Genomic DNA, 257,473 nt, shown 5'->3' with positions numbered 1-257,473 from the left:
CCCACCGCTCCCATAGGGACTTCCTGGCGGTGTGATGACATCACTTCTGGTGAGCACTGGAAATTACATTGGCATGTCACTGACAATGTGGGGACTTGGCCTCATTAGCACTTATTAAAACCCCTGACAGCCAGCTGGACAGCGTTGGGGGAGGGGCTCCAAAACAGGGCCCCCCCAGTGGGAGTATGGCAACGGAATCTAGTACAGCATCCCAATTCACAGGTTGAGTGTCTAGTTTTTGTTTTTGTTCTCTTTTAATAATAAAATAATAAAATAAAGCTGTTTCCAGTTCACAGAGTGGCCAATCGATTGTCCCAGAGAGCCAACCAACAGGCCAAGGAGCCCAAGGCCCTCCCTTGGTGTTGCCTCCTCGCACTGAGTGTCAGAGTTAAGGATTTTTTTCTCAATGTGCTTAATAATTATCTCTTTAATAAGAGGCCCCTTCCGCACACGCAAAATAATGCGTTTTCAGACCACTTTCACAACTGTTTGCAATTCTGCACAGCTTCAAAGAGCACTGAAAGCAGTTTGAAAGTGCATTATTCTGCATGTGCGGAATGAGCCAGAGTTTCAACTAATTTAACCAGAACAGATATCCATCTAAATAGCTTATGCTTCTCTTGATCCCCTCTGGACCTCTTTTTAAAAATTGGTGTGACAGCTGGTATTTTCCAGTCCTCTGGCAGAGAGTCTGATTTTGGCAGTAAATGTTTGAGTTGCAGAACAGTCCTCAGGTGTGTGCGATATGGATCTCTAGATGTATTAATCTGGCCTAGGGACCCCACCCCTGAGTGGAGCCAGGATATCCTCTGCCCCCGGTCCCTTCTTTAAAAGCTGCAGTATTGCACACAGAATGACATCTCTTCCAGCGAAAAGAAGAAAGTGACACAGGGCAGTTCTAGGAACTGCTGGGTTCAATGGTTTTTCTTTGTCACTTCTGGTTTTATACGGGAAGACATGGAACACTAAACTGTGGAAACCCTCATGTCGCCACATGCACCAGATGCCAAGCACTGCCTGACAGCCCTGGACTTTACCTGAAGCTCAGACAGACCACTAGTTGATCCAGCAGTGCTCTTCTTAAGTTTTTATTAAGTATTAATTTTTGGTTACTTGCAAAACTATCCAACACACAACTTAGTAAGATAGAATATTATTCTGATGCGAAAGGGCTTCTCCCTGGCTGCATTGTGCAGTGTTAGCAAGAACATGGTTTGTCCCCTTAGGTAAATATGTTCATTTGTAAATTCAGAGTTCATGTTTGTTTCCAGATAACGTTTGTTTTTTGTCCTATACTTTGTGTCAGCATTTCTTATAATTGCTGAGAAAGGATTTTGAGCTTCACCGTGGAAGCTTCTTTGAAGGCAGTGTGTCATTCCTAACCTAGAGCTTTGAAGGTAAATTTGCAGCAAAGGCATTCTTCTCCTGGATGCAGAAGTGCACGCACACACCGCTGTCACAGTACATGTCTGAGTTGCTCCCCTCCATCTGAGGGCTTCTACTGCCAGGGCCCTCAGTAAGACTTGACAGAACCTGCTGTGAGAGTTCTGTCTCTTGCACCTTCTTCCTTATCTCACAAAATGCTTGCTGAAGCAAATTGGTGGGATTCACTTTGTTTCGCTCAGGGGCCTGCAACCTGTGGCTCTCCAGATGTTCATAGACTACAATTCCCATCAGCCCAGCCCAGGCTACTGCACTGCTCTGGAACAATCCACTAATTTAGGGGCTTTGGCAGGCTCTAGACTAAAACCTGTGGCCAGAATGGTGGCAGTTGGTGTCCAACGGCTGTTCCACAGAAGGACAGAAACACTCCTTGCCAGTGCTGCACATGGAGTTCTCCAGTATCCAGAGCAACTTCATGGACATCCACGAATCACGTAGGAGCTGCCATGGATACTTCAGCGATTGGCACTTGGTAGATGCAGCCAACCAACACATGCCAGCCTAGCCATGTCTCCCTGATGTTAAGTAGTTGGCACCTTTAGACAAGTACACCAAGGAAGAGGAAAAAAAGGAAATGCATCTCCTCCACTGGAAGATGCATGAGTGGCAGGAGCCCCAGAGGGAACACAGTCCAGGGAGGTCTGCAGATGGGGATCTGAGTCAACCCTTCTCTCTCACACATACAACCAAGTTTCCTTTTGCCAGGAGTGCACCCAGGAAAGGAGACCTGATCCTTCCACTGGAAGCTTCTCATGCTCTTGTACAGAGGTGTCAAACTCAGGCCCTCCAGGTGCTCATGGACTGCAATTCCCATCAGTCCATGCCAGCAGGGACAATTGGCTGGGAATCGTAGTCCATGAACATCTGGAGGGCCTGAGTTTGACACCTCTGCTCTTGTAGCTCACACATTAGTGGCAGCTAGAAAAGAACAAGCCAGATTTTGGGAGTTGGGAGCAGCAGCCTTTTGCCAGGCCAGGGGGCACGGAGGCAGCAAGGGGGAAATATAGGAGTGCACCTTCTGCAAAGGCAATCGGTCCTCCCCAATAGCTCCACTGGTTAAATGGGAGGTCCCAGAAAGCAGATGCTGACCAGAAAGCCAAGCGTGCACAGAGACTAGACTAGAACTCACATTTTCAGGAAGCAACTTAGCCAACTGGTGCAAAGTAAGAGCGTGTAAAGCAAATCTCCCCCCCCCCCCACACAGCCCTGAGACTGACATGTAGAGCAGAGCGGGCATACCTGTAGAGAAAGGCACAGGTAGAGTACTTCCAGGGGCTCATAAGTATTAATTGCCTGCTCAGGATGAGCTCAGACCATTATTAATCTGTCAGTGACTTGGCTGGTAGGGAGCACTCCAAAGTCCTCTTCCCCTGATTCCATTCAAAATCCTTTGGACTTTATCCCTGAGATTCAAGAGTCAAGCAGGTGCTCTGGCCGGCCTTAACCAGGGCCAGGGATTTTTCAGCCCTGGCTCCAGTCTGGTGGAACATTGTCTGAGGAGAGTAGGGCTCTGCAGGACCTCATCCAGTTCTGCAGGGCCTGCAAGACAGAGCTCTTCCACCAGACATATGGCTGGGGCAGCTACGGTTGACATCTGGAGGCCTCCTCCCTCCCTTGACTTTTAGAAACTGCTAGTAATATCTTAGCTATCACTGTGTTAACAGCATTGGTATCATCCTGACCACGGTCCCTTGATTTACAGGTTCTAAACTGACTGAAATTATGATGACTTAGAATTAATCACCACTAGATAATTTTATAATTATCTGGGAGGTGTTTCATTGTTGTAATTTTTTAAAAAATTGTTTATAATTGTGGGGTGCCACACTGAGCCCAAAATGGGAGGGGTGAGATGGGGAAGGGGCTTGTGTACTTCGATGACTTTGTTACTGGCCTAACAGGGGTAAGGGCTTTATTAAAGGGAATCTCCACCAGCTGCTAAAAGTGTAACAGCACACATATGGTTTTAAAAGTAGCAAAGGGGAATGAGCACTCACTTTGGCAGCAAGAGGGGCCAAGAGGAGATCTTTTAGACTGTATAATACGGGGAAGGAATTCTGGCAATGAATATTCCACAGAGTAATGCAAGAGTCCAAATTGAGTTTAAAATATTTATATAAATTTGGTTCAAAAATACATACACACAATAAGACAAAAGAGTACATACATTCAAGTTTCCTAGGATATAAGCAGGTTTGAAAGATAGATTGGATGATAGAGAAGGGAATGGGGGTTGTTGCGGGGTAATACGTTACCTAACGATTCTTAGAAGAGTAGAAGTAGAAGGCAGGGATTCCATGCCAGCACAGAAACCCGATGAAGGACGAAATCGTGTCTCAAACTGACCAGACCAAGGGAGGTACAGGCTAGTAAGAGCAAACTGTTGCAGGTGAAGTAAACTTTTATAAGGTGGGTCGTTCCTTGGTGGGAAAGGAACCAATCACACTAAGTTTCACATCTGTGCTGGATTTGGGGGTGCTGAGGTAATTAGTCAGCTCATCTACTACTAAACCCGGGACAATGGGGCCAAAATTGCTTTGTTAAGCTAAACGAGGAAACGCTGAAAGGCTTCCATGCCTTGAGAGTCACTGTCCAGGATATTCAGATTTGACAGAGACATTAGATCAGGATAAGGTAAGTGGTTTTAGGAGAGTCATGACAAAGGGAAGGAAATGCAAAGGAACAACTATTTGTTGCTGACCTGGGTTCCCAGAAGAGATAGGAAGTGCAGTGTTTGATAGCAAGTTGGCTTTCCATATTCTTTATCTTTAACAGTTTCTATAGCAAAGTGTGGTAATCAAGGATTCTAGTGACTCAAATGAGACCTCCAGGTTATGCTGGAGTAACTCATTATCTTAGCTTTTGTTAAAGTAGTTTTGACCTTTTGGCTGTGGTCAGGTGATTATGCGGCTACCTACACCCATAGGAGTGCTTTTGGCAACTGGCTTTTGCCAATATGATTTTTAAAGGAAAATATACTGCTATGAGAAATATATATATTTTATAGGATTGGTCAGAGGGCTTACAACTTTGAGAGCTATGCTGGAGGTAGACTACCAGAAGGGGATCCCAAGCTGGACAGGTCTCAACCGAGAAACCAGACTAAGAGTATCCACCAACCCATACAACATGGTGATACAAATGAAAAATAATTCCATACCACATCGGTCATCACCTGGGTTAACAAGGGCCACATCGCATGTTGGGGTTCCTGGGCATGTGTCGATGAATGGGCTACAAGTGGACCAACCATCCAAAAGAAATAAGTATAGTGCACAAGTATAGTACTCTGCTGCGTCCTTGGTGTTGATTAATGCCGGGTCCATCACTGATAAGACCGTGATGCTCCAGGATTACCTCAGAGCTTTGGAGGTGGACCTGGCATGTATCACAATTTTGTGCGAAGCTGCACCCCCAGGTTTCATGTGTGTCCAACAGTCACGAACACAGGATGGGGGGGGGGGGCGGGGAGGAACGATGTTCATCTGTGAGTCGATCCCTTTCAGGGCATTCCCTGTTCCAAGGATCTCCGGTATGGAGTGTGCAGGTTTTGTGTGAGAGACCATGAAGAAGTTGACTGTCCTGATCATGTACCGGTCACTTAGAACACCAGCAGACAGCCTGCCACAGCTTCTGGAGGTGGCCGCCAACTGGGCATTGCAGTTTCCCAGAGTTATTGTTTTGGGGGACTTCAATGTCCATGTGGATACCACCTTGTGTTCAGCTGCTGTTGACCTGGTGTCATCCATGGCAATGCAATCCCTCATCAACTCTGGCCCCACACATGAAGCTGGTAACATTCTGGATTTGGTTTTCAGTTCAGGTATTGATATGGACCGTGTAGACAGAGTGCCATGATCTGACCATTATGCCCTGAAGGTCCAGATGGAATTGCCACACCAACTCTATCTAGGCGACGGGCCAATTTTTGCCTGTCTGCAGAGACTTATGGATCCAGTTGGTTTCCTGAATGCTCTACGGGACCCTGAGCCTGCTGGCTCCCTTGATGACTAGGTCAGGGACTGGAATTCCAGGCTCTTTGAGGCCATCGAGGTTGTTGCTCCCTGGTGTCCTTTGTGCCCCTGTTCATGGCTTGCCCCTTGGCATACTGAGGAGCTACGTCAGATGAAACAGGAGCTCAGACATCTAGAGTGAGTGTGGAGGAAGTTTCGTGACGAAGCTACTTGAGCACATTATAGGACATTTATGAAATGGCAATGAAGGGGGGGGGGAGAAAGAGAATACTTTTCATCTTCTCTCACATCTGCTAGCTCCCACCTGGCACAATTATTCTGTATAATTTGGTCCTTATCTCATTGAACGAGGGCTCCAAAAATGTGCAATTGACACATAGCTGTGACACTGTCAAACTCCATTTCAGACAATAACACGTTTGATGGGTTCAAGGATTTTATTGAAGATCAGAAGAGTAACAGCAGAAGACTGTTCTGATGAAAGCGCACCAGAACAGTTGACAGTATGTTTCAGTGTATCCCCATACCCCATGTGAACCAAAGTAGTAACGGAATTCCAGCTTAAAGTGTCTCTCAGCCAGTAGAGCTCCAAGGACAGAAAGTCAGATAAGCACCTGCAGAAGCACAAAGCAGAAAGCCACAATTCCCCAACAGTGCCCCCTCCCAACAGAAACAGTATTCTGACATTTCCGCCTCCCCTAGGGCCCTCCCCCTGGTTTGCTTGGACAGGCACAATGAAAAGCTTTAATGAGTTGGGGGGCTCTGATGTCATAGACATTAAGCCACTCATTCTTCCAGGACACCAGATATTGCAAGCGTTTTCGGTAGATGCAAGAGTCCACTATTTCTCGCAGCTCATAATGCTTGGCACCATCAATCAGAACTGGAGGAGGAGGAGATGGTGCGGGATGCCAGGTATTGGGAGAGGTGGCTTTCTAAGCTGCAATGGAAACAGGATGGATTTTACACAAAGCTTTGGGCAGATCAAGTTGGGCAGTCACCACATTAATCATATGAGTAACTTTAAAAGGACCAATATGTACTTACGAATGTCTCTGAGATTCTGAGTGGAAAGGTAGACCATATCCCCCACTGCCAAAGAGAGGGGGTGGCGATGCTTGTCAACCTTTTGAGAGTCTTTGACTTTCTGAAGTGCCTGGAGGATAGGATCCCAACCATCCACCACATGTTGGATCCATTCTTGTAGCTCTGGTGGATCAACAGCAGACTGACCTAGAAAGGGGAGTGGCTGTGCGGATCTACCTAACACCACTTCAAAGGGTTTTTTGCCAGTGCTACTATGCATGGCGTTGTTATACGCATATTCTGCATACGGCAACAAGTCAACCCAATTCTTGGTGGTAGTTACTATAACACCTGAGATATTGTTTCAATGTTTGATTTGTGCCCTCAGACTGGCCGTCTGATTGGGTGTGGTAAGCAGAAGATAACACTTGCTCCACCCCCAAAAACTGTAGGAACGCCCTCCAGAATTTGGAGACAAACTGACTGCCCCTATCAGATATGATTTTATCAGGGGTGGTTGATAATATGTTTCAGTGTATTCCCCCCGTCCCATGTGAACCAGAGTAGTAACAACATTCCAGCTCAAAGTGTATCTTGGCCAGTAGAGCTCCAAGGACAGAAAGTCAGATAAGCACCCACAGAAGCACAAAGCAGAAAGCCATAATTCCCCAACAACTCCCCCTCCCAACAGAAACAGCATCTTGGCAGAGGCTTTTATGAGCTTTTTTGCAGATAAAGTCACGTTGCTCCGCCACGACCTTCCTGTCACTCTTGAGATAATAAACAAACTGGAGGCTCCGTTGCCGTCTTTGGGTCCTGTATTGGACCGGTTTTCCCTGCTGGCCGAAGCCAATGTTGACAGAGTCCTAGCTGCTGTTAGACCTACAACCTGCCCTCTGGATCCTTTGGGGGGTGGGGGGGGGGGGGGGTGGGGGGGGGGGGGGGTGGGGGGGGGGGGGGGTGGGGGGGGGGGGGGGTGGGGGGGGGGGGGGGTGGGGGGGGGGGGGGGTGGGGGGGGGGGGGGGTGGGGGGGGGGGGGGGTGGGGGGGGGGGGGGGTGGGGGGGGGGGGGGGTGGGGGGGGGGGGGGGTGGGGGGGGGGGGGGGTGGGGGGGGGGGGGGGTGGGGGGGGGGGGGGGTGGGGGGGGGGGGGGGTGGGGGGGGGGGGGGGTGGGGGGGGGGGGGGGTGGGGGGGGGGGGGGGTGGGGGGGGGGGGGGGTGGGGGGGGGGGGGGGTGGGGGGGGGGGGGGGTGGGGGGGGGGGGGGGTGGGGGGGGGGGGGGGTGGGGGGGGGGGGGGGTGGGGGGGGGGGGGGGTGGGGGGGGGGGGGGGTGGGGGGGGGGGGGGGTGGGGGGGGGGGGGGGTGGGGGGGGGGGGGGGTGGGGGGGGGGGGGGGTGGGGGGGGGGGGGGGTGGGGGGGGGGGGGGGTGGGGGGGGGGGGGGGTGGGGGGGGGGGGGGGTGGGGGGGGGGGGGGGTGGGGGGGGGGGGGGGTGGGGGGGGGGGGGGGTGGGGGGGGGGGGGGGTGGGGGGGGGGGGGGGTGGGGGGGGGGGGGGGTGGGGGGGGGGGGGGGTGGGGGGGGGGGGGGGTGGGGGGGGGGGGGGGTGGGGGGGGGGGGGGGTGGGGGGGGGGGGGGGTGGGGGGGGGGGGGGGTGGGGGGGGGGGGGGGTGGGGGGGGGGGGGGGTGGGGGGGGGGGGGGGTGGGGGGGGGGGGGGGTGGGGGGGGGGGGGGGTGGGGGGGGGGGGGGGTGGGGGGGGGGGGGGGTGGGGGGGGGGGGGGGTGGGGGGGGGGGGGGGTGGGGGGGGGGGGGGGTGGGGGGGGGGGGGGGTGGGGGGGGGGGGGGGTGGGGGGGGGGGGGGGTGGGGGGGGGGGGGGGTGGGGGGGGGGGGGGGTGGGGGGGGGGGGGGGTGGGGGGGGGGGGGGGTGGGGGGGGGGGGGGGTGGGGGGGGGGGGGGGTGGGGGGGGGGGGGGGTGGGGGGGGGGGGGGGTGGGGGGGGGGGGGGGTGGGGGGGGGGGGGGGTGGGGGGGGGGGGGGGTGGGGGGGGGGGGGGGTGGGGGGGGGGGGGGGTGGGGGGGGGGGGGGGTGGGGGGGGGGGGGGGTGGGGGGGGGGGGGGGTGGGGGGGGGGGGGGGTGGGGGGGGGGGGGGGTGGGGGGGGGGGGGGGTGGGGGGGGGGGGGGGTGGGGGGGGGGGGGGGTGGGGGGGGGGGGGGGTGGGGGGGGGGGGGGGTGGGGGGGGGGGGGGGTGGGGGGGGGGGGGGGTGGGGGGGGGGGGGGGTGGGGGGGGGGGGGGGTGGGGGGGGGGGGGGGTGGGGGGGGGGGGGGGTGGGGGGGGGGGGGGGTGGGGGGGGGGGGGGGTGGGGGGGGGGGGGGGTGGGGGGGGGGGGGGGTGGGGGGGGGGGGGGGTGGGGGGGGGGGGGGGTGGGGGGGGGGGGGGGTGGGGGGGGGGGGGGGTGGGGGGGGGGGGGGGTGGGGGGGGGGGGGGGTGGGGGGGGGGGGGGGTGGGGGGGGGGGGGGGTGGGGGGGGGGGGGGGTGGGGGGGGGGGGGGGTGGGGGGGGGGGGGGGTGGGGGGGGGGGGGGGTGGGGGGGGGGGGGGGTGGGGGGGGGGGGGGGTGGGGGGGGGGGGGGGTGGGGGGGGGGGGGGGTGGGGGGGGGGGGGGGTGGGGGGGGGGGGGGGTGGGGGGGGGGGGGGGTGGGGGGGGGGGGGGGTGGGGGGGGGGGGGGGTGGGGGGGGGGGGGGGTGGGGGGGGGGGGGGGTGGGGGGGGGGGGGGGTGGGGGGGGGGGGGGGTGGGGGGGGGGGGGGGTGGGGGGGGGGGGGGGTGGGGGGGGGGGGGGGTGGGGGGGGGGGGGGGTGGGGGGGGGGGGGGGTGGGGGGGGGGGGGGGTGGGGGGGGGGGGGGGTGGGGGGGGGGGGGGGTGGGGGGGGGGGGGGGTGGGGGGGGGGGGGGGTGGGGGGGGGGGGGGGTGGGGGGGGGGGGGGGTGGGGGGGGGGGGGGGTGGGGGGGGGGGGGGGTGGGGGGGGGGGGGGGTGGGGGGGGGGGGGGGTGGGGGGGGGGGGGGGTGGGGGGGGGGGGGGGTGGGGGGGGGGGGGGGTGGGGGGGGGGGGGGGTGGGGGGGGGGGGGGGTGGGGGGGGGGGGGGGTGGGGGGGGGGGGGGGTGGGGGGGGGGGGGGGTGGGGGGGGGGGGGGGTGGGGGGGGGGGGGGGTGGGGGGGGGGGGGGGTGGGGGGGGGGGGGGGTGGGGGGGGGGGGGGGTGGGGGGGGGGGGGGGTGGGGGGGGGGGGGGGTGGGGGGGGGGGGGGGTGGGGGGGGGGGGGGGTGGGGGGGGGGGGGGGTGGGGGGGGGGGGGGGTGGGGGGGGGGGGGGGTGGGGGGGGGGGGGGGTGGGGGGGGGGGGGGGTGGGGGGGGGGGGGGGTGGGGGGGGGGGGGGGTGGGGGGGGGGGGGGGTGGGGGGGGGGGGGGGTGGGGGGGGGGGGGGGTGGGGGGGGGGGGGGGTGGGGGGGGGGGGGGGTGGGGGGGGGGGGGGGTGGGGGGGGGGGGGGGTGGGGGGGGGGGGGGGTGGGGGGGGGGGGGGGTGGGGGGGGGGGGGGGTGGGGGGGGGGGGGGGTGGGGGGGGGGGGGGGTGGGGGGGGGGGGGGGTGGGGGGGGGGGGGGGTGGGGGGGGGGGGGGGTGGGGGGGGGGGGGGGTGGGGGGGGGGGGGGGTGGGGGGGGGGGGGGGTGGGGGGGGGGGGGGGTGGGGGGGGGGGGGGGTGGGGGGGGGGGGGGGTGGGGGGGGGGGGGGGTGGGGGGGGGGGGGGGTGGGGGGGGGGGGGGGTGGGGGGGGGGGGGGGTGGGGGGGGGGGGGGGTGGGGGGGGGGGGGGGTGGGGGGGGGGGGGGGTGGGGGGGGGGGGGGGTGGGGGGGGGGGGGGGTGGGGGGGGGGGGGGGTGGGGGGGGGGGGGGGTGGGGGGGGGGGGGGGTGGGGGGGGGGGGGGGTGGGGGGGGGGGGGGGTGGGGGGGGGGGGGGGTGGGGGGGGGGGGGGGTGGGGGGGGGGGGGGGTGGGGGGGGGGGGGGGTGGGGGGGGGGGGGGGTGGGGGGGGGGGGGGGTGGGGGGGGGGGGGGGTGGGGGGGGGGGGGGGTGGGGGGGGGGGGGGGTGGGGGGGGGGGGGGGTGGGGGGGGGGGGGGGTGGGGGGGGGGGGGGGTGGGGGGGGGGGGGGGTGGGGGGGGGGGGGGGTGGGGGGGGGGGGGGGTGGGGGGGGGGGGGGGTGGGGGGGGGGGGGGGTGGGGGGGGGGGGGGGTGGGGGGGGGGGGGGGTGGGGGGGGGGGGGGGTGGGGGGGGGGGGGGGTGGGGGGGGGGGGGGGTGGGGGGGGGGGGGGGTGGGGGGGGGGGGGGGTGGGGGGGGGGGGGGGTGGGGGGGGGGGGGGGTGGGGGGGGGGGGGGGTGGGGGGGGGGGGGGGTGGGGGGGGGGGGGGGTGGGGGGGGGGGGGGGTGGGGGGGGGGGGGGGTGGGGGGGGGGGGGGGTGGGGGGGGGGGGGGGTGGGGGGGGGGGGGGGTGGGGGGGGGGGGGGGTGGGGGGGGGGGGGGGTGGGGGGGGGGGGGGGTGGGGGGGGGGGGGGGTGGGGGGGGGGGGGGGTGGGGGGGGGGGGGGGTGGGGGGGGGGGGGGGTGGGGGGGGGGGGGGGTGGGGGGGGGGGGGGGTGGGGGGGGGGGGGGGTGGGGGGGGGGGGGGGTGGGGGGGGGGGGGGGTGGGGGGGGGGGGGGGTGGGGGGGGGGGGGGGTGGGGGGGGGGGGGGGTGGGGGGGGGGGGGGGTGGGGGGGGGGGGGGGTGGGGGGGGGGGGGGGTGGGGGGGGGGGGGGGTGGGGGGGGGGGGGGGTGGGGGGGGGGGGGGGTGGGGGGGGGGGGGGGTGGGGGGGGGGGGGGGTGGGGGGGGGGGGGGGTGGGGGGGGGGGGGGGTGGGGGGGGGGGGGGGTGGGGGGGGGGGGGGGTGGGGGGGGGGGGGGGTGGGGGGGGGGGGGGGTGGGGGGGGGGGGGGGTGGGGGGGGGGGGGGGTGGGGGGGGGGGGGGGTGGGGGGGGGGGGGGGTGGGGGGGGGGGGGGGTGGGGGGGGGGGGGGGTGGGGGGGGGGGGGGGTGGGGGGGGGGGGGGGTGGGGGGGGGGGGGGGTGGGGGGGGGGGGGGGTGGGGGGGGGGGGGGGTGGGGGGGGGGGGGGGTGGGGGGGGGGGGGGGTGGGGGGGGGGGGGGGTGGGGGGGGGGGGGGGTGGGGGGGGGGGGGGGTGGGGGGGGGGGGGGGTGGGGGGGGGGGGGGGTGGGGGGGGGGGGGGGTGGGGGGGGGGGGGGGTGGGGGGGGGGGGGGGTGGGGGGGGGGGGGGGTGGGGGGGGGGGGGGGTGGGGGGGGGGGGGGGTGGGGGGGGGGGGGGGTGGGGGGGGGGGGGGGTGGGGGGGGGGGGGGGTGGGGGGGGGGGGGGGTGGGGGGGGGGGGGGGTGGGGGGGGGGGGGGGTGGGGGGGGGGGGGGGTGGGGGGGGGGGGGGGTGGGGGGGGGGGGGGGTGGGGGGGGGGGGGGGTGGGGGGGGGGGGGGGTGGGGGGGGGGGGGGGTGGGGGGGGGGGGGGGTGGGGGGGGGGGGGGGTGGGGGGGGGGGGGGGTGGGGGGGGGGGGGGGTGGGGGGGGGGGGGGGTGGGGGGGGGGGGGGGTGGGGGGGGGGGGGGGTGGGGGGGGGGGGGGGTGGGGGGGGGGGGGGGTGGGGGGGGGGGGGGGTGGGGGGGGGGGGGGGTGGGGGGGGGGGGGGGTGGGGGGGGGGGGGGGTGGGGGGGGGGGGGGGTGGGGGGGGGGGGGGGTGGGGGGGGGGGGGGGTGGGGGGGGGGGGGGGTGGGGGGGGGGGGGGGTGGGGGGGGGGGGGGGTGGGGGGGGGGGGGGGTGGGGGGGGGGGGGGGTGTTACTCCCAAAAGCCTTTTATTTCTGCTTCTATGGAATTCCTTTACATTGTGGCAGGAATCTTAATTCATCTATATTCCTGCGTAGTGGACCTCTTTGTCTTGCGGCGATGGAGAGGCAGGTTGGAATTTTACTGCGGAAGGTGCGCGTAGCCCCCAAAGAGGGCTCTACCCTTCCCTTCTGGATCTGGAGGAACCGGCAGGAGAACGGGCCTCGCTGGTGGTTCTTCCCGGCCCTCGTGATTGCACGCAGTCTTCCTTTAATCTGCTGGAACGCAGGGACGCGACGATTTTACGCACTCATGGGGACTTCCATGAGTCGCTTTGGGGCTTTGCTCCATGGATCGAAGCGCCTGTGGATCGGATCTCTACCCGCTGTCGTGTGGATTAAGCAAAACCCCAGATGCAACCTGCTCGCGGAGGAGACGGGCTTGACCACCTTTCTTGCGCGGCAACCCAGGAATCCATTGAATCCATTCCTGATCTCAGATTTTTGGTGATGCTCCTAAGGAACCACCGTGGTACAGCACTGGGGTCCATTCCAAAGGACTGGACTAAAACCTGGAATTGGGAGGGGTATCATCTGCATCATTTCTGGAATCGGACCCCCCTAATCCTCGGCCAGCGAATCGCACCTGAGGTGCCTCGGGGAGCCACCGGTGGCTACGGGCGCGGCTACGTTCCTTTGGCGTCTCGGCCTAGACGATGAAGAGTCCGAAGAAAGCCTGCATTCCCAGCTGGACTGGCTTCCTCCTCGCATCGAGAGTAATTCGGGGATGAGGAAGCGGGGCGATTTCGCGACGCCCAAGCTGCATGGAACCGTGAATCGCCAGCTATGGGAGGAGGAACGGGTACAGTTGCAGCAAGAGCGCGAAAACCTGCAGAGGGACCGGGAATATAAACGGAAAGAAGTCCAGGTCGAGTTGGACCGTGCCAAAGACGCTGCCTCCACGATGACATTATGCCTCCAGAATCTGTCAGTCCATTAGGATAAAAGTCCTGGAACATCCCAGACTGGATTTCATAACGTACGCGAAAGCGTTTCAGGTTCTGGCGCGACGCAAAGCGAAATTTCACTGAAGCTTCCTTTAAACGGGACCTAACTGGCCAAATTGGAACGAGAAAAAGCTGTTTTGCATGCGCACTCAGGATGCATTGACTCGTTAGCGAGAGGGAGCTGGCTGGCGCTGGAGAGGGAACTAAGGAGGCAGCAGACCAGGAAGCCCCAAGTTGAGCGCCCATGCTGTTACTGATCATGCCGGTGCCAGGGGGGCTACGCATCTGGGTCCTGCCAATTCAAACGCCTGGGAAGCTGCACCACGCCAGCGCTCTGGATTCCTCGCCCCAGTACAACTGCCGCTCGCCTAACCTGCTCAACCCGCGCAACCACCTCCCCAGCAGGCGCTAAGAGTCATTTAACGGGGCTACTATCGGCCCCCGACACCAGCCTTCGCTTTGATGTGGGACCGCTTCCAAACTTCCCTTGCATTTCCATCTTAAAACCCAATGCCCACTTGGAAGCATCTTCTGCGATGATTTATACCGGGTCTGAGCGCCGAAAAAATACGTATAATCGCCTCAGTCCTGGATGTGGGCAGCAGTGTTTCCATCTGGTTCCGACTCTTTTGGATTTGCAGGATGAGGACTCTCGCACAGTGCCCGCATTCCTCCAAGCCTTAAGAGCGCGCTTTCAAGATCCAGGTGGGCGCCGTAGAATGAAGCTTTATCCGCATCTTCAAAACCATCTGGCAAGGCAACCGCCTAAGCTGGTGAATTTGCCCGTGAATTTCGTGCGGCGCGCTGCTCGCTGAATTTCCTCCTGGAGTGGCCTGAACGCATGAAATGCCTAATACTTCTCGGATGCTGTGGACGGTAAGCTACGCGGAAACGGTGTTTTTAATTCGGGTTCCTCGTACTATTGTAGATTGGATCCAGTTAGGGTCCCAAGTGGCGCTCCCTCGCTGCTTGGAATAACACGCCAATAAGGAGGTCACTTTTAATGCCTAAAACTAATTAATACTGTGTCCACCAAGTCAGTTTTTCTCCAGCTTCCCCTAACGAAACTATTACCTTCTGAACTGCCGCCGCCGATTGGGATTGTGTCTTTACTGCGGAGGGCCAGGCTATCTAGCCGCTTAACTGTCCTAAGAAACAAAAACTAACTCGGCCCAGCTCCGCGCACTGGCTCTGCTAAACTAATTATCAAGAGGGTCAGGTCAGCTTCCTACAGGCTTCCAAGGTTTAAAGCGGCAAGCATCAAGGCGTAATTCCAGAGGAGGGGGAAGCAGCTGTTTGCCTTTCTTCTTCAGCCCTCTATGGACATGGGTTCAATTCCTGACGCGGTGAGTGAAGGCAGCGCTCCGACATTTCATGGTTGTTCAAGCATTCTCTTGGCCAACCTCAAGCTTAAACACACTCCGCATTATAGCCCTCGGCTCCTTGTGGATTCCGTCTGCTCCCACTGCTTAATGCGCGGCCCCAGGTGGCAGAGGAGCCAGGTCTGGACCGAATTCCCCTGGCTAAGCTTCCATACCATTCACCCAAATGGACGGCAGCCCCCTCGGGAACGGCGACCGGCCTAGTACAAAAACACAGCCGGTTCTCCTCCGTTTACTCATTGGGAGAAAATTAGTTTTATTTTGGCTTGTACAAATACTCTATAGTTTTGGGCATGCCTTTGGTTATTGTTGGCATGAACCAAAGTTCATATTTGGAAAGAACGGATCCTAGAATTCACTCGACCCTCCCTGCGGTGAACACATGAATTGGGGAGAAAACCTAACGGCTCCTGACACACACCCCTCCCTGGCTTCCTCAGTGATTGCTCCCGCATTCTATTGGCATCCCACCTGCATATCATGATGATCTGAAGCCAGAGTTTTTCAGGAGCAGGAATGCTATCAGTTGCCACCCTACAGAGAGACACTGGACTGTAAAATTGTCATACAACTAGGGGCACAATCTAAGCACTAAAGGTAGAATCTACCGCGATGAGTCCTAATGAGGAGAAGGAACTTCGTGTCTTCTTGGACAAGAACCTTGCTCGCTGGTTCATACGGCGTATACTAAAACACACAATACTACACGCTGCTCCTGCTTTGTTTGTCAAAAAGAAAGATGGGTCTTTACGGCTTTGCACAGATTATCGAGGTCTCAATGCGGTCTCCCTGTCCAATAAATATCCTTTGCCTTTGATCAAGGACCTTTTAGATGCACTCGGCAACTGGACGCATTTCTTTACTAAATTGGACTTGAGAGAAGCTTACTACAGAGTCAGAATTGCTGGAAGGCTAAGGAACACCTGACGACTGCGTTTAACACAAAGTTTGGACAGCTCTAATATCATCAATGCCATTCAAGTAAATTTCGGAGCTTTGTATGTGGCCCTTATCAACGAAGTTCTCCATGATTTACTTCGTACAAGGGAGTTGCTTGTATACTTAGATGACGTGCTGAATTCTACTCACAAACCATAGAAGAGCATGAAACATTGGTTCGAGAGGCATTGGAAACGCTATTTTGACAACTCTCTCTTTGCCAAACTCTCCAAACGCCGTTTCTTAATCAGACTTCCATTGACTATTTGGGTTACCGGATTCCCGCCTCGAGTATTTAAAAATGGATCCTCGCTAAAATTGACGCAGTCCCCTCCAATGGCTCTGCCCCTACTCAACGTTCCAGTTAGAACTCCAGTCGCTTCTTTGGTTTTGCTAATTTCTATCGCGGACTTTATACCCCAATTTGCTGAACTGACTCTCCCTCTCTACAGACCTCTTACGCACTAAGGGTAAAGATCCGACTGTCCGCCAAGCCCGGGGCCCCCCTTTCCTGGTCTGAGGAATGTCAAACAGCCTTTCAACTATTAAAATCTGCGTTTACTACCGAACCTATCCTCAAGCACCCTGACCCAGATCTCCCGTTTGTGGTTCACGTGGATGCCTCGGATAAAGCACTTGGGGCAGCCCTGTTGCAGAAAAATAAAGATGGTAGGCTGGTTCCGTGTGCTTATTTGTCTAAAAAAATTCTCTGGTGCTGAACTCAACTGGACTGTGGGAGACAAAAAGAGACTGGCGCCATCAAAGCAGAACTCTCCACTTGGCGCTTACTGGCTGGAGGGGGCTAAGCACCCCTTTCAAGTTCTGGTCGGATCATAAAAACCTGGCAGCCTCTTTCCACCCCCCTCAAGATGTCCGCAAGAAACAACTCCCTAAGGCCGAATGCATTTCTCGTTTCTCTTTTACAGTCCATTTTTTCCCTGGGAAAACTAACAACAAACTGGCTGACGCGGCTTCCTTCGCGCCTACCTGGGGAGGGGGGTGGAGCTGCCCACGGTGACATTCCACGCGACCGTTCTTTCCCCCTCCCAGCCAGGGTTGGCTGTCACCCGATCTCAAACGCCCACTTCTCCTCCACCCCCCATTCCCAGTCTCGCCTCTCCTTTCCTGCGGGAACTGGAGGAGGCGCGGCTGCACGAGCCCGGAAGCGGCCGAAGGTGACTCCTGCACTTGCGCTTTTGAGAATGGAGTTTGGCGGAGGGGGGAACGGAAGCGCGGCTCTCCTCCGCCGCTAGCAGGTTCCTTTTGAAGCTTGCCACGATGCCCGCTCGGCTGGATATCTTGGCTATTTTTTGAAAACTCTTCCATTTGAACTTGTTTCCAGTGGCGCTGCAATGCGCGAAAGACATTGGAGAGGCATACATTAAAGGCTGCTCGGTTTGTGCAGAAGCTTTCAAAACCATATCCTGGAAAGCTCCCGCGGCTATTGAAATCTCTCCCGGTGGCCTCCCGCTCTTGGGAAGCCAATTTTATGGATTTTATCACAGATTTGCCCGAAAGTCATGGTAAACACGGGTTTTATGGGTGGTGGTAGACTTATTCTCTAAGCATGCCCATTTTATTCCATGTGCTTCCATCCTCTCATTCTTGGTTATAATGGCTGTTTATTCAACATGCTTACCGCCTCCATTCCGGCCTCAAGTTAAGGTGGTCTCCGATCGCTGCCCTAATTCATCCTTCAAAGTTCTGCCAAAGCGTTTTTGGGGTTGTTAAAGGCCGCCCCTGCCGTCGCCGCCACTTCTACCACGCCTTCACAGCGGACGGTACGAGACGGAGAGAGAACGCAATAATAGAACCCTAGAGCAGGCATTTACGTTGTTACACCAACTACCACCAAGACAATTGGTGCGAGCTTATTCCGTTTGCCGAGTACGCCTACAACACTGCAGTTCCTAGTCGTACAAAGAAAACCCCCTTTGAGAAATTATTGTGTCTGGTCGCTCCTTTCCGCCATACAAATTCAACTACCCGCCGCAGCTTTGGACCCCCCCAGAATTTCAACAATTGATTTCTGCATCCCTAGCCGAGGGATGGAAGTCGGTCCAGACCGCCTTCGGCAACAAGCGCTGTGCTGACTGCCAAAAACTGCAAGCTGATAAACACCGGGCTCGGATTTTCCTCTTCGCGTAGGCTCTTGCATTTATCTAGCAAAAATCTCAGAGACGTGCATAAATATTCCAAACTTGGCAAGAGATTTGTGGGACCTTTTCAGATTTACTTTCAAGTGATTAATGATGTCACCGCCCGCTTTTAGATTTGCCTTTAACTCTCTTAGTAACATCCATCCTGTCTTCCATTCCCAGCTTGCCTGGCGAGGCTCCTTCGCTTCCGATGCTCGGTACCTAATCTACCGGAGAGGCCCTCTACCGACTATTATTGATGGCCACAAGCACTACGAAATTGACGCTTATCCTTGACTCTCGCTTTAATCGCAAACGCTTTTGCAATATTTAGTCTCTTGCGTGGGATATCCTTCCGGGTATAATCAATGGGTTTTATTCCGAAAATATTGAAGCCCCCACCCTTTATTTCTAAGTGTTTTCCAATCGCTTCTTCCGCATGTTCCTGTGGGGAAGGGGTCTTCTTTAGGGGAGGCAGAGTGTAAAGGATTCAATGGTGTTGATGGGCGGAAGCAATCTTGAGTGCATCCCACAGCCCAAGGAGCGATGGGCCGTATTTTACGGGCGGAGACTTTATCTTTTCGTGAGAGATGGTAGAAAGACACCGCTCCCGCGGGAAGCAGGAAGGGGACATGGGGTGAAATGGTGTTATAACCTGTGCTTCCAAGGAAGTGCTGCATTCCTGCTAATGCGTGTACTTGCCTCTTCTAAGACATCTTAATAAATGGACTTTTACTCCCAAAAGCCTTTTATTTCTGCTTCTATGGAATTCCTTACAGGGTCCACCTGGATTCGTCTCTTTCTATGGAGACCCAGGTGTGCCCGCGGCACCCGGGCTGCCTTTTTTCCACCTTCGCCAGCCGTCCGGCGGCTGGCCCCCTTCCTCTCCTCCTTAAGCGGACCTTAGCTACTCGTGGATCCACCGAACGGTCAACACCTCCCAGGCTAGACCATTGTAATTCGGGCTACGCTGGCATTGCCTTGCGCTCGATCCGGAGACTCTGAAACTGGTCCAACATGCGGGCGGCGCGCTTCCTGCCTACAGGCAGCGCCAGTTGGGGCCCTATTCCAGCCCAGCTGCGCTCACCAAGCACTGGCTCCTGCAGTAGAGTTCCGGATCGCTTTCTGCGTTGGTGCCGGTCTTTAAGGCCCCACGCTGCCTGGGACCCCCCTCGTGATCTTCCTGACCGCATTCCCCATATGTTCCTACACGGCCTCTTCGCTCGGTAGAGGCCAATCTACTGGTGGTCCCCTGCCCCTCGGCGATGCGGCTGGCCTCCACACGGCTGCCAGGGCCTTTACAGCCCTGGCCCCGGCCTGCGGAACGCTTCTCCCATCAGCTGTTCGGCCCACCGCGGGACTCCTTGGTGAGTTCCGCCAGGGGGCCTGCAAGACGGAGGCGCGTTGTTCCGAGCTGAGCCTTTGGGAGAGTCCAAGCTGCTGATGGTGCCCCTCTGCATTTCCGCTGGCCCCCTTCCGCTGGCCCCTTCCGCTGGCCCTTTCGCTCACGACACTCTACATCTGGGCCTCATAACATCTATCTACAGACCTACAGTTCTCCCTGGGGTGGAAGAATTTAATATTAGGCACCGGTCCACCTACATGTACCTATGCCCTATATTTATCTTTACATTTAAAATGCTAATGTTTAGCTAGTTTTCGCTGCTTTTATAAGTTTTAGCCCTATTTATGATGTGTTTTTTTAAGAATTGTATTTATTATCTGCTGTGTACACCGCCCAGAGCCCCTCGGGGATGGGGCGGTCTAGAAGCCCAAAGTATAAATAAATAAAATAAATAAATAAATATCAGGCAGGACTTCGGCAAGGGCATCCCTGCCAGAGGGACATTGGGTAACCTGGCGGCCGTCCCTAAGCGCCACCTATTCATACTGGCACAAAGTGCTGCAGCCTCCCCACAAACTCTAAGCTCTTCAAGGGCCTGCCAGCTCGGCACTCCTCGACCCACAAGAGGCCAGTGATGAGGGAAGACAGGGCCAAGTTCAATGGAGACTGAGGGGGCCAGCAGCAGTGGGTGGGTCTTGGCAAGCTGCGGCCCGCCAGCTGCTGCTGCCCTCCCCCTGCTCAAGTGCAGGGGTTGCACAGAGCAAGTGTTGCCCCTGGGCGCCATTTTCCCCAATACGCCTCTGGACTTCGGCATAGTGGAACATAAAATCAGAAGTCAGTGGGCCACTCTTCTTCTCTACTGCCACATCCCCCTTTTCTCCCCTTTCTAGGAGCCAACGTGGTGTAGTGGTTAAGAGCAGATGCACTCTAATCTGGAGGACCGCGTTTGATTCCCCACTCCTCCACCTGAGTGGCAGAGGCTTATCTGGTGAACCAGATTAGCTTGTGCACTCCAACACATGCCAGCTGGGTGACCTTGGGCTAGTCACAGTTCTTTGGAGCTCCCTAAGGGGGTTTGTTGTGGGGGGAAGGGAATGGAGGCTGTAAGCCCCTTTGAATCACAGGAGAGAACCAGGGGGGGCGGGATATAAATCCAAACTCTTCTCTTCTTCTTCTTTCTGGCCAGTTATGCCACAGCACCTAGTAGCTATTTACAGTTGTATGGTTATAACTTCCTTATTCTGCCACAACTTGTTCTAGTGGCAATGAAGTTGTGAAATAAGACCAGGTAAAATTGGGTTGCACTTACCAGTAAATGATGATGATATCATTCATGGAGGTATTCTATGCAGGCACACGCTGGGACTGTGCAGGCCAAGCCATGGTGGAGTTCTTGAGTTTCAGCTCTAGAGAGCATCCAGTGGCCACTGGTCGTGTACATGTTTCCTCCTAACAGTTCTAAGAGACCAATGACCCAATACCCACACCTTCAGCTCCACCTGAACTGCCACAAGAACCACTTCCCCAGCAAGAACTCACAGGCGGTGAGGGCAGGAGGAGAATGATGATGCCTGTACAGAAGACCTGGAAGAAACACCACTCTCAGGTTAAGTGCAATCCTGTCTTCATCTTTGGTCTTCTGTACACTCCCACACTGAGATTCTAGCAAGCTACATCTTACCAGAAGGTGGGTAGAGTTCATGAGAACATTGAACGCAGCACTACTTCTCCCATTGCTGTCTCTTTTCGTCCTTGCAGGTCCAGAGCATAGTATCTTACGAACAAATCCGCCGATGACCACGTTGCCACATTGCAGACCTCCTGGATTATAACTCCACTCCTAAATGCTGCAGGTGAAGCTTGTGCTCTAGTGGAATGAGCGTGGATCAGCCAGTTTATAGCACAACTTTATTTTTTTTTCAATTCCAAAGCCTTTATTGGCATTATAAATTACAGAGTTAGTAAAAAGGGGCATTTATCTACTAACTGAGACATTAAAATATTAAAGTACATTAAAACAGCGTTGAACATTCACAACATTCACGCACACATAAAATGTTTAACGCTACTATGGCAGGCAATGATTTAGCCTGACCAAGTAGTTCCTCAAAAAAAGCTTTGCAACGATCTTCTCACATGCGAGATCACCGGGAGGAACCGTTGAGTAGAAGGCTTATGACAGATGGTAGCCTGACATCGTTTGAGCTCTCTATCGTTGGGACGGGCTATATAGAGCGTAATGCGGCTTCATTGCATTGGACATTCCAATAGAACATGTTGAACGGTCTCAGCATTGGCATAACCTGTTCTATCATATGGAGTGTCATTATACCTGCCGGGGAGTCATGGCGTTGAGCGGAGCAAAAAAACGAGCTCTGCGTTGTTTGGGATTGCACAAAATGTACAAATAGCACAACTTTATTGTAGTTACTATCCATCTAGTGAAGATGCTGTTCTCCCTTTAAATTGTCATGAATGACCGACAAATAGTCTTGAGCAAAAACTGAAATATGTGGTAAAGTTCAGATTTGGGTTTTTCTGGCTTTAAAATTATTGAAAACCCTGAATATCTGATTCTGAAAACCCAAAAACATTTGGGTTCCCCCCCCCCAAAAAAAAACTAAAAAAAATCAGACCCATTTAACATTATGGGGAATTTTTTGCGGGCTTTTTGTTTTCTGCCAGTAGGAGGCACATTTTAAGATAGCAACACCAAACTTGTAGGGTAGCTTCAGGAGATTCTGTTGATGAGACCACTCAAGTTTGGTTCAGCTGGTCCAATTTCATGGACTGCCAAAGGAACATGCCCCCATCTCCCATTGTTTCCAATGGTTTCTAATAGGAGATGGCGGTTACCCATTAGGTAAAATTGGATCCCCTGAACCAAACTTCACCAAACCCTGGTGATCTTATCAGGAGGATCTTCTAAAGCTACCCTTTGGTGCCTCTACATTGAAAAATTCACCCTCTACAGACACTTTCAGAAATCACCCAGATTCTCCGATTGAACTGACTTGGTTCCATTGCAGCCAATGGGGAATTTCTGGGGGTGTCTGTAGGGGTGCATTTTTCAAGACAGAGGCACCAAACTTTTAGGATGGCTTTAGGAGACCCTCCTGGTAAAAGCATCAAGGTTCAGTGAAGTTTGATTCAAGGAGTCCAATTTTATGGACCCCCAAAGGGCTAGCCCCCATCTCCCAATGTCCCATGAAGCAAACTTCACCAAACCTTGGTACTTTTACCAAGAGTGTTTCCTGAATCTAAACCATGAGTGACATCTCAGTATTATTGCTGTCACCACAGTGTGTCACAATGTCAACACAATGCCTATTGGCAGTATTCTGTTTTTGTTTTGTTTTTGGACAGTATAACTTCCTCTCCATAGGCCTCCATATAACAGATCTTGCTTGTTCTGGCAACCCATGGAACTGCCTGTTCACCTTGTCTCATAATGCCAAAAGGTACCCAGCCATTATAGCCATGTAGATTAAGGACCATAGATTAGAGCCATTATAGCAATATGCAGTTTCAGGGCTGCTGAGGTATACATATTGTATTGTCGAAGGCTTTCACGGCCGGATTCAACTGGTTGTGGTGGGTTTTCCGGGCTGTTTGGCCGTGGTCTGGTGGATCTTGTTCCTAATGTTTCACCTGCATCTGCAGCTGGCATCTTCAGAGGTGTATCACAGTGTTACACACAGTGTCCAGAAAGAAGGGAATGTTTGGGGTATATAATGTCCATGTCCCAGGGTGGGAAACCAATCAGTGTTTGGGTAGAACTTGTTATGCAAAGATGTGCTGCTGCAGGGCATGAAAAGGTGAATCCCTCACTGGACCGATAAGCCCCACCCGCAATACAATACTATCAACCACAACTTTGCATAACAAGTTCTACCCAAACACTTACTGATTGGTTCCCCACCCTGGGACATGGACACTATATACCCCAAACATTTCCTTCTCTCTGGACACAATGTGTAACAGACTCCCTCTGTGATACACCTCTGAAGATGCCAGCCGCAGATGCAGGCAAAACGTTAGGGACAAGATCTACCAGACCACGGCCACACAGCCCAGAAAAACCAACAGAATGTTGTGCCCCAATGCATCTAATTTCCTACACTCTTTATCAGTTGGTGCTGAATGCCTCTGTTGCTCACTCCTTGGTTGCATTACCTCTGTAACCAGAGGTGAAGGGGGAGGGTGAATCCCTAGAAAATGGTAATTGCCCTGTCTAACCTTATAATAGTTCTCTATCTTTTTAGACGTAGCCAGAATTGTTGAAGGCTTAGCCTACATATCAGATAGCATCCAAAAATGGAAATGCCTCCACCCCTGCTGATTTTGCATAAAGAACAGTAGCTTGTTCTTGGGCTTCTATGCCTAATACCTTTGCCATATGCAACATCTGTTCCACATGTAGCCTGAGGTCTTTCGATGGTGAAGCTGCTGGAGCTTCTGCCACCTTCTCATCTGGAGGAGTGTCCAGCACCTGCTCAGAATCCTCCATTGAGTGCACTTTCTCCTTCCATATTGCACTCAAAAAAGGTGTCTCCACAGTCCCTTGCCAGCCTGTTTCCATTAGTCTGCTGTCAGTCCTCAGTTCAAAAGCAGATATATTTTGAGCCAGTTGTGCCACCTGGTGTTGAAAAAATGGTGCTGCCAGTAATTGTATTAAGTTCTATCTCAGCCGCACACTCGTCTCTGCAGCTCTTTGCAACACAGGCTCCCTGTTTGGTTCCATCCTTGGTTCCCACAAAACTCTCAGTTCCGAAGGCTACAGACATGGAAAGTGCTGCTGACAGCAATTTCACTGGAGATGTCCTAATCAGGTTCTCCTGCTCCTATCAAGGACTGCCTGCTGACTGCTTGGTCTTCTATTTGTTCTTCACTGTTTGTTTTGCCTTCTTGGTTGGAGGCTCTGAGTACCTTTCCAGAATGGAAGCCTCTTTTTGTCATCTATGTGATGTCTCCGGATCTGGTCACCATCCCATTGGAACCAAAACAGCCAACCTTCCAGAGGACACTTTCGATTTTGGTCCCTCTGACACAGGCAGCTTTCCCATCATATCCACAGCCCACAACAACTTCTCATACAAGGCTGCTTTTAATCACAAACCTTCGTAGTGAACTGGTGATCAATTTTGCAGGCCCGCACAAAGAGCGTGTTTGTCAGTTTGGGTCGTTTTTGCCCTGCACTCCGTACATTTTTTAAATAAACAGCGCTGGGTCATGCCAGCTGCTCTGTCAAACCACTGTCTATCTTACGAAGGGGGGAGAAAACAGCCTCATTCTTAGTTGAAAAGCGAATGAAGCTTGACAGGATCATCCTCCATAGTGGCAAAGAAGGAACTGAGGGACAGGGCATTGGACCGCTCGTCTAGTGCCATTAGGAGGGAATGTGCATGTCATCAGCAGCCACTAGAGGGAGCGCCCTCTAGTGTTGAAGCTCAGGAACTTGTTTGTGGCTTGGCCTGCGCCTGCGCAGTCCCATTGTGGAAGAGCATAGAAGACTGCAGATGAAGGATTTGGCTCCAGGCCTTATTACTGTCCAGCAGATGGCACTTTGGGTTATGTTAAGTAAGCTGAATCCAATGTCACTCTTAGAAAAGTTGGAGAAACAGCTAGGAGCGCTTTCTGCTGCAGGTTTATCATTTAATTCCATTTTTAAAGGTTGGGATGGGTATGATTATTATTTTCATTAACTGTTGAAAATATACCCCATAGAGAACATTACACTCAGCAACAACTTGTTTTTCTGCTTCTTTTACTTGTTGTAGGTATACTGCCCACCCTCTTAAGAGTTTGCTTGGTGCCATATGGAGTTATGGAGAGGCTTTTACTGTTTGTATTTATTGTTTACTTGTTGATTTACTGTTGGGGGAGGGTGGCCAAGAAATCAAATAATTCATAAATACAATATTGTTCTTGTTTTGAAAAATCGAGTTGGGAAAAATCTGTTTTAATTAATATTGGAACAATACTTCTGTTTGAGTAAAAATGATATTCATGCCCTTCTTGAAATTACCAAAAGAAATTAGAAAGGAAATTTCTGCAGTGCCTCCAGAGGAACAGGGAAAGGAAGCAGCTGTTTAAAAGGGGTAGATGAGGCCATGGGACTCTAGAGGCCATGTCTGGTGCCCACTGAAAATAATGGCCCCCTAAAGTTAAAGGGACCATGCGCCATGGCACAGCTGGGTGCATTGGCTCCTCCCTATGCTACGGTTGTTGCCTTCCCAATACAATTCCCAATAGTTCCCAGTTTTTAACAGGAGCCACATATCAGAATGAGGACTAACAGGAGGTGACCCCATTTCAGAAATGCCTGGCATTTTATTGGGTCAGTAATATCCACTTGCAGCTCCTACTTTTTAATTATCTATATTGAAGAACCATCCGCAGCCCCATCTTGATTCATTCCAGTGTCCTTCCGGGGACTTCATGGCCCTGCTCCTCCACTTCGACTCACCTAACAGCGTTCATTTTTAGTTTAGTACAGGAGAAGTTTAGTTAAGTACAAGAATTTTTAGTTTAGTACAAGAAATGGCAGTCCGGATATTTGATGCTGTGCTTCCTCCTTCTTCCAGTCCAGGAATTGTTACCGCCAGGAAAATTTAAAAAAAATTTCCTAAGGCTATCACTAGACTACACTGGCTAAGGACAAAAGCATAGAGACCAGTGTTGCCCAAAAGTCTCCAGGGGGCCTGGAGGGGACGTGAATATATGGTTGTGCTAATGTTTCACATGGTTTTCTTCCTGCTTTTATTTCTTTTAAGACTTAATATAATCCCCTCAGTGTTGGATTTATTGTTTGCCTAATGTTTATGCTTATGTCTTAGCTAGGTTTTCCAGTCGATTCAAGGTTTATTAATGTTTTTTAAGGATATTCTTGTTCACATATATAAGGTGCTTTTTATGATACCGTAAGATCTGTAGGATTGCATCTAATGTTTAAATTTAAAAAGTTACTTTAGATATTTGTATCTATTAGCAAAAACAATAGCTTGTAGCAGCTGATATTAAGACCCAAGGAAGTTAGTCCTGGAATTCCCAGGATTTGGAGCCCAACACCGGTGAAATCTCTTTAGCAAAACAAAGACCACTTTTGCGGAAATTACAAGAATTGCCAGATCTGATGACGGCACCCCAGAGGTCCCAGCCATTGAAGAATGCACCAAGATCACCATTGGACCATTTGAACTTTTTTTTGTTACGGGACTGAGGTGCGGGAGCACTCAGGACATAACTTTTCAAGGAAGTAGCCCATCTGATAACCAGATACTTGGGTGCGTTAACAGCCTCACCCAGTTTTATGAATGGACACTCTTCACCCCTTTCTGCACTATCATAAAGTCTTGCGGGAAGACACCTGACAGTGAGATCTCTTGGTCCCATTCACAAAGTTGTAACTGTACCTTCCTTTTATTGTGTTGATATTTCTTTATTGTTGCAGGGTAAGGGGCCTGCCCCTTACCTCTTACTCTCTCTCTTTTACGATGCTTTGTGTATAAAAGGTCCTGTGCTTGGCTACGGCGGCGCGATTCCCCTGCCTGAGCTGTATCAATCACTTTTGAATAAAAATATTTTGCTTTCCGAATGTAATGTAACATAATGTAACAATAATGTACAAATAATGTAACATAATGTAACATACGAGTAAAGTCCAGTCAAAAGCAACCGTGATAAGTTCTTTATTGAGCTGGCATTCTTAGACAGATACAGGCAATGCGAGAACTAACCCCCAGATCTCAAACAGCCACTTATATGGGCTTCAGACAAGCTCCCACCAAAAGAAGATAAACAATTCAGGTTCTCACCCAGAAGCTCACACAGACAGTTTCACACAGGCAAGCGAGCGAAAGCAAGATAAGAAATTCCCCTTCCCGGGCGGGCGTTCCGCCAGAATCCCCAGCAGGAACTTTTCCAAGGTTGAACTGCAACCTTACACCAGTGAGCTGGACACTCAATTAAAGAATAAGGTTGGTTTGGCAGGTCCTGTCAGGGACAAATTGGTGCTGCCGCCCTTGGACCACCAAGTTGTCCTTCAAATGCTTGCAGACGGATCCCTTCAAAATCTGCTTTAGCATCCTGCCTGGGGCAGAGGCCAGACTGAGTTGCTGTAGTTTCCTGGGTCATCCCGCCACCCTTCTGTAAAACTGGGGTTTGCCCCCCTCCAGCCTCGTGGCACAGCTCCAGGCTGTCGCCCAGGCGACCTAGAAGACGAAGGACGAAGGGCCTGGAGCTTTCATCTGCGGGGGTGTCCTTGCGGGGTTGTGCAGATCCGTCAGCCAGATCGTGGTGCTGTGCTGCTGTGCTGCGATCAAGGGATGCTGCTGCTGCTGCTGCTGCTGCTGCGGGGGGGGGGGGGGGGGCACTCTGGAGCCGCATCTTCCCCAGCAGCTTCTGAGCAGTGAGCAGTGAGCAGCCCCTGAAAGAGCCAGGGGTGGAGGGCCCAGCCGCCCGCCCTCGGGAGGCGACAGGACGAGGCGCCTAAACGGACCCTCCAGCAGACGCGCCGGGCGAGCGACGGCTCCCCAAAGGGGAAGGGGAGGGCCAGAGCCGCCAGGTAGGTGCGAGCGTGGGTCAGGAGACGCCGCCGCCGCCGCCTCCTCCCTGAAGGGGGCGCCCCAGGCCCTGCGCCTCTCCCGGGCGGACGGACGGAGGCGAAACAGGAAGTCCCGGCGCGGCGCCGCGAAAGCCCCGCCTTCGTTTCCGGCCGGGGTGCCGGCGAGGCGAGGCCAGAAGGGCCCCGGAAGCGCCGAGATGCTGCGGGTCGCGGCCGCGCGGCGGGAGGCAGGCGATCGAGGCGTCGTGCTCCGGGGATCCGGCGTCGCCTGCCGCGGGGGGGCCCGCGCGCTGAGTGCGCCTGCGCCCGAGGCCTTGTCGGCGTGGGCGCCCGTGGCGTGGGCCGAGGCGGGGCTGGCGGGGCTGCAGGCCGCCTCGGGGCTGCCCTGGTGGGCCACCGTGGTGGCCGCCGCCGCCCTGCTTCGCACGGGCCTCACCCTGCCGCTGTCCGCCCAGCAGGGCCGCGTCCTGGCCAAGGTAGGCGCCCGCCCCACGCCTCCTCCCCCGCGCATGCGCACAGCGGCGTCGCCCCGGTAACCGGCCCGTGCGTCTCTCTCCCTCCCTCCCTCCCTCCGCCCGCCAGCTGGAGAACCTGCAGCCCGAGATCCACGGCCTGGCGCGGCGGCTCCGCCTGGAGGTCTCGGCCGCCGCCCAGCAGCGCGGGTGGTCCCCGCGGACGGCCGGGTAAGAGGGGCAAGAGGGGCGGGCGGGCGGGCGGGGCGGCGGTGCCGGCGCGGGGATCCGTGTCAGCGGCGCTTCTCTCCCTGTCCCGGCAGGTGCTGCTTCCGGAGGCGCCTGCGGGGCCTGGTGGCGGCGCTGTACGTGCGCGAGAACTGCCACCCGGCCAAGGCCAGCCTGCTGCTCTGGGTGCAGCTGCCCGCCTGGGCCCTCGTCTCCCTCGCCCTCCGCGACCTCGCCGGCACCGCCCACCCCCAGCACGGTGAGTCACGCAGGGATGGAGGAGGGGCGGGGGGGCCTCCAGAGGGGCCTTCCTCGCCGGGGCGTTGTGTGTCCGGAGTCCCGCAGCTGAACAGTTAAAGCCCCGCAGGGTGAGGCGTCGTCGATGGATCAGCCGGGGGCCTCCCTGCGGGACTGGGCCAAAATCCGGCCCGGGACCCATCCGACAGAGCCGCCTCCTGAATGTGGGGTGGGCGTGGCGCCTGTGCCCGTCTTGTGCTGCTGGCCCACCGTCATCCTTGCTGAAGGACTTGCGGGGGGGGGGGGGTATTCTCCCCCCCGCCAAAGGCTCTTTAAAACAAGCCCGCCCCTGGCCATTGCCCTTCCCAGCTCCAAAGAAGCCAGGTAAGGCCGGCACATGCGCAGGTCAGGTGTCAGGAGGAGGGGGGCAGGGGGCAGGGGTCTGGCGTTGGGGGCGGCACTGAAGCCCCTGTTTTCTTCCATTGGGGTGCCTGGCAAAGGCCTGCAAGGGCAGCAGCCTCAAAGGCGGCTCAAGGGAACGGACCCCTCTTGGGGGACTTACACAAAAAACCTAGCAGAGATCATGTGGAGGGGTTCAGTTTTGAGTACAGTAGAGGAACCTTCCCCATCCAGGGCCTGACCGGGAGACACCCCCCTCCCCTCCCCTCCCCTCCCCCCCCAACCTTCTCAGCTCTCCCTTATGGAGGCTGCTTCCAGCTAAAAACAGCAACTTAATCTAGGGCAAGTTTTTCCCCCATCCGAGATGGTCATCCAAGAATACAACGTTCTGAGGAACTGAAAAAGAAACAAAAGTTGGAGGCAAAAAAAATCTCAACATTAAGAGATAGAAACAGGAGGGGGAAAATCAGAGTTGTGAGCTTTGAAAGTGAGCCCTTCACTTAGCTTTTACTCACCTTTTTGCCTTTAAGGGGAAAAGTTTTGTTGCTTCTTTCCTGGCCTCAAAGGAGTTGACTAACCTGCTTCATGGAGTCTCATGAACCTCCATTCTTGTGTTTCTGTCCTGCTTTTTGCAGAAAGTGCTGTAGTTTTGACCAGCACCAGAGTGGGACCAAAACACACAATTCACACTATGACAAACTTTTGGTATTTCAAAAGTCAGGCCCTTTGTACAAGTTCTAAATTCACTTGTATTATCAAGCATGTACATTCTTTTGGGGATACCGTTTTCAGTTATCTAATATTATCTACTGTTCTCATGACTGCACATTATAATTACATGCTTGAGAGAATTAAAATTCACCTGTCTGCAATTTCAAGGTTTTTAATAAAATGTTTGGCCAATATATTCCCATGGCTCTTGCAGTGTATTGCACTAAAGTTTTGTGTTTTTTTTGCTCTATGGGAGCTCCTTTTTAGATATCTGCAGTTTCGGCTAAAGCACAGGTCTGTTTTCACCCTGTTGCAGGCCTCAAAATGCATTTCAAATATCAGTTTGCTTTTGGAAGCAGAATGTAGTTCTGTTTCATTGAATCCTTGGACTGGTCCAGTTGAATTTAGAATCTTTTTGTTAGATCATTATTCATTGCCAGATTTACTAGAGTGGTCACAGCAAGATTCCCACCTGTTGCTTTGGAACATCTTAGTAGATGTGAAGTTAAGAAGCATTGAAGTAGCTTTAACATCCTCTTCTGTAGATATCCCTGGCATCAGGCAAAGAACTTCTGAATTGTTAAGGGAGTAAGATTAGAATAGAATTAACCAGGACACTAAAAATGTTTGTTCTACATTTTATTGCAGCTTTTTAACCCCTTGATTTTCTGTCCTGCAACAATATTTTAATTTTCTTAGAATCCCAATATAGTGCCAGCTTTGTTTTTTATCCAGGTAAATGCATCACCGTTAGCAGAAACAGTGGGCAGTTGTGCTGGAGTTTTTCTAGCCCAGAGATCCTCCTGTCCATGTGGAAAAGCAGGCAGTGAATCATAACTCATTTTTATTTTAATTGTTGTTCATATTCTACTCAAAGCGCTTGCTTTATAACAGCTCTTGTTGACAAAGTTTTCTGTCTTGTATGAATTTCACTTTTTATTTTCTTGTCTGGTAGCAATAAAGGGATCCCAACCTCTGTAGTTTCTGCTTTTAAAAGTAGGACCTTGAATTTATCTAAACTCAGGGATTGGACTTTAAAAAAATATTTGGAACTTTTTTTGCCCATGTTCCTTGGCACATAGGTGTTTAAATTTCTGAACAAGAATACATAATTATACTATATTTAAACATAATAAATCTTAAAACAACAAAAAATGTGCTAATTTTCTGTGTCTTCAACAGGGTTTTTGATTCGGGAACAGCTTTCTGTGGGAGGTGCCCTCTGGTTTATGGATCTCACTGCACCTGATCACACACTGATTTTGCCCATAATGCTTGGACTTCTGAATCTGCTGATAGTGGAAGTATGTAAAGGGTAGAGCTGAGGCTACTGTCAATGTACTGCATCTAGCACATGTGCCTCCTCCCTTTTCCCTATGTCACTCTGTGTGAAATGCATAGGTTTCCCCTTTTCTGCTTAGCTTACAGTTCTTCACCTGCCTGGATTTCTTCCATTACAGATAGTAAACCAGTTTTTCAGTGGCAGCACCATGTGTAGCAGCTGGAAAAGGAACTTTGTCTTCACTGTCAGAATAAATTGTTTTTTTGTTCCAGCATGTTGACAGGTTATGACTAAACAAAAAAACCCACGTGTAATTCTGTTGTCTTTGATTAATGGAGCCCCTACATCTGACGTCGGAGATGCTTGAGCAACTCAAAAAGTAGTGAAATATCAGACACACCATCTGTAACTTTCTGTATATGGTATATACAATTAAGAATCTACTAAAGAGTCATAAAATATGTTTTCAAATAATATGTTTAGAAGTAGTACTACAATAATATCTCTACTTTTGTGAATTGCCACTGTGCTTATCTTGTACACATTTGAGGTTTGACATCATTTTTTGAATTTTCCTTCTGTGTCTCTGTGCATTGAGGACACATTTCTTTAGTCTAATGAAGTGAACTCAAGACCACAAGAGTTTAACGGCTCAATAAATCTGTGTGTCTTTAATTTGCCATGGGTCTCCCCATGTGTTTTCACTGTTTTCCCCATCAAACATGTTTCAATTAGCAATGTCTGTGAATAATAGTATGATTCTAAAAGGATGTTTGGTATAGAGCAGAAGTTATTTTCCAGATTGGAAACCTGGAGGGGAATGTAAAGACACAGATAATGAGTTTGTCTTGCATCATCTCAGCTGGCATTTTCCGTATTTCTTCAAAATGAACTTTATCTCTTCAGATTTTTGTCTTGCAAAAAACCAGACTGTCACGGTTTCAGAAGTACACCACTCACTTCTTTCGAGGGTTGTCTGTGCTTATGGTCCCTGTTGCTGCAACCGTTCCATCAGTAAGTACTGTAGTGGAAAAGGGGGTCAATGTCTTCTTGCAGGTCTTGGGGTCTGCACGATTGACACTATAAGCACATGTCTGGCAGAGTTGGAAGCCTAGAGATGGTCTCATGTAAATACCTGGCTCTGCATCTCCAGCGCTCCTTTTTAGGATAAATGTGTGTCTGAAGCATTTGAACAGTTGTTCCAGATGATCTGTTGTGGCGTTCCCCCTCCTCGCCTGGGCCCTTTGGGCAGTGTATCCTTCTCTCCTACCCTAACCTGGGAGTTGGTCTCCCCAGATGGTGACTCTCCCAATTGGCCCAAGGGGCCAAGAATCAGCCGCGCCCACAGGGCGCCCTGGTGTGGCAGCCACTTTGCCCAAGCCACCTCACTCCTAGCGGAGTCTCTCTGCCTTCACTTCCCTGGCTGACTTGGAGGAGTTTGCACCCTCCCTGCTCTTTCTGCCCTTTGTTTGGCGCTTCACAGGGAGAGGAGTTTCCAGGGGTTTGTCTCTCACCTGTGGCCTCACAGGGAGAGGAGGTTTCCAGCCTGTTACTTCACAGGGTTGGGACCAGTCTAAACCGTGCTCTAGGTTCTGGCAGGGGGTCTTGGCTCCAGGGTCCTCTTCCCTCCTCCCTACCATTGAGCTGTCCGCTTCCCTTGTCTGTTTACACCACCACTCACATTCCCTGCTGCTGCGACAGCTCCTGACTCTCCTTTCCCACTTCCATATATCCCTTCTTGCCCTCTCATTTCTCTCCCTCGGTCCCAGCTGCTTCCCCAGCCCATCTCCCTACATTACTCAGCTGTGGGATATTCGCCTGCTGGGCCTAAAACGCCTATCTCCCCTGCCTTCCTCTTTGAATAAGGCCTCTAAGGCCTCCACCGTCCCTGCAAGAGGCCCCTCTGCAGCCTTCCTGTCCCCCGCGGTGCCAGCTCCTGTGTGCCCCAGTGGGGCAAGTCCGGGCGCTGCGGCTGAGCCCAGACATCTGTGAATGTCCTGTGAAGTTGCTCTCAGCAGCTATGAGGGGGCCACTGCTGTAGCTTCTTAAATAGATCACATCTCTTTGCTGCTGTTGCAGGCCATGTCCTTGTACTGGGTGTCCTCAAGCTTCGTGGGACTTTCACACAACCTTCTGCTCCGCTCTCCTGCTTTCCGTAGGCTTTGCCGGATACCTCGGACCACGTCTGATTCAGACACTCCTTATAGAGACATCATTGCTGCCTTCAGTGCTAAATATTTCTTGAAGTGAGATGTTTACCATTAGAAACAGACTGTTTTTGGTCAATGCGATTGCTGAGGCTTGACACCAAGTAACAGTGTATTGGCTCTTACTGTGTATGGAACTCATCGGTACTGTGGTGCTGTGTTCTGTTTGTTGAGAAGAACAAACCAGACTGTGATGCACTGAAAGAGTCAGGCTGTCAAGTATTAGGACTGTCGTGATGAAATGTGTGGGGACTTTGCTGGGCATTTTGTCTGATAGCGAATTGGTGCACCCATGACACTGCCAGTCCTGAGATACCTGCGTGGCATGCATGTCAAGCTACCTGGGAATTTCTTGAAATAACGCATATTTTGTTTTTTTAAATTTATTTCCCAAGCGTTCAGGAATATAAGTAAGCTTGGAAGTATTCTTGTGTCCTGAAAGTACAGAAACTAGAATAAAAGTAACTCTATGGTTAAGAAATCCCAATAATTAATTATCTAGTCTAAGCATAGTTGGGTTTGGACAGCTTCTGAAATGTAAGAACTTCTGTGTGTTTTTATTTCTATCAGAATTAAAAATGCTTTTCCCAGTAAATTTTGAAAATCCTAGCTTTGTCATGAAATAATATTTCAAGTAGTTACGCAAAAAAACACCACCCCTTGTTATGTGATCATTGGGTTTATGTCTTCTGCTTAAGCCCAGACTGCCCTTCTGAAAGGAGGCTGAAGCTGGTCCCCAGTTACTTCTGTGCACTTCCTAGTTCCTTACTGAAAATGTAAACAAAATGTTGAGGATTCTTTAAAAGTTCTGAACTTCAAAAATAAGGGTTTTGACTCCTACTTCACTAAGTGGCATTCAGGAATTTCTGCTCTGCAAGTGGACCTGTGCTGTTTTCTGGCCCAAATAGCAGCTCCTACACACACTTGGGATTGCCTCCTCCCGCAGGACATACGCTGGTGCCAGGCCCAAAACCTGGTTTTGGTACCAAGGCCTTGGGATGCCTTTGAGAAGTTTGTATTCAGAAAAAAGTTGAATAAGGAACAAGGACAGTTGCATGTCATCTGGACCTCAAAACAAGCGTTGGGCCCCCGTGCTGCAGAGGATCTGTACTTCGTCCTTGTCCAAAGACTAGTTTCTCTACTCTGAAGAGGGACGGCCCCCCCCAGGACAAATGCATCTTCAGAAACTTCTCTTACTAATGGGTGCCAGCCATGCAGTGCAGCACAGCCTTTCTGTGTGAAATGGGCAATGTCTGGGGAAGTGAGTTTCACTTCAGGGATCACGGTGGGCCTGATCAAGCCATTTTGAGAACCTGAAACAAAATGGATGTTTATATCAGGACTGAATTTTCAAAGCCATTCCACCTGTTTGTTCGAATACTTTACATTGCTCTTGGTATGTTGTTATTGTAAATTGCAGTCTAAAACATAATTTTGACATCACTCTGTCATTGGATTGCTAATCTTCAAGTGAGACCTCAAGATCTGGAGGTACAATTGATCTCCAGACTGCAGAGATCAGTTCCCCAGAGACTGGTAACATCAGAGGGCACTTTCTGTGTCATCACAGTGCAGCCTAGTGGTTTAAATGTGGCAGACTCTAATCCAGTGGCTCTTAACCTGGGGGTCGAACGACCCTTTCACAGGGGTCGCCTAAGACCATCGGAAAATGGTCTTTTTATATTTTATATATACCAATTTTATGGTTGGGGGTCACCACAATATGAGGAACTGTATTAAAGGGTCACAGCATTAGGAAGGTTGAGAACCACTGCTCTAATCTGATGAACTGAGTTTATTCCCTTCTCCTACACATGAAGCCTGCTGCGTGACCATGGGCAAGTGACAGTTCTCTCGGAACTAAGCTTCCCCTGGTCCCATGGGAAATGGAGTTGCATCCATTATCTCATGAGGTCAGGAAGCCACGTGACTTTCTCTTACTATCTGCCACTGACCTTGGGGCACCTCAGCTCTGGGGACTGTTTTTCACAATCTCTTGCAACGGGATAAAGGGGGGTGCTTAAAAAAGCCAGAGTTTGTCAGGAACTTCCAGCACTTAAAGCTTTGGTATTACTTCAAAATTTGCCCCTCATTAATAAATGCTACTGATCAACACTACAGATTCTGTTTATTGGTTCAAGACCTAACAAAGAGGGGATTCAGTTCTGCCCAGCAGAGGTTGACATGTCAGCAGTCATGTGTGGGTTGCTCATCAAGGGCAGGATTGCTGAGTGGGCTGACCAGCTCATTCACTGGAGAGATGAGCTCTTCTGGTGCATGGAACACCTGCTGCCAAGAGGGGCAGACGGACTCTGCTGCTATTCTCTCCCCTTCTCCCACATTCTAGGCAGCATCCCCTCCCCCTGCAACAACCACCACGAAGACCTTAAAGACACTGGGCCCTCTGTGACTGAGAGGCACAGGAGACATTATATGGCAGCTGCAATAATGAAGGAGTATTTTGCTGAGGTGTAGGCCACCAAACCACTGAGCTGTTGGGCCACGACAGAGGTGGTCTCATCATAATTCCTGTGCTCTCCAAGAAGTAGGCAGAGCAGGTGTGTCTTCTCCCCCACACACACACAGTTGTCACCCCCACATTTCATGCCTGCTCTCCTGGAGGTCATTATCCAGCTCTGAAGTGACCATGTGCTTGTGACTTCTTTCAGTCCCCAATGCCATTCCAAATCCGGAACACATCTATTGAACCTGAGCAGCTGTGCAGCACAGGGAGATACTGAAGACGGTGCTTACTCAGACATCAGCCACCCCAAACCTAAACTACATGTTGAAAATAATATAGTTGCATCAAAACTGTTTTTCACCTTGTGGGAGATGAAGGGGTTCAAGAAGAGGAGGGATCTACAGGAGCACCACAATCTGATCTGCACATATGTAACATCTGGAAGGGGGAGCAACCTTGACTAGTATTTGGAAGGGAGACCTTCAAGAAATATCAGGGTTGCTTTGAAGGCAGGCCATGGCAAACAACCTCCAAACGTCCAGGGTTGCCATAAGTCAGCTGGGACTTGACAGCACTTTCCCCCAGCAGTTTATGGATGGATGCTAGGATGTATGGGATGGGCGCAATTTAACAAAACAAAAAAAAATACAAAGAACGTTTGGCAGTTTTTTATTTTATCACTTGTAACAATTCTGAGCCTTTTATGCAAAGCGTTTACCAAAAGAAATAACCAAGTACTTAGAAATGCAACATGAGAAATTTAAAAAGTGCCTTGCTCCTGCTACATTTTGATGACTGGGAGGAAGCTCAATCATTCTTTGTATTTAGAATATATGTTCTGTGAAACATCAACATGTGAGAAAGTGAACCAGTAAGAGAAAATGAACCACCGCAAAGCAGAATTAGGCTCTACACTGAACTTTGTGTTAACTATTCAAGTGGCTCTGAAAATAAACAATGCTTTTGGTAAAGAAATCAGAATATGAACACCCACACTCCTCCAGTGGGAAAGGAGCCAGCAAAAGACTGAAACACTGTTTAAGCACCAAGGTGAGCCCAAATCTATCCTTTACTCAAGGAGCGCGGGAGACCCTCCGGCACAGTTATTCTCATGCAACCTCAGGAAAGCCCAAAGGCAGGACCTGCGTGTTTTGAGCCAGTGGCATGTTGAGCTTTGCATGCCAGTGCTGGCTGCAGCTAGCCCGGGATGCAAACACATTTTTCATCCTTTTCACATATGTTATGAGAACAACATAGAACAACCAGAGCACTGCCGGAAATACAATAATTAGTCATAAATAAAACTTCACACTATGATCTCTCACAGAGCAGATATTATAGCAAAATTAGACCGGCTGCATTATTAAAACATTGCAAATTATTAAAAACATTATGAAAAATTATTTTAAAAAACAGAACCAAGTGGCTCCAAGAAGGCATCTGTGAGTTCCAATGAAATAAGAATCGTCTGTCTTTAGAGGCGTATTAACACCAAAAGCGCCAGTTACCACAACCCCACCCGACACTGTCGTTGTAGATGGTTAGTAACCACTTTGGAAGCTTCGTTGAATTTTATTAAACATTTTAAATGCCTAATAAAGGTTGTGTGGTCGTTTGGTAAACATTTTGTTTAAACAGCAAATGAAAAAAGCTTAAAATAAATTTTATTCAACATTGATAACTGCCTTTTAAAAAGATACAAACATTCATGAAAAAGTAAAAAAATAGATTTAAAAAAATTCATTTCAGCTAAATCTGCAGGACTTTTCGCTCATTCACTGATTCTGCGCACACACACACTAAGGCAAGATGTCAATGGCACCCTCATGATAATCAAGTGAAGGCCAGGTGCAGGAGGGTTGGTCAGTGGGCTGGCTTTTCATGGATGCTGACTGAGCCATCTTCCATACCAAAATAAACTCGCTCGGCCATGTCAATAAAGAGACCAGTTTCCACCACTCCTAGAACAAAAAAAACCTCAGTTATTGTTCACTACTATTAAAATGCTGTAAATCATATGTTTAGACCATCTTATGAGGATCTGGAAAGAACAGCAGTGCAATCCCATGAAGTCTGATTTTTTAGCAGTTCGATCCTGCATAGGAAGTATAATAAAGCAACTGATGTGCTCTATTAGGCAAAACTCTGTCCCACTGCCCTCACCCTTCCAGGGCCACTGACAGCGTGACAGAAGAAAGAGGCATCAGGGTGGAAGTTCCTTTCTTGCCCTGCCCTCCCCACTGCTGGAACCTCCTTGTAATCACAGCACGAGAGCATCCACTTGTATCCCCTCTTGTGCAATTTGATACCAATCCCTAGAAAAATATCCACAGTTTTAATGGCAAAATGCAGAGAAGCGGCTTTACAAAATGTTCCCAAAGTGCAGCCAGTTTCCGTTCTGAACAGCAATTAAAGTTAACACATTAATACAAATCTATTGTGTTTGTCACATGGGGCACACCACCTCCCCCACCAATATTATGCACTAGGACAAAAAGGGTCCTGTTAATTTTTGTCTACCAACGGGTACACAAAAAGGACTTCAATGGATATCCTCCACCCGCCACAGAAGGACCAGGCATAGAGAAATCACTCCCGGACACAAACATCATTTGTGAGCAATGATGAACATTTCCTTTCCCAAATGAATATGCCTCCAGACTGTAGGCAGTGGCCCTATTGCTGCCACATGCATTTGCCTGCTGACAGCTAGAAGGTGTAAAAATAGGTTTTTCCCTGGGAGTCGATTAATGCGAGGAAGCTCACTTGTGCCATTTTAAGAAGGTTGGACAAAGCACGCGGAAAACATCCAAGGCAGCTGCAAAAGTAGTCTGGTTGCTGTGTGTCAGCGTGCTCCAGCGCCCTTGCATACGTCTCTAGGTGCCTGCGCTCTTTGCATCAGACGGTGTACACCTTTTTGAGAGAGGCATGGACTTGTGGCTTGGGGCCGTATGGCAAGCCCTGTTTGATTGGCTGGCATTCCAGCGTGGTGAGTAGGGTGGGCTGGGGCTCACAGCTGTGAGTTCCCACACCTGCTCACATCAGTAAGTGACTGGGCCCTTCTTCCAACTGAATGGTGAACACCGGTTGGGATGCTACGGAGGCTGGGAATTTCCTGCCGGATGACAGTTCTGGGGGGCTTCGGCTTGGTTGCTGCAGAGCTGTGGCAGGAGCTGACGGGTCAGCTTTGTGGTGGTTTGGGCAGAGGAGCGCATCGTTTTGGGGGAGACCGAGCTTGCATGCCGGACCTCCCCGCCTTTGGGGGCCTCCATAAGAGGCTTGGAGAAGAAGGAGCAAGGCTTTCGAGGAGCATGCCTCCTAAAGAGACACAGAACCTCTGCCAGAAGCCGAGCCCGACACCCAGATGAGTGGGCCACAAAAGAATGGGGCAAATGCCCCATGGGCCAGGAACTCTGTCCTCCCCAATAAAATGGGGTGAAGCTGGGATCAGCCAGGGAGGCTGATCGGCTGAGAAAGATCTTGCTCCCTCTTACGATCAGCCCAGCTTAAGCTTTTAAGAATTATGTAAATAAAAAGGACTGCGGCCCTATTTCAATCCAAGCTGTGTCTGTGATTACTTGAGTAACCTCTGCACATCTGGCCGCAAATGGGGGATACACCTTTGAGGGGCCATAACTTTGGACCCCCTGAACCAAACTTCACTAAACCTGGGTGGTATCATCAGGAGAGTCTCCTAAAGATTCCTGGAAATTTTGGTGCTGCTAGCTTAACAATTGTACCCCTGACAGCAGGCACATCCCAAATTTCCCCAGATTCTCCTTTTAAATCCACCAGCATGGATTTAAAGGGAGAATCTGAGGTCCCCAGTTTAAACATTGAAAGTGATGCAGTTTCAGGGTGGGGGAGAATCCACCCCAAAACAGCATCGCACTTTCAATGTTGTTTATTTAACCTGGAGACCCCCAGATTCTCCCCTTTAAGGTGGATTTAAAAGGAGGCCAAAGACTCCCTAGTTTAAACACCATTAGAAAGTGGTGTTGTTTGGGGGGTGGATTCAGCATCACGGCAACTTGCCCGCCCACATGGGGGGGGGGAGGCAGAGGCGCCAAAACTTCCACAGATCTGCACAGGGCTCCATTTTCCCTAACTACGCCTCTGGCTGGGCCTCATGCTTAAATATATGAGCAATCTGACCACTCTCCATCTTTGCAGATTTTTTATGCTTGCTCATCTAAACGTTCTACCCACCGCCCAAACAATATTCCACACAAGAACAGAGTTTGTTCCTGCACAGCCAGTGTACCTGAGACGACAGAACACATGCTGCTTCATTGTAATGATTCAGCGGATCTCCGCTCACTTTTTCTCGAAGTCAGTTTGAAGAAGATTCCAGCAAGGTCAGATAGGGACAATGTATCATATTTGTTGAGTGATAACTACACTTACATTACAGAGATGGTTGCCAAGTTTTTATATAAGGTCCAGGAAGTGCCCACTCAGAATTTGGAGGGGAAAATATGCCAGGAAACATTGCTGAGGGTGCCATATTAGTGAAGCCTGGGCACTGCCCTGCCCCTTCCAAAAGGGTATTTGTGGGGAAAAGATCAGGCTTTTCTTGGGGCTTCACTACTCTGGCCAGATTTTTGGCCATTTGTTGGCCCCATACCCAACCCCAAAAGTACTCAGTCGGGGGTACTTCTTGCTTTGTCTAGAAGGATTGGACAGCTTGGGTGGAATTTTGCTTCCCATTTTTTGTTCTTATCCTGATCTGTAGTGGAGCAATCTTGTCAGGCACCCAACTGCAGCAGCACGGCCCCCAGTCGCCCAGGAGAGCTTGCAAAAAATGTACATAGCCCTGCCTGTGGCAACTTGGGGGAGTGACCTAACTAGTCTGGATGACTGAGGCACCACTGAACTAGAACAGAGATCATCAAGGAGAAAATCCTTTTGCATTTCTAGGAAACTGACTGAGCATTCAATTTTTTAAGCCTTCTTCTAATTAAACCAGCAATCCTCAAAATACGAGTGAAACGAGCAACAGAGAGGACCCAGGAACGTTTCCAAGGAATAGTTTGTCTCAAACAAGGCAGCATTTATCCAACACACTCTGAAGCTACAAATTCTAGCCCAACATAAAGCTTATTCTGAGTAAGCCTGCCAGGTTGGCCTATTCCTCATGAGTTCTTTATGTGTCATGCCACCAAATGCTACTTTTTTAAAAAATTTCATTTTTTCCTCCATTTGGTCCTGGAATGTTCTCCTTTCACTTTTCTACTGTTGTTTCCCAGTTTCCAATCCATTTCAGAGCCAGCATGCAATCATGTTGAAATGATCTTTATTTCTCCACCCCACCAAACATGTGGCCTTTATCCATGCCCTGATGTAGTTGCCCAATCTCCTCTTCAGTCATTTTCTCTTCTCTCTCTCCTTCCATTTTTGAAACATTTTTTTAAAAAAATCTCTACTGCATTAGTGATGTAATGTAAGGGCAGAGATACAAGTCAGGTTAATTGCATCTGCTCTACCAATTTCATTCCAAATGAGCAAAGTCATATTAAGGCAAATATATAACTCATCCACAATTAGGAGCAAGTAAAATTGACAGTGAGAGTTGGCTTTGCAGGAGGAAACCGACAAAGGCCTGCTGCAGTAACAATGGTGCTTTCCTGCAGAAGTGCCTTGTCAATTTCCTCTTGCAAAAGCACCTTCCCTTGTCAATTTCACTTACTATTAACTGCAGGCATGTTGTATCTTTGCCTTAAAGTGACACTGCTCATTTGAAATGAAATTGACAAATTGGATACAATTAACTTGGCTTGCATCTTTGCTCTTAGGTTACATTGCTAATATGATACAGAAATCCCATCACCATGAGGAGTAATGCTATAAATGCAACCCAAGAAACAAGAGGAAAAACAATAGGGGGAGTGTGGAATGATTTTCACATAAAATGTTTCTAAGACACAAGGTCTGACCACAGGGAAATATCGGTGATAAGTTGTGCATGTGAAAAGGGTCTTTGTTTTACTTCACCTGCAGCCCACATTTCCTGCCCTCACATATCTTTTCATAATCAAGACTCGGGGACCCAGCCTAAGCAGGTTTACTCAGAAGTTCCAATCTAATTCAGTGGGACTGATGCCCAGGAAAGTGTTCGTAAGACTGCAGCATTAATCTTGGAAATTTCAAAACACCAGTGGAAATGTAAGGGTTTCAATGGTGTCGATGTTCAGAATAGCCGCCTGGCCTTGACTGAATTCCAAAATCCGGGCGATGGGCCAGCATCTGCAGCGGAGACTCTGGTGGAGGCCTTATCTCATCGAGAGAGATGAGAACACCGTTCCCATGAGAAACCGGGAGGGGGGATGGGATGGACAGAGTTATAACCCTGTATTAGCTTCATGGCCGGGGAGGAGACTCTTATTCCTGCCACTGCACGTAGTGTCATGCGATGAGCTTTCTAGGAGATGTCTGAATAAAACTGCCGAGTCTTTACACCAAAAAGCCTTTTATTTCTGCTTCTATGGAATTCCTTACATTGTGGCAGGAATAAAGTCTCTTTACCTTTAGTGCGTAAGAGGTCTGTGAGTGGGAGAGTCAGTTCAGCGGGTGAATTGGGGAATTTATAAAGTCCACCGATAGAAATTAGCAAAACCCCAGGGAAAGACTGGGAGTTGCTTTCCGATTGGTGAGAGCAGGCCATTGGATGGACTGCTTCGATCTTAGCCAGGATCCATTTTAACCCCTCGGAAGAGATCCGTAGCCCAAATAGTCTATATGGAGGATTGGTAGAAAACAACATTTAGAAAAGTTTTTTGCAAAGAGGGAGTTGTTGAGCAAAGCGTTTTTAATACTTCCCGAGACCAAGGCTTCATGCTCCACTCCATGGTTTGTAGAATAAATTAAAAACATCATCTAAGTTACACAAACTACTCCCTTGTATAGTAAGTTGATGTCATTAATATATCTTCTATCTCTGCCTCATGTAGAACTTCGGTTTGATGAGGGCCATAAAAGCTCCGGGGCCCCCACTTAACGAATGGCATTACTATTAAGTATTCATACTGTCCAAATTTTGTGTTAAAATGCAGTCAAATGTTCATAGCCTTCTGCATAATCCTGACTCCTGTAGTATGCTTCTCTTTAAATCCAACTTAGTAAAAATACGTCCCTTGCCCAAATGCATCTAAAAAGGTCCTATTGATCAAAGGCAAAGGGTATTTATTGGACAGGGAAACCGCATTGAGTCCTCGGTAATCCGTGACAGAGCCTTAAAGACCCGATCCTTTTTTTTAACAAATAATAGCCAGGAGCAGCATATGTGTGTTTGGTAGCTTCAAATTAAGTGATGAATCCATGCGTAGCAAAGGTTCTTCGTCTAAGAAGGCACGAAGTTCCTTCTCCTCATTGGGACTCATCGTGGTAGAATTCTACCCTTGGGCAGTTGGAGCCCCTGGCTGTATATACGATTTTGCAGTCCAGTGTCTCTATGGGGGGTGGCAATTGATCGCGATTCTTGCTCCTGAAATACTCTGGCTAAATCCTGGTAAGCTTAGCGGTGGAATGCCTGTGGATTCGGGAGCAATTGGAGGGCGATGCACAGCTAGCCGAAGCTTTCAGGGGTGTATGTCATTAGGAGGTGAGTTATCCCCCCAATTCATGTGTTTCCTCCACAGGGGGGGTCAGTAAATTCTAAAGATCCGTTCTTTCCAAATGATATTTGGTTCATGCAACAACAACCATGGCATGCCCAGGACAATCGGAGTGTTTGGCCACTGGGGCCAGAATAAAACTAATTTTCTCCCAATGGTCCAGAAGCGCGAAGCGGAGGAGAACCGGTCGCGTTTTGAACTGGGCGGTCCTTCGGCCCCGAGGGGTTGCTGCCGTCCGGCTATTGTTAATGAGCGGTATGGAAGGCTTAGCTAGGGGAACTCGGTCTAATCCAAGTTCTTCAGCCACTTGGGGTCGCATTAAGCAAATGATAGGAGCACCCAGAATCTACTAAGGGCTGAAAAGGGCTATAATCACGAAAGGTGTGCTTAGGCGGGGAGTTTGGCCAGAATAAAGCTTGAACCGTAATGGGAAGCGCTACCTTCACTCACCAGCATCTGGAGTCGAACCCATATCCATGGGCGTTGATGAGAGGTGAAACTCCGCCCACTTCCCCCTCTTCTGGGTCGCCGGTAGCTTGCCGCCATTAGACGAGCCCGTCCGGAGGGGCGCCCGGATCTACGTGGTGGCTTGGCAGGATGGGGTGCTTGGAGCGGCGGAGCGGATTGGCTTTCTGTTTTTTCGGGCAGTTGGCAGCTAGATGACCCGGTCCTCCGCGAGTAAAAGGGCACAATCCCAAAGCGGCGCACGGCGCTCGGAGGTGGTTTCAGTAGAGACTGCTGGAAGCAGACTTCTGCGAGTGCCGCCCAGAGGTGGTCGTAACTTGGCGGAACAAAAGTTTGGTAAAGCGGGTTCCCGGCGGCGTAATCCAAACGAGACGCTTCATACTTGAGATCCCAATTGGATCCATTCAGCAATAGTCGCGTGGGATCGAATCACGCACGAACACCGTTTCGCGCAGTTTGCCGTCCAGGTCGGCATCGAAAGGGCATTCACATTTCATGCGCTCCAGGCCCACTCAGGAGTGGAGCTTCGAGCAGCCGCCGCGACGCGAAATTCACGGGCAGAATCTCGGCAAAAGAGCGGTTGCCTTGCTGAATAAGATTTAATGAATGCGGATGGCTTTCATTTTCAGCATCCGGATCTTGGAAGCGAAGCCCGCTTTAAGGCTTGGAGGAACTGCCATGAGGCACCGTGGCGAAAGTATCATCCCCTTTGCCCAGGTCAAAAAGAGTCACAAACCAGTGCGGCTGCCGCTCGATCCAAAGGCGGAACCGATGGTCCCGTATTTTTTCTGCGTTCAGACCGGGTTACAAATCGTCAATAGTCCTCCATGTGGGCATCGAGAGTTGCAGGATGAAGTAAGGAAGTTTGGAAGCGCGTCCCACGCCCCGGTAAGCGTGGCAGAGTATCGGAGGAGTCCTGTAGTATCCTCTCTCCATCGGACCCTCGGGCTTCAAGCAATGGGGCGGCCCAGAGTTGCGCAGGTTGAGGCGGCGGCGCAAGGAGAGGCGGAATCGGTGGAGGTGGAAGGCACAGGTGCGGGCGCCAGCTGGTGTTCTGGTGGGAGCAGCGGCCTTTGGAAGGTGGCAGATCACAGCGAGTAGCAGGACCCAGAAGCGTCGCCCCTCTGGCGTTGGCTGTACCGGTAACGGCGTATTAGACTCCAGCAGGGCACTGCTTGTCCCGCTGCTTCCTCAGCTCCTTTTCAAAGGCGGCTAAGTCTCTCTCTTTCCTTACTTGAAGTCAAAGGCATCTTGAGTCGCGCATGCAAAGCTGCTTTCTCTCGTTCCAGATCTTGGCCAGTTACGTCTTTCGTTGAATGGCTGCGAGTTAAGTTCACTTTTGTGCACGCGATGGCCTTAACGTTGCTTCCAGCGTTGACGCTTCTAAGTCCATTTTGGAGTGTTCCAGGACCTTATCATGGACCCGATAGATCCCTGCATATAATATTGCCCGTTGCTGCTTAACGCGTCTTTGGCACAGTCCAGTTTTCGAGTTGGATTTCTTTGGCGCCTGCTGTTCCCCGGTCCTTTTGCGGGTTTTCACTGCTTCTCTTTCGCTGCAGCTGCTCGCCGTTCCTCTTCCCATAGCTGGCGATTCCACGGGCCCATGCTTCTTGGGCATCTCGCTTAGTCCGGGCCACTTCCTCATCCCAGCTCTCTCTTTTGACGGGAGGGGAAATAAGGTCAGGATGAGAAGAGCAGGCTTTCTTCGGATTCCTCCCTCAAGCCGGAATTCAGCACCTGCAAGTGATGTCCACCGGCGGACTCCACGGGCGACCTCTGGTGCAGCTGCTGATCCGGGATCCTGGGGAGAGTCCGATTGGGAAGCTGGTATGCGGATACCCTCCCAATCCCTCGATAGGAGTCCCGGGTTTCAAGCGGTGGTCTTTAGGGCGGAGGCCCCGAGTCGCTATGCCCACGGCGGTGGATTCTTGGGAGCATCATCCAAATACGAAGTCCAGGTAATCGATTCAATTGAGCTCCTGGGTTGCGCGCCGATAAAGAAAAGTGGTCAGGCCCATCTCCTCCGTGACAGGTTGCATCTGAGGTTTGTAATCCACACGCGGAAAGCGGGTAGGTATCGATCCACAGGCGCTTATCTAGATCCATGGACAGCCAGCCCCATTTAAGCGACTCATGCAGGAGTCCACATGATCGATTCCCTGCGTCCTCTCGTCTGCCAACGAAGTAAGGGAAGACTTCAAAGTGTTGATCACGAGTACGGGAAAAGAGTTACCAAAGCGAGACCCGTTCTCCCGCCGGTTCCTGCCAAAATCCAGAAGGGAAAGCTCGGGCCCTCTTTGGGGCTACCGGCGCCCTTCCTCAGTTTCAGGAATATTCAACCCCTCCATGCCGAGACACCAGAGCTCCACTACACTGGAAATATAGATCAACTAGGAATCCTTCCACAATTTAATGAATTCCATAAAAGCAGAAATAAAAGGCTTTTGGAGTGTAAGGCCGTTTATTCAGACATCCTAGAAAGCTCACGTACACGACGTGGCAGGAATAAAGTCTCCCGCCAGAAGCACAGGTTATAACTCTGTCCATCCCATCCCCCCTCCCGGTTTCTCATGGGAACGGTGTTCTCATCTCTCTCGATGAGATAAGGCCTCCACCAGAGTCTCCGCCGCAGATGCTGGCCCATCGCCCGGATTTTGGAATTCAGTCAAGGCCAGGCGGCTATTCTGAACATCAACACCATTGAAACCCTTACACGAAACTGTGAACCTCAAATATCACACACCTATTAATAAAAAGAGTTTCAGAAAAAAAGCTGCAATGCCTCAGTCATATCTAGATGTTCTAGAACAGCACAATGACTTGTTGAATGATTGGCACCTGGTATCATCTTGATTGCCATGTTCACATCATTCCAGTTATGAACTTTGTCAAATTTCCAATCCAACAGAAAATTCCCATTGTCTGTCACCACTGGACCCTAATAAACAAAAGAAAAAACAATAGTATTGGTCCATAAAAATCTTATTATTTTTTAAGGCATCAACAAAATTAGCCAAAACAAGTGGGGCCCTGCAAAACATGTGCAGGGCAGAGAGGGGAGGATCTAATCTCCCCCAGAGTTCACCAGTTGCTTCTGGGCTCTGGTGTTGCAGTGGGGCCACCACCACCTCATCCTGGCAGCTCACCTGCACTACTCCAGGTAGGCACATCAATCCCTCTGCCAGAAGCCACCTTTCCCCCTCTCTCACACAGCAACATACCTGGACTTCTCTGGGCAGGCACACGGAGAGTCCTGCCAGGATCTCACTTTCTCTTCCTCTATGCTTTGGTGGCGAACCTTTGGCACTCCAGATGTTATGGACTACATTTCCCATCAGCCCCTGCCAGCATGGTCAATTGGCCATGCTGGCAGGGGCTGATGGGAATTGTAGTCCGTAACATCTGGAGTGCCAAAGGTTCGCCACCACTGCTCTATGGCGACTAGCTGTCAGTCCCCCACTCAAACAATAAAATGCTTATAGGTTTTCAAGGATTTTATTGAAGACATATCAGAGACAGAAGAAGATAGTTCTGGCGAAAAGGCGTTAAACAGTTGATAATATGGATAGCATAATCCTCACCCCCACATGGGAACAGAGAGAGTCAGAAGTGTCCAGTTTGGAGGCCCATCCCAGTCGCAGAACTTTAAGGCCAGTACTGTTGATAGCATTGCACTTGCAAAAGCACTCCCAGACATACCCCCCCCCCACAACAGCATCCTGACATTTTTGCCCCCCTTAAGACTCCTTCCCCAGTTTGCTTGGACAGGCACGATGGAATGCTTTAATAAGTTGGGGTGCCTGAATGCAATCTGCATTCACCCTATAATTCTGCCCAGGTAAAGAACTTTTCCATGAAGCCAAATACCGCAAGTGGTTCTGATAGATGTGAGAGTCCAGCACATCCTAGATTTCATAATGTTTGGCACCATCAATCAGAACTGAAGGAGGATGAGACGGGGCAGGGGGCCAGACGTCGGGGGAAGCAGCTCTTTTGAGGAGGCTGCAATGGAAAACAGGGTGTATTCTGCACAGTCACCTCATTGATTTTGCTAATGATCTGAAAAGGGCCAATATATTTGTGACCCAACTTCCTGTATTTATGAACGTCTCTAAGGTTCTTGGTGGATAGATACACCATATCACCTACTGCCAGGGTGATGGGACGGTGATGCTTATCTGCCTGTGTTTTCTGAGTCCTTGGCCTTTTGTAATGCTTGAAGAATGGGGTCCCAGCCATTAACAATCTGCTGAATCCATTCCTGCAACTCAGCAGGATCGACAGCAGGTTGTCCCAAGAAGGAAAGGGGCTTGGCTGATTGTCCTGAAACTGCTTCAAAGGGGGTCTGTCCTGTGCTGGTATGCACTGCATTATTATAAGCGTATTCAGCATGTGGCAACAGATCCACCCAATTATCCTGATGCTAGTTGCTGAAGCATCTAAGATACTGTTCCAGGGTCGGATTGGTGCGTTCCGACTGGCCAAAGATAACTCTTGCTCCTCCCCCAGAAGCTTCAGGAACGCCCTCCAGAACTTCGAAACAAACTGACTGTCCCTATCCAAAATTATTTTGTCCAGGAAAGAGTGTAGGCGATTGATATGCCGAATGAACATTTTGGCCAGTTTGGGAGAACTTGGAATGGGCAAACAGGGAATAAAATGCGCCTGTTTGGAGAACAAATCCACCACCATCCAAATTACAGTTTTACCATGGCTGGCAGGCAGATCGGTGATTCCCTTTAGTCATGGAACAACCCCTGACATAGGCATCTATATCTTTGCACACAGTGCCCCCCAGAATTGATGCCTAAGGAGGTGGAGAGTTTTTACAAAGCCAAAGTGTCCGGCAGCTTTGGAATCATACCCCTGCTGGATGATTGCACTGCGAAGAGAGGGCAGTACAAACTGCAGGTCGCCCCTCCACCACAGTCCGTAAGCTCAAGCAATGACCACCCTCCTCTGGTAGAAGGGGCTGTTTACTTGCCTCCAGAAAGGCGGAGAGAAGTTCGGAAGGTTCAATTTTACACTGAACTTCTTCCCGGGGAAAAGCAACCCGCTGGCGGACGCACTCTCCCGCCTCCCTGACTCCTCTCTGGCTGAGGAGTGACCCATAGGGACTATGTTTTCCCCCTCCCAGCTGGGCTTCCAAGCGGTCACCAGGTCTAGCACTTGGGCGCAAGGTACGACTACTGGCGTCCCACTGGCCCTCCCACGGGCTCTCGAATCGGACCTCCGCACACACTCGGTCCACATTCCCGATGGGGATCGGGCGGCTGGTGTCCTCACCGAGCGGGGAGGTCTTTGGTGGAGGGGGGACAAAGTCTACGTCCCGGGAGAACTCCGCGGGAGGGTCCTGGCAGGCTGCCACGATGCCAAGACAGCTGGGCATGGTGGATTCGTGAAAACAGTTCTGGTGGCCGTCCCTCCGCAAGGATGTGGCTGACTACATGGCAGGGTGCCTGATCTGTGCTGCTGCAAAGAATGTAACGGGGAAGCAGCTGCTTCCCAGCCCCAAGGCCCCGTGGCGGCACATCTCGATGGACTTTATTACGAACCTCCCAGTCAGTGGTGAGAAGTCGTGCATCTGGGTAGTAGTGGATCTTTTCTCTAAACAGGCTCACTTTGTCCCCTGCCATGGGACCCTGTCAGCTCAGAAGATGGCCCGCATGTTCCTCACCCACATCTACCGCCTTCACGGGCCCCCCCGCAAAATCATCTCCGACCAGGGCCCACAGTTTATCTCCCGATTCTGGCAAGCGTTCATGAAACTTTTGGGGATAGAATTAGGACTTTCATTGGCGTACCACGCAGCAACGGACGGCCAGACCAAACACGTAGACGGAATTCTGGAGCAGTACCTCTGCTGCTACGTGAATCAACATAACGACTGGGCTTCCCTGCTCCTGTTCACGGAATATGCCTACAACAATGCAGTTCACTCGAGCACAGGCCAAAGCCCTTTCAAGGTAATCTATGGACATGACAATTCCCCTTTTCCCCTGTAGGGGGAGCCTACAGACGGGCCGCCGGACCTACAAGACTGGGTCACTTCCCTGCGCGAGACTTGGAATACTGCACTAGACTCTTTGAATAAAGCCAAGGCGGATTACAAGTGCTTCGCGGACCGCATAAGGGTGTAATAAGCCGCCTCCGTGGATTACAAGAGTGGGTGACGGCGCGATACCTATCTACAAGGAACCTCTGCTGGGGCCTCGCCGGGGACCTCGCGAAATCTTGGGGCGTTTTCAGTTCGCTTCGGACCGCTTCACTGTCAGCCTCTCGAAGTTATCAACACGGTTGTGGTTGAACTTGAGCTCCCGAAAACCCTCGCCCGTGTACACCCGGTGTTCCACATCAGCCTCCTGAAGAAGGCTGCCCCCTGCGACAACTGGCATCCAGACGCCCCCCCCCCCCCACTGGAAGTGGTCAATGGCGAGATCCATCAGGAGGTCGCTGCCATTGTGGACTCACGTATGCACAGAGGGACTTTACAATACTTAGTCGAGTGGAAGAACCCTCCCCCCAGTTACAACGAGTGGGTGGCAGTCCAACACATTGCTGCACCGCACCTCCTCCGGGCTTACCCCGACAAACCAGGTGGGAGGGGGGCTTAAGGGGAGCGGGATGTCAGGGCCAAGGCCTTTCCAGTAAGTTTCAGTTTCCTTTTCCCCAGCAACTCCCATTTCTGCCACCACTAAGGACCGTCTACTGCACACCGTATATATACTGAACCCTCAGTTCCAGCACCCTGTACCTAGGGCTACACAAATCAATAAAGTTTGTTCCTTTAATATAAAGTCAACTGGTTTGAGTGTGTTCCGCCTTACAGTCAGTAAGAGGTTCTGGGAGCAGGCAGAGACTTTTTCAGGGTTTTGTTGGCCTTTGAAGGAAGACACATCAGGTCAGGCTGGGCAGAAGCCACCAGGCGCCTTACCCAAGCCCAACTGCTTGGAATTGTTCGACTGCAGCCAAACTCTCATCCAAACTCATCTCACAAGCTTGTTGTGAAGACAAAATGAAGGTGGGGAGAATGATGTAATGGGGAGAAAGTTGAAGTACCTTTGAAGTAAGCAGACAACACCTAGCTGCAGGGGGGGTGGGAATGAAAGCCAGCTTGGTGGGCGAGCGGGAGATGAAGCCAGAGGAAAGCAGAGCATAGGAGGGTTGCCAGGAGGGACGTTTATCTCTCTTTCTTTCTACTTCACACTATTCAGTTCAGTTTTATTGCATAGGGTCAAATGCCTTTACAAAGCACTGACAACAGAAAATAAACTACAGTAAAACTGGATTAAAACTCTATAAAATTAATTTTTTAAACAAATGTAAGACTCATTCATGAGAGAGGCTCCCATACCTCATACTGCTTAGCTTATTAGTTTTAAGCAGATTACTAAAATATTAGCACAACTAGACCACATGTGAATGGCTGGGAAAATCAATCACAAGAGCATAGCATCTCACAACTGGAAGAGTGATAGGTCTATTGTCTTCTAATAAAAGAGGAAATGTCTACACTTGATCTGTTCAATAGTTTAATGGCAAATGAACCTCAGATGAATAAAAGAAATTACAAATTATATTTCTTGCTGCTATAGCCAATCTTCTAACATCAGCAACTTCCATTGACCAAGTTAAGTCTGGTCAGACCAACCCTCTGTGTATTTAAAACATGGACCACTTATGGTGTACATGAGATTTTTTTGCCCAAAACAACAACCTTGTAAGAGACAAATGCCTTTCTCAGAGAGGACAGTCCAGAGGTTGCTCTTAGAACATAAGAACTAGCCTGCTGGGTAGAGATTTGTTCAATATATAAACTGAAGAGTAAGGGGGCCAGCACACACCCCTGGCGTACAATAGGAAGTTGTCCATCTAACCAAACTCATTTGTTACAAGGGCTGGATATGACATAAACGTGACTTGGTCAGGCTGTGCTGGGGGCTGGTGGGGTGGCTGCCTTGGCTTTCAAATGTAATGCTTTAGTGTATATTCAGGATGGTAAAACTGAAGATAAATAAAGGGCTCTTTGGTCCTCATGACTCAAACTTGGGATTCATTCCACAAATAGCAAGTCGATTGTACTTAAATTCTGGCTCAAAAAAAAGCTGAATGCTGCTTTGTTTCCCATTTGTTGTTTGAAGAGATAAATGTACCAAAACTGGAGGTCTTAAATTCAAAGAATTAGCAAAAAAAAAAAAAAAGGTTTTCTTTGACTTAGACTTTGTAGCAGCAGAGTTAGCTAGTATTATATACTGAAGTTGACAGTGAACTGTTTGATTTCTCATTTAACTTCCTATCAATGTCTGAATCAACTCATTTTGAAAAAATCACCCTCCCTTGAAGATTTAGAATGAAAACAGGAATTTTTTTGGGAACTGATCTGTCAATTTGTTAAGTTTGTGACACCCTTGCTTATACTTACCGCTTTATTGACAGCCATCCTCAGCTCTGCTACACCACCAAACCTTTTGCTCAGGGCCCTGGTAACTGGTCTATAGGCCATAGGGATTACTTCTATAGGGATCCCGTTCTTCCATTGCTCTCCAAGGCTTTTAGACTTCTTTCTATAGGAACATAGGTTGACATGAAAGTTGCATTAATATTATGATAAATGGCACACTTTTTCTAGATTTACTTTTTAATCTATATTTATATGCTGCCTTTCTGCCAAAGCATTCAGGTGGACTACAGCTTAGAATATAAGAAACACAACAGAAAAAAGTGGGAAGAGACAAAGAGGAAAGTAAATAAACTCAAAATATCAGCTCCTCCGTGATGTTCTCCAGAGGAGAACAAAGATTTTCTACAAAAGTGATATTAATCAGGAGTGTCTCTAAACAGGGTCAGGTCTTCTTACTGCTAAGTATGCCAACAGGACAGATGGAAAAACAAAGGCTTCTCACTGGCCGGCTTTAGAGCGATGGTTGAATACAGTTACACAAGACTATGCTGTTGCTCTGCAAGGGTCCAGAAGTAGCACACAAACTCCCAATAAGAAAGCTGTACTAGACTTTCTTAAAAAACAACAACAGCACCTTTGGTAGCATTTGGAAAATTGCCCAGATTGCTAGGTGTTAGGCCTCGAAGCTTAAGCCCATAAGCAGACTCTGGTTTGCTGATCAGTAGTGTTTATTGATGATGCATCGAAGAACCAAAGCTTGGCAAAGCCAGTTCTGACAAACATGGCCTTTGCCACCTCCTTTATCCCATTGCAGGTCCCCCCTCCAGCTTTCCCAAGAATTTGTGAAAAAATCCCCCGGAGCTGGGGCGCCCCAAGGTCAGCAACAGATACTGAGGCCCCTTCCGCACACACAAAATAATGCGTTTTCAAACCACTTTCACAACTGTTTGCAAGTGGATTTTGCCATTCCGCACAGCTTCAAAGAGCATTGAAAGCAGTTTGAAAGTGCATTATTCTGCATGTGCGGAATGAGCCTGAGAGAAATCACGTATCTTCCTGCCTCCATGGGACAACAGATATAGCTCTGTCTCCCACAGGACCAGGGTGTGAGGGGAGCCGAGTTATCTACAAAGTGTGTGAAACCATAAAGTAAAGATCAAGGAAAGGATGCCCCAAATAGCAGTGATAACATATAGCATGGTGGTTACATATATCTTTTAGTAGAACTGATTTGTAGATTTAAGCAGTTACATTGAGGTAGGAATGCATCTCAATCCAGTGAAGTTGATGGGCAATAGATTTAGGTGGGACGAAAGTAAATGCTTCTTTACTCAACAAGCAACTCAATTGTGGAATTGGCTGACAGTGAATGTAGGGCAGATTCAGTTAGACAGATTCATGGGGGATAGCTCCATCGATGGCTACTAGCTGAGCCATCCCAGTGGCAGGAGGCTACACCAGGGGAAAGTATTGGCCATCTGGGGGAGCTGACTGGCTGCTGTGTGGCTCCTCTGATCTCCTCCTCTTGTGTAATACCACCTAGTTAATAAATCACTGAAATTCAAAAGGTATAAGTGTTCAAAGACAAATATACATCACAGCCAGCAAAATTCAACACAACCTGCCAGAAAAAAGACAACACTGAACATGTGAAGTTTCGACAAGCCATTTTCTGGTGAAAAAGTTATAACTTAGCTAGGACATGGAAGCAGCAAAAAGCACAGAATAAAGTGGATTCTACACAGCAGATTTATAATGAGTTACAATCATTAATAGAAAACAATTTGTTTTCCATTAATAAAAAGGGAAAATGAGTTCATTTATAGCAACTGCAACTTGTTATAAATATGCTGTGTGGAATGAGCTTAAGAAGAAGAAGAAGAGTTTGGATTTATATCCCCCCTTTCTCTCCTGCAGGAGACTCAAAGGGGCTTACAATCTCCTTGGCCTTCCCCCCTCACAACAAACACCCTGTGAGGTAGGTGGGGCTGAGAGAGCTTCGAGAGAAGCTGTGACTAGCCCAAGGTCACCCAGCTGGCGTGTGTGGGAGTGCACAGGTTAATCTGAATTCCCCAGATAAGCCTCCACAGCTCAGGCAGCAGAGCTGGGAATCAAACCCGGTTCCTCCAGATTAGATACACGAGCTCTTAACCTCCTACTGATGAAAAGGAGGCAGATACTGACCAATATGTGGATTGTAAACATAACAAAACACAAATGTTATTATACGCTGATTATTACTTTACTCCTCACTCTTCACCTTCTCAAAAAAACCAGCAACAACTGAAGGCAGGGTCTCTTACCTGTAATCAGCAATAATAACCAAGCATTTTGCATAACCAGCAACAATCTTCTCCTGCGTCAGGCAGCCCCTAGAAGGAGGAGAACCAAAACAAGCCCAATAGAACATTAATTTCTATTTAATTTATCTGAATATACCAATTTTCAGTAACTGACAAGTGTTTTGGGTGGTTCAATAAAAATGGCAATGAAATCTTGCTGCCAGGAGGGCTTGGAAGAGGCAGCTACAAAGAAGGAAGATAGTGAGATAATGGTGGTGTCACTAGGGCAGAGATCACAGGAACTATGAATTACTTTTAGTGAATGAACTCACAAAAGGTACTATTTTGTGAACAGCTTCAGTTGATTTTCAGTCAAGTCAGTTTCTACTAACAGAATATTAGTTAGGAGTGATCTAGTGAGCTGTGAACAGTTAATTTACGTAAACTCCTAACATTTCAATTTTGTGGTATCCTGGTGAATGTCAAATGGTGTGAACCATCTTTTATGACATCTGTGAATTATTTCAAATGCTTGATGCACCCCATGGGCTGAAGGTTGAGACTCAGAAGACTCAGGACTCCCATGAAATTTGAGCAGATGGACGGGAGCCCCATGGATGGGTCCTGATCCACCTACAAAACTGAAACTGTTTTAGTTCAATGCGGCCCCCACTGGGAAAGGAGGCAATTCATTGTGGCAAATCTGGGTCATTACCCAGTGATCCTGGGCATGTCTTGGCTCTCCAGGCATGACTGGAGATCCGCTGGCAGGACAGGGTGATCCGCTTCACGGAGCCCCCTTGCAGCAATCACCTCAAGCCGGGGTCCTCCAAATTCATTCACACTCCACCGTTGGAGCAACTGCCCCTGAACCCCTTGGCAGCCCAAGGAGAGCCGTCTCTGGTAATCCCGAAGGCGTGCCGAGACTTGAGTAAAGTGTTTGAGGAACGAGAGTGCAACAAATTACCCCTTATAGACGAGATTACGTAGAAGATTTAGTTAGTCCATTAACAGATTACGGTCTTTAAAACTAATAGAATTGACACTGGTGTGGTTATTTACTTGTTCTCCCTGAAGGGAATAATATATTGCCTTCTTACCCTCCTCCTTTAATAAGATTGAGATCCCAGTCAACTTCATCAGCTCCATCAATGGCAACATCCAGCTATACAGATACAAAGCAGATTCATTAACATTTCCTACTTCTGTCAGGGAATCAAAGAGGATCAGAATATAAAGAGTGGCCCTTCTTATCCAGCACAGTGTTTCACTCAGCAGTTCACTGATTACCCCAGTGGGCCAACAAATAGGCAGAGTCTGGTCTTTCACCACAGAACTGCTATTTGGAGACTGACTGCCTCTGAAGATTCCCTTTAATCACCAGGGACAGCTACTGATGGACTTCTCCCTCCAGGAAGCCTGAAGGCCAGTAATGCTTGAGGCCATCACTATACCCACTGGCAGTGAGTTCCGCAGCTTAATCACTTGTTGACTAAAGTATTTCCCTCTGTTGTCTGGACGGAACCTGTTGCCCCTTAACCTTGATGGATACCTATGAGTATGGGGTATCTCATTTTGAGGGACATGCATAGCATCCAAGAAAGAAAACCAACCTATTTACCTCAGGGTGTCGGTCCAGGTCACTTAAGGTTAAGCCATTCTGCAGAATCAATTGGCGAGCCTAGAGGAAAAATTAAAAACCAGAATTCTTTCTCAATGTCTAAAAAAACAAATCAATTCAGCAACAATCAGAGATTTTGCCTGGTTGAGAATTAGATATATTGAGAAGGATTGTCCAGCTTGACCAATACATATTTTTAATTTCAAATACCTTTAATGGCATATAAATAGTTTAACATTAACATTGCAAGATAACCACAGCCTCTACAACTTCTGGCGAGTTAAAAAAAACACCATTTAAAAATTTAGCCACCGCTTCCAACAGCTCGTAGTTGTGGCTGTTTAAAAGATATATAACCTTCTGTTTATCTGTAATGCCTTCACTTCCATGCAGGAAGGGGATTATGTGCTTATTCCTATCTATCTCATAGAAAGGACAATTCAACAGCATATGAGATACTGTTTCCACAGAACCCATGCCACACGGGCATTTCCTTTCTTTATGTGGAATTCCAAGGTGGCGTCCAAGGTTAAAGGAAGAAGGCAGGGCATTACACCTAGCGAAGGTGATTGCTCTACGCCACCGGGTACAAGAGACTATGTCACTAACCTTCCTAAAGAAACATATATTCTGATATAAAAATTGAACCAGAAAGATAAGAAGAACAAACAAATGAATCTGGTGGTATTGTCCTAATCTGCTGCACTCTTGTCAGTAAAAGTATCTACACACAGACACAATACTTTGTTGAAGATTGAGGATTTATTCTGTGAGAGTGTTACGTACCATCAAGTTGTTTCCGAATCACAGTGATCTTATTAATTACTATCCTCCAATATGTCCTATTATTAACAGCCTTGCTCAGGTGTGAACGCCCGGGATGGGAATACTTTCGCCCTCCCTCATTTTTGTGGTGTCTCCCACCGGCGCCAGCAAGGACATGGAGCTGGCCCATGGGGCAGGGCCTGCCACAAGGTCAGCAGTCACCACCACCCCCAGTGCTTCCCTTCACTCTTGGAGGGGAAGGTGGGGTGTGTGGCAAGCAGGGGCAATGGGAGGGGTAGGTGAAGGGTGGCGGCAGGGGTACCGTGAGATATGAAGAGTGAGGTCAAGGGTACCCTGACCTCGAAAAGGTTGGGAAACACTGGTGTAGAGGATAGTACCAGTATTTGGCATACATGAATTGTTCACATTTTTGTAATACACATAAATTATTTCAGTGCTATATTGTTTATTATAGCAACCACCTAATATATAAATTCAGAGAGGGTTGGATCCAAGCTTTCTGCAAACTATCTCAGTTCACTTTTGTACAAAAGGTCTTTAATATTTTTTTCTCTTTGCAGTTTGGCCTCTGTATCCCCCTCCCCCGCCACTCCAGAACGTCAGAGGAATGCCAGGAATAGAATGAGATGTGGCATGGGGGATTGCTTCCCCAAGGAAAAATCAGCAGTAATCTCGTTTTACTTGAGCTTTCCCTTTGCTCATGTAATGGGTGCTCAAGGTGGGGGAGGATTTCTGCCAACTCCCCCTCTTCATGCAGGAAGTTGCTACAAGATTGCTTCTGGAACTGAAGCATCCCACAAAGCACACAAAATATTTTATTTTTAACTTTCATGGAGGGAAGAAGGTCATCTTTTAAACTTACCCGGGCAGTTTTGAGAAGGGCATGCTGCCTGCAAGCTCTGTTCTCCCAGCTAGCTCCATCCCAGTCCTTTCGTCAGTATTCTAGCCCATCCCCCCTTTCTCTCCTGTAGGAGACTCAAAGGGGCTGACAATCTCCTTGCCCTTCCCCCCTCACAACAAACACCCTGTGAGGTGGGTGGGGCTGAGAGAGCTCCGAAAAGCTGTCACTAGCTCAAGGTCACCCAGCTGGCGTGTGTGGGAGTGTACAGGCTAATCTGAATTCCCCAGATAAGCCTCCACAGCTCAGGCGGCAGAGCTGGGAATCAAACCCGGTTCCTCCAGATCAGAGTGAACCTGCTCTTAGCCACTGCGCCATTGCTGATCCTTGGACCTGAACAGATTGGGCTCCAAAAGGGTAAGTCTACCCTAGACCACTGCCTTGTCCTGAATACTTTAATTTCTAAATACAAGGCTAATGAGACCCATCTCTATGCAGCCTTTATCGATCTGCATGGGGCCTTCGATTCAGTCTCTAGAGCTCTTCTTTGGGCCAAATTGGAAAAAATGGGGATCAGTAATAGATTATTGTATCTAATCCAAGTTCTCCATTCTAACACATTCTGTCAAATCAAGTGCGATTCAGATGGTATGCTAACCTCTAAAAGTCCAGTCCTTAAAGGTGTCAAACAGGGCTGTGTTTTGGTCCCGACCCTCTTCAAGCTTTTTTTGAATGATTTGGCCCCCACCCTTACAAAGTTGAACTCTCGCTGCCCCACTTTAGCTAGGAGGAAAACTCCTTTGTCCCCAGTAGGGAGAAAAGTGGGGTATAAATGTAGTAAATAAAGAATTCAAAAGCAGAGATCTAATCAGGGCCCAAAATGAAGTGCATCCTGAACAGTTCGGAGACATCCATTAACAAACCCATCTTCATTCAGGCATTGCCAGGCCCCCAGAGACACCCTCGCTATTTTCCTTATTTAAGCTCAGTTATGGACTTAGGTTTTTTTGTATAGTATTCTTTGGGAGGGAACCTTAGTTAGGTCCTGTTCCTTTAAGAAGCCCTCAAGAGGCAAAGCACTATAGCATTCTTATTAGTTAGCAGTTCCTGCTTCACAGTCTGTTAACGGTAGTTCAGGTGTCTGGAGAAGGCTGGAGACAGCAATATCTCAGAAGTTTAAGGTGTAAAAGATCCATGATATTTTCAGTAATCCAGTTCCAACAGAATTACAAAGAAACAGAGTCCAGTTAGAGGACACTGGGGGAACTCAGAATAAGAAGCAAGCAGCACAGACTTCCTTAGAAGCAGTTAAAGAAAGAATTGATGTCTGCAAATTCTTCAAACCATCTCCAAATGTTGCCAGCTTTGCAAGTATTCTTTTATTTAGATAGACTTCTTGGGAGAAGTCAGAGCCCTAAACTTTCAATATTATTAAACCGTTCTTGAACTGTTACTTATTTGTCTGTGGGTTCTGTCCGGCCAAGTGTAAAGAACCTGAATTTTAGTTTGCTTGGGGAACAGAACAGGCACTGACAGACTAGGACACTGCCCTGTCATTCTCAAGCGACTGATGGATTGTAAACGATTAATCTGCATTTTAAGAAGAAAGGGTTAAGAACACACCTGAAAAGATGTAGGTATACAAGTAATGGTGAGATTCTCTTGCTTCACTCTTGCTGCTGTGTAAAGAGAAATCCTGAATGTAACATACAACCATATTAAAAAGAATCATGCAAGACAAAACATCTCTGCTTATTCTCTTTCAAGCGCTCAGGTTACTGGGGCTGCTCTCTGGCTGCACAGAATAAAAGGGCTGAAGTATAGAAACAACTGGGAATATGAACATTTACAGTTTATTTACTTAAAGCATCGCTATGCCATCTTTCCACTCAATAGAATCCCCAAGTTGATAAACATAAAAACATTAAAAGATTTCAGCATTAAAACAGTATTTAAAACTATATTAAAATAATTAAATAGAACATAAACACATATAATAAGATTTATTTACAGCTTTTCGCCAGCTAAAAACATAACAAAACCTAAACCCAGGAAATATGTTACAATAAAGTGAAAACAAGTAAAATGGGAAATTTACAGGATTAATTTGTTGGAGATACAATAAGTTGTCAGGCCTTAAGCAATACTGTACACTATTTTACAACCTGGACCATAAATGGGGAATTAACATATGAAACTTTTAATTAACTTCTCTTCATAGCTACTATGCAAACTTTCAATTAAATGCTCAGTAATCTTCAAGCAAGCTGTCTTATAAAAAGAACATGTGAAAAATACCCGCTCAACAGTTTCCAACTTCCCAGGTTCGCAAGGATAAAATCTGTCCACCCCAGGAGACTTATTAAATTTCCCTTCTAAACAGGCGAAAGGCAGGGCTGGACACCTAGCAAGTGAATAAGCAGCCCTCTTGTGGCTATTTATTTCCAGGGGCTAAGAGTAGGCAGTTGGTGCTGGAATGTATCACCAAAAATGAAGAGAGTGGGGGACTGTTAGATCTCGGAACGTTCAGCCAACAAACGGACTCTGAAGTATCAATCAGCAGTGTTTACTGATGAGGTATTCAAGCACCACACTTGGCAAAGCCAGTTCTAACGAAGTTGGAATCTACAGTCCCATATATCCCCCAAAACATCCCCTTTCCCAGAGGCAGCCTCTGGAACCAAAACTGCCCCAAGGTCAGCAACAGATAACAGTGGAGTCACCTGGTCTCCTGCCCACAACAAGGTAACAGCTGTAACTCTTTTCTCATGGGACAGGGGAGGCATAGTTCACTACAAAGCATGCAAAGGCATAAAGTGTGGGCCAAGGAAAGAATGCATGTATTGCAGTGATGACATATAACAGAGCTGGTTACGTATATGGATGGCTGCAGGAATTTGATAAGCATCCTCCTGACAGGGATCCAGGTGTATTCCTTAGAGTATCCAAGCTAATGTTTTTGCCTTGGACAAAAAACACCCTTTCGCCTAAGGCTGGTCAGGACAAAATGAACCCCCTTTGATTGAAGAAATCTAATTATGGAATAAACTGATCTCTCACCTAGGTTAGCAACATGTATACTGAGGGCCAGCTTTGAACCCGATGCCTATATGATCATCCCTTAATATTTATTAGTGCCAACAGATATTCCAATTCCTATATACAGTTTGTTTACCAATGGCCACCACTCTTGTTTAATCATTACTGATTGTCAAACATTCACTCTCACAGTACTCGGTCACTCTTCCAAGTACTCTGCTGAAACCAACTGGGGTCCTCTATGCACAGCAGCATAGAGTAATACATAAAAGTGGGGAAACACGAAACAAAAGAATTACTCTTTGCAGTTTCTGAAGGATGACAAGATTTTCTGGCTTCATCCATCAAATTTTCTAAGTGCAAAAATGCTATTCAGTTACTAACATTCAGCAAAAATGCTATTTAGAACTTTTTCAAATCCTAACTTCAGCTTTTGTCATCTCTTTCCAGGAGTCCACAACATCTGGACACCATTATTGAAGTTTGGTCATCACCACCTTTTCTCCTCCCCCAAACTTTTGGGGTGTGCAGACTGCTTATGAGAAGGGGGAAATTGGCCTTTTATGCAAAACCAAGCTTTATAGGGAAAGTGGGAAGCAGCCAACGAAAGTGGCATTGCATAGCACCCTCTTCTCTCCATACTAATAGGTATACTTGAAATTTTTAAACAAGTCTAGGTCATATACACCTTAATGCTGTATACATACACCAAAAATCACAATTCTGTTTACTGTCAAAGTTATGAATGATGCATCTTATGTTCTCTTAAGTTGAACAGATGACAATTCCACCCCCTCTATGGCTTAAATATTTCACGAAAAATTAGAACACTACTATATGCAATTTGGTAGAGGAGTTGCATTGAATCACTAGACATGCCAAAATGGACATAACTGGACATTATATGGGCCCACGCGGATGAAGCCTAGAGCCAGGATCATCACATCTAAAACTTAGTTTCCTAGCTTGGGCCTGCACATGCTGGGCTTTAGAGACATACACATGATCAATATAAGTAGTAAGCCCCAGTGGCAAACGCCCTTTGGCAGGACTGGTGTGAGCGAAGACACCCACCACTCACAACCTAGATCCTACCAAAAACTTCCAGTGAGAGGACTATTCCGATCAGCAGAGCGTGACTTTTCCCTCTACCCGCCCCTGCTACAGCTGCAAAGGCACCCTGACATGCTGCTGGTGGGGACCCCCCAGAAGAACACGAGGAAGGATTCAGTCTGCAGGTGGGAGGGGTGAAATCAGCAAAAGGCACCAGCCTCTCTCTAGCGCAGGATCCAACGTAATGGCCTCTATACACACAAATATTCAGGTGAACAAAATCCAGCACCCCAGACATTACTTCACATCGAAGGGACGCTGAAAATACATACCCAGCCGATTTACGGCATGCACGATGGTGGAGCCGCTTCCAATTCCAAGAACGTGATTATTCTATCGATTGAAAGATTCACATTAACATTTTGCATTCAAACTTAATGCTGTTTTGCAGCGCCTCTGCTAGACCCCCCCCCCCCCCCCCCCCCGGTACCAGAGCGGAGAAGCGGGTGCAACCGGCACGTCCCCCACCCCCACCCGGAACGGGATGATCGCGTGGCTTGGCCGGCACCCGGCGTGTGGAGACTTGACGGACTTCTCCGCATTCGTATCCCCGGGACTGATTCAATCACGGGCTTCATGCGGCATCGCGCGGGGAAAGGCGGTAGTAAGAAACGTGGGGCTTCACGGTCGCGGGGCCCGTTCTGGACGTGGGCAGCCAGCCGTGCCTTGACCGGGCCTGCTTCCTCCTGCCCCAGACTGACCGGCCGGTGGGAAGGGGGGAGGAGGAAGCAGCGGAGGGGAAAGGACATTACGGGGGAAAGGGGCGGGGGAAAGGCACCCCGCCGGCGAGCCCACGGGAGACTTCCGCTGGGACTCTGCCAAGCTCCGCGAACCCGCCCGCCCGCCCGCCCGCGCGCGGAAGGAAGAGGCGACCGGCCCGACGCCACCATCGCCTCTCCGGCTGGGCCCGCGCTGCTGCTGCTGCTGCTGCCGAGTGAAGGTCGGCCGGAAAGCGCCTCGTCGTCGGTGGCAGCGCCGACACTCTCCGCGGGCAGCGAAGCCGGCCAAACGACCAGGCCGGGCCGCGCTCTCCTACCTGCACGTGGGCCTCGACGGCGGCCCAGGCGGCCCGCCGCTTCGCCTCCTCGGCCAGGGCCATGCCGCTCGCCGCCCTCCCTCGCAGCGCCCACAGCGCCCTGCCGGACTCGCCCCAGCCCCAGCGCGGCATCCCTTCTGGGGCCGCCTTCGCGCGGGGGCTCGCGGGAATCGTAGTGCTGGCTGCGTGCCCGCAGTGCCACGGCTGCCGCCAGGGAACTACAACGCCCACAATGCGCTGGCCTTGAACGCCAAGGGGCGGGGTTGTGGTGAGAGGCGGGTGTCCCCCACCCGCCTCTTCGGCGGCATTGATCTGAGCATGCGCAGAACTGGCCCCGAAGCTGATGGCGCTCCCGCCCCCCTCTTCGCTGACTCTGGCCGCCAGAAGGCGGGGGAGGGCAGGGCTTCCTCCGCGCGGGCCGCGCCTCCTGCCGCTCTCAGAATCGGCCACGTCGGACGCGCGGGAGAAGCCCAATCAGGAAGAGGCGGGCGAAACGGCGGGAGCCAATCCCGCCTCTGGGGCGCCCGACGGCCGCGTCCCCGACCTCCCGGCCTTGGCACGAGGCACCACCCCACCGAGCGTTTCCATTGGGAACGGCGTTCCGGAGCGCTCCTTTGATAGGCTGTGGGGGGCTTGGCTGGCCGGCCGCGAATCCGAGCAGGGCCGCCGGGCAGGTGAGGCGCCCGCCCGCCCGCCCGCCCGTCCCCTCGCATCCTCCCCGCTGCCTCATGAGGTGACGGCGCGGGCAGGCAGGCAGGCAGGCAGGCAGGCAGGCAGGGGCGCCCATGCCGGGGCGGCGAGGCTCGGGAGCCCGGCCTGACCCCGCAGCCGCCCTCCTCCTGCCGCTGCTTCTGGCGGCGCTCGGGCCCCTCTGCGTGGGGCTGAGGGCGGCGGCGGCGGCGGCGGGCGAGGCAAGGCGGGCCGGGCTGGGCGGCGCCGCGGCGGCCGCGCTCCCGCTGGCTGCAGACGTGACGGTGGAGGACGACGAGAGCGGCGGCGGCGGCAGCGCGGCCCAGGAGGAGACGCCCGAAGCGCCCGCCCGCAGGCGCCGCGGCAGGTGAGTCGGGGGCGGGGCTCCGGGCGGGGGGGAGGGTCTGTGTGCCCAGCTCTTCTTCTGCCTCGGCGCGGGCGCCCTTCCCAGGGCTCGGAGGAGCCGAGCGGCTGGCCTGCCCTTCACGCGCGGGAGGCTCCGGGGACGAAAGGGGTCCTGGAGTCAAACCTGGAAACTGCCGGGTAACCCGGGAGAGCGGGAGCGACAGGCAGGCAGGCGGCGGTCAGGTCGCCTGACAACAGGGGTGTAGCTGCTGTGGGGATGTCCCGGGCAGTTAGGGCGCTATCGCAGTCACATGTCAGGGGTGGGAGGGGGGCACCAGGGACGTAGGTACAGATTTTTAAGGGGGGGGGGTTCAGGGGGTGGGGCCATGCCTCCCCAAGCCCCGCCTCCAGCCCCAGTGCTTATAAACCTTTTAAATCAACCTTAAAGGGAGAATCTGGGGTCACAAGTCAAAACAAAATTGAAACTAATGCTGTTTTGGAGTGGATAATCCCCCACCCTGAAGCAGCATCATTTTCAATGTTTAAACTGGGGACCTCAGATTCTCCCTTTAAATCCATGCTTAAGGGGGTGGATTTAAAAGAAGAATCTAGGGAAATTTGGGTGGTGCCTGCTGTCAGGGGTGCAATTATTAAGCTAGTAGCATCAAACTTTCAGGGTATCTGTAGGCAACTCTCCTGATGATACCTCCCAGGTTTGGTGAAGTTTGGTTCAGGGGGTCCAAAGTTATGGACCCTCAAAGGTGTAGCCCCCATTGGAAACAATGGGGGTGGGGCACTCCCTTTGGGAGTCCAAAGTTTTGGACCCCCTGGTCCACACTTCACAAAACCTGGGTAGTATCAGTAAGAGACTCTTCTGATGATATCACCCAGGTTTGGTGAAGTTTAGTTCAAGAGGTCCAAAGTTATGGACCCTCAAAGGTGTAGCCCCCATCTTCTATTAGCTCCCATTGGAATCAATGGGGGATGGGGGCACCCCCTTTGGGAGTCCATAACTTTGGACCCCCTGAACCAAACCTCACCACACCTAGGAAGTATCATCAGGAGAGTCTCCCAAACAATCCTTGAAACTTTGGTGCTGCTATCCCAGAGGTCTGCAACCTGCGGCTCTCCAGATGTTTATGGACTACATTTCCCATCAGCCCCTGCCAGCATGGGATTTGTAGTCCATGAACATCTGGAGAGCCGCAGGTTGCAGACCGCTGTGCTAGCCCAAAAACCACGCCCCCTGCAGGCTAAAAACCGAAAAACACTAAAAATACAAGAAACAGAAACAGAGGGTGGAGCTTTGGACATGCAATGGGGGGGGTTTGGACCCGAGAACCCCCCTTGCCTACATCCTTGGGGGGCATGCTGGCATTTCATGCCTGGGGTACACTGGGTCGCCAGCTGGAATTTCCGGGGTGTCTTTCAGGGCAAGCTGATGATCCATGCAGCCTGATATTCCAACTGGTTGGTTTATTTTATGCTCAATAGTGCGTGTGCCTTGTATCGGTCTGGTCTCTCTACGACTGACCAAAGGACCCCCAGTGCACTTCCATGGAGCAGTGGTTCAAACCACTTTCAGAATAGCCATATCCAGTGACAGGAGGAATCCATATAGTATGCCTTTCTTTGCAGGTGTGTTATCTTGCTTTTCTTTCAAAAACCATGTAATGTTCAGATTCTATTCAGCTAGTATGTACACAGGGTATATCAAATGCTTGTGGAGTTTGTTTCAGTTGCACAAGTTTCAGTGTCTTAGATAGTATGATACTGGTGGTGATTGGCAAATGTATGATCAAAGAGCTGCAATCAGGAGCCTAAGGAAGAAATCAGGGACAAATTGCAATAATTTCAGTGGCGCTTTGGGTACATGGATGTGCTTGTTAGCCCTAAATATTTTTTTTTAATATTTTTATTGGAGATTTAAAAGGAGTGTTATACAGAGTTCTAGCAAACAACATAGAATGCCATGTACACAATATTTGCTATATTGGTCCAAGGTCTTAAGGCTCTGTTGTTTGGGAAAAGGAAGTTAAGGAAGGGGGGAGAAAGGGATAAGAGTGAGAGAATTTACATAAAATAACATCTCGCAAAAGCCTAAATAAAGAAAAGAGATAGGGACGATTAGGATTGAATAAGGGAAAGAAGAAAAAGAGAGTTTAATACAAATTAATATTAGTAACTAAAATCCAAGATAAATAAAAAAAAGTTAAGCTAAGCTTAACTGTTAGAAACATAAAATTCACGCGTTGCGTTTTAACCAGATAATTAATTCCAGCTTGGCTTCCTGGTCTTTGTGAGATTTACATTTTTTCTTGTGTTCACCATTTTCATATTAAGTCTATGGACTTAACCGTCCGTATACTATTGTATCACCTTTTAAATCAGGATGATATTTGGTGTAATACCCAGTAAGTTTGCATAAGGGTTGTTGCAGAACTTAGGTTCGGCAACCGTTTAACATATGGATCTAACAATACAATTTAAATAGCTTATAAAGTTCTGAAATAGTGTCTAATGGTCCATATCTTGTATAATCCAATACCTGTAGTTATATTATGCTATTAGCATCTGAAAGCAAGAGACAGCAGTGTATTTCTGATATTAACAAAATAAAAATAATTGTTTTATCTTCTCTTTGACAAGTATTGATCCAGAGGTTTCCATGTCGAGTCATATTTTTTCCTGGTTATTCCTTTTAGGATGGAAGATAATCTGTCCGTATTTCTTAATTCTAGTACAGTGTCCAAACAGTCTTTGCATCTTGGGCTTTTGGTATTTTTCCACTTTCTCGCTACCTGTAGTCTCGCAGCCGTGGAAAGATTAAAAAATAGATTAATATTGGGTGGAGCAATATTGTCCTGAAATATTCCCAAGAGATAGTTTTCTGGGAGCATCTGGAATTTATGTCCCAGAATCACTTGTGAAATCTTGTGAATTTTTTTCCAATATTTTTTAAGTTTGGGGCATGACCACCACATATGAAAGTATGTACCCTGGCTTTTCCCACAGTTCCAGCATAATGGTGAATGTTTTTTATCCATATGAGCTTTTTTTGTGGTGTTATATACCATCTGTGGAATATTTTTTGATAATTTTCTTTTAAGTCCATACAAAGGGTGAATCTGTTGGCTCTTTTCCAAGCTTCCTCCCACTTTTCATAATATATGTTTTTTCCTAGATCCTGCGCCCATTTAACCATTACATCTTTTATTACTTCATGCTCCAATTCTATCTGGAGCAGGAATTTATAGATTTTACTAATCAATTTTTTATCATTTATGTCCCATATTAGTTTGTCGAAACTGTTATGAGCTTTTTCTATACCACCATTTTGCATGTCTTTCAAGAATTCTTCTCTTAACTGTAAATACAAGAACCAGTGACAGTCTTCAGCACCAATTTTTATTAGGTTTCTAGGTTTAAGGGTCGGTTTGCTATTATCCCATGAAAGAGTATCAGAATATCTTAACCAAAGTCTATCTTCTTTGCCCTGGTATCCTTGTAAAGCTTCATGCCTTGAAACCCATACCGGAGTTTTAAAGTAAAGTTTCATCTTATATTTATTCCAGGTATTTAATAGTGATTTTCCTATTATATGATCCTTAAAGTTGTTAATTGTTTTTTTTTTATTTGGCCACAAATAGTCATGCCACCCCCAGGCATTTTCTGGTCCCTCTAGTTTTAACAGTTGCTCATTTTCTAAGGAGATCCATTCCTTAATCCATGTTAAGGCACATGAATCATGATAGAGCTTGAGGTCAGGAAGAGTAAGACTTCCTCTCTCTTTGGTGTCGATTAGGGATAAGTATTTAATTCTAGCTTTCTTTTTCCCCCATATAAATTGTAATATTGTCTGTCTCCAATTCTGAAAAGTTTTAGCTGTTATAATGATTGGTATATTTTGGAACAGATACAACATTTTTGGTAGCACCATCATTTTAATTAGAGCTATTCGACCCATTAACGAAATTGATAATTTTTCCCACTTTTTAAGATCTGCTTTAATTTTGTTCCAAATTTTTTCATAGTTGTTAGAATAGAGGTTCCTGTTTGTTTTTTCCAAGACTATTCCTAGGTATTTTACCTTATTGGCAGTTTGAATTCCTGTTTGGGTGGTTAGATCTTGAATTCTTTCTCTGGATAAATTCCATATAAGCATTCTGGTTTTATTTTTGTTAAGCTTAAAGCCTGCTAACTGTCCATATCCCGATATAGTTTCTAGTAATGGATTCAGCAAATTCTCAGGGTTGTTTACAAAAAGGACCACGTCATCCGCATAAGCTTGTAGTTTAATTTTATTACGTCCCACTTTAAAACCATCCAAAGTTTTATCATTTCTTATTGTATTCAGTAGAACTTCTAGGACAATATTAAATAGCAAAGGCTAAATAGGACACCCCTGTCTAGTCCCTTTCTCTACATTAAAGCTTTCTGTCAGTTTTCCATTGATTTTCAGTTTGGTGTTTTGGTTTTTATACACACCCTCTATTACATTTAAGAAGGAGTCCCCGACTTTCATTTTAATTAACAGCGATTTCATAAAGTCCCAGTTGACATTGTCGAACGCCTTTTCAGCGTCGACAAACATCATTGCAAACGCATCTCCTGGGGTTTTCCTCAATCTTTCTATAATATTTATCACTGTCCTGACATTTTTTGAACCCTTTCTTCCTGGGATAAAGCCTGCTTGATCACTGTCTATATAATCTTGGGTTATAATTTGCAGTCTTTTGGCCAAAATGGCCATAAAAATTTTGTAATCATTATTAAGGAGAGCTATTGGCCGAAAATCACTGGTTTGAGGAATCGAAATTAGGTTTTTCGGTATTAATGTAATATGAGTTTCCTCCCTGGATGTTGGTATTATGCTTTCCTTTAATATATTATTATAGATTTTTGTTAATTGAGGTGCTAGGACATCTAAAAATGTTTTATAATATAATATAGAAAGTCCGTCTGGTCCTGGTGCGTGTCTCTTTTAAGCTGCTTTTTTAATTGCCCAGATTACTTCTTCTGTTGTAATTATATTGTTTAATCTTTCTCTTTGTTCTTCAGAGAAGTTCATTATTTTACTGTTATCTAAATAACTTGTAATCTTTTCTTTGGGAATAGTGTCTTGTTTGTATAGCTTTGAGAAGTAATCTCTTAGCTCTTTTGAAATTCTGTCTGGGTCTGACACTATTTCCTCTTTTATTTTTATTTTATTTATAATTCTAGAATCCTTCTCTTTTTTAATCTGAGCCACCAGCCATTTTCCTGGCTTATTAGCCTGAACAAAATGTTTCTGTTTTACAAATTTTAAATTACCTGCTATTTTTTCCCATATATTATTTTGTAATTCTTTCCTTTTGTGATCTAATTGTTCCTTAAGTTGTCTATTTCTGGGTTTTCTTTGCAACTGTTTCTCCAGGTTTTTTAAGACCTTCACTGAATTTTCTGTCTCCTTTCTTTTCTCTTTTTTCATGGTGCTCTCCTTTTGCATAAGTATACCTCTAGCGAAAGCTTTACTGGCTTCCCAGATTATATTATGGTCCTTTACCGAATTAATGTTATTTCTAAAATACTCTACTAATTCTTCTCTAATTTTTTGTACTGTTTCTGTTTTTTCTAGCGACCAATCCTTTAACCTCCATGGTCCTCGTGTGTTTCTATATTCAAGTTCCCACATAATGGGATTATGATCTGATATTGAGGGCCTATATGTATGTACTTTGTTTTTTCAAGAATATGCCCATTGGCCCAGGCCATATCAATTCTTGAAAAGGATTTGTGTCTGTTGGAAAAAAAAGTATACTCTCTAGAATTTCCATTTTTTTCTCTCCAGATATCTTTAAGACATAATAACTCTGTGCAGTCTCTGAATGATCTCGGTAATAAACAGGCTTTCCTATTTTTATAGTTTTGTCTTTTTTTGTTTGTATTTGTTTGTCTTTATTGTAATTTAATACACCATTAAAGTCTCCTATAAGTATAATGTTATCATTGTGATAATCCAGCAGTTGGTCAGAGAGTTTTTTATAAAAATCTGCTTTTCCATTATTTGGGGCATAAATACCAACGACTAATATGGAGATACCTTCCCAATTTATTTCCACCCCTAATAATCTCGTTTCTGAATCTCGGAATATTTCTTTTGGGGTTAACTTTTGTTTTATATACATAGATACCCCTCTCTTTTTCCTTCTATAACAATTATGGAAGCCTAGACCTAAAGTTTCTTTGTCTAAATATTTCTCTTCACCTTTTTTTATATGCGTCTCCTGAAGGCATATCACGTCGTTATTCTGCTTACGTAAAAATTCATAGCTTGTCTTTCTTTTTTTTGGATTGTTTAGACCATTGATATTGTTAGAGTAAATTTTTAAACTCATCTTTCCCTACGTAATCAGGTTTCTATATTATGTTAGAATTTTTTAAAGATGTAACCCCAATCAAAAAGAACCTTTTCAGAGGGGAGGTTTTTAAATCCAACACGGTCATTGTGTCACGTGGCGATATAGTTAACGATAGAAAAACGCAATGGAGAAAGACTTGGTTTGCTTGACTGTGAGGAGAGAAAAGAGCAAAAAAATTGTTATTTTAGGTATTATTTAATATCTACGTCTCATCCTTTGTGTATGAACAACGTCAATGTCATTTAACTGCTGAGTTAGAAACATTCCAGGAACATCTCTATATGATTCAAAGAATCCCCATAATACCTCTGGCTTATTTAATCCCTTGCTTTAATGAATGAATAAGTGAACAAAACTAATATTAAAGTGTCCTAAATAAGACAAAACTGACCTACTCGGGGGGGGGGGGGATTTTCCCTTAAAGAGTTACGTGTTCCTAATAATAAAAAATTAATAATGGTAAGGATGTCATATCTTACCCTTTCTCCCAGTTTGAGGCGATATAGGGTATTAAACCAGTCCAAGGTCTTTCTTTGCCCTCTTCATGAAGTCATCCATTTTTAATACTGTGTCGATGTCCAGGTCTTTTCCCTTCCAGGTAAAGGTGATGCCCTCGATCATATTCCATTTGTAGCAAATCCCCTTTCTCTTTAAGGTGTCTGTCAGTGGGCGATAGTCTTGACGTATTTTTAGGATAGTCTGTGGCAGTTCTTTCAGGAGCAATATTTGCTGACCATCGATCTGTATTTTTTGCTTGGCTTGTCTATAAAGAATTTCATCTTTTATGGATTTTTTTGTTAAGATTATTATAATATCCTTAGGATATTTTCTTTGCTTAGCCACACGTGTGTTGATCCTAAACAGTTGATCTATTTCTAAGTTCAGGTCTTTTTCTTCCATTGAGATGAGCTCAGCCAAAGCTGGGATAATTATCCCTTTTAAATTTTCTTTTTCAGTTTCTTTCAGACCTTTTAGTCTAATAATGCGCTCCTTTTGTCTCATTTCTATAAGTAACATTTTATATTCCAGGTCACTCAGTCTTCTCCCTTGCCTGGCTTGTCTTCCACTCCAGCTAATTGTTCTTTAGTGTCTTTTATGTCTGATCTCATTTGCAAAATGACTTCTTCCAGTTTTTTGACTGAAGTAAGTTCTTCCTCTATCTTTCCTAGTCTTTCTTGGGTGGCTTCTTGGATAGCCATGATTTTTTCAAACATTTGTTCCACTTTAGATGTGGGTTCTAAGACACTTTTATCAGGGGTTTTCCCTTCTCCATTTCCTGCTTTTGTGTTGGCACGTCTTGAAGCCATAATGCACTGTCTTTTGTCTTTCCTGGAGTGGCAGGTCTTCCTTAACTATACCTTAAGATTCAAAGTGACACCATTAAACTTGCCTCCCCCCTTTTTTGGTTCTGCTTAGGGGAACATATATTGTGGGTGTTCTGTATTAAGAGAAATACGATATTTCCCCTCTACTTCAGTTTTTTTTTCCTGGCTCTGTTCTTACGTTTTACATTAAAGCTTTGAATGCAGTGAGAGCCGATCCTCCCCCGTGATGCTGCAATTCACCTCTGTTTACCCAGGATTTAAAGCTATAGAGCTATAAAACCGTCACAGACCTCATATATAATGTGCAAACGAAGCTGGAGTGCACTAAGGAGGGTAATTAAGTAATCACTTCTTTGTTTACTCACTGCGCTCTGTATTTTATGCCGTTTGCTTTTACCACGTTTGTTTTAGGTCCTCTCTGCTACTGCCGCTGCTGTTGCTTTCTTTCCTTTATGTATTCAGTTGTAATTCACGTCTGTTTTTAACCTTATGTCTTCCTGTGTTGATATTTTACTTACTTGGGAAGTATTCTCGCTTCTGTTTAGATTATATTGGAGAAAGCTTTGCTGCTTCCTCCCTTTGTCTTTGAAGTTTAGTGTTGAGCTGTAGGGCTAAAGGGTGCGTTCTAATGGCGGGCGCCCCTCTCTCCTTTACCGCACAGGAACTACTGTTTTCAGCTTGCTCAGTTTCTTCTTTACCAGTAGCTCCCGGTTTTGTTTGAAAAGCTTCTCCCCACTTTCATATGTGAGGATGGGGTCTTCCAGAACTTCTGGGACCCTTGTTGCTAGTCAAAGGAGAGATAAAAGTTGCGAGCGGCTTGTGAAGCTGCTGCTGCCCCGTTCAGCGTGGCATCGGAAGTCCACCTTGTTAGCCCTAAATATTGTTTAACCTGTTCAATCTCTTGTCCAGCAATTTTCCACATTTGTTTTTTCCAGGACTTAGCAAAAACCATTATTTTTTATTTTTCAAAATTGATTTCCAATTTATTTGGTTTGCAGTAATCAACACATCTAACAGTCGTATAAGTTCAATTCTCGAGTGTGACAGAATGCATCATCTGGGTAGAGCAATACAGGTATACAGACATTACACAGTTTTGGGATATGTCCATTTATTTCTGCCAAAGTTGTTGCCAAATCATTGATAAATATATTAAATAGAATTGGAGCCAGGATGCATCCCTGTTTCACACCTTAATTTATTATTATTATTATTGTAGACTTCACAGCTGCCAGATCTTTAGCTAGTTGTTGGCCTTCATTACAATTCGAGCCTCACCCAGAAGCCTAGGAAGTTGTAATGTATTGGCATAGTATTCGTGCGGATCCCAGCAGGGCTGCCTTCTGAATTTGACAGATGTTAATTTTGTCAATTCGAAGATGTTTCAAGTGCTGCCCTAGTGTTTTTGGGATGGCGCCCAGCGTGCCGATTACCACTGGGACAACCTCAGCTGGTTTGTGCCACAGACACTGAAGCTCGATTTTCAAATCGCAGTATCTAGTGACCTTGTGTTCTTTTTCAATGACCCTGCTGTCACCGGGGACTGCTATGTCGATGATGCTCACTTTCTTGTCCTCGATCACGGTGATGTCTGGTGTATTGTGTTTCAACACTTTGTCCGTTTGGATTCTATTATTGTTGTTGTTATTGTTATTATTATACACATAGCAACACAGCACAAGTGCCTGGAATTCATCTCTGAATATCGAGTCCTTCCCAAGGACCTAGGATATTAGAGGTATTTGCGTAGAATATGTGCAGTTCCTAGAAGTGCTGCTTTCTGCAGCATGTGGACTGATGTTCTGTCCAAGTTCAGGCTTTCCAGATGTTTTTCAAGATTTCTTGGGATTCCTCCTAGAGCACTGACTACTGGTGGGATTACTGTTGTTCTTTTTTGCCACAATAGTTCAACTTCAATTTGTAGGTCCTTGTATTTTGTGATCTTTTCCAGCTCTTTGTCCTCTCCCCTTCTGTCAACTGGCACTGCAACATCTATGATCCAAACATGTTTTTTCTCTACCACTGTTATGTCTGGGGTGTTGTGTGCCAGGTGTCTGTCTGTCTGTATTCTAAAGTCCCAGAGTATTTTTGCTTCTTCATTTTCTATGGTCTTCTCTGGCTTGTGCTTGTACCAGGTCTTGCTACAGGGCAGGCTGTACTTTTTGCAAAGGTTCCAGTGCACCATTGCTGCTAGCCTATTGTGACGTTCGAGATAGTTAGTTTGGGCTATTTTCTTACAACAGCAGATGATGTGCTCCACAGTTTCATCACCCTCTTTGCAGAGACGGCACTTTGGGTCATTGTAGGACTTTTCAATTCGTGTCTTTATTGCATTTGTTCGTAATGCTTGCTCCTGGGCAGCAAAAATCAGGCCTTCAGTTTCCTTCTTTAGAGTTCCCCTTCTGAGCCACTCCCATGTTTTCTTGCTGTCAACCTTTCCTTCAGTGTTCTTAAAGTACTGCCCATGGAATGGCTTGTTTAGCCACTGTTCTTTTCGTGTTTTAAACTGTTGGACTCTATACTCTTTTGAGTTTTTGGCTTTCAGCATCTCAAACTTGTGGACTTCTTTCAATTCTGGCTCTTGACTTTCTTGGATGTATTCTTTCAGGCCTCTTTTCTCGTCCTCTGCTGATTGCTTGACGTGGAGCAGTCCTCTTCCTCCTTCTGACTTTGCTAGGTAGAGTCTGTCTACATCACTTCTTGGATGCAGTGCTCGATTGATGGTCATAATTTTCCTTGTTTTTCTGTCCAGGATGTCCAATTCGGTTTGTTAATTCTGCCAGCAGTGTAGCGTACTACAGGCACCACCCAAGTATTAATTGCCTTTATTGTATTTCCTCCATTTAGCTTTGATTTCAAAAATTTTCTTACCCTTTTAAGATATTCCTTCCTAATTGCGCCTTTTTCTGCATGCTTGATGTTCTCTGCTTGCAGTATCCCCAAGTATTTGTAGCTTTCATTCACTGGTAAGCTCTTTATTTCTATGGCATTTGGCATATTCACACCTTCACATGTTGCAAGTTTACCGTTACTGAGTTCCAAAGTTGCACACTTGTCGAGTCCAAAATCCATTGCAATGTCAGTGCTAAAGACTCTCACTGTGTTCAGTAGTGACTCAATCTCTGCTTTTGATTTTCCATAGAGCTTTAGGTCATCCATGTATAGAAGGTGTGAAAGTTTTGGTGAGTTTCTTGCTGTCTGATATCCTTGACCTGTTTTCTTCAGAATTATAGACAGCGGAATCATTGCAATGATGAAGAGTAGTGGGGACAGGGAGTCTCCTTGGAATATTCTCCTTCGGATGTTGACTTCCCCTATTCCTGCTCCATTGACTATTCTGTTTCTGCCACAATTACTTTACGGAGCTCCAATCTGGGGAGCAAAAACCGCTGAGAAATTAGAGAGTGTTCAATCTTTGTTTCTTCGTCGTTTATTGGGTCTTCCAAACTCAGTCACGTATCAAGTTCTTTGTTTAGAAACCGGAGCCAAGACAATTTTTTCCCGGGTTTGGCTCTCTTTGTTTAAATACTGGCTTCGCCTTCATTATAGAGCCCTCCCGGGCAGTCTCACATATTTTCTGTTAAGCGACCACTTCCACTCCACCTGGCACACCAAAATTATCAAGCAAATAAACAACATAGGTGTATCTTTTGACCAACTCCTACTGATGGACGAAAGACAGGCTTTCGGAGTTTTGAAACAACGTACTCTTGACATTGAAGGGCAGCTTCTCACAGCTGGAGCCTGCAGAACTTGTTCCCCACATTTTATGGCATTTCACCACCATTGCCGGGTTTTATGGCTAAATATATGAGTAATTTAATCAATCCACATCTCCGCAGATATTTTATGCTTGCTCGGCTAAATGTGTTACCGACTGCCCAAACAAGAGGCAGATATCATGGCATCCCACAGGAGAACAGGACTTGTTCCTGTGCAGCGGGCCTACCCGAAACAACTGAACACGTGCTCCTTCATTGCAAAGATTTGGCAGTCTATCGGTTGCTTTTTCTCGAGGCCATCTTGAAGAAATTTTCAGTGAGATCAGACAAGGAAATAGTTTCACACCTGCTTAGTGACCATCATCCCCACACTACTGAATCAGTTGCCAGGTTTTTAACAAAGGCACTTGGATCAAGAGTGAAACCTTTGTGTAAATTTTAGTCAATTGGTTTTAACATAATCTGTATTTTACCACTCTTTATATGCCATTAAAGGTTTTGTATTTGTATTTGACTATTCTGTTTTCCAAGTGTGCATTGCATTCTTGACCAATTTCTTGATGTTTTCACTGACTCCAATTATCTCCAGGCAGTGAAGTATCCAACTGTGTCGCAGTGAATCGAATGCTTTCCTGTAATCAATCCAAGCTACATGCAAGTTGGTTTTCCTTCTTTTGCAATTCTCAAGGATAATTTTATCTATGAGCAGTTGATCTTTTGTTCCCCTACTGTTTCGTTTGTTTCCTTTTTGTTCTGGGGGATGCAAGTTCTTTCCTTCCAGGTGGTCTTGTATTGCATCAGCTAATATGCCAGTAAAAATAAAAATAAAAAGAATTTGTTGTTATTATTATTATTATCATTATTATTATTTCAATTTGGTATACCGCCCCATCCCGTGAGGGCTCTGGGCAATGAACAACATGATCAGCATAAAATACAAATAATAAGAGGAGTGAGTAAATAACAACCAATAAATAATACCTAACATTAAGAACTCAGCCCCATAAACTCTAAAATATCAATTTAAAACAGCGATTGCTACATTAAATTGGCGTCCCGCAAAAACCTTTTACAGGGATGTCATCAATAAGGCTGATTCCGCACGGGCCAAAAACAGCAGTGTGAAAACGATGTGAAAACAGTATAAAACCTTTTACACCATTTTAAACCCTTTTACACCATTTTCACACTGTTTTCACACTACTTTTGGCCCATGCGGAATCAGCCTAAGATGGCCTTCATTTGAGTATTTGCCCTGACTGCTTGTGTTAAAGTTGTTTGATCAATAATAAGAGTCTGGCATCTATATTTAAACATATCAACTTTCTAGAAGTAAACTTCTAGAAACTGTATCAAAAGCTGCCTTCAGATCTAAAAAGGCCGTAAATAGCTTAGTTGCACCTTTTAAAAAACTTCTTTCTGCTAAATGCATGGTCCAAAGTTAATTTCTCCTTACAGAACCTAATTTGTTCTGGACCCAAAATGTTTGCATCTTGCAGCCACTTAATCAATTTTACTTGTAAAAATTTGAAATATAACTTACCAATAACAGATAATAAACTGATAGGTCGATAACTTGCTGGATTCAGGTTGTCTCCTTTTTTATAAATTGGCACAATTATTGCCTTTAGCCATGATTTTCAGATTAAATCTATTGAATTTACCTGAGTAAATAATGCAGCTAATGCTTGTATTGCCTTCGACAACACAGTGCAGCTAATTCTTGAGACCACCAAGTTGTATTTGCTTTGATCGTTTCTGGGATAATTAGATCTTCTCCAGGTGCTTTCCTCTGTTTTAATCCCACAATCCATGTGGATTTCATGTGATGTTACTGGGGGCCATTCTACCTCCTTACTATTGATGTTTTTCTCATAACACATTACTAAAATAAACTACCATATATTCAGGGAAATATATTATAAAAGTGGTTGAGTTAACTCAGATGATCTATGTATACTTTGCCAGTACATTTCAGGGTTGTTATTTCTTATGGATTGGATCAGCAAGTTCCGTTCATTCTCGACCTTGATGTTTTTCTTTCATAATCTCTTTGAGGTGACATCTCCAAATTTGTAAGAGGTCATAGACTTGTTTATCAAAATTACTTTGATAGGAACTATACAGCTTCTATTATCTTCAGACCCGGGGTCTGACAATCAGCTACTTGGACAAAGGTGTTTTTTTTTTAATTTATGATGCTTCAGGCATCAAATTTTGGCAGCTCTTTATTTCTCTTCGTTGCCAGGTTGACTGATAACAAAAGCATATTGAAAGCAGGGGAAACGTGGGTAAAAGGTGCCTGCTTTTTCAGTCTCAAAAGTGGTGTTGGTTCTTGTACATATCAACCTACTCCTGAATTCTTTAGAAAAGAAAAAAAATGTGGATTTGTTTTTTTTGTTCCAACTCATGTTATAGTTTCTTGACAATGTGATTAAAAGTGCCAAGGTAGTAAGTTTCTTTGATGGTTTCTTGAAAGGTGGACCAGTTCCTCAAATGTATAGTTAAGGCCCCAAATGGATTGGGGCTGCATCTTTCACTACTTTCAAGCTTGCCAGTAAGATTCTCATTACAAGCCCTGCTTTCTGTTGCTCAGTCTGCAGAGGTGTGACAGAACTTTTCCAGTGATGTCATCTTGCCTGAAGGTTGTTCTTCTCCTCATAATCTACCCTGTCCTCATTCATGTGCTAGATTTCTAATTAAGGTTTTGATCTAGACTGAGAAGGGGTTTATGAGGCCGTTTTATTCTGTGTTTTTAATGTGTAAAAGTGTGCTGCTGATAGCTTACCATTCAAAAAATGTGAGGGTTGTATGGTAGTTTTACACTTAAGTGACACCTTTGGACTATCTACAGTGCCATTTTTACATGCCAGTCTGGACCCAAAAATGCTAGTGAATATACGTAACATGGAGAACAAACAACTGATGTATAAAAGTATGTGTTAGTAATTCACTTAGTTGTTGCAATCTAGGTAGACAATTAAGAATACCCTGCTACTGTGAATTCTTTTTTCCCAAGTAATGAGTAATATCTTTGGGGGAGGGGAGGGGAGGGGATCTATATTCTTGAAGTTTGAACATTTGTTCTTTAGTGTTTGCGACTGTGGAGGCTCTAAGTAGGAGACTGGAGCAAAAGTCTCCAAGGAATTGGTCTGTTCCTTTTTTGTGGATACAAGCTCGCTTGCCATGCTGAGTTGCAGAGCATAAGAATCAATGTAGTGAAGAGCTGTTATTTGGTGGGTTTGTGATCAGATCTGCTGACATTTTCTTCACATGGAAAGCCTGGATTTGAGTGCAGCTAAATATCTTTTTTAATTCTGGAGAAAATTGAGTGGAGATGGAACCTTCTGAAATATCATCTTCCAGAATGATGAGTTAAATGGTCTTTTAAAAGCAGTGAGTTGGAACAATATTGTTGCAGCCAGTTGACCTTGCAGTAAATCCAGCAACTGAAGAATTACAGTAATATAATTGGTACTCCTCTGTCAGTTGCTTGTTCAGGAGTCCAATAAAGGGAGCTGACAGTACAGCAATGGCTTGGATCCCTTGGAGGTTTTCCAAGGTTGAATTATTAACGTCATTTATAGTTCACTTTTCTCACCAATACTCAAAGTGGATTACAAAATTTGAAAACATAATGATTCAAAACAAACAGCAAGTGGGTTATAAATATAGAAAATAGAAAAGCAACAATTTCTTATAATATAGGCAAAGAATGAAGGTAACAAAGCAATCTAGAGTTGATGTACCATGCTGAAAACTGGGTTACAAGAAAAGCTACTGTAAAAGAAAAGGTCACGTCCGTACAGGGCAGAGGGGAAGTCCAAGAGGAGCAGGCACTTGATATCTGCCAGGAGCATGGGAAAGCATTGGTACACCAGTTGTGTCTGGTAGATCAAGTTCATATTCCATATAAAGTTTCTACTTCTTTGTCTCGTTGAGTTTTAGCCATCTAGCTGTAGTTTTCTGTCTTGTTCAGCTGACATTCTTCCAGTTATCTCTTTTTTTGTACTTTATTTGGCCCTTTCTGTTTATGTTTGTACTTTCTGTTTATGTTCACCACATTCATTATCTTCTGCTTGTATTTTGTTAGGCTAATGAAGCTGCTTGCTGGTTAAGCAGACCCCATCAAATGCAGCTTTGCTGCTGATTAATCAAACTTAGCAGAAATTCAATAAATGGGGGAGTAGGGAATTTTTTTATCCCCCTCCCTCTAAAATGAATAATGTGTGCATGCCAATATCACTATGAAATGTGCTGAGTGAAATGAAAGATGAATCTGTGTAATCAAACCTTTTACTGGATCTACTTGCATATAGTAGATAATGAATGTGGAAATTCCTGAACATTTTCTGTAGAGGTTTATCAGTCACTGTTGTATTGTATCTAAATTTAGCATATCACACTTAATGTTTCTCAAGGTTTTGAGCTTCAAAACGAGGCCTTAGTGCAATCTGAGTTTTATAGAACTGCCATGTAGAAATCTCAGCATTACAGAATGTGTTGACCACATCACGTTATCTTGTTTACTTCTCCTTCTCATATCTTTCATCTATAGATCTTTGGTGATTATAAGTACTTTGGATGGGCGGATCGCTGCGCTCGACCCAGAGAACAGAGGTAGAAAACAGTGGGACCTCGATGTGGGATCCGGCTCTCTTGTCTCATCCAGCCTCAGCAAACCAGAGGTAAGAGAACTAGTTCTAATCTCCTCACTTGATGTGCAAATTTTTTGTTCTTTTAGCAAGACTTGATTTAAATCATGGTTTTCAATAGAAAGACTCATGGAAGTTGTGCAGTCAAGCATAAGCGGAACCTCTAAAGTTTTCTAACTCTTTTGGTAGAGTGAGGAGTTCCCACATCTCACTTGGATGCTAGAATTTTGCTCCCTTCAATTCCTCCTTTGCCACTGTGAAGTTAGGTTTATTTTCTCTCTTCTGTGAACGGGCCTGAGAAAAATGTTGTTGCCTTTGTTGAAGTGTTTAACAGCTTTGAACTTACCATGGGTGTTCTGTGTGCAGTTCCTGCTGCACTTGGAACTCTATTTCCTGCCCCAGTATGGCGTAACAGGTGCTTTTCAAGAAATGTATTGGTTATGTTCATCAGTCTGGACCATCTTTGTACTACAGCCTCTGTCTTGTGTGTCTCAGGGAATCTTGTAATATGATGGTAAGTACTACATGGAAGAGGTGTACACTTAAGGCACATAGCAACAGGGTGTTTTGAAGATTCCTGCAAAACTATTCACTGTGTGGATCATGAAGGAGAAGATGTAGAAAATATATATTCTCTCTGTTAAAACGAAACCAGAACTGATTGTGGTACAGTTCATGAATGGTTCATATTAAAGGTATAAAGCTGAAGAAAAAAGCCCCAAACCTAAGCAACATTTCTAAAAAGTTTTAAAAACCTGATAAAGATAGGCTTCATTGCCAAATGAATGGGAACTGGAAGAATTGCAGCTTGAAATCCAAGATAGCAATGAAGAATACGTAAAGGCTATTCTTGCAGCCAAAAAACCCTGAAAAGCCTTGATGGAGTACTAATGGAACTCTTCAAATTGCTAAAGATTGGCAAAATGCAAAAACAGAAGGTGACAATGGAATCAGAAGTCTAAATGGAGTGTTCCAATGACTTGCACACTGACACAGAGAAATATTATAACCAGCATAAAGATATATTGGTTCACTTTTTATTACTGCCCACAGACCATTCAGAAACAGAATAAAACAGATAAAAAGCACTCACTAATATAAAATTAATTGCATAAAACATGTCTCTTCACATTTGGTGTAAAGAAATAGAGAATAAGAAGAAAGGAAGAATGAGAGTTCTGTTCCACAAGGTCCAAAAAGACAAATGAGTGGGTTCTAGATCAAATCAAGCCTGAACTATCTGTAGAAGTTAAAGTGACTAAACTGAGGCTATCATACTTTGGTCCCATTATGGGAAGACAGGAACCACTGGAAAAAATACAGTAATGTTGGGAGAAGTAGAAGGTAGCTGGAAAAGAGGAAATGAGCTGGATTGCCTCTATGAAGGAAGCCGTGGCCCTCAATTTGCAAGACCTGTGCAAGGCTTTTTATGATAGAAAACTTAGGAGGACATTAATTCATAGGGTTGCCATGAACCGAAAGTGACTTGACAGCACTTAACACACAGCTGCCAATTTGTGAATTTTACATAACTTTCCTAATTTACTGTATTTTGTTTGTGTGTGTTTGTGTATATAAAAGTGTCATCAAGTCACAGCTGACATTCGGCAACCCCTCATAGGGTTTTCAAGGCAAAAAATGTTCAGAGGTGTTTTGCGGTTGCCTGCCTATTCAGCAACCTTAGACTTTCTTGGTGGCCTCCCATATACTTGCTAACCGAGGCAGACCTTGCTTACCTTCTGAGATCTGATGATATCGGTCAGCTCTGATGGGATAGTTTTTAGGGCCCCTTCCAAAGTGGGCTGGGGAATCTGCCTGTAGGAGCGGTGTGCGGGCACACCAGTGGATCTGCCTTCCCCCGGGCACTTGCCCCCGCAGAGGGGTGAGTCTGCCAGCATGCATCTGCCGCAGCCCTACTAGTGCTGGAACACTGTCCCAGACTCTGCACTAGCATCCCAGTGCCCCTGCCAGTGTAGTAGGGGAGGGCTGGGGGCATGGCCAGGGGAGGAGCCAACATTAGTCAGCTTCCTCCCATCTATTCGCTGCCTTACACCGGCAGCTGATACTTTAGACTTAAGCCATTGAAAAAGTGGCATAAGTCTGTCAAGCGCCATGGGGACTTCTCGGCAGTAAGGAGGGTTTTTTCCCACTTTGCAAGCTTCCCTATCCTGCCAGGAAGCCTCTATGGAAGTGGCAAGAGGACCTGGCCACTTGGATGGGGCTTCCTGTGATGCATTTTACTGTATCTTGCACTGTATACATCATAGTGGGCCACATAATTTAAAAAAAATCTAATTAAAGATAGAAGATTTAATGTGTTTTTAAGTATGTGTGGGGTGCTGTTGGGAAATGTGAAAGAATAGGAAACAATTTAAGACAACCTTTTGATGGTGACTTTTAAACCACTATGTAGCCTACATCTAATGTTCAGAGTAGCTTGTATAAATCAGTGAGAAATCCTTGTGAGGCTTGTTACTACATTGTAACCTTGTTTTCTCTCTTTCTGACCCGGCTCAGAACTACAATTCAGACGTTTATAGAGCTAAGTGCAACCTGGCATTAAGGTGCAATCTCCATTCCCAGCGCAGCTTCAGTATCTGCATCTCCCTGCTCAATATTGCTGCAGCAGAGTTTAGGAGCTTCTCATGAGTTCTTTCTGGAGAGCTGGTTTTCCTCCTCATTTTTAAGCAATCTTTTCTGTCTAGTCATCTTTTCATTTTCTGTCTTTTCTGATCAGTCATCTTTTCCTTTTACTGTAGTCCATAGGTGTCAAACTCGCGGCCCTCCAGATGTTATGGACTACAGTTCCCATCATCCCCTGCCAGCATCATGGAGGGCCGCGAGTTTGACACCTGTTCTGTAGTCGTTCTATAATAGTTTTTGTCACTGGGTGTCTGCCTCTTTTTAAAAATTGTAGTTCTTTGGAAGGAAATTCCCCTTGATGGACAGCCAGAGCTGCTGTCTGTTGTGTCTTGGCTAGATTTAAAAGTTAGACTTCTTTGCTGCAAAGAGACCATGTCAAGAACAAATGTAAGATGTGTTGTGGAAGAGCACCTGTCAACTTCTGGTGACCCTGGCTCATAGTTATGCTTTAGTTTCTGTGCCTCAGAGGCCCTGTGCAGGAGATGAAAGTGGAAGGAAAACTCTCTGGATTAGATTTAAACCAGTAATGAACAGAAATGTTATAAAGAAGCTGTTAGAATTCTGTATCTGTTCAGGATGTCAAGGTGCTTGAACTCATACTAGAGCTGGAATTGATTTCAAAGATGCCTCTCTTGGCAATCCTGAGAACTACTTCTTTGCATCTTGATATGGCTCCTCTGCACAGGGCCACGTGGAGGATTCCCCCAAGACACATTCCACGTGCTTACTATTATATGTTCTGGGGCCCCATCTTGCTCCCCTCATCCTCAGTACTGAGGCCCATCCTGTCACTCTTCACCAGGCTCTCCATGAAGTCTGTAGAGACCCGCAATACGAGGAAGATCACCGTGATGCCCCTTTCAGTTCACGCAGAGTGCCTACCACTCTCTTTCTCAGGTTTAGGATTACAAGTAGGCCAAGCTGTCACACATTGCAGCCATTTCTTGTCACCTTTTAAAATCTCTTGGTAGCCATGACCATTTCACCTCTCAGGTTCTTTCTCCCACTCTAAGGCCCTTTCCGCACGGGGCCAAAAACAGCAGCCCAAGGATGGAAAAACACCGGTCCCTGGGCAGCCGTTCGCACAGGCAGCCGTCCTGTGCGGCCCCCGAGTGGCGTGAAGGCACCGCTTTCCACCTCCCTTCCCAAGGGAGGTTTTTGGAAAGCGGTGCCTTCCCATCGGCATGGTGCAAACCACACCACACCGCAGGCACTGCTTTCCCGTCCCCCCCACTCACCTCGTCCTCCAGCGTCGGTCTGGAGGGCTACTGAGACCCGCCCATGCTGCCCTCCGACCCCTGGAGGTCTGAGGGCAGCAAGGGCAGGGTCCCTGCAGCCCTGCAGATCAACGCTGGAGGACGAGGTGAGTGGGGGGGACGCAGAAGAGGAGCCGCCTCTTCTGTGCTGGCGTCTGCGGGGGCCGTTCGCATGCTCCCGTGTGAACGGCCCCCTCCCCTCCACCAGCATAATTCCTGCCGGTGGAGGAGCGCCCTTTCCGTTGTGCGGAAAGGGCCTGAGAGACATCAGCCAACAGAGCAAGCAGCCCAGAATAGCAAGCCTTCACTCAACACATTTCACTGAGGTTATGGGGGTTGGGGCTCATGCACTGTTTCACTGACAAGCTGCTCCCATGTATTCATATCTTAAAATACATATAGACTAAAATCTTCAATTGTTTGTGTTTCTTTCCCTGAGATATGCAGCCCACATTGTTAAACAAACAAGGGGTCAACTTTGATTTATGGTTTGAGCATAACACTAAGGTTTCAGTGTTTTGATACGTTTGAACTGTTTCCCTCTTCCAACAGTTGGGGTCCGTTGTTACAAATTGACTTCACATTTTGCTTTAAACTGATCTTCACCTGTGCTTCAGTCAGGCCCTCTTCCTGCTAGCTGCCACTCCCCAATTTCTCTCTCAACTGCTGTTTTCCAGCAGCCTCTCCTCAACATTCCATCAGCTTTACTTGGTCACTTCTAGGGGGAGCTGGAATCTACCTTCTCAGTTGCAATCACTTTCCTTTTAAATCATCTTAATTAGGTACCCCGCCAAGCTTGTATCCACATGGATAGATTAGATAAAGTCCAGGCCAAGAGTTACTTTCTCTTACTGTTGTATACAAAGCTATGGTTTCTCCCATGTACAATCAGGAATGGGAAATGAAATTGTGGCCTGCAGTATAGCTACTAAAGCTGAAGAGCTAGGCCCATGTGATAAAAATGGCTGTTGGGGCGAAACAAAGGCTACAAGAAAGCATTTTTGCAGATGTATTTACTTTGCAGCAATAATGATGAATCCAGAATAAACCCTAGACTCTTGACTATCAGCAAGACCCCACGCCAAATTGGGTCCATTCCTAGATTTTAGTTGCTATAATGTATTTTTGTTTTGTCTTTTAACAATACTTAGGAATTTGATTCTTTCTAGGTATTTGGGAACAAGATGATAATTCCTTCCTTGGATGGAGACCTTTTCCAGTGGGATCGTGACAGAGAAAGCATGGAAGCTGTTCCTTTCACTGTTGAATCTCTTCTTGAGTCATCCTACAGGTTTGGAGATGACATTGTTTTGGTTGGAGGAAAATCCCTGACAACATATGGGCTGAGTTCATGCTCGGGAAAGGTAAAATGATAATCTTAGAGCGGTAAAACTTTTCCATTATTTGTGAAAGCTGAAGTTAATTTTAAATTTGAGACCCCCATATCAGACAGAGCTATCAAGCACAGCTAGTTTTCTGGTTTTCTTAGCTGGAGAACAAGGTCTTTTATGATTTTCATGTAAATTAAAATCTTACACTGATTTCTGTATTTAAGGATGGCACTTACAGTAAGTTTTATCTTAGTGAGTTATAGTTTTAAATCTATTGAGTTCAGGTGAAAATAGGCACATGTTTCATTGGAGACTTGGTTTGTTGCAAATGCAACAGATCCTTTTGTGTGTGTGGTGTAATTTTCTACAGCCCAAGAGTCCTCTTTGCTGAATGTTTGGTTTGCTGTGTAATAAACATAGATGAGTACAGGTGGAATTGTGGTAGAAGGGTAAAACTAATTCTGGCTATAAATGAGGTAGCTGTCAACAGGCCAGTCTTGAATGTACCTTTTCTAGGGAAGGAGATCGATGTGGTGGCACATCAACTCCTGGGTTTCCTGGATTACACATCTGGATTACCTTGACCATTTCCAGTCCATTTTCAGAGCTGGGTTTGGTGCCATGTCAGCTTTATTTGCACTGCTGGACAGTCTTTCTTTGAAGGTGAATGGGGACAGCCCTCCTTATTGATACTGTTGGTTCTTTTCTATCTGATTGAACACAAAGAGTCACCACTGGGGGCGCAGAATCAACTCAGGTGGGACTTGTCTTGTTGAGTACCCCAAATCTCTCCCCCATTCCCTGTATGAGACTGCTGGATGAGATTGTTCAGAGCCTTGGGATTGGGAGTCATCAATATGCAGATGACTCCCAACTCTGCATCTCATTTGGTCCTACAGAGACACCCATCTTTGTTTTAAACTGGAGCGTTGAGGTTGTCATCAGGTGACTAAAGCAGAATAAAGCAAAGCTGAATCCAGACAAGACAGAGGTAATGCTAGTCAGGAAACCTGACATTCTAGAACAGGGATGTCAAACTCATTTGTTACAAGGGCTGGATGTGTCATAAATGTGATTTAGTTGGGCTGAGCCTGGGGCGGGGGTACTGCCTCGGCAGATGAGCCCCCTGCAGGCTCCTCTTCCCTGATCAGCTCTGTGGTGAGGGTTGGATGCGGCAGCTGGTGAGCCCGCAGTAACCTTGCCAGCCCAGAACGGCCCTGGGGGAGGGTGGCTGCTGTAGTGGAGAGCCTGCAGCAACCTTGCCAGCCCAGATCAGATCAGAATGGAGGTGGGGGTGGGGGTAGCTGCCTGGATTGGCATGCCTGCAGAGGGCTTTCCAGGCCAGATTGGGAGTGGGGTGGTAGCTGCTTGGATCGCATGCCCACAGTGGACTTACCAGGCTGGAGTGGGAGGGTGGCTGTCTGGACTGTTGTGCCTGTAGAGAGCTCACCAGGCCAGATCAAGGGTGGGGGAAAGGTGAGTGCCTGGAGTGATGAGCCAGCAGCAGGCTCACCAGACCAGATCTGGAGCAGTTGGGGGCAGGGGGTTGCTCCAGCCAGGTACAGCGCCTGGGCCACATCCTGGACACCCCTGGTCATGGGCTGAATCCAGTTTGTCATAGATGGAACTGGTCTAAGCTGACCAACCTGCTGTGAGCTTGACAGCCAATACAGCTTCCACTTCTCCCACAATGGGCTGATCTGGCCTGGGGAGCCTGGCAGGGGCTTGTCAGACAAGGCAGCATCCCCACCCAGGCCCAGCCCAACTAAGTCACATGTATGCCATATCCAGCCCTCGTAACAAATGTGTATGACACCCCTGCTGTAGTTCCTAGCATCCTCTTGGTCTGTGGGGTGGCAGGCAGCTCTTCCTGTTACTGGGAAGGCTCAACAACAGCTGGAGAAGAGGTAACCTCAGCAGCAGACCTCTGCCCAGTATCTGCAGTTGCAGTCATCTGTGCAGGTGGTGCACCAGCAGCTGTCTCAACAAAGAGTGCTTTGCAGAGCTTATTCAATGCAACAATCCAGCCAGAGGTGGATGAGGTCTTCCTAGGTTGAGGGGGGGGGGGGAGCGGTAGCTGCCCTTCTCTCCTCCACCTCCTAGTCTTCTTTTTCACCCCTTAATCTTATTTCTCCTTTCTCCCAACGCCCCACTGTGGTCCTTTAACAATGCTTATTGTTCCCCTAAGCCAAACTCTGTCTAACTAACACAGGGGTCTGCAACCTGTGGCTCTCCAGGTGTTCATGGACCACAAGTCCCATCAGCCCCTGCCATCATGGCCAATTGTAGTCCGTGAACATCTGGAGAGCCACAGGTTGCAGACCCCTGAACTAACACAACCTAGTTATCTCTCCTGCACTGCAGCCTAACAACACTTGAAAGCTTTTTAAAGAACCTTCCTTCAGAAAAACGAAGGCTTTGTTTTGTAAAAAGTTGCCTAACCTAACCTTGCTTCAAAGTGTGGTATTCCTTTTCTTTAAAAAAAACCCCTATAATTACCTAGTGATTTCCTATTTTAAAACCTGTCTAAGATTAACCTGCAACTATCCTGGAGATCGAATGTCAACGCTTTTTAAAAGGTCAAAAGTAATTGCATAAAATTTGTCCTGACTCCTCCACTGCAATCTCCCCAATTCCAAATAAAGGAATTGAGAAGAGCTCCTCTACAGCCTGAACTGATGAACTGGTTATCTAAGGCTGCTGCACGCCTTAGTGTTAGAATATTATGGGTTAAAATTTTTGATATTGTATACAGCTTGAAAGAATGGTGGCCAGAAACTATTGGTAATAATTGTATGTCAACGTTTATTTTTATCAATATACTGAATTATTAGAATTTGGTTGTTACTTTACAGAATATCACTTATATAAATATGTTGGTGTCTGAGTGCTTAGAATTGTATCATAGACAAGATCCACTTTCCATTTTTCCATTTTTCTTTTTCTATTGTTTTTATTGTCTCCTTTATTTTCTGTTGTTGAGATTTTTTAAAGAAGTTTTTAAGGCAACCTAACAAATTATTTCCAAGCTCAGAGCACACACTGAAAAGGTAGGCTATCCACTGGTGCATTAGGCAGCCAGTACACCAGCAGTATTGCCATACTGTCTATGGTATTCCATACTAGGCCTATACAATCAATGACAGCGTTCATTGGGGCAGGGGCTGCTCTGAAGGAAAAAGTCTCTCAATTAAGCATTGCCTCAGCCCCGGGCTGGTGGATGACCAAGAAGCCTGGCAGTGTAAGCTCTTTCAGGGCAATTGTTTCACCCTCCCTGACCTAAGTCTTCGTCATGCTCACCTGGTACACAATCTGTGCCACGAGATAATCCCATAATGTAATGGTCCTATTATTTATGGATCTGACATTACATTAGTCCTTGGAGAAGGATACAACTTCCCAGGCTTCCCAGGCAATGAGAAGTATGTATAAGACTTGTCTCTTTGCAATAAAATCCCATGTCATGGGATGGGATGAAGGTGAGATGGGGGCAGACTTGTCTATATCTCTCCCTCCTTATCTCATTAGGTCTTCTAGCACCAAGAAGTCTCCTTCTGAGCCTGGCAGGCTGACTGTATCTGGGAGAAGGTCAGGCACCCGCAGAAGGCAGGGATGTGGGGGTGGTGAGTGTCACATATGTGTGGTGGCCATATATATTAGGGGTCATGGGGTTCCAGGCTTTTCACTTCACTGTTGGTCCACTCGTTTACTCCTTTCTTTGGGGTTAGCTTCTGATCCATGCCTGAGTTTTCTGTTGGTTAACTTTGTCTCTTGCTGTGGCATGGGGTCACGGGTGGCTCTTTGTGACACTAGGAAAATGAACTTTACGGTGCCCAGCTTTCTGCTTTGTAGTTGTAATTTTGAAAATTACTAGAATAACAGATAACAGAAATAAAAGCTACTTTTAAGTTTGTTTAGGATAATTTCACTTAGTCCAGTTTCTCCGGCCTGTGCTGGTTTCCGTTCTTCCCTTTTACTGCCAGGACAACCCTGTGAGAGAGAGGTCAGGCTCAAGGCCACCCGGGAAGCTTAAGGGCACAAGGGGGATTTGAACCAAGGTGTCCAACCCTTTCACCAATGTCCCAAGCTGGCTGGTCTAGTGTCGTGGTTGCCAATGTCCGACATGATCTTGGAAATCCCCAGTTCAAATCTTGCCTTGTCCTTATGGTCTCTCACTAGGTGGCCTTAAGTAAGCCATTGTCTTTTCAACATTTCATCTGTAAAAGAATATAAAAATGTTGTTCTATTGCATGATTTTATAAAGATTACCAAGACTTGTTAACAAAGCCTATCCTGCTTCCCAGGTACAACTTTAAAAGTGGCTTATAATAACAATGCAAGTGCTCAGCAGGGTGAACTGTACTGGGCACTCCAAAGTTCAGTATCATTTCAGTGGTTGTTATCTTAGAAAGAAAGAGAAATCTAGAACACTTTGCAGAATCCATCTCTACTTGTGCGGTAAAATGAAAAAAATGTTTCTGCATAATCTGTAAAGCTGTACTTCTTAACCAAGATCTGAGAAAACTAAGGTGATCATTTACTTCCTAGGTGAAGTACATATGCTCAGCGATGGGCTGTCGCCGCTGGGAGGATGATGAGGTAGAACAGGAAGACATTCTTCTCCTGCATCGGACACAGAAAACAGTTCGAGCTGTTGGGCCCCGCAGTGGCAATGAGAAGTATGTATAAGACTTGTCTCTTTGCAATAAAATGTAAAAGCAGCATTTATGGCTTTAAACATTCGATTTAAATTTTTGTTCTTTGAATATTTGTTTATCTGTGACTAGAATCTAGATTAATTGATATTGGATATCAATACCAGGTATGAAGGACAGTTTAATATTAGGAATATATTATCGTCCCCCTGACCAAAGTGCACAAGAGGATTTTGAGATGGAAAAGGAAATTAGAGAGGCCAACAAAAACAAAAATGTAGTGGTAATGGGTGATTTTAACTATCCCCATATAAACTGGAAAAATTCATGTTCAGGTCATAGTAAGGAGAGAGCTTTCCTGGATATACTAAATGACTGTGGCTTAGAGCAGATGGTTGTGGAACCAACTCGGGGAGAGGTGATCCTAGATCTAATTCTATGTGGGACCCAGGACCTGATGCAGAAGTCAGTGTTGTTGAGCTGATAGGGAACAGCGACCACAATGCTGTCAGATTCAGTATCTCTGCATGCGAACAAGTGACAACTACTAATGTAGTTACATTCGCCTTCAGAAAGGGAAATTTCTCAAAAGATGAGGGTGATAGTGCGCAGGAAGCTGAAAGGGAAAATCAAAAGAGTCAAAACTGTCCAAGATGCCTGGAGGTTATTTAAAAACACAGTAATAAAAGCTCAGCTGGAATGTGTTCCGCAGGTTAGGAAAGGCAGCACCCAGTCCAAAAGAAAGCCACCATGGTTAACAAGAGAGGTTGAAGAAATTATCAGAAAAAAGAAAATGTCTTTTAGAAAATGGAAGTCCAGTTTGACTGATGAAGAATATGAGAGGGAACACAAATGGTGGCAAAAGAGAAGCAAGTTAGCTGTAAGGGAGGCAAAAAAGGATTATGAGGAACGTATGGCTGCGAACATCAAGACCAGCAACAAACAGTTCTTCAAATACATCAAAAGTAGGAAGCCAGCGGTAGGCCCGTTAGATGACAAAGGAACAAAGGGTGTGCTGAAAGATGACAGGGAGATTGCAGAGAAGCTGAATGAATTCTTTGCATCTATCTTCACCCAAGAGGAGGTGAGGAAAATTCCTGCACCTGAACCAAGCTTCTTAGGAGGCGAATCCGAGGAACTAGCAAAGATAGTGGTAGACAAGGAAGAAGTTCTGGCAGCCATTGATAAACTAAATGCTACCAAATCCCCTGACCCAGATTGCATTCACCCAAGAGTGAAGCTCAAGCATGAAATTGCTGATCTTCTCACATTATTATGCAATTTATCCCTGAAATCAGGCTCCATCCCCGAAGACTGGAAGATGGCCAATGTCACATCAATCTTTAAGAAAGGATCTAGGGGGGACCCGGGAAATTACAGGCCAGTCAGTTTGACATCTGTTCCTGGTAAATTAGTAGAATCTATCATTAAAGATAAAATTATAAAACATGTAGAAAAGCAAGACCTGCTGAGGAAGAGTCAGCATGGCTTTTGCAGAGGCAAATTGTAAGGAATTCCAAAGAGCAGAAATAAAAAGGCTTTTGATTATAAGTCCGTTTATTCAGACATCCTGGAAAGCACACACACACGACATGGCAGGAATGAGCAACCCCGCTCAAACAACAGGTTATAATGCTGACTAACCCATCCCCCCGGCTCCGTTCTCATGAGAACGGAATTCTACTATGCAAAAGCGAGATAAGCATTCTCACAAGGTTGGTGCAGGTCCTGGCCAGACGCCCGGCCAAAAGAATCTCCGTCAAGGCCAGGTTAGGCTGTAAGGGAAACAAGAACGACTGAGATCCTTACACAAATCCTGTCTTACAAACTTACTAGAGTTATTTGAGGGTGTAAACAGGCATGTGGATAAGGGGGAACCAGTGGACATTGTCTACTTGGATTTCCAAAAGGCTTTTGACAAAGTTCCTCACCAGAGACTATTGAGAAAACTCAGCAATGAAGGAATAAGAGGGGAAGTCCTCCTATGGATTAAAAACTGGTTGAGAAACAGGAAGCAAATTGTGGGTGTAAATGGGAAATTCTCACAATGGAGAAATGTAGGGAGTGGAATTGTCCCAAAAGGATCTGTTTTGGGACCAGTGCTTAACTTTGAAAGCGTATATTCATAAATATTGACCATAGAAGTAGGGAGTACCGCCGTAGCTTATGGTGGCCCAAGTTTGCAGATGATACCAAAATTATGTGAGTGTGTTGAGAACCGCCAAAGAATTGCAGAAAGAGGCTCCAAGTGGACCTTGATAAATTGGGTGATGGTGGGCTAAGAAATGCCAAAATGCAGTTCAATGTAGCAAAATGTAAAAGTGATGCACATAGGGGCAAAAAATCCAAACTTCACATACACGCTACAGAGGGTCAGTGCTATCAGTCACAGACCAGGAAGGGATTTGGGCGTCTTAGTTGATAGTTCCATGGGAATAATGTCAGCCAACTCAATGCCATGGCAGCTGTAGAAAAAAGGCAGACTCTATGCCAGGGGATAATTAGGAAAGGAATTGATAATAATAAAAGGCTTCTGCAAAGATTGTCATGCCCTTGCCATATAGAAGCAGTGGTGCGAGCCACACTTGGAGTACTGTGTTCCAGTTCTGAGTAGCCACATCTCAAAAAGGAATATTGAAGAGATAGAAAAAAGAAGTGTCAGAGAGAGGGACACGAGGATGATTGAGGGACTGGAGCACCTTCCCTTATGAGGAGAGGCTGCAGCGTTTGGGACGGGGTTTTCTTTAGTTTGGAGAGGGAGGCGTCTGAAAGCTGGCTATGATTAGAGAGATCCTATAAAATTATGCATGGGGTAGAAAATGTTGATAGAGAGAAATTTTTCTCTCTTTCTCACAATACTAGAACCAGGGGGCATCCATTGAAAATGCTGGGGGGAAGAATTAGGACTAATAAAAGGAAACACTTGCTTCTTCGCATAGCGTGTGATTGAGTATTTGGAATATGCGTCTGCCACAGGAGGTGAGAGTGGATGGCCACTAACCTGGATAGCTTTAAAAAGGGCTTGGACAGATTTATGGAGGAGAAGTCGATCTATGGCTACCAATCTTGATCCTCCTTGATCTCAGATTGCAAATGCCTTAGCAGACCAGGTGCTCAGGAGCAGCAGCAGCAGCAGAAGGCCATTGCTTTCACCTCCTGCACGTGAGCTCCCAAAGGCACCTGGTGGGCCACTGCGAGTAGCAGAGAGCTGGACTAGATGGACTCTGATCTGATCCAGATGGCTTGTTCTTATGTTCTTAATTTAAAGTCAGAAAACTGATCAGTTAGTTTAATTATGTGAGAGCCAGCATGGTGTGGTGGTTAAGGTGCTGGAGTGAGAACTGGGAAACCCAGGTTCGAATTCCCACTTGCACCATGGAAGCTTGCTGGGTATCATTGGACCAGTCATACACTCTCAGGCTTGACCCTGGCTACTGTTTGGATGGGAGACCTCCAAGAAATACCAGAGGTGAGATGCAGAGGCAAACAATGGCAAACTGCCCCCAGCCACACGCAGCCAATGTGATTCAGCAACAAAAAGGCCAATGCAAACTTGGGGTGTATCGCAGAGGCATAACATCCAAATTGCAAGATGTCAGAGTTCCACTGTACACTGCGTTGGTCAGGCCTCCCCTGGAGAACTGTGTACAGTTCTGAAGGCCTCACTTCAAAAAGGGTGTTGATAGAATGGAATGCAGGAAAGATCAGCAATAATAATCAGGAGCCTGGAGACCCTGTGAGGAAAGGCTGAGGGACTTGGGACTGTTTAGTCTGGAGAAGAAGGACATGATTGCTCTCTTTAAAGGATTTGAAGGGCTGTCACTTAGAGGAGGGGAGGGAGCTGTATCCATGGCAGCAGAGGAGAGGACTCTCAATAATGGGTATACATTCTGGGGAGGATGTTAGGAAATGTTTTTTACAGTTGTGCAATGTGGGATCAGCTACCTAGGGTGGTAGTGATCCCCCTGACTGGAAGTCTTTAAGCAGTGACTGGACGAATCCTTGTCTGGGATGCTCTAAGCTTATTTTTGGGGTAGGTCTTATGTAAGTTGACTTGTCATGAAAGTTAAGAAACTGGATTGATTTTGGTCCAGAATTTTTTATACTAGTGTTATTTTCTTTTTTTAATTTTAAAGGTGGAATTTTAGTGTTGGTCATTTTGAACTGCGCTACATTCCAGACATTGAAACACGAGTGGGATTTATTGAAGGCAATTTGAAATCAAATCTGAACAAAGAAGATTCTAAAATCATTTCGGATGTGGAAGAGCAGGAAGCTGTAACAAAGGATACTGTGATAAAGGTCTCAGTAGCTGACTGGAAGATTATGGCATTTAGTAAACAAGGAGGACATCTGGAATGGGAATACCAGGTACTGGAGATGATAATGTAGTAACCAAGGACGTAGGTAAGGGGGGGTTTCTCAGGTTCAAACCCCCCCCCCCATTACATGTCCGAAGCGCCACCCCGTTTTGTGGGGTTTTTGTATTTTTTAGTGTTTTTTATTTTTGGCCTGCAGGGGGCGCTGGTTTCAGGCTAGACGCACCAAAATTTCAGGGATTTGTTGGAAGACTCTCCTGATGATATCACACAGGTTTGGTGAGGTTTGGTCCAGGGGGTCCAAAGCTATGGACTCCCAAAGGGGGTGCCCTCACTCCCCATTGTTTCCAATGGGAGCTAATAGGAGATGAGGGCTACACATTTGAGGGTCCATAACTTTGGCCCCCATGAACCAAACTTCACCAAACCTGGGTGGTATAAGCAGGAGGGTCCCCTAAAGATACCCTGAAAGTTTGGTGCTGCTAGCTTAACAATTGCACCCCCCCAAATTTCCCCAGATTCTCCTTTTAAATCCACCCCCTTGGCATGGATTTAAAGGAAGAATCTGAGGTCCCCAGTTTAAACATTGAAAGTGATTCTGTTTAAGGGTGGGGGATAACCCCAAAACAGCATCACTTTAAATTTTGTTTTAACTGTGGACCTCAGATTCTACCTTTAAGGTGGATTTAGAAGGAGAACCTGGGCTTCCTAGTTTAAACACCATTAAAAATGATGCTGTTTGTGTAACTGAACTTGGAAAGTCCAGTCAAAAACCAAGGATGATGAATACACACACATATTTCTGACAGTTTGGGGATGGGTTCCAGCATCACAGCAGCCGTGATGGTGGTGAGAGTGCAAAACTCAGATTTTTTGCACCCAGGCTCCGATTGCTCATAACTCACATCCCCCCCCAGAGTGGAGGGCAGAAAGAAGACTGCTGTGGCAGGGAGCCCAGCTGGTGGAGATGGGGGAGAGAGTCTGCAGCCCCTGGCCTCGGGAAGGAGGCTAGCTTTTATAAGCACTGATGCTTTAGAGTGCCTTGGGGCTCCGGGAGAGGCGTGGCCTTTAGAACCCCCATAAAAATCTATACCTACGTCCCTGGTAGTAACACTCAAGAACAGTGGTCCCCATCCAATATTTTGTATTGTCTTACACTGCTTCTGTTGAACTACTACTATCTACACACATCTCAAAATTTCATCCTGGAATTATATATAATGGACAAAAACCCCACAAGTATAGTGTACTATATCCTCCGGTATAAATTCTCAGCATACGCAAAAGCAAAAGCATCCTTGTGTTTTAATTTAGAGGTAGAGCAGGACGTGGGATGGGGAGTTATTTTGATGTGCATTTGATCTTGACCTTTTAATCTGACGTGTTTCATTTTAATTTCTTAATTATATGCTGTGTTGTGTTCTTTAGATTATTTAGTATTTTGTTTTTGTTTATATATGTTATTTATAGTCTGCCTTTCTCTCCGAGACTCAAGGCATGTGAATCAGTCTAAGTTAATACAATATATTGGATGGGGCATCTAACAAGCAATGTAATAGGATTGTTGTTATTTTGTTGCCTTTTTGAAAGCTGACTTGAATATAGTTTCTCTAGAGGTATGGGACAAAAAGTCTTAGGAAAAATAGTTTAATTCATAGTGAAAAAATTAACCTGTTATTTTCTCTGCAGTTTTGCACTCCTGTTGCTTCTGCTTGGCTGGTTAAAGATGGCAAGGTAATTCCAATTAGTCTCTTTGATGATACAAGTTACACCTTGAATAATGATATCTTAGAAGATGAAGATCTTGTGGAAGCTGCCCGAGGAGCTACAGAGTCCAGTGTCTATTTAGGTATGTTGTCATGGCTGTTTTCTTTCCCAACCTCAGTAGCTTTTCTGGATTTTCTGTTTTCCAGTAGGTGGTTCCACCATCTTAATATCTAGGGGTCAGTGTAACAATGTATATTCCAGAAGAATTAGACTATTCCAGCTCACAGCAATAGCTATCCAATTTAAATAAATCATTCCAACAATGAAAACAGATAGATTCCATGGTCTTATTTCTTTGCATTTCTTTGGAATTATTTAACAATCTGCCTAGATATTTGCTTTCCTGCATCATATTTAGTACATAGACCATTTTAAGTGTTCATTTTGCAGTAGTTTTAAAAGGTCATCAGAATGCTTTTGGAAATTCTAGATGTCACCGAAATAACATTGCAAAGTAAGGTAATCCTAATTTGGCTTTTGCTTTATTATGCAGGAATGTACAGGGGTCAGCTATATCTTCAGTCATCTGTCAGAGTTTCTGAAAAGTTTCCAACCAACTCTAAGGCTTTAGAGTCTAGAAAGGATAATGCTGTTATCCCGTTGCCTATGATCAAATGGAAACCGTTGATTCGTAAGTGACTGTTATTGTCATTAATGCAACTTTTTCAAATGGGAAGTTAACCATGTATCTTCTTTTTTATATTATAATTTTTTTTAATTTTCATTAATAACAAATAGAAATATCTATATATGATAATGTGACACTGGAATGAGAATAATAAGAACAGAAAGTGTATCTAAACTTGATTTCTGGAAACTTAAAAAGCCAACATAATTATATAAATGATATTCTATAAAAATATAAGATAGTAGGAAGATAAGAATTTAAAAACTATTACTTTATTATTATGTTTAATATCACAACTTCCAGTTCTTTAGCTCATCTAGCTAAAGAGCTCATTGAGCCTTATCTAGAGGCCTAGGACGTCGTAATGTATCAATGCAGTATTCTTGCAGATCCCAGCAGGGCTTCCTTCTGAATCTGACCAGTGTTGATTTTGTCAATTTCAAGATGTTTCAAGTGCCACCCTGGTGTTTTCAGAATGGCATCCAGGGTGCCGATTGCCACTGGGACGACCTCAGCTGGTTTGTGCCATAGTCACTGTATCTCAATGTTCAAATTGTGGTATTTAGTGACCTTCTCATGTTCTTTTTCAACGACCCTGCTGTCACCAGGTACCACAATGTTGATGATGTTCACTTTCTTGTCGTCCATCATTATGATGTTCCCAATTCTCTAAGCTAGGGCAATTCTGCCTTCCATTTTGTTGCATATACCACTCTAGCGGTTGTTATCAAATATTAAAACAGTTTTGAGTTTCTTGAAATGTTTTCTGGTAATACAGCTAGTTAGCTTAGTCTTGGCATCTGTAGCAAATATAATCTTTACAATTTTTTTATTTCTGCCTGTATCTTTCTCCAATTTTTTTCCACTTTTCTCCATGGCCACTGGATGTGTGTCAGACTCTTGAGCGTGGAAATAACAGAGACCGTAGGAAAGTCCAAAAACAGTTTATTCCAGGTGATCCGAAGAGTAACAATATACAGCAGGATCTGAGCTAAAGAGCTCAGATCCAGGACTTATATCTTATAATCCCCCCCCCCCCCGTTTCGCCCCACACCAAATGTCCATTACAGTTTCTACTACAAAGCTACAAAGGACGTGGGAACCTTTCACACCTCTTTGAGTATAGGCTGGCGCCAGAAGATTGCTAACAGGAGATTGCTAGGAAGGGAAGAGGGAAACAGGAAAACAATTGCAAATCACACACAGTAAGACATCAAGATACTGACAGGCATGGTCCTGACATTCCGCTCCCCTTAAGACCTCCCCCCCATTTTGGCCGATCGGGGTAAGCCCGGTGAAATGCCTTCACCAAGCGAGGGGCTTGGACATGTACGGAATTGACCCATTCATTGTCCCCAGCCGGGAAATGGGTCCAAGCATATCTGAATTATTAATCCTCCACCTATCTTCTAATTGAAGCAGTTCCATGTATGTAAAAACATTTTGGGGAAGTCTACCTCAGTTGGTCTTTTTAGTTCTATCTTTTTAAAAATCCATTATCCCATTCATGTCTCCTAAAATCATTATCTGCTCTTACTAAAAATCCAAAATCTTGTAAAAGCTTTCTGAATTTTTCTTCAAAATCTAATTTCCCAAAGTCCCCAGGAACCCCTCTGAATCTAAATAATTGCTTCTGTCTCTTACTTCCAGGACTTCGTTTGTTCTGCTTTTTCCATCCACTAATCTTGTCCTTCCAAATGGAATTCGATTCCTTTCTGTTTTTCTTTAATTCTCACTATTTTGTGGGTGTTCTCTTTTTTTTTTATATTTCTATCAAGCCTGAAGAAATTGTATCTTGTATTTCTTTTTAAGATGTTTCTTCTGATTTCTTAATTAGATTTTATACTCTCATCCATTTTCTTCTGATTATTTATTTAGATCTGGCACTGATTGTAGTTGTGTATGTAATTGCTGCCACAATATTTCTGATAATTTGTCTATGCTTTTTACAACATCTTGCTGTTCTTCATCTGCTTTTTAAAAGGGTTTTGGTGAATTCCTGCTGCCATAATCTTTAATCCCTTATTTCTTCTTCTTGGAATGATTTTGTATAATCACTACTTACTACCTCCTGTCAAATATAAAATTCAAAAATATTTGGCGCTATTTAAGCAAGTGATACTATTTTATTGAATAGCCATCATAACAATAACTACTATTCAACATATACTGTTTTAAGATCAAATATAGAGCACTTAAACCAATAGTTTAGAATCAAAACAACTCATATATATCAAGTTAACCCAAATTAACTTTTAATTATCAAATATCAATAAAAATCTAATTAATAAAAGGTCATAAAAAGAAAAAACAAAAGGAAACTTGATTAGCATAAATCAAAAGGGAGAGAAATATATGACTAACATAGTAGTATATTAAATTAGTATTAAATAATATTTAATTTTGTTATATATTTTGTTATATATTTTGTTATATATTTGGTTATAAAATGCAAAATACTGTATATTTCAAACAAATCAACTGAGTCCCCCCCAAATATGCTAAAAAACAATTAAATCTCCAAGTCTCTCAGCAAACTTGAAGAAAAAAGAAGTCTGTGTCTCCTTCTGTTGCTCAGTTCATTTGTTAAAAGGGAAATGTGCTGAAAATCCACCAGATGGCGCCACCTTCTTTCTTCCCTCTTCATATACGTAACTTAAAATTGTTCCCAACTTGCAGGCTTTTCTCCTACTGAGCTGGAGGAATTCTTCTGAGTAATTCCCACCATTCACTGAGAGGCAGGAACCAAATCTTTTGTTTCCTGCTTCTTGTGAGGGTTACCCAGAATACCTCAGTCCTTTTCCTGCCTTAGAGGAGAGCAGTAGCTAGGACTTTTTTGTGTAAATCTTTTCTTTAGCCTTCATTCCTACTTTTGCTCAACGCTTGGGTTCTTTCCTTCATCGCCTCTTGCTTCGTGACTATACTTGCTATATTTTCCTTTCTGTTTCTCCTTTCCTGTTTCATTATCTGTGAGTGGAAGAAGGCTCAGCCCTTGTTCGTTTGTTCTGCCACCTCTCCAGAATCACTTTCTGCAACAGCCATTTGCCTCTGTGATTATGGATGGTGAAGTCAGAGAAGTTACCTTGCTCGTAGAAGATGATGAGGAATTGCTCAATGCGCTTCACTAGCCTTGGTGAATCAAGGGGAGCTGCCATTTTCTAGCATTGTGAAGCGCACCAAAATCTTGAAAGAAGGCAGGATGGCTAATGTAGAGCCTGAATCGGCACAGTGGGTGCCCCCTCTTTCCAAAGATGCCACAAGCTGGGGAGACTCCAGCCAGACTCCTCCAGACTCCTGGAAAGAGACCCCTGTTGCCATTGGTCACCACAGACTTGGCCAATTTTATTAAGTCCACTATGTGGGAGAAATGTTCTGTTTTATTGAAAAAGGCCACTCCCATTCTTACAAAGGCCATCAGGGCTGAGACTCATGGCCTGTCTGACTCCAGGGGACACTCCAATAAGGATGGGGAGCTTCTACCTGGCTCACCAAGGCAGCCAAGAAGCAGGTCTGCATCAGTCCCATCAGGGGATTTGTGGATTCCTCAGATAGTGAGGACTATCTGGAAGGAGGGAGAATTTCTATCAGAAGACGAGCCTGATGAGGAAGACCCACCAGATTCCTTAATGGGGAAGATTATTAGTATTTGCTTTCCAGGTCTTTAACTGCCCTAGATCTCAAAAAGTCTCAAGGGTGAGACCAGACAGCTAAACTTGATTTAAGATCCGCACACATGAGCAAAGAGGAAATTTTTTCCTGATGTCAACCCTACTAAGAACGTTGTTCCTTTCCCCCCACCTTTGAGACATTATTCAAGCATTCTTGAATGAGCTAAACCTATGGCCAACAAGCAGTTTTCTGGTCTGACCAAAAAGTGTTATGGCTTGCCTCCCAAGGCTTCTGAAGTCTTGCCGATGGTGTCAATGGTAGATGCCCCAGTCATTCCTCTGATACTATACAGTTCCTTTAAATTTCCTTTCTGTGATTGACCAGAGAACATAATTTGTGAATGCCTAATAACACAGAAATCCCTATTGGCCACTCTCCTGCTTTCCTGCCCCACATTCCTCAGCTCTTAGCCAGCGAGGCGGAGTGCCCATCCCCTGATGTGGGGTGGGGGTTCTACCTCCCAGCACTGCGTCTTGTTTAATTTTGGATTGTCTCAGCCTAGGTTTTTGAAGTACAAGTTGGTCAGAAGTGGTTTACCATTGCCTTTTTCTGTGCAGTTCTAACCAGGGTTAGCTGTAGTCTGCTGCTGTTTAGAAAAGATCTTCTTCCAGTGTCACCTTCTTCCAGTGTCACCTGCCTTTCAAAGATTTGTCTACACCCATCACCATTGGAACGATCAATTCTCTTCTGCTGAAGTAGCTATTGATTCATGAAGGGGCTGCCTGATCGTAGGCTGGGTGTCTCAGCTGCTACTATTCCACCTTGAGTAATTCTGTTTAGCCAGTTGACAGAATATAGTATATAGAATATAGAATATATACTAGAGTATATAGTATATAGAGTATAGAGTATATATAGAGTATATAGTATATAGAATATAGAATATAGTATATAGATGTACGTAAAATAACAAATATAGTATATAGAAATGATTATTAAAAGTAATTTCCATCTTTGAATACAAGAATCTCATAGGTTGAAGAAAATATTGTTTAACAGACGTGAGTCAATAGGAGCTGTATGCCGGAAAAGTATAGTAAATAATGAAACCTAAGGATGAATGGAGGGAAGTCACCTCCTATTTATATATGTTCTTAACTTTTTTCTTTTTAATATATATTTTTCTTTTTTCTTCTTCTTAATATATCCATTTTCGTTTATTTGTTTGTTTCACGTTTTCTCCATTTTTTGTCTCTCCAAGTCCTTTCTATATGGTAGCAAAATTCAGAAAATAGATTTCCTTTGTTTAGACTGGCATGTAGTATTTGTCCTCTCTTCTACTGTGCTTTTTTCTTTTATTATACTAAATGTCTATGCAAGGTATAAAATGTATTATACACACCTTGTAAAATCCTTTTTTTCATTTTATTGCACAAAATTAATAAATATATTATTGAGAAAAAAAGATACTCTGGAAAGTTGGTACTGCTAACATAAACATTCCTCCCCTGACAGGCATCCTCAAGTTTCCCCCAGATTCTCCCTTTAAATCACCGCCCTTTCTGAGTGGATTTAAAGGGGGAATCAGGGCTTACAGAGCTAGTTTACTGTTTTTCTTTGGAAATAAAATGATTCAAAACATTTAACCATACTGATGCCTTTCAATTAATGTATGAATTTTATTGGTATCTAATTTTTATTTTAAGGGATTTACCTGTAGCTGCTGCATTTCCCACCCTCCAACTTATACCACTTGAGTCAATAAGTTTTCCCAGTTTTTTGTGGTAAAATTAGGTTCCTTGACTTACATGCGGGTCGACTTACACACGAGTATATCACGTTATATATGTTCACTGCTCTGAGTCTGGCCTTGGTTGGGAAGAGTGGGATATAAATTAATTAAATAAATAAATAGCCTGCATTATGCATGGATATGGCCTTTAGCATATTAGTATTGAAAAGCAGGAAACCTCCAGGCATGTGTAGGGGTTACTTTTTTCCCTTCTATTATTCTCCCAACACTATTTTCCCTTTCTGTTCTCCTGACAGCCCCAGTTTCCTCATCTCCTTCCCATCCACTAGCCAGCCTACCTTTTGTTTGCCTCCCCATCTTCAGTTGTATTTATTATTTGCTATATTTATACACCACCTTTCTCTGCAATAGGGACCAAAGCAGCTTTCAACATCATTCTGCCCTCTTCCATTTTATTCTCACAACTACCTTGCAACATAGACTAGGCCAGGGGTAGGGAACCTGCGGCTCTCCAGATGTTCAGGAACTACAATTCCCATCAGCCCCTACCAGCATGGCCAATTGGCCATGCTGACAGAGGCTGATGGGAATTGTAGTTCCTGAACATCTGGAGAGCCGCAGGTTCCCTACCCCTGGACTAGGCTAAAGAATGATGACTGACCCAATAAGCTTCCACAGCAGAGGATTCTAAACTGGATCTCCCAAATCCAAGTCTGTGACCTCAACAACTACAGAACATTGCCTTTGTTAAGACTTGTGAAGTTTATTAATGCATAGCTTTAACTTCCCCTTTACGATTATTTTGTTTTTCCTATCTAGATTCTCCTTCCCGGACTCCTGTGTTGGTGGGATCTGATGAATTTGATAAGTGTCTCAGCAATGATAAGTTTTCTCATGAAGAGTACAGTAATGGTGCCCTTTCAGTCCTGCAGTATCCATATGGTATGAATAAACTGCACTTCCGGTGTCAGCCATTACTTTATTGCAACTTGGAATGTGCTATCAGAAGCTAGGATTTTTCACTTATACAAATATACTTTAGATCTGTGGAATTCTGATTTTTATTGTGTAAGTCAACTGAAAGCTGAGCACTGTAAGAATGTGCTTGCTTACAGAGAGCCTACATAATTAATTGTCTCAATTAGACCCACGAGTAACCAAATAAACTGCAGTGTCTTTTCCACCAGGAGCCATGGCCAGGATCCAGGCAAGTTCCTGCCGAGTGAGTTCTGTGTGCTCTCAGGGCGATCCTGAGGCAGTCCTCAGTCCCCAGGGGCAACAAGGAAAAGCTTTCCAAATTGACTCATAATTAGGTCTGAAAGGGGAGGGAAGCAGTTTTGACCGTGTGTGTAAAGCTGGAAAAAGTTATTTGAATGTGGCCTGAGACTTTCTCTGTTTAACAGCTTTAAAAAGACAAACTTCTTTAGCTGTTAGTAGATAATAATATTCTTTTTTTTTTCAAACAAAGATAATGGTTACTATTTACCCTACTACAAGAGGGAGAGGAACAAACGAAGCACTCAGATTACTGTCAGATTTTTTGACAACATGAACTACAAGAACACCCGAAAAAAAGACCCAGTTCTTCTTCTGCACTGGTGGAAGGAAATTGTTAGTACCATCATATTGTGCATTGTAGTCACAACTTGTATTGTGTACCGACTTTTCCATCTGCGTGTTCACAATCGAGTAAGTATGTTGCTCTACAGAATATGAAGTCTTAAGTATGTCATTCTAGGGCTGCTCATTTTCTTTTGGGGGGCATCCCTGTGACAATAATTCTAAGAACACTTTCCTGGGAACAAGTCCTATTGAATAGAAGTGAGTAGGCCTTAATTCTTGTGCAAGATTTTCATTAATTTTTCAGTTTTCACTATAGAATTAGTTGAAAAAACTTATGCATTTTGAGTCAGTTTTATATACAGTAAGTCTAGGCTTACAAATGTATCAGTGGTAAAGAAGGTAGCTTGAGAGGGTATTTGGGAAGGTGTGCGAATGGTAGGAGGCACAGATGGTAGGGGGAAGCTCCAGGCTGTTTGGATGAAGAAAGGTGGTGGTACCACCCCATCCCTGTTTTAAATCTTTTTTGCTGCCCGCTGCAAGGGGACAAAGGAAGCGAGGAGGAGGGAGGGGCCAGAGAAGAAGCATGGTGCCGCCCACCTTCACCCTGTGCCATCCCAGCAAGGAGAAGCACAAAAATGATGGCACTCAGGTTTTTTAGGTGAAGCCTGGCATTCCTGTGCCCATGGTCTTCCTTGCTGGCTGCACCCTGCTCAGGTTGGCATAGGGGGAAGCTGGACCTTGCTGTTCTCCCTCTGACCAGTTGTATGGCTTCAAGATTGGTGGAACATATTTGAGTGTTATTCTGGCAAGGAGGAGTGCAGTGGTGCTTGGCTTTGCACTGCTAGCAAAGACTGCTCCTCCTTGAAGAGAAGAAGAGCTTGGAGTTATAGCCTGCCTTTCTCTCCTGTAAGGAGTTTCAAAGCAGCTTGCAAACTCTTTCCCTTCCTCTCCCCATAACAAACACCTTGTGGGGTAGGTGGGGCTGGAAGAGTTCTGAGAATAGGGACTGGCTCAAGGGCACCCAGTGGGCTTCAAGTCATAAACAAATCCAGTTCACAAGATAAGAGTCTGCCGCTCATGTAAAGGTGTACAGAATCAAACTGGTTCTCCAGATTAGAGCCCGCCGCTCTTAACCTCTACACCACGCTGAATGTCCTGTACTGCACCTTGGTCAGTGAGCAACTTTGTCCTGTGCCAGCCCAGGCATAAGTGCAGCCAGTATCTCCACCAGCCCACTCCCTTTAGGTGAGAGTTCAGACCCTCTTTTAGGTGCCCCCCCCCCCCCCCCCCGCATCTGTACCTGCTGATGTTTAGGTGCTTCTTGAAGATTTTGGTTTCAGGTAAAGAAATATACCCCATTCTTTTCTCATGGCCTAAACTGTTTTGTTAAACTTTAGCCTTTTCTAATGATAAAATTATTGCCTGAGAAATTGTGGTTCCAGGTATATTGTGATTTCCATGCCAAATCCAGATGAATGGAGCCACGTCTCCCTCTCTCGGTGGCATGCTGTGACTTCTTACAGTTATATTAAATGTTAATATTTGTGGGGAATCTCTTGCTCTGTCAATCCAGGGAAGTTCAGCTCCTCTAGCTGTAAAAAGGGGGAAAGACCAGCCAACGCTTTTTTTCACCTGAAGCAACAGGCTCTCATGTCATGCATTTCTGCTTTGACAATGTATCGTTTCTAAAAACAGTTGATCCCTCTGTGTCTCACCTTATGGTCCACATGTATCTCCATCCTTGTGGTCTACATATACAATATTGCTTGGAAGAGTCGTCATAGTGTAAAATATAATTGTAACATATAGAGAAATCCAGTAAGCTTTCTGTCTTCTATAATTCTTAATGTAATTGGTCACAGTGTTAGCTAGTTGTGAATGATTTGTTCTTGTCTATAGCAGCGAAAGGAGTCTGAAACACAGTGTCAGACTGATAATAAATATGAGCCTGTTGCTGGACAAACCAAAAATAACAAGTGGTCTGATTTCAACAATTCAGGATATGTGTCAAGGTAAGATTTGTTGTGTTTCATCAAAATGTATGTAGTGACGTACACCCCATGGAGCCCTAGCTGTTGAGAGTCAGAGGATGACTGTTGAGTAAGATTTAGTTCTCATAAAATGTAATCATGATCAGATTTTAGACTTGGAACAGGCTTTGTAGCACAACTCTCTCCAAAAGGAGTTCCTTGTACAATCAGCAGTCTATCTCCCAAACTCACAGCATCTTTAAAAAAAACATTGTTTTATTAAGCAAGTGCTATAATTGTAGCTGAAAATCCCTTATTTATGCTTGATTAAGTGTTCTGATTCTGACTGTAGTATCAGAAGGTAATGTTAATTTTCCCAGTTAGAAATGAACCGTCATACCTAGAAAGGGCCCTTTCCATTAAAGAGGATTAACATGTTTCATGCAGTTATTTTTCTAGCAAAAATGATTTTGTACCACGTTACTACCAGCCACTAACTGAAAGCAGCTGAGAGAGGATGGGGCGGGGGTGGGGGGTGGGTATATGGAAAGAGCCATTTTTTTTAATGATTCATGTCATCACCAGTGATGCTGGGAAGAAAAGTCATGTGTTTCTGGAGGAAAATTTTAACAGATCCAACTGTTGGACTTTGGCACAAAGTCCTGGGTTGATACTGTCTGTGTGGACTCAGCCAGCCTTGACAGCTGCAGGAAAAGCATCCTTTTGTGCTTTCCTCTCTAGGCCTTGAGGCCACTGACAACATGACCTCCATTTGCTACATTGGCCTCTCCTGTAAGTTAGATCCATCCAGTGCATCATCGCTCCTGTTGCCATCTTCGTTGCAGGTGACCACAGCACTCAGGTGGCTCCTAAATGGTGCACAAATCCTCTCTGAGTTTGACCTTTCGCCACCTCGAGCAACATCCGTTGTTCTTGCTTCTGTTGCAGGGCAGGTGCTTTCTGTCTGTTTATGGGGAATGCTTTTCTCCAGATCTGCTCAAGATACCTGTCTGTGCTAACCCTAACCCTCCTATCCCCTTTGTAACTGAGCTCAGTGAGGGATAGTGGTGGAAATTTCCACATGGATGCAAAGTCCCTCTGTAGGTGAAGGTGCAAAGTCCCTCTGTAGGAATGCACAGATTACCACTCAGGGAACACCAATTACATGGAAACAACTGAACTTTCTTTACAAAAACAAAAAATACTTGTGGGCCATCTTGAAAGGAAAGATATAATCTAAGCAGAAAGTGACATCTTTAAAAGAAGGGCAAAGAAAGTAATTCAGTTTAAGGTTAAGATGGTGTTTAATGTTTTTAAAACTGCTTAATAAAATACTTTTTCTTGGGGTTTTTTCCAAGAGTCTCTTGGGCATTGATAGTTTTCACTTCTGACCACTATTTGAAAGGATATTTTCCTTGTAAAACAAAATCATTATATATTATGTGTTTAACTTTTTTTTAATTGGCAAGGGTTGAAACAAATTGGCAGAAACAAAGTAATTGTGTTGGTATAAGAAAATAATTATTGTACCAGAAAATTTCAAGAAATGTGCAATGATTTAATCTTGTAATCAAGAACAAGAGGAAAAAATTTAGACCCAGCCATCCAAGGATGCCTCAGACAAATTTACAAATTAATTGATAGCACAAACCATAGGTGTGGGCCAGACATTAGGAGCAAAAACTACCAGACTACATCCTCTCAGCCCAGAAAACCCATAATAGCCAGTTGATTCCAACCACAGATGCCGGCTTTTTAGCTTAGAGAAGTGATGTCTTAAGGGAGTCTGGTCAGGGTTCAATCATAAAATGGTTTGTGGAGTAGAGAATACTTGTGGAGAGAATTTGCTCTCTCATAATGATTGAACTTGTAACCAGTGAAGCTTATGGAAAGTATATTTAGGGCAGAGTACTTCTATATTCTTCTAAAAATTAATACTCTCGGGTTGTATGCTGGGCAGTAGTTATGTTGATTTTAAAATGGGATTCAGCAAATTCATCGAAGATAGAGCCTTGAATGGTTCTGAAATAAATGAAGCTACATGTTCAGAGAAAATAACTCTTAGAATATGAGTGTTTGGGGACAGTTAACATCACTGCAAGCTTTCTGGATGCATCTAGGTAGCTATTGTATGGAACAAAGTGCTGGGCGAGGTTGGGCAGTCATTCTGATCTAGTGTTACTGCTCTTTTAAGACAATGTGGGCTGTGTGCATTTAAACAAGCTGTTGTGGGTGCACGTAAGCAAAGAAACTTTGTAATATTTTAAATGCTAACTATCAAGTTTTGATTCTCTCTGTCTCCCCACCCATACCAGATATTTAACAGATTTTGAGCCGATCCAGTGTCTAGGTCATGGAGGATTTGGGGTAGTTTTTGAAGCTAGAAACAAAGTAGATGATTGCAACTATGCTATCAAAAGAATACATCTACCAAATAGGTATGTAAAGGTCTTTCTAAATTTGAACAAGGGACTTCAGTATTGTTGGACAAAACCTAGTTAATATATGTCAATGTTATTGTGGTATGCTGTGTGTATTTATTGTGTTGATAAGCTGCTTTATATGTAAAGTAGCATTTTTGAAATCACAACACAGAATCTAACAACCAAAGAAATGTTAATTTTGTGGAATACCGTATATACTTGTGTATAAGTTGACTTTTTCAGCACATTTTTAATGCTGAAAAAGCCTCCCTCGACTTATATTCGGGTCTTATACTCAACATATACAGTAACTGTATGTAGCTAAGCTCTGTTTGTGTAACCCTGGGTCCATTAGGGGGAGCTAAAGAGTTCAGATTTTCCATACAAGTAAGGAAGGAAAGGCTCCATTTCCTCAGAATTGTTAACAGGCCTATATTTCAGGTATGAGAATGTTTGTATTAATTGTTGAGAAGGGGATATTGTGTTTATATTGATTGACTCCTCTCGCGCTGAGGATACCCCTCAGGAAGGGGGGGGGCTCCTTGTAGTGGATGATTCGATCATTAGGAATATAGAGAGTTGGGTTTGTGAGAGGTGTGATGACCGCATGGTGACTTGCCTGCCTGGTGCGAAGGTTGTGGATGTCACGCTTCGTCTAGATAGGCTGTTAGACAGTGCTGGGGTGGAATCAGCAGTTGTGGTCCACATTGGTACCAATGACATTGGGAAACGTAGCCGGGAGGTTCTGGAAGCTAAATTTAGGCTGGCTAGGAAACAGGTTAAAATCCAGGTGGACCCTAAAGGTGGCATTCTCTGAAATGCTACCTGTTGACATTCCACGCCAAGAGGGCCGAGCTAGGCAAGTGCTGGGAGATACAGGGTCTCAATGCGTGTGGATGAGGAAAGGTGTAAGGTGTAAAGAGCCAGAGGGTTTCAGATTTGTCCCAGGGAACTGGGAACCTTTGGGACAAAGCGCAGGCCCTTCATCTTAACCAAAGAGGAACCAGGCTGCTGAGTGCTCAAGCATTGTAGGGCAAAAAGGTGGCAGAACAGCTGTTAAGAGCTGATTCTTAAGGGGAGAAAGCCACGACAGGTGGAGCTAGAGGAGTGACAGGTTACAGGAATACATGGGAGTCCTAAGCTGGGGATGCAGACAGAGAGGGAGGTTTTTCTAAATCAACCCACATACAAGCGAGGAGCATAGCAATGTGATGAGAGTGATCCAGTGTCTACAAAGGAAAGGCTGGAGAGGGCAAAACACATAAATCCCAGCTTAGGGACAGGAGACAGAGTATACAAAGTGTCTCACCTATGCTAATAGAAGAAGCCTTCGACCTAAAATGGGGGAGCCTGGGAGTACAGAGTTTGTTTTTGCAGGAGGAGGACATTGATATAGTGGGCAATTTACAGAGACATGGTGGAATGAGGGAGAACCAAAGTGGGATGCTGTTATCCCAGGTTACAGGCTCTACAGGAAGGATCACAGGACAGAGTACGTGTGGGGGTGGGGTGGCCCTACATCAAAGAGAGCATAGTTGCTCACATAAAAGTGCTTAGACAATAATGCAAGGAAGGAGCTGATTCCTCTACAAGGAATGCACTTAGCTGGAATATCAATACCAGGTTTGAAAAGGGACGAGATTTTAATATTAGGAAGGAATATTATCCCTAAAGCTATCCCCTGACCAGAAAGCTCCCAGCAGGAGGATTCTGAGATGGAAAAAGAAAAATTAGAGAGGCCAGCAAAGAAACAAAATTTAAGAGTGGTAATGGAGCAGATTTACAACTATCCCCATATACACTTCTGGAGAAAAAAATGCATGTTCAAGGTCACTTAGTAAAGGAGAGGAGCAATTCCTGGATCTATGCTAAATGACTGTGGCTTAAGAGCAGATGGTTGTAGAACCAACCAGGGGAGAGGTGATCCTAGATCTAATTCTATGTGGGACCCAGGACCTGGTGTGGGAAGTCAGTGTTGTTGAGCCGATAAAAAACAGCGACCACAATGCTGTCAGATTCAGTATCTCTGCATGTGAACAAATTGACAACTACTAATGTAGTTGTTGCCTTCGGAAAGGGAAATTTCTCAAAGATGAGGGGGATAGTGCGCAGGAAGCTGAAAGGGAAAATCAAGAGTCAAAACTGTCCGAGATGCTTGGAGGTTATTTAAAAACACAGTCTTAAAAGCTCAGCTGGAATGTGTTCCGCAGGTTAGGAAAGGCAGCACCCAGTCCAAAAAAAAGCCACCATGGTTAACAAGGGAGGTTGAGGAAATTATTAGGAAAAAAAAAATGTCTTTTAGAAAATGGAAGTCCCACTTAACTGAAGAATACCAGAGAGAACACAATGGTATGAAGAATACCAGAGAGAACACAAATGGTGGCAAAAGAGAAGCAAGTTAGCTGTAAGGGAGGCAAAAAAGGATTATGAGGAACGTATGGCTGCGAACATCAAGACCAGCAACAAACAGTTCTTCAAATACATCAAAAGCAGGAAGCCAGCTAGGGAAGCGGTAGGCCCTTTAGATGACAAAGGAACAAAAGGTGTGCTAAAAGATGACAGGGAGATTGCAGAGAAGCTGAATGAATTCTTTGCATCTGTCTTCACTTCAGTAGATGTGGCCTTTGGACAAGTCCTGTAGCAGATTGTCTAATTGATGCAGTAACAAAAGAAGCGGTACTGACTGCAATTAATAACACCAAAAATAAAGCTCCTGGAATGGACAGCCTTACCACTGCCTGTTACAAAAATTATGCAGAAATATTAGCTCCATATTTGGTCACTCTAATGAATAAAATAATGAAGGGTGATTCAATACCACACTCTTGGAAACAATCTAACATTACATTGATCCATAAAGGTAGAAATATATAACTTTAAAGACTTTAGACCTATTGCTTTACTGAATGTTGATTATAAATTATTTGCAAACATATTAGCCAATAGATTGAAGCAAGTATTAAACAAATATATAACAAGGTAATAAACTGGTATATTTACCCAATAGACAAATAAGAAGTAATGTTAGAATAGCTCTAAATGTAATCAAATACTTAAACTTAAACCTAGGCTCCCCTATGGCATTAATGTTTCTGGATGCAGAGAAAGCTTTTGATCAAGTTCATCGGTTGATTTTATTAATGACCCTTCTGAGGATGGGCATAAAGTGAAATTTTTGGCATGCAATAAATAATACCTACACTGCTCAAACAGCGAAACTAAAAATTAACGAAGAATACTCAAATAATTCCTTTATGAGTAGAGGAACCAGACAAGGATGCCCCTTTGTTATTCATTACAGTAATCAAAATACTATTAAATAAGATTAATTTAGATGAAACCATTGAAGGTCTCAAAACTAAAGGGAATACCTATAAACTAAGGGCCAATGCAGATGATGCAGTTATTTTTGTAGCCAACCCACTAAATGAGATACCTAGGCTAGTGAAAATAATTCAAGAATTTGGAAAAGTTGCAGGTTTCGGGATAAATTATGATAAAACTGCACTGCTGACCAAAAACATAACATCAAAGGAAAAGAAAGTACTCACAAAGAGATATAACTTAAAAATGGCTAAGAAGGTCAAATATTTGGGGATCTTGATAGAAAACAATAACAGCACATTAATAAAAAACAATTATGACAGGACATGAAATGAGATAAAAATGATTTTAATAATTGGAAAAACTTAAACTTATCTGTCCTAAGTAGAATAGGGTTGGTAAAAATGGTTACATTACCTAAATTAATTGATCTTTTTCAAAATATTTCATTCATTACTTCAATGAAAAAATTTAATATGTGGAAATCAGAATTGACCAAATTTATTTGGGCTGGAAGGAAGCCAAGAATTAAATATAAAAACATGATACAAAACTTATAGGAGGTTTATCAGTACCAGACATGAGACTATATCATGATGCAGCAGCAATTATGTGGATTAAAGAATGGGTAGTATTAAAAATAACCTTCTACTAAAATTGGATGGTTTCAACCTGAATAAAGGCTGGCACAGTTACCTTTGGACCAATAGCCCGGGGAAAATAGAAGGGGAGATAATATTAAAAAAACCTCACCATTAGGAATGCCCTACTAAAAATATGGGTGAAATACAAGAACATATTTTATCATATCATATTTTATCATAACATATCGATGGATGCTAAATTTGATGCTGTTCGACCATGTGCCAAATGATGACATACGGCAAAGACTTAAAATAACACCAATTGACCAGTACATGAGGCAGGCATGGCTAAGGTGGTATGGCCACGTCATGTGCCATGAGGAAACATCTGTAGCAAAGACAGCCCTGCACCTTGAACCTGGTGGATGCCGCCCACGTGGTAGACCCAAAAAACAGTGGATGGACACAATCAATGAAGATCTGCAGGCAAAGAACCTTACCCCAGAAGACACTCAAAATCGTGACCTTTGGAAGAGACAGTTACAAAACTGACCCTGAACATGCAGGAAACCAGTTCGGAAAGAAGAAAACAAGAACATATTTTATACCAAAATTCCCCCGTGGCTCTTTAGAACGGAAGCCCTCCAGATACAGGATAATATAAATTTTAAAAATTGGTTAACATATAATGAGATATTATGGTGGAAAGAAAATATTATTACTATTATTATTATTATTATTATTATTATTATTATTATTATTATTATTATTATTTATTAGATTTAATATACCGCCCTATCCCAAAAATAATCCTGAATTTAAACCCAGAACACTAATAAAAGCAGAAGATTACCAATGTCATTGGTTCACATACTTGCAAGCAAAAGACAACTGTATAAAAGACCAAAAAAGGGGATATAAAAATATATAATTAATTTGATAAGGGATTGTTACATGGAGGACCAAAAGAATTAAGTAAGCTATATCAAATCTTGTTGAAACAAAGTACAGAAACTGAAATAGTGAAATACGCAATGATTAAATGGGCAGAAAATACAGGTAGGACAATAACTTTAGAGCAACGGGAAACATTTTGGGAAAAACATATATAAACACTCTCCAAGCACGAACATTTGGGAGAATAACATAAAGATGTTCAACAGAACGTACTTGACACCTATGAAACTCTTAAAATGTCAAAAAAGGATACTGACCTTATTGTTGGAAATGTAGAAAAGAATATGGTACCTTTTTCCATATGTGGTGGTCCTGCAAAAAGGTTAAACGTTATTGGAATATTATACATGGACAAATTAAACAAATATTAATGATCAAATTTTAAAAAACAGCTTTAACTTCCCTATTGAACCCCACACTTGAAGGAGCGACAAAGTTGAAGCCACATTTACATCTGTTCTTATACATGATTAAAGTGGCAAGGATTCAACCAGCAAAGCATTGGAAGTCTGAAAACCTACCATCTTTGGAAGACGAAGGTTCTATACTTTGCCACTATGGACTGATTTTCACACCAGTTGAAACACCTACTATCAGACAACTATTCATCAAAGTGGCAGCTGTGGTTTGTGTATATTTCAAAGACAGATGAAATTAAAATATATTAATATTAAGTTTCAATAACCATATTTTTTTCTTTTTTGTACTTGTAAAAACTACAAAACTAAAGCAGGTCTTAGTTTAATAAACACTGTTATATATAGCTAGAAAGATATAAATAACTATAATTATGTGCTTGACTGTTTCTTCTTTTTAGTTTTGTATTTTGGATAAGATTATGATTCTACTTTTTCTTCCTCTATTAACCAAATGCTCAGTACAAAATAATTATAAACTACAATATATACTTAACTATCAGGAATTCTGTAGGGTTATTGAGGTGGGTTTGGGGTGGGATAGGGGAGATTGATTTTAATCCTACGGTGATCTTTATCTGCTATGTTTAATTTTAGCTGGGTAATCAGCTTAGTGGGGATAGTATTTTGGATAGCATTAATCTATAAGTTACGGTATATCTTTCTTTTCTTTATAGTTTGCTATTAGATAATTTAAAACTGAAAACTAAATTGATAACACAGAATATTTGCTAAGCTACTTATACCAATAAGTTAATGAGATAAGTGAATCACTCTATAATACTCAAATTATTTTCTTGTCTGTTTTGTATGTATGTCTTTTATACCAATATTTTTTTTAAAAAATTAAAAAATAAGTCAAATTTAGTTTTATCCTGCACAGTGTCTTATATAGCAAAAAATTATTGGGATCATCATAATACTTGTCTTGTATTCTTTCTTCTTCTCCCAAGGGAATAGAAAAATGCTAATTGTTGCATTATTGATTTAGAAAGCAGTCACTGAGGCTTAAGTCATCAGCCGTCATAAAATCAGAGACTGGTCTTTAATCCATTACTGCTCCAGAAATACACAGTGTTAACAATGAATGCCCCTTCATTCATTCATTGTTTGTGATGCATCATTTTTCTAGTGACTAAAAATTAGGGGAAAAATGGCCTACAGTGGGCAATTTTTTAAACAAAAAAGACACACACACCCTTTTCTTAAAAATACAAGCCCCTTATGAAATTAAGTAGAAATGCCCACCTGAAAAGATAGATCTGTTGCATGGATATGACATTCACATCTCAGGTATACATTTCTTGAGGAATAATATGCATGGGGAGAACAGACTGCCGAAATGCCCGCTTTTGTCCTTTCCAAAGACTTTGTAGATCATTCTGGACCTGGTGCATTTCAGTATTTTATCTTAATGAGGGCTAGGATGTGTGCCCACTCATTAAATTTGCAGGTGTCACCAAATTGAAAAGTGTAGCAAATGTCAGAGGCGTAGTGCCAATGGGGCCGGGTGGGGTGTGACGCCCCAAGGGCGGGGCATTCCGGGGTGGGGGCAGATGACACCACAGCAGAGGCACACACGCGTCCTGGGCAGAGCTCCCCCTTGCTCCACCCTGGCCAACATACCAGAAGATAGAGTTCAACAAGATCTGAACATATTGGTAAAGTGGGTAGATGTGAATTAGATTCCATTCAACAAGGATAAGTGCCAGGTTCCACTTCTGGGTAACAAGTGTGATACAGCAGTGTGATACAGCAGCAAAGAAGACTAATGTGGTCTTGGGGTATATCAACAGAGGTATAACATCCAAATTACAAGATGTCATTGTCTGGAGAAGAGGAAGCTTAGGGGCACATGATTACTCTATTAAAGTATTTGAAGAGCTATCATTTAGAGGAGGGTAGTTAGCTGTTCCTGTTGGCAGCAGCGGTTAAGACTTGCAGTAATGGATATAGATTAGAGGCAAAAAGGTACCATCTGGGCATTAGGAGAAAAATTTTTATAGTGGGAATTGTTCAGTAATGGCTGTGTAGGGAGGTGGTGAGCTCCCCCTCTAGCAATCTTCAAGCAACAGCTTGTCTGGAATGCTCTAGGCTGATCCTGCATTGAGCAGATGACCTGTATGGCTCCTTCCAATTCTATGATTCTGTGATCCTGTGGGAGACTGTAAGCCCCCCTTTAAAAATTGTACCAGTGGTGTGTGATACCTAATGCCATTATTTCTCTTTTATACTCAGAAATACCATGTCAGGTAATCAGACTCCCAATTTGTCTTCTAATGCAGTGTGTGTTTTTTTCTTTGCTATTTTTTCAAATTCTAGAGAATTGGCTCGTGAAAAAGTAATGCGTGAAGTCAAAGCATTAGCAAAACTTGAACACCCTGGTATTGTTCGGTATTTCAATGCATGGCTAGAAGCACCGCCGGAGGGTTGGCAGGAACAAATGGATGAACTTTGGGTTAAAGATGAAAGGTATACCTGTTGGTTTGTTGAAAAGGTCTGTGTTTATTTAAAAGTTTCTGGAGGTATAGTATTTGTAACGGATTGAAGCTTCTGGTAGAAAGGATTCCTGGTAGCTGTTTTCAGGAACCTTCCTTTTAATTAACTTTTCGCTGCCACCATTTAATTCAGATAACTAGAGAACCCCACACTGTTACTAGTCACCAAGGCTTTAAGGATTCCCACCTCTCTCCCACTCTGACTTGAGGGGAAATTACTTCAGAGTCCCTTTAACTGTTTTGGAGGGAACTCCTAATGGCTGGGGTTTCTAGCCAGTCACCCACTCTAAAGACACGCACACACAGACTCTCACAGGCACGAGGGAATTTGAACACGGTAATTGAAATTTATTTTTAAAACAAAAGAAAGGCTTCTTTAAAACTGTCTCAAAGAGGTACTAATGCTTGATGGTTTCAGAGAGGTTAAGATGTTACTTCAGATTCATATGCACACAGACACATGCAGGTGTCTCAAGGGAAGATTTAGCTTTGAACTAATAAATTCCCTTACACACACAGACACTATTCTTTACTGCTCTAACACCCACTGATCACACTTAAACACACAGTCCAAGCCCAGGAGATTCTGGCACACTTGGCCTCCCTCTCTCCCACTAGTCCTAATATGGCTTCACTGCCTCTGGACCGGCTTCTCCCAGACTGGTGATTCTGGTGATACACACAGGGGCAAGGCAGACTAGATAGGTCTGGGCAGTTTTAAAACCGCCAAGCTCCTGAAGGGCACTTCAATCCTCACCCCATTCTCAGGGAGGCAGGAACATGTTTTCTGCAACTTCCTGTCTTGAGGGTCGACGGCCATCTTCCCTCAGTATTTTGGTTTCTTCAGGTTACAGGCCTTGATGGAGATTTAGCTGTTTCAATCGTTTCTACTATATTAATAGGTTTGGCTAGGATTGGTTTTCTTTTTTTCTAACTTTGGGCAGTTGTAATTGCCAGAAAGATGGATACATAAAATACAATAATCTCCCCTTAAGTTGGCTCCTGAGTGTTTTGCCTTGCAGAGTTGCTTTTCGTGGGCTCAGTTTTCCCTGAGGGGCCCCACACTTTATTTTTCTTGCTGTTGGTTTAGAAAATATATCCTCCCAAATCCCCTTCTATTTCAACTAATAGAATATCAGTCCCCTCTACGGTTTTTAATGTCTTGTCTCTCAGGTGCCACTTTAACTCTGAGGGAACTTGATTATAAAACTTCTTGAGTCCAATTAATTGATTCACATCTTGAAATAACCTTTGATTCCCTCAACCCATCTGGTTAAGGCTGTGTCTGACACCTGGCGAAGACCTGCCCTGGCCTTTGGGGTGGCAGCAGTGTCCAGCCGTGGACTCTGTACCAGAACTCCAGACAAAACTGTAATTTAAAAAAATTATTAAAGGAAAGGTTGTAAAACAAAGTTTAAAGATAAAACAGTGAACACGAAATCAGAGGAGCAGTTCAGATACACAATAAAACAACAACAATAAAGTATACTCGCTAGAAAGAAATACTTGCAGGCAAAGTATACGAAGGCCTCGGTACATGTGCAAAGTTCTTGAAATATCTTCAGGCAAAATAGATGCACAAGCTTAAGAACATAAGAACTAGCCTGCTGGATCAGACCATCTAGTCCAGTGCTCTGCTACTCGCAGTGGCCCACCAGGTGCCTTTGGGAGCTCACATGCAAGATGTGAAAGCAATGGCCTGCTGCTGCTGCTGCTGCTCCCGAGCACCTGGTCTGCTAAGGCATTTGCAATCTGAGATCAAGGAGGATCAAGATTGGTAGCCAAGCTTAGACAAAGGCAGAGTAAAGTAAAGACAACAGATGACTACTAACTGAAAGTAGCTAATTTATGGTTTAGACTGGCCACACCATTGGATTATCAACCGACCAATGGGGTTACACTTTAATCAGAATTTTCTCCACAATAAGCATACTTACCCCTCCTTAAACAAAACTTATCCAATTAGCCTTCTTCAAACCACTGAGACCTGCTTCCTGAACTTTGTAAACATAAGAGAGGAAAAAGATTTTTTATTAGGCTTTTTAGCAATTCTGAGGAAAAAAATGGATTCTCTCTTGACTATGCCCTAGCTGGGTATATGTTTCCCCTTATTTCCTTTTAATTTCTCTGAAGGATTTTCAGCTTTGTTCTGCTGTTAATTTATACCTGACTCTCAATCCTTCTTTGAAAAGTAAATAATTAGACGTTTTCTCATCTCTCATTTTAAGTAAATTTCATTCATTCTTCCAAAATTTGTGGGTACAAGATTATCATCTTGTCCTCTGCTTGCACTCTGAAGACCCTACAAGCTAGTTCAAAACTGACATACCATGTTCCACATCATCCTTTTTTTGATATCTGGGAAATGTGTTTTCCAAGGTATTTTCTCCAGTCTTTGGTGTAATCCTGCCCTTAACTGCATTTCCTTCATCTTTAGTACGTACATTTATTTTTCATGTTCTCTCTTGGTTCCCCTCTTTTTCTAGCTGTGCCATTTTACTTTTTTCTGATTCCTTTTCTTCCTCAATCCTGTTTTTTCCTGTCCCTGTTTAGCCAGTTCATTTTTCATTCTCATAATTTCCACTTCCTGCCTAATTGTGTGCCAATAGTATGACTGTAGAAGGGACACAAATAGATGCCCTTCTTGTAACTAGTGTTCTTCAAGGGGTCTCCTGTGCCTGTTGCCAGTTTGTTGTTCAGAAGGTCTGATTGTGAAAGTCCAGCCCCGGCCCTTTAAAGCTGCATGTTGGCACCTCAGATCTTAGCTCTGGAGAATTCTGAATCATTCTTGGCACAAGCAGAAAGCTGGTGGTGTGACTGCCACTAGACCAGGGGATGTTTCCCGATACTTATGGGGAAATACTTGTGAAAATTAGTAGTATTAAAGATGTTTGCAGTGGGAAAGTGGCCCCTTAAGCTCCAAAACCTCGGCCCCCACAGGTTCTGTATCAAGGGAAACAGTGAGAAACAAGGCACAGGCCTTGCCAGAAACTGGAACATGTGCCTCACCCAGACAGTAGAGGTGCTCCTTATGACCATCTGTTTGGGCTGTTTTAGAGCCACCGGTCAACATTTATTGAAAAGGGCAACACCTTTCTTAATTCCCTTGGTGAATCACAACACATCTCACAATTTCTCATGGAAGAAGTGCTTCACAGGACCTGAGGCCTGTTGTGAGGTAGAGAAACAGCAGAGCTAAAGCACAAACTTCTTTCCTCTGTGGCACTGAAAGAACTGAGGGAAGAGCACTCCTGCCCCTCCCATCACGGGACCATGGGGGTGGGTGGGGAGTCAGTGAGTGCTCCCCAGAGCTGCAGAGCAGGCAGAATGCTTGTCAGTCTTTCTGTGGCAGGCCTGCACAAGCACGGTCGCTACTGTCAGACTGCACAGAATATTCACTTGATGAACTGCAGTTACACAGGTAAGAGCAACACTGCATAAACAATTAGAAACATGATTTGACCGCATAACTGTATGCACATTTCTTTCCCTCACATCTTTCCTATAATGTTTTGTCAACATTTGGGAGATGGTTACATGCAAAATGACTCCTACACGTCACTACATGCAACTGTGGAACTCTCTTCCTTCTAAGATTCCCCAGAATCTAACACAAGCATTTTCGGGTGTGTGTATGTGTGTGTGACTGATTCCTTTTCCTTGGTTATAGTTAATACAGGGCAGCTTGAATTAACTTCTGCATATTGTTGATTTTATTAGGATGTTGATGTTTATTTTATTAGGATTTTGGGCATTTTAAGTGATGTTTTTCATGCTTTTTGAAGAGGGCTAGAAAGTAGATGAAAGCATTCTGTGCTGTCCTTCATTCTTTTGACTCCTCCAGTATCAGGCATGGGATTTTTTGTTAGCTATTTTGCTAGGAATGCAGTCTTACAGGAAATCTAGAAACGTTACCCATGAAAATAGTACAAACAGAATGTGTATATACTGACTGTTGTGTATTTTCCAGGCTGTGTGGCTTTGGTCTGGAAAACCCACAGCAACCTATCAATTCTGGCCATGAAATTGTATCTATACTTTGAAAGACAAGTTAATGTGAAAACTATGTGTAAAAATGGATCCCAGTTAAAATATATTCTCTCTCCCCTCTGCTTCTTTTTTTAAGTACTGGCTGGCCACTCAGTTCTCCCAGTCCAATGGAAGCAACATCATTTAAAATCAGAACTGACCTATTATCTGCCAAGGAACACATAGCAGTTATTACTTCCTCTCCGGAAAAGAAGACTTTGCTTCCTGTTGGGATGCCTTCAGACCAGTCGGATTCATTAGAGAGCCATTTTCCCCCACTAGAATTTGCTGCCATTGATAATAAAGACCTGAACCATTCAAGAGATCACAAAACAAACATTCAAGACAGCTTCCTCTCTGACTGTGATGTAGAAGATGGTACCATTGATGAAAATCATCCTGAACACTCTTTTGAACTTTTCCCTCCAGTCACACCAACAATCAGGGTGAGGGAGAGAACTTCATCGTCAATTGTCTTTGAGGATTCTGGTTGTGATAATACTTCCAATAAAGAAGGTGACAAAACTGATTATTCATTTACTTACAGTTCCTGTGAAGGTAAACTAATAAGCAGAAAAGCGTCTGATCATAGGAAGTTGTCCTCAGAGAGCCTTTCTTCTGTTTCTATACAAAGACTAACAACCTTCAGCAACCCGAGCATCTCTAAAAACACTGCACAGAATGTCAAACCTGCCTCTCCAAAAGTGTACCTTTATATCCAAATGCAACTCTGTAGAAAGGAAAACCTTAAGGACTGGATGAACAGAAGATGTACAATAGAGGAGCGAGACAGGGTAGAGTGCCTATTGATCTTTTTGCAGATAGCAGAAGCTGTACAGTTTCTGCACATTAAAGGATTAATGCACCGAGACCTCAAGGTTTGTATTAAAATCTTCACTGATCTTTCAGCTTTTTTGTACAAGCTTTCATCATATGAGTGTGCATATTTGGAAAAGTTGGGGTTTTTTTCTGTTGTGCTCCTTGTGTGAGTATGAGCAAGTATCACATTCTGAAGGATTAGGGTGCTTCCAAATAAAAGGCATTAAATATGATATATGTTGATTGTGCATGTCTATGATCTATATTGACAGCTGTACTGCAATACATTAGCTGGTTCCTTTCCTCTGAGACACTTTCTGTCTGAGCAGTTTCGTTTCTGCAGGACACAGCTGTTAGGATATAACCATAAGAAGTAATTTTTCTCACTTCGTGCTGCTGAAGGAGAGAGGCTTGTTATTTCCAAGTTCTCTTTATATTGATATCTCAAAATATTAAACCAATTAGAGGTCAATGTTATGTGAATAAGCTTCTTTTCTGTTACTTGAAGCAGCCAACAACATGGAAGGGGGAGCAAGGGGGAAAGTGTGCAAAGTAGCATGAGGAAGAGGGAAGACTGGCCATGGGTAGAGATATGATTTCTGGGACAAAGCTGTGCTCACTGGCAAATCTGTCCCACTCCACTGGCAAAGCAAATGAAAAACTGTGCTAGAAGTGGTTTTGCTTGCCATGGAGAGAATGGAAAGTGAAAGTGGAGCTTGAGGAAACGTCGTACAAGGTACCTTGCTGCAACTGATATTGGTTCCCATCACACAGCAATGGAGCCACTGCAGAGCGTAGAATCTGCCTGGCTCTTCAGCAGGTTCTATGGAGGGAAAAATTAATTAGCTTTTCCCACCATAGACTTCAATGGGGCTTGCTGTTATGCCACTGGCTCTGTGTTGGAAATTTGGTGTGTGGGGGGTGGTTTCGGGGGGGGGGGGGGTCTTAATTTTCTGCAGGGCTGCTAGTGTGAGTCTCCTGAAAGGAACCAGCCAACTTTGCTAAAGTTTGGATGACTGGGCACTCGTTCTGAGGGCATCAGGTTCTCCTTCAACTGGGTACCCACAGCATTTGCCTCTTCCAAGCAACTTTAGCAACGTTGGCTGGTTCCTTTCAGGAGACTCACACCAGCAGCCCTGCAGGAAATTAGACACCCCTACCCGGAACAACCTCCACACCAAATCTCCAACACAGAGCCATCTGGACATAACAGCAAGCCCCACTGAAGTCTATGGTGGGAAAAGTTAATTAATTTTTCCCACCATAGAACTTGCTGAAGAGCCTGGCAGCTTCTGTGCTCTGCAGTGGCTCCATTGTACCCAATGGGGAATTTCTGGGCAGGCTGCACATTTTTAAGATAGAGACAAGGTGGCTCCAGGAGGCCTTCCTGGTAACAGCATCCAGTCTTGGTGAACTTTGCTTCTGGGGCGGTGGGGGGAGGGGGGGTTGAGAGAGTTCTGAGAAAACTCAGCCAGCAGGCTTCATGTGTAGGAGCGGAAAAACAAAATAAGCTTTCTAGGGCCCTAAAATTGAACTCCCAGAAGCAAAGTTCATTTTGGGTGCCTGTCAGGGATGCATGTTTAAAGCTATTGGCACCAAAATTTCAGGGTCTCATCCGAAGACTGTCCTGATTATACCACCTGAGTTTGGTGAAGTTTGATTCAGGGGGTCCAAAGTTATGGACCCTCAAAAGGGTAGCCCCACCACACTTCGGTGACATCATCAGAACAGTCTCTGGATGAGACTGAAATTTTGGTGCCATTAGCTTTAAAAATGCGCCCCCTGCAGGCACAAATGCAAAAAAACCACTTAAAAAGTCAGACGGACCCAAATATGTTATTTGTCTTATTCAGGCATACAGATAATTTTATTCCCGAATAAATTCGAATTTTACCGAATTTCTAGGGTATTGACCAAGCCTAAGCCAGTCTCTGCAGTTCACAGCTTTAGGGTTTTTTTCCCAATACGGTATATGGCCTGTTCTAGCCACCTGTCTACTTGCTGCTTTTTATTTTATTGCAGGTTTAGGTTTTTTTCCCCTTTTTACTCACTGCTAAGAAGAGTTGGGAGCTGGTGACAAGCCCTGCCCTGTAGCACATGCATCGAGACTGATGCTGGTTTCCTGGTCCCATAGATGAGAACCTAACTTTGAATGCAGTTGGTGAAGAAAGTTCACCGGATAAGAACTCTAATTTCTGTTGAAAGTTTTAAATATAGTTATAAATAATATATATAGTTATAAATAAAGTTTTAAATAAAAGTTAAAACATCTTAAAAACTTATTTCCTATGGTGTTGTTCACTTCAAGACCAAAATTGTCTCTGAAATTTGCACAAAAGAACATGTTAGAAGGACATTGTGTGACTCAGGAAAATCTCATCGCTTTCCCATTAGAAAATCTCACGAGGCAACCATCTATACTGTCAAATTTTCCATTTAGGGAAAGAAAGCCATCCACAGTTTTGAAAAATGAAGAATGGTAGATAAATTAACCAGTTCAGATGATGTATGCATGCTAAATAATCCTATTTGTATTTTTCCAGCCTTCCAACATATTTTTCACAATGGATGATGTGGTAAAAGTTGGGGATTTTGGTCTAGTAACTGCAACAGATCAAGATGAGGAGGAACAATCTGTTGCAAGACCACTGCCAGCTTATGCCCGTCATACAGGGCAAGTTGGGACCAAGCTTTACATGAGTCCAGAACAGGTAAGTTCTGTGTCTTAGTCTTTCTCATTCAGCACAGTTCTCAAAAATTCCACTCATGCTTTAAAAGCCCAGGTTGTGATGTAGAGGAAGGGCTAACAGAATAACCTTGGTAATAAACAGCCTAGCTGGCTGTAAGCAAGTTGCTGACTTACAAACTCTGCCCCGTAAATGATAAAAGGGCTTCCTTACCTCAGAATGTATTTGTATGAATTGTGAGCAAACATGAAACCCTTTAAATATTCTAAAAGTGTATTTATACACTGAACACATTTTTCCTAATGTAATGAATATATTATTCTTAGGAAGAGTCACTGGGGAAAAAGTTAACAATGACTTTGAACTGCTTATGTTACTAATTAATTACGTTACTAGTTGTGTGAATATATGTATACATAAAGAACTGAAATGAGATAAGGTTAAACTTTAAAAAGCTGCAGTTCATCTTCAGTGCAGCCCTACATTGGGATTGCATCTGCATGCAGGCCTGCTGTTCAGCAGAATTTTCTAGCCTCCAGACTAAGGAGGAAGCACATGTCCCCTCTGGAGAGAATGTGACGGTTCTTCCCACCTAAACCATCACGTGCTCTATAGAAGCACAAGCCCTCTCCTTCAGTTCTCCTCTTCCCACTGCCATGAGCAGAAGCTTCTCAGTGCCTTCATGTTATTTTTTTCTTTTGCAACTTTCTCCAAAACTGTTTCCTTTATCAATTTATATCTCTTCTACCCCCTGAGTGATCTTTTGTGGTTGGTGAGATAGCTTTTGCTGTGAGATAGCTATCCTGCCCCCCCCCCCCCCCCATGTCTGAGGGATCGACCCTTCTCCCTTTGCAGTGTGGAATCCCAGAGTGTAGATCTCCCCTGATGACCTCCAAGGCACTATTTAAGAGGTGCTCCCAATATTGTTTGACTATTGTTTGCTGATCTGGGGGAAGCCCATCATGTGCAAGCTTGCAGGATTTGCCAAAGATTTACTGCAAAGACCAGATTGGACAGAACCTTCAGACTCAAGGCAGTGCCGTGAGGAAAAGCCCTGGTATCTTTTTTGCCCCATTGAGACTTCCAGATCCACTGCAACCATCTTCATTTTAGTTGGTTCCATCAGTTTCATTCCCTATCTCTGATCTGAGCTCCTTGGATTTTCGCCCTCCATTTACGGTTCCAACAAAAAATTTGGTGTTGGACCAGAAGAGGGGAGGTCAAGTCCTTCCTCTACAGGGACAATCTGAGACCAGAAAACTTTTCAAAGCCCCCATCCCCTTCAAGTAAACAATATGTAATGATTTGGATCAAGAACAAGAAGGAGAAATTTAGACCCAGTCATCCAAGGATGCCTCAGACAAATTTGCAAATTGATTTAAGAAAATAATCATCTTTAAAATGCTATGCATAATCTGCTTACCTGTCCATAAGAACATAAGAACTAGCCTGCTGGATCAAACCAGAGTCCATCTAGTCCAGCACTCTGCTACTCTCAGTGGCCCACCAGGTGCCTTTGGGAGCTCACATGCAGAATGTGAAAGCAATGGCCTTCTGCTGCTGCTTGCTCCTGAGCACCTGGTCTGCTAAGGCATTTGCAATCTGAGATCAAGGAGGATCAAGATTGGTAGCCATAGATCGACTTCTCCTCCATAAATCTGTCCAACCCCCTTTTAAAGCTATCCAGGTTAGTGGCCATCACCACCTCCTGTGGCAGCATATGCCAAACACCAATCACACATTGTGTGATGAAGTGTTTCCTTTTATTAGTCCTAATTCTTCCCCCCAGCATTTTCAATGAATGCCCCCTGGCTATGAGTTCAAGAGGTAACATCCAGTGAAGGATTCATTGCACAGTTTGGTAACTAGTAGCAATTATGCTTGACTGGTTGAAAACTAGTAATACTGCAACAATCTTACACTGATGAAGACCTGCGAAAACACACTTTAGCGCATAGGCGTTCTGCTGTATTGCTTTGCACGTTGCATTAAGAGTCTGCTGTTTGCTGCTTTGCACGTCACGTTAAGAGACTTTCCTTGCCGCTCCGCATCTTCAACCTGCTCAGCTGTTCTCCTGGCTATTTGCACAATTTGGTAGCGTGGTGAGTGGACCGAGGTCCCAGCACGCTTTGACTTGTTCTTTCAATGGACTATGAATGAGTAGAAACGGACTATGTGTTAATAATAGTTATTGGACATTTCACATGATTTCTGTTCATTGATTACTGGCTAGTACATGAGTAATAGTGATTACAGTTTATTAATTTATTACGCTTCCTTGTGTCGTGGCAAGTTATTGTTGGGGTTGGCTAACCCTGTTCCTGTTTCCCTTCCACTTTTGCTATCTTGCCTTTTTCCCAAAAAATGTTTCTAGTCCTTGCCTTTTTATGTCCCTTTTTAAAGTTCCATTCTGATTTCTAATTCCGAGATAAAAGAATTGCTAACTCCTCAGTGCAGATAAAATCTCTCTTTATCTGTATGATTAACTATCCATCATTAGTAAAGAAATGGAAGGTTTAAAGTAATTTATTTTGCATACGGCTGTGAGCTGAAGATCATCCATACAGCCTCTGAGCCTTCAGCCCCAGAGTTAACCTCCATTTCCACCAATTACTCAGGAGGAGAGCTTCTTAGGGCATCATGAATTACCTCCCGACCATTTTTTAGCCAGAGTGATTATTTAGGTCAGGGGTCTGCAACCTGAGGCTCTGGAGCCGTATGCGGCTCTTTTGTCCTTGTACTGTTGCTCTGTGTGGCTTGGGACCGGAGCAACCTGAGGACCACACTTTGCCATAATAAGCAAGCGCACAACTACCCTGGGCCATCTATGGAGGACGCCCCCAGCTGGGCAGGTGACAGCAGGCACCAGATGAGAGAAGAAGGGGAAAGGACGCTGGAGGGAGGGAGGGAGGAAGGGTGGGGAGGGAGGGAGGGAGGGAGGCGCATTCGCTGTGTCCCAAGTGCAACTTGCCATTGTTGGCGTCGCTGTTGCCGCCTATCCCGCCAAGGGAAGGAGGGGAAAGGACGCTGGAGGAAGGAAGACAGGAAGGAAGGAAGGAAGGAAGGGTGGGGAGGGAGAGAGGGAGGGAGGGAGGGAGGGAGGTACAACAACAACAACAACCTTTATTTGGCATTTAAAAATAGGTTCTGGAGCATTGCCAGACATTTTTGAAATACAAATCAAGAGTACATTCAAAGCGCAGACAGGAAGACTATATAGCAGTATACATTACTTAGAAAGTTCGGTCACTTGTAAAAGAAATTTTGCTACTTTTTCCAAGAGCATGACATCTGTGTTGTTTAACAGAAGCTCCACAACAGAAACTCCACAGTCAGAGTCACGTTCAGATTTGTCTAGGGCCAGCCTGGGAGAGAAATTCCTAATGCCCACATATCTCCACAACAGAAGCTCCACAGAAGCTCCACAGAAGCTCCACAACAGAAGCTCCACAGTCAGAGTCACGTTCAGATTTGTCTAGGGCCAGCCTGGGAGAGAAATTCCTAATGCCCACATATCTCGGACAGTCAAGAATAATGTGAGCAAGAGTCTCCACTTGATTTTTACAGTGTGGACAAACCTGATCCTGAAGGGGTATGGATAAGTAGCAACCCTTTGTAATGGCCGATGGGAAGGTATTGGATCTGGCCCTTGTGATAATCCATCTCTGTTGTGGTTCAGTTAATAATTCAAGATATTTGGCTATGTTCCCCTGTTCCGGTATTATTCCAACAGAGAGGGGTGAGCATGATTTGTTTGCTTGCCCCAGCAAGATATGATATTCCTGTTCTAGAAGTTTACTTTTCAAGGTTTGGAAAATTTCTCTGGGTGTCAGCATACAGAGATCTTCCAGTAATAAACCTATTGAGTAAATTTTTGATTTGAGAAGTTGATACCATTCGGAGGCAAATAGGTCTGGGCGGGCTGTGTATATTAAACTGCGCACATCAGAGTTAAAACATAATTTGATCCAATACTTGAATGTATTCAGCCATGCTCTTGTTTCAAGTAGGTTCTGACCAGTTTCTAAGCATAGTACAGCATGTGGTACAAAATGTGGTAATCCGAGTATTTTATAGAGGAAGCCAGATTGTATTCTTTATTTTATTTATTTATTTATACTTTGAACTTTTATACCGCCCCATCCCCAAAGGGCTCTGGGCGGTGTACAGCATATAATAAATACAATCATAAAACCATCATAAATTAGCTAAAACCTATAAAAGCAGCGAAAACTAACTAAACATTAACACTTAAATAGAAGTATAAGTATAAGCGTAGGTGGCGCCCGATAACCTGACATTAAATCCTTCCCCCAAGGGAGGAACGGCAGGTCCCGTCAGATGATACAGGCCCAGATGTAGGAGCCAGAAAGGGGGGGGCACTATCAGCAGCTGGTCCCTCCAAAGGCCCGGCGGAACAGTTCCGTCTTACAGGCCCTGCGGAACTCACCGAGATCCCGCAGGGCCCGGACAGCTGGTGGGAGAGCGTTTCACCAGGCTGGGGCCAGAGCCGTAAAGGCCCTGGCCCGTGTGGAGGCCAGCCGCATCATCGAGGGGCCAGGGACCACCAGTAAATTGGCCTCCACTGAACGAAGAGGCCGTGTGGGGACATATGGGGTGATGCGGTCTTGAAGATACGAGGGTCCCAGGCCATGTAAAGCCTTAAAGGTCAATACCAACACCTTGAAGACGATCCGGAACTCTACTGGGAGCCAATGTAGCCGGCGCAACACAGGCTGGATGTGATCCCAACTGGCGCTGCCCGTGAGCAAGCGCGCTGCCGCATGTTGGACCAGTTTCAGTCTCCGGATCGAACGCAAGGGAAGGCCCGCATAGAGCGAGTTACAATAGTCTAGCCTGGAGGTGACCGTTGCATGGATCACAGTGTCTAGGTCCGCTCGGTAGAGGAAGGGGGCCAGCCGCTGGGCCTGGCGGAGATGGAAAAAAGCAACCCGGGTTATATGGGCCACCTGGGTCTCCATGGAAAGAGACGAATCCAGGTGGACCCCCAGGTTGTGCACGGAGGGGGTCGGCGCCAATGTGACCCCCTCCCACACCGGCGGCTGAAAAGTCCCCCCCCCCCTCGCGGCCAAGCCAAAGGATCTTCAACAGAATTGTTGCATGCAGTTATCCATAAGGGAACTCCATAGAGAAGTTGCTGAACTACCTTGGAGTTGAAAACCTTTAGAGCTGCTGGGACATATCCCCTTCCCCTGGTGTGAAAAAACTTTGCCACTGCTGAAGCAGTGTGATAACTTCCTTTTACAGCAATATCTCTATGTCTGGCCCATGTGGCTTTATGATGGAAGGTTAGGCCTAGATATTTAAAGGACTTGGAGTGTTCGACCTTAACCCCATTAATAAGCCATCTAGAAGGCTTAAATACATTAGAAAAGATTATAATTTTTGATTTTTCTGGGTTTAAGGACAGGAAGTTAGATGTACAGTACTCCATAGTTTTTCTAAGGAAGCTATCCCGCCAAAGGAAGGAGGGGAAAGGACGCTGGAGGGAGGGAGGGGTGGTGGTGAGGGAAGCACGTTCGCTGTGTCCCAAGTGCAACTTGCCGTTGTTGGTGTCGCCACCACTGTCTATCCCGCCCACTTGGATGATGGCTCATGGCATTTTTTGTTTGCTACATGGATAATTTAAGTTCAGCTTTTTAATTCATTTGAATGAAACCTTCAACTCACCATGTTTTTTGGTTATTATTTTTTAAGAGTTCAAAATGTGTTTTTTACATAAATAACATATAATTTTCTCTGTAGCACTTCATGGATTCCATAAGAAACACACTATAATTGTTTATACAAAGCGTAAAGGTAAAAAAAAAATAGTGTTATCTTCATTTTAAATGTCAAAAAGTAGAAAACGGGTCCAAATGGCTCTTTGGGTGTTAAAGGTCGCTGACCCCTGATTTAGGTGGTGATTTATACCAGCCCTGAATTCTAGCTTTACAAAGCTCAGAAGCAACAACATGACATCAGTCCTCCCACCATGCATATGATGTGAGCCATCCCAAGCCCTTTAGGCTATATTAAAGTCAATAAATAAATAATCCAGAAGCCCATTTTCAGACATTTCTAGCAATGTAGAAACATGTACATGTATCAAATTTCATTTTTTAAAATATATCTTGTTTCTTACTATAAGCCTGCTGGTAATTCATTAAAATTCATTTAAGAAATTTTTTCCATTCCAATACCACTGCTGAGTCTTTGTTTAGAAAATATTATGATTTTTGACAAAAATGAGAGTAAGAAGAAGTTGTTGCTAAAGATGCATTTGTTCATTGCTTTCTTGTTGAATTTTCTAGGTGTATGGAAAAATTTATTCACACAAAGTGGATATATTTTCTTTGGGCCTGATCTTGTTTGAACTTCTTTACCCATTCACCACCCAAATGGAGAGAGTAAGGGTAGGTATGCTGTTGCTAGAATTGCATTCTTTCTGCCACCTTATTTCCAAGCAGGGGCCAGGAGATCATGGAGTACCACATGTCCCAGGGTGCATGCCATCTAATCTCGCGGGGGGGGGGGGGGGGCCAGGCCTGGGCCACGCTTGCTGGCTCCAGGTAGTAGACCTGGGCACCTCGCCAGCTCCGGGTGGTAGACCTGGGCTCCGGAAAATTCAGATGTTGCCCCTGGGCTCCATTTTCCCTAGATATGCCTCTGTTTCCAAGGCATTGCGTTAAATATGTTTTGTACAGCTCAGCAAAACAGCTGGATTTACCCCAGTGTGTCAGCATCTGTGGCAGGGAAGGAGCAGCTACCACCCTGAAGATGGGCTAGAGGCTCGGCCGCCAGATCTTGTTAAAGTTGCGTCTGAGAAAAGGCCATGCCCAAAGCTAAAAGCTGCAGATGGATAGCACAATGCTACATGTGATGGGCACTTTGTCATTGGGGGCAGAAGAGCTGCAAAATCCTTTCCTCATCTGGAAACACCTGTCTGATTAGCTCTGAGGAAAGGCAGTGGTCTCCAATTTGCCTTGTGCTTTTGCGGGGGGAAGACTTACGATGGCACCTTTCTGTTCATCCCCTTTTCCCCTTTTGAAGACTGGAATCAAGTTGGGTATAGATAAATGTGTGGATGTGTTATGGAAGTTTTTACCCATTGAAAACTCCACACAAGGATGGCTAATAGCAAGCTAGGTTTATTGACATGTCTGCAGACATGGAGAGAACAATACCGTGGTACCAACTCTCTGAAGTCTGCATCGCAATACAGCCCATTTTAAGACATTTCTGAACAGACCCTCCTGACCACTTCTGGCCAATCCTGGCCGGCTGTCCACACAGGCTCACAATCTTGACTGGTTGCAAATCAGCACATTCCCAATATATATTTTTAAAAGAATACATTCAGCGTTAAAAGCATACATTCAGCATCATCTGACTTGGTTACGTATGGGGCTACTTATAGTTTCTGTCCAGTAAGCATAATCAGCAAAAAGCCTAACCAGTTGGGTGAACCATCTTCACATGCTTCAAACCCCTAGGTCAGTGTTCACTGTTGCCCTTTCACTCATGAGGAAGTATCTGCTGGTTCTTGCAAAATAGCAAACGCAGCGGTTCAAGTAGCACCCAGACACTGATTTCCTGAGAGCAACCACAAAATGTATTTTTAACTATGAATATATCTCAACTGTGATCTTGCAACAAGCATATCTTTATAATTTTTATATCAACTCCCCCATTTTTCTTTTTACTAATCTTGCAAGACCACACTAAAAGGTCCAGAGCTTTCAGGCTCTGGCCTCGGCATCTCCACAATTATGCCACATTTATGCCATTCTTATACTCCTGTATGTATGCGGCTCTCTTGACTGTTCTCTACACCTTTCGCTCTGGTGTAGCCTGTACTATGGCTAAACGATGTATCAGTGTTTAACAGGGGTCAATATAACATAACATAATTCTGGTGTGTAGTTATGTACGCACCATACAATATACAAAACTTGATGTGGAAAAACAAACTGTCTGGATTTTTACACATACTTGCAAATTACTTTCCCAAAAGGGGAAACAAAATACACTTTTAACTAAAAACAGAGTTCTTTGTAAAGAAACACAATTCTCCCAGTGATTTCACTGCCCACTGAGAAATAGTCTCTCTCTTGATACATGATTTACTTTCTTCTTGCATTCTGGAGAGATGGATCCGATCTTCCCACCTTCCATGTTGCATCTGTGGTTCTGAGTTCCACTTCAGGAGGTAAACTTTCCTGCATGTACCTAAAAAGAGAACACAAGAAAACACACCACACCACAACACATGTTCTGACAAAAACTGATTCATGTTTATACACACTCTCTATTCTCAGAATCTGAATTCAGTCCCATGCTCCAAATTCTACCATTGATCAATTCCAAAGAACTAAACCCAGAGTTCCTGAGAAGGTTGGTGTAAAACAAAGCTATCAGAGGAGAATCAGTCCCTGTTTATCTAAATATTTTGTCTCTCACCTTTCTACAATGCCCCAGTTTTGTATATAAATATACATAGTTAACTGCTTGGTTGAAACGCACAAAATAACATGAAAAATGCAATTCCTGTAACATTTATAAAAAGTATGAAAAATGAAAACTTCTGTAACATTTATAACCATCAGATATATTCATTAATTTGCTAAAGGTATGTTGAAATAATTCTGTTGTGCGCCTGTATAGAAAAATGAGATTGGGCATCTTCATTCCTCATTTCACAAGCTGTTCTAAAATGGGGGTATGGCTGTGAAGAGCTTTGAGAGCTTCTAACAAAAGCTGTGGCACGAGATTTCCTTTATCAGCTTTTGGACTGGGGGATGGAGTTGAGTTAAGGACTACTGATAGCAACTTAACAAAAATTTAAAAAGTTAATTGGAACTGCAGGTATTTATGTGTTGACTTTGTATTGGGAAGAAAGATATAGTCTTCCTATAATGGTATCAATGGGCGGGAGGATTGGTGATGAGGGAATCATAGAATTGGAAGGGGCGTACAGGCCATCTAGCCCAAACCTCTGCTAATGCAGGATCCGCCTAGAGCATTCCTGACAAGTGTTCATCCAGGGGGTTGGACTAGATGGTCTTTATGGTTCTGTGATTCTATGAAATGGAATTTTGGGCTCTGCTGCAAACTCTGAAGAGGATAAGCTTGTTTGTCATAAAAACATAAGGATCTGTCTGTATTGACACTGGTAGAACTACCCCTGTTTCTCCGAAAATAAGACAGTGTCTTATATTGATTTTTGCTCCCAAAGATGCGCTACGTCTTATTTTCAGGGGATGTCTTATTTTTCCATGAAGAATTCACATTTATTGTTGAACAAAAAAAATGAACATTTATGATATACTGTGCAGTAGTTGTCATCACAAACCAGTCTGTGGGGGTGGGGCCAGGCGAGGCAGGAAGGGGGAGGGGTTTGGGGGCGCACGTGCTTCCAAACAAAAACTTTGCTACCGGTACGTCTTACTTTTGGGGGATGCCTTCTATTTAGCACGTCATCAAAACCTCTGGTTTATTTTCAGGGGATGTCTTATTTTCGGAGAAACAGGGTAGTAATGAGGAGTGATTTGTATAATAAGGTTCTATGTTATTACTGAAAGTTTGTAAGAGAGGCAGATTTTGCCTGGATCTGTAGAAGCAGAGTTTGGGAGTTACGTGGGATGCCGTAAATGTCAGTACTAGTTTAATAAGTATAGTTTAATAATGTTGTTACAGACACTGAGTGAAGTACGGAGCTTGACGTTTCCACCACTGTTCATTCAGAAATATGCACAGGAGGTAATATATGTTCATATTCTAGACTAATGTTTTAATTTATTAAATTGTTAAATTGCTTCTACTCTGTGAAGTTAGCCCTCTGACTACTCTGAAGTACACTAAAACAGTAATGTTTATAAAACTGTAGGATAAAATAACCAAAAAATAGGCATCAGATTTTTCTGGAAGTTAGACTAAATCATTTTCAGCAGTAATTCAGTTTTAGCAACATCTCTCTACAACTGAGACCGCTCTCAAAAAACATTGAGGACAAATAAAAATATTTTCATTGATGCCCATTTAAATGATTAGACATGCTGCAAATCTCTGCCTGGGTCTGGTGAAGTAGCCTGTCTGGAAAGTTTGTCCCAGGTTCCCTCCATACTTCAGAATTCTTGTGCATTCTTAACTATCAGTTCTTGTGCATCTTAACTATCAGTTAAGGGAGCTCTCATTCTCTGCTTCACCAAGCCTCTTCCCTGCTGATTTACCAGCATGTCTACAATCTCCATGGCTTGGGGGGGTGGGGTGGGGGGAGCAGTGGTGTCTCCCACTCCTTCGCTCCCTTGCCTACCTGCCTGTAGCGCTTCAGGTGTCTGCAGCAGTAAGGAAAGTGGCAGAGGTTCCAAGTCTTGCTCACAACACTACTTATTATTTATCTGTGGAAGTATTTATCTTCCTACCTTCCCACACTCAAGGTGATTTACAATATAAATCCACAGTTATAAAGAGGACATTCTGCATGACACTGAGTATTGAAGTCTGTGTCTTACATCAGCCTGCATCCACACATTTGGCATGTCCCAGAGTGTTTTGAGTTTTTCCACAGTAAAAAATTAATTGGATACCTAATTCTAGTATTGGTGTTCACATCCGTCATTGTTAAGTGTTTTCCCACAGTTTGTTTAAAAGTTACTTTTATATCCCTTTTATCCATTTAATGGATGGGGCATTTATATATTTACATTCTTTATCGTTCATCTTTGCCACTGAGACTCAGGGCAGGTTGCACAGGTCAGTTAACATGGTCAACAGAGTGGGTTTAGAACTGCAGGAATCTGAACTACATGGAATCAGATTTTAAATATTAACATGATACATTAAATGAGGCAGAAAATATATAGTAGGATTATACATACAACAACTTTGTCATGCCCCTGGACTGTTCAATAAAGAGACTCTGTGCTCAGATGATTTCTTATGAAACAGCATCATTTAGATTTCTATTGCCATAACTAAGCACAACCAGCAAAGCACCCATGTCACACCCCACATCACCTAATGCCACCCCTGACTATCAGTGCCCAAAGGGAGATGGCACCCCTCCAGTCCCATGATCCAGAGACAATGCAGCCTCCCTCTGGGTCAAAACAACCTACATTTCACACTACTGACAGAAGTCCAACAGCAGCTGTCTATTAAGCTGATCAGGCATTGCTGGGAAAGCAAAGTACAAAGAGTGAGAAAATACAACCACGGCAAATAAGGGGAAGGGGGAATGAGGAGAGAAAGGATCCCACATCTGGGCAGGAGACAGGAGACATGGCAGGATTAAACATACCTTGATCATGACAAACTAGTGGTATGTACGGTATGCAGTCCCTATTCTTTAATTAAAGCATCTTTCTGAACCATTGCTTTATAGTGCATCCCTGTTATCTGAGTGAACCATTCAGCTTTATATAGTTTGTAGAATGCCAGGGGAGCAGGAGCCTTCCAGGGCCCCTTGAGGCAGACCATTCTACAAGATAGAACGCATGTGGACACTGTTAGATATTTTGCTCATTTGCATGGTGGCACTTTCAGAAGCCCTGGCTCAGGTAAGCAAAGCCGTTGAGGTGTAGCATGAGAGTCCAAGGCCATGAAGGGTCTTGTATGTGATAACGCATTTATTGGCCTGAACCAGATCACTGATGGGCAGCCAGTGACTCCTCGCCGATTCTGAGAATACATCAGAAGTTTCTTTAGTACTGCAGAATGCAATTTTTTCTGGCCTAGATTACTTGAGATAATTTAAGTTTGTTAATTTAATGACCATCTTTCTGAAGTTGCCACTATGCTGGTATGTGTTACACAGATGACCACTTGAAGTGTACCAGTAAGATACCTGCTCATTTGAATATTTCATATTGCTATTTTTTCCAGTTTGTATTGTTTAAAATTTTTATTTGTAACATATGGACAACTTAATGTATATGATGTTCAGGTGCTAAAAATACTGTTTTCTATTTAGCACATGATGGTGAAGCACATGCTCTCCCCAAAGCCCATGGACAGACCAGAAGCTGCAGATGTTATAGACAGTGCTTTATTTGAAGACCTTGAATTGTCAGCAAAACCAGTGGTCAGACAACGGTCACGGACAATAAGTTCTTCTGGAACAAAGTATTCAAGATAGCCAAGAATTGGACACTGAACAGTCTTGTTGCTGAGAAGAAGTATCCAGAATCAAACGTCTCTCAAGGTTATACTCTAAACCAGGGGTAGGGAACCTGCGGCTCTCCAGATGTTCAGGAACTACAATTCCCATCAGCCTCTGTCAGCATGGCCAATTGGCCATGCTGGTAGGGGCTGATGGGAATTGTAGTTCCTGAACATCTGGAGAGCCGCAGGCTCCCTACCCCTGCTCTAAACCATCATTGTCTGAAGCTAAACCACTTTTAATGTTCACAGTCTTCTGGAATCAAATAATTTACACATTACACATTACTAGCCATTAAGTTGACCTACTTGATTTGTAATACACTGTTCTGTGTTTGGATCATGTAAATATGTTTTAAGAAATTGGAAATTGTTATGTAATTTTTTTGAGAACATAGTCTGAGCTTTATACCTGTTTACTTTAAATCCAAGTCAACTTAAAGCAAACAAGTTTTTGGAAATCCTCTTTTTAAAGAGGCAGGAGATAACTTGCAAAAGTTAGTTTGAGCAGCTAGCTCAGACTGGAGGTTGCTTCTATGCAGCTGAGTTTACTAAGAAATTTTGCATAAAGATTACCGGGTCTGATAATAAAAATTGAGTGGATATGATTTCTGTTCCTGCTTGTTCAAAACCTTGTAATTTCTGAAACATAAGCCTAATTTGGTATGAAATCTTGTAGATTTATAGTAAATTTAGTCCTGTGCATTTATTTAATAAGATATGTTGATCACAGAATACCTTTTATCTTTCAATGTAAATATTTTATTTTTGCAAACATAAAATCAATCCATTTGGGTTGGTGGTGTACAGCATGCACTTCGGACAGTTGTCAGGTGCATTTAATTACTGTGACTTCTTTCAAGTCTTAAATGATTGAATAAAATCTTTGTATATTTCAATGTGGTTGTCTTGTCCAAAAGCTGCAAGATAACTTATAGGAAAGCTGCACTTCCTTGTGTGTGTTTGTGTGCGTGTATCCATATGCATGTGTGGAGAAAAGGCTCCCCAGGACAAGACTTTCTAGTCTGAATTCCTGAGGAGCATCTTCTTGCCTCGTCGGTGACAGACAGGTGCCCGTCTTCCTGAAGGTTTGGCATATCATAATCTTCTCAGCTTGGTGGATGCAGTCGTGTTTCCTGAGTTTTCAGTCTGTTTTTAATTCTTTTAGCAACATGAAAAATAAGTCTGTGTTATGCTTAATGCTGACGATCAGGATTACTTGGACTTCTTGGAGAAGAGTGGAAAGAGATCTTTGTTGGGAAAGAAATCTGGAGAGGGTTGAACTGCAGTTGAATTATGCCTGAAATTTATGCTGCCATTCTAATACAGTAAACTTTAAAAGGACATTTTCTTGAACCCAGTTAATTCTGCCAGAAAATGTTCTTATTTATTAGTGTCTCCTGATGACTTGGTCTGTGTAGTACATCCAGATAATCAAGTTTCCTCCATGTCTGACCACAGAAAGTTATGTGGCATAGCACCACAGATGGCACCTCCTGAAACTTCTTCTAAGCAAAAGACTCTCCCAGAACAATGTGCCGCTTTCTCATTATATCTGTCATGATCAGCCCCTGTCTGATCCTGCCATGAGTTTTGTCTCCTGCCCAGGATGTGGGAGCCTGTCTCTTCTCAGTCCCCCTCCCTTCTGGGTTCCTCTTTTCCCTCTTTGCTTCTTCTCAAGCCTTATCAGCTCATTAGACATCTGCTGTTGTAGCTCTGCCAGTCGTGTGGAATGTAGGTTGCTTTGACTCTGGTAGGGGAGGAGATGGTTTCTTCTTCCAGCTGACGGTGGGACAGGAGGGGTGTCTTCCCCCTTGGGAACTGGAAGGGGGGGTGGGGCAACGTGAGGGGGATGATGTGGGGTATAATGGTGGCTATGATTAGTTCTGGCCGTAGACATCTAAATGCTTATTCCTGATGTTGTTTCATAATAAAGCAACTGGATACAGAGTCTTGTTATTAAATAGTCCAGGGGCAGGATACTATCCAAGCCAAAAATAACTAGCAAGTTTGAAGATAAGCAAGACTATCTCATAGAACTGACACATGGAAATCGTGGCACTGCAATGAGACACCATGAGAATGTCGTACTTTCATATTGAGGATGAAGATGAAAGACCCTGTGGGTTCATTTACAATGGTCTTATGATGTCATTGATTCAGAAAGAGAATGCAACTATTGGACCAGTATTTGTGCAGGTAATGCACCTAGCAATTGAGATCTGAAGTCTTGGCTCAGTGACTTCTCAGTAATTATGACAGACAGTTGTATATTTTACAAAAAAATAGCTCCTGAGCCAAAAGTGTATCTGATGACTGTCTTTAAAGCAAATGTCTGTGTACCGGTCAGGAAGGAACACTCTTAATGGAACGGAGGTTAATGGGATTTGCTCAAGTCTCTACCTAGTGTCTCTCTGAGATGCTTAACACTAGTCTAACACACAAACACACACCCCTCTAACACCTATGAGTTGGGACTGGGCCTGTCTTATTTAAATAACGGCACTAGAGTCAACTAGGCCGTAATTGCAGCTGGGGGCAGGGCACATGGTGAGCTCCTGAGCAGTGAGCATGCGTGCCCTGGGCCGGCTGCACAGCCAAGCCACACCAGGCCTGATTGTGTGATTTGTACGAGTTTGAGGGGTGGTGCACACTCCCTATTTATTAGGCAGCATGCGGTTGCTCCAGCCTTCTTCGACGCCTGGAGCAAACTGAACTAGTGCTTGTTGCTATTTCAGGGAGCTAGGCCTTGGGGAGTGCGAGGTTAAGGCTTGCTTGGTGTGAGTCGGAGCAGCCATAGTTTCATTGAGGGGGGTGGTAGCAGTCCGTTTCCCTTGCAGAACAGGAGTAAAGCCCCCCCACTTTTGGTCAGCATATGGCACTGAAGAAGCGCACTGGGGGCCCGTTTGGTAACCCAAGCAGCGCAGGCGTTAGCAGGCGTGGAAGCAGTGAGCAGATTCCTGGGCATTCGGTGTAAGGATCTCAGTCGTTCTTGTTTCCCTTACAGCCTAAACCTGACCTTGAAGGAGATTCTTTTGGCCGGGCGTCCGGCCAGGACCTGCACCAACCTTGTGAGAATGCTTATCTCGCTGTTGCATAGTAGAATTCCGTTCTCATGAGAACGGGGCAGGGGGGATGGGTTAGTCAGCATTATAACCTGTTGTTTGAGCGGGGATGCTCATTCCTGCCATGTCGTGTGTGTGTGCTTTCCAGGATGTCTGAATAAACGGACTTATAATCAAAAGCCTTTTTATTTCTGCTCTTTGGAATTCCTTACATTATGGCAGGAATCTAACTCATTTTTTTTTTGACTGTGTTTGGATCTCTGGTGTTCTAACATGCAGAGATTGAGTACTCTTGACCATGTGGAAGGCACGATATAGCCCCATAGAGGGTTTGAGTGCCCTTCAAGACTCGAAGGATCCGGGGAGATGATCGGTTTTAGCTGGTGCCTCTCTCCCGACTTCGGTCCAGTTGAAGTCTGCCTCTCTTCCCTTGGAGACGATCGACATGGTTCAGATCATTATGGAGATGCATGAGACTTTTGGAAACTATCTATGGATGCAGCCTGTTGACGGTCCGTTCCACCCGCCGGCAGCGATGTGGATTACAAACCCAGATGCAGCCAGTCCCTGAGGAGTTTGGATTATCTACCATTCATGCTGACACCCAAGAATCCATTGAAAGGTTCCTGGACAAACGCCGAGGACATTCCCAGAGATCAGCAGTGGCATAGTACCGAGCTTCGTCCCAAAGTTACAGCGGAAGCAGGGAGGGCGATGGCGAGGTTGGATCGATGATGGAAGAGGGTTCCACACCACCTCGGCCAGCACCAAACCAGGAGGCGAAACGAGCCGAATGGAGTCGAAATCCTTGGAGCAGTTGGAGGCGTGGAGGAAAAACCATCAGAGGAGGAACTGGATCCCGATCGAATCGGTTACCCCTCGAAGAAAATTGGGACAGTCGCGGTAGCCACCATGCGGGGCGCCAAACTTGCCTGGGAGCTTGAACTGTGGGAGGAAGGCCGAGAGTCGCCAGCGGGACACGTGAAAGAGTCTGCAGCGGGGACCGTGAAAGCAACGCCAGGAAATCCAAATGGAGTTGGACCGTGAAAGAGAAGCGTTGCGTCAACAGTATCAACAGAATCTAACGATTCATGACAAAGTGCTGGATCAGTCCAAACTGGATTTACAGAAAGCCAGTAGCGACAACATCAAAGCCATCCAAACCCAGAATGAACTGGACTTTAGCCGTTCAATGAGGCGAAAGAGCTAAATTGGATCGAGAGGGCAGCTTTGCACGCCAGCGCGCAAGATGCCTTAACGCAGAAGGGAATTGTGGCTGAACGGGGAGCAAACTCACAGCGGTAGCGTGAAGGCGTTGGTTAGAGCCCCAGTTGGTGCCTACACCTTCACCCCGCGACCGGCTGACCCTCCCTCCTGCCGGTGGCCCTGACCCGGCCGGTTCCAGCTTTTCAACAGGGCACCTCCTCAACCCCTGCTCCTCCAGCCCCACCTATCCAGTACAACAACCAGGTTACATCGCGACAGCAACCCCAACCGCAGCACCCTAGAGCGATTGAAAGAGGGTTCTGAAGACCCCCCCATCCCAGCTTCGTTTTGATGGTGCAGCGTCCAAACTTCCTTACTTTATTCTGCAACCTTCGATGCTCCATATGCAAAGAATTTCATGATCTATATATCGTTCTGAGCAGCGAAAAAATCTGAGACATTGGGTCGGTGTTGGATGGGAGTAGCACGCTGAGTGGTTTGTTTCTCTTTATGAATTGCAGGGGGGCTGATACCGCTGCGGTGGCGGGCTTCCTCAAGCATTGGCATTCGATTCAAAGATCCCAATGCTGAAAGCGATGCCATCCATACAGTAAAACCATCCAACAGGGCAACCGCTCCTTTGCTGATTTTGCCCGCGATGAATCCATAGCGATGGTAAACTTCCACGGACTGGCGGCGCGCATGAAATCACCGGTATTTTTTGAGCAATGGATATTAAACCGTGAAACAGTGATCCTTATTGACCAGGATCCCATAAGCGGCTAGCGGATTGGATCGGCTTCGACTCGCTTCAGGTTGCTGCCTGTCTTGCCTATGCCAGCTGGAGGGCATGCGCTTGAAACCAGCCAACATGCCGAGCCGACGCTAAAGAAACCAAGCCTGGCGTGGCGGCGAGACCCGCGTCGAACGCCCGTCGCCGTTTGGATTGTTGCCTCTATTGTAGGAGGTCCTGGCCACCTGGCTGCCAACTGCCGAAGAAGCGAAGCCTCCCTCGGGGGCCCCTCCGTCTGCCAAGCCTCCCGCATAAAATCCAGCCTGCCAACTCAAGGATCGTCCAAAGCTACTTTTGATGAGGATGTCGAAGAGGAAGAAACTGCGCTTAGTCTTTCAGCGGCACCCGTGGGATCTGAAATCCTTCTCTGATCGGTGAGTGAAGGCAGCCAGCCATTACTATTTTGACTATGAAAGCCAGCCCCAGTAAACATCTTGGCCGCATTTTGGCCTCTGCACTTGTGGACTCAGGTTGCTCCACTGTCTTATGGAGCCGCCAGAGTGGCGAGGGAACTTCGGTTTAGACCGAAGTTCCCTTGGTGAAGCCCATTCCCTTTCACCCAAATGAATGATGTAGCCCACTGGGTGGTGAGGGTCGGCCGGTTCAAAACCCAACCGGTACTTCTCTGTTGCAGCGATCATTGGGAAAAGATTAGTTTCATTCTTGCTCCAGTTGCAAAAGCACTCCATTGTTTTAGGTATGCCATGGCTACTTTACCGCGAACCAACCTTCGTTTGGAAGGAGGCGAATCCTTCAATTCTCAGATCCCCCCCCTCGGAGATCACATGGATGGGGAAGATCCATCGGTAGGGAGGGGAAGCAACCATCGCTACAGCTTTCAATGTACTGTCGGCTTCCCTTGCTGTAGAAATCCCCAAGACCTATCTAGAGTTTTTCCAGGAACAGGAGTGCGGTGAAAGCTTCCCCATAGAGATACCGATTGCAAGATCCTGCTACAACCGGAGCCCAATTACCTAAGGGTAGGATCTATCGTATGAGTCCCACCGAGGAAAAGGAGCTCAGCGCCTTCTTAGATAAAAGTTTAGCCCGCAGTTTCATCTGGCCGAGGCCACAAAACACTTATGCAAAGCCCTGTTTTATTTGTTAAGAAAAGGGCGGGTTCGTTAAAGACTGTGTACTGATTGTCGGGGACTAAATGCTGTTTCCATCTCCACCAAATATGCTTTGCCCACCAATAAAGGACCTCTTTGGATGCCCTAGGCAAAGGCCGGATTTTTACCAAATTGGATTCGCGGAAGCTTATTATCGTGTTAGCATCGTGAAGTCTGAGGAAACATTTAACAGCATTTAATACAAAATTGAGGGCAATATGAATATTTAATAATGCCCTTCGGATTAGCTGAGGCCCAGGGGCTTTCATTGGCCCTCATTAGCAGTATTACATGATTTATTGTACAAAGGGGTAGTGGTATATTTGGATGATGTTTTGATTTACTCACAGACCCTGGAAGAGCATAGGAGGCTTTGAATTAAGGGAAGTTTTACAACGCTTACTTAATAACTCTCTCTTTGCCAAGTTCTCAAAATGCTGTTTTCACCAAAGCTCCATACACTACCTGGGCTATCGAATATCCTCTGATGGTCTAGAAATGGACCCAGCTAAAGTGGCGCAGTGGTTGACTGGCCTGCCCCACCAATAGAAGGGATTGCCATCTTTCTTAGGCTTTGCTAACTTCTATAAGTGACTTCATTCCCCATTTTGCCAAACTTGCCTTACGGCTCACTGATCTTTCGCACTAAAGGGAAAAGGGCCTTTAGCGGTACAGCCGAGGCCCCCCCCTCCCTGGTCGCAGGAATGCCAATTAAGCGTTCCAGCAGCTGAAAACAACTTTCACAACTGAGCCAATTCTGACACATCCCGACCCTGAGCTTCCTTTCGCCGTTCCGTGGATGCTTCGGACAAAGGCTGAAACTGCCCTCTTACCAGAAAAATAAAGACAATAAATTGGTACCGTGTGCTTATTTATCCAAAAATTTTCTGGTTCGAACTAAACTGGACTGTCGGAGATAAGAGGAAAACCGCTGCCATCAAACTTAGCGTTGAGCACTTGGCAAGCCATTGGTTAGAAGGAGCCAAGCACCCCTTTCAAGTCTGGTTGGATCATAAAATTTGGGTTGCTTTCCACCCCTCAAAATGTCCAGCTAAACAATTACGTTGGGCTGATTTTCTCTCGCTTTTCCTTCACGGTCCATTTTTCCCCAGTAAAAGCAATAAGCTGGCTGATGCATTGTCCGCCTCCCGAGCCTCTGAGGATATTCCACGACCGTTCTCTCCTCCCAGCTAGGATTTGGCTGTCACCCAGCTCCACAATCCTCACGTCCTTACGCCGTCAGCCATGCGTCTCCCCTTCCTTCAAGAACTCAAGGAATTTGAGGATTGAGCTGCCAACAGAGGAAAAGATGCACAGCTTCGGCAGGAGGATGGTGTCTGGAAAGGGGAAGTTGGTACGTTCCTCCTCCCTCCAGCAGGTTCTTCAAGCATGCCATGATGCTTTCGTCAGGCTGGGCACCGAGGTTTGTTGAAAACCCTTCATCTAATACGCCCGCCAGTTTTGAGTGGCTCTATGCGCAAGGGCGTTGAGTCTTACATTAAAGGGTGTTCCATAAATGCGGAGGCCAAGTCAATACGGGGAAAGCCTCATGAGTTACTGAAACCTATCCCGTTGCCTCCGACCCTGGCGAGTTGGCTCAATGGAATTTTATCACTGACTTACCGAACAGTCAGGGGAACACTGTGTTGCAATGGAAGTGGTGGTGGATCTCTCTTCTCCAAACCGTATTTCATTCCTTGCACCCACCATACCTTCAGCTCCCCAAACTAGCCGGTTGTTCATTCAACACATCTACCGCCTGCATTCCTCTCCTGAGAAGGTGGTGTCCGGATAAGTAGCCCTCAATTTCATTTCGATTTTTGGAAGGCTTTCCTGGAGTTGTTGGGAACCACACCAGCAGTCGCCCGCCCTACCCGCGTTCAAAGTGGCCCCGGGCAAAGTGAGCAGGGCAGACAGAACACTAGAGCAATATTTACGTTGTTATACAAACTACCATCAGGACCAGCTAGGGTGTGAATTGCTTCCCACCGCTTGAGTATGCTTACAATAATGCACTATAGCTTGATGCTGAGAAAACTCCCATTGAAGTAGTCTCTGGGCGATCCTTCCACGCCGTTGCCCCAGCTGCAGTGAGTATTGCAGCCACCAGAATTCAATCAATGGATTTTGTCACTAGCTGAAGGCTGAGTCGAGTTCAGTCTACCTTAAAACAGGCTCAAGAAGCCCAAAAGTTTCAGGCAGATAAACACGAAACAGAATTCCCGTGTTGGAGCTTGGGTTTATTTGTCCACTTCCAGACGTGCATAAATACTCAAAACTTGGCAAGAAATTTGTGGGTCCCTTCCAGATTACAAAAGTGATCAATGATGTTACTGCTAGCTTAGATCTGCCCTAATTCACTAAGTAACATTCATCCGTCTTTCCATTTCCAGCTTGCTCCAAAAGGAGGCTCCCGCTTCAGATGCCTGTACGACCCTCGGAGACACCCCCGCCAGTTATAATTGATGGACATAAGCATTATGAAATAAGAGCAGCTATCCCTGGACTCTACTTCGCTGCTAGGCATCTACCGTAACTCTGGTGTCATGGGTTGGCTAATTCTTCACAGGCCATAATCAATGGGTATGTATAAGGGGAGGGAATATCGATGCCCCCCTCTTTAATTGCTGCATTTCACCAAGCTTTTTCGGACAAACCGGGAGGAGGAAAAGGGGGAGACTGCCCAAGGGGAGGCAAGAGTGTAAGGATCTCAGTCGTTCTTGTTCCCTTTACAGCCTAAACCTGACCTTGAAGGAGATTCTAATCAAGGCGTCCGGCCAGGTCTTGCACCAACCTTGTGAGAATGCTTATCTACGGCTGTTGCATAGTAGAATTCCGTTCTCATGAGAGCGGGGCAGGGGATAGGTTAGTCAGCATTACCAACCTGTTGTTTGAGCTGAGGATGCTCATTCCTATACATGTCATGTGTGTGTGCTTTCCAGGATGTCTGAATAAAAGCGGACTCTATAATCAAAAAGCCTTTTCATTTCTGCTCTTTGGAATTCCTTACATTCGGATTGAATTTTGGGGAATCCAGGCCTCGCACTAGGCGATATGTTTCGGGGCGTGGGGTGCGGCCAGTGCCAGATCCCTCCCCCACACTGTCAAAGGACACACAGCTCATGGAGGGGGACCCCTACATAAGCCCAGTGGAAGCTCCTGTACTGGTCCTGCAAGCATGAGTAACTTCCAGCTGCAGCCCTACCTGGTTGTGCTGTGGCGGGGTTGTAGTACACTACCTTTTTATTTCTGCTCTTTGGAATTCCTTACATTCGGATTGGTGGGGAATCCAGGCCTCGCACTAGGCGATATGTTTCGGGGCGTGGGGTGCGGCCAGTGCCAGATCCCTCCCCCACTGTCCAAAGGGACACAGCTCAGCAGGAGGGGGGACCCCCTACATGGCTTGGTCGACTCCTGTGCCGGTCACAGCGCAATTAACTTCCAGCTTCACAGCCCTACCACTGGTTGTGCTGTGGCCGGGTTGTAGTACACCTGCGCACTCGATGCAGTGCTTAGGAAGCCCGGGTCCAGCCATTCTGGGTCAACCTGCCCTGGTGGGTGGCCCCTTTTCCTATTTTATCCCCTAGAATGGGGCTTTTGGCAGCGGGATGGCAACACCTGGGACCTCAAGGGACACCTCCCCCCATAGGCTACTTCCTTGCAGAGTTATAAAAGCTAGAAATGCAGAGATCATGCTGGAAGATCTTTGGAACATTAGTACACATGTTCAAAATTTTTAACAATTTTAAGAACAAAAATAAAGCAACAGAAACCAGTGTTATCCGAAGCAAATGCAGAGCTGACCTGTAGCGTTTCCTAAATATAATTATTTCCCACTTACATAAATAAGTATGAAGGGTGAATGCAGCCACCCAATGCCAAAGTGCTAATTTACTTTCCACAAACAACCATTGTTTTTTCCTGTCCCTTCCCCAACACTTCTGCACCAGATCCCACCTATCAAAATAATCAAAATAATCTAGAAAAATGGCAAAAACAATACAAGTTCAGTCTCTGGAACCAGCAGAGAGGAGTAGCAGTGGAGAAGAAGACTGGGCCAGGAAGAGCAGAGTGCGCTCTGGTGTTCATTTTGGAGGGCTTTTCTCAAAGCCACATCTTTTAAAACAGTGTATTTTAACAGGGGTTAGTAGGGGTTATCTCTTTTTCTCCTTGTAAGGCTGCTGAGAGTTGAGGCTGCTGAGAGGTGGGGGTTAACAGAGGTTCCTCTTTGTCCTGGGCTGCTGAGAGGTGGGGCTGCTGAGTCAGTCTTTGGTTCAGTCTCTGGAACCAGCAGAGAGGAGTAGCAGTAGAGAAGAAGACTGGGCCAGGAAGAGCAGAGTGAGCTCTGGTGTTCATTTTGGAGGGCTTTTCTCAAAGCCACATCTTTTAAAACAGTGTATTTTAACAGGGGTTAGTAGGGGTTATCTCTTTTTCTCCTTGTAAGGCTGCTGAGAGTTGAGGCTGCTGAGAGGTGGGGGTTAACAGAGGTTCCTCTTTGTCCTGGGCTGCTGAGAGGTGGGGCTGCTGAGTCAGTCTTTGGTTCAGTCTCTGGAACCAGCAGAGAGGAGTAGCAGTGGAGAAGAAGACTGGGCCAGGAAGAGCAGAGTGAGCTCTGGTGTTCATTTTGGAGGGCTTTTCTCAAAGCCACATCTTTTAAAACAGTGTATTTTAGCAGGGGTTATCTCTTTTTCTCCTTGCAAGGCTGCCTAACGGCGTGTGCAATTTTTTTTAAAAAAAATTAATACGGACATTTTCTGAGGGATAGTAGGTACAGATATCTCCAGGGGGGACTGACTAAAAGTTTAATATTTAAATATCTAAACAAAATCAGATATGAAGGCAGGAAGCCAGCAGGGGGATGCGGGCTTTCCAGTGTTTTGCACTGAGTGTCCCATGTACGACTATCTTCCACTAGGACAGAAGTTGTGGGTGTGCCCTCGCTGCAATGAGCTCCTGGCACTCAAGGAATGTGTGCATTCTCTTGAAGCCAAGGTGGCAGACCTGGAGAAGCTGAAAGAGGCAAAGAAGGTGACAGACGACGCTTTTAGGGACCTAACAGCCGGGTCCCACTCCCAAGGTGACATCTCTTCCAGGATCTCAAGTGGGAGAAATAGGAAGGTCTTGGGGACGGAGGGTGCCAGCCTGAGGTGGGGGAAGATGCTCCCTTAGATGGGACCCCTTCCTTAGCTGGTGATCAGCTATCCTCTCACACTGAGAAATGTAGAGAGTATGGTTTGTGAGAGGCGTGATGACCACATGGTGACTTGCCTCCCTGGTGCGAAGGTTGCGGATGTCATGCTTCGTCTAGATAGGCTTTTAGACAGTGCTGGGGTGGAGTCAGCAGTTGTGGTCCACATTGGCACCAACGACATTGGGAAATGTAGCCGGGAGGTTCTGGCGGAAGCCTAAATTCTAGGGCTGCTAGGGAAACGAGGCGTTTGGAAGTCCAGGACCCCCCCAAGGTGGCATTCTCAGAAATGCTACCCGCTCCACGCACAGGGCGAACTAGGTGCAAAGCCGGAGATACAGGGTTTCCACAATGCGTGGGATGAGAAGGTGGTGTAAGGCAGAGGGTTTCAGATTTGTCAGGAAAACTGGGGAACCTTTTTGGGACAAAGGCAGGCCTGTGTACACACATAAGGGAATGAGGGCTTCATCTTAACCAAAGAGGAAAACCAACCAGGCTGCTGGCGCCTCAACATTAAAAAGTGTGGCAGGAACAGCTTTTAAACTGGAGCCCTGGGGAGAAAGCCGACAGGAGCTGAGGTGGATTTCGGTTCTAGAAATACAGAGTCCATGGGGATGCAGACAGAGAGGGAGGTTTTTCTAAATCAACCACATACAAGCGAGGAACATAGCAATGTACATGTGGATAAAGTGGATGAGAGTGTCTACAAAGAGACTCATAAGGAGTAACATTAACTTAAATCCCAGGTCAAGGACAGAGACAGGGTATATAGGTGTCTATGCTAATAGTAGAAGCCTTCGACCTAAAATGGGGGAGCTGGAGTACAGAGTTTTGAAGGAGGACTTTGATATAGTGGGCATTACAGAGACATGGTGGAATGAGGAGAACCAGTGGTGTAGAGAGAGTGGCTATGTTAGCTTAACCATCGCCATTTTGTATGCAGTTATTAATGTAACCGTTATTGGTGAACTTTATAATAGTTCAACATCACTACCACGGTCTTGCTGGCCTTAATAGTTCTTGAAATTAATTGCCTGGTTCTTGGCAGCTTTCACCAGCTTCTCCCAGGGTCCTGGTAAATCGAGTAACAGTTAATTGAAGGTCTTGGCCCAGCTGCACAATGTTTTGCTAACGGTTGGAACTTCAATAAACTTTCAGCCACAACACCTGATAAGAATGAAGAGTTACATCACCTACTTTAGTTAATTGGCACTAAGTTGTGATTGGTTTATTAAGATCACCTGATGTACAATTTCCCTATATCTGCCTTCCTTCCATATTGTAAAGAGAGCGCACCCCTTCTTTCAGCTCTCCTCCCTCCTTTTTTTCCTCCCTAATATGCAATGCTACCTCACATGCTGACTAGAAGCTGGTCCTATTATTGAGTTATGAGGAGCTGATCTACATTTTTTCCTTTCACCTGCTGGATAAATGGAGTAAAGTTTCTTACATTTTGATTTTAGTGGTAGGTGGTTCAGTGATTTTGTCCCTGCTTTGCTTTTATTCAATTGATTTGTATGTATAGTATGCCATCTGACTATCGCTTTGTTGAATCGATGCTAAGTTCAATAAACTTTTAAGAACTTGTTTAAAGGAAACAGTTCCTCCTTTTCCTTTTCGAGTTGTGGTGAATGTTCAAAATCCCTAACTCCACGCTTTGAGGAGAGTAGAGTCACTCTTCCTCTACCATAGTTGTAGCTGCTGGTGGATTTTGAAACTAGCAGCTCAGTATTTTTGATTTTTTTTTTTGATTGGCAAAGAGCAGAGACCATCTGATAGACAGTCTTCTAGCATTAGCGAAGATCAAGGTTTTGCTTACGGATGAACCAGTGATTGGACCTGCGCCTGGGGCGAAAGTAGCTGGAGTTACAGGTCACACCTCGGAGAATTCCAGGAGAAGCTGCGGATATTACATCAGCCCGAAAGCCTGGAGTAAGCAGCAGAATGGCAAACCCCCAGAGGTCTGGAGCCGAAGAACAGCTGTTGGATGGCTGGGGCTGGGATGAGGATCGCACTCCAGGGGATGCCAGTGCGATGCGCTCCAGAGAGTTTATCCTGGACGCCAGTGCAAATCCAGACGAGACAGTTTGGAGACAGATGACTCTCTCAGTACCGAAATTGCCAGCACACAGAAGGGTGGATGAAAATGATGCAAGCATTTATGCGAGTGCTCAAGAAACCAATCATGCAGTCTGCTAATACAAGATCGACGCGAGAGATCCATCTGCTTTGACCTGGCAGAAAAGGTAATTCCAGCTACCAGCAGGAGGTGAGTCTGGTGGAGAGTTTTTTAGCCCTGTTTTGAAGCTGCCCTAAGAGAGAATAGAGTTCCTGAGAAAGGATACATATGTGCAGGCCCTATGGTCGTGCATATCTGGAGATTTGGGCTCCAATTGCTGTGTGGGAACTCACTCTTTGGGGAGTGGAAGCCGAGTTTTGAAAGGTTTTTTTTACAGAAAGAGGCAAGCACCTAGCCAGATTTAGGAAGACAGAGGGTCAGCTGAGGAGAAGAATTAAAGGGAAAGCCTTCCCAAAAAGAATAAAAGAGACTTATGTCATGCCTTTTATGGCTAGGCTGAAGCACCACAGTTCAGCAATGGTTCAGATCTGCGAATGTTAGAGACTGTGGAGGAAGCTATTGGCCATTTGATTGTTCTCGAGATCCAATTTGCTGGAAATCCTCCCTGGAGATATCTCGGCTATGGTCCAAGCCAAGAGAAACCCTTGATTTATCTTTTGGAATTAGCTGCTCTATTGCCGCATCAGGATGGCTACCATCAAGAATAAGGAGAAAAAAAAGCTCTGGAACTTTCTTCACCGGGAAAAGAGGCAGTTCTGGGAATTAACCCCAGAGATGTGAGTTCAGCTGGCAAAGTGAGGGGAGTTAAGGCTCCGTTCCAGAGAAAAAGAAACTCCAGCAAAGCCTCCAACAAGCCGGTCGAAGCCTCTACGCCTAAAGAGCGTTACATGCTTCTTCTCTGCAAGGGAAAAGAGGGCCACTATAAAACCAGTGTATGGAGTCGAAAAAAAGCAAAGGTCCAAGGCGAAGTTGGAGGTGACCGAGGTCCTCATGCACGCACTGAAGATTGGGAAGGAAGCAGCGGATCGACTTAGTAGCTCCGTGCATTCCAGTGAGGGAGGAAAGAGCCAGTTACTACTATGGCATCAAGCATTCCAAAAGCCGTAGTCTGACCCTGAACTATTGGCTCGGAGACATGCCAGCAACGTGAGAGAAACTCGGCCTACTGACTCAAACCCGATGGTGAGAATGGGAAAATTACGGCTTGTTGATATAGACTGGGTGGAACTTTCAAAGACCAGTGAGACGTGGGTGGGGAGCCTTTTCGAGGCCATGAGAGTCTTGCTTGGAGGCAAAACTTTGGGTGGAGGGTTCGGTTGGCTTACGGAGGTGCTGATATGAAACTCCATTAATAATAGAAAATTGTTGGAGCAGATAGATCACTAAGTTAATTAAGGGAAAATTCAGCCCGGTGACTCCCTATAGAAGGTCCTTCTATGTATTTAGATCTAGCCATGTTACATGTTCAGACCCCTAGAGTAAAAAGAAATATGTATGTTATAATACATGACACATCTGAAACACCCTTCATAGTGAGGGAGCCGAGACTTACTCTTTCAGTCCAGCCGGATGAAAGCTGTAGTTACTAGATCAAAGGCAAAAGAATAGAGAGTCTACTTAATGCTAGGAAGGGAATAAAAGATGGACTAAAGCAGCAGTCTCACTTTAAAAGAGTCGGAGAGTAAGGAGTGAAGAAGTCTCAAACTATGACTGTCAGCTAGCTAAGAAGAAAGAAGTTTGTTATCAGAGGGAGAAATCCGGAAATGGGTTGGGGAAGCGAGGCAGACTGGAAGGCTCTGCTCCAGAAGAGTTAAATTTGCGAAGCTGGAGGAGGAGCATAATGACGCTCCTAGTTTTAGTTTCCCCGGCAAATAGAGAGGTTGAGACTGTGTTCACCCTGAATCTGACCACGCTATAACTCATGGAGTGTCTGAAGAGTTTAAAATGAACAAAAAAACTCTGCTACTTTGGAAGAGAGTTACGTGACAAGGCCATAGTTAACTCTGAAAAATGTGTCCAAGGAGAATCCTGAGAGATTTATATGGCATAATGGTTTGTTGTATAGGGAACGTTGGCTGCCAGGTTATTCAAAGGAAGGAGAAGTTAATTTGCAGTTAGTCGTGCCGAAGAAACATCGAGAGGAAATTTTGGAGTTGGCTCATAGTGTGCCGTTATCTGAGTGTTTAGGGTGTAAAAAGGACTATGGCATTAGAATGCAGAAGCAGTTTTTCGGTTTGGCCTATTGACTAGAGCAGTGAAGGATTTTTGTCGTAACATGCTGATGTTTGCCACAGCTGAGTCTCGGTCATGCCACTGATAGAGACTCGATGCGAGCCATGACTTTACCTGCAGTAATTAGTGAACCTTTTAGACGGGTCAGTTTGGATATCCTGGGCCCCTCTGCCTAAAAGATGCTCTAGAAAAGAGATACACCAATACGTCATGTGGTTGATCATGCCAATGCGGGTATCCGCTCTGTGCATTCTGTTTGAGAAATATCACTTCTTTATCCATTACCAAGGAGCTTTGATGGAATTCATATATCCATCGTATGGGATTATGAAAATCTTAACAACAGATCAAGCCCCAAATTTGATGTCTCAAGTGATTCAGTAAAGTTTTTTGTGAACTAGCTGAGGTCAACATGTCCCAGTAATTAAGCATACAACCCCCAATCCAATGGGTTGGTAGAAAGATATTAATACCAAAGCTTTGGTAAGGTTGTTGAAATCGTATGTGATCACTCATTTCCAATTCTTGGGATCAAGCTATTCCCTTACCTGACTTTTTGCCTTAGTGATCTCAGTGCAGGAAAGTTTGGGATTTGGCCAGAATCAGTTGTTGTTCGGCAGAGATGTCAGAGGGTCCCCTGAGTTTAGCTAGAGCAAATTGGGAAGCGCATGGACTGATGACTCTTGTCCCAAAGATGTGAATGGTTATTTTTTGTGACCTTCAGCGTACACGCTACAGGATGTTAGGTCAGTTGCTGCTGCAGACAATCTGAAGCGAAAGGCACAGAAAAGGCAGAAGGCTTACTTTGATGCAAAAGCCAGACCGCTACCCTTCTTTGGAATTGGCGATAAAGTGTTGTTGTTGGTTCTGTGGACAGTCCCAGATCAAATTAAGGTTGTTTTGGAAGGGCCATATGCTGTAATTGCAGTGTTGCCCAAATGATAGTATGTGATCAGATAGAGGATGTACATCAGTACCGTGCATGCAAAATAGGTTGAAAACCTTATTGGGAAAAGGGCTGCTGTGACTTTCCCTGTACAGGTCCAAAGTTCAGATGCTGGAAATTTTCAGAATGGTGTTTGATAGAAAAGGCATTGGCGTCAGTATAAGTGCAATTTCTGATCGTTTGTCTGCTGGAACAAGCGTGATCAAATAATATCACTTATTGTAGAAGTTTGATTCACTGTTATTCACTGAAGGCAGCCCGGTTTAACTCATCTAATCTCACATCATATTGATTAGGAGGAGTTGCCCCCTATTAAGACTACTCCTTATCCATTGAATAATCATATGGAAGCAAGTTGTGGAGAAAGGAGAAATCAAGCGGAAGATGTTGAAATGGGGTGTTGTGAACCTAGCCAGGGAGATGCGTGGGGAAGTATCCTATTGTATTGGTGAAGAAAAGCAAGTGTCTGAAGGTGACCCTGAGTTCTGTAGACTTTGTGTGAATTTCAGAAAAGTCAGCGCAGTGACAGGGTCTGATCCATTACTTGTGATACTAGAGGCATTTAGTAAGAGAAATTAGCCAGTGCCAAATATATCAGCACTTTAGATTGTTCAAAGTGGATATTGGCAGATCCTTTGACTAGGGGAAACTTCTGAAAAAAGCTGACTTTTGTGTGTCATTCTGGTCATTTTCAGTTTAAAGGATGGCTTTTGGGCTAAATGGAGCCTCAAAAAAAAACTTTCAAACTGACTTCAGTTGATAGAGTTCTCGTTGGTTTAGAATTATATGCTTTTAGATTGTCAGGGATGATATTGCCATTATGTCTGATTCATGGGATTCTCATTTTGGAACATGTGTGCGGAGTGGTCCTACCATAAAATCCAAGAGGCTGGCTTGACTTTAAGCAACTGACAAAGATGTCAATTTGGATGGAAGAAGTGGTGTACCTTGGTCATAATGTTGGCAATGGGTCAAAATCAGGCCTTTAGGCTAAAGTTGCAAGTATAACAAACTGGCCCCAAAACCCACTACAAAAGGAAGTTCAATCCTTTTAGGATTGGTTGGATTTTATAGGCGGTTTGTGCCTAAGTTGAGTGGAGATTGCTGCTCCCTTAACAGACTTGTGCAAAAAAGCAAAGCTCCTCTGAAAATTATTTGGAGTGACAAATGTCAGCGGGCTTTTGATGGGAGTAAAGCGGCTGTGCAAATGCCCAGTTTTTAGTCGGCCTCCTGACTTTGATAAGCCTTTTGAAGTATACACGGATGCTTCGGAAAGAGGAATCTTGGTGCCACCCCACTGTTCAAAGGGTGATGATTTACAAATGCATCGGTCATCTTTCTTAGTAGAGAAATTACTGCCTCGAATGTGCCTGTTGCTACGATAGAAAAGGAATGTCTGGCCATCGATATTGGGCAGTGAAAAAACTTCATCCATGCCAATAGGTTCTGTAAGTTCACAGTAACGGTCACAGATCACAATCCTTTGGCATTTTGAATAAAATGAAGAATAACAATGCTCGCATCTCCAAGGTGGTCGTTAGCTCTGAGACTACGGGTTTGAGGAAGTTAAAACATGTCAAGGGCAAAGAACAATGTTATTGCTTCGATACTTTAAGTCGTTGTCATTAAATTAATTTTCTTTTCTCTGAGTATAGCTGTTCATTGTAATCGTCTTTTGCTTTCGCTGTTGTATATATACATTGTAAAAGAATGCATAGTAGTACGCTTCTATTAGCTGTATATAGTTGCTTGGGCAAAAAAAAATTTCTGAGTTTTTTACCGAGGAATTTCTGTAAAGGCGTCTTAAAGAGAGGAAGTGGCTATGTTAGTAATCCATAAGCCATTTTGTATGCAGTTATTAATGTAACCCGTTATTGAGTAGACATATATGATTCAACATCACTACCACAGTCTTGCTGGCCTTCAATAGTTCTTTTGGAAATTAATTGCCTGTCTTTGGCTTTTCATAGCTTCCCGATCCTGAAATTGCCGAGTAACAGTTAATTGAAGGTCTTGGCCCAGCTGCTGCAATGTTTCAAGCTAACGGTTGGAACTTCAATAAACTTTTGGCCACACACACCTGATAAGAATGAAGAGTTACATCACCTACTTTAGTTAGTTGGCACTAAGTTGTGATTGGTTTATTAAGACTCACCTGATGTTACAATTTCCCTATATCTGCCTTTTCCATATTGTAAAGGGGCGCTGCCGCTCTCCCCTCCCTTTTTTTCCTCCCATAATATGCAATGCTACCCCTCACGCTGACTAGAAGCTGTCTATTGAGTTATGAGAGCTGATTCATTTTCCCTTTTCACCTGCTAAGCAATGGAAGCCGAAGTTTACATTTTGATTTTAGTAGGTTGAGTGATTTTTGTCCCTGCCTTGCTGTTTTTATTCCAGCTAATTGATTGTATGCTTATGGTATGCCCATCTGACTTGATTACAGTTTGTTGAATGATGCTAAGTTCAATAAACTTTAAGAACTTGTTTTAAAGAAACAGTCTCCTTTTTTCTGAGCTGTGTGAATGTTCAAAATCCTAACCCACGTTTGAGGAGAGTAGGTCACTCTTCCTCTACAAGTGGGATCCTGTTATCCCAGGTTACAGGCTCTATAGGAAGGATAGGACAGGGCATATTGGGGGTGGGGTGGCCCTTTATATAAAAGAGAGCATAGTGTCACATAAAATAGACAATGCAAGGGGAGCTGGTTCCCCTACAGAATCACTGTGGATATCAATACCAGGTTTGAAGGACAGTTTAATATTAGGAATATATTATCGTCTCCCTGACCAAAGCGCACAAGAGGATTCTGAGATGGAAAAAGAAATTAGAGAGGCCAACGAAAGCAAAAATGTAGTGGTAATGGGTGGTTTTAACTATCCCCATATAAGCTGGAATAATGCATGGTCAGGGCCTAGTAAGGAGAGAGCATTCCTGGATATGCTAAATGACTGTGGCTTAGAGCAGATGGTTGTGGAACCAACCAGGGGAGAGGTGATCCTAGATCTAATTCTATGTGGGACCCAGGACCTGGTGCAGGAAGTCAGTGTTGTTGAACCGATAGGGAACAGCGACCACAATGCTGTCAGATTCAGTATCTCTGCATGCAAACAAGTGACAACTAGCTGAGCGGAGGAGAAATAATGTAATGAACTAGCAAAGTCCAGGCCAAAGTAACTGTTCTCAGTTCTTTATTGTGCTGGCAGTCATAGTCAGATACAGGCAATGTGAGGTCTGAGGCCAATAGATTTTACACAGTGGCATTTCATGTTCCCGCCAATACAGAATAAACAAAGCAAATACTCAAAGCAATACAGAATAAACAAAGCACAGTTTCACACAGGCAAGTAGAGAGAACCTACAAGCAAAAATCCCCATCCTAGGCAGAAAGCCTGTCTGTCTGTGGAGGGTGGGGTGGGGGGTGGGGGTGGAATCTGAGAAAGGAAAAGCTGTTTGCATAGTTAGGGGAGCCAGTCTGTATGCGTATAAGGGGCGGAGCAGGGGTCAGAATCATAGGATTGTTATTTTCATTGAATAATTAGGCTAAGTTTCTGTTATCCATGGTAAATCGTGGGGCCAAGTGAGGAGGAAAGGCAGGAGGGGTTGGTTCCCTCAGTGGGCACCAGTAACCCACCAACAGTTTTATAGAGTCTGTTGCATTTATTCGCACACTGGGTTTTATTGCTAGTTTCATTGTAATCTTCTCAACAGCCCTGTAAGGCAGGTCTGTCTGATTGTCTCTTCATTGCAGTTGGTGTGTTGAAATAGTCTGAAATCATTTGGGGAGCCTGTGCCTGAGGCAATACTAGAACCAGGGGCCCCCTGGATTGCGGCTCATTCTCCTCACTGCCATAGAACGCCGGTTTCTTCACCATCCCTACCCCCACCTTTGGTGCTTTTGCCATGTTTAAGATCTTACAATAAACCAACACAGTTTTAAAACAAAGATGCCCAAAGCTGGTTTGCTGCGGCATCTGGAAGCTTCGAAAGAGGCAAGTGCCTTGGCTGATCTCTACTCAACAAGGATGGGCGAACACACCTGGCTCTTTCTCCTCCTACACAACTGCCTGATGAGGGTGTGAGGGGCGGACCAAGGTTGATTCAAGGGCGACTATCAATCAGACTCATCACAGCAGGAAAGGAGATTTAATTGGAGAATCACTGAACCTTTAATTATTTGACAGATAAAAATAAAGGGGGTGGAGAGGGAAAGCAATATAGCCAAAGGGCTCTGTTGTGATTGTTTCTGTCTCTGACAGGAAGGCCGGTCAAATGTGAGCTGAGTGCTTGGAGACATTTTCTATTGTGATGTGAACTGAAATACAAGTGTTGAAAGACCTTTGCAGCTCAAAATCCTGACCTACCAAGCAACTTTCTCAAGGCAATAATATGCAGTGCCTTGATGTGGACGCTACTGTGGACACACTCCGAAGGATGCTTCGGTGCTTGCTCTCTCATGCAATCCACCCACTTGGATCCTCTATGAGCCTCTCTGGCTTATTTGGGTCTTTCCCTTTTGTCCAAACTGGAGGGAAGCATATGTTTGTTAGCAGCCACCCTGGTAACTTTTAAAGTGATTTTTGAGTGATTTCAGTGTGTCTCGAAAACTTACAGGTTAAAAAAAAAGGTAAAAATCCTTCCCAAGACAGCAAGTGCTGCAAGTGTTTGCGAAAGTACCGAGAGTCCCGTCTCCTGGATTTCAAAAGCTTTGTGCCTTCAGAAATGTGCCCCCCCCCCACAGGCTGCATCAGAAATTCCCCATTGACATCCATGGAAAAAAAATCAATGCAGAAGTAAGATTCTTGGGCAAATTTCTGGGGGTGTCTGCTGTCAGGGGTGCAATTGTTAAGCTATCAGCACCAAAATTTCAGGGTATCTTCAGGAGACTGTCCTGATGACACCCCAAGGTTTGGTGACGTTTGTACCCTCAAAGTTATGTACCCTCAAAGGTGCAGCCCCATCTCCTTAGCTCCCATTGGAAACAATGGGGGATAGGGGCTACCCCTTTGGAGGTCCATAACTATGGACCCCCTGCACCAAACTGCACCAGTATCCTCAAGACAGTCTCCTGATGATATTCTGAAACTTTGGTGCCGATATCTCTAAAAATGCACCCCTGCAGGCCAAAACACAAAAAACACCAAAAAATAAAAACGCATCCAAGAATCTCGGATGCTACTGCAAGTTCGGATCGCACAGGGTTCGGAGGGGGCGGGCTCAGGCCCTTAGCCCTCTGAGCACCTCCAAATTGGCTCATCTTGGCCCTATCTGTGGATCAGGCTAAGCCGAACCGCCAAGCCTTGCTGCCTGTGCTCCGCCTCTTGCCAGCCCTGCTGAATCCTCGGATGGATCTTTGTGGGGTGGCAGGACTAGCAGTCAGGGGTGCACGTGCACCTGGCTGACCCACTGACTGTGCCGCTCTCCCCTGGATGCTGCCGCTGCCCGCCCGCCTCCTGCATCTCTCACCCTTTCTCCAGTAAGGGGGGCGCCTAAGTTCAGCCGGCAGGGAGGGGGGAAGCCATAAGCCACCAGGGGAGGAGGATGGGGGAGCTCCGCCACCCATGGGGGCACATCAAACGCAGGTTTTGCCCAGGGCTCCAGTTTGCCTCATTACGCCCCTGGTCCGGAGAGCCCGTAACTCCACCCCCACCCCCGACACCCCGTCCAGGAGGCGGGAGAGCGCGTTCGCAAGGTGGATAGACTTGCCTGGAAAAAAGTGAAGTGTAAACTTGAAGCGAGAGAAAAAATCAGCCCAGTGCAACTGTTTCACAGAGAAATGACTGGAGGTGCTAAGGGCAGCCAGATTCTTGTGACCTGTCTAGACCTCAAAGGGATATTTCTCCCCCTCCAACCAATGTCTTCAAGTTGCCAAAGCCTGTTTAGTGGCACCAGTCTCTTTATCATCCACTGTCCAGTTCAACTCCGAGCCAGAAAGCTTTTTGAAGAGATATGCACAAGGATGCAATCTGCCCTCCAGATCCTTTGGGGGGAGAGCTGCTCCCAAGGCTTTATTGGAAGCATCCACATGAACAACAAACGGAAGGGACAGGCTTGCATGCTGCAGTACTGGCTCAGTGGCCAACACCTTTTTTAGAGAATAGCCTGTTGGCAGGTGTCTGACTACCACAAGGAGGCCCCAGGGTTGGCAGCCTCGGGTCCCTTGCCTGTGGTTTTCAGCAGGTCAGTCAAAGGGAGGGCCAGCTCAGCAAAGTCAGGAATAAAATCATGGTAAAAATTGGCAAACCCTAAAAAGGATTGCAATTGCTTACAAGTGGGAGGCGGTGGCCAGAGAATCACATCCTCCACCTTTGCCGGGTCCATTTCCAAACTGGTGGCCCAAACTCTATAGCCCCCAAAACCCAACTTGTTCTGATGGGAAGCACATTTGGATAGTTTTACAAACAAAGAATTGTCCAGAGTCTCTGGAGCATTTCCCTAATGAACTGAATGTGGGATTGCTCCTTTTTAGAGTAAATCAGGATGTCATCCAAATACACCACTACTCCTTTGAACAGCAGATCTTGTAACATGTCATTAAACAAACCCATGAAAACTCTTGGAAGTCTGCTTCACCCAAAGGGCATCACCTGGTACTCAAATTGTCCATAACGGGTGTTAAGCGCTATCAAATGTTCACAGTCCTCAGCAATGTAAACTCGATAGTAAGCTTCACGTGAATTGAATTTGATAAATATACACCCCTTTCCCAAGCTGGCTAATAAGTCCTTGATTAAGGGTAGGGGGCATTTGTTGGAATTGGAAATTGTGTTTAGACATCTATAAAGCGTACATAAACAAAGAGAGCCATTTTTTTCCTTAACAAAGAGTACCGGGGCTGCAAAGCTGCTGGTGGCCTTCTGAATAAAGTTCCTAGCCAGGTTCTTATCCAGAAACTCCCGCAAAGCAGCATCCTCTACTGGACTCATAGGGTGGAGGTGACCCTTGCGTAATTTGGCTCCCGGAATCAATTCAATTGTACAGTCTGGGGGCAAGGCATCGCATTCTGTTTCCTCAAACACACTACTTAAGTTCTGATAAGGATCCGGGATCCTGGAAAAGTTCATATTGAGCAAGCTCTGCATAGTTCCTGGCTTGGGGGAGGGGGGGGGGGGCTGGAGGAATATCTTGCACTTGGCTGCTGCATGGGGGATCAGTAAAGCGAATAATGCATTCAGCCCATTGTATAGAATCATAGTGTTGGAAGAGACTCCAAGGGCCATCAAGTCCAACCCCCTGCAGGAACACACAATCAAAGCACTCTTGCCATATGCTCATCCAGCCTTTGTTTAAAAACCTCCAAAGAAGGAAAGTCCACCACTCTCTGAGACAGTGAATTCCACTGATGAACAGCCCTGACAGTCAGGAAGTTCTTCCTAATATTTAGGTGGAATCTCTTTTCCTTCACCTTAAATCCATTACTCCGTGTCCTAGTCTCTGAAGCAGCAGAAAACAAGCTTGCTCCCTCTTTGACATGACATCCCTTCAAATATTTAAACATGGCTATCATGTCGCGCAACCTACGCTTCTCCAGACTAAACATCCCCAGCTCCCAAAGCCTCTCTTTGTAGGGCATGGATTCCAGACCCTTTACCATTTTGGTTGCCCTCCTCTGGACCTGTTCCAGCCGGTCAATATCTCTCCTGAACTGTGGTGCCCAGAACTGTACACAATATTCAAGGTGAGGTCTAACCAATGTAGAATAGAGAGGCACAATTACATCCCTCGATCTTGACACCATACTCCTATTGATACAACCAAGAATTGCATTGGCTTTCTTGGCCGCCGCATCACACTGCTGACTTATATTTAGTTTATGGTCTACTAAGACTCCCAGATCTCTTTTGCATTTAGTGTTGTCAAGCCAGGTGTCATCCATCCTGTATCTGTGCATTTCATTTTTTCTGCCTAAGTGTAGTATCTTACACTGGCTGCCACGATGTTAAGTCAGCGGGCCACTTCGTCAAAACTTTGCACCTGGCCTGTTGGCAGTTCTGGCGGTGGTCTCTCCACAAGGATGCTGAGGCTTATGTAAAGGGTTGCCCCATGTATGCCATGGCAAAGCACATCGCAGGCAGGCCTACCCACACCTGAGGCCCCTTGGAAGGCGATCTCAATGGATTTCATCTCTGATCTCCCCTCCAGCAGGGGGAAGACTGTCATTTGGGTAGTGGTGGACCTCTTTTCCAAGCAAGCACACTTCGTTCCCTGTGGGGGGATCCCATCAGCACAGAAACTGGCCAAGTAGTTTATCCAGCGTATCTACCACCTCCATGCTGCTCTGGCTACGATAATTTCTGACTGGGACAGCCAGTTTGTGTCTAGGTTCTGGAGGCAGTTTATGAAGCTCTTGGGCCTCTTGTTGGTGTACCATGCTGCTACTGACGACCAGACCGAACGCACCAATGGGCTCCTTGAGCAATACTTGCGCTGCTATGTGAACCACCATAATGATGACTGGGCGGACTTGCTCCCTTTCTCTGAGCTGACCTACAACAATGCCGTGCACTCCAACATGGGTAGAAGCCCTTTCCACGTGGTCTACGGGCAGGAGAGCAAACCTTTCCCTATTACGGGGGATCTCCCGCCCGAACTGGGAGACCTCCAGGAATGGATGGCAACCCTCCAGACCTCCTGGAAATCAGTGCAGAAGGCATTGTGGAAGGCCAAGAGGATGATAAGAAATAGCCAACCGCAAACGCCACCCCATTTCTTATGTGGCTGGGGACTATGCCTACGTTTCCACCAAAAACAAGGGGGCTTCCGGGCAAGTTGGAACACAAGTTCATTGGACCCTTTAGGGTGGTGCGAGTGATAAACCCAGTAGAGATGGAAGTCAAATTACCTCAGAACTTACGAGGCATGCACCCTGTTTTTCATTCTAGCCTGCTCAAGAAGGTGGCCCCGAACAATGGTTGGCATCCCACCCTGAGGCCTCCAGAACCCCACCTGATCAAAGACGAGTTGCATCAAGAGGTGGCCAATATCCTGGACTCCCGTCTCCACCGTGGTCATCTCCAGTATCTAGTAGCCTGGACTGACTTGTCTCCCAGGTTCAATGAGTGGGTACATCATTCTCACATGCGTATTCTGTGTTTGAGAAAGGCATTCCACAAAGTGCACCCTGACCGCCTAGGGGGGAGGGGGCCCTAAGGGGAGCAGAATGCCAGGCCTGTGCCGTTCTTGGCCTGGCAGCTTGCACGTCCACTCCAAGGCCACAGATGACTTTGCCATTTTCATTGCCCCAAGTTAAGGCGGCCTCCCCATGTTTGTGCGAAACTAGTCAATAGCGCTTCCCGTTGGTTCTTATCTGCCTTCTTCGAGGGAGTGAACTATCTGTCCTAAACAAAGCTAGCAAGAAAGTTCTCCACCATCCTTTCAAATGCTGATATTATGGGAATGCGAGGGTGGGGGGAGTGTGGGCTGAACCTTTCTGTAACTTACAGGTATATACCAGGGCCAGAGAGCCAAACTTTGGTTTCAGCTATCTGAGCCTTGGGATGACATGGTTCCAATAAAGCTCTTGAAACCTTCTTGAGTCTCGACTGATGACCGGAGCAACAACCCCTTACACATATGCATCTCCAATAGACAGTGTAGTGTAGTGGTTAAGAGCAGGTGGACTCCAATCTGGAGAACTGAGTTTGATTCCGCACTCCTCCACATGATTAAAGGACTCTAATCTGGTGAACTGGTTTTGTTTCCCTGCTTCTACATATGAAGCCTGCTGGGTGACCTTGGGCCAGTCCCAGTTCTCTCAGAACTCTCTCATCCCCACCTACCTCACAAGGTGTCTGTTGTGGGAAGCAGAAGGGAAGGAGTTTGTAAGCTGCTTTGAGATTCTTTGCATGAGAGAAAGGCAAGTATAAAAATCAACTCTTCTTCAATTTTTGTATGAAAATTAACTGTATTGGCTCTGGGAGGGAATTCTCACTTCCCAGTTTTAGTTAATTATGAGTTGCGCTTTTGTTGTGGTTAGGTTTTCCTCCCCTTAGTGTACAATTTCTGTATTTCATGCTTGTTGACCCAGCACAAGCTTCGGGAATATAATTTCATATACAAGAGCAGCCCCAACCCCAGACAAGGTCAGCTGCTAAAAGGACTATTCATAATCTAAATGGATGGAAGGTGGGCTTTCTCATAGAGGGACAGCAAATGCAGGGCATATGAGCTGTTGTCTTGCAATAATTATATTGCAACAGAAGATCATTGCTATGCAAGTAACTGAAAAACTAGATAATTTAAGAATAGTTTTGCTGATTACTAATAAGATCCGGTGACACAGAGGGATATGAATTATTCATGAAGAGCTGAAATGGTGGGTAATTCATTTTGCTCACTTCTCTGCAACTAATTTGAAGATCATTTGTCATTTCCCCCCTTCACAACCTGCCTTCCCAATGTTCTTCTGGACTACTAACATTTGAAATAAATTCAGGTGATAATTCCAGTGTTTGTGAACAATGGAATAGGAAGAACAAAAAAGAATCCAGGAAGATGTTTTTCAGTTTGCCCTGCACTTTCCAAGAATGCTAAGTTTTGGAGAGATTTATTGATTGATTTGGGTGCTAGACTCTCAGTTAAATTGACCTTCAATCAAGGAATATGTTAATAGCAAGGGTATTTAGCAAAACATCTGGAGAATACATTATAATATATAAACTAAAGTTAAAAGCGGTAAAAGATAAAAATAACAGCAGTGGAAAGAATAAGGCAGCAGAGAAATTATCTCAAATTGCAGCAATAATACTTAACCAGTAAAATACTCAAAACATTCATAAAACAGAATCTATCATTAAAATAGCATATATTTAGGAAGGGACAGCAAGACTCTTTTGACTTGGACACAACATTGGGACTGATTCCATAGCTAAGGATCCACCAAAGACGTCTAATTTCTAGTAGCTACCTGCCTCACTTCTGAAGGATCAGTTACACTTTGATAAAGATTTTAACTAAAAAGAAAGTTCTCCACACCCTTGGGCTGCAACAGCTGACTTCATCCAAACATCAACTCTCAGATTTTCAAAGCCTGAACTTCAAGACAAGAGACCTATAAATCAGCAAACAAGTCACTTTGGCTGTTCTGCTGTCAACCTCCTCCCAATAACCAGACACAGGGCCACTGAAATCCGTTTATTGCATCAGTGTAAATGAACAGGTACACTCCAGAGATTTTGCTGGATCTGACATTTCTTTTCTAAGCAGCAATCCATATCCTCTGCTATGCACCCTGTGATGGATTTGCCCACTCTGAAGGGTTGGTTTGTGTTTTTTGTTAGGCCCAGTGAGACAGGCCTTGGCAGAAGACAGAGAGAGAGAGTCAACAGCACACTCCATATAAAGAGGTCCTACCTGATTGGCTGGCAGAAGGCACAGTTCGCTCAGTGCCTAAGGTAGGGGGAGCCATAATGAAATCTTCAGGGGGAGCTGAATATGAAATTTGTAAATTGTTTTTAACTTAAATTGTTTTTAATTTAATTTATTTTATGGTGTACAATGTTGTTTTTGGCCTATTGTATGTAATATTGTTTTTGGCCTGTTGTACACTGCCCAGAGCCCTCCGGAGGTGGGTGGTTTAAAATAAAATATAAAATTTAAAATATAAAATATAAAATATAAAATATAAAATATAAAATAATATAAAATAATATAAAATAATATAAAATAATATAAAATAATATAAAATATAAAATATATCTGTGACAGAGATTCTGATCTTTCTTTTGCTGTTGGATCTGACTCAGCTGGTGTGCTGACAGGAGTCAGACAGCTCTATTAAGTTGAGGTTTGTTAGAGCGTGGTGGCCCTGAATTTGGTGAAAAGTGACCTGCCCGTCAGTGGCTAGACAGCTTGTCTGTCCAGACCTAGTGTCTAAGCAACCCCAGTTCCAAATCCAGTCTGGGAAGTCTAGTCCAAAGGGGCAGTGAGGCCTATCAGGGGACTATAGGAAGGACTATAGCTTAAGGTTTTGTTATTGTTAGATTTAAGAAAAAGCCATGCCAATAAGTATTTGTGAAGTCTTGCCTATAAGTATAAGTACATGTGTTATCCTTTAAGGTTTCCCTAATGTTTAAGTTAGAAATGTTATTTTTGAAATTTGTGTCTGTTAGTAAAAGCAATAGCCAGTTAAGGTCTGATATTAAGGGACAAGGAAGTTGGCTCTGGAATGCAGCTTAGACCAACGCCCAGACGACTCTTTGATAAGGACAACGACCCTGTTTGGATTTACAAATCAAATCTGTGGCCAGCACCCAAAGGTCTCCCAGCTGTTGGAAGACGTGCAGGAACCACCATTGGACAGTTTGAACTTTTCTTTGTTACAGCAGAGGGAGCCGGGAGCCTGAGGGCATCACTGAAGGAAACAGTCAGCTGATAATAAGACCAGCTAAGTGCGATAGCAAGCCACCTACAATGGATGGTTATTGGCTCTCCTTCAGCACCATTGCGAGATCTCGCGGGAAGATGCCTGACAGCGGGATTTGGGAATCCCATTCAGAAAAGTGTAATTGTATCCTGTATGTAAACTGTCTTGTTTTACGATTGGTGTTTTGGGTGAGGGACTTGCCCCCTCCTCCCTCCCTCCCTTTGCCCCGGAAGTTTGGGAATACAAAGAGTTCTTGCACTTAGATTTTGCAAAATGCGTGATTCTCTCCTCACCGAGCTGTGACCACCATCTGCAATAAAATCCTTTTTGCTTGAATAACGCCTGCTTCCTGTGCCTCATTAAGTTGCTGAGCTGAAATCACCCAATCAGCCCAAGCTGTAGCGGTAACATCCTCATAAGGAAGGTGCTCTAATCCCTCAATCATCCTCGTTGCCCTTCTCTGCACTTTTTCTATCTCTTCGATATCCTTTTTGAGATGTGGCGACCAGAACTGAACACAGTACTCCAAGTGCGGTCGCACCACGGCATAACAATCCTTGCAGTTTTATTATCAACTCCTTTCCTAATTATCCACAGGAGTTGCCCTTTTTCACTTGGCTGCCATGCATTGAGTTGACATTCCCATGGAACTATCAACTAAGAAGCCCAAATCCCTTTCCTGGTCTGTGACTGATAGCACTGACCCCTGTAGCGTGTATGTGAAGTTTGGATTTTTTTGCCCCTATGTCATCACTTTGCATTTTGCTACATTGAACTGGATTTGCCATTTCTTAGCCCACTCACCTAATTTATCAAGGTACGCTTGGAGCTCTTCGCAATCCTTTGTGGTTCTCACCATCCTACATAATTTGGTATCATCTGCAAACTTGGCCACCACGCTACCCACCCCTACTTCCAGGTCATTTATGAATAGGTTAAAGAGAACTGGTCCCAAAACGGATCCTTGGGGGACACCACTCCCTACATCTCTCCATTGAGGGAACTTCCCATTTACATCCACCCTTTGTTTCCTGTTTCTCAACCAGTTTTTAATCCATAGGAGGACTTCCCCTCTTTGCTGAGTTTTCCTTCATTGCTGAGTTTTCTCAATAGGAACTTTGTCAAAAGCCTTTTGGAAATCCAAGTAGACAATGTCCACTGGTTCCCCCTTATCCACATGCCTGTTTACACCCTCAAAGAAAGTTTGTAAGGCAGGACTTGCCTCTGCAAAAGCCATGCTGACTCTTCCTCAGCAGGTCTTGCTTTTCTACATGTTTTATAATGTTATCTTTAATGATAGATTCTACTAATTTACCAGGAACAGATGTCAAACTGACTGGCCTGTAATTTCCTGGGTCCCCCCTAGATCCTTTCTTAAAGATTGGTGTGACATTGGCCATCTTCCAGTCTTCAGGGATGGAGCCTGATTTCAGGGATAAGTTGCATATTAAAGTAAGAAGATCAGCAATTTCATGCTCGAGCTCTTTAAGAACTCTTGGGTGAATGCAATCTGGGTCAGGGGATTTGATAGCATTTAGTTTATCAATGGCTGCCAGAACTTTTTCCTTGTCTACCACTATCTTCACTAGTTCCTCGGATTCACCTCCTAAGAAGCTTGGTTCAGGTGCAGGAATGTTCCTCATCTCCTCTTGGGTGAAGACAGATGCAAAGAATTCATTCAGCTTCTCTGCAATCTCCCTCTCATCTTTTAGCACACCTTTTGTTCCTTCGTCATCTAATGGGCCCTACCACTTCCCTAGCTGGCTTCCTGCTTTTGATGTACTTGAAGAACTGTTTGTTGCTGGTCTTGATGTTCGCAGCCATTCATTCCTCGTGATCCTTTTTTGCCTCCCTTACAGCCAACTTGCTTCTCTTTTGCCACCATTAGTGTTCTCTCTGGTATTCTTCATCAATTAAGTTGGACTTCCATTTTCTAAAAGACATCTTTTTTTCCTAATAATTTCCTCAACCTCCCTTGTTAACCATGGTGGCTTTCTTTTGGAGGTAGAAGTGGCTGCCTTTCCTAACCTCGCAAGTGGAACACATTTCCAGCCTGAGCTTTTAAGACCGTGTTTTTAAAATAACTCTCCTAAGCATCTTGGACAGTTTTGACTCTCTTGATTTTGCCCTTTTCAGCTTCCTGCGCATCTATCCCCCTCTATCTTCTTTGAGAAATTTCCCTTTCTGAAGGCAAATGTAGCTTCACATTTAAGTGGCTGCCACTTGTTCTATCATGTAGAAGATACTGAATCCTAACAGGAATCTACCTGATAGGCACTGTGGTTTGCTGCTGTTCCCTATCGGCTCAACAAACATACTGACTTCCCTTTGACCAAGGTCCTGGGTGCCACATAGAATTAGATCTAGGATCACCTCTCCCCTGGTTGGTTCTACAACCATCCGCACCAGGTCCTGGGTGCCACATAGAATTAGATCTAGGATCACCTCTCCCCTGGTTGGTTCTACAACCATCTGCTCTAAGCCACAGTCATTTAGCATATCCAGGAATGCTCTCTCCTTACTATGACCTGAACATGCATTTTTCCAGTTTATATGGGGATAGTTAAAATCGCCCATTACCACTACATTTTTGCTTTTGTTGAGCTCACGGTACCCCAGGGTACCACGGAACCCTGGTTGGGAATCACTGCTCCACATTTTCATGTAGTGTGCATCACCAAAACTGCTGCCGCCCCAGCTGCAAGGGCTTTTGCCGAGATCCAAGGGGCTCAGCTGCCCTAAGCTATATCATGGCGCCCTATGCAAGACTCCTTTTGCTGGGAAGCTTCTAGAGGGGGAGCATAAGCAATTTGCAGGTCTTGCCACTCAGAAGCTCCCCCCACTTCTGTCAGCTCCCCCCCCCCCAGCATGAGTCCAGCTCTTGGTTGCTTGTCACCGCAGTCCACAGCTCCATCTCCAAATCACCCCCCAAAGGAGGGACTGATGGTCTGGATGCCCCCTGGGACCCACTGTGCATGGTCACAGCCAGACCCAGTGTAGTCACGGTCAATTATTTATGAACAGGAGGCTGCGGTAATCAGGAGAGGACATCTGCCAGGAAGGTTTTCTTCCCCGGGAAAAAAATGCAATGTGAAGTTGAACTTCAAAGAGAAATCCCCCCAGCGTAACTGCTTAGCGTTTAGCTTACTGGGGGTCTTTAGTGCAGCCACGTTCTTATGGTCAGTCCATACCTCAAAGGGGTGTTTGGCCCCCTCCAACCAATGCCTCCAGGTGGCCATAGCCTTTTGGATTGCCTCAGCCTCCTTCTCTCCCACAGTCCAATTAAGTTCAGTCTCTGAAAACGTTTAAGACAAATAGACACATGGATGGAGACTACTGTCCTCCCCACTCTGGAGGAGTGCTGCCCCCATGCCTAGATCCAAAGAATCCACACGCACCATGAAAGGCTTCTCAGGGTTAGTGTGCCTAAGTACTGGCTCCATGGTGAAGCCAACTGACATTTTTCAGACCAATTCAGGTGGCACCCCAGGATGTTGACTTGGGACCCTTTCCCCTTGGTTTTCAACAAGTCCATGAGGGGAATGTTAGGTCTTGAACCCTTAAGCCAATAAACAGACTCTGAAGTATTGATCAGTGGCATTTATTGAGCAGGCATCGAAGCACCACACTAGTAAAGTCAGTTCTGACAAAGTTGGCATTCAGAGTTCCCTTTATCCCCCAAGGGAGGCCCCTCCCATTTTCCCAAGAATTTGTGAAAAACAGCCTTGGGAGCTAAGATGCCCCAAGGTATCAAGCAGTTAGCAAGAGAAAGCCACCTGGCTTCCTGCCCTACGAGATAACAGATATACACAATTCCCATGGAACAAGAGGGCCAAGGGAAGCCTAGTTGTCTACAAGCTTGTGAAGCCATAAAACAAAGATCAAGGAAAGAATGTGCAGATGGCACTGGATACATATAGCAGGCTGGTTACATATATCTTAAAAGCAGCAGCAATTTGTTATTTTAAGCAGGTACACAGTTCTGGGAATGCATCTCAATCAACTAAATAGCATCCCCTGGCATAACTAGATAACAACCCCCTCACAAAGGGCAAATTGGGCAAGTTCTGATAAAAATGGGTGAACCCTAGGAAAGACTGCAATTGCCTGTGGGTTCATGGAGGTTCCCAACCCATCCCATCAAGCATCTTTTGGGGTCCATTTCAATGCCCTCCTGGGACACCTGGTACAGCAGGAAATTCAGTTTGTCCTGATGGAACTCCCATTTAGATAGCTTAGCAAAGAGTTGGTTGTCCCTAAACCATTGGAGCATTCCCTAACCAAACGCACATGCTCCTCTATTGTCTCTGAGTAAATCAACACATCATCCAAGTACACCACGACTCCACGGAACAGGAGATCATGCATGATCTCATTGATTACATTCATGAATACCTCCGGTGCCCTCCTAGGTCCAAATGACATAACCAACTTTTCCAAATTTTGTGTTAAAAGCCGTTTCCCACTCCTTGTCCTCTTGTATGTGTACATGGTAATAGGCTTCTCACAAGTCCAGCTTCCTGAAAATTTTACCTCGGGACAGGCTCCCAATGAATCTTTTATTAATGGGAGCGAGTACTTGGTTATGGAGATGGCATTCAGACTCCGGTCATCTGTACTCAGTCTTAAAAGTGCCGTCCTTCTTCTGAAATAAGATTGGTGCTGCCAATTGAGATGAGGCAGGACGAATGAAACCCCAGGCCAAATTCTTATCCAAGAACTCCCAGAATTCCTCAGACTCTCAGGGGCTCATAGTGTATAAATGTACTCTGGAAGGTGGTCAGTGTCAGGAGTGGTATCTGCCGCCTCCCAACCTCAGACCAAGAGGCACCAGGAGGCACATCTGGGTTAAGGGGAATTGGTTTGGCTGGGGAAAGAGTGCAAATGCTGACCCTTTATATACCCACACCTGTCATATGTTAGTGGGCCCTTTGTTCTGTTTCAACGCGCTTAGTAATATAATTAGTGCACCCCTCTGGAAGGGAAGAGGGAGGAACGGAGGCCGTGAGTGCTACCCGACAGAAGTCTATTGCTGTGGCCTTGGGAGGCCTGCTTTCAAAAAATAAATCTTTCATACCTCGTTGTTCCCACATTCCCTGAGGAGATGGGAGGAGGGATTTCAATGTTCTGCAAGGGATAAATATTACTGCAAAAGCCAGGACCAACAGAACTGGCTTTCTGAAGCTGAGTGCCTGTTGCCAACCCAATAAAATCAAGAGTGTTCTTATTGACCACTGGTTCAGGACCTAACAGGCAGAGATGTGAGATGGAAATAACTGCTTGTGGGTGTTCTTCTGCCAGTGGCCACCAGAATCCTGTGAGGAAGAAGAAGGTGGATGAGTGTATTTGTTGTGTGTGACAGTGTGACAGCTGAATGTTTCTGATAACATTCTGTAAGAGGCAGAAGGACTGGTCTCCTGTTGAGACTTGCACCCCAGGGGTTGTCTAGCACACTTCTCATTTGGATCTTGAAGGAAAGTTCTGTTTTTGGCACATTACTCTGCAAATTTGGAAAGGTATCTTGCCAACCTGCACGTAGTGTACCTTGAGAGACCCTAGGCCTGGCATTTATGTTCTCCACATTTGTCAGTTGAAGTGACACTGTACACTTTGCATGTGTATATTACTTGTGCAATCTTTTCCCCTCTCTGCCCTTGTTTTCTATACACTATTTGGCATGCCAAATACTGTGGTTTAGGACAATCCCATCTAAAATAGAATTGTACTGTAGGAGATAACATTACATTTGCAGTGGAATGAGCCCCTTTACCATTGCATGAATTTGGACTACTGTGTTATTGTTGGTCAAGTTGGGTTGCCAGCTCAGGGTTGGGAAGTCCCTGGGGATGCGTCCTGTGGAAGAGACCCCAACAGAGCCCAATGCCATAGTGGATTAAAGTACTGATGAAGGCAGTCACTCCTACCTACTTGATTTTTCCTGCATCACTGATCAAATGAAGGGGCTCTCCCTTGTTTTAGAACAGACAAGCAGAACTTGCAGGAGGCATCTCGTTTTCCCTTCCTGCAGTAGTTTCTCTCTCCCTGCCCTGAAAACCTCTGTAGCTTTCACATTTTTCCTGCTTTCTTATTTCATTCCCACCCCACATCCAACAATATCTGCATCTCCCTCCCACCCTCCTTTTGAGCTGCAGGGGCTGCCCTGTTTGACAATATTGCTATTTGGGGGAAATTTAAATGCCCTGTGTATTTTATTTTCCAGACCTTCCTGCCCGAGTTTGCAGAACTATCTGTTTTCTGTCAGTGTGGATCCAAACCACGGATTTAGATATCTGCAGTTCAGTCTACACTTGGCTGTTAGAATATATGTGGCAACTACACATTCTATACTCTTTGGAGACAAAGCAATTAATAAAGGTGAGAGATTGGCAAGTGTCCCCTTGGATTCACATGGTGTTAAAGCATGGGTCGCTTATCATTTTTATTTGTACTCACCTGTTCTTATGCTTTATACCATCACCTGTTATGTGTAAATTCCCATCTGTACCCAAAAGGGGGTTTAATTGCCATGCCATGTTGGTTCCCCAGTTCTTTATCTTGAAAATTACAGTGTGTTTACAGAAATGTCATTCCAAGCCATTTTTATGGGTAGCTATTGGTAGATATTCTGTTATGAAATTAGGTTTTATGAGAAAATGTCACACAGGGTGGATTAGCTTATAAAAATAAATGAGAATGGGGCCGTTGGCATTTTCTTTCAGAGGTTATTTTTTAAAAATAAAATGTCCTCCACCCCTCTGAGCTTCAGTGTCTGTCTGCTGCCACCTCTGCTAATGCTATTTGTTAATGGCATTGTTGGGGGGAAGGGTGGAGGAGCCCTGGGAAGTTGAGAGGAGTGGGGAGGCAACTGACTGTCCTGCGGATCTTGGAATCTTCTATTTAGGAGCAGTTCAAGCAAGAACCCTCTTGGAACTATGCAGAGGAATACCATTGCTCAGTTCACTGAATCTGTGGCATCCCCAGGCATTGGCACTGGTGTATATCACACATATCCCAACACAGTTCAGTTTCCAGGATGAGTAATCCAAGGCCCAGGACTGCTCAGCAGATCACAAAGGTGAAGAATGAATGGCAATACTCTCTGAAGAGCTTGGCTGTGACTGCATCACGGTATGGGCTAAAGTGTATGTGGGAGGAACTGAAGCCTTAAACAAAAGGGAGGTTGTGCTTCTTTAGGACTTGTCTTGTGGCACCTTGTAGATGTCAAACATTTTATTCCATAGAAATTGGGCAAATTCCAAGGAGGGGGGGGGGAGGAAGAGTGGTGTGACTTTTGGGTGAGTGACACACCTCATCCCCAGGCTCTGCCCCCAACAGCTCTTGGGCGTTGCTGGCTGCCGTGCCCCCAACGTCCTTTAAAGTGTTGAATGTTTTGGAACAGAAATCAGTTGGTGATGGTTGGGTTTTTAAAATTTTGTTACAAAATCATCTGTTAGGAGTCATGCAGGCACGAATATGCATTCAAAAATTATCTGCCACTTCATGATAGCCAATGTTGTTGCTGTTCTCTGCACCACAGTTACTGTCTCTTAAATGGCACATTTTGGTGCAAATGTCATTTTGTTTGCTCAGTGGTGTGATTGCTGGTCACTTACTATTCCCTTGAAATGTTTAATAATCCACAGAAAGGTCCCAAAGAATTACTGCTAATGGCAGCCTTGGCAGTCTGCTTGACAAGTCCCAGAAGAACCCTGTTCACATCTGCTTTTTCTTCAATAACTTTGGGAAACAACAGTTCCAATTTTACCATCATCCAGGACTCCCCCGCCCCGTTTTCTATCCCATCCCAAAGCTTCACTGATGAAAATGAAATCAATACCTGTGGAGCCTGCACTGGGAGAGCATTTAATGGGCTCTGTTATGAATTCTGAAAGCTGGCAGTTCCTCAGCAAACTCCATTTCATGGACTGGAGATGACTGGGTGGCTGGCCAAATTTTGGCAGTCCTGCTGCAATCTACTACATTGCTACTAATCTGGTCATAGAGTGGGAATGTATTGGCAAAATGTTCCTCAGAGGGAATTTTTAATTAGTGCCCCTTTTTGAATGGCCCCAGAAGAGAAATGCCCTGAGAGCAGGGGTCCCCAAACTTTCTGAGACTGTGAGCACCTTTGAAATTTTGACATAGCATGCTTTTTGCATCCACAAAATGGTAGCCATAGAGAGAAGGGGCACAAAATAGCTGCCGCAGCTCACCTTCAGTCAGACGTTGGTGATCCCTGTGTTGCAATTCCCAAAGGCCAATGGCTGCACCTGGCCCTGTCCCCTTCTAAAACACTTGGCACGTGTGCAAAGAGGTGTTAGCAGGCCCATGATCATCACCAAATCCCCTGGCCCAGATTGCAGTCATTCAAGAGTTCTTAAAGAGCTCAAGCATGAAATTGCTGATGTTCTCACTTTAATATGCAACTTATCCCTGAAATCGGCCTCCATCCCTGAAGACTGGAAGATGGCCAATGTCACACCAATCTTTAAGAAAGGGTCTAGGGGGGACCCAGGAAATTACAGGCCAGTCAGTTTGACATCTGTTCCTGGTAAATTAGTAGAATCTATCATTAAAGATAACATTATTAAACATAGCCAAGAGAAAGCACAGACCTGCTAGCGAGGAAGGAGTCAGCATGGCTTTTGCAGAGGCAAGTCCTGTCTTACAAACTTACTAGAGTTCTTTGAGGGTGTAAACAGGCATGTGGATAAGGGGGAACCAGTGGACATTGTCTACTTGGATTTCCAAAAGGCTTTTGACAAAGTTCCTCACCAGAGAAAACTGTTGAGAAAACTCAGCAATGAAGGAATAAGAGGGGAAGTCCTCCTATGGATTAAAAACTGGTTGAGGAACAGGAAACAAAGGTTGGGTATAAATGGGAAGTTCTCACAATGGAGAGATGTAGGGAGTGGTGTCCCCCAAGGATCAGTTTTGGGACCAGTGCTCTTTAACCTATTCATAAATGACCTGGAAGTAGGGGTGGGTAGCGTGGTGGCCAAGTTTGCAGATGATACCAAATTATGTAGGATGGTGAGAACCACAAAGGATTGCAAAGAGCTCCAAGCGGGCCTTGATAAATTAGGTGAGTGGGCTAAGAAATGGCAAATGCAGTTCAATGTAGCAAAATGCAAAGTGATGACATAGGGGCAAAAAAATCCAAACTTCACATACACGCTACAGGGGTCAGTGCTATCAGTCACAGACAGAGAAAGGGATTTAAAGTCTTAGTTGATAGTTCCATGGGAATGTCAACTCCAGTGCATGGCAGCTTCTGAAAAAGGCAAACTCTATGCTGGGGATAATTAGAAAGGAAAGAGGAGTTGATAATAAAACTGCAAGGTTGTCATGCCCTTATGTAAAGAGCCATTGAATTTGACCATGCACTTGCAAATTACTGTGTTCAGTTCTGGTAAAACCATACATCTCAAAAAGAATATCCAGAAGAGATAAGAAAAAGGGTCTGCAGAGAGAGGGGAAACGAGGATGATTGAAGGGATTAGAGCACCTTCCTTATATGAGGAGAGGCTGCAGCGTTTGGGGCTCTTTTAGCAGTTGGAAGGAGGAAGACGTCTCTGAGGGGGGGATATGATTGCAAGTCTATAAAATTGCATGAATGGGAAATTTTTCTCTCTTTCTCACAATACTAGAACCAGGGGGCATTCATTGAAAATGCTGGGGGGAAGAATTAGGACTAATAAAAGGAAACACTTCTTCACACAACGTGTGATTGGTGTTTGGAATATGCTGCCACAGGAGGTGGTGATGGTCACTAACTTGGATAGCTTTGAAAAGGGCTTGGACAGATTTATGGAGGAGAAGTCGATCTAAGGCTACCAATCTTGATCCTCCTTGATCTGAGATTGCAAATGCCTTAGCAGACCAGGTGCTCAGGAGCAGCAGCAGCAGAAGGCCATTGCTTTCACATCCTGCATGTGAGCTCCCAAAGGCACCTGGTGAGCCACTGCAAGTAGCAGAGTGCTGGACTAGATGGACTCTGGTCTGATCCAGCTGGCTTGTTCTTATGTTCTTATGTTGGGGACCCTCATCTAGAGGAAAGCGTGAAACAAAACATTCCAAGAGTTTGCCTGGCCTTTGGTCTGTTTCTGCCACACCCAGATGTTGCACGGGGAGGCAAGGTCAGGAGAGATGCTTATTTGGATGTATGTAGAGCTAGATCAGTATGTATTTTTTTAGTTTCCACTTTCTTCACACTTGCCTGTAGATTTTTCTCAGATATTCACACTTACTGCACATGCTTGATAATAAAAACTGTAAAACCTGATATATTGTGTGGAGGAGAATGACTGAAGAAACTTGCTGACTGCTCAGACACGTTTTGCATTTGAAGTCTTGTCAGAAAAAGGTGACTGGAGAAACTGAGACTTGCTCCTCCCCTCTTCCCACATGTAAGTCTAACATATCTGGACTTAGAGCAGTCTTATTCCTTTATTTACTTATTTGGGTTTTAATGCCACTTCTGTAGAGCGTTGCCAACCTCCAGGTGGTAGCTGGAGATCTCCCTCTATTACAGTTGATCTCCAGGCAATGTAGATGGGTTCACTTGGACAAAATTGCTACATTGGAAAGTGCACTCCATGGCATCAGGCCCCAGTGAAGTCCCTCCCTTCCCCAAACCTCCTCCTCAAGCTTCAAGTCAAAATCTCCTGGTGCTTCTCAACCTGGAGCTGGCAGCTCCAGTCCTGATCAAGGGGACTTACAAGGGACATGTTAAAACAATATCGGGGACACAAGAACAGCAGGAAACTGTCCACAAAGCAGACCAAAGGCAGCCCATAAAACAGCTGGGAATGTAAGACCCAATATTAAATAGTGTTCCAAATCTCTCTATATAAAAAGCTAACCATCCGTTTGTTGGTGACTCCCTAACGCCGAAACGGCTGAATGGATCGCCCCAAAATTTTCACATGACGTCCCTCCCTGTTGAGGGCAGGTAATTGGACCTTCAAATCGCCAAAAGTCAATACCTGAGCCAGGTAAAATGTCTTTTTCCTGGCGCACCAGGCCATGAAGCTGGCTGTGTTTAACTGTCACCCTTCGATTGTTCGTGCAGCCTGTCTGTGGCCTGAGGGCTTGGAATGAGGGCTTAGGATGTTTGTGCAGATGGGCAGAGATGAGCAGTGAAAACAGTATAAAGGTAACACTGTTAGGTAATACGGGTGGAAGTGAAACACATACACACTTTGCCGTGTGAGACATCAGGTGGGGTTCCCCCCCACACACATGCAGGTAACTTTCACTCTCTATGCCTCACCCACTAATCCTCCCCGACTCAAGCTGCAGAGCTGGAAATCAAACCCAGTTCCTCCATATCAGAGTGCACCTGCTCTTAGCCACTATGCCACTGCTGCTCCCAAAAGGCTATGCTGGGGATCACTGGACCTGCATGGACATCTGTGTGGGTTGCGGACTGTGATGAGAAGGACAATTGCCACAGCAACGCGTGGCCGGGCCCCGCTAGTATTGACATGAAATATTAATCACTCCAAGTGGAGACAGAGGAATACCAGAATCTCTTGGATTTCTGGGAATTCCTGGACATTTAGGGTGCAATTGCACAGTGTCAAAGGAGAGCTAAAGTGCACAATGGGTTAGAAATTATTGCAGCGTCATTTGAATATTTCAAGTATCAGATGCCTGTCAGGTCTTGGACCTTTGGTCAATAAACAGACTCTGGATTGGTTGTTGTGGGCTTTCTGGGCTGCATGACTGTGGTCTGGTAGATCTTGTTCCTCACATTTTGCCTGATCCCAACATTTCACCTGAACTACCAGACCACGACCACAGCCACATGGCCCAGAAAGCCCACAACAACCAGTTGAGTCTGGCCATGACAGCTTTTGACAATACATTAGGCTCTGGATTCTTGATCAGTAGCATTTATTGAAAGGCAACGAAGCACCCAGCTTGAGAAAGCCAGTTCTGCCAGACCTGGCTTTCTCAATTCCTTTTATTCCCAGTTTGTTCTTCCCTCCCATTTTCCCAGAGAAAGGGTGAAAAGAGTTATTTTGGAGCCAGGTACCTCAAGGTTGCAACAGGGATAGATACAGCCACCTGGCTTGCCTCCCCACACTGGGCAACAGGCACATCTTGTTTCTCTGGAGAGTAACTCGCTAGGGTCACTATGTGAAGCCACAAAGATCAAGAGAGAGAGGAAAATCCCTTCACATATAGCAGGCAGGTTGCATATATCTTGCAGCAATTACATTGAAGTGAAAGTACCCCTCTGTCACCCAATACTATCTCGAGCAATATAAATTGTTGCAATTCATCAAGCTAGGAGCGCCCCTCAATCACCAGGCACAGCTCCTGACAGTGCCAGACCTTGATCATGAACCAACATCCGCACCTTGGATGTGCACTTTTCTGTACATATCACAAAGTGTCATTGCAAACAAAAGGATGGTGAAGAAGCTGGAGGAGAGGAATGTTAGAGAAGACATTGACTGCCCCCAAGCACATGCAGAGTGAAATTCTGAAATTTAGCAGGGCTTCTCTTCCTGCTCCTCCTCTCCACGAATTTCTCTTTTAATCAAAATGGAATTCTGAAAACAAGCAAAGAAATGGAAATGGAAAGATACTGTGATACTGAGGTAGGAAGGAGATTTATCCCAGGCCAAAGGGGGAATTGTTAAGAGCAGGTGAACTCTCATCTGGGGAACGAGGCTTGATTCCCCACTCCTCCCCATGAAGCCTGCTGGGTGACCTTGGGCCAGTCACAGTTAGGTCCCTCTCAGAAGGGAAGGAGTTTGTAAGAAAGGAGTTGATAATAAAACTGCAAGGATTGTCATGCCCTTATATAAAGCTGTGGTGCGACCACACTTGGAGTACTGTGTTCAGTTCTGGTCGCCACATCTCAAAAAGGATATTGAAGAGATAGAAAAGATGCAAAGAAGGGCAACGAGGATGATTGAAGGATTAGAGCACCTTCCTTATGAGGAGAGGCTGCAGCGTTTGGGATTCTTCAGTTTGGAGAAGAGACGTCTGAGGGGGGATATGATTGAAGTCTATAAAATTATGCATGGGGTAGAAAATGTTGACAGAGAGAAATTTTTCTCTCTTTCTCACAATACTAGAACCAGGGGGCATTCATTGAAAATGCTGGGGGGAAGAATTAGGACTAATAAAAGGAAACTCTTTTATTTGGTGTTTGGAATATGCTGCCACAGGAGGTGGTGATGGCCACTAACCTGGATAGCTTTAAAAGGGGCTTGGACAGATTTATGGAGGAGAAGTCGTTCTATGGCTACCAATCTTGATCCTCCTTGATCTCAGATTGCAAATACCTTAGCAGACCAGGTGCTCAGGAGCAGCAGCAGCAGCAGGCCATTGCTTTCACCTCCTGCACGTGAGCTCCCAGGGGCACCTGGTGGGCCACTGCAAGTAGCAGAGTGCTGGACTAGATGGACTCTGGTCTGATCCAGCAGGCTAGTTCTTATGTTCTTATGTTCTTCTCTACACCCACCATTCATATACCCAATGCGAGGATGACTCAAAAACAGTCTCATCGTAAAAAAAATGTTAAGTAAGCCATGTAGATCTCACAACAGAAAACACCCCACTTTGGGATCTTCTTAGGTACCTTTCTTGATTATGGTGTATATGTTTAAATGCACCTGCTGGGGCCCATGTTACTTCTCCTGAAAATGAACACAATAGCCATGATCACAGTATTTCAAGGCAGTCATCCCTGGTAAAATCTGGGCTCCTTACTGAATTTTAAACTGCACTTGCTTTTTATCAGCTGTTGAAAAACAGTTTGTAGTTGTCTTCCCAAATAGGTCATTACCAAAGTTAATGGCCTGTTTATTAGAACATCAACCCTGGCTTTACTGTGTGCTGCTAATTAAACAAGTCTGTTATTAGCAATGGATAGTCATGAAATTGGAGGAAAGGAATAGGTATCGATAATTATGAAGACAGAAAAAGTGTTAGTCTTAGCATATTAGTGAGTCAATCTAATCTGGTCCCGTTTTAAAAGCACAGTAGAAGCAATGATTCGCAGGCCTGACAAGATGTCTTGAGGGGTGTGCTGTCTTCCGGGCAAAACTCCATGATGTCATAGAGAGGCTGACAAGACTTGTACAGTCCACTGACCTTTACTCCTTCCTTTGATCCATGTGGAAAGCAAGAGTTTGGTTTTGGGACATCATAAGGAATTTTATGGCTCTGGGAAAGAATCTGAAAGCACAGGTGGTCATTTAATCTCTACTCCCAGTGGAAGGACATGGCCCAAGGTGGAAAAGAAGAATTGTGGAAGTGAACAACTAGCTTTGGAGACTTATGGCAACCCCTGGTGGAGTTTTAAGGCAAAAGTCGAGCAGAGGTGGTTTGCCATTTCCTTCCTTGGTGTGATGATCCTGAATTTCCTTTGTAATTTCTCATCCAAAGTCTAGTCTGGGCTGACCTTGCTTAACTTCTATGATCTGACAAGATCGGACTAGCCTGGCACAACCAGATGAGGGCAAAGTAGATTTACCATTACTTTAAAAATTACTTGAATTATATATGGATTCATCACCAGCTCAATAGCCTCTTTTGAAATTATCCAGCTGTGAACTTGAACGGTTACAAATAGCATTGTGTGAAATTTCAGTTGATTAGTCAATTGTAATTAATAGCAGGGTGGGGGAAAGGATCTCATTCCTTGTGGGGGAAGGATCTCATTTTCACTCCCCAACGATTTCCTCTTTCCCTTTCCTGAAAGTTCCCACATGATCCTCCCCCTTTTCCTGCTTCCATTTCTCATTTCCACCCAACTGCCAGACTACATTTATCTCTATCTGAAGCTTTCCCTGCCCCATCCCCCGCCATATTTTGGCTGTCTCTGCAAAGGAAATCTCTAGGAGGGAACCCTGGAGCTGCTCTCCGGCCTCATTTTGTGCTCCCAGCCCAAACCTCTCAACAATATTTGATTGTGCATTTGTGTTCCAGTCATGTATGTTTCAGAGCATCTTGCTAAGGTTGGTGATCAATTTCATCCTGGCCATAAAAGCTTTCAGAGAATCACAGCATCCTAGAGTTGGAAGAGATGCCATGGACCATCAAGTCCAACCCCTTGCAATGCAGGAACACACAATCAAAGAATTCCTGTCAGATGGCCATCCAGCCTCTCTTTAAAATCCTCCAAAGAAGGAGAGTGCACCACACTCCGAGGTAGTGAATTCCTGTACCTTGAACCCATTACTCCTGGTCTTGGTCTTTGGAGCAGCAGAAAACAAGATCGCTCCCTCACCAACATGACATCCCTTCAAATATCTAAACATGGCTATCATGTCACCTCTTAACCTTCTCTTTACCAAACTTTACCAATCCCTGACACTAGGCTGCCAGCAATCATCCCAGCTGGTGTCGTAGGCGGGGGCCAAGATACCTGGCTAGGAATGATGAAAAGTGAGGGATCCATATACTGTCACTCTTGCTAAGTGACTAAACTAACCACTTGCCCCTGGGCTTCCAAGCTCCAGGTGGGGCCTGAGGAGTGGGAATGGCAACTAATCTCCAGATGACAGGGATCAGCTTCCCTGGAGAAAATGACTGCTTTGGAGGATGGGCTCGATGGCATTGTAACCCACTGAAGTCCCCCCTTTCCATAAGCCCCCCTCCCCAAACTGCACACCCAAAATTCTCAGGTATTTCCCAACCCAGAACTGGCAACACTACCCTGAGTGTTTTTCTGCATTTTCCCATTACCAAATGGCCAAGTATATTCTCAGTCATCCACACACCTTAACAGTATAATCCTAAAAACATTTTCCTGAGAGCAAATATCACTGAGTAGGATTTTGAGCAGGGTTTTCAGTAGATCCACCTAGGAGTGCTTCTAAATTTAAAAAAGTATGCCTTCTAGACAAGTCTAAAGAATATAAACTCTATTTTGAGATCTTAAACAGGTCCAGAAAATGAAGATCAGGAGTGATCACTGGAGAATCTTCCTTTTGGAAGAGATACCTACAGGTGGCATGCAGGACCACACTGTTTGGGGGTTCCTGGGAGAGCCAGTCAGAACTTAGTTCATTCATAATAGGCAAAGTATTCCCTGTGGGTGCTTATAAACAAAATCCATCTTGGCTAATGACTGAAGCAATAAATTTAGCCCTCTGTCAGCTTTTACCCAGTTGCTGCTCTGACAGGGAATTATAGAATTTACCCATTCAAAGTTGTAAATTACTATGAAAATGCTGAATCTTGCATTCTGGGATGGTTTTAAGCTGAAGAAATATTGGTAATACTTTCACAAAGCATACTATTAAAATAAATAAGCAGTACTTATTGCTGCAGCTGGAGGAAGAAATACAGGGTGTCCCTTTGTCTCACACAACTCTTATTTCCCTAATATTTGCCCAAATGGAGGTTTTAAAAAAAGAAACTTATTTCTGATGTGGTGCCTCTTCAGTTTGTATAGCTAAGAAGAAAAGAGACACAAATGAGGCACTTGATATGAATGGTCATTATGCCCACAGAGTGGACACTGATGGAACAGCATTTGTTACTGGAGGAGGGAAGGTAATTGTTGCCACTTGCGCTCCCTCTCATTATGACCCTCCTCGATTGTGTTTCTAGGGTCCCCTGGCCCTCAAAGTCCCAATTCTGGATAGCACAGAAAGCTGCAGTGGGAAGGTGGGTAGAGTCAGGAATTGGACTCTGTTGCAAGACCTTGTTAAGTACAAGTGGCTGGCTACAAGTTTCTGTGCAGGTGTTCTTCTGTTGCAGAATTAGATGAAGAGGACATTGAGGGGAGGGTGCTATTTACCAGTCTAAAAGAAGGTCCAAGAAAGTGAAATCCAGCCCTAATGCTGTTTTCCAGAGGACGGACGATGTCAGGAACTAGCACCAGATCCAAAGGTGATGGCCTCTCATTTGCAAGGACTAGTTATAGGGAAAAGTATGTTTTCTCTTTCAGTTTAAGTAAAGTTCTGCTTATGTTTTTATGAACTTCTGAGATGAAATGGCTGGTGTTTTGAGAGATGAACTATTCTAATTTGATGTGCCGCACAATCCACATTTCCGCTCATTACTTTGCTTGATAGGATTATATATACTAAATATACCTGTTGCCCATAAGGTTATGGGCCCAGCCAACCCTGCAGGGTAGTCCAGATGTGCATTGTGTAGCCAAGTGAAGCACAGTCTGACCAAACAAAAGCCAGCCAGTGAAGTTCAAATACTAAATAGAGAAAATAAACATTATTAGAAACAGGTTTTAACTGAGAGAAATATAAAAGCTGAGCTGCAGAAAGACTGAATTTTAAAAGGCAATCATAATGTTTCTTGTAGAGGACAAAACAAAGGGAACTATGCACCGAATTCCCACACTAACTACTAGTAATTATCAACAGTGGAGAAAAAGAATAATTGTGTCTTTAAAGGCAGAACAATGTTATAAATGTATTGAAAGTCCTAAGCCTGACCAAAGTGGAGAAGAAATTAGAAAATAGGATTTGCAGGATGCAGTTGCTACTAAAATAATTTATGCAAGTTTAGATGATACTCAGTTAATATATGTAAATGAATGTGAAACTGTAAAAGAAATGTTACAAAAATTAGAAAATACATTTTCTCAGAATAGTTACAAAACACAGAATAGATTGATTAAGCAACTAGTGAAAATAAGATTAGAAGAAAGAGAAACTTGTGCAAAATATTGACAGTATTTGATAAACTAAAGTTAACAGGACTAGAATTTAATGAACAACAGAAAATTGTCTTTTTAATGGGAACTCTTGGTGAAAGATTTGATGCATTTGTCTCAGTCTAAGAGGGAAAAGAAAGCTTAACTTTCGATGAAGCAATTTCAAAAGTCAGATAAGAGTGTGAGATGATTGAGAGTTCAGATCTCTGTAAGAGATTGAATCAAAAGGATTCAAGTTACACTGTGAAGCAATACAGGGAGAAATAAATTTAGAAGTCAAGCATCAAGATGCTTTAACTGTGGAAAATATGGTCATATTGCTAGAAACTGTATGTTAAAGAGAAATGAGTCACTATATAACATACTGGCAATCATATAACAAATATGTAAGCAGAAAGATAGAGCTAAATAATGATTCAAAATGAAGTCAGAGCAAACAGAAGAATTTCAGAGAGCCTTCACAAGGGGAGGGGGGCGCGCCAAGCTCAGGTTTGTCCCCAGGCTCCAGTTTGCCTAGATAGGCCTCTGCTTAGGAGTTCAAGCAGTAGGATTCACAGAAAATGGAGATACTATTTTTTTAACCACAAATTTCAGCCAGAATCTTCCAGCAGAAAGGGAACTTTCCAGTCTGTCATCCAAGTAATATGAGATTGATGGTGATATAGACTACAACATCCCAATAAAAGACAAATAATTTAATTCAGTCTATCAAAGTGATAATGTTTTTGTCATTCATGGAGAATTTGCTATGCCCATTGAGATGCTCTTTTTCATGAGGAAAAGAAGATGGACAAACTCTATCCACAATTTCCCCACACATTCAACACAAAGCACCTGAAATATGGACAAAGCATATGAATAATGAGGAGGCAGCTACCCTACTCAGATGGCACATCTACTTTGTCATCTATCCTAAGGCAGCCTGAGAAAATTAACATAATATCATAACATCTGTAGATGTGCACAGCATTACATTTCATAAAACAATAAGATGCATTCTTATCCTGATGGGGAGCTGCAAGACCTGCCTCTGTTAATTTTCCATGCCTTATTAGCAAAATCATAACAAAGTATGTTATTTATTCAGCATGTATTCAGAGATTTATCTTCTTGGTAATATATGAAATTAGAGCCACGGCATTCGAGATGGAGATGAACACATTAGCATTTCTCCTTCAGCTTCAGGTCAGGATTACCTAACAAAAGAAATTAGTTTCGTGGTCTCCTCATTATAGTGCACGCCCGGTTCTGCTCTTCCTCCTCGAAAGGAGGGGCTTCTGCTTGTGACAGCTCTCAATCTTATAGGCACAGCTATTTTTTTAAAATAAGGCATCAGGAATGTCAACATTTGGCAAAGCCTTTTTTTAAAAAAAGCCAAAAAACAAAACAAAAACAAAACAAAACCCTCAGATGGTCGTCCAGCTTTGGCTCGAAGACTTGTAGTGAGGGAAAGCCTATCTATCTGTCTTGCCCCTGGACTGTTCAACAATGAAGCTCTTTGTTCAGATGGTTTCTTTACTATGAAACTGCACCAGGGAAAAAAGCGTTTAGACTTCTCTTGCCAGAAGTAAAGTACAAGCAACAAAATGCCCTCCATTATGCTCCACATCATGCCCCCATGTCACACAACACCACCTCTGACTACCAGTTCCAAGGGGGAATGGAGTCCTACCAGTCCCATGGTCCAGAGACAGTACAGCCTCCCCCAGGGTCAAGACAACCTATGTTCCACACTACTGTAAGTACAACAGGAAATTACAACTGTGGTTGTATTTTCTCACTCTTTGCACTTTTGCTTTCCGGGCAGTGCCTGATCACCTCATTAGATGCCTGATGAGGCACCCCTAAGCCTCTGCAATAGCCAATTGCAGAGCGTTGTCCTCCCTGGTATTTTGGCATTTTTTCTCCTTTATAAAATAATCAAATTGTTACTGGTTGAATGCTATAATTACAACTATTTGCTTATTTATTGTAGATTGAAATATTATTGTACTTTGAAAAATCTTGACCTGCCTTTGTAAGTATTTTTATGTTTTGGAAATCAGTTTCACATGTAAATTGTAATTCTTTGTAACAAGTCTTTATTTTGTTTCTTTTCAGAACAGCCGTGAAGTTTAACGAGGCCAGTTGGTTAATTATCTAGACTCTGGCTAGCTGTTATATTTATATTTATATTTAGATTACATTGCCGTGCCGTTCTAACTTGTGTTTATATATATTACCCTAATGGGAGAATGTAAACAATTTTTCCAAAACATTTGGTTACTGTTTGTAAAATTATAAAATTATTTTGGTTACTTAAAAGTAAATTGCTACTCCAGTGGGAGAACTAATTTTTTGAAGTCATTATTGTAGCCTGTTGGTACAAGTTTTCTTCATTTTCACTTTGGTGTGTACCTTCCCCTTTTGCTTAGCATGGAGGAATCCTCATTTAATAAAGACATTCCACAACCCAGGGGAGAGAGGGCCTTACGGGGAGCAGAATGTCAGGGCTGCGCCATCCTCGGCCTGGCATCTCGCACATCCACACCAAGGTCACACATGGAACTGCCATTATCATCGTCTGAGGCTAAAGAGGCCTCCCACTGCTATTAAAAACCTGTAAGCTGAAGATTGGGAGTTTCTGAAACCTGGTGACTTCTCCAGTTCAGCAGGAGGATGCTTTTGCCACAAAGATTGAGATGAGTGGGTAGAAGAAGAAGAAGAGTTTGGATTTATATCCCCCCTTTCTCTCCTGCAGAAGACTCAAAGGGGCTGACAACCTCCTTGCCCTTCCCCCCTCACAACAGACACCCTGTGAGGTAGGTGGGGCTAAGAGAGCTCCGAGAAGCTGTGACTAGTCCAAGGTCACCCAGCTGGCATGTGTGGGAGTGCACAGGATAATCTGAATTCCCCAGATAAGCCTCCACAGCTCAGGCGGCAGAGCTGGGAATCAAACCCGGTTCCTCCAGATTAGATACATGAGCTCTCAACCTCCTACGCCACTGCTGCTCCTAGGTAGGAACTGCCAGGGTCCAGATCCAGCTCTCTGCAAGCCAGCAGACCAGAAGTTTAGTATGAGGTGTGTGACGGGAGATCTTTCCCCTCTACCTATCACAGGAAAAAGCAAAGCAAAGAGGAAACAAACACAAAACCACAAAACTACTCATTCCACTCCATACCTCATTTGATACCTATTAGGTATGGAATGAGGTTGCCTCTCCCCACTTTGGGGGGCTGTTTGGGGAATATATTTTTTCTGCATACCTTGGGATTTCCCCAGACTGGGTATACACTTAGGCCAGTTTGTACTGTCATAGGCTGCATATGGAGGGTTGGCTTTGTGGAGAGCCAGACTTATCTTCCACACTTTCCATCATCTGCAGAATTTGGTCAGCCAGGCAAAGCTGATGTTTTCACCCTTGGAATGTTCAAAGCATGCCACACACATCTTGCCGTCTATCTTTGACTGCACTGATTGAAAGAAAAAACAACCTGTGGAATGAATATTGGTCAACTGTACATATAGTCAATAAGGCCTTATTTGCATTTAAAATTTAAATATTAGCAATCTGCCTAGAATTAATAATTGTTCTGATTTATTGAAGGGTAAAATGTGCTAAATAGTAAATGTCAATTAGTCAACATTTCGGAGACAGAAACAACTGCACATTTGGCACATGGGCTGTATATCCGTGATCTGGTAGTTTTTGCTCACATTTGTGGCTGCCATCTTCAGAGGTATGCCATAGACAGAGAAACACATCTTACCATGACATGCCTCTTAAGGTGCCAGCCATGAATGTGGCCACAACATTAGGAGCAAAAATGTTAGCAGCAAAAACAGCCACTCTGGAAAACCCACTCTGGAAAACTCACAATAGCCGGATGATTCTGGCCATGAAAACCTTTGACAAATGCACATTTCCTCATAATGCAGAATGTATCCAGATAACCCTTTTTTTTGGGGGGGGGGGATATAATCATGGTTACCCTTCTAGACATGGATGTCACCCTTTGATTCATACACAAGTGGTTCATTTCACCCGATCAGCAGGGAGTGCGGCTACTTGTTCCCTGGGGGAATCCCCACAGTCAAAAAATCACATGATACTTGTGGTAAAAGTCCTGGTTTGGGCGAGGAGTCCCCATGGCTCCAGTGCCCAACTCAGCTCCATCCTGGCCCTGGCGCATGCTCTCCCCCTCATCCCATGTTTTCCAAAAACTGGCAAGGAGGTTTACCTTTTTGAAAAATGCAGGCCAAGGCTGCATCGGTGGGGAGGCAGCAGAAAAACATTTCGGTTTATTTTTCCCACCCTAGGAGAGGCACACACTAGTCAGAGAGCAGTGGGCTGGGCGCAGAGCTAGTGAAGGGTTTTTTGTTTTGTTTTGTGCTGGTCGTGGCTTCGTAGGCATGAACCTATAAAGAGAAGGAGAGCTAGTGCAGAGTGTGTGTACCAACGAAGCTGCACAGCCAACAAGTTAAAAAATTGTCATCCTATGTTTCTACGAAGCTGCGCAGACAGATTTTTAAAAAAACTTCCTCAAGCAGGGGGGAGGGGCCAAGGGCTCATGTTCCTGCCCCAACACAACAGCCAATCGGAAAGAGCCACAGAGCAGATTGCGGGCTCATGGAAATATTTACAGTTTTTGATCCTGGGATTAACTTTGACCCCCCCCCCCTTAACAGATGCACACTGCGGTGGGGAGGCAGAGACCTGGATGAAAGGGTGCTGTATCTTATGGAACTGGGGGGAACATGGTTTATTTTCCCAGTGGGGATTTGCCCCGTCTCCCACTTATGCTCTGCTCCACAAAATATAAACAATCCTACTTAATGTGGACTATGAATAGTGTGGAAAGAGTAGATACTGGACTGAAGAGGGCCTTTTGTCATCTTTCATAACATCAGAACGCAGGGTCATCTGGTAAACTGGGTTACCACGACAGGGAAAAGGAAGCCCTTATTCCAACAACACTCTGTGAAGTGAAGGAAATCAGAAGTTGATGGTGCAAGATAGGGTGGTGGCCACTGGCCTAGACTGAAAATGAGATTATTGTATATTCACACAGGGGAACGGGGAGAGACAATTGTTCAGTGGAAAAGTCCATGTTCAAAAGCCATGCACATCTGGATGCCAGGCGCTGGGAGGCGAGCCATTGCTTTCATTCCTGCTTGTAAGCTTTCTGGAGGCTTCTAGCTGGCCACTGTGGCTCCCTTCTTATTAGCAGGCCACATCCCATTTCTGCCCATTACCCTGGAATTGATTGTATCACCAATTTTTCTGCTTGTGTTGCCTGGTGATAACCATAAGACTTCCCAATCCACTCTTTGCCTGTTGAAATATGATCATCTTCTGCCTGTTTAAATTGAAATACAGACTTTCTGCTGGAGATATCCTTTCGTTAGTGCAGCAAATTTGCCCCAACCCAGATAGCCCAGGCTACCCTGATCTCTTTGAATTTCAAATGCTAAGCAGGGTTAGTTCTTGAATGTGAGACCACTGAAAAAGTCCAGGGTTGTTATGCAGAGGTAGGCAACAGGAAATCGCCTCTGAACATCTCTCATCTTGAAAACCTATGAGGTTGCCATAAATAGGCTGCAAATTGAGGACAAATAAATGAACAACAAAGTTGCACAATCATTTGAACCATTTCCAAGCCAGCTGTTCTTAGGAGCATGCAAATTCCAAGATAGGAAAATAAATTGATTGTTAGATTGATGAGTACAGAAGAATTAAGAGAAGTTCTCTTAGCAATACTGTACCTAAGGCAGCCTCCTTAACCTACTGTTTGGGTCCACTTCCTTCTCAGACATCAACTTTTTTACTCCATCTTTCCCCATGCCTTTCTGGATGCCTCTTTTTTTCTTCCCTAAACATAGGAACATTCTGCTTTAAAAAACCCTCAAAAAAAGCAACTTCCAAACAGAAGAATATAATCTCTCTAGGACCTGGACCATTTGGCCAGTGGAGGGCAGAAAAACTTCTATTTCTCAGCTCCTCTGAAGCTCAGCCAATCAGTGGCAGCTCCTTCACCAGCATCCTCACCACAAAATCTTCTAGTGTAGTTCTGGTTCGAACACCTTTTTTGTAACTGAGCATGATACACGGCTGCTGACAGCAATGATTTCTAGTAACTGATCTTTGAAATGCAGGAGTCTCCATCTCTTTCTCTCTCCAAATTTATGGGAATTTCAATCTCCTTTCTGTCTAAACAAATTCCCACAGGTAGAGACAAGTCTCAAACCATACTACCGGTATGCAAGTGGATAGCTCAATTCCTGTGGAGGCCAACTGCCTGCTGCTGTGGTCAACTCCTGGCATTCGATCAACTCCTTTAACACTGCAAGGTGCTGGAAAACAACACCTACCCACCCCAGAAAGCACAATAACAAATCCTGTGAAATGCACACAAGTGACTGTGCCACTTGAAATCTGAGACATGTGAGTTTTGAGTAATGGATTCAAGGTGCAGGAAAAGAGATTCCACCTAAACATTAGGAAGAACTTTCTGACTGTCAGGGCTGTTCAAAAATGGAATTCACAGCCTCAGAGAGTGGTGGAGTCTCCTTCTTTGGAGGTTTTTAAACAGAGGCTGGATGATCATATGTGAGGAGTGCTTTGATTGTGTGTTCATGCATGGCAGGGGTTTGGACTTGATGGCCCTTGTGGTCTCTTCCAATTATGATTTTATGATTTGGCCTTGGACCACAAATAAGGCCCTTGGTAAGTTTGGAGCTGTTGTTTATAGCACAGTTTTTGACTGTGGATCATGAAAAGCAATGGATGGTTTTGGAAGAAACGGGTGTCCGCAACATCTGATTGTTTTGATGCACAGTCTGTACTCGGGACAAGAGGCTACTATTAGGTAAGAATATGTATAAACAGAACATTTTCCAATTCACAAAGGTGTCAGGCAAGGATGTGTTTTATCTCCTTATCTGTTCAATCTATATGCAGAACATAAGGAAAACTGGGTTAGATTTAGATGAAGATGGAGTGAAAATTAGCAGAAGGAACACCATTTTGTTAGTTTTGGCCCAGCTCTCTAATCTGTCCAGGTCATTTTGAATCCTGCCCCTGTCCTCCAGGGTATTAGCTACCCCTCCTAAATGGTTTTCCTGGTGAAACACCTTAATTGTACTTGCATCCTCATGAGTATGTATGTATGTATGTATGTATGTATGTATGTATGTATGTATGTATGCATGCATGCATGCTTGTTTGTTTGTTTGTTTGGGCGACTTCATTCTCCCAATCCCAACCCCGCCCACGGGAGGCCTAGATGATATGGGGTCTGATAGTTATTGTGCAAAACGAACAGGTCCATTTTGCAGGCCCTGCGGAAACTCTGTAGGTCCTGCAGGGCCCTGGTCTCCTTGGGGAGCCTGTTCCACAAGGTAGGAGGAGGCCAGCTGGATCTTTTTTGGGGACTTCAAAACAGAAATCCTAAGAGCAAAATTTTATAATTCCAACAGTATCAAGCTAATCTATAATTTCAAGGAGATCATGGGTGGGGCTGTAAAGTCTTCCAAAGTTGGCCTCTGTCCTTCCAGGAGAAAATCAAGGGTTAGCTTCAGGTTGTGTTGGCTATTGGCTTTGTAATTAAAAGAAAGTGACTTACAAGACTTACAAGAACCTTATTCATGTGCTTTATAATCTCTCTTGTGGTCATTTAATTGACTGATTTGGACAGCCCAGACAACAAATGGGAACCAGGCCTCCTCTTCTCCTACAACCCTGTAAACACAATCTCCAATTGATTGGCCTCTAATACATCAGGCCTAAATGAAAAATTAATCAGATTGGCTGCTGCTCCAAAAGCAAGCACTTTCGCATTCTCTTCTTTTGGACACTGGATCCTTTGATTTACGGATAAAGTGACAGATGTGGGTGGGTGGGGAGAGCACCAGCTGCTCTCAGGCTCCAGCAAGCTTGCTGGAAATGAAGTGTCTCTGTATCAGGTGAAGCGTGGGGGTGGGGGTGGAAGTGGGGGAAACCCTTCTAAAAATCAGAAAGTGCTTTCTGTAGCTCAGAGCTAAACGTGTCCCAGGTTTGTTTTCTGCCTCAGAAGCCATGGCTGATTCCGCATGGGCCAAAAACAGCAGTGTGAAAATGGTGTGAAAAGGGTGTGAAAGGGTTTAAAACGATGTAAAAGGGTTTATACTGTTTTTTGACCCATGCGGAATCAGCCCATGAGTCCCATTTGCCTAAGAATCCACTTCTTGTAGCTGAAAAAAAGTGCCACCAACTTCACAAAATCTTAAAATTTATCAGTCCTTAAGAAGCTGTGAGACTGTTGTTGATTTTTGCTGTGACAGACTAACTTAGCTGCCTGCCCCTCTGGAATTAATACTATTTTAATGTTGATAATGGCAGTGTCATTGGCCCTTTATGCACAAGCCTTTTGAGGCAGGAAATAAAACATCTCCTCCATGAAGTTCCACATTGTTTTTATCCCCAGAAAATTTATTTGCCACCTCAAAATATTTTAAATGAATCCCCTTTTGAAACGATTCCCTGATGAAATGGTTTGAAAACACCTCCAGTTGCTGTGCAACCCATTGGCTGTGTTTCCCATGCTCCTCTGCTTCCCTGAACTTCCTCCTGCCATTTTCCACGCTCACTCCATCCCCCCTGGCCAGTTTATCTGCAGCATTTATCTGCTTGCTCTTTTATTTGGGAAGGGGGCAATCTTCAAAGCATCGAGTATATGAGGCGTAGAGAATGGCAGCCCGAGTGTCAGACGTAGCTCCATTCAGAGTCAGACCACTGTTAGTAGCGGCGAAAATAGTTATAGCTAAAAAGTGGAAATCAAAAGAAATTCTTACAGTCGAAGAATGGAAACAAAAAGTCCGTAACCTTTATTTGATTGACAGAATAAGTCATCAAATCTGGAACTTACCATTTGAAACTTATGAAAAGAACGGGGTCATATGGGTTTATTATATAAAGGAAGATAAGGATATCCGTGTCTTACCTATAGACTATTAACATTCTATACACATTTGAATAGATTATAGAAATCTGATTGGTTCATGTAATGTTGATGTGGCAATAAGTGTGAATTTGTGATGTTTCATTGTAATTGATGTGTGTTATTTTATTGATGTAATTAGAAAATACATAATAAAAATTATTCTAAAAAAGAAAGACCACACCTGGCCAGATAACCATTGCTGGCTGCCTTTTCTGTAGCTTGCTTGTAACTTAGTAAATTAGGAGGAGGAGGGGGTAGACTGTCATGCTGAAGTACCATAACTGTGCTGCTTCCCACTGTCCTTTCTCATGCAGATTGTTTTGGGAATGAATGGAAGGGGGGATTGCTTGGGTGAGCAAATGTTTCACGATATATATCGGGGCAAGAGACAGAGCCTTCAGCTCTGGCTTTTTGAACCCTGGGTCCTGACGGAGTTCAATAAATCTCTTGAAATATTCCTGAGTCTCAATTATTGACTGGAGGAACAGACCGTTACAACAAGGTTGGAAGCTTTGAAGCATCGATTCAATACATAACTCAAAAAAAGGGGGGGGGGAATCACATCATGGTGGCCAGCAATTGTTTCAAGGGAATGAGTGTGGACATAGATTGTTGTAAAGAAGGAAGGGGACTGAAAATGTTAGGGAATTGTGCAAAAAAGGGGCACTTTTTCTTCCATGAGGCCATCGGCTCTTAAGTCTGCATGGTTTTCCACACAGGAAAGTACAAACGGTCTCAAGATCATGGCTTGGTACCTGACCTCCCCCTCACCAAATCCAACCTGACAGAGAGTTCTGGAGAACTTGAAAGGTTGGGAAAGGTAATGTGTCATTTAGCTGTTACATGAATTTTGTTTTTGGACCATCAGAGAGTCCCAGCTACTTCAGAAGTGGATTCCACACAGCACATTTACTGTTGGTTATCTCTCTGGGAAGAGATACCATTACGAGCAGAGGGCACAGAGGCAATGCACAGCGGAGCATCCCCCAAGCCTGCATGTGTGTGATTGGCATTAAAAAAAGTCGGAATCAGTCTCAGTTTCTAAACTTAAGGATACAAAAGTGGAGAGAGAGGTCCTCCATTCTAATCTGTCTGGCTAGGTGGGGATGGACGCACATGTATCCCTCTGCACACATGGTGCAAGAGGGAAAGGTAAGGGAAGAGTGGTGTGGAGAGGAGGAGGAAGAAGCGGGAAGGAAGGAAGTTCCCTAAGAGTATCAGTGTACACATCACACCAACAGAAAAGAGTACGTGGAGAAAACGTTAACTGTGATGAAGCATAAGTGTGAACCTGAACATATAAAAGACAGAATTAACAGTAGTAAAACAAGAACCTAGAAAGACCAAATTATCAGTAGTAAAACAAGAACCCAGATGCTGGTAAGACAGAACTTAGTCATGTCACCAAGCTAGATATGTGACTGGCAAATACAGGGGGAGGAGGGAAGAAAGGTCTGCTTGCACAATTCTTTTTTGCTGCCAGATGTGATGACTGGAAACTTTGGGTGTCAGCTTGCCTTTCAGGCTTTCTATCCCTCCTTCTCTCTGTTCCTGCCAATCTGAACTCTCCAGACTGTTAGGCTCATTCCACACGTGGAGAATAATGCACTTTCAAACTGCTTTCAGTGCTCTTTGAAGCTGTGCGGAATAGCAAAATCCACTTGCAAACGTTGTGAAAGTGGTTTGAAAAGGCATTATTTTGTGTGTGCGGAAGGGGCTTTAGCCAGCCATCAGCAAAAAGGAAAAAAAAATAGGTGGAAATTAATGTTTTAATTTTTTTAAATTATTGCCTAATTTTTCATTTGTTTTAAAAGGAAGACACATGGCACTCAGATTGCAAACCTGATACTGCATTGTACATTGTAAATGCTAAGTGATCACCTGATTTAAGCCAGAACTCTGTATTATTCTGTATATTTTACATTTGTGACCCACCAAGACAACATACAATGTCATCATCACTGGGGGTGGGGGTGGGGGAGCTTGATGAATCTCAGGGTTTTGCTGCCAGCTAGAGATGGGAAAATTGGGACAGGGGTGAAGTCAGAGGACGGACACATCTGGTGGCAGGTCTGCCAACTCCAGGTTGAGAAATTCCTGGAGAATTGGGCGTGGAGCTGGGAGAGAGTGATGTTTGGAGAGGGGAGGGACCTCAGTCATATATAATGCCCTAAAGCTGCAATTTTCTCCAGGGAAAACTCATCTCTGCAATCTGGAGATCACTTGTGATTCTTGGGAAATTCCAGCTCCTCTCCCCGGAAGTTGGCAAGCCTCAGCAGAATCAATTGCGCACAGCTGTGCCAGAGTTCTGTTAGCATGGCCTCCATCCCCTGCCTTATGAAATATTGGATTTCATATTATTTCTCATACTGTGTGCTACAAAATGCCAGTTTCCATGTTTGTATGGGCGGATAGCAGAGTGTCCAAGCTGAAAGCAAGCCTAAGGCAAAACAGTCTGTTTGCAGAGATTAGATCTATGAGTTACTCCAGTGATACAAGGACATGCATTTTTGATTATCCCACCCTGCCAGAGTACTCCGTTAACATAATGGAATCTGTAGAACTCCTGAACACCACACCTCGCTAAGCTATTTTTTGGAAGCCCCTGACACTGTGCTCTTGAGAAAACATTTCTCCAAACAATTGCCTCCTCCCTGCATTTCCCCCACCTCTCAGATACGATCTCCCTAACAACAAGATCACTTCCTGATTCACTCAAGCCTCAGCCAAATTGGAATACTTAAGGCAGAGACTTTAGGAAGCACCTCTGCATAAACCATTCAAGATATCACTGATATAATCTAGGACCAATTGACCCAATTGTCCCGGGGAGTAGAGACAATAGATAGAGCTGTTAATTAGCTCAACCCTGCAAGTCCAGCAAGGAAACCCCAAGCAGTTGCAAAGAAACGAAACCTAAGTTTGAATTTCCTGCCTTACCTGTGCAAAGGGGTATAGAAGGTCTGCTCACCAGAGCCTCAGTGCTCATTTCTAACCTGAACCTCCCTTGGTCAAGTTGGTGTGAGACACAATATATCATCCTTCGCTTGGGTCCCTATGCTGGCATAGAGATCCTTGCCTTCTTCTGGAACTTCTCTGCAGATTTTAGGTAACGTATAAGTCCGCTGCTTCCCCAACTCCCATTCTATCATCCAACCTATCTTTTCCTCCCTGTTTATATACTTAGGAACTGCGGGTATGTGCCTTAACATCTCACTGTGTGATTGCGTGCAACCAAAACTTATATAAAAATATTTAAACTGCAATTTGGTCTCTTGTGAAGTCTCTGCAGATACGTTTCAAGCCATTTCTGGTATAGTTATCTAAAAAGATCCTCTCCCGGCATTGTCAAGCCGAGTAATTCTCCATTGCTATGTACCTGGTGGGCCGCTGCGAGTAGCAGAGAGCTGGACTAGATGGACTCTGGTCTGATCCAGCTGGCTTGTTCTTATGTTCTTAAAAATAAGTTCGTATACTGTTAAGCTGGGTAACAGTTCCATGGGGGGGAGGGGCCCTCAGATTCTTCACTGGCGATGGGGAGTGATTTCAGTTTTCCTACCCCGTTGCCAGTTTTCAGGGAAGCAGAGGGTGAGCTGGTAGTCACTGTTTGCACATCTGAGCTGAGCAATCCTTACAGTGTGGCACCATTAGGGACTCTCGGTTCGGCCTGCTCTGGGCCCACTTCCCAGTCTGTTCTTGGATCCAAACATAAACTCAGCCACTAAGCATGAAAATGTTTTGAAGTTCCACCAGATCTCCTTCCCCCTTCAAAGGGGAAGGGACTCACAGCACTGCATGCAAAGGCCCTGGCTTTAGTTTATGGCATCTCCAGTTACATGATCTCCGCTAGCAGGGAGAAGAAAGGTCTTGCCAAACTCTGCTCAGGTAAGCAGAATTGGGGCTACACCAGGGATGCCCAGCTGTTTTGACCCTGCAACACCTTTGGGAGTGGGAACAGCCACAAATAACTGTAGGAAGCGAAGCCAGCCACAAAATGTCAGGGTGCAGGGCTGTATAAATTCTAGTAGAAACTCTGCAGCATTTCAGGTCAAAGCTGGGTTTGACAGGATGCCTTTTAATCTGCACAGAAACCCTGCTAGGCAAAAGGCCCACCTAGCTCCATTCACTTTCTAAAACTACTTGGCAGGTACCAGCAAAGGTATTGGCAGGATGCCCATTAGGACCACTGGGCTGGATAAACCAAGTGCCTGGCTTAGTACAATGCAACGTCCCACATGGAGCCTGTGTATGGATGAGCTGACCACTTGGGAGGGGGAAATATAGGAATTCTTTCTGGGTACATCATTTGCAAGACATTCCTGCCCCAGTCATGAACCAAATACATTTGCCCTGTGACCTAATTAGGATTAAACTAAGTTCACAGGAGGCAAATGATACTGAATGACTTGCTAGACCACCATCTGTTGGTGAAACAGGCTAATTAGCTTCTTTGGGGGGGGGGAGGAAGCACTTTCCCTTCAAGTTCCTGACAGTTCTGAGTGGATACCAATTTGTTTTTCTCGTGCCGCTGATAGTTGTTTTCCTCTTTCCAGCTAGGAGTGAGGAGCTAATGAAATCAACTCACCCAGGACAGATAACAGCAGAAGGTACCTTGGCAGACCACCCAGAGGTTATTCTTCCAGCTGCCTCCCATCAATAATTTTTAAGGCTGCTACGATGAACCAGGAACAGGAAGGGTTGATGTGATTCTTAATTCTTGGGACAAGGCAGGCCTGTACAAAAGGGACGGGCTTCATCTTAACCAAAGAGGAACCAGGCTGCTGGCACTCAACATTAAAAAGGTGGCAGAACAGCTTTTAAACTGAGCCCTGGCGGAAAGCCGACAAGAGCTAAGGTGACTTCGGTTCAGAATACAGTATCCATGGGGATGCAGGCAGAGAGGGAGGTTTATCTAAATCAACCACATACAAGCAAGGAGTATAGCAATGTGCATGTGATAAGGGATAGTGTCTACAAAAGACTTAAGGGTAAAGCACATAAATCCCAGGTCAAGGACAGAGACAGGGTATACAGGTGTCTCTATGCTAATAGTAGAAGCCTTTGACCTACAAAATCACCGGGAACTGGCTAGTACAAGAGTTTTTTGAGAAGGAGGACTTTTGATATAGTGGGCATTACAGGAGAACATTTGGTGGAATGAGGAGAACCAGTGAGCTGCTGTTATCCCAGGTTACACACTCTACAGGAAGGATAGGACAGGGTGCATTGGGGGTGGAGTTGTCCTTTACATAAAAGAGAGCATAGTGTCACATAAAATAGACAATACAAGGGGAATGGCCCAGTTACCCTACAGAAAGATGGGAGGTTACACACACCAGGGATGAAGGATAGTTCAATATTAGGAATATATTATCGTCCTCCTGACCAAAGCGCACAAGAGGATTCTGAGATGGAAAAAGAAATTAGAGAGGCCAACAAAAACAAAGTGGTAATGGGCGATTTTAACTATCCCCACATAAACTGGAAAAATGCATGTTCATAGTAAGGAGTGTATGCATAGTATGCATAGTATGCATAGTATGCAAAATGCATAGTAAGGAGAGAGCATTCCTGGATATGAGCAGATGGTTGTAGAACCAACCAGGGGAGAGGTGATCCTAGATCTAATTCTATGTGGGACCCAGGACCTGGTGCGGGAAGTCAGTGTTGTTGAGCCGATAGGGAACAGAGACAACATTTCTTTCAGATTCAGTATCTCTGCATGCGAACAAGTGACAACTACTAATGTAGTTACATTTGCCTTCAGAAAGGGAAATTTCTCAAAGATGAGGGGGATAGTTCATGGGAAGCTGAAAGGGAAAATCAAGAGAGTCAAAACTGTCCAAGATTATTTAAAAACACAGTAATAAAAGCTCAGCTGGAATGTGTTCCGCAGGTTAGGAAAGGCAGCACCCAGTCCAAAAGAAAGCCACCATGGTTAACAAGAGAGGTTGAGGAAATTATCAGAAAAAAGAAGATGTCTTTTAGAAAATGGAATTGGACTGATGAAGAATATGAGAGGGAACACAAATGGTGGCAAAAGAGAAGCAAGTTAGCTGTAAGGGAGGCCAAAAAGGATTATGAGGATCGCATGGCTGCGAACATCAAGACCAGCAACAAACAGTTCTTCAAGTATATCAAAAGTAGGAAGCCAGCAAGGGCAGTGGTAGGCCTGTTAGATGACAAAGGAACAAAAGGTGTGCTAAAAGATGAGAGGGAAATTGCAGAAAAGCTGAATGAATTCTTTGCATCTGTCTTCACCCAAGAGGAGATGAGGAAAATTCCTGCACCTGAACCATGCTTCTTAGGAGGTGAATCCAAGGAACTAGCAAAGATAGTGGTAGACAAGGAAGAAGTTCTGGCAGCCATTGATAAACTAAATGCTACCAAATCCCCTGGCCCAGATTGCATTCACCCAAGAGTTCTTAAAGAGCTCAAGCATGAAATTGCTGATCTCACTTTAATATGCAACTTATCCCTGAAATCGGCCTCCATCCCTGAAGACTGGAAGATGGCCAATGTCACACCAATCTTTAAGAAAGGATCTAGGGGAGACCCGGGAAATTACAGGCCAGTCAGTTTGACATCTGTTCCTGGTAAATTAGTAGAATCTATCATTAAAGATAACATTATTAAATATGTAGGAAGAGTCAGCATGGCTTTTGCAGAGGCAAGTCCTGTCTTACAAACTTACTAGAGTTCTTTGAGGGTGTAAACAGGCATGTGGATAAGGGGGAACCAGTGGACATTGTCTATTTGGATTTCCAAAAGGCTTTTGACAAAGTTCCTCACCAGAGACTATTGAGAAAACTCAGCAATGAAGGAATAAGAGGGGAAGTCCTCCTATGGATTAAAAACTGGTTGAGAAACAGGAAGCAAAGAGTGGGTGTAAATGGGAAATTCTCTCAATGGAGAGATGTAGGGAGTGGTGTCCCCCAAGGATCCGTTTTGGGACCAGTGCTCTTTAACCTATTCATAAATGACCTGGAAGTAGGGGTGGATAGCGTGGTGGCCAAGTTTGCAGATGATACCAAATTATGTAGGATGGTGAGAACCGCAAAAGATTTTGAAGAGCTCCAAGCTGACCTTGATAAATTAGGTGAGTGGGATAGGCACGATGAAAGGATTTCACTAGGTGGGGTGCATTAACATGTTGAGCATCCACCCGTTCATTAAACCCAGCCAGGTGGTTAGTCCAGGAAACCAGGAACTGCTACTTCTTGTGGTGCAAACGAGAATCCAGAATGGCATCGAGTTCCTGATGCCATTCACCCTGTATTGGGATGGCTGGTGGAGCTTCGACCAGTGGGTGCCACTAGTCGGGGGTGGGTGGAGCCTTTTTTTAGTCAGCTGCAATGAAACACAGGGTGGATTTTTCGTAAGTTCTTAGGCAAGTTCAATTCTACAGTAGCCCATTAATCTTACAAATGATTTCAAACGGTCCAATAAATCTATGTACTAGTTTTTTGCACCTTGCAACCCTCTCAAGTTCTTGGTAGACAAATATACATGCTCCCACACTTCCAAAGTGACAGCACTCCTTTTCTTATCCGCTTGCGCTTTCTGAGCTACTTTGGCCCGCTGCAAAGCTTTCTAGATGGGGGACCATGCTTGACAGATAGAAGCCACCTACTCTTGCAGCTCCTTGGGCCCCAATACTTCCTGGCCCCAAAAGGGGAAGGATTTAGCCAATTGACCAGACACGATCTGAAAAGGGCCCTGGTCTGTGCTGCTATGAACCACAGTATTGTAGGCATACTCCCCAAATGACAAAAGATCTACCCAATCATCCTGGTGGTAATTTATATAGCAATGCAAGTACTGTTCCAGGGTAGCATTGGTCCTCTTGGACTGACCATCTGTTGCCACATGGTAAGACAAGGATAAGGCTTGCTCCAACTTCAAAAAGTGTCTCCAAAACTGAGAAATGAACCGGTTACCCCTATAAGAGATAATCTTCTCGGGAACTGAGTGTAGCCAATATATATGTGTTACAAATATGTGGGCCAATTTGGCTGCCGAAGGGAGAGAAGAACAGGGGATGAAATGGGCCTGCTTAGAGAAAGGATCCACAAAAACCCAAATCACCAATTTACAAGCAGGCTTCCCCAATGCCAGGCTCCCGTCTGACACCCACTCGAAGATGGAACTCTCACCTCTGTCATCATCCATTATGGGGAACCGGTAAGTCAGACCTTCTGTTTTCTTTTCAAACTTCACTGCCTCTTCCCCCTCATCCATTTCCCCCCTCATATATCAGTTAAGCACTTCTGGTGCATCTGAACATCCTAGGCTCCATCCAGTCCCTCCCAAATACAGATAAAAAGTTCACAGTGCATTACATGAACCACCACCACCCATCTTGAAATCATCAAATTAACTTTAAATAAATGATTATCCAAGCAGCCACGCTAAATAATTTTCAGTTGTTCTTCCCTTAGTATCTTGGACTTAAACTTGCTAATGAACACTGCAAATAACCGATGTACTGCTTGTATAAATAGCTTCATTTGGACCCCCAAGAGCCTCATCTCCTCAGCTCATCTGCTTGAATGGTTCTGGGGTCTCTATGTCACTCTTGTTACTTTTCTAACACTTTCCCATCAGTATTTAATTTATACACATCAGTATTTAATTTACTCACATCAGTATTTAATTTATACATTTATCAGCTATTTTTTCAAATCAGCACAATATTTAAAGCTACATAAAAACCAATTCTTAATACCTGAAGATGAAATTAAATGTACCTGGAAATGGAAAGTTAGCCTGAAAGTCCAGTGCTTGATTCTGAAAGGAAGCACTTTTAAAAAGGTTCTTTAGGATGCTTGGAAGACAACTGTAGCCGTGATAGAATGTATTTCACACATTAGAAAGGATTCAAAAGTCCAGGAGGCTCCAGTGTGGTGAGTGGAGAAAAATTAGAAGCCTTCTTTCAAATAGTGGGATTCTTGCCCAAATAAATTGGGGAATTCGCGTAGGCAATAAGGCAACGGGGGAATGGTGAGCTTATTGCTAAAAGGATTTGGACATGCAATTAAAAATTCTTGAAATGCATCAGAGCCTGGAGTCCATCCATGGAGGCAGCTGGTCTGTCTGTGGAGAAAGCATGCAAAAGAAAGCAGCAAGGCTGCAGAGGAGCAGAGCCGGGTTTGGGGTTGGCCTTCACTGCAGAAGAAGCTGGATAGAGCCATGCCTGAGTAGTTTCTGGAAGCAGGTCTGAACTTAAGAGGAAATGCTTGATCTAATTGGCAAATTAAAAATTTAGAAGTCACCTGGTCCAAATGGCATACATCTGAGGGTTCTCAAGGAACTCAGACATGAAATTACTTTCCACCAGATGCACATACTTAATTTACAAAAACCAATATCACTTTAAACTGCAGAGAGCACAGCAAGACGACAAGGGACAGAAGCAAAACCAGACACCCTTTACTTATAATGCCATATGCCAAGGGCACCCCATGTATGGAAGGAACTGAACCAATCAGATCAACCAATCAGATTAACCAATCAGATCAAACCCCCCCATGTGTCAACCTACCCCAACCCAGAGATAGGATGCAACCCAGAAGGCACAAATCACAGCACCATTCCCAAAAACCTTTTGGAATCCTCATGGTGTGCAAAGCCTAGACAGGACTGAGAAATGCATAGGGACACACAAGCAACAGAAGACCACAATGCCCTGTCCAGGCAGCTTCAGGGTTAATTTCAGAGGGAGCCAGCCACTTGTCCCAGAAGGCTTTGCTCCCGATTGCATAGTTTTGCATAGGTGAGTGGGCTAAGAAGTGGCAAATGCAGTTCAATATAGCAAAATGTAAAGTGATGCACATAGGGGCTGGCGGTCACCAGATCTCAAACGAAACCCGATCCAGCTCCACCTCCCGTGCACCCCTCTACCCATCCTGACATTGTCACACCATTTTTGCAACTCCTCCGGGAGGCGGGGAGCCAACCCATCCCAGAGGATGACGTTGACCCTGTGTTGGTCCTGAAGGATGGGGTATGGAGAAAGGGTGACTGCTGGTACGTTCCGCCCTCCCTCTGCAGGAATGTGTTAGTGGCGGGCCATGATGCCAAGCCGGCAGGACATTTTGGATTTTTAAAAACCCTGCATCTCTTACGCAGACAGTTCTGGTGGCGCTCAATGCACAAGGACATTGAGGCTTATGTGAAAAGGTGCCCAAAATGTGCAGAAGCTAAACCGATCACTGGAAAACCGCATGGTCTTTTGCAGCCAATCCCACCCGCTGCCAGTTCGTGGCAGATTATCTCGATGGACTTTTTCACGGATCTCCCGAAGAGCCATGGCAACATGGCATTGTGGGTGGTGGTAGATCTTTTCTCCAAACAAGCACATTTTATACTGTGCCCCACCATTCCGTCAGCTCCCAAATTAGCAAAGTTATTCGTGCAACACATCTATCGTTTGCATTCCGCCCCGTCTAAGATGATTTCAGATCGCGGGCCCCAATTCATTTCGAAATTTTGGAAAGCGTTTTTGGGGTTGTTGGGAGTCGAACCTGCAGTGGCCGCCCCATACCACGTGCAAACAGACAGGGAGTCGGAACGCACGAACAGAACATTAGAACAATATTTGCGCTGCTATACTAATTACCACCAGAACAATTGGACTGATTTATTGCCATTTGTGGAATATGCCTATAATAATGCCGTCCATAGCAGCACGAAAAAAACGCCTTTTGAAGTGGTCACAGGGCGCTCCTTCCCTCCGTATCCCTTATTGGGATCTTAGCCGCTCCACCCTCCGGAATTCAATGAATGGATACAAACTCTTGTAGAGGGTTGGAACTCCATCAGTACAAGTCTCCGTCAAGCACAAGAATCCCAAAAAATACAGGGTGATAAACATCGCACAGACTTTCCACTACAAGTTGGGGAATGGGTTTATTTGTCCACTAAGAATCTTAGGGATGTGCACAAATATTCCAAGCTTGGCAAGAAATTAATTGGGCCCTTTAGGATTGTGCTAAATGATGTTACTGCTAAACTTGACTTGCCTAATTCGTTAAGCAATATCCACCCCGTTTTTCATTCCAGCTTCCTCAAGTGGGCTCCAGATTCCGATGCCTGGCACGACCCTCCGGAACGCCCCCCTCCGGTTATGATTGATGGACACAAACATTACGAGATTGATGCTGTCCTGGATTCTCGTTTGTCTTGGAATCATCTGCAATACCTTGTCTCATGGGTGGGATACCAGTCGGGCCATAACCAATGGGTTAACGCTACTGATATTATTGCTCCTACTTTAATTGCTGCCTTTCATAAAGCTTTTCCTTTCAAGCCGGGGGGGAATGTTTCTTAAGGGAGGCGGAGTGTAAAGTTGCTGTTTAGCCTTGGAAGGTTTTCGTCTGACAAGGTTGGCGGGACGCCCAGATTGGGGAGTGTTTCTAGTATCTGTAGTTTCTAGTATCTGTATCTCCTGCTTCTTTTGCCTGTCTGTGTGAAACTGTTTCAATGTGGTTTTCGGATGGGAACTACAGGTGTTTATCTAACTTTGGCGGGAACTGGTGGGGAGCCCGTAAAAGAGGCTGTTCGAATGGTGGGAGGTCAGTTCCCGCATTGCTTGTGATCGACTTAGAATGCCAGCTCAATAAAGAACTTGAAAAGTTACTTTTGGCCTGGACTTTACTGGTTCCTTACACCTACAGATCGCCAAGAGTTTCCCAACCTGGATCTGGCAACCTTATACTCAACCTTATACCCACGGTCTGGCATTTAATACAGTAAACTGGACTCAGTCTGAAGATCCAGGGTTTTTTGCAATAGCTTTACAAATGGGATCAGTGTCCTGTTCTGAACATATCCTGTCATTTCATTGATACACGAAAGACCCTCTGATCTCTCAGCCTGAAGGGCCTTTCCACTGCACTGATTGGTTTGTATAAAATGACAGGAATGCTTTGCTTTGTTTTCTGTTCTCTCTCTTTTCCTCTGTCCTCTTTCAGACTGGAGAAGTTCCTCGCCTGGTTGCCTTTCCTTACGTCAGGGTCACTGGATGACAGTGCCTTACGCCATTTTCGGCTTGCATGCCCGCCGCAGCCCCTAAATATGTGCTTAATGTATCCTTTCAGAGCCCAGCCTGGGGCCCACTGAGACCAGATTTCAAGGCATATCCATGTTAGCTTATTGTGATGTTTTTATCTGTCAGCAATTGGGAAGCATTCTCTGCAGCCAAAACAGACACTTCTCTGAGGGCACTGAGTGAATTTTTAGCTCTCCTCTGAGGAGCTAGCTTCAATAAAACATTAGTTCTCTACCCGAAGCTGATGGCTCTGAGTGATGTAACATCTCATGCGCTTCATGCATTTCTCTGTACGTTTACACTCATGTGAACATTAGCCTCACTGGCTTGTGCTGCTGTGAGTGAAGGCTCGCACGCAAACATGGCCTCCACAAGAGTTACCTCAGGCTAAAGCACTCCCATCATTGACAAAACCCAGCATTACCCGGAGTCTCTGGGGGGTGATGTGGCCCGTGATTTGACCATCTCTCATGGTTTATTCAAAGGGTGAGATTGTCCTTTTATTTCCAGCTTCCCACAGCAGGTGAGCTTGTCATATCCACTAAAGGAAAACCAGAGCAGATTGCTAGCCGTTTGCGCCAATTGTTTCCACAGTTCTTAATTTCTGTTGAGTGGCACGCAATATAAACAAAGTTTTGCTTAAGTGCTGAACATTTGTCTTGGGATTGATACAGGGAAGCCTTCTTTTCAACATCATGAAAACACAGCCATTTCCTCTTATATTAACCCAGTGAGTGCTGAAGTCAATTTGCTGGCATCATAATAAACTGATTTTTCTAAATCCTCAGGACAACTTCCTCCCCCCAGTTCTGAACAGTGAAGAGGATGTGCAGGAGCTGGTGGAGCAGAGCTGTTATGAGACTGAGCTGTGGACGAGGATGTCCCTGGCTGGCATTTTTCCTCAGCTGTGACCTCAATAGAGAGAATAGAGAGCAAAAAGCTCTCAGCTCCTCATCTGTAATAAAGGACTAATAACTTCAAACACAAGAACAAAATGCAAGTATGGCACAGGAGCCAATACCTCACAGTTGATTGTTCCATCCACTTCCCTTCTTCAGGCACCTACCTACCCAGGACTTATACATACCTCCCTCCTCCAACTAAGTTGTTAAGAAGAAATTGAGCTGAGTGTCACCGACATATTACTGACATGGTTACTCCAGATCCCCAGACAGTGTGGTAGAGTGGTTAACAGCAGGTGCACTCTTATCTGGAGAACTGGGTTTGATTCCCTGCTCTGTTGCTTGAGCTGGGAAGGCTTACCTAGGGAACCAGATTAGCTTGTGCACTCCCACACATGCCAGCTGAATGACCTTGGGCTAGTCATAGTTCTTTGGAGCTCTCTCAGCCCCACCCACTTCACAGGGTGTTGGTTGGGGGTGGGAAGGAAAGGAGATTGTAAGCCCCTTTGAGTTTCCTTACTGGAGAGAAAGGGGGATATAAATACAAACTCTTCTTCTTCCTGATGGTTTCATGTAGATATTTAGTACCATGGGGAATAGGATGGATCCTGGTGGTACCCATGCAATAAATCCCACCAATTCCTCCAACATCACCTCTGGTCCTGGCTGGCCACATGGAACCACAAAAGCATTGTGCTCCCTCCCTGTAGTTCAGCCAGTCTCACCAAAAGAGTACCATAAGTTGATGGCATCAGAAGCTGCCAAGAGATCCAAAGGCATCAATGGAGAAAGAATTTCCCCCATCACTCTTCCTCTCTAGCCTTGTCTCAAGACTTAGTAAGTAAAATGTGCATGTAAAGTGTCTGCAAAGTATTATCAAGTCACAGCCCACTTATAGTGACCCCAGCAAGAGCTTTCAAAGTAAGTGAGAAGCAGAGGTGGTTTGGCATTGCCTGCCTCTCTTGGTGGTTTTCCTTACAAGTACCTATTCTTCTTAGCTTCAGAGATCAGGCTATGCCGTGTTACCAGATAGGACAAGGGGGTCTGTTTTTTTTAGGTCAGAGCTTTACCCATCCCCTCTAAAGGTGCCAGGGACAGTACAAGCTAAAATAGATGCCCTATCCTGGGCCTGGACTTCGGTGCCAATAGCAAGGACCTGTCTGGGCAAGTCCCTCCATCTCACATTAGTATGCATACCTGCCAGCTACACCTTTTCTGCAGCCTCCGTTGCGTTATTTGAGTGACAATAGTCACAGCCATGGGAAATGTCCATAGCCCTGAAACCAGCACACTTGCTCTCCAGCTCACAAAAGAAATGCTAAGTGCCAGCCAGCCTAATCCAATCAGTTTTCCTGCCAGCTATTCTTACCTTGCTAATCCTATGACACCCTTCCTGCCCTGCTCCTGGGAACCATTCCATCTCACTTTTCAATCGGAATAGCTCCTGAGTTGTGATTTCATCAACTCCACCTAAAGTCCAATCAACCACTGGATCTTCCCTGACTTTGACTCATCAAGCCATCATCCACTGCAATGTTCTCCTTGGAGGACAGGAACTCTACTTTGTTCAGGACGAACAAATTAGGAGGGGTAGCTAATACCCCAGAGGACAAGGTAAAAATTCAAAATGACCTGGACAGATTAGAGAGCTGGGTCAAAACTTATAAAATGATTTTCAATAGAGATAAATGTAGGAGACTACACTTAGGAAGAAAAATGAAATGCACAGATATAGGATGGGTGACATCTGACTTGACAACAGTACATGTTAAAGGAAACTGGGAGTCTTCATAGACCACAAACTGAAAATGAGTCAGCAGTGTGATGTGGCAGCCAAGAAAGCCAATATGATTCTGGGCTGCATTAATGGGAGTATAGTGTTTAACTCAAGGGGTGTAATAGTACCACTGTATTCGGCACTGGTCAGATCTCACCTGAAATATTGTGTCCAGTTCTGGGCACCATAATTCCAGAAGGACAAGCTGGAATTGGTTCAGAGGAGGGAGACCAAAATGGTAAAAGCTCTGGATTGTATTCCCTATGAGGAGCGGCTTACGGAGCTAGCTATGTTTAGTCTGGAGAAGAGAAGGTTAAGGGATGACACAATGACCATCTTTAAATATTTTAAGGGATGTCATATTGAAGAGGGAACAAGCTTGTTTTCTGCTGCTCCAGACACTAGGTCAAGGAGTAATGGATTCAAGGTGCAGGAAAAGAGATTCCATCAAACCTTAGGAAGAACTTTCTGACAGTAAGTGCTGTTTGTGGAATACACAGCCTCGAAGGGTGGTAAGTCTCCTTCTTTGGAGGTTTTTAAGCAGAGGCTGGATGGCCATCTGTCATGAGTGCTTTGACTGTGTCTTCATGTATAGCAGGGGGTTGGACGATGGTCCTTGTGGTCTCTTCCGTCTCTATGATTCCAACATTAGCTCTGATCAGCGATGATTCTTAGATAAGCTAGAGGGTCAAATTTTCCTATATCTAGGCTGCCTGAACAATAGTCAGTGCCCAGCATTTCCTGAGCTGCCTTTGGTTCGGTTACACTGTGAGCCCAGTATTCTTTGTACTAAACTCTGGTTCAGTTGTACTGTGCCCAGTGCTGCTCCATCCCTCTCTTGGACTTTAAAGCAGTCATTGGACTCTGTCCCCTTTGGACCTTATCCTCTTCTGGACAAGTAGCTATCACCCTCCCCACAATGACCTGCTCTTTTCCAACCCTATCTTTCCTCTCTTTTTAAATCTTAGGTCTCTTCCAAACTCTCTCTCTCTCTCTGGCTGTTTCCGCACAGCCCAATAGTAGTGCCCAGGGATGGTAAAAATACCCTGGGGTGCTGTTCACACAGCAGCATCGCAGCAGTGCTGTGCTCGTGCTGGCCAAACGACATGAAAATGCTGCTTTTGAACCTCACTCAATGAGCGAGATTTTTCAAAAGTGGCGTCTTCCACCTGCTGCCATGCGAACAGCAGCGGGTGGAAGCCAGCATTTTCTCCCCACCTTCCCCAAATGGCTCTTACCTTCTCCTGGCTTCCATTGTGTTGTGGAGGCCAGGGGACATGCCTCTTGGCCTCTGACTCCAGGGCCGTCACGCTGGCCACGGGGCCTTTCCCCTGGCCTCCACAACACGACAGAAGGCAGGAGGAAGTAAGAGCCATTTAGGGACGGTGCAGCCTGTGTGAAGGCTGCACCGTCGGCTGCGCACCCAGCAGGACCACCCATGCAAATGGTCCCAGGGGGTGCATCGGCATAAAGTATGCCGATGCACTGCCGCTCAGCTGACCATGAAGAAATGGCCTCTGTGTGTATTTACCATTTATGTATGTAAGTTTAGTATTTTACTTTTTCTAATAAAAATAATTAAACATTATTTCTGGCCTCCTGTGGTTTTCTAAGGAGAAAAACCTCCATAAAGGTAGGTGGGTAAGATCTTGGTTACCCCCTCTTGCAATTTAAGTCCTGTTCCCTGCTAAGTCCCCATTTAAAAAGGGACAGACCCTACCACTTCAGCTAATTTCCATGTTGCCTTCCCTCCTAAGAAAACTCCATATGGACAAAATAGTATTCCATTGTCACCAGAAGACAGTGATGGAAGAAGACATCCCTGAGGAGGGAGTTTCCCAGATTTGATGCCACAAATGAGAAGGCCCTACCTTAGGTTGCTCCTCCCTAAACTCAGGTGGAGTCACCTGAAGGTGATTGTAGTGGTCAGAGGGTGGCCAGCTATGGATAGGGAGATTTCTGGAGACTTGGGGGTGGAGTCTGGAGAAGGTGGAATTTGGTGAGGGGAACAAGTACAGAGTGATGTGTTGGAATGCTTGGAGTAAACTCCCCACAGTAAACTCCCTGAAGTTCAACAAAAAGGCATAGAGGCCAAAGTTTGATGTTGCCTCTTGGCACTGATATTCAGACATTTACTGCCTCTGAATGTGGAAATTCTGCACACTTTTAGCACTCAAGACAGATTTTTCAAGAGCAAGTCAAGAAAGTAGATTGTGAGTTTGTGCCCAAGCAGCCCACAGTAGCTTCTGGCCTCGACTACCCAGGCTGATGAATGCTCACCATATAAATTCAAAAGAATGCATAAGCCCCCCCCCCCTCCTGGGAAGAACCTTTGGGTCATCCAGGGGTTACTTTGGGCTGCACCCTTAGCAATTAGAGGACTAATCTGCAGTGCTTGGAGTTCTTGAAGATACAAGTGTGAAATACACATTCAGAGGAAGAGATGGAAATTCAGGCTTGCTTGTACTGTGGCTTATTTGGGCAGGTTTGATATTAATCCAAATTGACTATTATTTCTGGCCATGCTTGGGAGAAATGCAAAGGAATGAGTGGAGGGTAATAAAACATTATTCACAGCAGTAATAAAACATTTTGAAAGCATTTTAAGTCATATGACACTTAAAATACTTTTAAGTGTTGTTAACAGTTGTTAATCATTTTGAAAGCATTTTGAAAATGTTGTCAAAATTTTTAATCTCTGCTGTGTGCCATGGCCCATTGCTGTGTTCAGATTTGTGAGTTGAGAAATGTTCTATAATATGATGGTGGCTTTGAAATGCGCTGGTGCAAAAATTGTTCTTTGTAGTGGGGGATGGTGGCCTTTGGTCCTGGTGGGGGAAGGGGGCTGCCCATGGGGGGGGGGGCGTGCAAAACTCAGATTTTGCCCCAGGCTCCATTTTCCCTAGCTACGCCTCTGCTCTGGGCACCTCTACTTGGTTGCCTAGGCAAAGTGAAAATAGGAGAGAATGCTGCTAGAACACGGCCATACAGCCCGGAAACCAGACAGCACCCAAGTGATTCCGGCCATGAAAGCCTTCGACAATAAAGTGAAAATAATTGTCCCTCAGCCTACTCAACCCCCCCTCCTCTTGGTGCTCTCTTGCTTGATGCCGGGCTGCCACCTGACACCTTGGTGGTCTCCCACCCCAGTACTGACCAGGGCCAACCTTGCTTAGCTTACCAGATCTGATGAGATCAGGCTGGCTGGGTTGGGGAAGACTGACTGTACCATGTGGAGTAGCAATTGTAAACAAAGATGCGTACATTTAGTGGCAAATCAGTCAGTGCAGAGGACGTGAACACGCAGGGTCTTGAGGAAAGAATCTTCCCACCCCCTACAACCCAGTGTTCCTCAAATGAGGATGATTCTTCCCCTGCCTGCAACTGGCTCTTCTTTCAAAATGCTAATGGTGTATCTACCAGAGGCATTAGTGATTTATGCAGGGCATTAGTGACTTAATCAAATATGTGAATAAGCAGTTTGCTGGTGCTTTGTCATCTTCTCCAACTTGCTGTGGGAGAGAACTGGAGTCCTGCTAGCAGGCAGAGAAGGAGGGCAAACAAGGACAGACAGGGAGAAAGGACTGAAAGAAAACTGTGATCAAATTGTTCTCTGAAGCATTTGCAACAGAAGCACATCTCTTGGTTGCAATTTGGCAACAGCATGGGCATCTTGCTCGGAACCCCCCCCCCCCCAAAAAAAAACTGATTCTAAGCAGAACCAGTGTGAGGAAGCAAAGTTGCCAACTTTTCAACCAGTGCCTGTAGTTTGACATGTGCTGAACAGCTTTCACCTACTGATTTCTGCACCTCAAGCAGCAGTGGCGTAGGAGGTTAAGAGCTCGTGTATCTAATCTGGAGGAACCGGGTTTGATTCCCCGCTCTGCCACCTGAGCTGTGGAGGCTTATCTGGGGAATTCAGATTAGCCTGTACACTCCCACACACGCCAGCTGGGTGACCTTGGGCTAGTCACAGCTTTCCGGAGCTCTCTCAGGCCCACCTACCTCACAGGGTGTTTGTTGTGAGGGGGGAAGGGCAAGGAGATTGTCAGCCCCTTTGAGTCTCCTGCAGGAGAAAAAGGGGGGATATAAATCCAAACTCTTCTTCTTCTTCTTCTTCAATTAAAGGCAGGCGAACAGGAAATCTGTTTCTTCTCCTTCTGGCCAGTTGACACCCTGCAGGGAAGTAGCAACAGCAGAAGGAAAACACGGCAGATGATGCCACTGAACGCTGGCTATTTCGTTCATATTTGTTGCTGTTTCCACAGTCAGTCCACAGGATATCAGAGCTGCACTGCAAATATCATTTTTTGTCACCATGTCAAGGGTTTTCCTCCTTGGTGTATTCTGCATGCACAACTTACCACAGATTTGTCCAGTGGTCAGACCTTGAGTTTTGGAATCATTCTTTGAGAAATCATTCCACACATCTCCTTTCCTCCTCTCATTTTGGACCCCCCCCCGTTTGTGTCGCAGTTAGCGACTGGGTGGGTTAGTCGAGAGTCGGCCGTCGTGCGGTGATATTCGAGGCTTTTCCTCGCCGAGTGTCGGTAGACTTCTGCGCAGCCAGCGATCTTGATCAACATTTCGCAGTCGCAGTGCAGGTTTGTAAAACTTTTGGTAGATTGCTGGCAGATTGACCCCTGCTACGAGAGCGAGGTCAGATGGGTGGGGAACGACAGTGAAAGTCCATATTAGAGCGGGTTTGAAGGCGCACTCTGTCCGTGGGAGCCTATCAGTCGGACTGTAACTATGGCCGGTTTTGTCGGACAGGCATACCAGAGCTATACCGGCAGCCATGGGTGCGGCTCAGCCGCCATTTTGTGAAGGGAATGGCGTCGACTGAGTTTTCCAAGGGCGAGGAAGTGAGGGCGCATGCGTAACCCGTTGCCAGCGTAGCGGTGCAAATATGGCTGTTGGCGTGTTATCACAAAAGGAGGCGCGGTCCGTATTCCGGATTGGCTGAGAGAGGGTGGTCCTTCGTCCCCAGTTCCAATTGGAACCGTAGGGGCGGGTCAGTTCGGCGCTCAGCCCGTGCTGATGTCAACAGGCAGGAAAGGCGGAGCCGGGACTGCGGCAAAGTCGTAAATAGTGGGCGACGCCAGAGCGGCGCTGACCCATTTTGCGGCGGGCCAATTCCAGCCCTTTGCCTGGCGGAGGCGGAGAGCGTGTCCGTGTAGCTTTCTCAACCCTTTGCCGTTTTCTGCAGCTGGATCGATCCTAAGTGACCATGAGCGGCTGCCGTGTGTTCATCGGGAGGTTGAATCCAGCAGCCAGAGAGAAGGACGTGGAAAGGTTTTTCAAGGGTTATGGACGGATTCGAGACATTGACCTGAAAAGAGGCTTTGGATTTGTGGTAAGTGGAAGTGCCTGGCTGTGGGTGGAAAGCACAAGCGGTGTTTGAGTGCTTCAAATAATTTTTCTTTAACATGTCGCTTTGTGGGATATGGTTAGCGGCTAAGTTTCATATTGTACCGTTCTTTCAAGAGCCAGTGCGCTTTCTTTACTGTTAAATGTAGTCAATGCTGTATTAATTTGTTTATATAAAATTGTATTTAAGTTGCAGTTCAATATAATTGGAATGCATTTTTTTTCTGTTGCACAGGAGTTTGAAGATCCAAGGGATGCTGAAGATGCAGTGTATGAGTTGGATGGAAAAGAACTTTGTAGTGAACGGTAAACCTTGAGACTATTTTTTCTCTGCTGCAGAAAATGTTTAGCATATACAAGCACATTCAAGAAGGACTCTTCAAAATGAAGCCTTACCAGCCAAGTAACTTGCATTTGTTCTAAATTTTGTGGATAGGTTTCGTATCCACTATTCATTGAAGTTTGAGCAATGAAATTCAGTTACTGATTTTTTTCCTCTCTAGAGTTACGATTGAACATGCCAGGGCCCGTTCTAGAGGTGGATCTAGGCAGAGGGCTTATTACTCTGATCCAAGCTTTAGTAGCCTACCTAATCACCTAAATGATAGAAGGTATGTGCCTGTTGCTAGATTTAGTAGCGTGGCTGCATTCAGGTGCTTCAGCACTTTGGGGTCTGTGACAGATACAAGCTTAGCTTGCTCTCATTCTTGTGCAATCTCTGCTAGTCCGCTCCATGACTAGTTTCAGATGCCTTTTTTTCAAGCTCAAGTTTGTAAGGCCTAATGCATGTGCCAGGTCAGACCAAGATTTGTTTCGTACACAAACTTGCTTTCTAAACCATGGCTTAATTCAGATTCAGAATGGATTTTGGGGTAGGGGATGGATGTTGCAGCAGAATTGATCTTGAGTCTGAAACTAGGAGACCTTCAGTCACATTCTGTGCAGAAAGTGGTGTGCAGGCATTTGTACAAATGAACAAAGTTTGTCATTTTGTCTGAATGAGGCTTGTTTAGAGGAAGTTGCACTCGATTCATGTAATTATAATTTTTATCCCACTCAGAAATGCTCCACCTGTAAGGACAGAAAATCGACTTATTGTAGAAAATTTGTCATCCAGAGTCAGCTGGCAGGTTTGTTATCTCTCTTTAGACTTCGATTAACGGGTATGTAATATATGCAATATTTTACTAAAGTTAAATTTATCTTAAGTTAAAATTTTAATCAAAATTATTAATATTTAAATTCTTGAATATATTTTCAAAAGTAGTTTTAATAATAATATTTTAATGTAATTTTATCTTGTTTTCAAAATCCATTTTAACCACTTTAAAAATCCATTTTATTTAAGCGCCCATTCAATGTTGGCCTTATGACGAGGAGTGCCTGTGGGTTATCCTAATCGTTCTGTCTTGGTCACTCTTGGTTGGGCCTGGTTGACTTATCCAGTCAGCTCCTCCAGTGTATCAGTTGGCCACCTCTAGATCTGTGTTTGCCGGTCTAGACGTAATCGATGCACTTCCTTAAAGTGCCGGGTTGCGGCGATCCCCGAGAGTTAACGAGATCTGATTCCTAAGTTGAGAACTGTTCCTCCTGTAACGCTTCGAAATAAGAGATCCTGATCAAGAGAGTTGAAAGATACGCATTAGGTGGTCGTTGGAATCCTGATCGCAGTAAAGTGGTCCTTGGTGTAACTGCTCAAGAGTAGAAAATGTCTGGATCTGCAAGTAGTCTGCTAATAGGGAGGGCTGTGCGATTAAAGGCTTCCATCGACTGGGTAGTGTTCTACAAATGGTTGGCGAAGAGCCAGTCGGGCATATATCATGACGGTATCTTCGGTCGCTTAATGCAGTTTGCTGCTTGGCTAGCCTAGGGAAATTTTAATGAAGGTAAAGTAAACTATATTTTTAATGGCATATGGGGCACAAAATAATTGGTGCTTTTGTAAATGTAATATTTAATCATAAAACATTGTTTCAGAATGCTTTGTTACAATAAGCTGTCTTTCATTCTATTCAGTAAAGTGCATAGAAAAATAACTTAATGTTAAAATGGAGCATGTTGCTTAAAGCAATTTGCTGTTTTCATTTATTCTCAGGTTCCGATGAATTCTGTCAAATAGATCTCTAGTTCACAAGTGTGGCATCTGCCACACATTTTACCCCAACATCTTCACAGTACTTTTAATATTATACATCAGTACTGTCTGTTTCTTTGTGTAATATATTTGATCTCATGTTAGGACCTCAAAGACTTCATGAGGCAAGCTGGGGAGGTAACCTTTGCAGATGCACATAGACCTAAATTAAATGAAGGGTGAGTGTCTCAGCGTAGATCTTAATATGTGCTGCAATTAAGCTGATGTGTAGAATGTTTTTTATTCCTGTGTCAAGCTGATTTGTGTATCCTTTCTTAATTAGGGTGGTTGAGTTCGCCTCTTATAGTGATTTAAAGAATGCCATTGAAAAACTTTCTGGGAAAGAAATCAATGGAAGGAAAATTAAACTAATTGAAGGCAGCAAAAGGCACAGGTAAGTATGCTGGAATGATAACATAAGCCTTGATTACTACCTTTGGTGTAGTCAGGATCTGTGTCTGTAGGAATCCCAGTGGGATCTTCCATTAGGAACTACACCTGTTTGGGTCAGCATGGCCAATTGGCCATGCTGGTAGGGGCTGATGGGAATTGTAGTTCCTGAACATCTGGAGAGCCGCAGGTTCCCTACCCCTGGTATAGAGCCTGAATGTTGTGTATTTTAACTTATCAGTAGGTCAAGGAGCAGGTCTCACTCTCGTAGTAGGAGCTCCTCACGGTCTTCCATCTTCACCGGCACCTGCCCTGCATCCAGTCGCAGTCGTAGCAAAGTCACGCTCAGCAGTAGACTTCCGTCCCCGAGAAAAGAGCCAGAAACGTACTTCTTCAAGTAGATCCAAGTCTCCAGCTTCTGTTGACCGACAGAGATCTCGCTCAAGGTCGAGGTCTGTGGACAGTGGCAACTGAACCATAAGTTGTCCTGGGGACTCTTAAAACCATACTTGCTAAAGTTATGGTAAGGATGTGACTTCTGGGGCAGAGAATGAGTGGGGGAGGGAGTGGGAGTTAACAGCCTTGTATATGTGGACCACAAGTTATTGAACTAATTGTATTGTCTTTTTGATAATCTTTTTCCTGCTCACTTCATTAAGTCAGAAGTGTATAGCTTTGTGTATATTGGTAGAGCTCTTTATAAAGAACTAATATTTTGTACTTTAAAAAACCTGACTTCTGAACTTTTAGTTCTATGTGTATTCTAGTAATTGGCATTTCAGGGTGTTCAATGTTTGAAACTGATTACAGAGCTCTATACAGGCTGTTAATAAAGCTTTATTTCAGAATTTTTGTTTGATGCATTGTTTGCCTTTTTAACCAAATCCTCAGTTGTTAATAAATTTATTCAAAAACTTGCGTGCCTTTCTTTCACAAAGTATTACATGCTAACTGCATATTTTTTGCAGGCCCTTTTAACTAGGCTGGTTGCTTTAACAGTCCCACTCTACTGATTGTGTCTGGTACCTTGTAAAGTGTTAAGCAAAGAATTAGGATATCACTTTTCCAAACCAAAATTCCAGTTGGATACATGACGTAGATCATGTCATACTGGAGTTTGAAGGGAAGGTTGCTGGCATGGGCAAGTACGATGCAGCATCTCAAGTCTTTAAAAAATTTCTTCACTAGTTCTACCACTCATTTGAATTTGTAGAATATGATGTAACAAGAAATGCTACCCCTTTTAAAAATATTTCTCAACCACTGTAGTGAAAATTACACATTTCTTCCCACATTCCATTCATTGTCTCACCAAAAAAAAAAAAAAAAAAGATCGTAACTGCATTCACCACATGCTTTGTCTTTGTTTTAAAATGTTCTGTTTGGGTACTAGTCCCTGCCTATCTAACAGTCTCTAGGATTCAAATTCAGCACTTTACAAAGACACCCTATCATGTGGTGAATGATGTTACAGTTTTGGATTTTCTTTTAATGAGACTGTATAGTTGTTCTTCGAGTGGACTAACTGCTGAAGCATAGCTGGTGTTTTCTGAGTTGCAGTAGAGGGCAACAGTATAATAGGTTAGGTTCATTTACTAAAATAAACTTTCAGTGGGGCCTCAAGTCATCCAGAATGGTTAAGTCACCCCAACCCCCAAGTTGCTTTGGGTGTGTTTCTAGCACTAGGCTCTGATATATTTAATAGCTTTGGGAAGCAGGAAAAGTTTTCCAATACTACAAATGGATTATACTGACAAGTGCACTTCAGCATACTGAATATGTCTAGAATGGCTTTCCCATTACACCTATACGTTGATGTGTTTATGCATACAATTTGGTCTACATTAACATTCTGACCCCACCACAAAGCAAATTTTGGCAAGATTACCCTTATCATTTTATGTACCAAATTCAGGTATGGGATGAAGAATTTACAAACCAGTATACTGGAAGAATGCATTGCAGAGAAGTCATATTTCAGTGCAGAAAAAACTAATTGTTCAAAACACAAAAATCTAGAATGAGCAGGTACCATTTAAATAAAATTTTTATTACAAAATAGTTTGATGTGTACCAGCCAGTATTCTATGACACAGCTTGGAGTAGCCCTGAACCCCGATGATAAACTTTCTGGTAAGCATTATATACTGTGAAACTTCCCTCAAGTTGTAATCATTCTTTTACGTCTTCTGTCTTTGATGCAGAAATTGTCCCTTAGATTTGTTCAGATGGCCCCTGTACTACATGTGTTAGAGAGTTACAGTCTGAAACACTAGGAAAAGTATCTGTACAACATTCATTTCCCCCCTACCAGAATACAAATGCGCTAGAATAAATTCCTGCCATGCACTTTGTATGCTTTAGCTTTTGTGCCTCATTGATTCCTGACCCTGTGGCAGAAGTAGTCTGAATTAGATGGTTAATAAGTGGAATAATGTAAATATTAGCTTGAATCTGCAATCTGTCCAGTCTAGTAAATTTGATTAGTGATAGTCATATTTCTCACCCACCTACTTCACACGGTGTCTGTTGTGGGGAGAGGAAGGGAAAGGTGAGAGATAAATCCAAACTCTTATTGAAAAGATTATTGCTGAGCAAAGACTTGTGTCCTGAATTGTCCACAGCAACCTTCAATAGCCCTTACTCTACAGTCATCCAGATGGTATTCCTTTTATACACAGGTCCTTGTGTTTGGCAAATTTCAGGGACAGGTAACCTAAGAATATTCGGAGGCGGGTTTTTTTTTAGTATTCGCTTCCTTTACTATGACTTCCGCTGCATGACTGATTTCCAATTCAGCGTTGTCCACAACTTTGTCAATACTTTTTGCTGAATCTGAAACAATGAGATTCAAATGGAACTGTAATCTGTTTCCTCATCACTTGAAAACTAGCACTCTACGTAATGTGAGAAACTCTTTAAAGACAAGTTGGAATCTAAGAGGAATTGCAATGATTAGGATAAACATTTGGAACATTTTCCATTGTGTAATTATTTAAGAGTGCTGAACTCTGGGGATAAAATAAGCGTTGAGTGTCTGAATAATGGTTTCCAACTTCTTAATCAGTCACTGCATGATTTACCCAAAGTTAGTCTTCGGGCATAGCAGATGTTTGTATGCCCTGACTTGGATGGCCCAGGCTAGCCCAATCTCATGACTGATTAGCCATAATTAGTACTTGAATGGGAGACCACCAAGGAATTCCATGGTTGTTGTTCAGAGGAAAGCAATGGCAAACCACCTCTGTTAGTCTCGCCTTGAAAATCCTACAGGGTCTCCTTAAGTTAGCTTTGACTGGGCAGCACTTTACACACACAAAAATTGTATCCATGTTGTGAGAAGTTTCCAGGCCATGCACAGTTGAAAAGTCTAAATCCATTGCCAGTTTCAGCTGCATCCATATTCTAACATGAAACTCACAGCGCTGAATTCCAGAAACAAAACTGTGTGTGATGCAATGGATATGTAAAGTGTTTAGGAAATATGGGGATTTACAATAAAAGATAATGAAGCAAGAGATGCTTTCTCAAGATTGTTCTCACCCTTCTGTTGCTTTGTATTTGCGTAACTTCTGATGATCACAACAAGGAGGAGTCCTTCCAGCTGAAATGTGACATAGAAGAGGAAAGAAGAAGAGAGGCCCAATGACTTCAGGGGCAAAGGCCAGCTTGAGAATGATGGAACAGAGCTGCACGTTTTGGCAGCCAGTCTCCATGCAGATTGTCTGCCTACACCTATCCAGGAACAGTCACAGTCTTGTATTAAACAGGGATATGTTCTTGCACCACTGTTTCCATATTGTAACCAGTTTTCAGAGTTGTTCAAGCAGATTTTTGTTTGTAGTAATGAAATGATTAAGTTGCTATTTTTCTTTTAATCAGGTAGAATTGAGAATGGGAGCAATGCTTTGTGGCTGTAAGGAGGCCTTTAAACATAGGGTGACATCAGAGGAAGGATACAGTTGCAGCTTTAAAGCCAGGGGAAATTTGCTAGGTAGCATCATTTGTCGTATTACTGAATGTTATCAGGGAGCCCTGTAAACATCAAGACGCTAGTCCTCATGATTCTGAAGGAAATTTGATTAAAACACGCCTGATGAAGGGATTCAGATACTAAAATCTGAATCTGGATGCCTAGTGAGTTTTCATGCTATAAAATATTTTTATATTGAATATAATGTTTTATAAGACCTTAGAACTCCTGGAAGCTTTTAAATTACTACCAATTGCTTTTATTTCATAGGTGTTGGTCCCACTTTCCCTGTTGAAACATCCTAAGTTATATGAAAACCAGATGTTTATTGTTGCACACAAAATAAGATCAATCTGATCAGCATCATTTTTATTTTGCCCCACAAAACAATAATAATAATACACACACACACACACACATACATATTATTAGTATAGGGCATTTCAAGCAGAGCTCTTTTGTGTAGCTAATGACAATATCAAAACAGCTAAACAGAACTCACAATAAAACATTATTAACCACAAAATTAAACATTAAAAGCAAACTGATGTAATTAAAATTCTCCTTACTTCAGCCCCAAATACCTTGTAGAATCAACCAGGTTTTACCTTTTAAAAAAACAAACGAGGAATAAGCTTAGCTGTTAAGCATCCTTGGCAGGAAATTCCATGGAAGGACCCTCTGTGTCGAGAAAATCCTGTTAATCTAATGTCCAGAAAGATAAGCGGTGACACATCAGAGCATGACGTCCAAGTTTCTTAAGGCATTTGTGGGAGGAGGTTATACAGCCACACACTTGTTCAGATAGTCTGATATCTTCATTTTCACTTAGGGGTCTGATAGTTAAGAATGACAATTTGAATAGCTGCCATGAGCTGATCCAATAGTCACTGCCTTTCCTTTGTTTTGTTATATGTAAGCAGAGACTCCATGCTGCTGACACAAAGAATGTTGCATTTTGAAATGACATTTCCCAGCAGTTCTGAAAAGTAAGAGTAGCTGCCAACTGGACTACTGACACCAAGGTATTCAATATGGTGACCAGGTCTGCTTCCTGCTTTTCTAGGACTAATGACAGAATCTGAAACACCTGCATAATAAATGGTTTTAAGGCAGGAAATTCTGCCACACAATACACAGGAGAATTATCACCATCCAAAACAACCAGACTTCCCACTGCTAACATGTGGCTTGAATAGAGACCTCACTTCCTTTTATTCACTCATGAGCTGATTCCGCATGGGCCAAAAAAAAAGTGGTGTGAAAATGGTGTGACAACAGTATAAACCCTTTTACACCATTTTAAACCCTTTTACACCATTTTCACACTGTTTTCACACTGCTGTTTTTGGCCCATGCGGAATCAGCCATGGAGTTCATTGAGACTTACAGCACATTTCTGCTGACAAAAGGAGAAACAGAGCAATCATAAATGTCAAAACCTCACTCTAGATGACTTCCAATAATTTCAGATAGAATCTATGGGTCCTAAAAAGCAAGAGGAACAAGACTGAACTTATAGAAGAAATATAGGTGGAAGAGGAGCAGTCTTTCAGCATTAGTCTCCCAGCAGTCTGTCTGATTAGTACAATTGTTTTCATCACATGGTGTTTCCACTTCCAGACAGCCAGATATTGTTGCAGCTGAAGCTCAATTCATCAGCATGGCCAATTGGCCATGCTGGTAGGGCTGATGGGAATTGTAGTTCCTGAACATCTGAGACAAGTAGGTTCTCACCCTGGGCCACAGGGATTCTATGACCGATGGTACTGAAAGGTCCAGTGGGTCATACCTCTTAAGGCACCCAGATCTGGGGGGGAACAGGGATCGGGTGCCCTGGGTGGCAGAGGGAGTGCTGGCACAGATAAGATGTTGAAGCAGTGGTTACCTCACTGCCCAGAAGAGATGGTTTGTCTTGCTGCATGCCCTGTTCCCTGATTAGCTGCTGCTAGAGGGTGGAGGGGAGACCCCACCGAGTGGAGCCCCAGCCCTTGGTAAGGAGTGGTGCTGCAGCCTAGTTGGGCACAAGGAGAACAGAGAAGAGGTTGAGCTAATGAGTGCTAAGGAGAGTTGAAAGATGCCAAGCTCCCATGCAGTGAGAGACCCCAGGTGACTGTCCTTGGCCTTGTTATCTCCCCTTCCGGCCAAAGCTATCAGACCACTTCTTCACCCGTAGACCTTCCAGCCTTCTTCTTCTCACCCTGCCACCCTTTCAAGGACTGCCCATTGACAGTGGCTCAGTGGGCATAGGTTTTGGTTGTGTGAGACTTTGGGAGGGCCTTTAGGGCGTTGCCCCAAGCATTCACAAGGAGAGAAGAGTTTTGGGGTCAGTGATGATTGATGGCTGAGAGTGCCTGATGCACCACCTTTCCCCGGCCCCTCATCTGTGTTCTCCGAGGTGCCGCAAGCCTGGAGCGGCTCGGTCAAATTGAATGGAGGGGAAGAGGTTGGGCACTTTCCCCACACCCAACTCTAAAACTGGGAGCTGTGTTGTGCCTGACTTTGCCAAAGCGTCATAGACCTGTCCCCTCATCTGTCCCCCCTTGGCTCACTCCCGAAGAGTCTGATTTTATACCCTGGTGGGATGGCTTAATAATGTGCATTATGTGCATTAGCAACCTCCAAAATATCTTACAATATCTATTCCAACTGAGGATCCTTCATGACTTTAAACTGAATTCGTCTCATGATGGATGCCTGCTAATGAATTCTCCGATGAATCTACAAAACACAAAATTACAAACCCGAGGTATGAATTATTATCCGGGTTGCATGGTTTGTTCTAGCAGCATTCTTCTCCTGACGCTTTCATTGCATCTGTGGTTGGCATCCATCCTTCAGATCCTCAGGAGAGAATAATGCCAAGCAGAACACTCCACATACAACCCTCGAAATCACACACAGCACCCCAGTGATTCTGACCATGAAAGCCTTTGACAATACAAAACAGCACAGCTCCACTTATTAGCCAAAGTGTCTGGAAGCAGCTATTAAACTCATGCAGTTCCATACACTGCAGCCCCAGAACAGCGAGTGGCTGGCTCAAGGTCACCTAGTGAGCTACATAACTGAATGTGTTTGAACTCACATTTTCTCAGCGTCCTAAACAGACATTCTTAACTATAACAGCACAAGGCTCATAAGAGATTTGCTGTCCATAATCTGAAACTTTCCCGTACGCACAAACCAACAATTCAAAAGGATAATTATGGATCAAGTCTTACATTAATTTGTTATATATAGATACAGAAGGACCAGCAGTCTGGACTTGACTGCTGTTCTGCTACAGATGAAAATGGTTGAAATTTTCCCATAACTTCCGAAGCTTTTTAACCAACTTTGCCGTGGTACATTTTCTCAATCCATGTTTGAGGTGAGATAACATCAATAAATCATTTTATACTGTGCTTCTCTTTATAGAATAAATTTGAAGGCAACTTTTTAATTAGATTCACTCTTTGCCATGGAGATTGTCATTCTTAGATCCTCCGTAATATTATAAAAAAGGGTCTTCTTTGTTTAGTTAGATTTGAGTCCAATAGCACTTAACATAAGACTTTTGGAGTAAGGAACTTTTGAGAGTCAAGTCTTTTCTAGATACCTTGAAAATCTTATTGGTCTCTTAAGGTGTTGGCTTAGAGTCTAATCTGCTGTTCTACTGCAGATCAATGAGCTATCCTCTGAAATATTATTTTGTCTGCTTTGTTTATTATTTAAGCTACCACATCACAAATTGAATTAAGTACCTTGACAAAAAAATCCAACTTTGTGTTGAAAGTGCCTTTATCTGGTGATCTTGGGTTGGATCCCATGAAAAAAATCCCACTGCTGGTAGAGGGAGTTGATGTTTGCTGATTACCTTCACTGAAATCCTACGACACTTCCCCATGCTGTTTCTGTGGAAGGGTGGAGGAAGTTCCACTTGCCAGCAGTGGAAATTCCAAGCACAGATTTTACTACAGGATCCAAGCATAAGTATCATGGGTGGGGGGGAAGAGAGAGAGATAGGAGCCCTGAGTATCGCTTCTGTAGTTCATGTGGGAGCATGTTTGGTCACTTTCCCCACCCCCCCAAGAGTGAGAGGAGCTGGAGGAACATTGTGCTGCTTATGACTTCCTCCTCTGGTGTCCCTCACCACCTTCCCTTGGTGCCCACTGACTCCACCAATAATCGGACTCCGAGCATGCTTACCACAGTTTTTTCCTCACTGAGAAGGGCTGTGGAGGCAACACTGGGTGGATTCCCCTATCCAGACCTGGTGCCCTGTGTGTGGCCTCTACAGTCTCTTCTGAGGCCACTCTAGGGTGGTGGAACCTGGGTGGGGATTTCTCCCCCCCACTAGTATCCATCTCCCCAGCTGACTTCTGTGCCCTTCCTCAGTGAGACACCTCCTGTGGGGTGGAGAATCCTTAGCTGCTGAGGATTCCACCATCAGAATCTACAATTTAGAGATGCCTGTGTAGCCCTTCTTCTCGCTGAGGAGCAACTGTGGGACTGCACTGTGGTGATGGATGGTTTCTCAGCCTGTTTCCCCACTTGCAGACTCAGCCATACTTTCCCAACATGGCTTTCACAGCTCACAGCTTGGTTTCCTCACTGAGGAAGGGCTGCAGAAGCCACACTGCAGCGGGGAGGCGGAGCCCTGTCTCCAGGCGGGGGGGGGGGGGGTTTGAACCCAGGAACCCCTACCTATTTCTTGATCATTAACATGTGCCCAGCTTACCTGAGGTTCATGTCACCTTTGATGCCAGACTGAAGATATTGGAGATTTCCTCCGGCAGCAGTCACAGATGAGTACAGCCAATGCCTCAATAGGGACCAGCTGAAAGGATTCACCAGGGCAAATGCTGTCAAGGGCATGATTGCATACTGGGCTACCACAGCAATAGCCAGCCCTTTGGGTTTCCAGAAATGAGCCTTGATCTTGGACATGATATCATGACAATGATGAGAACAATAATCCGAACACCATTTAGTGCATAGTCAGTAGCTCTTTGGCCAAAGGCAAAAGAAAAAAGTGAAATTAGGTAGAGAGACATGGCTGATGGTATTAGTGTCCTGTATTCTGATGTGTCATAGATATCAATTAGCACCAGCAGCTGAGATCGATCTTAGCCATCTTTGCCCAGTAGAAGTTGACAAAGGAAGGAACTAGTTGAAAATCTTGAAGGTATACACAAGATTGTGCCTGCAGTCATTGCGGTACCCTTGAGTAAGGAAAGCTCTTTGCATGTGCTCAAAAAGACTCTAGTATGATTCAATTCTTCAACAGGTGGTATGTTGGTATGAAAAACAAATTTTTAATAAATGCCTACCTATTATGTAAGAGTCTAGGAGTTTCAAAGGTGTCATCACCAAGCATAATGGGCGTAATTGAGTCTCAGGTGTTTCCATCCCTAGTAACAAATGTATGTTACAATGTATGTGCATATATTAGTGCACACAGTATACTCACAAAGCCCCCTATAAGAAAATGGAAAACATTTTCTAGGTTATTTAACTGATTTGCATAGATTAAAGGTTATGGATAAGAACATCTCTACATTTGTGGAAAGCAGTTATTCCAATAGTGAATTAAAAAACAACAACATTAATGAAATGCATATCCCTGCTCTATTTTGAATTCTTGGATATTGCAATGCAATATGATTGCACCAATCCTATTGGTCAATGTATTAATATATGCATCTGAAATATTAATCACTTGATGAGAAGTTCACTGTCTGAGATGATTAAAATATTTTATCTAGGCTTAGATTCGCTGAGAATGAATGATCTTCAATTTTCCCTGATGAAGAACTGAAAGTTTGAATAACCTTATATTAATGGAAGTTCATTCATTGGTACTTTTCTGCTAGAATGATAGCCTCAGTTTTTCACACACACTCATTCTTGCACACTAATACATTAAATTATACATTTCTCATAAATTAATATACCCATGACTAAAGTCTACTTACAAGGATTGATAATGTGTTTACATTTTCAGGGAAGCTACATCTTGCTTGACCTGTTCATCAATGAATTCTTCAAGAGGTGAAACTTTGACATCTCAGACTGGAAGAATCCTTCCTCTGTTTTCCAATGCCTCATTATCTTAGTTCACTGTGTACAGTGTAGCTCCTGGAAAAGAGAAACTTAGAAGCTTTGTCATGGAGCTATGGTCTTCTTGTTCTCTAATTCCAACTGATTCCTTTGGTGTTGGTTATCTCTTCCCCCTGTCCTGGAGTCCTGGTGTTGGAAAAAGTTATGGAGCACTCTCTTCCCTGGAATTGCTTAATGTTCTTTTCTCATAGGACAATGCTCAAGCTCTAAACCTCAACTGCACTAATTTATTCATTTCTATTGAAACCGGACCATACCAGCAAGCCAACATTTCAGATGAATTGCTCTGGAAACTTTACTACTAAGAGGAAGGAATGTGATAAGCCTTTCTTCTTTGCCAGTTTGCCTTCTTTCCATCACCGCACAGCAGATTTTAAACAATTCTCAATACACAGAGGATAGGAAGAAGTTTGGTGTATAAATAATGCTTGCCAAAATTAGAGCTTGGAATAAGACTTTGGAAGCTCTTCCTATGAGTTCATGAAAATAAAAAAAAATGTTGTACTTACTTGTAACTGTTGTTCATTGAGTGCTCTTCTGTGCTCTCTCCTCTTCCCCCTTGAAGCTGTAGGTGGGAAAATTTCCCACTAAAAAGGTCATGACTGGGTAATTTCGGTTTTCCATCCACTGCCATGGACATGCTCCCTTGAGAGGAAAGTGAACCTGACATATTAGTACCAGAGTGGTGAAGGAACAGTCCACAGCAGGGAAGAATGTGCACCTGCACAGAAGACCACTCGATGAACCACAGTTACAGGTAAATGCAATGTTGTTTTCACTGTACCCACGGACAGTCCCACATGGGAGAGTAGTGTTAACCACCTTGGGGGTGGAATGAGACTGTGAAAGAAGCTGCTCTCACTTTAAACATAGAACCTGACTAGTGTAACAACATAGAATCATAGAATTGGAAGAGACCCCAAGGGCCATCAAGTCCAACCCCCTTTTACGTATAATGCTACTCCTCCTTTACTATTTGATCTGTTTCTCTGAAATAGGTTATATCCTTCCATTCTTATGTTCCAATCATGAAACTCATCCCACCAGGTGATGCCTATAATATCATATTTCAGTGATGCCTATAATATCATATTTGTTTTGCTGTGTTAAAAATTAGGGTAATGGTTCCCTATATTACATCTGATATGATACCCCCTCTCCCACCAAACTGGCTCCTTTGCAGATCAGGTGAAGCTGACTAAACTGAACAAAAATGTTAGGAAGGTAGACATACAGACAAAACTCATGGAAAATGACTGGATTGACAACACCTCATATATGGGGTAAATGCAGTGTGCGGAAAAGGCCTAAGTGGAACTGGTAGAGTGCTTTTTTTTTGCAGCTGATTACGCATAATATTAGAAATATATATACTTAAAAAGAAACTTAAAATGATACAGCCAAATTTAGGCATACTGATTTACTTAGAAAGGAGTTAAAAGCATACTTAATACTCCTGTGGACCTAAAACTTCTGAATTTTGGCTGCTTCCACATGTCGGTTTATTCGAGTAAAAAAATAACACCGAGGGCAACTCATAAATGATGTGATCTCTCATACATCCCCCCCCCCCCATGCACCAAAATGCAGAGAAACCCATTAAATCTGTTTCACTGGGAAACCTAGATTGACTGTGGTGGCTTTCGTCCAAAGGGGAGTGTGGTGGAAAGTTAGTGCCCACTACTCTTCTGCACTTCTCTTTTCTAAACCTATGATGGGCATTTTCTGATTCACACCTGAACCATAGATGCTTTATTATGAATGTTGGGGCTTCTGTGCCAATGTGGACAGAGGAAAGGGAAAGGAAAGGTGGTGCTGCAAGAACATAAGAACATAAGAACAAAGCTGTTGATCAGACCAAAGTCCACTAGTCCAGCTCTCTGCTACTCGCAGTGGCCCACCAGGTGCCTTTGGGAGCTCACATGTAGGATGTGAACGCAATGGCCTCTGCTGTTGCTCCCTGACAATTAGTTCGTTAAGCAGACAATCTCAGATCAAAGAGGATCAAGATTGGTAGCCATAAATCAACTTCCATAAATCTGTCCAAGCCCCTTTAGCTATCCGTTAGTGGTCACCACCTCCCGTGGCAGCATTGTTTCCAAACACCAATCACACGCTAAGTGAAGAAGTGTTTCCTTTATTAGTCCACTCTCTCAGCATTTCACGAATGCCCCTGGTTCTAGAGTTGTGAGAAAGAGAGAAAAATTCTCTCGTCAACATTTTTCTACCCCATGCATAATTTTAGACTTCAATCATATCCCCTCAGTCAGCTTCCTCTCCAAATCCAAAGAGTCCCAAGCTGCAGCCTCCCTCATAGGAAGGTGCTCCAGTCCCTCATCATCCTGTCTCTGCATCTCTTTTCTATCTCCTCAATATCCTTGAGATGCGGCTACCAGAACTGGACACAGTACTCCGCGTCAAAGACCACTGCTTTTATATATGGGCATGACAATCTTTGCAGTTTTATTATCACCTCTTTTCTAATGATCCCCAGCATAGAGTTTTACCTTTTCACAGCTGCTATGCATTGAGTTGACATTCCCATGGAACTATCAACCAAGACTTAAATCCCTTTCCTGGTCTGTGACTGATAGCACTGACCCCCGTAGCGCAGTAAGGTGAAGTTTGGATTTTTGCCCCTCATGTGCATCAATTTTACATTTGCTACATTGAACTGCATTTGCCATTTCTGAGCCCACTCTCACCTAATTTATCAAGGTCTGCTTGGAGTTTCAAGAATCCTTGTGGTTCTCACCACCCTACATAATTTGCATCATCTGCAAACTTGGCCACCACGCTACTCCACCCCTACTTCCAGGTCATTTATGAATAGGTTAAAGAGCACTGGTCCCAAACGGGATCCTTTTTGGGACACCACTCCCTGCTAGCATCTCCATTGTGAGAACTTCCCATTTACACCCACTTCTTGTTTCCTGTTTCTCAACCAGTTTTTAATCCATAGGAGTGATCTCCTCTTATTCCTTCATTGCTGAGTTTTCAACAGTCTCTGGTGAGGAACTTTGTCAAAAGCCTTTTGGAAATCCAAGTAGACAATGTCCACTGGTTCACCGCTGTCCACAAGCCTGTTTACACCCTCAAAGAACTCTAGTAAGTTTGTAAGACAGGATTGCTCTCTGCAAAGTTTCATGCTGACTCTTTCGCAGGTCTTGCTTTTCTGTACTGTTTTATAATTTATCTTTTAATGATAGATTCACTAATTTACTAGAACAGATGTCAAACTGACTGGCCTGTAATTTCCTGTAATCTCCCCAGATCCTTTTCTGCAAAGATTGGTGTGACATTGGCCATCTTCCAGTCTTCAGGGATGGAGCCTGATTTCAGGGATAAGTTGCATATTAAAGTGAGAAGATCAGCAATTTCATGCTTGAGCTCTTTAAGAACTCTTGGGTGAATGCAATCTGGGCCAGGGGATTTGGTAACATTTAGTTTATCAATGGCTGCCAGAACTTCTTCCTTGTCTACCAAGAAACATGCCAGGGTTAGAATTGTGGATATTATCCTTGCCCATTCCCATGCCATTTGCTGCCACTGTAGCCTCAGGAGTGTGTTTTTATATCTTCACATGGAAGCAGCATTTGATTGGGTTTTTGTCCCACGTAAAGTAAGGCAGACACACAGAGAGAACAGTCATAGAATACATATTTTTAAAGGAAATACTGAAAAATTATAAGAAAGCCCTAAAAAAGAACAGATAGTACACCCAGCATTTTATGTTAAAACCTTCTGAAATGCCAAGTGTGCATATGATAGAAATGCACTTAGAATAAATATAAGAGCCACCTAATGTAATCCTCATACTCAAGGGTCTGTAAATGTTAAATGAATTTGCAAAGCATTTGTGTTTTCTACCACCCCTTTTGTTTTTACTTTTTCAATACCTACTGTCACTATTTGGATCCTGGAGAATGATTATGTGAGACAAAAAAACTTCCTCATGTGCTGGTGAAACAAACAATATAAATTCATGATGTGCCTCTTTCACTTTGTAGGATCAACACTGCAAGAATTATTCTGGAGATGGAAAAATGCTTTATACCTGATACTGGAATTATTGCTTTCCAGTCCCCACTGTAAAATATGCATTTTCATTCTTGACAATTTAAGGATTCTTTCCAAATCCAAACCCCAACAGTTGTTTTTGAATTTTGTTAGGTTTTCTCGCAAGTCCCAGGTCAAAATTACCATCTTGCACTAAGATCTGTTTTTGTTTCTTCAGATTGGTTTCAGGTTTGGCAACAGTTTACACAACTCCCAACACCAGTTTCTTTTTTTTTTTTAATAATTTTATTAACAAGTCAACATAAATCACACATACATTGTTTAAGTGCTTTTTTAAAAAAAAAAATATTACAATGCCATTCTATCTCAGAAAGTAAATCATATCTACTTCCTCTTTTTTCCCTGATACCTTTTATCATTAAGTATAACATAACGATCATCTTTAAAAAAAGAAAACTTATATAACATTTCTTCCACTATTCTGCTAGCTTCTTTATATATTTTTCCCCTGTCCCATATTATTTAAGCAGCATCTTATTCTAACTTCCTACTAGCTTCATTCCTATAGTGTAGAAATTATATTTTGCCTTTACTCAAAACTTACTCTTCTCTTAACTTCAAAATATTTCTACATAATCCAACTCATATTTATATTTTTTTACATTTATGTTCCACATTCATTTACATTAAAAATAAAATATATAAATAACTAATCTTTACACATTTGGGTCTTTGCCTTTTAATGTTAGAACAGTAACTCAAAATCTCTTTTACATTCTTTCCTAATTTTTCATATATTTTAAGAACGGAGACCAGTCTTCAATAAGTCCTTATTCTCCTTATTTTTCAATAAGGATGAGTTATCATTTGCTGCATAGTCCTGTAAGGGCATTCAACCAGTCTTCTAAACTGCAGTACCTGTTCACACTTCCAGTTCTTGGCTATCAGTATCCTCGCTGTAGCCATATATAACAAGTAACTCCCAACACCAGTTTCATGGAACATGAAGCAACTCACTCAGATGAACGTGACGAGCTAAAAAATGTGTTTCAGGTAAAAACACAGATTAGTACCTTCCACTTTAATTTTTATACTTCTTTTAAAGAGTTTTAAAACTGCTGTTATGTACTGCAATGTCAGATCACTTATAATAATACTAGCAGTAAAATCTATTAAGTTAAACAATACAACAGAAGCTCTAGACAGCTGTTATGGCGGTGCAGCAGCAAAGCATCTGTTTAAATCAGTAGTGAACACTGTAAGATTTCTTGCCACACACAATGCTACAGCAGGGTTTAAAAGGAGAAAATTCTCAGTAGGTTGTGTAAGCTGTAGGGTCAACCTCCAAAGCAGCCATTTTTTCTAGGGGAACGGATTTTTTGTGATTTGATACCAGTTCTAATTCCAGATCACCAGGTCTCACCTGGATGCTGGCAAGCCTAGTACCGAATGTTTGCTTGTTTGTATGTGACTTTTGATGAAGGGATTCAAACCATGCTGCACAGATGTGAAGTGGGTGGTGGTGAGGAGAATGATTTGGTTTCCTCTCAAGTGGAAATTGGTTGTGGAACCAATTTTGGACAAGTAACAATATTTTTAGGTACTGTTTTATTGAGGAGGGGGGGTTGCTAGAAAATTAAGTCCTTTTCAATTTCGATCTCAGCTTAAGTATTTGTTTTGTCCCCATTGAGTGATCTTTAAACCCCTGTAAAGAATAAAGGTCTTTATATGCCCTATGGCACCACTTGTAATGTATGGCTAGGCTGAGTGAGTGGGTTGAATAATAACTCAAGTTTTTTTCAGGAGATCCTGTCAGCCTTATTCTAACTGCCATCTCTTAGATATATTGGATAGTTCTGTGAGGGTTTTTTTACTTTTTCCCTCCAAAACTGACTGCTCTTATCAGGGTTGGATTGGGCACTCTTTAAATGACTTTTATAATTTATTAACAAGCAAAACAAAGATGGAACATTTATTTATAGATTTCATTTCAGAAAATAAGTCACAGAGATAATTAAACTTTTCTTTTCTCTCTGGCAAGAATACTTGGATAACCCTCTAGTTAATCAATTTTAACAAACATCCTTCAAACTTCTTTCAATAGGGAAAATCTTCTTTCACAAATTCGGTGGACAAATGCTTAAATCTCCAACTCCTTCCTACTAAAAGAGGGCACACTGGGACTTTACAGAGCAGGTTTGGTATTCCACCTGGAAATCCACCCCCTGACTCTGCCACTAAATAACACACACCCTCATAGATTTCTAATTGTCCCATATCTAGGTGTGATTCTCCACAGAGACCCATATAAACAAGCCCTCTGTATGTTTTTTAAGTATTGCCCTGTGATTTTGTTTCCCTTGACCTAGGCTCAAGTTTCACACACAGCCCGGCCCTTTCTTGGTCCTTTATAAAAACTGGCTATCCAGGCTCTTGAGAAGTAAAGGTTTTCTCTGCTCTGAGAACTCTCCTCATGAACACCCACCCTTCTGGCCTTTATAGACAGCTGCAGTGCCAGTCAATCAGGTGGAGCTCTGGGTTAATTCATTCAATTTCCTTTCTTTGACAGAACTGTGCTTTAAAATTAACCTTTCTTCAGCAGTCCACCACAATCCATACTCCAGTATTTTCAAAGTCTGTCCCAACTTTAGAGTAAACTGCCTGCTTATGCTATGTACCACACTCTGCCATCCTGTTTCCTCACCAAAAGTCCAGGGCAGCTTTTCCAGCCTCACAGTTAATTCCTCGCTAGCAATAAATACATACATTGGACAAACGCTGTCTCTATACCCGCAAAATCTTCAGTATTAGAAGACAACCCAGCTGCATCTTCCAGCCTTCCCACTTTTCAAACAAACCCCAGCCTTCCCAGTTTTCCAGGTTCCAAAGACCATGGATATTCACAGCTAATCCAGAATATTTCCAGAAATGAAGTTTTGGGCATATTTTCCGGTATTCCGAAAATCTCAGAAACATTGAGAACCCAAACATATCCAACAAACATTTACATATTTCACATATATCCAACACTGCCTGACTCTCAGTGCTTTGTTTACTAAACAAACTAATGTATTTAGATAGATAAGTTGGCAATAAACTCATGGTATTCAAGGAAATACAAATTAAATAGATAACGAGGGGGAAGTTGCGATGTGCTCATTAGTATCCTAACGCATTAATATAAAGGATGCAACATTTATCTTCTTCGGTGGAAATGCCCCGTTAGGATAATCCTGAGAAGTGGGACACCTTTCTAAGTCCACTGAAGTCAATTGGGTTAGAAAATGTAACTTGTTAAGGATTGTGAAAAAAGATTTTATTTCAACACAAAAGTCTAAAATCTCAGATGCATTCAGAAGGATGTCAATACTTAGCATGTAACTTCTTTAGAAATGAATGGGACTTGAGCCCCTGGCAGATCATGACTGTGGTGATTCACCTCAATTCCACAATCACTCTTCCCTTTGCCATGAAGAGAAACCCTACCGCCAACATGCCTCTGAGGATGCCACACAGATGTGGGTGGAAACGTTAGGAGCAAAACTACTAGACCATGACTAAGATAGCTTCAGAAGTCCTCACAGCATCCAACTGTATTTTTGTTCAAGCTTCTTTTGACTGTCTACTGCTGGAATGATTGCACTCCTGGCAATCTTAACTCTCTACTACTGAACAATTGCATCCCAGGAAATCTTGAAGAACAGGTAAGATCAGCAGATAACAACTGCATGTTCAGCAGAATGAGGAGCATTTTGAGAGGCATTCCCGAGGTAGGAACTTCTAAAACACTGAGGAAAATCCAGCCTATGTAACCCCCTAATATACAAGTTGTGTTTTGCCTCCCAAAACCATCTTGCTTACCTCACCCCAGAAAGGTATATTGTTAGAACATGGTTAATTCCCATGTTCTCCTTCTGATGGCAAATGAGGAGCAACTGAGCACAAAGGAGTCATGCTGTGTTCAAGAGAGAACACAGGAAGTTTTACTCGTGAACAGAACTTTAACAAGATTATTGCAAATAAGAGTAGCATATTCTGTCAGCCAGCAGAGATCAATAATAAGCCCGTAAACCAATAAGGCCAGGCGGCTGCCCCTCTCATCAACACCATTGAATCCTTTACAAACAGGAGCGGTCGTACAAATATAAACACATAGGCTCCATCCCATAAAATAGCTTAAAACTCATAAAACAGCAAAAAACCATAATACATAATAAAAGGCGTCTGACTCCAATTTAAAACCTACCCCCATGGGGGGGGGATGGCAGGACCCCTCAATATGAGGGGACCCTGATGTAACTGCCCTAGGGGCAGGGCAGTAAGGGGGCACCATGTCAGCAGCTGGACACTCCAAAGGCCCGGTGGAACAACACAGTCTTACAGGCCCTGTGGAACTCACCCAGGTCCCGCAGGGCCCGGACAGCTGGAGGAAGGGTGTTCCACCAGGCCGGGGCCAGTGCCATAAAGGTCCTGGCCCGTGTGGAGGCCAGCCGCATCATAGAGGGGCCGGGGGCCACCAGTAAGTTGGCCTCTGCAGAGCGCAGAGGCCGAGTTGGGACATATGGGGTGATGCGGTCCCGAAGGTACGAGGGTCCCAGGCCGCGCAAAGCCTTAAAGGTCAAAACCCACACCTTGAAGATGATTCGGAATTCAACCGGGAGCCAATGCAGCTGTCGCAACACAGGCTGGATGTGTTCTCTGAAGGCGCCTCCTGTGAGCAGGCGTGCTGCCGCATGTTGGACCAGTTTTAACTTCCGAATCAAACGCAAGGGAAGGCCGGCGTACAGCGAGTTACAATAGTCCAGCCTGGAGGTGACCGTTGCATGGATCACAGTGGCCAGATCCGCCTGGGAGAGGAAGGGAGCCAACCGCCGGGCCTGGCGAAGATGGAAAAATGCAGTCCGGGTTGTATGGGCCACCTGGGTCTCCATTGAGAGAGACGAATCCAGGTGGACCCCCAGGTTACGCACAGAGGGGGTCGGCGCCAATGAGACCCCCTCCCACACCGGCGGCTGGAAATCCCTAACCTCACCCCTGCGGTCTAGCCAGAGGATCTCCGTCTTCGATGGATTCAGTTGCAACCTGCTCTGCCGCAACCAACCAGCTACCGCCTCCAAACAATGCTGGAGAGCCGCAGGGGCGGCAACCGCTCCCCCCTCCATCAACAGAATGAGCTGAGTATCATCAGCATATTGATGACAGATCAGCCCAAAGCTCCGCACCAACTGAGCAAGTGGTCGCATATAGATGTTTAATAATAGCGGGGATAGCAGCGCTCCCTGCGGTACTCCGCACTGAAGCGGGCACCTCCGGGAGGCTTCATCCCCGCACCACACTTGCTGACTCCGGTCCCGGAGAAACGAGGCAATCCACTGAAGGACAGTGCCCCGTACCCCGGAAGCGGCCAGGCGGTGGGTCAAAAGGTCGTGATCGACCATATCAAACGCTGCGGTAAGATCTAACAAAACCAGCAGCGCCGATCCGCCCCGGTCGAGTTGCATACGGAGCGTGTCTGTGATGGTGACAAGAGCGGTCTCCGTCCCATGCCCAGCACGGAAGCCGGACTGGAAGGGGTCGAAAGCCGATGCGTCATCCAGGAAACCCTGAAGCTGCTCCAACACCACTCTCTCAATTACCTTCCCCAGAAACGAAAGATTCGAGACGGGGCGGTAATTGGCCAGATCACCTGGATCTAACGATGGTCTTTTCAAGAGTGGGCGGACCACTGCCTCCTTCAACCCATCCGGAAAGACCCCTTGCTCAAGGGAGCCATTGATGATGTTCAACAGATGGGGTCGTAGCTCTGCCCGGCAAGCTTTTATAAGCCAGGAGGGGCACGGATCCAGAGGACAGGTAGTAGGTCTAACAGCAGCCAAGGCCCTGTCAACAGCGGCTTTGGAGAGCAGGGAGAACTGGGCCAAACTTGGGCCCGAAGACGGCAAGGGAGCCTCCAGTTCACTAATTGTAGATAACGTGGCGGGAAGGTCCCGGCGAAGCAACGTGACTTTATCTGCAAAAAAGCTCATGAATGCCTCACAGCTAATAGCCAATCGATGATTTGTAGACCCTTCCGATAAGGAGGTCAAAGACCGAATTATACGAAATAATTGCGCCGGGCGGGAGCTAGCAGACGCAAGAGAGGAGGAGAAGAAAGCCCTCTTCGCCTCCTTCGTTGCCATCTCATAGGCCTTCATAAACGTCCTATAAGATGTTCGCGCAGCGCCGTCGCGAGATTTCCGCCACACTCGCTCTAGTCATCTAAGCATCCGTTTCATATGGCGCAGCTCCTCGGTATACCAAGGAGCCTGCCGAACACGGGGGCGAAGAGGACGCCGGGGAGCAACAATCTCGATGGCATCGGAGAGCCGGGAGTTCCAGTCCTCCACCTGCTCATCAAGTGTGCCGGCGGGTTCAGGGTCCCGCAGAGCATTCAGGAAACCAATCGGATCCATAAGTCTCCGCGGGCGGGCATAAATCAGCCCCTCGCCTAGACGGGTTTGGCGTGGCAGGGCCATCCGAACCTTCAAGGCGTAATGGTCAGACCATGGCATTCTATCCGTAGAGGATATGACCATATTAACCCCCAAACCAAAGACCAAATCCAGCGTGTGGCCGGCCTCATGAGTGGGGCCAGAACTTACCAAGGAGAGGCCTAGTGCCGCCATGGATGACACCAGGTCCGCAGCCACTGTACATGAGGCGGTGTCGGCATGGACATTAAAGTCCCCCAGAACAATAAGACTGGGGAACCGCAATGCCCAGTCCGCCACCACCTCCAGCAGCCGCAGCAGGCTGTCCCCTGGTGCGCTAGGCGACCGGTACACCAGGAGGACCGCCATCCTCTCCACGGCCAACCACTCTAGGCCGACACACTCCATGCCAGCAATCTCTGGGATGGGGGCCGCCCTGAAGGGAATGGTATCACGGATGAACATCGCCACACCTCCCCCCCGGCCCTGTGTTCGTGGCTGGTGGAGGCACGCGAACCCGGGTGGCGTGACTTCGCCTAAGGCGACGGTTTCACCCTCACGCACCCAGGTTTCAGTGATACAAGCCAGGTCCATCTGTTGGGCTTCGAGATAATCTCGGAGCACAGCGGTTTTATTGTTGATGGACCTGGCATTGATCAGCACCAGCGACGAAGCAGAGTAACCCTGAACTCTGCCACCGTCGTCTCTTGGGATAGGTCGGAGGTCAGAAGGCGAACGAGCATGACCGTATCTTGTTCGTCTTCTATCATATGGCCGCCGCCTACTGCTATATCTACCCCGTCCCATCAATACCGGGATCCCCTGCCCCAAAGTAGGTGCCCCCATTGTTCAGCCGCTCTCCCCAAAACCTATAGCCTCGCTAACTACTACCACACCAAGCAGGCAGACCAACAGGAGGGTCTGTCCCAGGCAGGGCTGAGCAGGCTGGCTGCCTTGGGCTGCTGGTGGAACTCCTGTTGTAGCGGCCAGGCCCCACCCCCTGCAGGTGTTCCCAATGGGGTGGGTGGGGAAGGACTCTCACTCCTTCCCAGTGGCAGCAGGCGGCAGCTCACCCGGTGGACTTCTGCTTGGCAGGCAGGCAGGCAGGCAGACCAACAGGAGGGTCTGTCCCAGGCAGGGCTGAGCAGGCTGGCTGCCTTGGGCTGCTGGTGTCTCCTGTTGTAGCTGCTGTGTCTCCACCCCCCTGCAGGTGTTCCCAATGGGGTGGGTGGTGGGGAAGGACTCTCACTCCTTCCCAGTGGCAGCAGGCTGCAGCTCTACCCGGTGGACTTCTGCTTGGCAGGCAGGCAGGCAGGAAGGCAGACCAACAGGAGGGTTCGTCCCAGGCAGGGGCTGAGCAGGCTGGCTGCCTTGGGCCGCTGGTGGAACCCCACAGCTGCCAGGCCCCACCCCCTGCAGGTGTTCCCAATGGGGTGGGTGGGGAAGGACTCTCACTCCTTCCCAGTGGCAGCAGGCGGCAGCTCACCCGGTGGACTTCTGCTTGGCAGGCAGGCAGGCAGGCAGGCAGGCAGACCAACAGGAGGGTCTGTCCCAGGCAGGGCTGAGCAGGCTGGCTGCCTTGGGCTGCTGGTGGAACTCCTGTTGTAGCTGCCAGGCCCCACCCCCTGCAGGTGTTCCCAATGGGGTGGGTGGGGAAGGACTCTCACTCCTTCCCAGTGGCAGGCAGCATGCAGCTCACCCGGGTGGGACTTCTGCTTGGCAGGCAGGCAGGCAGGCAGGCAGGCAGACCAACAGGAGGGTCTGTCCCAGGCAGGGCTGAGCAGGCTGGCTGCCTTGGGCTGCTGGTGGAACTCCTGTTGTAGCTGCCAGGCCCCACCCCCTGCAGGTGTTCCCAATGGGGTGGGTGGGGAAGGACTCTCACTCCTTCCCAGTGGCAGCAGGCGGCAGCTCACCCGGTGGACTTCTGCTTGGCAGGCAGGCAGGCAGGAAGGCAGACCAACAGGAGGGTCTGTCCCAGGCAGGGCTGAACAGGCTGGCTCTAGTACCCTTTGCCTGCAAGTATTTCTTTTTGGTATGTAGAGTTCAGCTTTTTTTTGTTTTATTGTGTGACTGTATCACACCTTTGATCTTGTGTTCACTGTTACATTTTAAAACCAATATTTTACTTTCTTTAATAAAAATTTAAAATATATTTTGTGTTTGAAGTTCTGATTCAGAGCCCACAGCTCAATGTTTCTACCATCCCAAAGGCTGGGTCAGGTCTTTCATAGGAGTCCCACAAGGTTTCATCTCCCACACTTTTCACCATCTATGTATAGCTGCTGGGAGAGGTCATCTGGAGCTTTGGACTGAGTTGCCAGCAATATGTAGATGGCATTTCCAGCAGATCCCAGAGATGCTGTGGAAATTGCAATCAGGTGCCTGGGGGCAGTTTTGGGCTAGATTAACTTAATTCCAGCATAAAAGAACTGCTACTGGTAGAGGGAAAATTTGACCCAGGTATAGGGGTATCTCCTGTTCTGGATGGGATTACCCTCCCATAAAGATGCAGGCTTGTAGCTTAGTGTTGATGCTGGACCGGAGTCTCATGTTAGATAAATAGGTAGCATCAGTGACAGGGGGTGGGGGTGGGGTGGGCTGGGGTGGGCTGGGCTGGGTGGGGGCTTCACTAGCTTCAGTTAGGGCTGAGTTGCAGTTCTTTTTGGGTGGGAAAGATCTTGCCATTGTGATACATGCCCTAGAAAAATCTAGACAAGATTGCTGCATTGTGCTGTATGTGGCAATGTTTTTGCAGACTGTTGATACAGAATGCTGGGGCCACAATGTTGACTGGAGTGCCTTGTAAGGACCACATTGCTCCAGCCGTGTTTCATCTACACTGGCTCCCACTTCACTTCTAAGCTAAACTCAAGCCCTCAGGGCTTGGTGCCAGCCTACCTTAAGGACTGTCTTCTCCCACATGAACCTACTGACCCGCTTTTCATCATCATAACCCCTGCTTAGGATTCACCCGGCGTCTGAGGCTAGACAGAAAGGACTTTCTTGGTTGTGGCGCCAAAACTTTGGAACTCCCTTTCTATCATTGTGTTCTGCCAGCAGATGAAGACTTTTCAGTTTGGCATACCACCAGTAACTCTCATTCACCCTTCTTCCGGTTTTGTATATTTCTGTGTTTATAAGGTTTATTTGTTTTAAATATTATATATGCGTTTTAAACACTATTTAAACACTTCAAATGTTTTAATGTTTTAAATGATGTAATTAAATAAATATATCTCACTGACATGTCAACTCAAATTCTACAGAAAGGCCTAGAAGGCCAGAGGAAGGGGATGGGGGAGAAATGGGGCAGCGCAGGGAACAGTGGATTTGTTTATTCTCAGGCGAGATGTGAGGCTGTTCTGCCTTCTGCTGGGTGTCCAGGATCAGGACTTGCCCCCCTGGCATCTCCCTTGTAATCCTCGGGTTTTAGGCAACAATAGATGGGACTTTGCAAGGCTGTCAAAAAGTACTTTAGGGAGGAAGTGGCGGGGTGGGGGTGGGGGAAGTGATTAACCTTTTACCTGCTGGCTGGTTATATTTTCTTGTTGTTGTTCAGTTGTCGCCCTGCTAGGTTCAGAAGTGTGTTTACAAGGATAATTGTGATCCCCTGGAAACTCTGAGAAAGGAGGCTGGGTAGAATAATGGTTGGCAGGAACAGTATTCCAAACATGCACAAAACTTCCCAGAGGTTCATTTCTCTCAAACAGAAGGGGTTTCATATGTAAAATAATGTGCTTTATATAACAATGGTGTGATGCATGTTGTGTTCAGTTTCACTGTAGGAAATGTTTGACGGAGAGGAATGACCTGACCTTGTCTTGTGGAGACTCCTTTCAAATCTTTCTTCCATAAGACATTTCAAGATCTGAAAGGATTTTTGGTGGCTCAGCTGTGGTTGTTAAACTCTTAGAATATTTCCACAAGACCTTTGTTTCAAGCATGACTATTAATAGGAAATTGGTTCATATAATAATGACAATTCAACTTTAGCAGCTAGAAGAGGGGTGGGGATGGGAGCTGTCTGGTTGTTGACTAAGCCACACAAAGTCTGTTTACCCAAAATGTCAAGTGCTTATCACTGAGTTTTTGAGCTGCTTCTGGCTTGATGAGTGGTGTTAACATTCTGTCAGCAATTCTGTCTGAGGGATTATGGCAACTTGCAAATATGTACAAAGGGAAAGTCTGCAGAAAAGAGCACAAAGAGGAAGGCTTATATTTTTCCAAGAAAAAGTAAGAAAGAACCTGTTGGAATAAGCGACTTCTGCATGCCTGGACACTGGGGGGTGATGTGTATCTAACTGTGATGTTGCCTCTCTTGTTTGCCCTCCTTGTCTGGGCCAGGAGACCGCCCACTAACTTCCTTTCTTCCCCATGTTGGTCTCACTTCTGTCCTAGCTTTTGACCTGAGTGCATGGTCAATGGCAGCCTGCTCAGTGGGGCTTTCCCACTGTAATATTCTCTCACCTGCAGACACGTGATGGCGCGTTAGAGTGCCCACTTGTCCATAGGGAAAGTATTTCTTTAGACTAGGGTTTCTTTCTATCTACCTTTTTCCTGGAACAAAGCTGTGAACTGGAGATGCTTGAATAAATGTAAGTTTTACCTTTTACATTTATCTCTTGAGAAGTTTCTATAAACTACACTCTCACACACTACTGGGCAGATCCATGACTCTAAACTAAATCTAACATGGTAGCAGTGAATGATGGTTGTTTTGGAGCCCAGATGTTTTAAAGTTGTTTTAAAGTTGGAGCAGATGTTTTTTCCTTGCATGGCTTAGCAGCCATTGCCTTGCTGTGTTTTCTTTCTCACCATGGGCCACTCCCCACTCACCATAAGCCGCGGGGTCACCTCTTTAAAAGACACGAGGAGGATGGACGTTCCCCACGTCACCAGCGCCCACTGCGCAGCTGCCCTTAATTTGCCGCTCTCCCACCTCCTTGTCGCGCGGCAAATTAGGTCCTCTGCAAAGAGCAACATTTTCAAAAACCCCGCGGGTGCCGTGGTAAACTCGGCTGTTTATGCGCCGGCTGCTGATTCGCTCTGACGCGCAGCTTCCGGCCAATCAGGAAACAGGAACCGCCATTTTGTTTAGGGAGGGTGTCCCCGTCAGAAAGTGCTCGGAAATTGAGACGTGTGCACAACAAGACGTGCCAACATTGCTCTTTTTTGCTCTTTTTTTGCTCGAAGCTCCACGGTTTTGCAGCTTGGCAAAGTGCCGCTGGAGCATTGGTGGGTTGGTGTCGGCGGTGTAAACCTAAACCCATTTTTACTTTCGTTTTTCTGCCCAAGCAATTTGGTAACGGGTAGTGATCGCCAGCATGTGCAGACGCCTCAAAACAATGCGCCCAGCTTATCCAAAACCAACTTTTCGGGTCAGCCAATCAAAATGGAGCCCCGCCTTCGGCTGGCTGCAACTCCCACGTGTAAATGACGCACACGCGTGCCAGCCAATCAGAACGCTCGATTGCCTCTTTGACTCTTGATGTGGAACCCCGCGCTATTTCCTGAATGGAAAATGAGTGGGGAACAAATGTCTCCGTGGTCAAAAGCCACGGAGGCTTTTCTACGAGGGGTCGCTGCAGGGTTGCACTCAGACGAGGTAAGTGGGGAGTGGCCCCTAGTTTTAACAGGCCAGCGAATAACAAAAGGGTGCATAGCCTGAAGACTTGTTTCCTCTTTCTTTTGTGTGTGATCTTTTAGAGAGTGCAGAAAACTCCCAGTCCTTTTTTTGGATGAGAAATGGCTCAGCTCAAAGCAATTCTTTTGTCTCTACTCTGAATGGCAAAGATTGCACATTTGAAGAAATTCTAGGACTAACTAGGTCTGAATTTCGTAAACAGCAAGAGTATCTCTCTGAGACCAAAGGGAGGAATGGCTCAAGTTACATTGCCCAAGAAGCCAGAGGCAAGGGGGCGGGAACTAAATCATTTGAATGCAGAAAATCCAATCCCACAGGGGAAAAGAGGAGCCCACCCTCTGTTTCAATTACAATAAACCTGGCCACCTCCAGAGGGAGTGTCGAGGCAATTCTCTCACCTGCACTCACGTGATGTGCCCACTTATCCACTTATCCATAGGGAAAGTATTTCTTTAGACTAGGGTTTCTTTCTAGCTACCTTTTTCCTGGAACAAAGCTGTGAACTGGAGATAAGAACATAAGAACATAAGAACTAGCCTGCTGGATCAGACCAGAGTCCATCTAGTCCAGCACTCTGCTCTCGCAGTGGCCCACCAGGTGCCTTTGGGAGCTCACATGCAGGAGGTGAAAGCAATGGCCTTCTGCGGCTGCTGTTCCCGAGCACCTGGTCTGCTAAGGCATTTGCAATCTGAGATCAAGGAGGATCAAGATTGGTAGCCAGAGATCGACTTCATAAGTCTGTCCAAGCCCTTTTTAAAGCTACGTGGACCTATCAAACCAGATCCTCCAGATCAGAGTGCACCTGCTCTTAGCCACTGCTCTTAGCCACTACGCGACTGCTGCTTTAATAGGCATGCTACTCTATGGCCATGGAACTTTTCATAACAGAACACAGTGTAATCTATCTATATTTACTTCAGCTTAAAAATATTAGTTGCCTTAAAGAGTTTTTTCTCCATGGAAAATAATTACCATTTTACTGAGCAGCTGTAGTAGTGAATTAGAGCTAATTTCTGCCAGCAGATGCACAGGTTATTGGGTTCATGTAACCCATGCAAATTATTTATATATATACTTCATACAATGGACTTCCACACAAAGGTCATCACATAATGGTTAATATTTAATTAATAATTAAAGCAAAATGTAATGTCATTTAGAGATGTGCTTGTTTAAATATTATAGGAGCTTCTTTCAGGAAGAAATTACTAAATTCTTATTCATTTGGGTTCAGTTTCGCATATTTGCTTTAAACCACAGGTTATTAGCAAAACAATTCAGTGGTTCATCATCACTGTATCAAAAATGTTGCGTATGAATGAGCTGACAAGCATGTCCTCCTAATTAGCTAATTTCAAGCACTGTATTTGCAGACCAGAAAAGGCATAAGAGCCTCTTAAATCTGGATATTTCAGGCTTTTAAACTGAGTGATTCTGTCTACAAACAAACAAAATTAGGGTGTACATACTGGGCTTTGATTTCCCTGCTGTTACAACAAATATGGGTGTGAGGAGGAGGTTTTTTTTCAGATCAGAAAGAAAGTTACGATTTCTCTTTTCATAGCCTGGCGAACTTCCTAAATAAGCCTTAGCAAATATTCCCCAGGATCTTGACTAGAAACAACTGCATAGGATGTAATAAGTGAAATTTTGAACTGTCCGATGAATTGCTGTAAGGGTCAAGTGACAAAAGTACCAAATATTATAGGCAAAATATGGCGTTGGACTGCAGTATTGTTTCAGTTGTTCCACTTAGCTCTTTCAAGACTGCTAGACAATTTCTACAGTTTGGTGCATGGAATGCCCAGATCAGCTTGATACCTGCTAATCTATAATCGTAAAAAGGATCAATATCCCGTAAAGCAAGTGGAGGTGGTGGAAAATTGCTAAGTCACATCCAACTTGTGGTGACCCCATTGGGGTTCAAAGGCAAGAGGCATTCAGAGAGGGCTTACTGAGAAGTGACCCTGGACTTCCATCGTGGCCTCTTATCCAAATACTAACCAGAACCATCATTGCTTAGCTTTGAAGATCTGATGAGGTTGGACTAGCTCGGGCCGTACAGGTCAGAGCCCTTAAAACAAGTAAAAGTCAAAAGGTCATTATTATAGAAGTAACATAGATACCGATAACACTAAAGCACAAACCACTGTGCAGCCAGCCGGGTGAAATGGAAAGCACACGTTCTGGTCTGTTCAGATGATACGTTGTCCAAAAGGCCTTCTGTTGCGGAACAGAAGTTTTGTGATGCTGCCCATCCTTCCTTCCTGGAATCCCTTCCATTGTATCTCTAATGGAACTCCTTCACTGTGTTGCCAGGCCTCCCAGGGTGCCATTAGCTGTTCTAAAGCTGGAGCTACAATTGCTTTTTTAAACACACACACAGAGAGATTCTAGTCATGTTTTATTAATCACATACAACTTGGTCTTTACATTCTGACTTCTAGACTGTCTTAAAATCACAGGTAAGCTTTCTGAAGAGGCCAGTGCTATTACTAGCATTGAGAAACCACAGTAGTGTCACAGCTAATTTAATTGAGATCCTGGAAATGGGTCAAAAGACTGGCTGTACTTCAGCCATTATTTGTCCTATTCACTTCTGAGGCCCTTTAGACCTATCAGTCGTATTGCAATAATCAGACTTTGTAATGGCCTTTCATTTTTAGCGAACTTGAGGACCAGATCCTCTAATGTTTTAAAATGTTTTTTTTTCCAGGGGACTGTCTGCAAAGTTAAGGCAACCCAAATATGTGCACATCACAGCTTCTACAGTCATGTTGCCTTAGCTTCGCAGACAGCCCCCTCAAAAAGGGGAAAAAGAGATGTGCATGGGATTGCTAGGCCAAACAAACTTTATTCCTCTACTTTTGACAATAAAATAGCACATGAATGAGCTGCAAACAGAGGAAACCTCCATGGGGAATCTCCATGCTGCAGCACACAAAAGGGCGGATGTGCACAGCGGGAGAAATAAAGGGTGGGAGAAATAAAGTGTTTCCTGCCTGCTGGCATTCACTCAGCAGGCAGGAATCGTCTTCAACTTGGGTTGGGGGAAAAAGTTTGCTAGCTTAGCAATCTTTGAAAAACCTGGGTTGAGAGAAATATAATGAGCTGAACCCATTTTGGGAAAGATTAGTGTGCAAAATTCTTCCCCCAAACGTTATTTATAATTTCATTTCATTTTATTTGACTTTTATTGGCATAAGAGAGATTATCGCAAAATATATGCATGTGAAGTCATTTAAAATCTCTAAAACTTAGATATTTAAAATATTTTCCAAATACTTGGCCACTGCCAAAGTAATTAGCGAGCTACTATCACTTACCAAAAAGCGAGTAGCCTGAAAACTAGAGTGGGTGATCTTTGAGTTCAGCAGAGGATGAATCAAAGGCCCCTTCCGCACACGCAAAATAATGCGTTTTCAAACTACTTTCACAACTGTTTGCAAGTGGATTTTGCCATTCTGCACAGCTTCAAAGAGCACTGAAAGCAGTTTGAAAGTGCATTATTCTGCATGTGCGGAATGAGCCAGAGACGCACGCAAGTTGCTATGAAGATGGCACTCCAAAAGGACATGGGATATGGTGTCAGGTAATCCGCATCCACATCAACATAGTCTTTGATGTTTGGGAATTCGAAGGTGTCTCCCAGAGGTGATGGCTGATGGAAAGCTGTTGAAGCGTGCTAGCATGAACGCTCGGCGTTGTTTAGTAGATGACAAGGATGTCAGGTGTTTAGCTCTGGATCTGCAAATTGGCTGTACTCCAAGGGAACGAGGGGAACTTGTGGCTGCCTTTGTTGGATAGAAGAAATGATGCTCCTGGTCCCTCAGTCTGTCACGGATTAGATTGAAGTTATACAATTCACTGTTAGTCCCTGTGCTGTCCAAATTGATCCCTATGGATCTGATTTTGTCCACGATGACTTTGAACCAACAGAATTGGGACTGATCTTTGAAAAGATTTATATTTAGGTCCTAAAGACATTATATTTGTGCTGTGCAGAATCCTCCCTCTTCTCTCTCTCTCTCTCTCTCTCCTTCTCTCTCCAAAATGCTCTTTGTTGTTTCCCAGGCTGCAAAACTGCTGGCATGGAATCACATAAAAAGAGCAGACTTTTTGCATGGCTTGGGTCAGTGATTTGCTGAATATTTTGCATCTCCGACAAATAAACATTTTGTGGTAAATGCCACAAAAACCTATCTGCTTGGTGCTCCAGCCTAATTATTTCTGTCAAGCATCACAATGTTTGACCTAAAAGCCTATGGGAAGTGTGTGTGTGTGTGTGTGTGTGTGGGGGGGTGCTGCTGTTCAAAGGCCCCTTTGCCTCAAGTACAAGGGCAAGATCTCTAACAGTTGCAGGTGTAGAGGTACTGACAATTACTAGCTCTGGGTTGGGAAATTCCTAGAGATTTAGGGGTGCATCCTGGGGAGGGCGTGGCTTGGACATCCTTCGGCATGTGGACCCCACCTTGCCTTTCGTTATTCATGGGGTGCCTCTGATAAAGCCCTGGGGGCAGCCCTCCTCCAGTGGGGGGGGCATGGTGTTCTTCATGCCTGTGCTTACCTTTCCAAAAAGTGTACTGGTTCAGAAGTGAATTGGACTGTGGGAGATAAAGAGACTGGGGCTATTGAGCAGGCTCTTTCCACTTGGAGACACTGACCGGAGGGGGCAGAAACTCCATTCAAAGTGTGGACTGATCATAAAAATCTGGCTGCTTTGAGTACCCCCTGGGGCTTATCAGTCCTTGAAGCTCTACTGGCTAGGATGAGCTCTAGGAATGTATTCTGTCACTGTTTGGATTCACATGAGGGGTGGGGATATTTATTTATTTATTTATTTATTTATTTATTTATTTATTTATTTATTTAGTTAGTTAGTTAGTTAGTTAGTTAGTTAGTTAGTTAGTTAGTTAGTTAGTTAGTTTATATACCGCCCTCCCCCGGAGGGCTCAGGGTTTATCCTTGGAGAAAAGGATTGGGGATCCAAGGGTTGGGGATTTTCAGCCGCTGGTGTGGGAGGGGGCCTCATTGGCACCGGCCTCCTCCGCTCACAGCCTGGGGTCCACCTGGATTAGTCTCTTTCAATGGAGACCCAGGTGGCCCATGTAACCCGGGTTGTGTTTTTCCATCTTCGCCAGGCCCAGCGGCTGGCCCCCTTCCTCTCCCAGGCAGACTTGGCCACTGTGATCCATGCAACGGTCACCTCCATGTTAGACTATTGTAACTCGCTCTATGCGGGCCTGCCTTTGCGCCTGATCCGGAGATTAAAACTGGTCCAAACATTAAAATGGAGATTAAAACTGGTCCAACATGCAGCGGCTCGTCTGCTTACAGGGAGTGCCTGTCGTGATCATATTCAGCCTGTGCTGTGCCGTCTGCATTGGCTCCCAGTGGAATTCCAGATCATGCACAAGGTATGGGTGTTAACCTTTAAGGCCTTATGCGGCCTGGGGCCTTCATATCTTCAGGACCGCCTTACGCCATACCCTACACGGCCTCTGCATTCGGCAAAGGCCAATTTGCTGGTGGTCCCCTGCCCCTTGATGATGCGGCTGGCTTCCACCCGGGCCAGGGCCTTTACAGCCATGGCCCCTGCCTGGTGGAACACTCTTCCTCCATCTCTCCAGGCCCTACGGGATCTTGGTGAGTTCCGCAGGGCCTGTAAGACTGAATTGTTCCACTGGGCTTTTGAGGGAGCCGGCCGTTGATTGGTGTGCCCCCCCTTTTGTCCTGCCTACATCTTGGGACTTTTACCATCTATGCAAACCACCGTTCCCCCCCCCTCTTTGGGGAGGGTTTTTTAACTGAAAATTTAATGTCGGACGCTGGGAAGTTGTATGCAGTGTTGTATTTATTGGGGTTTAATGATTTTATGACTTATGGAGCCTATTATTTATTTGTAATGTTGTTCTATTTTGTGCTCCATCTGTCTGTTTACTCTGTTGTTCACCGCTCAGAGCCCTTCGGAGGAAGAGCGGTATATAAATCTGACAATAAATAAAATAAATAAATCTAAGTAGTCCAGGGATTATTTGTAATTCTGGGAGATCTCCAGGCCCTACCTAGAGGTTGGTAAGAATGAGGACTTCAGTTGGCATCTATGTCTAATCTTTGCTTGCACTTATAGATTCAGTGGCTTGAGCCATGGACACTGCCCAGCCCTGGGTACCGAGATATGGGGGGCAGCGTTTGCCTGTAGTCACATGGAAGTATCTGACAAATCTGTGCTTTGCCTGCATTGATTACATCTCCCAGCCCCAATCTACATATGGGTAAAAGACAAAATCCCTGAGTAGCAGGGGCGTACCTAGGCAAACTGGCGCCCGGAGATAAATCCAGACCCCGAAGAAATTTGCCCAAGATTCTTTGTTTTGCAGTGACTTTACTCCATTGTAGCTAATGAGGAATTTCTGAGGCAGGCTGCACATTTTTGAAGATAGAGGTGCCAGACTTTCAAGGTGGCTCCAAGAGGCCTTGAGTAATAGCATCCAAGCTTGGTGAGCTTTGCTTCTGGAGTGGGGGGGGGAGTTGAGAGAGATCTGAGCAAACTCATCCCACAGGCACCCCTTCATATATGCAGGAGCTGAAACAAAGAGAATAATAAACCTTTTGGGGCCCTGCATAAATTGAACCCCAGAAGCAAAGGTCTCTGCCCAAACCCTGGATGCATACTACCAGGGAGGAGGGCCCCTCCTGGAGCCACCCTGAAAGATCCTGGTGCCTCTATCTTCAAAAAAATGTGCAGCCTGCCTATATACACACACTCAGAAATTCCCCATTGGCTAGCAATGGAGCAAAGTCACTGCCAAAACAAGAATCTTGGGCCAACCCTCGGGTGCCTGGAAGGGGTGTATTTTTAAAGCTAATGACACCAAAATTTCAGGGTATCATCCTGTTAACTATTATTATGATTCCACCCAAGTTTGGTGAAGGTATGTTCAGGGGGACCAAAGTTATGGTCCCTCAAATGGGTAGCCCCCATCTCAGGTTAGCTCCCATTGAAAACAATGGGGATGGGGGCACCCCCTTTGGGGGTCAATAACTTTGCTGCCCCTGAACCAAACGTCACCAAATTTGGGTGGTATCATCAGGACACTCTCCGGTGCCGCTAGCCTTAAAAATGCGCCCTCTGCAGGCCACAACGTGAAAAACCACTTAAAACATTTAAAAACACACAAACAACCCTGAAATGTTGGCGCCCCCCCACATGACCAAATGGGGGGCGCCCGGGGACATAGGGTACCCCCTGTCCCTAGGCAGGAACACCACTGCTGAGTAGTGTCTTTTATTGCTTCCAAACCAATGTGGTATAGTCGTTAAGAGCAGGTGCACTCTAATCTGGAGAACTGGGTTTGATTCCCTGCTCAGCAACTTGAGCTGTGGAGGCTTATCTGGTGAACTAGATTAGCTTGTGCACTCCAACACATGCCAGCTGGGTGACCTTGGGCTAGTCACAGTTCTTTGGAGTTCTCTCAGTTGCACCTATCTCACAGGGTGTTTGTTGTGAGGGGAAAAGGGCAAGGAGTGTGTAAGTCTCTTTAAGTCTCCTTACAGGAGAGAAATGGGGATATAAATCTAAACTCCCCCTCCTCCTCCTCCCCCTCCTCCCCCTCCTCCACCTCTTCTTCTTCTTCTAGAGGTGACTGAGGACATTGGCAGGGCCACACCCAGTTGACAAATGTGATATCACCTGGCCAAAGTCAAAAAGAGAAGGCAGCCCACTTAACCACGGCAGTGATCAGAGCCTTCAAATATGGTTAGAACTGATAAATAGTCCATGAGTCAGACATTTTGTTCTCTTTTAATCAAAATGTCTAGCCTGCTAAATTAATCAACACCCCCCCTCCCCCGGCTGCAGAAGGAGATTTCCAATTTAGCTGCAGAGCTTTTAAATAATGAAATGTTCTGGAAGGCACTTTCTCAGTTCAAGCATCCTATTGTTGTTCTGGAAGGTTTAAAGTGATAGGCTGGGTTGAGGGGCTGGCTGCAGTCCCTTTGGGGCATTGCTAATAAATATAAACTAGTTCTTGAAGCTAGTTCATGTCTCTCTTTATCAAACATGACAATAAGCATTGCCAGCCAGTTAGCTTGACTGTGTAATTTCCCCCTAAAATTTTTAACCACGTGGAAGCTGAAATGAACTACAAGACAATAAACCTGTAATTCCCAAAGAATAAAGGCCCAGCAGGGATTCCAAATAATCAGATTAGGTCAAAACTATCTTTAACTTCATTTGTGTGAGTGTGAGAATTAGGTTTCATGCAAGTTAAAACTGGTATCATCCAGGAGACTGTACAGCGGAGCATTTAAAGTTCATATACTTCAGGTCAGGTCAAGAAGTCCTCAGGCATGCAGATCCTAGTCCAGTGATGGCGAATCTTTTTGAGACCGAGTGCCCAAATTGCAACCCAAAACCCACTTATTTATCGCAGTGCCAATATGGCAATTTAACCTGAATACTGAGATTTTAGTTTACAAAAAACAGTTGGCTCCGAGGCACGCGTTACTCAGGAGTAAGCTTGGTGAAGCAACCGTGCAACACTTCGGATGGGTGAATCATTACCCTAGGAAGGTTTACTCAGAAGCAAGCCCCATTGCCAGCAACCGAGCTTACTCCCAGGTAAAGTATCATGGCCAGGCCAGCCTAGATGTGTGTGTGGGGGTGTGATTTTCCGCCCCCCTTACATGATGTACTCTGTGCACGCGTGCCCACAGAAAGGGCTCTGAGTGGCACCTCTGGCACCCGTGCCATAGGTTCGCCACCACTGTCCTAGTCTGACACTCTAAACCAGGGATGTGGAACTCCTTTGCTACAAGGGCCTGATATAGCACACATGTGACTTGGTTGGGCTGGGCCCCTAGGTGGGAGGTGGCTACCTTGGTTGGCCTCAGAATGGCACTGGGGGGGGGGGGTTCCTTGACTGGTGACCCCACAGTGGGTTGCCAGCTGAGGCCACCCACCCTACTGATAAGCCTCCTCAAGGATTCAGTCAAAAGCTTGGGGGTTATGTTGGATTCAGGCCTCCCATAATATGATAGCTAACATTGCATTTCTTCCCCCGCTGCATTTAGTTGTCCTCATCTCTGCAGCCTGATTGAGTCCTGCTGATCCATGAGATGGAAACCCAAGGCTAGATTACTGTAATAGGCTGTGTATGGGGCTGTCCTTGGATGACCTGGAAACTTCAGCTGATTCTTGGAGAGGATAATTTAAAAATGTAACATGTAGTTTGGCCCTGAGTACAGTCAAGGCAGAGCTGATGCTGGGCTGAGACTGGCATGGCCGTAGCTGGATCATTAGGATATTGATCAGCTGTATTTGGAGTTTGAAGCACCCAGTGATGATAATAAATAAATAAATAAATAAATAATAGTAACAGCAAACTGTGGTTTTAAAAAATCTTAATTTACAGTTGTGTGCACCTAGATTGGATCAGGAACATGGTGTTTAAGGAGGGAGGGAGTTAAGCCTTCCTCCACACTATTTTCCTGACCTGATAAGGTTGTAAAGAGCTGCGGTATGCTCTGGTGGGCTAACCTTATGGGCACAATGTCTGAGGCTTGCTCATACCACACCAGTGGTCTCTTCAATAGATGGGTGATCTGAGTCTTCCTCATCAATTATCCTTATTGTGTATTCTACTGAAATAAGGGCTTCAGAATAGGTTATCTCTTTTCCAGCAAGCAACTCTTCTTCTTTCCCCTCTGAAGTGTAAAACCAATACCATCTTAGCACAAGAGAACAATCTGAATTCAATGTATTATTGAATCAACTGGTTATTGTGAGTTTTCCAGACTGATATGATTTCCAGGCTGTTATCTAGTAGTTTTTGCTCCTATATGCAAGCCAAACACTAGGGTGCTGCAGCAATCCAGGGGGGTGGTGATGGCCACAGGTAGAAACATTAATACATATATCTTTCTGTTTAATTGCTATTAAAATTTTAAAAAAATTAATTTCCATGGGGAAATTTGAAAACACTATATGCAAGCCAAACATCATGCAAGCCAAACACTCTTGGACTTAGCATAATTGAGAGTCAGGTTGTTGATGTTGCAGTACTCTGCACAAATATAGTGTGAGAGAGCAAAATCATTGTCTGCGTAGAGCAGTGGTTCCCAAACTTATTTGGCCTACCGCACCCTTTCCAGAAAAAATATTACTTTGCGCCCCATGGAAATTAATTTTTTTAAATTTTAATAGCAATTAAACAGAAAGATATATGTATTAATGTTTCTACCTGTGGCCATCACCGCCCCCCTGCATCGCTGCAGCACCCACCAGGGGGCGGTAGCGCCCACTTTGGGAATCACTGGCATAGAGTAAGAGAGGGACTCTCGTGTTTCTGATAGTAGAACAGTGTGAGTCTACTTTTTGCAGGGCTGGGTACAGATAATTAAGAAAGAGGTTCAATAGTGTGGGAGCCAACACACACCCCTGTTTAACCTCTCTTTCTGTTGGGATCTTGGGGGTGACAGTCCATCATTAATGTACTTAACTTGACAAAAGTGTTGCTGTGGAGAGCCATTATCAGAGAAAGCAATCTTTTGTCCATGTCCAACCCCCTTCGTTTCCTCCATAGAAGATCTCTAGAAACTGTCAAAAGCTGCCTTAAGGTCAAGAAAGGCAGCGGAAAGTTTTGATCTGTTTTTCTTTGTGTATTTATAGATCAGGCTATTCAGGACTAAACAGTGGTCCAGGGCAGTCTTACCTGCTTTGAATCCAATCTGTTCTGGACCAATTATATTGTTCTCTGAGATCCATTTCAGCAACTCATCAAGCAGATGTTTTGTGTAGAGCTTCCCCGTAATTGAGAGAAGACTTATTGGACGATAATTTGCTGGGAGTGCATTGTCACCTTTCATAAAAATTGGAACTATAACTGCCCCTGTCCTTGCAGCAGGTATAATTCCAGTATTATCAGTAAAAGTAAATAGATGTGTCAAAATAAGAAATACAATCAATTTTGTGTCGCTCAAATGAAACCGGAAGTTTTCCTCTCAATTTTAAGTGCAGTTTTTTTTCATGAGCGGGTCTGTCTCTGTGATGTCCAGGTCATTCTTCAGTTGTATGTACAGATGGCCTTTTCCAGTGCTTTGCTCAAGTTTTCTGGGCTGCTAGGTAGAGGTTTGCTATTAAAAATATAATATTAAGCTGAACGTCACATAAATATGATGCCCTAGGATCAATACAGGGTCCATTGGTAATCTAAGCACCCTACTTGCTTGGATAACTGCTATAAGTTGTGACCGATACAGATATACTTCTAAACAAGGTCACCAAAGGAGGTAAAAATCTGCATATGACAATAGAATATCTCAAAAATTTGAACCTATTCATTCCAAAAAATCCTTTTTTTTTCCTTGGTGGAGTTAGTCACACTGATAGAATCTTCAAGAAAAGTTTAAATACAGTGCTCTGTACCCAGCTAGTTGCACATTCAGAATACATTTATTTTGTTTTGGCGAGAACAGAGGTGATGGTGCTTGTTTTTCATCCTAGGGTGCCCTGCTGTCTTTGCTTGCCCTGATGCTCCTTTCCACCTGGTTTGATGCCTTTTCTGTTCGTTGGTGATTCACTCTTCCAGGCTGAAAGTGCTCATCTTTGCTGTGTGACCTCTGGGCAGATAGATTTTTCCAACTTCAATAGGCTGCTAGATGGAAAATTAAAGCAATCAGTTCCCTTCAGATCTGCTAAAAAGCAAAGAAAGCTGCAGCAGCCACTGACCTATTAAGGCTTTTTCTTTAATTGTAAACTATTATTGTTGTGGGCAAAAAGGGCGTTACTGTGTTACAAAGCCCCAAAAAGACAGCTTTTAACTAGCAAGTGTGAAAACTGTGCAAGCTGGCCACTTAGCAAGTATGAAAGCTGCATGACCTGGCTGTTCACTAGCAGGTATGAAGCTGTACAATCTGGCTGTCTGAAAGGGAAGCAGTATAGCTTTGCCCCACTCAATTTGTGCCTCCTTACCTTTGTCCTGCTGTATCAGATGGCTCCTTGCATGTACGAAAGCATCGTCATAGATCAAAGGACACCAACAGAAGCTCTGCCAGCAAACCCAATGAGTTGTCCATGAAACCAGTTCACACCTCCTACTGCCAGTTCTCTCTTGAAAAATGAAAGGTTGAGTAACCAAGTGATGTGTGAAGCCCTCTGCCCTACTAAATGGTAGGTTTAGCAACCTTGGAAAATCAGCAAGGTTATGCAGCTGCAAATCCAACATGGTTGAAACACGGGCCCACCAGCTTCTGCCTTCATCAGATTTGTTAAAATCAGATCCAAATATACTAATTTATGCCCTCTTTTTCAGTCTGAGTTACCAGATCTGATTAGATTATCCCTACTGTTGAACAACTCTGACTCTGGTTTTTGTGAAGAGGTTGCTAATTTTATTATGGAGATAGTTGAGAGTATGTAATAGCATGTATGTATTATGGTTCTTCCTTGATCTTCGCTCCTATTACTGTTGTATTTTATATTTGTTGTTGATTATGCCAGTAAAGGCTAATGATGATTAAAAAATAGCTTAGGGTATTTGGAGGGTGATAATTACTATTCCAGAAGAAAAGAGATCCAGAAAGAGCAAGCATTTCTCAAAGGGAGCTACACTGGGCACAAGGAGGAAGTCCAAGTGCGGCGAACTATGGATTTTTGGGCTCTAGGAAAAATCGACTCTCTCAAAATGATACAAGAGCCAATTTATTGGGACAATATAAAAATTCTCATGTGTGATTTGACGAGATTAAACCTGGGAGATCCCAAGACTTGATGAATTTTGGGCAGTGCTGATGAGATTCAAAGTCAGGAAGTTTGGTGACCCTGAATCGTTGAAGAGCAGGTTCTTTCTTTCCTGTTCCATAATATAGGCCAGATCCAAACATTTTAAGGTCACTTCCCAACCTGATCAGGTTCCTAAGAGTGACACATAAAAACACAAAGACATCTGAACAAAAACATTTAAAATGATAAAATATATCAATAAAAGCACATAAACAAAGAGCCAGGGGGAGGGGCCAGTAACCTTGATGGGGATTTGTCAGACATGCACCAAAAAATTCCTTCACCCACTGGCAGGAAACACCAGCAGAAAAAGGGTGCAGGCCAGCACCAGAGGTTCATGGATGAAGTTAGAGTGTAGACATTTGCTAGGCTATTGAAGTATAAGCATAAGCATTTTATTGTCATTGTGCACGCACAACGAAATTTACAGCAGCATTCCTCGATGCACACAATTTCAGACTCATACCACATCCGCACTTTCCCCTCCCTCCACCCATCCCTACACAGCCCCAAACACTTCAACACGAAACCGCAGAGTTCAGCATAGCCACAGCTCTAGAGTAGAAGCTGTCTCTAAGCCTCCTTGTCCTAGTTTTGATAGACCTGTATCGTCTGCCGGATGGTAACAGTTCAAAAAGAGAGTGTGCTGGATGAGACGGGTCTCTCAGAATATTTTGGGCTTTTTTAATTATTATTTATTTTATTTTTATTTATTAAACTTTTATACCGCCCCATCCTCTAGGGGCTCTTATAGAGTTCTTCCAAGGAGGGGAGAGGGCAGCCGATAATCCTCTGAGCAGTAGTGATCACCCTTTGGAGTGCCTTCCTATCTGCCACTGTGCAACTGGAGAACCATACACAGATGCAGTAGGTTAAGACACTCTCTATAGCGCAGTGGTAAAAGGACACCAGGAGTTTTCCATCCAGTTGTTGTTTCCTTAAAAGTCTCAGATAGTACAGTATCAGATCCAGGTGTGCTTTCTCAAGGCTTGGCTGTTGTTAACCAGATGTTGGTGGCTGGGCCCTCAGGAGGGGCATTGTCTGGAGCTCTCCATTCCTAATTTGGGAGGGAGGGAAATGATGTCATGTGCCAGGCAGATCCTCCAGATATCAAACTCTTGCTTAATTCTTGAACAAAGACTGGCATCCACTTTACCCTTGCTCTGCTTCATGAGGTCAGGCTGTGCATGATACCAGGGTATTATGGGTAGGGCCCTGTATCTGACCCCAGCATAAATGCCACCCCCATTTGACAATAGGTCTGCCTGGTACCGCAACCCCCCCACTGATTTTTTTCTTTTTGAAAAATTGTTCAATTTCTGCATTTTTAGTACTATTATCAATCTATTTTTTGCATTTCCCCCCTGCCACAGTGGCTCACTGGGAGGCTTCCATCAGTGAATATACAAACATTACAACAATTAAAATAATTCATGGAACAGCTAAAATCAAATCAGAAATAAACATTCACACTATTTGAAGTAATGAAATGACTCACGCTGTTCAAAAATATTTGTTAAATAAAATTATCATTTGGGGAGAGTCAGGAAGACTAGAGAGGCTCATGAAGAGCTCCTAAGCAGTGAGCGGCAGTGGCATAGGGGTTAAGAGCAGGTGCACTCTAATTTGGAGGAACCGGGTTTGATTCCCCGCTCTGCCGCTTGAGCTGTGGAGGCTTATTTGGGGAATTCAGATTAGCCTGTGCACTCCCACACACGCCAGCTGGGTGACCTTGGGCTAGTCACAGTTCTTCTGAGCTCTCTCAGCCCCATCTACTTCACAGGATGTTTGTTGTGGGGGGGGGGAAGGGAAAGGAGATTGTCAGCCCCTTTGAGTCTTCTTACCGGAGAGAAAGGGGGGATATAAATCCAACTCCTCCTCCTCCTCCTCCTCCTCCTTCTGTTTTCCAGGTGAGTTCAAACCTGTACCTGGGTACACATTGAAGCACTCAGCCAAATAATTGATAACTCGTTGAGATTTCTTTTCAGTCCACACATGCACACATCATTTCTTACCATTCAGTGATTTCCACCTCCTGAAGACAAAGGTAGAATTCAACTAAGTCTGAACACACTAAAAAGGGGGTGGATGTGAACCTGATGCAGTTCAACAAGGAGAAATTCATAGTTCTACATCTGAGTAACAAAAATGAGAAGCATGTATGCTGGATCACTTCAAGGTAGCAATGTGTGTGAACAAGATCTTGGGGGTACAGGTGAACCATGAGCTAAATATGAGCAATCAGTGTGAGATAGCAGCAAAACAGGCTAATGTGGTCTTGGAGTGTGTCAACAGAGGCATAAATCCAAATCACAAGAGGATGTAGCTCTGCTGTAAACTGGATTAGTCAGGCTGCAGCTGTAGTGCTGTGTGCCCTGGGAGGAAAGGCTGAGGGACTCGGGAATGTTTTGTCTGGAGAAGAGGAGATTGAAGGGGACGTGGTTGCTCTCTTGAAGTAATTGAAGGGCTGTTGCTTCAAGGATGACAGAGAGCAGTTCCTGTTGGCGGCAGAGAATAGGACTCACAGTAATGGGTTTAATTATGGGGGCAAGGTGCCGTCTGGATATTAAGGGAAAAAATACTGTTAGATTAGTTCAGCAGCCAGTAGCTCAGAGAGCCTGCATGATACAGTGGTTGAAAGCAGTGGACTACAATCTGGAGAACCTGCCATTCTCCACCTCTCAACATGAAGTCTACTGGCTGAGCCTGAGCCAATCTCAATTCTCTCAGAACTTTGTCGGACCAAAAGTGAGGACAACAAAGTCCTTCAAGATCTCGTCCCATAACTGTGGTGGGTACACATTTCTTCTTTCAGCAAACGAGATGATTTCATTTGCTTACTGAGCAAGCTGAAATTGATTTGTTATTTATTTACCCAGCCTGTTAGCATGAGTGTTTTTTAATGCTATTTGCTATTTGCATGGGGTAGGCACAAGTGCATGAAGTTGCATATATGCACATAAAGGAGCAAACAGACATCCCCAACTGAGCCTTCTGCTCCTCTCCACAAGGGTTATTCAAGTTCATTTAAAGTTGTTCAGAAACATAAATCTTTTTAAGACAGATGGGAACATATCAGCTCAGCGAGGTATGGCTCTTTCTTAGTAATTATTCATGATAAACATTCTGATTTGTTATAAGACATCTCATTCAAAGACACAGTGTGATCTTACTGAGCCAGGCTGTTTCTGAAACTTTCCAGAAGGGAGCGAATTTTTTTCTTCTTAGGGGCTTTCCGCTTTCCACAGAAGGGAGCCTTCAAAAGGTCGACACCGCGGTTTCCCTTCAGTGGGGAGTCGATTCCAGAGCTATCATAACAACTTACTTGGCCCCCTGGAACCGAGCTAAGTGGGCGGGATCATTTTGGTGCCTGTTTCACTCCTCAATGGATGATTGGAGCTTGTGTTACCACGAGGAAGCCGGGGTAGATTCGTTCTTTTTTTTAAACAGTTTTACAGTTTACAGTTTACAGTTACATGCCCGCCACGACTCTCCCATTCTGCGCATGCCACAAAAGCGGCTCCTGATTGGTTGAACAGATGAGGTGTCGTTTCGATGCGTCCGCACTTCGAAGCTTCCAAGCGGTATCGACCTTGTTTCCAGCAGAAAGGTGCAGTTCATAACTGCGACAAGGATGTCGCAGTTCTGAAGGGGAACTGAGACAAAACAACGTTGAGCTCAGTTGCAGTGCGGATACACTGAGGAGAACCTAGATAGAAACCAGTACAACTCTGTCAGTGCAGAAAGCCCCTTTTTATACTTTTTCAAAATACTTGATGGAGATGCATTTTGAATATGGAGACGGTCATTTATATTCAGTCACGAGTTGCAGCCTCCTCTTCTTGATGTAAATCCTAAGCCCCCAGAAAGTGTTTGTGGCCAGGGGGACACGGGTTCTTGTGAAAGATGCCTGCTTTCCAGTTAGGCCCCTATCAGGATCTGGGCTAGATGTGACCTGGATGTAAACTGAGGGCGAATATCTGTAACCAGCTTTGATACCTGTAGCCACTGAGACATGTAACCAGCTCGACATATGTAACCAGCTGAGATATGTAACTGCTGCCATCTATGCATTCTTTCCTTGACCTGAATTTCATCGTTTTGCTACGCTTGTTAGAGAAGTAGCCCCCCGCCCTCTCTCCCGGCATGCCTGGCCCACAGGAAAGAACTATTGATGTTATCCTTTCGTGGGCCAGGTGGCTCCAGTGTTATTGCTGCTGACCTTGATGCCGGGCACAATTGTAGTCGAGGCACCAGATGCTTGCTAAGGGAATCTGGGAGGGGAACCTAGGGGAATATATGGGGCTAACTTTGCAAGTTCAGAACTGGCTTTCTTCAAGCTGTACCTGATCTACCTCTACAATAAAGGTTGCTGCATAATATGCCAGAGTCCGTTTAATGAGCAAAGATCCAGGCCCCACCCCAAGCCCCGCCCCTGTGCTTATAAAAGCAAAGAAGCTGAGGATGGAGCCTTTTAGTTGCTAATGCTCTCTTCAGAGGGGAGGGCAGAAGGGACTGCCAGCTGGGAGCCAGGAGGGGGGGGCGAGGCTTGGAGGGTGGTGTTCTCTGTCTTCCTTGGCTCCACCCACATTGATGATGACATGGGCGGGACTGAGGCCGCCCGAAGATTACGAGGTAGCAGGACTTCCTTCTACCTTGCCGTCTTCCTGGTTACGTGGGGGGGGGGCAACCCCACCTGACCAGATTAGTGGCACCTGGAGACAGAGGGTACTCCCCATCCCTAGGCAGCCATGCCACTGCTTATTGTCCCTCGGCTGCTATAAATGGGAACATTGTCCTCAGAATGAAGCATCTCTGGGTGTTTCTGGC

At 45.4% G+C, this 257,473-nt stretch overlaps 4 protein-coding genes across 8 annotated transcripts; 3 read left to right on the top strand and 1 right to left on the bottom strand.

Annotated features, from left to right (window-relative positions):
* The first annotated feature begins 27,813 nt into the window (after nucleotides 1-27,813).
* Nucleotides 27,814-33,825, top strand: LOC125440930 (cytochrome c oxidase assembly protein COX18, mitochondrial). Its single transcript, XM_048511064.1, has 6 exons — nucleotides 27,814-28,190; nucleotides 28,297-28,397; nucleotides 28,490-28,653; nucleotides 30,924-31,045; nucleotides 31,930-32,037; nucleotides 33,103-33,825. The coding sequence occupies exons 1-6, from the start codon at nucleotides 27,912-27,914 to the stop codon at nucleotides 33,271-33,273; spliced, it is 945 nt and encodes a 314-aa protein (XP_048367021.1). The 5' UTR covers nucleotides 27,814-27,911; the 3' UTR covers nucleotides 33,274-33,825.
* A 2,522-nt stretch (nucleotides 33,826-36,347) lies between these two features.
* On the bottom strand, nucleotides 36,348-63,079 carry RPIA (ribose 5-phosphate isomerase A). Its single transcript, XM_048510296.1, has 9 exons — nucleotides 62,892-63,079; nucleotides 62,128-62,188; nucleotides 59,327-59,382; nucleotides 56,080-56,139; nucleotides 55,559-55,623; nucleotides 54,480-54,548; nucleotides 52,198-52,339; nucleotides 46,614-46,713; nucleotides 36,348-37,655 (listed from the first exon to the last, which is right to left on the bottom strand). Exons 1-9 carry the CDS (start codon nucleotides 63,021-63,023, stop codon nucleotides 37,558-37,560), a joined length of 783 nt encoding a protein of 260 aa, XP_048366253.1. The 5' UTR covers nucleotides 63,024-63,079; the 3' UTR covers nucleotides 36,348-37,557.
* A 383-nt stretch (nucleotides 63,080-63,462) lies between these two features.
* Nucleotides 63,463-136,321, top strand: EIF2AK3 (eukaryotic translation initiation factor 2 alpha kinase 3). Of its 5 annotated transcripts, none has more exons than XM_048510295.1 (18): nucleotides 63,463-63,948; nucleotides 79,933-80,062; nucleotides 85,098-85,292; nucleotides 89,808-89,938; nucleotides 94,051-94,285; nucleotides 95,923-96,082; nucleotides 96,494-96,631; nucleotides 102,810-102,932; nucleotides 103,459-103,679; nucleotides 105,456-105,565; nucleotides 107,839-107,961; nucleotides 115,550-115,699; nucleotides 119,852-120,632; nucleotides 123,117-123,284; nucleotides 129,575-129,676; nucleotides 132,960-133,022; nucleotides 135,235-135,471; nucleotides 135,628-136,321. In XM_048510295.1, exons 1-17 carry the CDS (start codon nucleotides 63,677-63,679, stop codon nucleotides 135,397-135,399), a joined length of 3,267 nt encoding a protein of 1,088 aa, XP_048366252.1. In that variant the 5' UTR covers nucleotides 63,463-63,676; the 3' UTR covers nucleotides 135,400-135,471; nucleotides 135,628-136,321. The 5 variants fall into 5 exon arrangements, with proteins under 5 accessions (XP_048366252.1, XP_048366251.1, XP_048366250.1 ...); XM_048510294.1 differs by having other exon boundaries at nucleotides 63,464-63,948; nucleotides 105,453-105,565; nucleotides 135,235-135,465; nucleotides 135,614-136,321; XM_048510293.1 differs by having other exon boundaries at nucleotides 63,464-63,948; nucleotides 105,453-105,565; nucleotides 135,235-135,469; nucleotides 135,620-136,321.
* A 73,902-nt stretch (nucleotides 136,322-210,223) lies between these two features.
* On the top strand, nucleotides 210,224-214,561 carry LOC125440959 (serine/arginine-rich splicing factor 5-like). Its single transcript, XM_048511156.1, has 8 exons — nucleotides 210,224-210,357; nucleotides 210,963-211,109; nucleotides 211,359-211,429; nucleotides 211,627-211,734; nucleotides 212,184-212,253; nucleotides 213,363-213,436; nucleotides 213,541-213,651; nucleotides 213,889-214,561. The coding sequence occupies exons 2-8, from the start codon at nucleotides 210,984-210,986 to the stop codon at nucleotides 214,046-214,048; spliced, it is 720 nt and encodes a 239-aa protein (XP_048367113.1). The 5' UTR covers nucleotides 210,224-210,357; nucleotides 210,963-210,983; the 3' UTR covers nucleotides 214,049-214,561.
* Nucleotides 214,562-257,473: the final 42,912 nt, after the last annotated feature.

Source organism: Sphaerodactylus townsendi, linkage group LG11 (genome assembly GCF_021028975.2).
Source record: "Sphaerodactylus townsendi isolate TG3544 linkage group LG11, MPM_Stown_v2.3, whole genome shotgun sequence".
Classification (NCBI taxonomy): Eukaryota; Metazoa; Chordata; class Lepidosauria; order Squamata; family Sphaerodactylidae; genus Sphaerodactylus; species Sphaerodactylus townsendi.
The sequence above is the reverse complement of the archived record's forward strand: the minus strand, read 5'-3'. Positions and strand labels throughout refer to the sequence as shown.

Bases quoted from the DNA above. Each gene is read 5' to 3' on its own strand.
- LOC125440930 (XM_048511064.1), top strand. From the start codon at position 27,912: ATGCTGCGGGTCGCGGCCGCGCGGCGGGAGGCAGGCGATCGAGGCGTC. The intron at 28,398-28,489 runs GTAAGAGGGGCA...CTGTCCCGGCAG, and splicing joins TGGTCCCCGCGGACGGCCGG to GTGCTGCTTCCGGAGGCGCC. The intron at 32,038-33,102 runs GTAAGTACTGTA...CTGCTGTTGCAG, and splicing joins TTGCTGCAACCGTTCCATCA to GCCATGTCCTTGTACTGGGT.
- RPIA (XM_048510296.1), bottom strand. From the start codon at position 63,023: ATGCCGCGCTGGGGCTGGGGCGAGTCCGGCAGGGCGCTGTGGGCGCTG. The intron at 59,383-62,127 runs GTATGTATTTTC...CTCTTTACACAG, and splicing joins GCATGCCGTAAATCGGCTGG to CAGCAAGAGTGAAGCAAGAG. The intron at 37,656-46,613 runs GTGCCAATCATT...TTTTTGTTCTAG, and splicing joins GGCAATCAAGATGATACCAG to GAGTGGTGGAAACTGGTCTC.
- EIF2AK3 (XM_048510294.1), top strand. From the start codon at position 63,677: ATGCCGGGGCGGCGAGGCTCGGGAGCCCGGCCTGACCCCGCAGCCGCC. The intron at 80,063-85,097 runs GTAAGAGAACTA...GATTCTTTCTAG, and splicing joins CCAGCCTCAGCAAACCAGAG to GTATTTGGGAACAAGATGAT. The intron at 103,680-105,452 runs GTAAGTATGTTG...TCTTGTCTATAG, and splicing joins ATCTGCGTGTTCACAATCGA to CAGCGAAAGGAGTCTGAAAC.
- LOC125440959 (XM_048511156.1), top strand. From the start codon at position 210,984: ATGAGCGGCTGCCGTGTGTTCATCGGGAGGTTGAATCCAGCAGCCAGA. The intron at 211,110-211,358 runs GTAAGTGGAAGT...TCTGTTGCACAG, and splicing joins AAAGAGGCTTTGGATTTGTG to GAGTTTGAAGATCCAAGGGA. The intron at 212,254-213,362 runs GTTTGTTATCTC...ATCTCATGTTAG, and splicing joins CATCCAGAGTCAGCTGGCAG to GACCTCAAAGACTTCATGAG.